Genomic DNA, 218,077 nt, shown 5'->3' on the forward strand with positions numbered 1-218,077 from the left:
CCCCAAACCTCAACAGTCCAAGTTGTATGTGTCTCAGAGGGGGAAATAACCTACCAAAATAGAAAAGCTTTTAGGTTTCCAAGCCCACTCATCCAAACCCTTTTGTTTTATATCTTAAAGGAATATGTGTACACCTGGTCACTGAGAACAACTCGAGTTGTTGAAGACAACAATAGTAGTTAGAACCACCAAGAGTGTCTGGGGTTCTTCCTGTGGGGCATTCTGGGGTGCTGGGGGAGATGAGATAAGAGGCAGTGTCTTATGAACGACTCCCCTCAGTGCACCTTGCGTGGGCATCTACCAGGGAGGAGGAGTGGGTCCATGGAGTTGCATATGCCAGCTGGAAGTCTGAGCGTGGGAGCTACAGTGGGCAGCTAGATCGCCACAAGAACTAGGTTTGATATTATAATTGAGGGTGGCTCCCAGGAGAAAATCTGCAGCAGTGAACTTGAGGGAAAAGGGCAACATCCAGGAATAAGGAGAAAATGGTTAATAGCAAGCTGAGGGGCAAAGAGAAGCTCAATCCTCTGAAACTGCTGGAGGCTGTGAAGACACCGTGTGGAGATGTTCAGGGTCTCGTGCCTCTGAGCACACAACCAAAGCCTGAAAGAGGAGGTAAATTGGAGGCCGTGAAACAGAAAAGTGTGTAGATTTATGAAAGGAGCCTTTAAACATTGCACACTTTATCAGAAATTAATGAAACAGAAGCACCCTTTCCCTCTTCCGCCCTGCTCCTTTACCACCGCTAATCAAAAGGACTGACCAATAAAATAAAACTCTGTGAACATGTGAAGGCGGGGTAGGGGAGGAAGAAGGCAGACAGAGAGGGTTTGCTGAAGAGGGGAAGAGAATCCTACCTTGGAAGACAGACTCCTACAGGTGAGACTGGGGGCAAGAGTTTCCAATTACAGGGAAGGGTGAAAATGGCAGGGAAGATATGAAATATCGTATTTGTGTTTGTTCTGTACCGAAAATGAGCATCTTTCTACCCCTAGGACAATTTTCACATTCTGCTGTGTGAGAGAGGATGGGGAGCTCCACTCACATTCACCAAGCAGCCCGCACGGGGCTGTCCTGCCCCTTGATCGTAGGTACGCCCGCCCCCGACAGCCATGACCCTCAGGGGTCCCTCCCTCCAGACGGAGGCATGGACGGCAGACCCAACCCCAGCCAAGCACAAACACCCACAGAAGAGTCTCCTTTTCTGTCAGAAGCTAACTCCAGCTCACCTGCCTCTGATTTTTCTTTCCTGCCCCATCCAAACCACATGCTGAGAAATCTGGAAAATTCTACTTTCCCTGACCTTCCTACCACGTCAGAGCCCCTCACACTGCCTCTGAGGTTGACTCTGAACTGCTGCATGGCCCACCTTGGTGTGTCCCTGCCCGCAATCCTTCGGTTGCAAATATTCTCTCAAACCCATGCTCCCACACACAGATGACGTCCGTTTCTTGTGTGCTCTGTCCTCTTGCTCCTTCTGCCTGCCCAACTGCCACATTCTTTTAAGCTTCACCTCTTTTTTTTTTAATAGATTTAGCGAGATATATTTCACATACTACATAGTTCACTCATTTACAACTCATGTAAAGTGGCATTTCGTACATTTGGAAGTTCATGCCACCATCACTGAACATTTCCTCACCTCAGAAAGAAACCTCAAATCTACCAGCAGTGCCTCCCTTTCCCCTTTCCCTTCTCCCCAGCTCCTCACCACACACCCCGGCAACCACGAATCCACTTTTGGTCTCCATGGATGATTTGCCTGTTCTGGGCATTCACACGAATGGGATCATATAACATATGTTCTTTTGTGACTGGCTTCTTTCATTTGGCTTCCAAGGTTCACTTATGTTTTGGCCTCGATCGGTACTTCATTTTTTTCATGTTGCTGAATAGTATTTATCCATGCATCAGTGTTTATCTATTAGTTTATCCATTCATCAATTCATGGACATGGGGACTGTGTCCACTTTTGGGCTTTTATGAATAAAGCCGCTATGACTATTAGTGGAAAAGTTTTGTGTTTGTATGTTTCCGATTCTCTTAAAGTTGGGTCCTACGGTAGCCTTAGTATTTGGAGGGACAGCCACACCGCTTTCCAACATGGCTGTACCGTTGTATATTTCCACCTTCGGTTTCTCTGCACCCTCAACACTTACTAAAATTCACTTGTAACGGGAAATGGACACGTCCAGCCAATTTCTTGATCTTTTCCTCTGTGCTGGCGTCTGTGCCTCGTGTTGTGTAGCTGTTATCTTGTTGAATCTTTACAACACCCTAAAAAGCAAATGTCATTTCTCCCTTTTCAAAATGAGACAATTAAGCATTGAGATGTAGTAACAAGACTAAAATACAGGCAAGAGAGCGGAGACACGTCCCCATCTGTCTGCCTCCAAACCCACTTCCAAACACCAGCCCAGGGAGCCTCCCAAGATGCCTTTCCAAGACAACCCCAGACCCTCAGATCATTTCTTCTGAAACAAGAGCTAGTGATGGTTGGCACAGCACCTGGTATTGTTTTCTGTATAAAACATTATCTTCTCAACCAGACAGTGAACACTTTGTTGGCTGGGTCTGTTCTTTCTCCACGTTGTCCCAGAGAAATCAAACATTTAATAAAGGCGTAATGACCTGACAACAATTTTTTTAGTTTGACACGTTCTGCTTTTATTTTTCTGAGAGGTGGGAAATGAGCTAAAGGTACTCTATTTCCTTTCATCTTGTTTCCAAAATGTTCGAGTGAAGAAGGAAGGAAAGATGGACAGTGCTACACCCAAACTCACATCACCCTTACGGGAGAAATTTGGGTTACAGAGAGTGTTACTGTTTTGTTTTGTTTTGTTTTGAGCAAGGTTTTATATTATAAAGCCTTGCCTTTTCTTTGGGAACCCAACACACACACACACACACACACACACACACCACATACATACGTGTACATAGGTACATACACATACGTATGTACATACACATGAGCAGTTTTTTGCTTGTGTGTCATATACCTGTGGCTTTATACATGTTCTCTCTTATCTATCGAACAGCAGGTATTCATTACTACCATTTCACACAGAAGTTAACTGATGCTCACAAGTTCATCTGGCCAAAATTACCTGGCTAGGAAATGGCAGAACCAACCCTGGCCCTTATGCCCTATACGGCATGACCTGTCTCAGGTGTCCACGAAGGAGCCATGTAGCTTGGGCGTTTGTTCTCTTATCTTCTTCCAACTCCTAGCCCACGGCCACCAAAACCTGGCCACATGGTCTGGCTCAGGATAATCTCGTCCTGCATTCCCACGTCTACACCTTCCATCCCCGAGTATCCTGATCAAACCCACTCACACGAAAGCACGATGGCAGAAGCAGCAGGTACAGTTTGGATTCAGGGGTCTGGGACTTCTGGTTTTGAAACAAACACTCCTCTAGGACGGGATGGTATCAGATCAACTCTTAAAAGCATGCTCAGCCTCAATGGATTCCAAAGTGATACCCAACAAACTCTGTGGGAAAAAAATAATAAATTCTGCACATATAAATGGGGTCCGTTGGATCACCTTCTCATTAGTTACATCTCCTAGACAACTATGAACAAGCATCTTCAAAGGTACCTTCAACTACATCTAGGTAGCTTGGTTAATAACCCAGTGTGACACCAGTCACTTAATCTCCCTGGGCCTCTGTTTCTTCTTTTATTTGATTGAATTACATGATCCCTAAAGCCCCCTTTAAATATGAAATTGTATGATTCTCTAATAGTGAGGAAAGGGCCTGTCCGGGAGGAAGAGGGTTGAGGACAGTGCAATTTACCTGGAGTCTACAGACGCGCTTTGAGGGGACGAGAACCGTCCGAAGGGAATGCTGAAAATGATGTGAGTTCGTATTGGAAGGGAGAGGATATGCGGTTTCTTTGGATTCTCGATGGAATTGGTAACCTCCAGAATTTGCCAGCTACTGGCTGTGGAACTAAAAAGTGGTTATGGGGAGTTGTCCCCCACAGAGGACTGTGTTCATACTGAGGGCAATCTCAAGGTCCTCTTTTGCCTCTTACAAATGGTACGATACAAAATAGACAAAAAGGGCAACCTGTTGAAAACGCTGCTAAAGCTTCTAAGGGTTTTGTCCTGTAAGGTGGCAAGCAAGGTAGTCCGCTGTTTGCTTTTTCGTTTGTTTGCTTCTTCAGTGTACTGGGGCTCACCTGCATTAAAATGCTCTTAGGTGCGGCACCTGGGTGGCTCACTGGGTTAAGCATCTGCCTTGGGCTCGGGTCATGATCTCAGGTTCCTGGGATGGAGCCCCAAGTCTCCAGGCTCCCTGCTCCGTGGGGAGCCTGCCTCTCCCTCTCCCTCTCCCTCTGCTTTTCCCCCAGTTTGTGCTCGCTCACTCTCTCTCTCTGTGTGTGTCAAATGAATAAATAAAATCTTTTTTAAAATGCCCTCATGTGACAGTTTCGGTTGCAGATTTTCACCAAACTTGTCAGGTGAGCCTTTCCAGGGCTGGGGTCCTGGAAACCTACAGATATTTTTACCGGCATTGAAGATGATCATTCTGCCTTTGAGAGTCACTTAGAGATTCGCATCCTGGCCATATTCCTTTGTGCATCATCTTAAGGACAGTCGACATTTGGCCTTGTATGTGATAATCGTGTCTTGTATTTCAATGTATGTCTATAGATAAATGGTAGCTGGGATCTGAGAGCCAATTAAACGTAAAAATTTGGAGGAAGTATAAAAATAAGGGCTGTATTGGTTTCTCCTAGAGATGTTTCCAAATGAAAACAGGCTAAATACAATGTCTACCTGGGATTAAAGTCAAGAGCTGATATTTTGTTGTGAGGGACAATGTTCCATGTTCGCTTGGCGTCAGATGAGAAGGCATCTCCCCAAGAAAAGGATACGCCACCACTCAATGTCAGGGCAAAGAGGAAAAACTGGATATTTGAAAACAGAAACTAATGAAAGATAATAAACAGGTGAGTTTCAAACAGAATCATCTAGATACAATGGCCCTTCCTTATAAGCAAAGGGACTCTGAACTTGAAGGACTCTTAGAGGTATGAGTGTGTCTGTGTGTGTGTGTGTGTGTATTTCGCACTCCCTTGTTTTAATTTTAATTGTTTAAATTTTAGTTTTAATAGTGGTAAAATATATACAACATAAAACTTACCACAGTAACCATTTCTAAGTGTTCAGTGGCATTAAATATATTCAGGTCCTTATGCAACCATTATCACCATCCACCTGGATAGAAACGTCTGGAGTGTTTCCATCTTCCCAAACTGAAACTGTATCCATTAAATGTTATAATTCCCCATTTATTCCTCCCCCTGTCCCTGGCAGCCATCATTTAATTCTCTGTCACTATAAAATTTGACAACTCTGGGTACTTCCCAGAAGTGGAATCATATAATATTTGCCCTTTTGTTCATTTGACACATCTTCAAGGTTCACCCATGGTGTAGCTTGTGTCCAACTGCCATTCCTTTTTAAGGCAGGATCATGTTCCATTTTATGTATACACCCCATTTTGTGTATCTGTTCATCCATCAATGGGCATTTGAGTGTTTCCACTTTCTGGCTCTTATGAAGAAGGCTGCCATGAGCCTTGGAGTACAAATTCCTGATGGAGTCCCTGCTCTCAGTTCTTTTGGGCAGGTCATAGATTGTAGGATAAGTTCTCCAGGGCCTTGAAAACCTACAACAAAAACCACTAATGCAAAACTAATAAAATCACCAAATCCCAAGTGTGCTTATTCCTCCCCTTACCTACCCATTAACAATCTTAGTCTTTTTCTCCCCCCTTTAGCTGTTTTTCGAACATATTCACTCTTTCATTTATTCATTCGGTAACTAGTATTTATCGGGCACCAACTGTGTGCCAAGCATTATGTGAGGCCCTGGAGACCCAAAAAAGACAGACGAAGTTCCTACCTTGTGGAAGCAGAAGGTAATCAAATAACAAAGAAATGCACAAATCAACTAGTAGTCCAAAGAAAATTCCAGTAAACTATGAGTGCTTATGACAAAGAGCACTGAGCAGGTCCTGAGAAAAAGGAAGGCTTCCCTGAGGAAGTGATATTCGAGATGAAGGATGACAGGAGTTCGTTCAGAGGTTAGAGGAGGGAAAGAAGATTCTTTGTATAAAACGTGCCTCCCATGCAAAGATCCTGGAGTAGCGAGCTGAAAGCTAGGAGTGGAGCCCCAGGGTATTGGGGCAACCCAGACTGGGAAGAGGGACACTTGATGTGGGTGCAAAAGGGTGATGGGCCAGATCAGGCAGGGCCTCGAGAAATTCTGGTCTTTAGTCCAAAGGCAGGGAGAAACCGCTGAAGGGATTTACTTACTTTCTGAGCATCTCCTGCTGAGGGTCGGACCCCTTCCATCAACAAGAGAAGTCTGTGTCGTCAGGAAGTTTACGAGGAGGAGGATCTCTGTCTCTGTACGGTGGCAGGCATCTTTCCTGAGCGGGAAGGGGAGAAACAAGCTCTCTGCATAACTCGAAGGCTGCGGGCAGAGTGGCCAACCGTCTTGTCTTCAATATTAGGAGCTGGTGACTTGGAGTCTTGTTCTTTTGGAACATCTGTTATTGTCCGGATAAATACTACCATGGCTATGGATGTGGAGTTTGGAATTCTGTACCAGCCAGAACTTCTGCTAACTACCAAGGACATTTGGTATTAAGCAAGCCAGAGGTAATCAATTCTGATGCTTTAGGCTATTAGACCTCCCATGGGGTTTGGGAGACATAGTTCTTCTCTACAGAAAATGGTACAACTGCCTTGGGGGGAGGGCGTGTCCTCTTCCTGGCCCTAATGTATTACACAATGGCCTCTGCCGGAAGCTAGGTACCTGATTTCCCAGATCAGGATCCAATTCAGTTTGGGAACTTTTAGTTTCACTAAAACAAATGGAATTTGCTTTTATGGGCAGGAACAATTTCCTTTGCTTTCTTCAAAAGGAAATGTGTGTATCTATACCTATAATCCATATGATCCTGCACACAGAGACACACTACAGGCCAAGAGAAGAAAACTGGAAGCATCTTAACAACTTTAAAATATGAAAACAGACTTCTGCAAGGACTTTCTGTGATGTGACACGTGGTGCATATAACCAGGCAGGGGGTGCAAGGCTTTCATCTTGTGAAAGGTGCAAGTTTCACTGAAGCTTAAGTTGGACAAAGTAATTATAAAGAGAAATTTCCTTGGGATGACGTGGTTTTGTGTACACAACTTGCCTGGGGAAGGCAGTGTCAGCACCCGCATTAGGTTTTGCTGGTCTAATTAGGAAACATACACAGTCAAGTTTCTCTGAAATTAAGAGCCAACTAATTAGGCCATGAAGTTCCCTTAGAACTCGCCTTGGTTGGAAAACACCTTTCCCTTTATTTGTCACCCACAGAGGATGAGGGAAGGCCTGAGAAAGAGAAGATGTGATGTGAGATGAAACTAAATGGACACAGATGACTCGTAACCAACAAATGGAGAACATATCAAATGCTCTTTTGTCCATTCAGCCCCCAGGCAGTCCAGCATTAGACCCTGGGAGCTGAGCTACGTTGTAGGGACTATGACCCAGCACAGGACGGCATGGATAGTCAACAGCACGGGAACGTGCGAAAGATATTTTCTGCTTCTCGCCTGCCTACCTGCCTCCTCTTGCTTCCAAAAATGAGGGTGGGCATATGCGACACAAAAGTTCAACCACACCAGCAATAGTTACTCTTCCTTCATGCAAAGTCCTCCCTTTCCTGCTCACTCACAGGACGGAAAGATCTAACTGATGTTTGATCTTTGTATCATGTATCATAACCCAGATGTATCATGATCTTTGTAACATGTATCATAACCCAGATACATGCTTGATATATCTGGGTTATGGGCTTGGCTAAGGCACCAGTGCATCAGGGTATGTCAACAGCTCCCAGAAACGCGGTTCTGTCTAGAAAGAGATCATCAGAGAATCTCAGGGGACCTTCCAAGGGGCATGACATGAGAGCAACTCCAGGAGTCAAAGTCTTCATAGAAAAAGGAAAGAGAAGGGGGAAGGAGGAAGGAGAGGAGGAAGCACTCACCTGCCTGGGGGAGTTCATCATTCAATCTGGGAGCTTGACATCCTATGAATAAGGAAAACGGTTGATTTTATTCCTCTTGCTTTACTTACTCTATCTGTGGCATAGAACCGATTTTTCGGAAAGTTCATTCACTATTTCAGTTTGTATTTGTTTGGGATCGAAGAAGCCAAAGGTGAGTATAGACCTGACAAAATCAAGAACTAAATGACTGGTTATAATCTGTGTATAGCTTTTCCTGTTCTGTTGTCGTAATGCACTAAACTAGAGGCAAGATGAAATTTGCTGTTTTAATCATGTTTAAGTATACAGTTCAGCGGCATTAAGCTCATTCACGTTGGTATATGACTATCACCACCATCCATCTCCGGATCTTTCCATTCTCCCCAATCAAAACTATGGAGCCATTAAAAGATACCTCCCCATTTCCTCCTCTCCCCCAGGCCCACTAACTACTGGTCTCCTGTCTGTCCTTATGAATGTGACTCTTTCCAGGTACCCATGTAAGTTGGATCGGGTCATGTTTGTCCTTTTGTCCCCACTACATTTTGATATGGCCAGAGAATCTAAACATTAGTCATAGCTAAACTCTAAGTATAATCAATAAAACAAAAACAGTGTATCAAATAATAACATCATTTTCCAGGTTCTGGGTTATATGCTTTCTCTTTTATATTTTGCATTATGACACAAAGATAAGTTTTAAATGATACATTTGTTGCAGTCCAAAAACTTAGACCCTTCCACCCAAAAACATTCCTTTCAGTAGGCTTTGCCGTAGGGAAGAAAATGTAGGGAAATTCTTGTCCCCCACTTTGGGGAAATGACGAATAGTGGGATCATAATAATGTTTTACCTATCAAAATTTTTCAGAAGAGAACAATAAAAGACTGAGGAGTTACTATCATTATCTTATAAGCTCTTTTACAGAGCCTTTGTTTTGTTTAGGGACATGAGCAATTAGAAAAGAAATAGACACACAGGCTTTGTGTTCTCAGCGGGAGCTGCTATATGTTCGGTACAATGGATACGGGTTTTTTTTTTCTTTTTAAAAAATTAAGATATCCATTATCTACAAAGCAACCTTAAAGGGACAGATTGAGGATTTAATTTTAGAATTTCATGTCTGACTCTCATAGCCAGATGGTCTTTACACAATGGAAGTTCCCCACCATCATTCATAATTGTTTCTTATCACTACTATCATTAACGTTATTATTAAGAATAATGTGGAAATCATTTAAACGCCCATGTGGAATAGTCTTGTCGATTTGCTCCCCACCTCCCAGTGCCCATTTTAACTGATCGGGCTTTTACTCATTAAGACTCTAGAAAGTGCTTTCTCTTTTGATAACTTTAAAGAAAGTACACAGATTCTTGATTCCTATAGCAATTTGTTAATACTGGCTCTTACTAAAACTTGGAGACAAATATGTTTGTCTCCTGTTTATTATTTTTGGGCCAGATTCTTTTTCTTTATTCTTGAGTTTGCTTTTTTTAAACTAGAATGTATTCATGATTCTTTTTCTTTTAAATAAATTTTATGTTTTTAACCATAGGATGATCCCATTGAATAAGTTTTATAGGGTTTTTTTTTCAGGGTGGAGCAGGGAAAGGTTTTTTAAAAATTGAAATATGACATCCATATCATTAGAGTTTTAAAGTTAGTAATATGCTTAAGGCAGACTTTTTATGGTTAGCAAAGCTGAGAGGTTCTGACACCCAAAGGATGTACGAAGAGATAACTTACATAAATGTATATGGTGCCCCGGAGGGGCCTTGATTATATTATGGGGTTTCTCATGAACAGCTTTGGTTCAGACAGAAGAACAGTGAAGCAAAGCTAAGTGGTTCTCTACCGAATGGGCTGTGCATGAGACGCGTTTCCCTGCAAATAGAAGTACCTTTCAACGCCAGCTAGTTCACGATGAGGCACTGAAACAAGAAAGAGAACAAAATAGCTAATGAAATGTTTGCCTTATTAAAAATGCCTCCTTAAAATAACCACGGCATCACTTTAAAATGGATAGCCTCACAGATGACAGGGAACAAGCTGAAAAGGATGAAGTCAAATGCTTGGGAAGGAAGAATACACTTAAGTTGGAGAATGTAGAAATTGGGTACAACAATATACGACTGATTGATTGGACTACTTCTTAGAGATTTGAATGAGCCCTGAAAGTCATTTCCTCTAATATTCAAAACCATATTTCCTTTTTTTAAAAAAAATTTTGCTTTTAAAGCACTTGCTTGTACTTGTTTTGTAATTCCTGAAAGAGAAAACATAAATAATTATAAAGAAAGAGATTTGTGGCAGAATTGTGGTCCAGCCCCATTTCTTATACCAACAATTACACACAATGCTTAATTAATTGTTTTATATGTGTGAGGCAGTCTTGTCAGAATCAAGGATGCTCAAAGGAACAGAGTTTTCCCTAGTAAGCAGCATCGACAGACCTAGGATTGTTCACGGCTAGATTTACCTTGAAGAAAATCTCATTTTCCCCATTATTTGACATGAAAAGGTGAGGTGTCCATGTGATTTCGAGATGAAGTAATAAATAAAATGAGGCTAAGCTATTCTCGTCAAAAAAGATCATCCATGGAAATATCATTAAATTCGGTATCTCCTATTGCATAAATATCTTTCTTTTGTTTTCCTCTGTCTAAAATGGTAATCGAGGTATCTGGCCACCGTCAAGTTTTATTTCTGAATTCATCTGTGTTGCTTCACAATGTGAGGTTATGGCCAGTATTCACGCTGCACAGCCAGAGAAGAAATTTTGTTAAAAGACCAAAAGAGGGGGACGCCTGGGTGGCTCAGTGGGTTAAGCCTCTGCCTTCGACTCAGGTCATGATCTCAGGGTCCTAGGATGGAGCCCCCATCGGGCTCTCTGCTCAGCAGGGAGCCTGCTTCCCCCTCTCTCTCTGCCTGCCTCTCTGTGTACTTGTGATCTCTCTCTCTCTCTGTGTCAAATGAATAAATAAAATCTTAAAAAAAAAAAAAAAGACCAAAAGGGTCTAAGGGCTTTAGTATAAGGACTTGGCATCTGTTTCTGTTCAGAATTATGGGAGAGCAGAAATTGACGCTTGCCAGCAGAATCTGCTGCCATTAGAAGATCCACTTCTTCCCAATGTGAGATATTACAGACTCTTAACATTGACAGTGATATAGAAAACTATCATGTTTTCCAGAGACTAATTATAAACAGGTGGTGGTTGGGGCCAAATCTCCAGGAATCACAAACCCATTCTGTTTGAGCTTATTAATGCCTCTATTCAACTCCAGGAAAATGTGCACATTCCACAGTATTATAGGGAGTTTCGGGTTGATTGATAAAAAACAGGTGATTTCCTCCAAAACACTGACTCGAAGATAAAATAACCTAATTTGCCTTCCTGCACAGCAGCGCCTCTCATGGTAGGGATAGGTGGATGGCGCTGACGGTCTGGTGGAAATATTGTCTGGTGGCACCGAGGGAGAAGCCGTGGCTGCCTTGCGGTGGCGAGAATGTCCATGCATGTCCAGGCTGAGCGCAGGCGCTGACACTTCTCTCTTCTTCCTAATGGAAAGTGCAGTGGGATTTTTAACTTGGACCTGGGTGTCTGGCTTCACTGGAAGGTTTTGCAATTTCACATTTCATCTCAGCCACTAATGTCCACATCTTGTGAAATCGGCACCAAGAATGTACCGCAGGGCTACCCCTGGACCAAGCCATGACGTTCTGTGCCAACTCGTGATTTGAGGGTTCAGTGACCACCATGCGACCAAATGAGCTGTCCCCACATTAACGGGAAAAGGGACTGCTGCGCCCCTTAAAGAACATCCCGTTTTCTCTTGCTCCACGGTCAGGCACTCAACTTTTTTCCACCAAGCTCCTGGTTTCAATTCAAAATATCCAGTCATCGTTTTTATGCCTTAAAAACTGGCGGAACTCATTTTGATAGGGAGGCCCAGGAAGATGGAAACAGAGGTCTGTGTTTTCTTCCTGATTGTTTTCTTGCTGACGATTTTATTGCCATTGTCTTCCGTGTTGCTAACGGTTTTTAGGCTGCTGCTCTCACTTCAACTATTTATTGAAAAAGGAGGTTCGAAGGATTTTTAATATACTTTTGCCCCCAACTTCTTCATGATTGGCAAAAAAGCACTGTAGAGCTCACAAAATGCACACGTTCACTTGCACAGATAATAATCGGATAAAAAATACTTTTGGGTAATTTCGTGATGGCAGGGGCTGACTGAAGCAAAGTTGGTAAATTCGTGTCTTATACCAGGCGAGAGATGGACCCTGCTTTTCACGTGCCATTTCATTTAAAAAAAGAAAGAAAGAAAGAAATCTATCTTAGAATTTAAAGTCAGTTGTCCCCCATCCTTGGTTTCTTTGTTTCTTCTCTTTGTTTTCCCTGATACAAAATGAATTTTCCTTCTGAATCCTCATAGTCTCAACTTTGAGTCCCCTTCAAACTACAAGAAAATGAAGATCCTCTCCACGATAACTTACTCTGTGGCCCATTTGTCACTGGGATTATGGCAAATTAAGCAATCAGCCGAATGGATGGATCACTTTAAAACATCAGTCACTTACAGCTTCAAAAGAACGTCCTTCCTCTAAGTGATGCCATTCTGAGGTATTTAAACACCTTGCAAATGAACATTTCAGAACTCAGTTTGCTCTAGTGAATATTATCCTCTTCAGAGCAGTTATCTTGGAAATCGAAATCTCAGTTAATTCCGCTGCTTAAAATATTTTGCTACTAGTCTTTAGTTTATTTAAGTACTAATTAGAAAATTAGCCTCGCTGTGTTTTGTCATATTTTCTTTTTTTGGAATCTAAATAGTATAAGCCATCTTCATTATTCACTCATTCCCAGACCTGGTACTAATTTGGGGGAGGTGGAGGGAGCGTGGTGCTACAAAAGTTAAATGTCAAAGGCCAAGGATTTGCTGCCATCAGAGATATTTGAAAGAAGGTGTTAACAGGTTGTTAGGACAAACTGCAGAAAGGGAATGCTGAAAGTATGGTTTTAAGCCATTAAATTAAACAGCCTAAAAAGCTTCAAAGGGGCACCACTCACCTTGGTTCTAGTCCTGCCTTTCCAGACCTCATCTTGGCCTTGTCACTGACTGTCACTGACTCGTGTGACCTTGGGCAAGCTTCTTCCACTTCCTCATATGTGAAATGATTTCAAGAACTAGATGTCCACAAATGATCTGTCCAGCTCTAGCATCCCAAGACAATGACAGGAGGCTCTCCAGACTTTAATAAAAGTCACTTCAGGCCACACCTTCAATGTATTAAGTCCTATCATTCTCTTTTCTTTCCACATGCTTCTGTATTAACGTTTCATGTGCCATTTGGGGGCAAGAAGAAAGTTCTTATTCAATTGAACCTAGAGTCTTGCCAATATTGAAAACAACTCCACTGCAGGTCAGAGGATGTATCTACCTTGTGTGGAGGGCAGGAGAGAAGGAGAACATGCAAAGAAAGATGCGATTTTGTTTCCTGTTGTTTTGTGAGCCATTCATTTTTTGTTCTTGCATGTCACTGATATTCTCAAACCAGAACTTGTTATGTGAAAAACAAAAAAACAAAACAAACAAACAAAACCTACCAAGACCCCTGATTCTCATGATGACGTTAATAATCTCTCATGTCATTATTACACAGATCTGATGGATGATCTTTTTAAAGAGCTTGGCCCTTCCCTTCTCTGCTGGTCCTGCAGCAGTCGCTTACCTTAAAAGAAAGATGAGAGTTTAAAAAAGACTTCCTGGGAAATGCTGCCAATCGCAGGTATGCACAGGACACGTCTGGTTCTATTTAGTTTTTGTTTTTTTTTTTTTTCTTTTCTCCCTTCCTTTTTTTAGTAGCCTTGGCCTTACAGCCTGGTCTTTTTCATAAGAAAATGTCAGCAAAGTCTTTGAATTAATGAACTGTGAAGGGCTCAAAAAAATATACCATTTCAAAAAGTATCCTGCAAGGACAGAACACTAATGAGAGGTGACCCTAGAGTTACGACCAAATATCCCACTCTAACTACAAAGAATTAAGATTAGGACTGGCTCAGGCACCAGGTCTTTGAACAAAGACCTAGAGAGGAAGGAGAAGTGATGAGGAGTGGGGGAGGTCAGAACCAGAGTCGCAAGCTGGGGAAATGTGTTTATGTTAGAGTCTCTTTAGCTCTGTTGAGCACTTCCATCAAATAATGGAATTATACAACCTCCCCCTCAGCACAGCCTCCCCCCCCCCCCCAGGAAAAAGGTACCAGGTGGAGGAAGCAAAGAAAAGGGAGCAGGCAAGATATGTTCAGAATGTTGATCAAATAAAACCTAAATGATAGGTCTTTGGCTACACCTAATGTAGGTTTTGTTTTCTTTTAATTTTGCTATTAAAAAAAATGTGGTGTAACTCCTTCAATCTTTTTGCAATTCTGCATGGTTGAACATTTGAAATGAGTTTGTGTATCACCCCCAGGCGCTGATTCAGACCTGATTGGGGCAAAGCAGACTGCATGTGCTTATTTTTATCCACGTCATTTGGGACGTTATGTCGCCAAAGGAACCAAAAATGTGCGGCTCTGTTGCCAAATTATCACCTATCCTTTGATCAGACATCAACAAGTTGTGCGACCTTAGCGTAACAGCAATGTCAGGTCAACTTGAGAAAGTGAAGAGACAGCCCCAAACACAAATAAAAAGAAACAACCAACAATCCTTATAATTATCATCATCTGCTGCTTTTCCCTCTTTTGGCAAAGAAACACTCCATCCATTTGCAGAAATCGCCCGCGGAAACGTTACATCAAAACTAATCACAACGATTAAAATCAGCTTTTCTGTGCAAGAGGAGGGTAAAAAGCAAGTTGGAGGCTGGAATAAGATTGTTTTTCCACCCAAAAAAAAACTGGAAAAAATTTTCTTATATGTATATTTATCTATACGTATACGTAGAGCTTTATTTTTGAAGGAGATCAATTGTCTGCCCTGTGATCAGTTAATTTGATTTAAGTTTTATTTTGGAGATTGATTTAGACTGGAGGTAGAGGCATGAGCTAATTGTATCCTGATCCTTGCCTTGAGGGGTTTCAAAGCCCTGGAGCAACTCTTCTCTGTATTTTGTTCTGTCTACCTTAGCCAAGCTATTGCATTTCTCTCTGGTGTGGCGAGCCGAGCAGATCGCTGGGAGAGAAATCGGAAAGGGGGGAGAGGAAAAGGAAAAGGGGACTTGGAGAGAGACTTTGTGCTTCAATGTTTCAGGTAAGATCTGACGGTTTGGGTTTGTTATTATTTGCTAAGGAGGGTATGGCTGGGACTTTGGGCGCAACTCGCTTTTACGCATGTGCCAGGCATGGGGCGAGAGCGCGGCACACTCGCACACACACAGCCCGCCGCGGCGGCTCGCGATCCGCTCTGGATCCGCTCGGGCCGGCGGCGGGGCTGCTGCTGCGGGTTCTCGGCTTTCTTCCTCGAGCAGGAGCGGGCGCGAGCGGGGCGGAGCGGGCGCGGCCGGCGGGGCCGGGGCCGGGGCGGCGGGAGCCCGCGCGCCCGGGCCCGGTTCCGGATCTGGGCGCGGAGACGCCGCGGCTCTCGGAGCCCGTGCCAGCGCCGCCCGCCCGCCGCTCGCGCGCCAGCCTCCCCGGCGGCCGCTTCGCCGCGGCTCTCCCCCGCCCTCCCCTCACCCCTCCCTCCCTGCCGAGCCGCGCGCGTTCCTTTCTTCCCGGCGCAGAGCTCCGCGCCCGCACAGCAGCCCCGCCGAGAGCCACCCGCCGCCGCCACCGCCGCCACCGCCGCCGGCCGAGCGCAGCGCCCTGCGGGGTGCGCGGGGGCGGCGGCGCCCGGGGCTCCGGTCCTGCCTCCTGCCGGGGGTGGGGGCCCGCCGCCCCCTCCTCGCCCGCAGCCTCGGCGGCGCCCCCGGATGCCCCGTGAAAGACGCCATTGTGGCTGCGGAGCCGATCGGGCCCCGAGGCGGTTTGTCCTTCCCCTTTTGCCCGGGCCGGAGCGCGCCTCTCCCCTTTGTGAGCCGCAGCCGGTGCCCAGCGCAGTCCGCCGTCCGTCTCCGGCCGGGCTGATCCGGATTCGCCGCCTCCGCCCACCCGGGCGCCTTTAAAGCCCCCTCCCACCACCCCCTCCTTTTTCCAGCCCCCCACCCCCACCCCCGGGTGCAAACGTTTCATTTATTTTTAAAAAGCTCTCATTCCTCTTCCTCCCCACCTCCTCCCCGATAAAGGGCACGGCACATGCTCCGGATTAGAAGTCTCCTTGGGAGGCGGGGACGGGGGAGGGGGCGCTCGGGTGGGGGAAGGATGTGAGCGCTGCAGGTAATGGCTGTGGTTTTGCTGCGCTCGCCTCTGCTCCGCGGTGCCTGCAGCGCCCAGTCCGAGTCCGGAGCCCGCATCCTTCCCTCCCCTTCTGGCGGCCAAGGTTCCCTTAAAGGGACAGAGTTTCCTGGCCGCCTCCGGTCTCCAACGCCCGAACCAGCGCTTGGGGCACAGAGGTGGGCGGGAGGGATGCAGTTTGGCTCCTTTCTGACCTCTTTCCGCCCTGCACCCCCCACCCCCGCCGCCCCTCTTTATGGAAATGTGAAGTGTGCTTCCTCTCCCGCCCCCCAGAGGGACCTGGCTGGAAAATAAAAAAGAGTCCGAGCCTCCTGGAAAAAACGCGGGGGGGGTGGGGAGCGGGGGTGCGTTCTGGTGAATTGGCGTTAAAAGTGAGGTCGAGCCCCCAAAACATCCGGGAAGAGGCCACCAGACGTGCGATGCCGGAATCCCTTACCTGGACGCGTGATCCACCCAGCCGCCCGAGTACCGAAACTTCCTAGCTAGAGCGGGTCGGCAGTGTCTGCCTTTGTGCTTTCGAACACTTGCACTGTCGTGGAAATGATTTTCTGGGATAAGAACGTTTTCACCGTGGCCGCGCTTCGGGGGCTAGCTGGGCGGGCGCCAACTAAGTTAGCCAAGTTGCAAATGGGGCCGTCGGCTTTGTGCGTGGCGAACAGCACACAGGAACTGTCCAGTGTCCGCCTGGCACGGGCTTCCTCGCTAAGAGGGGCACCGCGGTAGGCAGCAGTAATTTGGTGTAAATGCTGCATTACCTTTTAGATCATAGAGAACTGGCGGCTGCTTTCAAGCAAATCCTTGACACGTGTGTGTGTGTGTGTGTGTGTGTGTGTGTGTGTGTGTGTGTGTGTCTCCTTGCTGGAACTGGGAGAGACATAACAGTTTAACATACTCATTCTTTAAGAAACGTTTGCCTTCTGTTTTCAATCAACTAAGCTGGCAGCTAGAGATACAAGTTTATTTGAGAATACCCTCTGGGTACCAAGCATGCTTGGATTGTTTTAGCAAATTAAAAATGAGCAAAATGCTTTTACCTTCTCAGCAGTAGACTCCTTAAGAGACCTCCTGTTTTGTGTGTATGTGTGTTTTTTAGAGAAACATCTTCTGTGTTTATCTCAAATGTGTTTTTAATGTGGAAAAGGAGAAAATAAGGGATTTTTAAAAGGCTGAGGCTGATGCCCTAGCCTGATTCATTAAATCTGATTTTGCATCAAGGAATTTTACCTGCATATGTGGGAAATCTGTGGCAACTAATAGCTAACCTACTTGGTGAATGTGAAATAGTAGTGGATCAATTTGTCTCCTGGATAATGGGCAATGTGTCGGTGTATCCCTGGTGTTTATTTTTGTGTGGCATTTGGCTTACCATGAGGGGCTGGTGTGCAGGAGACCGCACACTGGCGGCCACGATTTGGCTCAGGAGTCCTGCTGCGGCTCGACTGCAAAGAGTTGTTAGCAACTGTTCTGATGACAGTAGGTTTCATGTTTACTGATGAGGCTGCAAAGGTGACCGCTGAATTTTAAAACTTTGCATCACGGAGAAAACTTCATTGGTTTAGGCACTATGTTGATAAAAAAAGAAAGTCACTAGGCAAACATAGCATACATTTGCTGGGAAGAAATGTTGAAATGAATTAAGCGTGAATGCGAGTTGGCAAAAACTCTCCCACCACAGTGTTCAAAATGACTGCAGTGATTTTGCTGTATTAATTATGCCTGAAGCACAATATAAAGTTCTCCAACACACACTAGAGGTCTCTCTTCTAGCTGTAAGATGTTCTTGTTTGTAATTCTTTGCCAGGGCTTGCGTAGTAGGGGTGCTTGGTGATAGCTCTGTTCAACCTTATTTAAGTAATAGTGATTTACTGACCACCCACATTACTCTGATGTGAGGTATTTATTTCAGAGAATATTCAGTAATTATGGTACGAATTATACTACCTAAGTACTAGGAAAGTAAATGCATTAGGACTTCTACTAGATGATGATGAAAATGTATTATTCCATTTGTTGAATAGCATTGTGGACCTTTCGGCATACAATTATTTATCCAAAGCAATTTGTTCTTAAATGTAAAAGTAATTAGCGAAAGATGTATTGTATCCAAGAACTTTCTGAAAATTAAACTTCCATGTAGCTCTAGGTTTAGCAATAAGTTACTTGCACAAATGCTTTCTTGTCTCCACATTTTAAAATCAGAATGATTGTTTCCTCATTCTGAAATGTGATGTTTTCTGCTAAGATCTTTTCCATTTACATCACATTTGAGACATCAGAGAATATTTATTTGTGAACCATCAACTCATCAGGCCTTTTATTTAGTTGGATCTTAAACTGTATTTCTGAACCTTCTTTGGGATTGCAGTTTATAGTCTCCCAAGCGAGGAGAGCTCTTAGTCTCTCCGTCTTTAGGATGAACCATCTTGGGAATGAAAATGAAAATTTCAGATGCTAGCACGTTTGCTTATTTTAATAGCTTACTCATGCAGAAGTGAGAAACAATTCAATTTTCTTAGGCACTCTGGCTTTTCATTCATAAGAATGTACTAGATGTAAATCATGTTAAGCGTGTTGATGAGTTTGATTTGAGATAACCGTGCAGAAAGCAACACTGAGAGATTATCCTTTAAGAATAACAAGGCAGTATTCATTCAGTTCATTCATTGATTTCATCAGCTATTGTTTTGTGCCTGCTGTATACGCAACCCTGTGCCGGATGCCCAGAGACACGGTGGCGAGAAAAAGGCATTCAGAGTCCCCATCTCCCCGAGCTTATGATTCACATAGAGAGACAGATGTTAATCAAACAGTTGAACAACAATTAGAGCTTTGAAGGAAAAGGGACATAATCAGGTCTGTGTCTTAAAAGGATAATTCTGATGTCACTGTGGGCAGTGAATTGTGGCACCAGGAGTGGGCAAGGCATAGTCTTTGGGAGGCTCTAACCATCATCTGGGCAAGAGAAGACGGAGACAAGGTTCAGGCAGTGGCAGGGGAAACAGACGGATGGAAGGATTCAAGGTGTTTGTGGAAGATAAAACTTGACAGAATGTAGTAAAAGGATTGGTTTAGCGGTGTCCAAAGAGCGAGATGGCAAGCGGATGCCTCGGTTTCTGACATGGTAACTGGAAAGACGCTGGGATTGTGAAGACTGGGTAGGCTGTGTACCTTGCACTTCACTTGCAGTAGCCAGGATGAGGAGCGGTGGTGCAAAGGGGAGCCTCATTCACATCCCGTGTAACTGATTTCATGAGGGAAACCTGCGTCACTCCTGACTCCGCCTGTTGGGACAGCCGCCTACGAAGCCTCTGTTGCGGCGGGCACGGATCTCCCTGCTCTGAACCTCGTTATCCAGGGTGCCTTTTCATTTCTCAAGGTGATGTCCCCTTGATCCGACGCCAGCTAAGTTGGAATTCATCATTGGAATAGGCTTATGTTTCACCTTCTGCAAGAAAATCAAGTCTGTGCCTTATAGTGCAAAGAATTAGGTTAAAAATGTCATAAGCATGTATTAAATGATTAGAAAACTCCTTTGACTATTGCTTTTTAAAAGCCCATTTACATACAAAGAAGTGGCACAAGGATCATAAATCGTTCACTGACAACCTTGAAGGACCTTAACACAGTGACGCATGTTGGGTCTGATTTTGAGTTGACTCCGCTCTGCTTTCTCCCCCTTAGATTTCAGGGCACGTGTCCCCCTCCCACGTCCCTAACTCTTGGTCCTGATCCTTGGCTAGTGTTGACCCAATACAACACTTTCATAGTGAAATGGGACACGATCTGTGGTATTTCTAATACCTTGTCCATTCTTTCCATTCGTTTTTATTTCTCTAAAGCTCCTGGCCTCACATCACACTTCCCAAGCATGTACAACAATCAGGAGGTAACGTTTTGCCCAGTATGGAATTCACCACCAAAATAATGAATAGTTAAGCTGATGAATAGTTAAGTTTAAAGTAATCTTAAAATTAGATATTCCGTTTCTCTTTCAACATCAAAACTTACAAGAAAGCAAATTTCAGCAAAAGAAACCTGCCATGAATGCTTAGAATAGCTTTCTTTTCTCCTTTCTGGTGGTTTTCCTTCCGGGACATCCCAGGCTGGAGCTCCTACCTAGAAATTCAGCTTTCATTTACTTCCAGGAAAGAATCTGAAAATCACTTTCAGCATAGGAGTTTGATACACAAATGCAGTTGCATGGGATGCTCTTTGCAGAAGGGATTGGGGAGTTCTCATGTGGTTGGTCCTGAGGGCAGGCTCTGCTTGGAAAGACATCTTCATTTCAACCCAAACACCTGGAGATGCATCTCTTCTATAAATAATGGGAATGATAATAACTCTCCAACCTGCTTTATAGGATTGTGGAGAGACAAAATATGAGTATGTACAGCAAACGAATGTGGAAATAAGTAGCATCAGGCAAGCCTAAAGGGCACATTATTCTGAAGGATCTGTCCAAATTCTGGCCCCTTGCTGCAAGGAGCAGAGGGCAGTCTGGACTGCTTCACTAAACCTCCAGAACAACACCGTGAGGCAACCCCATCTTCCAGGGGAAAGAACTAAGGGACAGAAAGATGACGTGACCTGTCTGAGGTCAAAGCTTAAGTCTAGTGGCGCTGCAGGGATTTTAACCCAGCAGGCTGATTACAAACCCCTACTCACCACTTGTCACTCAGCTGTCCCACCTACACGTCTAGCCTTCCATCCAGTAGATGCTGTTCGAGCACTTTTCATAGGCACTGGCACAGAGTGCTTTTCTTCTCCGCCATCAGCTTCTTCTGTTCATCCTCCCGCTTCTTCTCCCTGCCCCACCTGCCCTGGTATCCCCCACCAGCACCTGCCCCTGCACCCCACTATTACATGTGAGAGAGAACAAATGAGTATTCTTCACGCCCACCACGATGGGGATTCGTTTCCCAACCGGTGAGAACCAACTACAATTCAGGGCTTGCTGCCGACACCAAGCCTGCTCTTCAGAAGAGCTAAGAACTGAAGAGAATGTTAACTGGATAGATTTCAAATGCTTGCTAGAGGAAGGGATAGCCTTCCCGATCAATCTTTCCAAAGCTTCTGCTGCTACATTACTGAGTGTTGTGTAGCACTTTAACTTTGCTGGAAATCTGTAGCTAATGGAACAGAAAATGTGTGTGAAATGAAAGACCCAGACTCTCTACATGGGGGAAAAAAAATCTATATTGTTTTCATGTTGTCAGTCCTTCTCTCCACCCACTCACTCCCACTCCCCACAACCAAATCTTACTCCTGCTCTTTGTGACCGTATTGTTTCTTAATCTCCCTAAGCTTCAATTTTCTCAACTGTAAATGACACACGAGTAGTCACTAGAAATGGGTTAATAATATAAAATATTAGATATTTATAAATGAAATAAGATCATTGTCAATGAGGTAATAAATCCTAGGGTAGTTTTGAGGATGGGATGAGATGTAAAGGAATGCATATATACCTAGTGCATACTAAGCACTCAGAATATGTAAATTTAATATCATTAATTAAACAGGGACCACGTTTATTCCACTTTGCTTCCTTAGTTCCGGATATGTGCCTGGCACACAGGCTAAGTGCTCAATAAGTCATTGTTGGATACATGAACAGGGAATTTCAGAGTACACAAGAATAAAGCCAGATGGTGATTTCACTTCCCTGTAAGTACTTTTTGCCATTGACACAAGGGTCCAAGTTCTGTCAGGCTCCCTTGCTGGATAGTTATGGGCTGATTCTACCAAATTAAATCAGCCATTTGGGAAGAGAAATTTGATCTGGGGAACTAGGCATTGCTTCAAAGATGTCATCGGTTTACCTTTCGATTATTCACATGATAATCCTATGCACAGCTGTCATGAGATTTCCAAAATCTGCAGATATTTAGAACTGGCGCTATGAAATGATGAAACCACTAGGTTCTAAACCGATAATGGGAATCTGTGACTTTGCTCATTACATAGCAGAGAAACATCGGAACAGGTCTGATACCCATTCCATCCAGCAGATGGCAGTGGTACACACTTACAAGCAAATTCTTGGACTAGCCTCCGGTCTTTCTCTTCACTTTCTTACCATTGCCCCACCCTGGTGGCAAAGAAAGTCTGAGCCAACTTGAAAAACCTCCCTTGGCTCTTTCGCAGGAACAACTGAGGCTCCGCGGGGGCGCGTGGAAGAATCCACGCCTCGGAGTCACCCATTTCCCCCTGTGCCGTTGTCCCGGGAGGGGAGAAAAGGCAGGCAGGGTGATCTGTTCGAAGCCACTCTTTGCCAGTTTCCCGGGGATCAGGAAAAGGTCTGTGCGCCAGTGCATTTAAGCAAAGCGGTACAAGAAAGTGCTGGCAACCTCTGGCATGTAGGATGCTAGCACATGGGGGTCGAGAGCATCTGGGTTGCTGATTAGTAATCAGGAATACTAATGAAGATGACAAGCCATCTGAAGCAGGCATGGCCACCTGGGAGTGGAACCGTCACATGGCAACTGGAGACCCACATCTACCTCTCTTACGGGGATGGGGGGTGGTCGCTTGGAACTGTGAACCCACTGCTAGCTGTTGGCTTCATTATCTGTGCAAATGGGGGTACTGACAACCACCTCCGAGGACTGTTGCAAGAACTAAGTAACACCAGGACACCGCCTTCTCTGCGCCAGGCTGTTTTCCAAAGACTTCGTAATATAGTGTCAGATCAGATCTTCATTCATCACCCGAGCGGGTGGTACTTTCCAATGAGGAAATCAAGGCCCAGAGTGATTAAGTAACTTGTCCAGGGTCACATACAGGTGAGAAAGTCAGGATTTGAACGATGCTTCCGACTGCCACCACTAGCTGGTAGCTATGAAGCACTTTTCTTGTGCTGGAAACTTCGTTCGGGTATGTTAGTCTTCTAACCTTCTCAGCCACCTGTAAGGTGGGTGTCATTGATTCCCCCATCTTAGCAAGTGAAGAAAAAAATACTGTGTCCTGCTCTGTAAGAAGCACAGGAAAACAAATGGGGAGACTGTAAAGTACTATAGTGCTAGATGGTGGGCCCCGCAGTAACGGCTAAAGGGATTTAGAGCTTATCTCTCAACCAACAGTGAAAACACACCGGGGTTTTGTTCAGTGGTTTGAGAGAAGGTACCTGGGAAAAAAAAGAAAAAACAAAAAAGTTCAATGTCTTATTTTACCCTTCAAAATTTCCATCAGGGTTCTTAGATATTTATAACTCAGAACCATTTTGAGAAATGGTGAGTGGCCCACGAAGATGAGGGTTGGTCCCATTTCTGTTTAGCACTGCTTTCCTCTCCAGAGTCATCGCTCCTTATTTTTTGGGGGGGACGTAGGAAGAGCCAGGGGCTTTGCCAGATGGCCATCACCCTCCTCTGCACGTGAGGGCCAGGCTTCTAGCTCAGCGCCCGTTGCCTGTGAGTTCCAAGAAGTCACAACGGTGAAAGAAATTCACCAGCTGTGTGAACTAACTCAGCCTCTTGCTGATCAGAAATGCCATTCCAACTCTGGGAACAAAAGGCAGGTTTTAGAACCTGCAGTCTAATGACTTTGGACCCGGCTTCTCAGCAGTATGTCCAAATGAAGTTTGGGAGAACAGACGGCTCTAAACGAGGGCCAAAATTTCAGAAGGAAGCCTTACTCAGTGCGGACAATACTACAGTTCAAAGGTCTAAAGTATCAAGAAATGGGTCATTCGGAGGTTGCACAAATTAAACCAGCTAAGAGCTGTAGGGGGTTTTCTGTAGGAAACACAGATCCTAATTTAGACCGACCGACCTCTAGTGTAGCTCATCCCCACTTAGTAGAAGGCTCATGGGAGCCCACAACCAGTGGAGTCACGGGGACCCTGCCGGTCATGTATATTGCCAGGGCAGTGAACCATGGCTGAGTAAGTTGAAGACAGAACAGAAGTTCTGCAAACTTCTACCTTAAAGAATCAGAGACATTTCTTACCATTTTTTCTTCCAATTAAGCCTTTGTGCTCATGCAGATTTTTGAACAATGTTATTCTTTCATTTCTGATATTTCTTTATGTCTAAATGCATTAGAAACTAAGACTATTTCCAGCTAAGGTGCTTTAAAAAGCTCAATCATTTAGCTCTGTGTAATTGTTCAAGGGGTCTTCTTTGTTTCTTTTTCCCTCTTCCGGAAAATTCCGAGTCAAAATGCATTTTAAGATGTAGACTCAGATTCAAATTTTACTTTGAAAACATGCACACAGATTGCTTTGAGTCACACTTTTTTTTTCATTGTATCATTGAAGCATTCATATATCCTGAGTTATTTTTGACAGCTCTTTTGCAAATTACGAATGTATGGTAAACACCTTCCCAAATTGTTCTGATAAGGAATAGAACAGATACATTTTTTAACACTTGAAAATTATACCTTCTGATAAATTTGTGCTAACCCCATAACTGTTTATTACAGTAGATAAAGTGCTCCTGAGCTGACTGATTTATAAAGTTCTTTGTGAATAACTGCTTTTATTTTATTATTATTATTTTAATGTATTTATTTGTCAGAGAGAGAGGGCACACAAACAGGCAGAAGCAGAGAGAGAAGCAGGCTCCCTGCTGAGCAGGGGACCCCCCCGACCCCCGATGCAGAACTCGATCCCAGGACACCGGGATCATGACCTGAGCCTAAGGCAGCAGCTTACCCAACTGAGCCACCCAGGCATCCCGAATAACTACTTTTAAAATTGAGTTTAGATAGCTAGACATATAATACAGACTCTTATGGTCAGTTTTATGTGACTTAAGGAGTGATGGTATAGCTTCCATATGATCTATCTTCTCTTCTTTCCATTGCTCTCTGCCTTTTGGCCTCATAATTACTTTCCGTTTCAATGTCTGCCGTCATACAGTATGACCTCAGCATTAACATGAATGACTCAACTGACTCCTTAATGAATAGTCCCTCCCAGATTTGAGCGTGCATCGGTCTTCTCTAAAGTACTGACTAGTTTGGTGGTTCGTATGTAGCAGCGTGGCCTGGAGAGCTCGTTCAGAGGCCTGCCTCCACCCAACTTTCTGATCAGACTGGTCTGGGATGGGAACTAAGGGTTTGCCTTTCTAACAGGTCCCCAGGGGTTGCTAATGCTGCTGTCCCAGGGACCCTCCTTTGAGATGCTCTGCTCTCAGGAAGAGTAGGCCCTCGGGATGTTCCTGGAGAGAAATAAGAAGGATTCATCAGTCAAGCAGATTTGGGAAACACTGTACCTTTCTTTGACACATGCTGGGCATTTTCATCACAAGGCACCTTTCCAACTCAGCAAACCCTGGCTTTCCTACTCGCTCCTACCAAACCTGCTTTTCGAGCCTTCCCTGGTTCCTCTCTGCTTACTGCTCTGAGCCTCCCTCCCGCCCGCCCTGCCTGCTTGTCATCTCTTCTCTTCAGCCTGGGCTCCGTGGACCACCATTTCTACAGCGCACTCACTAGCCCTCTCAATGTCTTTTTTGTGCAGCCCCTCTGCCACTCCCACCTTGCCAGGGCAAGTCCCAAGTAACCTTTCTCTTTCCACACTTCTGATCCTGGGACCTGAGGGACACAGGAGAAAGGTCACAGAATTCTTCTCACTGGTGCCATTACATAGTCATTTCATCTTTGCAGCCTGTGGAGACTTCCTTGGTTTTTACTGTGCCAGGCACTACCCTAAGCCTTAGACATAGCAACAAGCAAGACAAAAAAAAAAAAAAAAAAAAAAAAAAATCCAGGGTCTCCTGGAGTTTATACCCTAGAGTGGGGGAATGAGAACTTCATCAGACACAGTTAAGTGCTGTGCAGAAAAATTAAAACAGTGTAGGCAGATGAGACCTCCAGAAGGAGATGACATTGACCCTGATGTCTGCATAGCAATCATGGTAGCCCACCTTGTCGGGAACCCTGATACTGCATGACAGCCCCTGGTTTATTTCTTATCTCATCCCTCCCCCCACCCCGACTGGAGGCTTTTCTGGATCTTTCTTACTGTTCTCAAATTCCAAATCCATTCCCACTTATCAGATAAACTGGCCTCCTGATTTATTGAAAAGTCGTCCGCTCTCTCCACTTCCCGGACACCAAAATTCCCATCCACGATTCCACAAGTCCTCTCTGCCTTTCTTGCTCTCACTGGCCCCTTCCCCTTAGTCTTGCCAAACACTCCATCTGTGTTTGTCCCCCCTCCACCCCGAATTCATGGGTTGAGCCCTAACTAACCCCCCCGTGTGACTGAATTTGGAGTAGGGCCTTTATGGAAGTAACTAAGGGTAAATGAGGTCATAAAGATAAGGCCCTGATCCAGAAGATCCAACAAGATTCGTTTTCTCGAAGAAGAGACACCAGAGAGCTTGCTGTCGTAAAGCCATCCACGAGCCAGGAAGAGAGCTCTACCCCAGAAGCCAAATCCCTCAGCCTCCAAAACTATGAGAAATAAGTTTAGCTCTTTTTCAAAACCACCCCATCTATGGTATTTTCTTATGGCAGCCCAAGCCGACTAAGACACGAACCAGAAAACCCCTCCGCCTCATGCCCGCTGGCTTTCCTCGCCAGCACAGTCCGCTGTCCCGCTCCTCCCTGCCGCCCCCCTCCTTCATGGGTCATCCTCCTTGAGTCACCTTTTATTTCACAGTGTGTTCTAGTGCCTTTTCGAAATGGAACAGCACTGCAAGACCTAGGATGCTCTAAAAGCCTTTATTTTTAACTTCTCTTGGGATTGGGACCCATGCAGTCGCCCATAGTTTCATGCCATTTCACTGACCTTAAACACCGAATTCAGTATCTGCTCGTCCCCACATCCAGTCACGTCATTCGGTGACGTCACCCCCCCTCCTTTTTTTTTTTTTTTTTAAAGATTTTATTTATTTATCTGACAGACAGAGATCACAAGTAGAGGCACGCAGAGAGAGAGAAGGAAGCAGACTCAGAGCAGAGAGCCCGGCTCGGGACTCAATCCCAGGACCCTGGGATCATGACCTGAGCGGAAGGCAGAGTCTTTAACCCACTGAGCCACCCAGGCGCCCCACTCTCCTTTTTTTTATTTTCTTCAACTGGATGTTTTTTCAAACAATTTGGAGAAATAGGGAGATGTTCTGTTTTGTATTCCTCTACATCCACACCATTGGTTTCTACCTCTTCCCACTTAGAATGCTGATCAGCCTAAGCAGGAGTGGAAGTTTGAAAGGCAAGACTGGGAAAATCGATTCATTTTAAGAAAACTTTCCTGCCTGGACTTTGTCTTCTCTAATTTAATTAGAATCCCATCAAGCATTGCTTATTTAGTAGCGTTGTGCCTCAGACCCATGCTCCACAGGCACAGCATCTCCAGGGGAAGGTCAAGTGTCATTGCTTCCCCAGATCGACTATAGCATCCAAACCCTAATCTGGCTCCACCGAAGGAGGGGTGATAAGGGCTGGAGATGAGAGAAAATCAGGTCAACGCCCTTCACTGCTGCCATGGATTTCCTCCGAAGCTTCTGGGCTGATCATAGAAAACTTCTGGGTCTACCCCATCCCACCTGCACAGGGGAAGCCAAAAATTCCTAGCCAGCACCTCAGTGATCTAAGAACAACTCCAAAATTCCACAGCACGTGGAAGAGAGGCAGGCCGAGAAGGGAGAGCTGAATGAAGCTGTGTCTACAAGGCACTTTGCACAGGGCCTGCCATGGAGTAAGTGCTCCAAAAATGGTCATGATTATCCTCAACGCCATTGTCGTCGTAATCACTGCCATCGGTCATCACACACACATACACACACATGCATATACACTAGTATATGAGTGAGGATTCTTTCTGGTTCTACATGGAACCCACAAGGATTGGAAGAACTCAAGATGAAGTTGTGCAGCTCTTGGTGGAGATCTGACACCTGCCGTCAGAGCTGCCTAGAGGGCTGGGAGAGTCACCGAATTCATGCTGCAAAAAGGGCTTGGAGCAGACTTTACCTTTTGTACTTACAATTAAGTGTGGAGGCAAGCATGGGACGCCAGAAGGAATGCACCACAGGTTCTAGGATGAGAACCAGTTTATGAGAACCATAAACTGAGAGTGAGAGACATCTGCTTTAGAGACCAGTGGGGAAGCGAGAAAAGACGAGGGAACAGAAGATGCATCTCAGAGCTCTGGCTGCCTGTCGAGCATTCGAGGAGCAAAATGCGAAGCCAGTAGGGAAGAAGATGCCATGGGAAGAATTCATAAAGCTGAGACTGAGCTGAAAAGGGCGAGGAGATCCTGGTGTAAGGGAAGTATATTTTTAAAAATCCAAACCATACAAGTAAAATAATAGAGTCTATGTTATGGGTTATAAGCAACCAACATATCAACACTGTGGGGCTCCAAGGTGGGCCAACCCCTGCCCCACAAGCTTGGACTCTTGGGAGAAAACAAGATAAGCGACTGGGGGGGTGGGCAGGGGGTAGTAGACAGAGGGCTGGAAGCCCAGTAGTGAGCAGGTGGGAAAGCTTGCTGGAGGAGGTGGGGGTGTAAATCAGTCTCAGAGACCCAGAAGTACAGCACGCCGGGTTAGGACAATGAAGGGGACCAGGGAAGCGGGGTGGACATGCAAAAATGAATTTGAAAAGTTCGAAAATGAGAGATTAGTCCATGGAAACAGGGGTTTGGGGAGGAGAGCATCGCGTCTGCTGGCCTCCTCCTCCTGATCGCATCCCTTCCGGCTCTCTGACCTCTGCGTGTTGGCCACTCTCACATCCAGCCCTCTGACTCCGCCGTCCTGTCCAACGTGTCCCTGAGTTTCCTCTGCTGTTTCCTCTTTTAAATATTCCATCCATTCTTCCCAGGGAAGCTCATGTTCCTAAACTTCGGTATGAGCAACGCAGCCAACACCACTGCTGTCCACCTGTGCGTGTCTGTCTGTCTGCCCTAGTGAACGTGTGCAGCTCTCAGACAGCACCCTCTCATGAGGTCCCGGAGGAACTCGTCCCTTCCCGGTCCTCCTGACCTTCCTCCCTCCTGTGACAGCTTAGCCACCTACTCAGGTACGCAGTAAAGAATCCTCAGGATTTCCCTCATCTCTTCTTCTTTTTTTTTTTTTTAAAGATTTTATTTATTTATTTGAGAGACAGATCACAAGTAGGCCGAGAGGCAGGCAGAGAGAGAGAGAGGAGGAAGCAGGTTCCCCGCTCAGCAGAGAGCCCGATGCGGGGCTGGGATCATGACCTGAGCCGAAGGCAGGCTTTAACCCACTGAGCCACCCAGGCGCCCCCCTCATCGCTTCTTTTGCCTCAACTACCTCCTTGACACACACGCACACGTGTGCACACACTCATGGACACATGTTCTCAGGTGCACACCACTAAGTCGTCGTCTGTTCTTTCCACCTCGTGCAGGCCTCCAGACTCATCACCCCTACACTCGCCGCTGACCCTCATGCATCCCCTTCCTGTGGGCACCCCTCTTGTCTTCCCCAGTACGCTTTCTGAACGACTCCCCACCCACACAGCTCCTTCCTACACCCACCAAAATTCTTTTGAAAGATTTTATTTATTTATGTCAGAGAGAGCGAGAGAGCGAGCATAAGCAGCGGGAGTAGAAGGCAGGAGGAGAAGCAGGCTCTCCCTGGTGAGCAAAGAGCCCAACATGGGCTCATGACCTGAGCTGAAGGCAGATGCTTAACCAACCGAGTGACCCGGATGTCCCTCAAAATTCTTTTTAAAACCCCAGTTCAGAAAACTCCATTTTAAACAAAAACTTTACATCTCTCTAAGTATATGTGCATCTGTGTTGACCGTGTGATCGCCAAGCAGCCATGTGGCCTAGGGTTGCCGAGCCCGTTATCTTGTCCAAAGCCTAACTCTGCCACTTCCCACTTGCTGGACCCAGAGAAGCTTCGTATCACTTCCTCATCTGTAAATGCAAATAATTGTTTTGTCTACAACACAGGGCCATCGTGAGGATTAAATGAGGAGAGCTCTTGTAACAATGCCTTGTACAGGGCGCCTGGGTGGCTCAGTGGGTTAAGCCTCTGCCTTCAGCTCAGGTCATGATCTCAGAGTGCTGGGATCGAGCCCTGCATTGGGCTCTCTGCTTGGCAGGTGGTGTGTTCCCTTCCTCTCTCTGCCTGCTGCTCTGCCTCTTGTTATCTCTCTCTCTCTCTCTCATGCTGTTAAATAAATAAATAAATAACATCTTAAAAAAAGAAACAATGCGGGGCACCTGGGTGGCTCAGTGGGTTGAAGCCTCTGCCTTCGGCTCAGGTCATGGTCCCAGGGTCCTGGGATCGAGCCCCGTGTTGGGCTCTCTGTTCCTCGGAGAGCCTGATTTCACCTTTCTCTCTGCCTACTTGTGATCTCTGTCGAATAAATAAATAAAACCTTTAAAAAAAAAAAAAAAGAAACAATGCCTTGTACACAGTAAGCACTCACTACGTGGCACTCACACTGAGAGAGAGGGAAGGAAAGAATAAGAAGTAAATACAGGGACGCCTGGGTGGCTCAGCTGGTTGGGCGGCTGCCTTTGGCTCAGGTCATGGTCCTAGCATCCTGGGATCGGGTCCCGCATCGGGCTCCTTGCTCATCCGGGAGCCTGCTTCTCCCTCTGCCTCTGCCTACCACTCTGTCTGCTTGTGCTCACTCTCGCTCCTCTCTCTCTGACAAATAAATAAATAAAATCTTTAAAAAAAAAAAAAAAGAAGTAAATACAATGATGTTATCAATGTTTATCTCCAGGCCACAAGAATTTATTTTCTAATCTTTTTTTTTAAGATTTTATTTATTTATTTGACAGAGAGAGAGAGAGATCACAAGTAGGCAAAGAGGCAGGCAGAGAGAAAGGGGGAAGCAGTCTCCCCCCTGAGCAGACAGCCCGATGCAGGGCTCGATCCCAGGACCCTGAGACCATGATTGGAGCCGAAGGCAGGGGCTTAACCCATTAAGCCACCCAGGCGCCCGTATTTTCTAATCTTTACTTTTCTATTTTTTCAATATTTTCTGTGTTTTTCCAGTTCTCTATAATAACCATGAAATCCTTTTATGACCATTCAACTGCTCCTTTCTTTAGAAATGACCGGATATTACTCCACCACAACCCAAAGCCTTGTGCTGGCCTAGGGGGCCCAGCACCACCTGCCCCTACCTCCCACCACCACACTTGGGCCCCAGACTTCAGCCTCCCCAGCCCTCTTTGCCCCCGCACCGTGCGTCCCGCCATCATCTTCTCTTTTGTGTCCTTTCTTGCCAGAGACTCTCCTCTCCTCTGACTCGAACTCCCCCCAAAGAAACCCCTGCTCTCCCCGGGAGGCACAGTTCAGATCTCCACTTCCCTGGGGGCGTTCATTTCTCCCCCAAAAGTCCGTGGGCTGGGTGGCGGGCCTGTTGGCGTCGCCAGATATTTGTAGAATCCTCAGATGTTTGAAGACAGGTGCAGGGACGTGGAGGCAGAGGAGGCTGAGAAAAGAGAGGGAGGGAATTGTGAGGCTATGGCACGCAAGGGCTCTAAACGCAAGCCTCGGCAAGGGGAAATTTTTGAAGGTTTTTTTTTTTTTTTTTTGAGTAGAAGGACAGCATGATAAAAGTCACATTTTAGGAATAGAAGTTGGCAACAGCATGCAACATGGATAGTGTGGGAGACCAGAAAGTTGGTCAAGAGGAGGTTGGCGGGAGTTAGGCAAGAAGAAATGAGGCTCGTTCCAAAGTGGACTGGCCAGTGAACACGGCCACCATGGCTGCCTCGGCTCTCGGGCCTGGTCCTCCGGCCAAGCCCTTCCCCGCCCGGGCCCCCTGACCTGCTCCAGCCTCGTGGCAGGTCCTGTCACACCCACCTGACACGGGACGGAGTCACACCGCTGACTGCCGCATGGTAAAGACACGAGTCAAGCCTAGATGCGTCTGACCCCACAGCGAGGGCGGCTAACGACTGTTCCTTCAATGGCCCACAGTGCAGGGCCTTCCGAACAGAAACGCCAAGTGATGGGGAGGAGGGGAAGAAAACGGGAGGGCGTGCTCAGCCCTGGAATATTCTCACAGGTGTGCTTTAAGGAAGTCTTGAAGTTACCACGCAAACACTCTGGTGAGTGAGAAACACAATGTTTAAAGAGGAGAAGGGAGATGTTCAAGTGTCAAGGAAATTAAGAAGGTCCGGCATAGAGTGAAATCTGAAAGGGAACCTTCTGGATGAGAGAAAGAAGCTTCCACGGCACCGAGCTTTTGAACTTCATTACGTGCAGGGATGCTAGAGGCTGAACATGGAAAATGGGTGCCAAGGCTTCGGACATATTAATGGAGGCTTCATTTGTAACTGATTTTTATTTTTTTTTTTTTATTTTTTTTTTTTAAAGATTTTATTTATTTGACAGAGAGGGATCACAAGTAGGCGAAGAGAGAGAGGACGTAGGCTCCCTGCTGAGCAGAGAGCCCGATGCAGGACTTCGATCCCGGGACCCTGGGATCACGACCTGAGCCAAAGGCAGAGGCTTAATCTACTGAGCCACCCATGCACCCTGTAACTGATTTTTAAGAACAAACTGCATATAGGTGGGAGAGAGCTGTCTAAAGTTTTGAAGTGACACCGGGGAGAGCCAGCCCATGGTCTCAGTCACCCCCAGGAAGCCAGTCTCAGACAGAAAGGGTACAAGTACCCACGGCATAATCTGTACCAGACGCTCTCCTGGCATCATCTCCTTCAGTCCTCACGATAGTCATCTGAGGAAGAAATTATCTCCGCTCTTCAGATGAGGAAACCGAGGCACAGAGGGTTTGGGGAACTTCCACAGGGTCACACCCCTCCTATACTAGCAAGGCTGGGATTCCAGCCCACAGCAGTAGACTCCAAAGTCAACGCACTTTCCTTTATAGACACTGTCTCCAACGTGGACTGACTGCTGAACTCACACAGAGGAGTGTGAGTTCACCACTAACACTGTGGTGTTCTGGAATCTTCTCTGATGACATGAACCAGGTTCATCCGACCGGAGCAACAAGACCATCTCTCCCTGTGGTCTTGTGGAGAGGGCACTAGCTTCTTAGTCACGGCCCAACTTCCCTCGGGTTCTCGTTCTTGAAATCGGTGGTGGGGAGGGTGACCACACTGGGTGGGCTGACCCCATAATAGAAGACTTAACACATTTTGCTTCCCTGCCCACATGCCTGTGCCGCCTCCTCCTCACAGCTAACCTCAGCACCACCCCCAGCAATCTGGATAGTACCCGTGCCATTTGAGAGAACATTCTTAGTTGTTCACAGTCCCTAGTGTTCACATAAAGCCAAAGTTAATGCTCTGGAGTATTTCCATCATCCTGTGACAAATCTGGACTGGGTATCAGTATCAGTCCAAAGGACATAGCGTCAGGAGGAGGCAGGAGAGAAAGTGCAAAATATGGGGGCACTGCGGATTTACAAGTGCCATGCAGGGAAAAAAAAAATTAAAGACCATTTAAGTCATTTGAAAAGCAAGAGCCGTGTTCAGAATGTCAGCAGTGTATGGAGCACAGATGATTGGGGGGGGGGGTGCCCTGCAGTCATCCAAGGTGCCCTTGGAGTTGGCCACATGGCCAAGGGAGCACAGGGGTTAGAGCCCCAGCCTCAGAACACAGCTCACTGGAGTCTGCGTCCCTGCCCCACCGTCCAGCAGCCGCGGAATCACGGGCGAGCTGATCGACCTCTGCGGACCTCTGCTTCCTCTTCTTTACAGGGAGGGGGACAATACTTGAAAAAGTGAAGAATGGCCGCCGCAGCCACCGGCTACGCTGTGATAGGTCCAGTCCTTGGATGGGAAGGGCCCCAGGCAAAGATCTTCTGTATAGAGATATCTGTTCTGAACAGATAAACAGTTTGAGTGGAATCTTTAAAAAAAAAAAAAAAAAAAGTCAGCCTGAGAAACATTGTTGAAAGTGGTTGCCAGGGGCTCGGGAGGGTGGGGGCATTAGAGGAAGGGAGGTTAGTGGAAGGGGAAAACCTTCAGCTATAAGATGCGTAAGGTCTGGAGACCGAAGATATAACACACACTGTATTGTGTAATTGACATTTGCTAAGGGAGCAGAACTTAAATGTTCTCACCAAACAAAAAGAGATGCGTATGTCAGGCGATGGACATGTAATTAACTAAATGGGGGGGGTGCATTGACAATGTACACATCTATCAAATCATAACGTACACTTTCAATGTCTTATAGTTTTGTCAATGATACCTCAATAGAGCTGAAAAGAATGTTTAAATAAAAACAGGCATTATACAATAAATAAAACATGAAATATAGAATAAAACAAACAAAACCAATCTGAGTCACTGTGGGTCAGCCAGCACCCTTCCAGCACCCCGGTCTCACCCAGCTCTGCCAAAGAGACCCTGTCACTAGTGGGGGGGATATGTTGCTTGTCAGGACACCCTCCTGGGACAGGTGCCTAGGCACGGGGCCGCAGATGACCACACGCACCTGAGTCCTCCGGCTCCTCGGGGCATCAGTTTGACCCCACGGTCAGGGTAGAGACCCAGAGAGTGCTCTGAAGGGGAGAAACAGGACCCGGAGCCCACATGTGCTCCTGTCCAGGCTCAGGGCGCCCCTGCCTCATTGCAGGGCCAGCACCAGCCAGCATGGGCACTGGGGAGGGGCTAAGAAAATTCCAGACAAGTTGCTCCCGGGTGAGGGGCCCTCAGAGACACAGGGCCTGGATCAGGGGCCCAGTGTCACTTAGGTGTAGATAGCACTGGCTGCGGTGTTCATCACTCACAGAATTAGAACAACAATCAGAAAAGGTCAGTCTTCAACTCCGTGGAAACAAATCAGCCACAAGGCCAGTCTGAGTATGTATGACCCAGAACAGAGAGAAGGACATTCGGCAACCATAGATGTAATTAATGTGCCCATCTCCCAACCGATTTGTGTGACTGTTGCTGTTCTATGACGGCAGCTCGATGTACTTTAATCTTTCATCCTCCTGAAGGGAAAAAAGAAAGGAAAGAAGGGAGGGGGGAGGGAGAGAGGGAGGAAATGGATTACCAAGGTGTCCAATCATCACAATCCTCCTGTGCCTGGGTGACAAGCTGAATAAATCCAAGCTTGTGTGACTAGAGATGTATTCCTGGTGGTCTCCAGTGGGCATCAGCCCACCTCCCAGGGCTCCTATAAGGATTAAAATGCTTGCACCATTGCTGGGGTGGGCTGCCCTAAGTTATTTCAGAGCACTTCAGCCTTGCAGACCCATTCACCCCATGTTCTGCTACTGCTCCTTGCTACTCAAACCAAGTGCGGTCTGTGGACCAGTCAGATGGGCCTCCCTTGCGAGCTTGCTCCACATGCAGACTCTGGTGACCCCCCGCCCAGGTTGACCAAGTGCAAATATGGTTTTTAACCAGATCCCCACGCGATCCGTGTGCACATGCAAGGTAGAGGAGCACAGCTATCGCTTAACAGGAACGTGCTAATGCCACCTGTTCAGACATGGGGGACAGCGTGAGAAGAAGGCTACTGCGCCTGCCAACTAGCCACCCAAAGATTAGAATTACAGAGGACTTTCCAGCAATGGGCGTAGGCCGGCCACACCCACAACAGCCTGTCCGAGCCTGGGGGATTCAACTTGCTTATCCCTTCGTGAACCACTCCAGTAGCAAGAGTGGGTACATTTCACCAGCACGGGCTTATCCCTGTCTTCTTCGTTTCTCACCACAACCCTGCGAAGTGCGGCAGGGAAACCATCGTCCCCACTTTACAGATGAGAAAACAGAGTCTCACGTATACATGGTGCTTGGCTTCGTTTCACACAGTTGCCTAATGATGGAGACGGCTGAGGTTAGGGGGAGACTGAGGGCAGGGGCACTACTTTTAAAGGGGTGCCCCAAAACTCAGTAAGCAAGATCAATAATGTTTTCATACAATATTTTTTTGAAATCAAAATTAATGTAAAATACTCTGTGATGAACAAAATATCAGATTTTCAAGAAGAGCAGATCCAAGGGGTTTGGGGTTCAGGTGAGGCAAGTGAGATCTAGCGATGCACATGCAGGGTCAGATCCTATCTTTATTGAAATTTTTGATATTTTTGTTCAGGTGTGGGTTGTACGTGTGTGTGTTTTGTTTTGCTGCATTCTCTGGCTTTCCGAGTTTCTCAGCACTTCCTTAAGTTTTGAACCCAAGGCAAGTTTCTGACTTACCTCTGCTAATCTATGAGAAGGCATTTAGCAAGTAGGTGTATGTGTGGCTCATGGAGTTAGACCACCTGCTTCAAATCCGTGGTTTGCCACTTCCTCGCTGAGTTCATTGGGGCAAGTCGGTTAAGCTTTACGGCTTTAATTTCTTGTCTGTAAAATAGAAAGGGCTTTTAAAGTTCCATTCTGGACAAGTAAAGAAGGACCAATATGCAGTCCAAATACATAGTTGGAAGATCTAGTTTAACCCAAGGATCAAATTGAAAATATCAACAAGGGGCACCTGGGTGGCTCAGTGGGTTAAAGCCTCTGCCTTCGGCTCAGGTCATGATCCCAGGGTCCTGGGATCCAGTCCCGCATCGGGCTCTCTGCTCAGCAGGGAGCCTGCTTCCTCCTCTCTCTCTGCCTGTCTCTCTGCCTACTTGTGATCTCTGTCTGTCAAATAAATAAATAAGATTTTTTAAAAAGAAAAGAAAATATCAACAAGACGGGCAGCATTTTTTTGGAGAAATCCTCCATAAATTTTAAGTGCACAAATGTAATCATTCCACGTATACTGTGGTTTTTTGCTCACTCTTATCTCTTTTAGCTTGCTGCCCCTTTCCCCATCTTCTCCTTCCACTCTGCTTCCTTTGTAATCCGTATTAACATGCCTAACATGTATGTTTCCGTGTTTGCCTCCATATCCCGATAATGAATTGCAGACCCAACATACACATGCATATACATGTATGGACATTTGGATATGGGGGTGGGGTCATCATTTCACAAACATGGGATCACATCATTAATGCTTTTCTGCACCTCGTGTGTAAACAATCCATTGAAGAAATCCCTCCATGATGTTTGGTATACCTCTGTGCCTTCCTTTTTCATTGGTGGTACGCTAGTCCTTGGTATGGACTACAGTTGCCTATTCTGTATTCATGAGCACTTACCTGGTTTCCAGGCTTTGCCTCTCTGAATAGATGAATAGATGTCCTGATACAGATGTCCTAATAGCATAGCTTAGTTTTCCCTGTTCTCAAGTTGGCATAAATGGGAACACACAGGTCTGGACTCTATTTCGTATCTGGATTATTCTGTCAGCATACTGATTTTGAAATTAAACCATGTTGTTGGAGCGCCCGGGTGGCCCAGTCATTAAGCATTTGCCTTCCGCTCAGGTCATGATTCCAGGGTCCTGGGATCAAGTGCTACATTGGGTTCCCTGCTCCCCTGCTCAGCGGGAAGCCTGCTGGTCCCTCTCCAACTCCCTCTGCTTGTGTTCTCTCTCTCACCCTCTCTCAAATAAATAAATAAAAATCTATAAGTAAATAAATAAATAAACAAACCAAGCAGGTTGTTGCATGTCAAACAGTTCCTTTTTTACTTCTGAGTAGTATTCCACTGTTTGCATATACCACAGTTTGCCTGTGTAGTCTTCTGAGTATATATATATATATATTTTCAATTTTAATAGACAATGTTCGGTTTCTTTCCTTAAATGCTGTATAATTCACATATCCCGATGGTGTATGTTTCAGTTGTGTTGATTTTGACTGGCCTGCTGATCATGAGGCAATGTCTTGTTATTACTTAATTTGTATTTCCTTATGGTAAATTCAAGCATCTTTTTGGACATTTGTTGGCATTCTGGATACATGCTTCTATAAATTGCTGTTTGAGCTCTTTGATCATTTTCCTACTGAGTTGCCAATTTAAAAAATCTATTTATATAAATTAATTCCTATATTCTTATATACTTAATTCCTATATTATATAAATACTTACATACTTGGCCCTACCGGTGTCTTTTTTCCCCCAAATCTGTCGTTCATATTTTGATTTTGATTATATCTTTACCCGTACACATTTTTAATGCGGTCAGAGATATCTTTTCTTTTAGAGTCTCTGCGTTTTCCAATCTTCCTAAGGTTTCCCTGTCCACGGATTGTACACAAAGTCTCCCGGATATTGCTGCAATATTTTGTCTGGTTTTGTTGTTGACCATTAAGACCTGACTCTCTGGGGAATGTATTTTTGTATGTGGTGTAAAATAGGCATTTTATTTTATTTTATTTCAGATGGATAGATGGTTATACTGGAATCATTTTTTAAATAATTTATTATTTCCCCACTAAATTGAACTACCACATTTGATATACAATGTATATTAAGTTCTCCTACACAAGATTACTTCTGGATTCTTTCCTTTGCCATTGACCCACTTCTCATTCCCATACTACTATCGTATTTATTTTGTAAGGTTTTATAGTATATATACTCTGATGTACGGTAGGACAGTTCCCCTGTTGCTGTTCTTTTTTATTCTTTTCCTAGTTGTTCTTGAGCATTTATTTTCCCTGATGAAGTTTAAAATCATTTTATCCAGTCTCCACTCACCCTTACTAAAAAGACTACAATTCTAATTGTAATGGTATCATATTTGTATATTTTGGGAGAGAGTTAATAGTGTTGTGATATTCCACATTCCCATCCAAGGATATGGTCTATCTTTCCATTTGTGCAGACTTTGTTTTGGGACCTGTAATAACATTAGTTATATTCATATAAATGTGCCGTTATTATTAACAGTATTCCTTGATATTTTTGCCCCCTACTTTGTAAATAGAATATTTTCCTTTTCCATTTCTATATCCTTATTATCAGAATAAATAAAAGCTAGTAATTTATACATATTGATCTTGTAGCCTCAGATTCTTAACTTCTCATATTAATTATAATGTTTTTAAAAAGTACTAGGATTGCTTCCCCCTCTGTCTCTGCCTGCCTCTCTGCCTACTTGTGATCTCTCTCTCTGTCAAATAAAATAAATAAAATCTTTAAAAAAAAAAAAAAATAGGGAGGCACCTGGGTGGCTCAGTGGATTGAGCCGCTGCCTTCGGCTCAGGTCATGATCTCGGTGTCCTGGGATCGAGCCCCGCATCGGGCTCTCTGCTCAGCAGGGAGCCTGCTTCCCCCTCTGTCTCTGCCTGCCTCTCTGCCTACTTGTGATCTCTCTCTCTGTCAAATAAAATAAATAAAATCTTTAAAAATAAAAAAATTTTAAAAAGTACTAGGATCTCTTGAATTTTACATCATCAGCAAAACTGCACAGTATTTATTTCTTTTTTCAAGTGTTTTTTGTTGTTGCTGTTGCTGTTGGTACTTGTTTTCTTTTTTTATTACACTCACTAGCTCCCCCAAGACAAAGTCAAACTGCAGTGGTCACAAAAGGCTTTCCTGTCTAGATCTTGATTTTAGAAGAAAGGGTTTTATTGTAGCCATGAAGACAATTAGTGGAGAGTTTTTTTGGAAATATTTTTACTCTATTTAAGTGTTTTCCTTGTAGTCATCTTTTCTTAGAGTTTAATTAGGAATGTCTCCTATATTAAATGCCTTTTAAGCATCTATTGATAAGATCATATCAACGCTCTCCCTTAATTTAACTAATGATATGTTAACCAATTTCCTGATATGAAAATACTTTTACATTCCTGAATAAACTCTAATTGGTTTATTGATATGGTGTTTGATTGTATTCTAATTAGAATTTTTGCATCTACCTTTATAAATAAAATGCAGTTTTTCACCAAGGAGATGTTCATAAATTTCTGTGGAAGAATTATATTGTCCAACGACGACCTCAAATATTACCACCATCAATCTTATGAGTCTTTGTTAAGTATTGGGAAAATACTCAGATCAAAGTAGCAGATACAAATTCTCCAAAATTCTAAAATTTTTGTTTGAAAGCTTGAATTTTTATCATCGGCAACAAATAGCATGGGTTGCTTGCCTTGAAGCGATAGGCATCTTTCATTCATTTTCTAGAAAATGTCTGCTAGTGACCCAAGGATTAATAACCGCAACGTGCCTGTCGATCTTTCTCTCACGTAAAAGTGGCGTTCCATGAAAAAGTGGCCGGTGCATCTCACAGCTGAGTCACACAGCTTTTCCTTGGGACAACCTTCATTCTTCAGTGTGTGGCAGAAGTGCTTTCCGCACACTCTGCAGCTAGCCTCACAGAATACTAAAGAGACGTGTACTCAAGGGTCGAGATTTCATAAAACTAATGATTTGGACTGCTTCATCAAGGGCATTCTTCAGTGAGCCGACATTTTGTAGAGCTGAGCATGCAGCAGTGAGAGGCAGTGGCCGCTTGGACTGTTGGTGGCATTGCCTTTCTTCTCGGTCAGGTTCTGGCTCTGTCACCCATTGTTGCTTTTACACCGTCCGTGTAAATGTCAACACAGGGAAAGAAGCCGGTAACCTCTCAGCGTTCTTTTGATTACAGTTTTGACCTTGCAGAACTCCTGAAAGGGCCACAGGGACCCCCAGAGTCCCGTGGGCCATACTTTAGAAACCACTGCTCTAGCCAGACTGAGTTCCATTTCTGTTTTTTGGAGACAGCCGAACTCGGTCCCACCTCAGGGACTTACACACATGCTGGTCCCTCCAGCAGGAATGCTGATGGCACACTTGGCCCGGTCCACTTTCCTCCTCATTCTTGAGCTTCCAGTTCAAATGTCTCTTTAGTTTTTTTTGTTTTGTTTTGTTTTTTAAAGATTTATTTATTGGACAGAGAGAGATCACAAGTAGGGAGAGAGGCAGGCGGAGAGGGGCGGGGGAAGCAGGGTCCCTGCTGAGCAGAGAGCCGGATGCGGGGCTTGATCCTAGGATCCTGAGATCATGACCTGAGCCAAAGGCAGAGGCTTAACCCACTGAGCCACCCAGGCGCCAAATGTCTCTTTCACAGGGAAGCTACTTCTTGCCTACTGCTCGGTTAGGTTTCGTTCCCGTGTTCTGTACTTGCAGTTCTGTACCAGCATAGCTCTTATGCCATTTCCTTTTACTCATGGGTTGATCCATCAACCTCTGCTCTCCCAAGAATGTAAGCGTCCTGATCCCATGCCCCTTTTCTGCTTCGATGTCCCCCTCCCCTAGCACAGTGCACTCAAGCAGTATCATTGAAAAACGCAGGATGGGATGATCTGGTTTGCCTAGGACTGGCTGGCTCATGTGGTAAGCCCTGAAGGGCTGAGGCCAAGGTCATGGGTTGGACCAACCTCAGTCCAGCCATCATCGGCTTTTACTTCCTGAGGCTGCCTGGCCGGTGAACTGGGATAAGGGCTGCAGGTGAATGAAGGCCAGTGGGATCCTATTCATAGGAAAAGCACTCAAAGCTTCCTCCCGAATCATTTGTCGTGGATGTGTTGTCTTCTGCGAAGCCAGGAAGACAACTCCAGCACTTCTGGATCATCGGAGACCTACTTAAACTTCCTGAGACTGTAAAACCTTTCTTATTTGTTCATTTACAGAAAATCCCCTGGTCCCCCAGCAAATACATGCGCCTTGCAGAACCTTGAAAAGTCATCAGAAACTATCCGGCAGTTATGAGCCATAGTTTAAAAACCTCTGAACTAACAAAATTATCATTCCGTCCCAGATTTAAACTGAATTGTGGTGATTATAGCGTATACTCTGCAGTTCTGCTTGAGAGGACAATTTAATTAGAAGCCTCTATCTGGAGGCTAACTCCACCCCCAGAAACCGCCCCCCCCCCCAATAATTCTTTAGGATGAAATTTCTAATGCTGTCTCTCAGCCTAAAGGTATGTTTTCTTGTAGAAAGTTGAGTAAGATTCCATTTAGGCTATTTTTAAAACTCAAGAAAAAGGGCAAAAGGAGGATTTCACCACTTAAGAAATCACTCAGATACTTTTTTGCTATTTTTCCCCCAAATGCAAGCTGCTCTCTTTAGAACTTTCAAATTGTCCTCTATAGTGCCTTTGTCCTGTTCAAAGAAATTTGGTTAAGCTGTAATGAAGTCATTGACAAAGTGTGTATTTGCTCCTATGAAGATTTGTTTCCACTCTTTTTTAATTTTTTAAAAAGATTTTTATTTATTTATTTGACAGACAGAGATCACAAGTAGGCAGAGAGGCAGGCGGGTGGTGGGGGGAAGCAGACTCCCCGCTGAGCAGAGAGCCCAATGCGGGGCTCGATCCCAGGACCCTGAGATCATGACCTGAGCCGAAGGCAGAGGCTTAACCCACTGAGCCACCCAGGCGCCCCTTATTTCCACTCTTTAGAAGACACTTGCATGCAGATGCTACATGGGGAATTAGGTTCAGAATCAAATCTACGAATAAACGTGTGTGTGTGTGTGTGTGTGTGTGTGTGTGTGTGTGTGTCTACGACAGACACATAACATCTTACCAATGAAACATCATTGGTTAACCACGGGGTGTTTGCTAGAAATGACCTTAGAGATCATTTGGCCTGAGTCTTGTTTTACAGGTAAGAAGACTGAGGCCCAGGGAGGTACAAAAATGTGTTAGCCGAGATGAAAAATAAACGAATAATCCTGAAACGTATGCCCTTTTACAGAGAACATAGACTAATAAAGCAGAAGTGACATCTACAGCCATTTACCATTCTAGAGGGAGAGGAGGGCCCGTAGCCCAGGAGGGTTATAATTCTCACCACTCCTGGCAGAGCACAGGCGACGAGGTTGGCGGGAGAACCAAGGGCGTCATCCTGGCCGCAAGCAGATCCCTGGGGGGGGAGGGGGTGGTATTGCTTCGTCTTCTTTCAGTTGGGCACAGGAAAAGAATTCTGCCAGCAAGTTCTGGGGCCCAGAGAGAGGACCAAGGGCCTGCCTCTTTTATGGGTTCCTGAGCTCAGTCGTGGCTTCCTCAAAAGTGGCCGAGAATTTGGGGCCTAGATCTCACATGTACTAAAACGCACCATCTTTTCAAATCACACCACTAAAAAGCAGTCACATACATAAAATTCAAACCCAGCTTTCGAACCTAAATTCAACTAGATGTTAAGCTGCATCGTGTCTTTAAAAAAAAAAATAATCTGCTGCCCACAACTAATGTAGGGGATGGTCAGATAATCAAAGGTTCAGTTCCCTGCAAAGGGGCATTTCCTTGGAAGGCCCAGGTTCCACCAAGTGAATTCTTCTGGAATCATGACCAATGCATTTGGGTACGGATAGATAGCAAATGGTCAAGTTGGCCTAGGGTGTAATTAAAGATGGTATTATATGGGTTAAACCAGACAAAACAGCCAAAGTTGGATGGTTTTGATTGCCCCCAAAATTACTCCATCTGGTTCAGTCTCCTCTTACAAATGCTCCCTCGGAGGGAGGCTGTGAATCTAGAATCATGGTGTATCTCCTAACAGTTAAAGTTGATGAGCATTAAGCTTTGTGACACACCAAAAACATAAGATGTCTCAAAGGCTAGAGTCAAATTAAGGAAAGTCAATAAAATCATAAAAAATCAGAGGGTCACAGAACACAGTACGATGGAGCTATCCTCCAAGTTCTAGTTTCCAAGTGCTCTAGAACTAGAACCCAAAGGGCAAGGGGTCCTTAGTTCAGTCAGGGAAAGTTCGAGAAGGGGGTGGGGTGTTAAGACAGGCCTTGAAATCTTCAAAAGATTCATAGAAAGAGGGAGAGGTAATTAAGGGAAGAGGAAGAAACATCTGGATGTACTCCTCTACCCCAGCTGAGCCACAGCCCTCTGGCAAGCTTTCCCACTGGCTATTCCCTTCAGAATCTTCTTCCTCTTTGGCTACCCATGGCTAACTCCTGTTTCTCATTGAGTATTACATGTTCCTTCCTCAGAGAAGACTTTCCTGACTACTCGATCTGAAACAGCCTTCCTCTGCTGGCCTTTCTGTATCCTTTCCTTTCCTTTTCTTTAGAGAACTTGCTAGTATATCAAATTACCTTGTTTATTTACTTCTTGGTTTTTGTTTGTTTGTTTTGGGGTTTGTTGCTGTTGTTTTGGTATAGGCAGCGGCTAGCCTCCTGAGAGCAGGGCTTTGCTGGAACAGTGCCTGGTCTGTAACAGACTTCTGTGTTAGGATGTTCTCCACCCCCGGGGACAGAAAGTCCTATCAAACTAGCGTAAGCGAGAAAGGGGTTACATGGGCTCATGTACCTGTAAAGTCCAGAGTCCCAAGCCATCAAGGCAGGCTTCACATTCATGCCCACCTCCCCCGGGAGAGACAGCAGCTCTGTCCTAGGAGGCAGGGATCCCAAATGCAGTCTGACTGGCTGGTCTGGGTCACTCTGCTGGTTCTCCCCAAAGCAATGATGGCAGCAGGAATGGAGACGTGCTGGGCGGGGGGGACTATGTGAAGAAGTGGAAACCAAGCAGGACGTGCTGGATCCTGTCAGGAGGGAGAAATTGGGGGGGGGGGGTTGAAAGCGCTTGTACATCACCCCCGAGATGCACATGCGTGAGGATGCCTGGAACTGAGGGGAGGCTTCTTAGAGTTGGGGGGCGGGGTGGGGGTTGCAGCGTCATCAGGCACTAAGACAATGTGGCGAAAATGGGGTGGTGACGTTGAAGATCTTAAAGGAGAAGAACGTAATCATCATCCCAATAGGCCACAGGAAGCCACTGAAGATTTGAAGCAGGGGCGTAGCAGCATCGAGGAGGGTTGAGGAAGATTTGGTAGGCAGCGGTCTGCAGACACGGCGAGACAAACGTGGGGGTGGGGAGGTCCATGAAGAGACTGTCCAGGCACTCGGGAAAGGCCCAGGTCGGACTTGAAATATGGAAGAATGTCAGCAACAGAAAAGATGTTCAAAGCAGAGATGAGCCAGATTTGGTGACCGATGGGATAGAGCTGAGGGAAAGGTGGCCTGTCCTCTCCCTTAGAACAAAACCAACCCTGGTAGGCCTGGAGGGTCCTGTGTGCCTCCTCCACGCCCGTCTTGCTTTCTCACTTGCTCACTACGCTGTGCACACAGCCCTTCTTTCAACTCCCCTGCTTCTCAGGCACACCCTTTCCAGCCCTCCCCACTCCCCTCCCAGCATCTTCCCAGCCCTGCTCTGCGCCCCTCCCCCTCTTCTTGACTGTAGAACTCACCAGCACTTAGAGTGGTCTGTGTCTTTCTTACCTCCTTATTTCTTGCCCTCCCCACCAGACTGGCCCTGAGAGCCATGGCCCGCCGGGCACCCGGGGCTGGGTTCGGAGGAAGTGTCCTTTTGAATGACCTGTCAGCAGGCAAGGATGCTGGGAAGAGAGAGGGTTTATGGGGGAAAGGCAACGCCTTTGCGGTGGGTCAGGCTGGGTCTCTGGAAGACACCCAAGTGAAAATACAAAGAATTAGAGCATTAGAGATCTTAGTCCAGTGTTTTTCCAAAATGAGGCCCGTGTTCTTGGCTTAGACTCTCTTACCTCTGCCTCCACCCCTTTCACTCGTCCTGATGGTTCATCTGCCTGATCACTCTCTTTCTTCTTCTTGCTTCTGTGGTGTCTAGTAGAGATTTTAGATGACTTGCTCTTCATACTTTCATTGGATTGAGAAATGCTCAATCCCTTTATTTTGCAAATTAAATACATACATTTTGCAAATTAAATATATATGTATTCCAGAGATGCTAAGTGACTTACTCAAAGGCACGCATCTAGAAGAGAGAAAACCTGAACTAGAATCCATGCTTTTTTTTTTTTTTTTTTTAAACTGCCGTTCATTAGCTCCTGTTCAGTACAGAAGCGTAAGTCCAGCCTTGGGAATGGGTTGCCTGAAATCCTGAACTTCTTGATTCCTTTCTGGAACCGATTTTATTCCTCCACAAAGAGGCCACAGAAAGTACACAAGAACCCGCGGATGCATATTTGGTTCCTTTTTAACCTGGATAAACATGTGCTTTGGGAAGTACATGATGACACTGTCAAAGAAGGATTTAGTGTTTTCAGTGAGAAAGTGTGCTTACACACCAACTCTGCAGTAACAGTGATTATTTTAAAAGACGTTCGTTACCCAGGGCGTCTGGGGGTGGCTCAGTGGGTTAAAGCCTCTGCCTTCAACTCAGGTCATGATTCCAGGGTCCTGGGATCGAGCCCCACATCAGGCTCCCTGCTCGGCAGAAGCCTGCTTCCTCCTCTCTCTCTGCCTGCCTCTCTGCCTACTCATGATCTCCGTCAATAAGTAAATAATAATTAAAAAGTCTTTTAAAAATAAATAGATAAATAAATAAATAAAAGACATTGCCCAACATCGCAATAGCCGACAGGTTGGTGCTCCCAGCAGCTCTGGCCTGCCGCCTTGTGCATACTTCATATTAGTGCACTCTGTCAGGAGTGGGGCGGGGGTCAAGGTCAGAGCCTTCCCTGGCTTTCACCTTTCTTCCTCTCCCTGCACATCACCCTTCCTTCTCTCCTTCCTCCCCACAGTCTAAATGACAGAATCCGCTCATGGACGGCTTGGATTTTGTGTGACCGTGAAATCCCTGCCACCCGACCCTCCTCAGTTTTTAGCCATTCATTCAACAAGTATTCAGGAAAAAATTCAGTAGAAAGTGCTGAATTCAGGAGTCAGGGCATCCCCTGTCCCTGACTTCAAAGAGTTCAAGAAGTAATTGCCACCGGCCACTGGGTGGCTTTGAGCCACAATAACCCCACCCTCAGTTTCCTCATCCCCTCAAATCTTGGTGCCTACATTGTGCCAGATATCGTGCCAGGGTGTGAGCGTGAGGGAAAAACAGAACAAAAACACCTCATCAAACAAGAGTCCCTAGAAACTCCAGGCTCCCCTCAGAGAGCTGAGAGCTCAGTGTACAAAGGGACGTAAGCAAACAGATCATCACAACCTTGTGGAGTTGCTTTTGAGGACCACTTTATGAGAAGGACAGTGTACACCATATTCCACAGAGAAATGGAAGCAGGATGGGTGGGATGATTTGGACTACAAGTGACAGCAACAAGAAGTGACTTCAACAGGAAGGCCACCCTTACCTCACAGGACAGGAAGTCTAGACATGCACTCTGTAGCCGGTGAACTTGGTGGTTCATCGAGAGTGGCTGTGTGCTTCCATTCTCCACGCCACCATGTTCAGAGTTTGGTGGTGCCTTCCCTATGATCCAGACAGTGCCTTGGCCATGAGGAAGGGGCATTTCCTCCCAAGCTTCTATTTTACAAGCCCCACCCACCTGCAGCCGTCTCCTCTGGTCCTGCTACCCGGAATTGGGTGCCATACCCGGGATACTGCCCCAGCAACACAACACTCCAGCCAGCCTCCCTCAGGGGCAAGAGTTTGGGAAGCCTGAACACAGGCCGTTTCTAAGAGCCACGGAAATGGGGAGATACGGCTACTCTTAGACAACCTGCAGGATCAACCACGTATCTGTGTCTCCCTTTCCATTTTCTTCTTTTTGTTTTTCTATTTTCATTTTTTTGTTTTTCTCGTTTCTCTTTTCGTTTTCTTCTTTTTGATTTTCTATTTCCAAATCTTCAGAAGTGAGTATATAATCTTTTTTATAATCAGAAGTAAAGAAACAAGCACTACTTTGAAAAAGTTGTTAGGAAAACACCCAACCAGGAAAAATGGGAGCAGGAACACACTGGTAGAGCTTCTGCCCCAGATGAGCTTAGCATCTCCTTAGGACACACGAAACCATTTGTAAACAAGTAGAAGGCTTCCAGTGTGTGGGTTTGGGAGAGTTTCCCACAACAAGCAACACCAGCGGGGTGTCCTACAATTCAGTACAATTCTCAAGCTACCTTCCTAGAGGTAGTGTCAGATCCCACAGGTTAAGAAATTGGTCCTGTGAGACTGCCTCTTCCCTCAGACACCAGTCACAAGCCTGGGTTGTCACCTGTGCTTCTGCCCCTCAGCTCTAAATTGGAGGTTCACCATGATCCCCTCCTCAGGTCCAGTCAGTTTGCTAGAGCAGCTCCCAGAGCTCAGAGGAACATTTTACGTAACAGATCGCCGGTTTATTGTAAAAGGATACAACTTACGAATAGTCAGACAGAAGAGATACACAGGGCAAGGTATGTGGGAAGGGGGGGCAGAGTTCCTATGCCTTTGGGGTGTGCCATTGTCCCCAACACCTGCATGCCTTCCCTACTTGGAAGCTCTCCAAACCACGTCCTTTGGGGGTTTTCTGGGGGCTTCAAAATGTGGGTCCGAATAATTAAATCATTGACCCCTGGTGATAGATTCAACTTCCGCCCCTTATCTTGGGGGAGGGTAAGGAGCTGAAAGTTCCAACTCTCTAAATAGGTGGTTGGTTCTCCTGGCAACCAGCCCCCATCCTTAGATAGAGTCCCGAGGCCATCTCATTAACATAACAGAAGACAACACCTTCGTTGTTCTCCTCAGAGGAAAGTCCAGGATTTCTAGCTGGGTGCCTGAAACTGGGGCAGGGTTGGTGCAAAGACCAAACACTTATTTCTTGTAAGTCACAATACCACAACAACGAAGGCATAGATACACAACATAGCTAGACTACGGTTTTTTTCCCTACTACTGCAAATTAGATACCAGGACAGTATCAATTATGCTAATTATGCCAATTAGACGTAATTTTGTGAGAATTTAAGGAGGACAGAGGACAAATGGAGTTTCCATCTATAGGCAAGAAGAAATAGGCACTGACTTTCCAAGGAGGACTCTAAAATGCTCATCTTCCTATTTTTTTTTTTTAAAGAATGTTTTATTTATTTTTTTGACAGAGACACAGTGAGAGAGGGAACAGAAGCAGGGGAAGTTGGAGGGGGAGAAGCAGGCTTCCCGCTGAGCAGGGAGCCCAATGCGCATGACCCCAGCAGGGGGTGAGGGGCAGATGCTTAATGACTGACCACCCAGGCGCCCCTCATCTTCCTAAAGAAACACCAGGAAGGAAGGCATCTGAACAAAACCCCAGTTCTTCCACGTGTGACTTCCCAAATGTCAATAGACGACAACTCCTTCAGTTCTAAATCCGAACAACCTGAATTGGGAAACAGCTGAAAGGGGACACTAATTGGATTTGCAGCCCAGCAAGTCCTCTACCGGACTGTAAATAAAATGGGCTACCGCATCAGTCTTGAAACACTTTCTTGCCTTCAGGTCCTTCCGCATTCGTGTTTATCTCTGTCACAGGATCTGAGTGTCGGAGACAAAGAGGAAGATCAAGGCGTTGTCTATTCTGATAACCTGTTTCCTTGAGTCCTTGACCTGTGGTTTTCTAAAGATGGACTTAGAGGTGTGGGGTGGCCTGTGGGCTCTGGTCCCCTGCATGCATTAAACTTCTCTGGAGGTACAGATTTCCTCCAGTATCTGGAAGTTGGCTTTTAGCCACCTCACTTTTACTAACAGAGAAAGGACCTACATTAGTAACTGAGTTCCCTAATAGAAGGAAACCCAAATAGGATTTTTGCTTCTACGAAATGGTCTAGTTTAGGTCATTTCGGCTCCATGGCGGTTTCCTCGGAACGCTCTACTTTCAGGTAGTGGGAGGAACCTATGTATCTTCTTTTGGCCCCATGGGAATCTCTTAAATTTGTATAACACTTGATGATTTCCAAGGGCATTCCCACCTCCTCTACACAACCCCTTGCAAGAGAGCTGCCCGACTTATTGTACAACTGAGAGAAAGTAAGATTTGGAAAAATAAAATGACTTGGTCAAGATTACACGACTTTAAGTGGCAGAATCTATTTTTTTTTTCTTGACCTTGGCCTTCTTACTCATTCAAGTTCCTCATGAACATAGTCTTGATGCTCAGGCAGAGGAAGAGCCAGTCAACAAAGTAGCATTTTGTATTTCTTTCCTTTTTTTTTTTTTTTTTTTTTTAAAGATTTTATTTATTTACCCAACAGACAGAGATCACAAGTAGGCAGAGAGGCAGGTACAGAGAGAGAGAGAGAGAAGCAGGCTCCCTGTTGAGCGGAAAGCCTGATGCGGGGCTCGATCCCAGGACCCTGGGATCCTGACCTGAGTCGAAAGCAGAGGCTTTAGCCCACTGAGCCACCCAGGCGCCCCTCGGTATTTCTACTGTGTTGAGAAAGGTTAGATTTCAGAAGTTCACATGGACTTCCTGTCTTTCTTCCTGTTCTTTTTTTTTTTTTTTCTTTTCCCATTTCTCCCTCCCTCCTACCTACCTGTGTCTCATTGCTTAAAAAGTGCCTCGCTGCAGTGTTTGGAATAAAAACAAACACATTAAACCAAGTTCTCTCTTCCACCCACACCCTCTATTGCCTTACCCATTTTAGGTTCAATTATAACCAACATATGGGAGACACGGACACCGCATTCCAAATGCCAAAACCACTTTCTACCACATAGGAGACTGTGGCATAGTTTGAAAAATTAAATGCATTAAAATTATATTGTTGGCCACTTAAAATACCTCTCGTCATCTATAAAACATCATCCCCTCCGGTTTCCTCACGGTTTTTAGCTCAATAAATTTCCAGTGGAACAGAAGACTTATTTGCTGAACCTGGTTTTTTCCCATATAGCATTTTATAAGCTAAGTTGTTGGTAACCCCGCTTACTGAGAGCCTCTGCTCCCCAAAGAGAGCATGGGAGAGAAGTGTGCTTGAGCTGGGATACGCATCTTTGTTTGGCCGGTTGGCAGAATACATTCCTCTTGGCTGACATCATTAGTGTCGTGGATTAGTCCAATGCCTGTTTCTTGACCCTGAATATAACAGTACTCAAGACATAACCTATTTTTCCAGCCGTGTTTTGGAATGGGCTCGGCCTAGAGACATGACCTTGAACGTTTATCTTGGAATGGCCAGTTTGTTTAAAACGCATGGCCCACCACTCAAAGGTGTTAAGTGAGCAGAGAAAGACAAACTGAGCCAATCTTATCCTCTTCCTCATCCTCACTCCACCGGATCGAGGTCAGACAGAGGCCACTTAGCGGTCTAATAATAACATGGACAAGTTTTGCTTGTTCCTCACATTGATGAAACACAAAGAATTGAATTTCTATATAAACTCTATTGGACTGGGTTGAGTATCCCATTCCCTGTGAAATCGCCTCCCCACCAGGCAATCTCTGTGCCATGACTGGGAGAATGGGTAATAGAACGTGGGGAGTTCAAGGTTGCACTAGAAGTAATGGGTTACATATAATGTAATGTAACGGATGGGACTGAAGAAATAGTACAAAGTAAAAAAAAAAAAAAAAGGCATATGAAACAGCTGTCCACATCTGGCAAGAACACATACAACAAAGAAGAAGGGGGCTTGTGGAGGATGGGGTGTGAGGAGCGGCATGTGGGTAAAAGTAATCAATCTATTTTTTAAGGATTTAGAGATAAAAAAGATTTAAAGATAGAGCAAATGCGAGTGTGGGGAGGAGCAGAGGGAGAGGGAGAGAGAGAATCTCGAGCAAACTACCTGCTCAGTGCGGAGCCCGACTAGGAGTTCCGTCTCCCGACCCTGAGATCATGACCTGAGCTGAAACCGAGACTCAGCCCCTCAACCACATGAACCACTCAGGCATCCCCTCAATCAATCTATTAATCCCTCAGTCGAGAGAGGACCACACTCAGATCCAGGATGAAGAGCCATGAACTGAGGACCTTAGCGCCAGCAGTCCAACTAGGAAAAGAAGGGGAAGAAAAGGAAAAAAAAGAATTAAGGAAATATTGTTTTCCGAGAGAATTAAAAGCACTGAGGATCTCAATTCCCACTTTAATGAGCTAGTTCTGTAATATTTTCCCTAGAGTCCAGGTCATATCTTTGGGATTTTCTTTTGTTTCCATCCAACAAAAACACCTCTATTTTGAAATAAGTAAATGTCCGTGTTCCAACCACAGTGGGGTAGACTACTGTATAACTAACTTTTTAGGTGACCAGTACTTTATGGGGACAGGTATGCAACCGGAAGACACATTCTCCAGACATCTCCTGTTCCAGCTTTAAAACCAAAGTCGATTTTGCATTCTACTCACATTAGATCCTTGTTTGAACATTAAAATGCTCCAGACTTATGTCTTCAATTATTTGACTCTTCTCTCTCCTCTTCCACCAACAGCCCTCTTCCCAAAAGTCCCGAGTAAAACTGCCAGACTAGCAAAGTGTCCACATCATTGCTGTGCTTTCTAGTAGCCCTGATGTATCCCACTTTGACCACATTGCTGAGAGGGGTTGGAAGGAGTTCTGACCTAACTCAGGTCTGACCCTTTGACCCAGCCATTCCATAGGGCCGGGGCTCCGTTTTCTCACCTATAAAGTGGTGGGATTGGTTTACCTGGATGGTGTGGGTTAGGAAATTGTTTACAAAGCTTTGATAGTCTCTAAGATTCCCAGAAGTCCCTGGTATTTCCTGCCCAGGTGGGGAGAATATAATAATTTATGTCCCACTTCTCTGTTCTGTCCTTCTTACATTGATCCCACAGAATTTATTTGTCACATGGGATCAGATCCAGAGGTTTCCTTGTAGAAAATTCTGGGTTCGTTTTTATACGGGAGCATAAATGAAGATCCCATATAAGGTAAGTTTATCATTAAGACAAAAAAAAAAAGTAAATGAATCAGTGAGCAAATTGTCAGTGAAAGTTCTTAATTACCTTACAGTGGTGCCATACTTTAAATGGTGTAGAACTGCTAAGAGAAAAGGTGTCGGTACCTATATTTAGGGCAACAAGATAAGTGTAGTCACCACATTAATGAGTTCAATGGTGTGCTAATAGACATCCCGGTTTCCCTGGGTGGGAGCTGGACTAGCTAAAGATGGTTGTAAAATACTACCTCACATAACTCCTTTAAGATCATTCTAAAAGCTCTACTGGCTTTCCAGGATCAGACCCCAAAACCTACATTCTCCCCTCTTCTCCTACATCCTCACAAACCCAGCCATACAGGTCTCCTCTTAGGTCCAAAACAGGCTTACCCCACCGAGGGCTCCAAGCAGGGCTCACTCTGAGCCTCCGACTCAATTCCCCAGTCTTTCCCTCTGTACCCATCAAACTTCTGTGGTAAGGGTCATCTCAAAGTCCACACTGCCTCTCTGCACCCCTTCTTCCTTTAGGCGCTCAAAATACATGGTTTCATCCATTCGTTTGCTTTGTACCATAGCCCTGGATTCTTGTGCCTGTCCCCCCTCCAGAAGAAGAGCTCCTTGAAAGAAGGGATTGGGGTGATTTATATCATAGTCCCTCTGGTGCTTTTGCACCAAGTAGAAAATCAGTAAATATTTGTTCATTCATTCAACAAATATTAATTGAATGTATACCATATGCTGGATACCAGTCTGGGTGCTGAGAATATAGAAAAAATTTATATAGTAGTAATACATATTACGGCATATTTACTCTAGCCAGGGGATAGACAATAAATAAATTCGTATGTGTTGAATAAGTACGTATCAAAGCATGTATAGGTATGTGTTTTTTGACTGTCAGATGGCAAGTGGTAAATGACATGAATAAAGTAGGGTAAGTGAAAAGAATGTCATATGGAGTGGGAGCAGGGGGCTGCAGTGCTCTTTTAGATAGGGTCTCAGGGAAAGTCTGTCTCTGAAGGTGACGTTTGAGCATAGGCTTGAATGAAGTGACAGAGTGAGCCTCGTAGATAGATATCTGAGAGAATAACAAGCCAGCAGGAACTGTGTGTGCAAAGGCCCTGACGTGGGGATGTGCTAAATCGTTGTTGAATGAAAGCATAAAATTATGTTATTAATACATTTAATCAGCAGTCTGGTCCTATGAAAATGCCTCTTTTTTTTTGAGAGACAAAAAGAAAGCAGAAGGCGCAGGGGCGGGTGGGGGGAGGCGGTGGTGGCAGAGGGAATAAGAGAATCTTAAGCTGTCTCTATGCCCAGCAGAGAGCCCACACGCAGCTTGATCTCATGACCCTGAGATCATGACCTGAGCTGAAAACAAGAGCCGGACGCTTAACCAACTGAGCCACCCAGGCACCATCGAAAGTGCTTTTTTATTGTTGTTGTTGTTCAGAGCAGGACAAAAATTCCTGCTTGCCTTGTAAATGATACAGTAAAGCCAAAAATCTATAGCTATACAATTCAAAGAGCTTATACCCCAAAACTCCTAGACCTGAGTTCCTGCTGTATCCTTTACAGTGGACACTTCCCATTAGCAGTACAAGAAAAAACTGGGTGAATTTCAATCTCCAGAATGAAACCAAAAAATGTGATTCTGTTATTCCTTTCATGCCCCTCTCAGGGAAAGCCCAGGTCCCACATAGTGTTAAATCCCTCTCTGAGAAGTGCTGAGAGACAAGCAGAAATGACAGGGAGGAAATCTAGATGAGCAGTGACAGGCTGTTCATTTTATTTCACAGTCTGAGTGGTTCGGGCCGAAGAGTTTCTTCCGCAGCTCGGTGCTATAACGTCTGTGGCTGTTAATTTCAAAAGGAAGTAGTAGAGTGTCACTTCTTGGAAAACAAGATGGGAACAAAAATATTTTAGTTTCAGGCTATTTTTCACACACTAAAAATATCAAGTTGAATAAGAAATTTCACATCCATTGATTTTTCATCATGAGTCAATCCTCAGTGTGCTGAGTCCGAGGAACCAAAAATACGCTGGTTTGCTGGTACGTGTCCCCTCTGATTGTGTGCGGGGCACAGGCCCAGGTTTTGTGGTTAGCCCAAAGACATATTAGACATGGCCTCTGATCTCAAGGTTTATATTCCCATTGGCAGGCCAACACAAGACCATAAAATATTAAACCGTGATAGTGGACACCACGCAATTAAAAATCAAATGGATGAGGACTTCTCCTTCCAGCCAAGAAGGAGGAACAGGGGCCGGATTCTCCCTTCCACCTGAAACAACCACAAAAATCAATGACCCTGGTTTTTAAGACGCTGGTTCTCGGACAACAAAGAACAACGATCCCAGAGCGATGAGAGACAAACTCCCAGTGAGCCCTGTGATTGTTCCAGCCCGCTGCCTGGAGAGAATCTCTAGACTATAGCACCATGACAGTGATCTTGAAGACAACAACAGAACCTACCCAAAATGGAACACACAGAAAAAGGAAAATTGATTCAAAAGATGCAGAGAGCATCATGAGATGTATGTGACAACTTCCAGCAGCCTAATCTACCCGTAATTAAGGTATCCAAAGAAGAGACAGAGCCAGAGGATACAAAAATATTTGGAGAAATAATGCCCCAAAACTTTCCAAACTCGATGAATACCATGAATTCATAGATCCAATTAGATCAATGAGCCCCAAACAGAAGAAACATGAGCAAAACTATATCAAGATATATCCTAATCAAGTTGCTCAGAATCAGTTATAAAATCCTAAAAGCAGAGGGAAAAAAAAGAAATGCTATTTACAGAAGAACAAAGATAAAGATGACATAGAGTTCTTGTCAGAGGGTCCAGAAATCGACCCAAATATGTATGTACACTGATAGCTGACAAAAATACAAAGGCAATTCAGTAGGAAAAAGTCTTTTCAACAAACAGGGCTACAAAATTGTATATTCTTATGGAAGGGGAAAAAAAGAACTTTGACCATACCTCACACTGTATACAAAAAGTAACTTGAAATGGACTATCCACCTCAACTGGAGACCCAAAACTATAAAACTTCTAGAAGACAACAGGAGAAAATCATAGTGACCTTGGATCAGGCATAGATTTCTTCAGTACAACACCAAAGCAACAGTTCATATAAGAACAAACTGATAAACTGAACTTGAAAAAAAAAAACGTAAAGTTCCAATCTTCAAAATAATATTTGAGATTTCTAAAACTACCCATAGACTGTAAGATCATATTTGTGAAGCATATATCTACTAAAGGACCTGTAGTCAGTATAAAGAGCTCTCACAACTCAATATTAGGGGGGAAAAAAACCCCATAAAGTGGGAGAAGATCTGAACAAATACTTCACCAAAAAAAGATACTTAGATGACAAATAAGCACATGAAAAGATACTCGATGTCATTCATCATTAGGGAAATGCAAATTAAAACCATAATCAGATACTACGACACACCTACTATAATGATTAAAATTTAAAAGATTGATCACACCAAGTGTTGGTAAGGATGTGGAGGAACTGAAACTCCTACAACGTTGGTAGAAATGTAAAATGGTACATCCACTTTGGAAAATGGTTTGGCAATTTCTTTTTTAATTTAATTTAATTTATTTATTTGACAGAGATCACAAGTAGACGGAGAGGCAGGCAGAGAGAGAGAGGAGGAAGCAGGCTCCCCGCTGAGCAGAGAGCCTGATGCAGGGCTCGATCCCAGGACTCTGAGATCAAGACCTGAGCTGAAGGCAGAGGCTTTACCCCACTGAGCCACCCAGGTGCCCCTGGTTTGGCAATTTCTTAGAAAGAATGTTAAGCATACTTACCAGTGATCTAGCCATTTCATCCCTAGAGAACTACCAAAGAGAAAATAAAGCATACATCCATAAAAAGACTTGCACATGAATGTTGATAGCAGCTTTATTGATTAAAACCCCAAACTGAAAATTACCCAATGGCCATCAATACGTGAATGGATGAACAAATCTTGGTATTTCTATACAATGGAATACTACTGAGAAATAAATAAATAAACAACTGATACAACAAATTGATGAATTTCAAAATAATTAAGCTGAGTGAAAGAAGCCAGACCCAAAAAGGTACATACTGTATGAGTCCATGTATATAAATTTCTAGAAAATACAAATCAATGTACAGGACAGAAAACAGTTCAGTGATTGCCTGGGGTAGGGGTTGGGAGATAAGTATGAAGAGATCACAGAGATTGGGAGGAAACTTTCTGAGGTGATGGATATACATTCATTATCTTGAGTGTGGTGATGGTTTCACAAGCATATACATATGGAAAAACTTATTGAATTGTACACTCTAAATATGTACCATTATTGCATATCAATCATACCTGAATAAAGATTTAAAGAAAAAAATCAAGTGAATGATCCAGATGATGGCTTTTAGAAAGGGTCAGAAGGGGAGAGAATGCCGAGGACCAGAGTGAGCCGAAGACCAGAGTGAATGGGGAAGGTCTTCTTTGAAGACGAATGCTTACAGTGTAGGTGAGATCTGTATGGTCAGGAAGAGTGAAGGAGTTCCAGATGGGGAGCACAGCACAAGCAAAGATGGCGGAATGGAATTAAAGAGTATTTTTCGTTGTCTCTTTAAGGGACTCCAGTGAGGATGTAATATATATGTCCACATAGAAGATGAAGCCTGGCTCTACAGTTTGTGGTGATTTATACCCCATATAAATATGATTGTTCTTTCTTCTGTTTTGGTTATCTATTGCTGTGTAACAGCCCACCCCAAAACTTAACACATCTGTTGGTTATTGATTGTTCATGATTCTGTGTGTTGAGTGGGTGATTTCTTCTACCCTGTGTTCTGAGCTTTGGGAAGGCTGGAGGGTCCTTTAGGCTGCAACATCCAAGATGGTTCCTTCACCTGGCGGGGAGTTCAGCTAGGGCTGGCTACTGCAGCACCTTCATATGGCTTAGGCTTTCCAGAGCAAGGCAGCGGAGTTCCAAGGGAGCGTCTCAAAAACAGGAGAGTCAAGAAGGGCAGGTAGAAACAGCAAGGCTTTTTATGATCTAGTTTCAGAAGTCCTGTAGTTCTTTTGGTCAAAGCTAGTCTCAGGCCCAGGCCAGACTCAAGGAGAAGGTAAATAGATCCCACCTGTCATGGGAAGATTGCTAAGGCACTCCTCACCATCTTAGATCTACTACGCTGTCCCTTTCCTGACACAATTTGCATTTATATTTACTTATACATAGGGTTACAAAGTCAATATGGAAAGGTACCCCATATGTCTTACATTATACCTCACTCTCTTGGCTTCCCCTCCAAAATTTTTAAATGAAGCTTTTTTTTTTTAAATTTAGGCAACACACAGCATAGTCTTCATTTAAGGAGTAGAATTTAGGGACTTATCCTACTTACATGTAACACCCAGAGCTCAGTCCAACAAGTGCCCTCCTTAATGGCCATCACCCTAAATGAAACACTTTTGAGTGAGTTGTTCAATGCTCAGTAGATAAATACCATGTGAGTGTAGTGCAAATATCCCCATTTTGCAGATCACAGACCAAAATCAGCAAGTTGACATACTTTATATATTTTAGGTGGGAAATATAGCTCACTTTTGGCAATTTCATTTCAGAAGTTTATCATTGGAGACTTTGGAATTAAAAGAACTATCCCAAATGAAATATAGTTGGTTTTATGTTTGTAGAAGGCACATGATGAAAGCTTCTTCTAGAATTTGAAGGCTGGAGAGGGGGTGGGGAGATGGGGAAACTAGGGGATGGACATTGAGGAGGGCACATGATGTAATGAGCACTGGGTATTATATAAGACTGCTGAATCACTGACCTCTACCTCTGAAACCAATAACACACTATATGTTAATTAATTGAGTTTAAATAAAAATTGAGAAAAAGAAAAAAGAATTTGAAAGCTCTAGTTTCAGCCATTGAAAGAACAGAAAATCCTATTGATTATTAGATTGACAGACACATTGGAGTTGATTGAAACAACCCCAGAAGGAAAGCTTCCATACCATTCTGAGAAACAGTCTTAATGGGGGTGGGGGAAATCAGTTAATACTTTTAAAAGTAAATTGTACCCAGAATTTTAAAGAGCAAAGTATTTTACAGAAGACATCCCCGTTCCTTCAACCGTTAGCAAGATATCACTTGTAGGAACGGTGGTTCATCATCCGATAGTATGGCCCCATTAACCTCCTGAGGGCTGAACTTGGTGCTGAAGCAAGAAGGCTTTTGCCTCAACACAGCTGGCTTCATTTGCCCAGCATGGCAGTGTACTGTACCGTAGAGGCGAGAGCTGAATTCATTTTAAAATCTCAGCCTATTAGAGAGAATTAGGCCATGATGTGTTAGTGTGAGACACTTGAGATGTTTACTCTTTTCATTAAATTTTTTCTTCTTAAATATTTAATGCTTAGGGATTTTTACTTAAATGTCTCATACAAAAACTCAATGGCTGAAGGGGCAGGACTTCTTCATCACATTATATGAAGTCTTGGTACTACTTTAAAAATTTATCTTGTGAATCCAGAGAGGTCTCGTGGTCAGGGCACAAGAATTATAACCCCAATTTTGACATCATCTTCTGCAGCCTTGGGCAAGTCACTCATCTCTTGTCTGTATTTCAATATCTATAAAACAAGCATCATAATTTACTGAGCCCCACCAGAATACAGCAAAATATAACTAATTAGTATTTACAATCCGGGTTGATGAAAGGCATTAAATGTTATTGTTGTTGTATTGCTATGTAAATGATTGTTAACTTTGACATCAGAAGCAATTGGTTTGTGACAGCAAAGCTTTCTGATGAAATCCGATCTCACAAGAGGGACACAACACACTTGCTAATAGAATTTCTTCTCCAAAATAATTAAATATACTGTGCTCAGTAGAAGGCCGATGAAGCATTACTGTGCACAATAAGATGTAGGACATGATTAATTACATATATTCCGATGTTTGGGGACTGACACATAAAATAAATAAAGGGTAATGAAGGGGCAGTGGGCCAGGGGGCAGCACAGAGGATTGGGAACTGCACCCAAAACCCTTCCGGAGTGTAGGTAGACTGCTTTCATTGCCCAGGCTCCTTCCAGGAATGCCATGGCGATCAGAAGTGTCATTGGTGCCTCTCTCCAGAACCATTCTGTGACAGCTTTATCATTTTGCACTAAGGAGTGGCAGTGAGCTGTGCCCAACTGGTCTATGACAAACGCAGCTCCAAGTGAATGGGGCATTTTTGAAAGAAGGATTTCGTGACCTAACCATAGGTCACAAAATCCTACCTAGTTGCCACTAAGTCCATGATTAGAATGATTTACCCAGCAACTCTACTCTCACTTAGAAGTGGAAAACTAGTGAGGTGAATAAGGTGAGAAATCAAACAGACAGGATGACTCTTAATCGCTTTAAAGAAAGCTGATGGTAAGACATTAAAAGCAAATGGGTAAATTTTTTGACTGTGTACAAGGGTCGTGATGAATGGGATTAAAAATTAAATCAAACAGGGGCGCGTGGGTGGCTCAGTGGGTTAAAGCCTTTGCCTTCGACTCAGGTCATGATCCTAGGGTCCTGGAATCGAGCCCTGCATTGGGCTCTCTGCTCAGGGGGGAGCTTGCTTCCCCCTCTCTCTCTGCCTGCCTCTCTGCCTACTTGTGATCTCCGTCTGTCAAATAAATAAATAAAATATTTTTTATTAAATTGAACAATCGGGCAACTTTTGAGAAATTGAAAATTTCAAAGTGTACTTGCAACTAACATGACTGTCCACTATGGGAAATTACCAGTCAAGGAAAATACGGCACTTCCTAGCCTTAAAAGAAAAGAGGCATAAACACAATGGCCCGTATGTGCGAAATGACTGAAATCTGGGGGGAGCACTACAGAAGGGAGGACCTAGGCATAAGTGAACGTATATTTACAATTTGGAAGAGACAGAAAAGAGGAAGGATGATATATTGTAAACAAGCCAGGGTTCCTTTATTCATTCCTACAACAGATTTTGCTGGTGTACTTCATATAATGCATTATCCCTGCTTCAACTAGCTTGGCCTTAGGGACAAATGGAGGTGGGAGGAAAAAACCCCATGGTGCATGCTATAACAGAGGCATGAAGCTCATTAAAGAAAGTGGCTAGGTCTGCCCAGATAAGGACAAGAAGCTTTCTCAGTTAATATTATATTTGATCTGGGTCTTGAAAGATAAATTTAGAAAGTCACTAGATTAAAAAAAAAAAAAAAAAAGGCATTTCAAGGAAAAGGAATAGCACACATAAAAGCACTGTATCTTTGAGCTGTTACCACAATGAACATTGCGAACAAGCCTCCCCAAACCATAGTGACTAAAAACAGAACCATTTATTATGTTTTCCTGAGTCTACAAATCAGTGAAGCCATTCTGCTGATATGCGTGTGGCTTGGCTGATCTTGGCTGGGCTGGCTCACAGTTCTGAGGTCAGCTGACACGTGAGCTGAGGGCTGGATGGCACAGTTGGCCTTAGCTGGGATGACTCCGCACCGCTCAGCTTGGTCTCTCATTATACACTAGGCTAGGTCAGACTTGTTCTAATGGCAGAGACAGAGATCCAAGAGGCAGCTGTAGCACACAAGGCAGCTTTGCAGGCCGAGGCTCAAAACTCTCACATACGTATTTCAGATACATCCCACTGGCCCGCACAAGTCACAAGGCTGCCCAGAGTCAAGGACTAGAGGGATAGATTTCATCTCTTGATGGGAAGAACTACAAAGGCACATTGTAGACAAAGAGGGGTAAAACCTTGTTGTCATCAGTGAGAACAGTTATACTAAGATGTAAAAGAATGTAGTATATTCAGGAAAAAGCCAGGATTTAGGTAGGTATGGCTTGAACAGACAGCTCCAGGAGAGCATGAGATGAACAGAAGATAAAGCTGTTATGCTGGAGTTGGATCATAAAGGGACTTCATTAAGAAATAACCCACATTTAGAAATTTGGATTTTTTTTAAGTCAATTAGAAAGCTATTATGCAATCAATGTAGTTAATTGTAGTATTTTAGGAAAAAACATATGTACAATAACCTGGAGGAGAGAAAGGAGGTAAAAAAAAAAACCAGTTAAGAAGCTAGTATGGTAGTTTAGTTGAGAATTGACTAGACTTTGTACAAGAGAAGGAGGAATGGAGAAGGAAAAGGAGTGTCGAATTTGGAAAACTATTAGAACAGAATTGACAGATAGAATGCGTGGAAGTAACTACTTATCATCACTCCTCATTTCCCATGATAATAAACCCCCTTAATTTTCGTAAGCATATGTTGACTTTAAGAGTAAAGACCATACCCCCCAGCTTCCCTTGCAGCTAAAGAAGACCACATGAGTACCTCCTGGCCAGGAGATGGAAAGAGGTACATCCTGTTGCAGTCTCCCAGAACCTTTGCTAAAAGCCAGCTGAGGCATGCCCTTGGCCTACCAATTGCCTGGAATGCACATATCCATTTTAGGGTCTGGAGGATAAGCACTGTACCCTGGGGATGGCAGAAGAGTCAGCTGAAAGGAACTTGGGCTCCTGAAGAGTTCATAGAATGAAGCCACCATATCCACTCTGGTAGCCTGACAACATCCTGTTTTTTTAAATGAAGGAGAAATAAACCACGATCACATTTAGGCCTCTGTTATTAAGGGTCTGTGTTACTCACAACTGAACCTAATCTGAACTGATACAAATGTGGAAAGGAGAATTTAAGATTTGTTTGGATCATGAAGCCAGGAGGAAGAGCAAGTCTCCTAGGAAAATTCAGAAGCTGATACATTTGTAATGCCTAGGGGAAATAACAGATAAAGATTTTTACTTCTGGGGGAGGAATTGTAGGATGAGAGCCGCAGGGAGAATACCAAAAGACTTGTACTAAAACATTTTGGTGTCTTCAAATGTATTTTGTACCATTCGCTTATTTTACCTAAGCATAAAAAAATACCAATATTTCACAAACACTTCACAGAAATAAAAGAGGAGAGAATCCTTCTAACTCATTCAATGAGGCCAGTATTATTCTGATACCAAAACAAGGCAAAGGCATCATAAGAAAAGAAGACTATACCAATATTTCTAATAAATGTAAATGCAAAAATCCTCAACAAAATGCTAGCAAGCCAAATTCAGTAACATATAAAAGTATGATTAAGTGGGATTTATTCCCATGAAATATGCTGGATTTAACATAAGAAAATCAATTGTGTAATATACCATATTAATAGAATAAAAGATAAAATTTGCATGACCACCTCAATCAGCACATAAAAATGATTTCACAAAATTCAACACTGTTCCATGATGACAACACTAAAAAAAACTTCTTCAACCTGATAAAAAGCATCCATGAAACACCCACAGTTAACATCATATTTTATGGTGAAACACTGGATGCTTTCTCACTAAACTCATTAACAAAACAAGAAGTGTGTGTCCTCACCACTTTGATTTAATAGTATACTGGAAGTTTTAGCAAGGGCAATTAGACAAGAAAAAAAATAATAAATGCATCTAGACTGGAAAGAAGGATCTGTTCTCAGATGACTTGATTTTTTACATAGAAAATACCAAGTAACCCACTGAAAATTATAAAAATAAATAAGTTCTGCAAAATTGCAAGACAATTACAAAAATCAATTGCATGCACTAACAATGAATGATCTGAAAATGAAATTAAGAAAATTTCCATTTACAATAGCCTCAGAAAGAATAAAATACTTAGAGGGCACCTGGCTACCTCAGTCAGTAGAGCAACTCTTGATCATGAGTTTGAGCCCCATGTTGGGGGTAGAGTTTATTAAAAAAAAAAAAGAAGAAGAAGAAGAAGAAAATAATAAAATATTTAGGAATAAACTTAACAAAGGAAGTGTAAGACTTGTAATTGAAACACTTCTGCACAAGAAAATAGGAGATTTTTTTCCCATTGAAATAACACCTCATGTTTATAGACTGAAAAACATAATTCTGTTAAGATTGAGATTTTTTCCCCCAGTTGATCTGCAGACACAGTGCAATCTACACCAAAATCACAGCTGTGTGTGTTGCAGAAATTCACAAGTTCATCCTGAAATTCATGTGAAACTGCAAAGAACTCAGAATAGCGAAAACAATGTTGGGGGGGTGGGGAGAGGAATAAAGTTGGAAGACACACTTCTCCATTTCAAAACTTAATTCAAGTCTCCAGTAATCAAGACAGTGTGGTACTGGCATAAGGATAAGGTAAAGATCAATGGAATAGAATTGAGGGTTCATAAATAAACCTTTACGTTTATGGTCAGCTGAATTTCAGTGAGTCAAGACAATTCAACAGGAAAAGAATAGTCTTTTCCACAAATGATCCTGGGACAACTAGATACCAACATGCGAAGAATGTGACAAAATTAAATAAAAGGGGCACTTGGGTGCCTCAGTAGGCTAAGCAGTTAAATGTCTGCCTTTAGCTCAGGTCATGATCCCAGAGTCCTGGGATCAAGCCTCACATTGGCTCCCTGCTCAGCAGGGAGCCTGTTTCTCCCCCTCTGTCATTCCTGTCTTCTCTCTATCTCTCTAAAATAAATAAGTAAATAAATAAATCTTAAAAAAAAATAAATAAAAGGTATCCTACCTCATACCATATACAAAATTATACACATACCATGTACAAAAGAACCATAAATACAAGTTAACCCTGACACCAAAATGTAAAAACTAAAACAGTTAAACTCTAAGAAGAAAATATAAAAGTAAATCTTTGTGTTCTTGAATTTGGCAGTGGTTTTTTGATATGACACCAAAAGCACAAGAAACGAAAGAAAAGACAGATACATCGGGCTTGATCAAAATGAAAAACGTTTTTGCTTCAAAGGACATCATCAAGAAAGTGAAAAAACAACACACAAAATAGGAAAAAATGTTTATAAATCATGAACTGATAAGGGACTTATATTCGGCATATATAAAGAACTCTTAAAACTCAACGATAAAAAGACAAACCAATCAAAAAATGGGCAAAGAATTTTAATAGACATTCTTCAAAGAACATATATAAGTGGCCAATAAGCATGTGGAAAGATGTGCAATGCCATCAGTCATTAGGGAAATGCAAGTGAGAAATACAAAGAGATATGATTTCACACCTAAAAAAACCCCGCAGACAATAGCAAGTGTTGACGAGGAGGTAAAGAAATTGGAAGCCTCAGACACTGCTGGTAGGAATTTTAAATAATGTAGCTGCTTTGGAAAGAGTTTGACAGTTCCTCAAAACATTAAACATAGAATTAATGTACAGCTTTGTAATTCCACTCCTGGGTGTTTACCCCCCCAAATTGAAAACAAATACACAAAGACTTGTACACAAATGTTCATACCAATATCATTTGTATTGCCTAAACACAGTGGAAACAATGTAAATGCCCATCAGCTAGTGCATAGATCAACAAAATGTGGTATATCCATGCAATGGAATATTACTCCACCGTAAGAATAAGTGAAATTCTGATACTTGCTGTAATATGGATGAACCTTGTAAACATTGCGTTAAATGAAAGAAGCCAGACACAAAAGGCCATATATCGGGTGATTTCATTATATATATTTTCAGGATAGGCAAATCCACAGAGACAGAAAGAAGATTCTTGGGTGCCTGGAGCTGGGGGGTGGAATAGAGAATGGGGAGTGACTACTAATGGTGTCTTGGAATCAACCTTTTGTCCAGTGAGTCCTAGTTTCTTGCATCTGAGGAGTATTTAGAAGCCAAGATTTCAGTGCTTGGTGTGCTCACTGCTACTGGGGTGGTGTCACTTCCAGACCTTCTCAGTAGAAAAAGAATAGAGAGCTTATACATTATATACATATGTTTGCATCTGTATTTATTTTAGTATCTAACTATATTGAAAAATTTGAGGTCATACCAATACCTACATTCCAGTCCCCCATTAGAGGTTACTTCTCTCCTTCCCATATTCATAAACTCCCTTTTTTGACAGTGAGAATCAGCTCCTATCGTCCTCAGTATATTTACTTATTTGATCCATCCCCTGCATGTAATCAATGTCCTGTCACCACTACTGCCTATCCCTGAATGGATGCCCTTCTCTTGGTTTCTAGCACCCCAAGGCAGTCCACCCTTGCTTCCACTCTGACAGCCTACACTGGTCACTGTTTTGCAGGGCTGCTCTCCTGCCCTCACCCCAGGCTCTGACTTTATCTCGGGCTTCCTCTCTCTAGGAGTGCCCTCCTCAACCTTGCTTAGGTTCCAACAGCCAGCACCAGTCTGCCTACCTCGCTCAGCCAGCATTCTACTTCCTCTGACAGGCAACCATCCCAGGCATTTATCCTCTCTAACCCTGGGACTCCGGTGCTGTGCTCCGGGCCACCATAGCTGTCCCCAGATGAGCTCAGATGCCCACTGTACTCTGCCCTAATGGCTTTACAACCACATTTTTCAGGAAGGAGAATCACTGAGAAAGAGGAAAGCAAAGAGCCATTTGTGATTTTAAGAGGTATTTCATCAGTATTCCCACCAATATCTCTGTTCTCTGTGAGTTTCCTCCTGAGAGTAAGGATGATGGAGATGGAGCTGGAGGCTGGAAGCAAGAAGAATGTTTATAGTAACTATCATGGGGTACCTGGGTGGCTCGGTTAAGTGTCAGACTCTTGGTTTGGGCTCAGGTCACGATCTCACGGTCCTAAGATAGAGCCCTGTGCCAGGTGTCAGGGGTCAGGCTTGGTACTCAGCAGAATCTGCTTGAGATTCTCTCTCTCCCTCTGCCCCTCCCCCTGCTCATGCTCTCTAAATAAATAAATAAATAGATAAATAAATAAAATAAAATCTTAAAAAAAAAATTATGGGGGAAACAGGAATAGTAAAAACAATAGTGATGGCCACTTGTCATTCATTAAATCATTATTGTGTGCTGGGCACTTTGATTTAATTTAATCCTCACAACAACCTTGTGAATTAGATATTAATTATTACCTCCATTTCGCACAAGAAGAACCTGATGTTTAGGAGAGTAAAACAACTCTGTCAAGGTCACTCAACTCTTATGGGCAAAGTAGAATCCAAATTTAGATCTGATTTCAAAGCACAAGCTGTTTAATTGACAGACCATGAGCCCTCCCAAGATCGGGAGGACACACTGGCAGGATTGAAGTACTGCCCCCATACCACTTGCACGGCCGTCCATCCACATCACATTGTGCTTTTTGTTTCCGTTTCTCTATCATACAAGTAGCACTATCATACCACATTGTTTCTAACATTAAAAGCCTAGGATTTAAAAAAAAAAAAAAAAAAAAAAAAAAAGCCTAGGATGTTAAAAATAAATTTCAAGATTTTTAAAAATTTAAAAATTTTTTTTCAGGAGTTTTTAAAAAAGATTTTATTTCTTTATTTGAGAGAGAGAGAGAATGAGAGAGAGAGCAGAGGGAGGAACAGAGGGAGAGCGAGAAGCAGGCTTCCTGCTGAGCACAGAGTCCAACATGGGGCTGGACACAGGGTTCCATCCCAGGACCCTGAGATCATGATCTGAGCTGAAATCAAAGAGTCAGACGCTTAACCAACTAAGCCACCCAGGCACCCCTAAGCTTTAGGATTTTTAAGGGAACTCAGTAAGAATCACTTCTCTTCCCCTGACTTCTAAACATTGGGTAAGAAGTAAGAGTCAGCATATGGATGCTAAAATTTTCTCTTTACCACTAAAGAAGCTTCTATTGGGGAATGTGGTGTGCATCCACAGGTCAATGAGCTTCCTGAAGTTGATTTAGGCAAACTTACCCCACCCTGTCACTGGCAGCACTTGACCCCAGCCTTCCCAGCCTGAGGGGAAGGAAGCTACCCCTTGGAAACTGTGGTGTAGACAAGCACGGGGAGCACAGAAGCCTGATTCACAGAACAGGAGCTGTCAGTGCCCACTTTCTGCTCAGAATCCACCAAGCTGATAAATGGCCACTTGTTATGCTAATAGATTTTCGTGGCCAGGGATTGGGTATGTCCATTATATAAATATAAAATGTTCCATAAATATAAATATTTAAATAGTCCGCAGTTTGGGGTTGGTTTTGTTTTGTTTTCTTTTTGTTTTTTGTTTTTGTTTTTTGATATTTTGTCTCCTCCTCCTCTCCTTCCCCTTCTCCCGCCACCTCTTTCCCCCCTCCCTTCCTCGCTCGCCTTTAATACATACATGGGAAGCTTCAAAAATAAAAATGCCCAGAGCCTCCTGGCCAAGCTGAAGGCCTTCAGCAGTTTGGGAGACAGGGTGAGCCACAGAACTGTCCTGCTGGTCCAGGGTTGAGTGGGAACCAGGACTGTGGGTGGGACATCAGAAATGGGACAGCTGCTGTAGGGGTGAATCAATGCATGACCTGGAAGCCCAGAGGGCATGAGACACTGGGAGGTTCGCAAGACCAGACTTTGCTATGAGACCTAAGAAGGAAGTTCGTGGGAGTGGGAACCAGGAAGAGCCAACGGAAGGGGAGACACTAGCTTTGCTGAGTATCAGCTAAATGGGGTGTTTTGTGCTCTCAGTCCCAGGTGTGTACCCCACATCGAAATCCTGAAACATAGGTGATGTTATCCCTCTTTCACAGATAAGGCAGATGAGGCTCAGAAATACAGTCGTTAGCCTGAGATTATTCAACTAGCCAAGTGGCAGAGCCCCTGTTCAAACCCTCAGGTTCCAAATCCTGTGTTTTATTTGCCCATGAGATCAGCTCCCGCCAGGGACATGAGAACACTGGAAAATGGGAAGTTGCAGAGAAAAGCGAATTGTGTGGAAGCCTGCCACGCTGGAACAGTTTCCAGTCAAGGGTGTAGCCATGGGGTTGGCATGCTGAAACGGTGTGCAGGTGAAGATCTTTGGAGCAGAGAAGGTCAAGAGACTATGACACTCGTGTTGAATGAACCGTCAGTGTAGACACTGAGTTTATCCGAAAGGCTTGTCTGAGTGAAGCAGAGTAAGCAAGTTAGGTCTGAGTCGAGGCAGAGTAAGCAGGTTAGTTAGAAACGCTGAGTGGAGGTTGGGGACAAAAAGTACTGCAAATGCACAATCCGAAGATAACTGCAGAATTCTGTTTTTATCCTTTTCATGTTTCTCTTTTTTTGGTGGTGGTGGGGTGGGTGGCGACTGCCTACAGGGGGTAAAGTTCTTGTTTGAATGTCTAAAGAGAGGAACCCATCTGAAATCTTAACTGTGTCTAAGCATGCCTGTCTGTGGCTGCTCCTGGGGACCACGGCGGGGGAGGAGGGGGGTGTCTGAGGCAATCAGAGACGGGCAATGTATCAAGAAGTGCCTTCACGAGAAGGCAAAAAAGGGGGTGAGTAACAGTCACTGTTCTTTAAGAGCTCCTGGTGGTGTGAGAGCAAGTGCCTGCTGGTCTTGGTCCGTGGGGACCAGATTTGGGGAACCTGGGAGAGCATCCAGACTCCCTCTTAATGGCTATGCAAGTTTCCTCAAGTTACTACTGACAAGTCACTGTGTTTATCTTTGCAAAGGATATGGTACAGTTTAATAGGAGCACAGAGCATCTTCCTATACTTCAGGGCAGAAGAATAAAACAGTTTCGAAGGATTATTTCAATTCTTTTTCCAGCAAAGGCAAAAAAAAAAAGTTTCTAAGTTTTTGTAATATAAGGGATTTTTAAAAAGATGGGTTTTAAGAATGGAGACAATTCTACTTTTCATAGATGGAAACTGAGAGCTTAATCCTTTGTTGGTAGAGTAACAAGGTAACCAGTAGTTATGGTTACTATATGTTAGTGGGTGATTTTAGGCTCCAATATTAAAATAATTCATTATCTGGAGACTTATTTCATTGCTTTCCATAGGGTTTACGAGTTACTGGAGAATGTGTACAGCTAGCTGATGACCAGGCATGGAGATTAGGAAGGTGTTTTGTTAGTATCCCTCCTTCTGTGCAACTCCTGATCAGTTTCCTCATTGCTATAGTTTCTATAGGTGGAGCAAAGGGGACATTCCGTATCTTGGACAGAGTTTCGGGTGCTTCTGAGTTCTGCAGTCAGGTGGACCTGGGATTCAATCCTAGTCCAGGGTCTCCTTTTTACTAGCTGGGTGACTTTGGCCAATACACCTTCTCTTTCATCTTCTGTTACCTTCTCTGAAAGAGGCTAAAATAACCCTTCAAAGATGGGTAAAAGAGGCTGAAAATAATTTAGTTTCTCCAAATATTTTCATATATATTCTCTATGAACCACTGATCTTTATATTACCTTCAGTGTGGCTCATCAATGATTAGTTCCCCTGCTCTGTCAAATAAACAGCACTGATTTGGACATTACCATCGGGACTATTGGGCATGGGAATTTTTAAAAATCATTATTTACATAGCTTTCGTTTAAAATTAGTTGCCATAAGAGGGACGAAATGGTACCTAGCCAAAATCGACTATACACATGATAAAATGCTGTACTTGTGTGTAACAGATCCAGATTTCTGGAATCAGGAATACCAAAAATGCGTATAGGCAATTTCTACCCATTATGGACTACAAACCATAACCTGAATAAATGAATATCTGCGACTGCATCATGAGACCTTTTAACATCTGCTCTGCAAATAGTTGTCCATTCTTCATCAGGTACAGTAGTGCCAGGCAAGCAGAAAAGAAGGGCTGATTGAGTTTATAGTTTGTAAGTGAAGCCCTGTTAAAACAAAACAACTAGTACATTTGAAGGTATTGCTTGATTGGCTACTTTTCTAAGCAGAGTAATATAAGTCACAATGTCATTTAGGATGCTTGGGCTAAAATAATGAGACTGAAAAATAGACTAATATATTTCTAATAAATAAGAAAAATATGCTGTCACTTAAGAAGTACAGAGAGTGGGTTGTTCCAGGGCTTGCTAATTCAGCAGGTCAACAGCAAAAGCTTTGCTTCCCTTCATTTCTGCCTTCTCAGATTCACGCTCACAAGATGGCTGCCACAGATCCAGGTATCACATGTAGAAAGACGACATGAAGGGGCTGTTTTCTTCCCAGGCAAATCTTTATCAGCAGGAGCACATAACGATTTCCCAGTGAACTTCTTATCTCTCGCTGGGTGGAATGGCCTTGTGTGCCCATCTCTAACCTAGCTAGGGGATGGAGTCATTCTGTTGAGCTTAAACCAATCAAGATCGATGTTCTAGGGCTGGGGAGGAACTCGACCTCTTTTCATATACATGGCCACCAGATATTTGAACAAAATTGGGACTCTGTTAGCAAGCAAGAAAGAGACTGGCCAGTAGGTAGGCCATTAGTAATAACTGGTTGCTGGTCCAGGGTCCAAGATTCAAACTCCCCACCTCCAGGTCCCATCTCCTCTGTTGCCGTCTTGTCCTTCCCCAGCTCTAATCCCACAGCGACAGATCCAGTCTGAGCTTTTAATTCTGCTGTAGCCATGCACCCCTTCCCAGGCTGCCCGTCCCCATCTCCCCACACATGGGCCCAGGATGAGAACTTCGGACCACACACTGTTCTGCTGATTGTTGACTGCTACAGTGAGTGGTTTCTTTTCCACTTTTCCCGGAAGTCTGGGGATAGGAGGCCACATCTCAGGGTTGACCGTGAGAGCCGGAAGAGGAATAAGTAATCCAGTCCACATGGATGCCTTCCCCTACTTCAACCAGACTGTTCGATACTTTGTGTTTTAGAATCTCATGTTAGATTCTCCTGAAAAGAGGAGTTCCACTCCTTGTAGAAAATCCAAAAACTAATGCGCTGCATGGATGATCTCTCCAGCAGGCTATCAGGAACCTTACAGAACCTCTCTACAGTCCAGTTAAGAAAATGCAACAGCCCCCAGACCCCTGTTTTCAGCTCTTTGATGATGGGTTTTATAAACCTCTGCTACCTTGCTTCTAACGTCAGCTGCCCCCTGGGGACATCCCTCAGTGCCGCACCCAGCTGGTCTGCAGCTGTCCCCCAGGACCAATGTCTCAGCCACTCTTTATTACTTATCCCACACTTATTGATGAGCTTCATCTATGTTCAAAAGTTTTCCACAAGGTACAAATTCTTTTGAGTTCATCTCCATGCTAGAAGTTCTCAAAATGTGGTCAAGGGATTCCAGGTGTTCCTCAAAAAAAAATATCCAGGGGGCCTGTGAGTCAAACTATGTTCACAATCACACTAGACACCATTTGCCTCTTACTCTTATTCTCCCACACTTGTTGAGAGTGGGGTTCCAGAGACCACCTGACACGGGATATGGCAACAGACCGAATACAGACGCAGAGCTGAGAACCCAGCTGTCTTCTATGAAGCCAGACATGAAAGAGTTTTGCAAAAATGTAACATAATACCACATTTCTCACAAAATTTGTGTTTTGAAAAATATAGCTATTATCCAAAAAATACTGTATATGATAACATGTAATCATTTCGTTGTTTCCTTAAATGAGTTTATAATAAATGTTTAAATGTTTTCTCCATTTACATTTCTTAGATGATCAACATTGAAGATATAACTCTCATAGACAAAAGTTTCGGGGGGTCTTCAATGACTTTTGAGAACATAAAGTCATCCTGATCCCAAAAAGTTTAAGAACTACTATTCTACGCTATACTGTGTTATTTCCCAGCACAGTGCACTCTATTCCACAGTGGAATCTGCAAAGTTCCACACAAGAGGTCCACGGTGGCTGCTGACCATTGAGTTGGGCTGCAAAAACCTCCACAGCTTCTGTAAACTCTTTTGGGTCAAAACTGTGCTAGTTTTCTTAACTTACTTAATGTTTTTATAACATTTTTATTGGATTATAACATTTTTTAAGTTTTAACCACAGTTAAACAAATTTGGGAGATTTAAAAATTATCAGGAATCCCATGTCCAACAAGTTTTTATTGCTCTCGTTTTGCCAATTTTGTCTTAAAAAAAAAAAAAACCAGCAATAATCAGATACCTCCCCTAGCATCTTTCAATCAAATGTGACACTTTGAATCATAGTTGTAAAATATGTCATTAGTTCTCGGACTCGAATAATTAAACTGAATGAAATCCCACTGTTGTCTTCTTGCCACGAACCCTGGGTTTTTCCTAGTTAGAGAATTCTTTGTGGGTTTACATACCATGTACCAGGCTCCATGAAAGTTAGAGCAGAAAAGAAAAGAGAGGTCATCAAGTTGAAACTCCTCGTTAGGCAATGAACAGTGGCCCTTGCCTGTTGACCGACTCGTTGAAGGTCACTCAGTAAATAGCAGAGGACAACTTCTGGCCCTGGTGTGTACTGCAGGGCCCTGGTCAAACATTTCATTCTTTGTACAGGTAAAGAGTTCCATTTGGATGGTAAACTTGCCCTTTAAAAAGTTGTCAGGATGAATAGCGATCTTACCCTCACTGAAAATGTGTTTGCTAAAAAGTACCACTTCCCATAAGCAGGCCAGAAACCAGCAAGAGCACGGGGCGAATCTTCTAGCTGGGGGCAGGGCAGGTCCCAGCTGCACAGGCTCCCGCCCAGTTCTCCCCGAAGGCCATCCTCCAGCCTAGTATGGGGGACAGAGTCAGACCAGGGGAAGGAGGGAGTCACCAAAAATCAGAAGAGAAGACACTTGGAAGGAGAGGTCCTGGTCCTCTGAAGCTGCCTGCGTCTTCCTCAGCCCCTTCCCTCCACCCCCACACCCCAGCCGGGCCCCTGATGTTCCTCCAAGGAAGTCACCTTTCTCTGCCTCCATGCTCGCTCCTCCCTGTGGCTGCCCATGCCTGCAACCCCTTCACCCGTGCTCCTCCTTTGGCCCATCTGGCTAAGCCCTGCCACTTCTTCAGCTTTCGATGCATATTTTGTCTACCCTGGGAACCCTCTCTCCCCCAGGCTTCCCCAGCACGCCCCGCCCATTGCACTCCCAAACCCCTGGTGAATTAAGGGCCTGGCACTTCTCACCTGCATTCTTACCTTCTCTGTTCTGACACTAAAGCTCCTTGAAGCCGGGAGCTGTGCCCTATTCTCATGGTGTACCCTGGGCCCAGCACCATGCCCAGCCAATGGTCATCTCTTTGGGAATAATTGCTGAATGGCCAAGTGCCTGAGTCATGAACGCTCTAACCCCGTGCGATATGATAGAATAGAACGCAAGCCGCCTACACAGGTGTTTATCTTCTAGCGGACCCATGGGGGGAAAGTTGTTTAAGAGTAAAGAAACCGATGAAACTAATGTTAATAATACATTTTGTGTAACCCAGTATACCCAAAATATTATTTTTCAGCACGTACTCAATATAAAACATTATTAATGAGATGTTTCACATTTTTTTGTATGGCTTCAATCCTCAAAATTCAATATGTGTTTTAGACACAGAATACATCTCAGGCTGTGCTAGCTGCGTTTCAAAGCTAGTGCTACTGTCCTGGGCAACATACACAGATCCACTCTAGGAACTTTCTGCCCGAGGGGTTGTCCAGGCCACCCATGGTGCACCAGAGGCTCTCGCCAATCCCAGTGCTGCTGAGAATCTTGTCTTCCAGGCCAGGAATGACGTCAAGTTTGATGAAACATTTCTGGGTTGGCACCAAACCTGAGGGGCATCGGCAAATATAGAGAGGCCCCTGTGTGGGCAGTTGTCCCTTGACCTTTGGGCTGATGTTAACTGAGGATTTAAAACCACAAGCCAAACTCAAAATTGGGGTAAGCCTGGCATTCATTTGGAGGAAAAACTGGACGCTGTCCTATGCAGCGAGAAACTAGATGCCATTACTGAGCTCTCTTACACTTCCTCCAGAGTCCTGAGGAGCTGATCTTGCATTTTAATAGACTGAGAAGTCTTTTCTTAAAAAACTTTTTTTTTTAAACAACTTCTTTTAAACTGAAGTATAGGGGATATACAATATTATATTAGTTGCAGGTGTAGAGCATACTGATCTGACAATTTTCTATATTCTATGCTCACAACAAGGTGGGTAGTTACCATCTGTCACCACACGAAGCTATTACAATGTTATTTACAATGTTATTGACTATATTCCTGGTGCTATACTTTTCGTCCCCACGACTTATTTATTTTATAACTGCACATTTCCACCACCTAATCCCCTTCACCTATTTCAGTCATTCCCTGTCCCCTCTTCCCTCTGGCAATCGTTGGCTAGCTCTTTATGAGTCTGTTTTGGTTTTTTAAGTTTATTTTATTTTGTTTTTTAAGATTTCACATGTAAGTGAAATCGTATGGTATTTGTCTTTCTCTGACTTACTTCATTTAGCATACATAATATGCTCTAGGTCCATCTTGTTATCACAAATGACAAATTTTCATTCTTTTTTTACAGCTAAGTAATATTCCAGTGTGTGTGTGTGTGTGTGTGTGTGTGTGTGTGTGTGTGTGTGACATCTTCTTTATTCATTCATCTGTCAATAAACACAGGTTGTTTCCGTAACTTGGCTTTTGTAAATAATGCTACAATGAATATAGCGGTGCATATGTATTTTTGTTTTCTTTGCATAAATACCCAGTAGTGGATCATCTGAGATTTCTCTTTTAAATTTTTTGAGGAGCCTCCATACTGTTTTCCATCATAAGTTGGCTGCAACCAACTTACGTTCCCACCAACTGTGCCTAAGTGTTCCCCTTTCTCCAAATCCTCACCGATATTTGTTATTTCTTATTGAAGTAGCTTTCTTAAACAGAAAAGATATTTTTTAATTTCCTAAAACAACTGTTAAGAAAATATCATGTAATCAGAATGATAGTGACCTTGCTGTATCTTTGTTGTGCTAAAGATACATACAATGACTGGATCAAGAGGAAAGAGTGTTAGGGCGCCTGGTGGCTCAGTCGGTTAAGCATCTGCTTTCAGCTCTGGTCATGATCCTGGGATCCTGAGATCCTGTGGCAGGATCACTGCTCAGCGGGGAGCCTGCTTCTCCCTCTTCTTCTGCCCCTCCATGCTCGCTTGCTCTCTCTCAAATAAATAAATAAATAAATAAATAAAATCTTTTTTAAAAAAAAGTAACCATAGGGAAGGGACATTTGCATTCCTTTTCTGGGAACTGCCTTTTGATATCCTTTGCCCTCTTTTCTATTTCATTGCTGTTGTTAGTCTTGATTTATCTGAGCTTATTAAGGAATAGGCTCTTGATTTTTTTTTTTTTTTTGAGGTTTATCATTAGCCTGTTGACTTTGCTGATGGTGATTTTCAGCATGCCAAAAAAAAATGGTTTTTTTATTTTTTAAGTTTCTGTGTAGCTAGATTTATAAATCTTTTCGTTTATCGTTCCCTAGACGTTGTGTGATAGTCATTCACTTATTTATTCGACAAATATTTACTAAGAGTGTATCATGGGTCGCAAAGCTCTAGGTGTAACAGTGAAGAACACAGACCAAGGGCTGCACTAATGGAACTTACATCCTTGGGGAATATTTGGAGCAGCTCAATCTATCACACTCACATTGCTTTTGTTTGTTTTACTTAACACATTGCAAACATCTTCCTGTCGCAATTACAGAGATTTATCTAAATCTTTTTTATGCCTGTAGTATTCTTTTCTCAGCACATATCATCAATGTTGTAAGGCGCCTGGGTGGCTCAGTTGGTCAAGCAGCCCACTCTTGATTTGGGCTCAGGTCATGATCTCAGGGTCCATAGATGGAGCCCTGCGGCGGACTCACGCTTGGAGGGGAATTTGCTTATGGACTCGCTTTCTCCCTCTCCCTCTGCCCCTCTCCAATCTCTCTCTCAAATGGATAGATAAATAAATGTCTACCAAATAGATAGATCAATAGGTAAACATTTTTAAAGTACTTTTTAAAAAAAAACAATAACAATAAAAAGTAAATGTTGTAGCCAGTTCCTTGCAGAGCCCATACTCCTAATCAAGGGTCAGCTGACTCTTTAGGGCTAAATCTTAAGTATTCTAGGCTTCATGAACCGTACTGTTGTAACACAAAAGCAGCCATCAATAATACCTAAAAAAGTGAGCCGAGCTGTCTTTCAGCAAAACTTTATTTATGGACACTAAAATTTGAATCTCACATTATTGGCACGTGTCACACAAAATATTGTATTTACTTTTCTTTTTTTAACCAGTCACTTAAAAATGTTTTTAAAAAAGGAAAAGAGGGGCACCTCGGTGGCTCAACGGGTTAAAGCCTCTGCCTTTGGCTCAGGTCATGATCCCAGGGTCCTGGAATCGAGCCCCACATCAGGCTCTCTGCTCGGCAGGGAGCCTGCTTCGTCCTCTCTCTCTGCCTGCCTCTCTGCCGACTTGTGATTTCTGTCAAATAAATAAATAAAATCTTTAAAAAAAAATGGAAAAGAAAAGAAAAAGAAAAAGTAACAGAACAAACACACAGCCTTCTAAAACAGACACTGGGCTGGATTAAAACAGAAACTGGGCTGGATTGGGCCTGTGGACCACAGTTTACTGACCTCTGCTCTAAACCATTGTGTTGCATGGCCTCCCAAATGTCCTCTGAGCTATGAATTTCAATGGCCTCTTTTAGATTCAGATTATGAAACAACGGAGAATTTCACTGCCAAGCGGTAATAACAATAGTCACAGTAATAACAATAATAATAAATCACACCCTCAATTGCAGTAAAGAAAGGCCTGATCCCAGCCTCTGCTTGTCCAGCATTGGGCTTGACGGTGTGTCCTGTCCTTACCACAGCAGAGCTCTGGTTGAATGACTAAGGTGCCAGGTTTATGCCGGAATTACACAACACTGGTCCCTGAGCCCTGGCGCCACTGGGTGTTCCAGATGCCTTTCACTCATCCGTCTGTCCACCAGTGCTGTTTCCTTTCTCCGCAATCCACTCAGGACACCTGACGTTACATTATATATTCACATGTTTCTTGTCCGTCCCCCCCGCCAGAATGGGGGTAGGAACGTTGTCTGCCCTACTCATTGTTTACTCCCAGAGCCTAGAACGGGCTTGGCATAGGGTGGGTGTTCAATACCCCTAAGTATCAGTGATGAACTAGTCCAGAAATGGCCAAACCAGAGCCAGAGAACAATAGGTAGGCACCTAAGTGCTTTGCTTTTGACTCTTAAACTAAAAGAAGCAATTTCTCTGCTTGCGTGCCCAAAGCAAAGTTTTTTACTTTGACCCAAAGTCAAAAACAAAGCACTTAGGCGCCTACTTACTGTTCTCAGGGTCTGGTTTGGCTATTTCTGGATGTTTCTACATGCTAATGAAGAATGAGAATATGATATTTTCATGGTGGGAAATAACTTCCGGTTTTTGCATGTAATTTATGGAAAACCAACTTTTTTCCCCAAAGATATTTCTATGTAATATTTATATTTTAAATAGGACACAACTAAAATTTAAGAAGAAAATTAAGCCTCCTCAAGGAAGCAGCGCAGAAAACCCTAAGTCAACTTTATCTGTATCAGGTGGGAACTCCAGATGGTGGTTACTGGAACTGCTACAGTTTTGTTTTCTCTATAGTCATCTGCAAAATAGTCGGCTAATTTAATTAGTTCCTAAGGTCACACACAAAATAAAACAATACCATTCTCCAGATACGTTGTGATTGCCCAGTGTGTAAGACCGCAGTTTTAGACACTAACTGGGGGGTACATACGGGTTCAGGGCACCCACAAGAGGAATGTCTGACAAAGTGTTCCCTTGCAGAGCCATTCCAGTCAAGTAGAGATTGTAGGAATCTAGGAAAAAAGGTTTTTTTTCTTACCGTCACCCTGTCACATGGAGTGTCATTTATACCCATTGTGAAACTGGGCGGGGAGGGGGGGAAATGGTGGAGGAGATTATTAATCACTCAAGTAATTTCCAGGTCTAACACATTTTCTAAACTTAAACAGCACCCTAGCACCTCCAGGCCTTTCAAAGCCTGTTCTGTGATGGCAAGAAAAAGCCCCTCGTTGTAAAAAATAAACTTCCATTCTACTACAGGTATTGAAAAGACCCATTAAGTGTGTTTCGAGCACCTGCCATGCTCACTGCTGGGTCCTGAAGATACAGTGCAGTAGCACACATAAGGAATTGGTCTTCTAGTACATCTACCGCGTTTTACATCTTTGTCTTCCATATGTATTCAGTATCCGGTGGAGTAAAAAAACAGGTAAGAACAGATCCTGCGGGAGCTATATGGGACATATAAAATAAGCCTGGCTTTGTTGAAAAGCACTCTTATTTCCTATGCAGTTGGCATGTGGTAATTATATTTGCTTTCTAATTCCTAATGAGCACTTCTTAAGTAATTGGCACCCTGTTCGTGCTCCCTACTAGTAAGAATTACGCTGGATAACCTCCACGGAAGTGGTGTGTGTGTGTGTGTAATTTGATGCACGGGGAGGGGAAGGCATCCACTGTAATTGAAATCAGTTTCCCTGTTGCATTTAATATTGGTATCCTAAGAAGGGGAAAAGAAGCCACGTATAATTGTGATTAAAAGGGAGTTTCTCAGGCATTTCAAGGACTCCTTCCTACAATGACCTAGGGACGAACTGGGTAAAGTCATGCTATTCCCATGGCGTGGAGCCCAGAAGTCTGCAATGGAGAAACAACCGCGGAGGTCAGTTCACTTAAATTCACCGAACCTAATCAAATGCCAACTATATGACATGCACTTGGCGAGGCACGAATTTTTAAAAGGAGAAAAAAAAAATGCAGCCTCAGAAACTCTTGGTGATTTTTTTCAAAGAGTTTACTATTTACTTGGGAAGGTAGGACACAAGAACAAATGGTGACAGCCGTCGATGGATACAAGCAATTTCAGTTCTTTGATTATGGGAGAGCAAAAATAAATCACTATTTGTAGAAGAACTTTGCTATTACTGCGTATGAGGAAGCACGCAGAGGTGGTGAATAGGAAAAACCGCAGTGAGTTACAGTGAAGGCATGGAAATAACAATCTTGATTGACATGTTCCCAAATCCTTAAATTCCTTCAAACACAATCCAAATCACAGTCACAATTGTACTTCTGGGCTCTCGGAATTAAGAAATGCTAATACATTTGTTGGAAAGAAATAACCAGCTTCAAAAGAAGCAGGAGAGCCCCAGCCCCAATTCAAGATGACAGGCTAAGTGTGTTTCTCTACTACCGCCCCAAATCCCACTGAGATAATAAAAAAGATATCCTAAAAAGAATTGGTTTATAACAACTATAATAACAAGATAGGTGTTATTGACCAACAAGACATCTCATCTGATTTCTGGACACCAAACGCAGAAGATTTGCAGGGGAGAAGTGAAACTGCAAAGGCCCAGCTGTCAATATCATAAACCCAGAGAGTGACAGTGTAACTGAGACAAGGTTGGGGTGTGGGGGAAGGGAAGATGCTAGAGGATCTGCAAAGTGCACAGCAGGCGGAGGTTTTCCAAGAGCAAGACAGAGTTGTAAGGACTTGATACAAGGTTATCAGTGCAACCACTAGAACAACTAAACATAAAGACAGAAAATCAGGAGCTGAGGGGAGGTGAGAAAAAGCGCTGAAGTCTTCATCTTTCTTATCAAGTTGACAGATAGAATCTCATGTTAAGAAATTAAGAAGTAATTTGGAATTGTTGGGATAACCACCCAAAGTAGTAAAACTAGGTGTGATTATAGCTGTTTACCTCTGAGATACGGACTGCCCAAGAGGAGCATCGAACATTTTTATAACGAGTAAATAAGAAGAGGAATGCCAGAACAAATAAACATTCTGGACTCATAAACAAGAATGAGATACTTAATATATTAGGTGGGGGGAAAAAACAAGACCAGAACAATAAAATAGAAGCCTGTCGTGTTTTTCAAAACATTTTTGTTGATGTATTAAGTATATGTTTATAAATGCAAAGAAAAGACTTTAACAGCGGTTCCGTCTGGAGGAGTGGAGCAGGATTGATGAGAAAGAATTCAAGAAGATTCATGTTTTTCCTCTTCTGTACTTCTGAATTATTTGAAATGGCCACCAGCAGCCTCTATGACTCTCAAAAGCTTAAAAACAATTTATGAAAACCAATAAATTACAGAAATCAAGAGGCTGGGGAAAATACAGTAAAATCCTAAAATTGTTCTACACACATATCCATTTAACAAACATATTCCTGAATTCCTATTATGGCGTGGCATGGTATTAATCATAGGGCAATAAACACTAACCTCTGCCTTCAAAGAATTCACAGACAAATGGCTCAATGGCCAATTAACACACAGTTCTACTACATGGCCATCAGTGCTCTGATAGATGTGGGCTTGGAGTGCTGGAGAAGGGTAACAAAAAGACTCCTACCCCAAATGAGGCTTGTGGGGGCAGTGTTGGTAAGGCTTCCAGGAAGCAGTGGTGTGCAAGGGAAGGACAGCTAGATGGGTGTATGTGTCTGCAAGCATTCGTAGGTGTGAGTATTTGTAGGAAGCAAAAGCAAGCAAGCCGCCGTAATAACAAAACGACACCCAACCTTGCTGTAGCTGATGAGAGCCTCCAACCTGGGCTCTGTTTCAGGAGCTCCAATAAGGGAAAAATAGGTGTATTAATGAGGCTTTGCGGAGGGTACAGGGAGTAAAGGAAGGCAACGCTCTCCCACTCCCGAGATCCCAGCTGTCTGAGAATTTGGGGACGCACAGGAAGGTGGGAAGGGCATAGCCTAAAAGAGATGCTAATATGTTAATAATGGGTGCACATCTCAGCTTTGAAGATCCTGAAGCCCTTTTGCAAATAAAGACTCTCCTTACAGAGGGTGAGCCTGGGGCTAAGACAGCCACTTCCCAAGCCCCACAGACAGGGACATGCAAAAACAAAGCAGACACACCATTCCTGGCTTTGCCCCTTTGTCCTGATGGGCGGGGGTGGGGTAGGGTTTGGGGGAGGGGAGCTCCACCCCTACCAAGGCTAAGCCAACGCTGGAGAGGAAATTTAAAAAGGGTTCTGTTCCCCGGGGTTTGGGGATTCCGGGTTCACAAGCTTTGTTCCTGGGCCAGTGCACACATACACACACACACACACACACACACACACACAGGCACGCACGCCCACCGTGTGCTTCGGGAGCCACCGCATGTGGTTTCCAAGGAAGGCAGGTTTTGGCCCCGTGCTCCTTGTTTTCGAGTCTGCACGTGTCTCCCAGTTGCCACCAACATTTCACTGGTAGGTTAGTTGTGCCCGGCAATACTTTCGGTTGGTTTTTATAGTCTTTAAAGCCACCATGAAAGTCAATGGAGCCGGCCTTCCCACTTCTGAAATTAGGGTGACCCTGTTGCTTGGATTTCGGGTTTCAGGCCTGTTGCTGTTTGCAACAGGAGGCCTCAGCGTTTAAGACAAGATAAAGGTGATAAGACAATGGCAGAGGAAATTGTGGGTTTATGTCTCCAGGTGGGCTAATTTCCAAATTACACTAGAGAAAATTGCTTAGGATAATTTCACAGGTTTCCTCCATGGTTCACCGAGCAGGATTGTTGCACCTGCAAAATTTAATTACACGTTTATTTTCTTTTCTTTTCTTTCTTTTTTTTTTCCACAGCAAAGTTATCATTATAATTGGGGGTTGCTTGCCTTAGCCAAACTTGTTTCTTGCAGGGCCCAGGAGAAACAGTTTTATCCTGGGAATGAATAAATGATGACGTGAGGCTATCTGACATAATTACCGGGCAGATTTAAGGTTATTTCATTTTATCTGCAATGAAATCACTGGAAGAATAAGCTACATGGAGAGTTTTGATCTTCACGATGACTGACTCACATGTGTCTCCATGGATTGTGAGATGATGACAGAGTTGGAGGTGAAATACTCAACATTAAAATTCGTGTATCTGGAGGGATTGAAGCTGGGGGGGGCACTTGATTAATTTGGTATGGGTAGTTACTAGAAATATCTTACACGGACACATTCAGTTCATTTTGACAGATATTTGAGGGCCTGCTGTGCTTGCTCAAGACTACGTGAGAGGTGTGTGAGAAATGGAAAACTGAAAAGGCCTGCCTTCAAAGCTCTTGCTTTCTTGAGAATTACGATTTTTTTTAGCGAAAAGAGCACAGTAAAAGTACCTATTAACTTGGACCCATTTGGAACGGGAGTTAATCTTCCTTAATGATTGCAGGCAATTCAGGACACTGTTCTTGCCTCAAGGGCCGTGGTGTGGAGTCCATGGCAGTACCCACCAAGCATCAATTTTTAGAACCAACCTTGGACATAAGCTACTTTGTCATCTTTTCTAAAAGTAGAGAGGAAAATGTGTTCAAGATTCTTGGTTATTTGGTTTTCAGCTAATTGGGCAACACTCTTAAGAGCCCTTTTTTGACTTACTAATTATGATCGATAAAAGACCATCGAAATGAGCTCCAGAAAGAAGGGAACCATAGTGAAGTGACCCGCGTGACACAGGGCCATGAAAAAGGGGCTGGATCTGCGGCACCTCAAGTGTGGGCAGCCTTCATCAGTGGATCTCAAGAAGGGAACTTCTGGTGCTCAAAAGGACTGTATGGGGGTTCTATTGGTATTTGGTGGGCAGGACCCAGGGATGGGAGGTGACCTGTAGAGCTAGGAACAGTTTCCAGTAGCAAACACCTGACCTGGGTTCTTCATGATGTTCCAGTACAACCCAATATATAGGTGAAAAACTTGCTCCTGTTTATCTAAGAATCCAGCTTACTTTACATAGAAGCTCACTGTATCTTTTGCACAATTTTAAATATGCTGAATTTTCCCACCGTGCACCTACCATAGACATTAAGAGAAAACTGTGCCTCGTTTTGTGCAGAACTTCCCAAGCAAGAGTCATTTGCCATTTGCCATAGACGTCCTCCCCAGGAGCACTGCTCTGGAAACACACATATCAGGCCACATACAATTCGCTCCCATTCATGATGATTCCACAGATAGGTGGCTTCTAACCAATTCCTTAGGTCTTCTAGCGTCATTGTGCCCAGGCATTAACGATTTGTTTAAAAATAAATGACTTTCCCTTTATTTCTCATATCACCTGTAAGCCAATACAATGATTTTTTAAAAATTGTGGCAGGATACATGTAATATTTACCATCTTAACCAATTTTAAGTGTACAGTTTAGTATTTTTTTTAAAGATTTTGCTTATTTATTTGATGAGAGAGAGAGCACAAGCAGGGGGAGCAGCAGAAGGAGAAGGAGAAGCAGTCTCCTCGCCAAGCAGGGAGCCTGATGCGGGACTCAAGCCCAGGGTCCTGGGCTCATGACCTGGGCCAAGGGCAGATGCTTAACCCACTAAGCCACTCAGGCGCCCCTGTACCATCATCTATCCATAGAAATCTTTTCATCTTGCACAACTGAAACTCTGTCCCCATTAAATAGTAACTCCCCATTCCCTCTTCCCCTGGTCTTTGACAACCACTGTTCTTTCTGTCTATCTGGTTATGACTAGTTTTTTGTTTTGTTTTGTTTTTTAAGATTTTATTTATTTATTTGACAGAGATCACAAGTAGGCAGAGAAGCAGACAGAGAGAGAGAGGAAGCAGGCTGATGTAGGGCTCAATCCGAGGACCCTGGGATCATGACCTGAGCCGAAGGCAGAGGCTTTAACCCACGGAGCCACCCAGGCACCCCTGATTATGACTAGTTTAGTACTCACAATGTAATGATTCTTGAGAATCTGTGTGTGGATAGGCTGTATTATCTGTAAATTGCATTGCAAGACAGCAAGGAGGTATTTCCTACTTTTACAAAAAAGGACTGAGTCTAACAGGACTACTGGTATCTACGAATTGGCTAATACTACGTTTGCATGGTCTGTATCTTAGAAAATCAGCCTTTAATTTAGTAACGTATTTAAGATAAATAAACTCATATCCTTCAAACCTAAGCTGTTCTGAGGAGAGCCTTTGTGGACTTGAGTTTCTCTGGTATTATTTCGACTCCTGCACAAGTTTAACCTGATCTGAGGAACATGACAGCCATTATGAAATTAAATTGACTCTAGTCAACAAAAATGGAAGCTCCTCGCCTAGCCTGGGATACACCTTATCCACTGTGACAGGGCTCGCCACCACGCTTGGCAATTCCTGAATAAATAACTGCTGGCCAGTTGATTGAAAGACATTTTAAAGAGAAGAAAACTGGAGTGTTTGGCAGCCCTACCTCCAAGGGGCTCGTCGGGATCCTCCCGTGTGTCCCACTTTGCAGTTCCTGCTTCTGGAAGCAACCGAGCACTTCACCTGCTGTCATGACCCCGCATACTGACCAGTTTTAATAGGAGCACGGTACTGTCACGGTTATCCTGAGTTGCCATCCATTAGCCCCTCTCATAACTTTAGCCCCAGTAAAATGCCATCCAAAACCAATAAAAAAAGAACTTTCTATAATCTGATGCATGTACTTGTTTGTGACTGTGACTTCACTTTCCTTAAATTACCTGAGGTAATTTTTTCACACCAAGAGAGATCTCATTTGTCATTCGTCAATGGTGCTACCACTAGCAGGAGGTTTCAGCATTTTTAAACGGATACAGAATTAAGTACCATCTACCATTTGGCATTCAGAGTCAACTCACTCAGTGAGTTAATTTGTTCTTCTTGGCTGCCACACCAAACACTTCCTGCCCTCATTTAAAAAGGCGTTATGAAACAGTATATAGGAGGTACATTTTAGCAAACTTTACATATGCTACCCTGTGATTATTTTTAAGGAAGGTCTGTTAGAAACGGGTCTCACCAGGACTGCCAGTTAATATGCACAATCACCATACATGATTCCAGAATACCTATGTATAGTTAATCGTCCAGATGTGGGTGTTTTTTAAAAAACTACGATAGGAAGTATTCTTGATTATTGCTTCTTTTTCTGGTTAAGGTTATGGCAGTTTCCCCACTGTTTGAAAGCCTGGAACTCTGTCATTCTTGTAATTATTAATTAATTCATTCCTTTGTGCAACATGTATTAGATTCACCGGCCAGATGTACACAAGGAACAACACTGGTTCCTGTTACGCAAAGATGAATGAGACTCAGTCCCTGCCCTCTAACTAGTGAAAGAATTGTGTATATATATCTTTTTCATATTCAGTGATTTACTTAGAAATTTACTCTTGAGCCCTTATATTCTGTAAAAGAAAGCTGAGGAATTTTAGATGCGATGGCTATTTACCAGTAGAAGTATTTTATGGTTAGTAGCAATGGAAGTAAAGAATTTCATGATTTCATCTGGCAGAAATATCCTTAGAACCATGGACGTGCCTGGAGCACACTCAGGGAGGAGTGATGGTGTTACACCTGGAATGGAACTAGCATCTTCACAGGGTGATGCGGTTCTACTCGGGAAGTGGTTGAGATGTTCTCCCAGAGTAGTGGAGCTATCTTCAGACTACACTGGGGCAGCCTCAGAACGGAGTCACACAGAGTCAACTCACTCAGTGAGTTAATTTGTTCTTCTTGGCCGCCACACCAAACAGTATATAGGAGGTACATTTTAGCAAACTTTACATATGAAGCTCTGCTCAGAGCGCCGAGCTTATTTCTCAGAGCCCCCTTGGGGTTCTACAACTTTCAGGTGGTAGCTCAGCTCCCCTGATGAGAAGCCTGTATCTGAATTTCCTCATTTCCGTCAACTGAAGCACCATTTTCCCCTCTCCCTGAGGTACAATCACTGGACGCAGAATTCTTCCATGTTAGAGAAAGAAAGCAACTCCAGCATTTTCAGGAGAAGGAACTAAAGTCCAGAAAGGCTTGGTGATTGGCCTCAAGTCAGAGGTCCCGTAATAAATTAGGAGAAACACTCAAGCTGGAGTCCAGTTCCCTGATGAGGATGTCCTCACTGGATTCCTTCCAATTAATTGTCCATTCTGGAAACTGTTCCTTGCAAAGTTTGTCAGATTTTACCCTTCCTCTTTTCTGGTTCTTCTAAGCATCTTTTTCCTCCAAATTCCTCTACACATTCTTGCAAAACTAATATACTCTGAACACAGCTTTTTCAGTGTCACTCCCCAGTTGGAGATCAGACACTTCTCAAAGGGTAACACAATGGCCCGCTTCCTCCATGGAGCCCTCCCATGTTGTTCCAAAGTGCATTTAGCTTGCTTCATTTGGAACTTAGTTGTTTTACTACCTAGCATGTGAGGACAGCCTGAGTATATAGCCTTGCTATATAGGATTAGTATTGCTGGACAATGATTTTACCAATATGTCTTCTCTCAATATTGTAGCCAAGGATCTTTGGTTGCCAAGAAGTTAAGTTCTTCCCGCACATGGGTTGTCTGTCCTCATCCTGGGCCCCTGGCTACCCTGTACCTTTGGCTTGCACTTGATTTTGGCCTTGGTGCCAAATCTACATGATCTTTTCGTTAATTCAGTGCTGATACCTAATTAATTCTGTTCCTCGGACAATACATTACTTTTAATTATCTGGAAGTGTATAACTTTATGAGCTATGTGTCTCTCTGCCTAAAACTTAGTTCCAGTCGGTGATTTGAGGTCTGAGCCAGGAGAAGGTTAAGATCAAGTTAGAGAAAGTATTTCATAACTAGAGGTGAGATGGGAATTATCTGTTCTCTGTGAATAATCTGTGCCCCTACTTCCCCCTCAACAATTAATGTAACAGTTTGGTTGTCATTGCCATGAGAATCAAGGCAAGGTGCCTCCCCCCTTCCCTGATTTGAGTCCCAAATGCCTTGCAAGAAAAATCTGACAGCCTGAATACAAGAGAAGAGTGTTGTCGGGGGCGGGAGAAAGGCGAGAGAGGTAGGAAGTGTTTCTTTTCCGTGACATTTGAGCTGTGAGTTGTCAGGAAAGGAGAGATCTGAGTGGGTTTTTATCAGTTACAGAGTGAAGCTCTGCTCAGAGCGCCGAGCTTATTTCTCAGAGCCCCCTTGGGGTTCTACAACTTTCAGGTGGTAGCTCAGTGTAGCGAAGGAATACAGGCTTTGGGGATCTAAGTACTGGGTTCAGTTCTTGACCCCGCATCTTAAGACCCGGGTGAGATAATTTGGGAGCAAATTGTTTAAATGCTCGCTGTCTCAATTTTCTTATCTACCAAGTGGGGAATAATCATAGCACTTCTTGGCCGTGAAGTTTAGATGAGATGAGACACACAAACCTGCTTTGTAAGCTTTAACTCACCATCCAAAGCGCATAGCATGAAAGATGCCTCAACTCAGTCCTTGCCTGTGCAATGCAGATGGGGTTAGTGGGCTGATTGTCTTTCTAAAGTGGGTTAAAGCCTCTGCTTTGCTTCAGGTCCTGATCCCAGGGTGCATGGATCAAGCCCTCTGCTCAGTTGGGGAGCCTGCTTCCCCCACCCCCTTTCTCTCCGCCTGCCTCTCTGCCTACTTGTGCTCTCTGTCTGTCAAATAAATAAATAAAATCTAAAAAAAAAAAAATTAAAATTAAATGTTAAATAGTTAATTCTCTTCCTTCCCCCAACCCAAACCAAATTTTTTCCCTCAACAGAAAAAGGGGTGGGGCAGCAGGAGAAGAAGGACGGACATTTCATTTTCCCAAAGAAGATACATTTGGAATGCAACTTTGGTTTTTTCAACAGCACCAACATGAAGGTCAGCTTAGCTCCAGAAGGTGTCAGGGCTCTGTGCTGAAGTTTCCAGGATCCACCTCCATTCTATAATGTTCAGTCTCAAAGTGTATCAACGGCAGCAAATTAGTTACAAATTAACAGGCAGCAAACAGTGTTGGCCTTGATTAAGCTCTCAATGGATCATGCTAATTACTCTATTTTTTTTTTACTTCTTTTATTCTATGGTGTAACGGTTTTAGATGCAACGATTATATAAATGACTGCCTTTACACCTTACCTACCTCCTTGTTTTTGTTTCATGTTGAAGAAACGAAATAATTAAAAATGCATGAGCTGCTCCATTTATATTGAACTCCTCCGCTCACTCAATCCTCCTTGATAATTCCACTTACATTACTTTTGCTGTATTTGGGGTTTCACTTAGCATCACCTTGTGGACTCTGTTAATCATGTCTTATTTTAAATCGAGAGGAAGCAGGGAATGAATTTTCAAGTGGTCACAGAAGAAAATAATCTAAAAAAGTCCTAACTTAAAATCCTACAGATGTTTAAGAAAGTAAGGCTTTGATTATCTTGACTTTGATTTCATAAACAGTATTTTTCTGAAAATACATAATTTCTTTGTTGGTTTTCTTCTAATGGGATCACATTCAGAGACAACGGCTTTTTTGACATGGATTAGAGGAAATCACAGTCATCATCTTCAAAGTGTGTATTCCATTCCATTCTGCTATGGTGGGAGTTTTAAAAGGAAAAGTACTGGACCAAGTGTCCAGAACAACAGCAGTTCCCTCTCATTCCCACATCAGCCCTAAGATGCGTCTTCCTCTGGAGCCGTAACAGTTTACTCTCAATAAAGCATGTTGGGGTTGCAAATAAATTCCAGGATGGTTTCATATAATTTCTATGCAAATAATTTTCCAATATCCACATCTTAGAATTAGTAACACATTTCTGGAAACATTGACAAAGGCCTGGAGATTTCTTATCCTAACATAGAGATGAGCAGAAGCCATCCAGTGCCCTGTCCTGGGAGATGTACCAAAGATAGAGATGTCAATGTTGTGCGGATATATCTTCTTAAAAAAGTAATTTGTGTTGGGGCGCCCGGGGTGGCTCAGTGGGTTGGGTCTCTGCCTTCAGTTCAGATCATGGTCTCAGGGTCCTGGGATCGAGCCCCGCATTGGCTTCTCTGTTCTGCAGGGAGCCTGCTTCCTTTTCTCTCTCTCTCTCTCTCTCTGTCTGCCTCTCTACCTACTTGTGATCTCTCTCTCTGTCAAATATATAAATAAAATCTTTAAAAAAAAAAAAAAAAAGTAATTTGTGGAATAATAGGCAACTAGTATCACAGGAAGCCCGATGAGTATTTGAGCTCCCCTGGGAGAGAGAGGGCTGCAGGGGACTCTCACAGTCCTTTCCTTTCTTCCCTAGCTCCCAGAGAGCTTTCTGCAGCAGGGAAGGAAATCTTTCCTTGTTCTCTTGTCTCAGGAAGCAGCCTTTTGTGGCACCATCCTCGAAGTTGAGGCCCGAAGTGGCCTGAGGACATAAGGGCAGAGATTCCTGGGTGCAAAGAAACAGATGGCTTCATGACTGCCCTTCCCTCTCCCCTTCAAAATCTGGCCTCCGAAACAGAGCTTGGGGATTCTTGTCTGAGGTTCTCCAAGCCACCAGGGGAAATGCCAGTTGTGTGGGCTGTGACTTTGGGATGAGACCACAGAGCCTGCAGAGTCAAGCTGAACCGCCAAGTGCCGGCCTCGTGAATTCAGCACGCAGGCTGCTCCAGCAGAATGTTCACGCAGACGGTCCCTGAACAAGCTCGCTCCCCAAACTGCAAATTCAGACTTCCCAAACAGATTCATCAAGTTGGAAATCTCTATATATACCCGCCCTCCCCCTCTGTAGGCAGCAGCAATTTCAGAGCTGTCTTCTCAGTGAATTGTTAAGCACCTCGGAGCCTGGCGGTGCCCCACGCCGGGAGTGGCAAGCTTTTGTTGGTTTGTTTTAGAAGAGCCAGAAGGAGCTGGGTGGAACTGGTCTGGTGCCTCTGCAGTGCAGGTGTGGACCTGGTGGGGTAGGAAGCGCAGCCAGGGAAAACATAGGGCAGGAGGAACCCCGGCGGACTCGGCTGTCCTTCTGGAATCCGGCTTCCTGCTGCCCTGCTCAGACCACAGACACACCGCTCAGATCTTGGGACAGACGCCGAAGCCTGGAAAACCGGATCCTTGAGAAGAAGAGTGGTTAAAATTGCCAAAAAGCCTGCGTTGACTTTATTGAAGAAGACACAGTATTTAATTATAGCTATTTGATCCCATTTCAGAATGGCAAGCCATCAGATTCCGTTCCATTCAACCGGTGGTGGTTGGTCCCTACTATGACCTTGGGTTTGTGTTCGGCATGAGGTATAGGGTGAAGGAACAGATGGATGGTATCCCATAGGCTTCAGACTCTACGAAGCTAAAAAGCTACTTTCAGTGAGAAATCTAAGGAATGCCTATGAAAGAACCATATTTTTCCTAAATAAAACTGAAGAGATCATAAATTCAGAGAGAAAATTATTCAGTAAAAAAATACTCTTTGAATGGCAGATTCCCACAATAATAACAAAAACAGTGATGATATGTATACTTAGTACAGATTTATTTTTGCCTTTCATCTAATGATTTCAAAGAGTTTAGCTAGCACTGCTGAGTTAATGCTTAGTACCAAACCTGACTCTTCCATCTCCTTTTGGGGAAAAAAGAAATTGGCACTAACACTTCAACATCCCACAGGGAAGAAGTTCTGGAAGCGAAGTACGCTCACCCCCACAGAAGCATCAAGCAGCAAATTAGAGACAGTTTAATTTATTCAAAAAAGTGAATTGGGACTCACAAGAATCGAAGCGATGCCCACAAAATGAAAGTCCTCGGATAAAGACATGTGCATTTATTTCTTGCAGGTGGGCAGAGAAAACTCTCGAATGCACCTTCTGGTGTTCTTGTTGGGCTTTCTCTCTCAGAGACCTAAGGCGCAGAGTCCATTCTGGGAAGGCTCCCTTCGTTTTCTTTTTTCTTTTTTTTTTTTTTTTTAGATTTTTAATTATTTATTTATTTGACAGACAGAGATCACAAGTAGGCAGAAAAGCAGGCAGAGAGAGAGGAGGAAGCAGGCTCCCTGCTGAGCAGAGAGCCCGAAGCGGGGCTCAATCCCAGGACCCTGGGATCATGACCCCAGCCGAAGGCAGAGGCTTTAACCCACTGAGCCACCCAGGCGCCCCTCCCTTCGTTTTCAAAGAGAGAATGGCTTCCTCCCATTTGGAAAACAGAAAGGAAGATAAGGATTTCATTTTTACCACCTCATATATAAAGACAACCTGATTCAAATGATGATCTCCAAGCCCTTTGATGTGTCCCCTAAGAGCCATAATCAAATGAAGGGAAAGGTTATGAATGAAAGAATTCAATTGTTTGCAAAAATAAAGTGAGGCTGTGCCAGAGATGGAGCTGATCTGGAATAGACCGGATCCTTAATTACACAGAAATCTGATACTTAATACTCTTGCCCGGCCGTCTTCATCTTCAAAGGACCTTACCGGTATTAATGAATTCTTCGCCTCCTTTCCTCTCATTGACTCCCAGAATAGCTACTCTTTAAAGAAAAGTTGGTCTGACTTTTTTGAAGACTGAGCCCCCATTATCATATCAATCTACAATATAGCCATGAGTATCTTTTTCCTTTGAATGTTTCCTCTGGCTTGTTTTAAATAGATACTGTATGTTCTACAACCCTGCAAACTGATCTTTAGGAACATATGCACACATACAGGTACATCAGAGCCTCTCAGTGGAGATACTATTATAATAAAAGAATACAGAAATGGGGCACCTGCGTGGCTTAGTGGGCTAAAGCCTCTGCCCTCGGCTCAGGTCATGGTCCCAGGGTCCTGGAATCGAGCCCCGCATCGGGCTCTCTGCTCAGCACGGAGCCTGCTTCCTCCTCTCTCTGCCTGCCTCTCTGTCTACTTGTGATTTCTCTCTCTCTCAAATAAATAAATAAAACCTTAAAAAAAAAAAAGAATACAGAAGTATTAGCATAGGACAAAGAGCGGGGATGGCTTCATGAAAGCCTCGAAGACACTTGAGCTGGGTCTTACCAGTTAAGCGGGAATGGATCAAATGCATAGAGGGAAAGACACCTGAGGCAGTGGGAAACTGCACAGACAAAGGCCCGGGGCGTGAATGGTCACTGATGGTCCAGACATAAGGCACGATGCAGTGAACTAGAATCCACGCTGGGGGTAAGGGTCAAGTTCATCGGAATGAGGCTGGAAAAGTGGCTGGCTCATGATTGCACAGGTAGGAAGGGGCACAGCCTTGATTTAAAGCAGGATGTCTGGCTCTGAGCCCATGCTCAGTCTAACTTACCACCACTGCCTCTCCCTATACAAAGAATAAGATGGATACAAGGACGTTGCTGACTAATGGATGATACAGACAAGTAAATTTGAAGTTGTAGCACATGCAACAGACATCTGCTGAGTATCTTCTGTGTACCAGTAACTATACTGGGCAAAGTGAGTACTAATACTAGTATTAACACTAATACTAATAATCATGATCATCTCCTGTCTTTTAATGAAGTCCAAGGAGTCTGGTTAAGGAGAGACCAGCAATTATAATACATGCAACTGCTAAAACAGGGGTCTGCCCAGAATGGCAGGAAGCATAGGGAAGACTGGCCAGATACCATCAGTTCTAGAAGGTGCCTCAGAGGACTTGAGTTGAGACCAAAAGTCTCACCATCCAATGGTGGGTGTGACACGTATTGCACAGGATCATGACGACTGCTAGCATTTATTAAGCACCTACAGTGTGCCAGGCACTGTTCTAAGCTTTTCCTCTGTATTAACTCATTTAATCCTCACAGCAGCCGCCAATGCTATCAACAAAGACACAAACATAAAGAGGCAAAGAATTTTGCCTAAAATAAAGAACACGTAAGTGGCAGAAGCAGAATCTGAATCCAGGTTTCCTGCCACCACTACGATAGACTCTCTTATTGCAGAGAAAGAGCCCCGTGAGTCCGCTGAAGGCGGGGAAGGCTTCCAAATGGAGGTAACATGTGGAATCATTCCAAAAAGTTCAACCATTTAAGCAAGGGGATGAAGAGAATGTCAGGCTGAGGGTGTACGAGCCAAGGTATACAGGAGGAGAGAAAAGCGTTTTTAAGGAAGAGCGATTACTTTTGTTAGCTAGATAATAAGGTGGGTGGTGGGGGGTGGTGGGCACCACTAAAGGAGTTGGCAGGGAGCATGTTTTCGTCTGTGTTTGTTGTTTCCAAGAAAGAGGAACCTGCACAAAATAGGCCAAGTTAAGGGACCTGAAGGCATCACATGGACCTCCAAGGACAGGAAACTAATCACAGCCAGGACACCTGTGGAGGCTGTTCCTTCGTCCGTGGGTGGCACTGCCTCAGCCTTGGCTTCTCCTCTGTTCCCTGAGTCACAGAACAGCAGGGTTGGTGTGGATTGGGACTGGAGAGCCCTGGCTGAATGGGACAGTTGGGACCTGAACCTGAGGGAACAGCCATGGTGACTCCTGGGCTCCTCGGTTGAGTACCCTGCAGAGACGGGAAATAAGGGAGGATGAGCAGGTTTGGAGGGAATTATGGACTGAACTGTGTACCCCCAAAATTCATATGTGAAGCCCTAACTCCCAAGGTAGCTGTGTTTGAAGATGGGGACTTTAAGGAGGTAATCAGTTGAGCTGAAAAGGGTGGGGTCCTGATCCTGTAGGACTGGTGTCCTTACAAGAAGAGAGAGAGAGACACCAGAGATCTGTATCTGTCTCTCTCCGCACATGCACAGAGAAGGAGCTGTGTGAGGACTCAGGGAAAAGGCAGCTCTCGACGAGCCAGGAGGAGAGGTCTCACCAGAACCCTGACAGCACCATGGTCTTGGACTTCCAGCTTCCAGAATTGTGAGAAAACACATTTCTGTTGTTTCATCCACCCAGTTTGTGATACTTTGCTACTACAGCCCAAGATGACTAATACAGAGGGAAAGACAATTAATCCACATTTGGATGAAAGACAATAGATGGATTCAAAGGCATCGTGAGGGGCGCCTGGGTCGCTCAGTTCAACATCCAGCTCTTAATCTCAGCTCAGGTCTTGATCTCATGGTTGTGAGTTCAACGCTGGGCTTGAAAGTAAGTAAGTTGAACTTACTTAAAAGTAAGTAAAGTAAGCTAAATAAATAAATAAATAAATGCAAGCAAGTCGTGAGAATTGGCAGGGCTTTTTGGGCTTTAGGAGAAATGGAGCATGAGAGAGAGCATGAGAGAGGAGGAAGAAGAAGGGATGCTGTCCAAGTTTCAGTTTTGGATAGAGGGTGAATTTTGGTGACTGTCACTAAGTCTGAGATTTGGGAGATGGACCCAGGCTAAGAGTGAAGGCACAGTTAGGATTTTCTGGTTATAAGCAAGGGGTTAAGTGTAGGGATAGAGGGGGACTATAATGGAAGTGGAACCTCACTAGAAATCAAGGTCAGGATTCTAGGAGAGTAGGACCCCTTGGGGGCCAGACTGGAAGGGAAGTCTGGATACAGGGCAGCTCCCTGCCCCTCACTCCCAGGGCTTTCAGCCCGAACAAGCCCTCAGAGCAGGTCTGGGCTGACTCAGTGGCTCTGCTGCCTTTTCTTCTCACTCTTGTCCTGTTTCCTATAGAGAGAGAGAGAGACTGTTTGGCTCAAGAGTTTTAATCCAGGGTTCTAGTTAGCCTAGAGATTGCTTGTCCCAAGGACATATCCTTGATCCAACCCATCGGGCTGGTGGTCATATGATAGAATACTTAGCTTAGCAAATCTGTCCCTTCATCAGTGGCGTGAGCAAGGCAGCATCCCTTAGAAAGATCTGGGGTGTGCCAGGCCGTGTGATGGAAACATCTAGAATGGAGGGTGGGGAGGGTAGGATCATTGTTGTGGTTTTAGACTTGCTAGACTCATTTGTAAAATGTGCACATATGATTTTAGTTCCGTTTTTTCAACAAATGAACTCATACTCTGCATTTTTTGCCAAAAGTCTACTGATTACAATATTTTGAATTACGTCATACTTTAACAGTTAACCAGTGATATTGAGTTCATGGAAATATACCCGAGTAGAAAGAGTGTTTTTCCTCTGGGCACCGGAAGTAGTACTTCCAGTCTGGTGGATTGTTAAGAAAGTGTAGGTGCTTCAGAGTGACCCTTATTAGCTATGTGATGTTGGGTGGGTTATTTAAGTCCTCTGGGTACCTACTCATCTGGAAAATAGGAAAAGCCTTCACATATATTCACGGGAACAACCCAAGAGAGTGCTAACTCAAAAAACCAGACCGCAGCAAGCATTTACCAAATGTTAAAGAAGAAATATGGCACATATATATTTTTCCAGAGTTCTGTACTTTCTGAATCTTCTCCAATGAAGACTCACTGCTTTTATAATCTGAAAAGAAGGACAGACCCAGCTTTGCCCAATTGTTTTTTTTTTTTTTAAGAGAATGAGCCATAAAGAGAGAAAAGACGGTAAAACAGATGCAATCATGGACAGAGGAGTCTGCTTTTATTTGGAATAATGACAACATGTGGCCCTTGGGGTATCCTAATCAAAGCAGAGACAGTAAGAAGAGTAAACATGAAGAATTACAAGTTCTGTACTGGTATCGGCTGTGTCCGGGCCTTACAAACTTAGATTCCCAAAATAGAGCGGTCATAAGGTTTCCTGTTTTCCCACCCCTCTCCAAGGCTGTTCTCTTCCATCAGGTGCAAAGCCTGGATCTCCAGCAACAAATTAAAGAAATAGAACACCCCCCCCATCCCAGGGCCTCTTTAAAAATTCAGATAAACCCATATGCCCCTATCACTTAAATTAAGCTTTCCTAAGAAAAAGTAAGTCAATTAGTTCAAAATGTGGGTTAGTGCTTCTGGGTATTTAAAAGGGGATTTTTTTTTTTTCTTTTTTAGTTCATTTAGAAACATAGCCACGGGGCAGGTATATACCCACTCCTCCACACGTCCTGTGAATTGCCAGGATATGTCTAGATACCAATTTCTGGTATCTAGAGCTTCAAAATCCAGTCCTTAAACTTCTCAAAGTTGTGAAGGTATTGAAATGTGAGCTTTAGATTTTATTTTGCTTTATCCTATCTTATATCCTTTACCGTCACCATCATTATCCATATTCATCCAAGGGCGCTTGACATTGCTATAGAACATTGAGAAGACGTGATTTTTACCCTAATTGAACTTTTTCCTTCCTTCATTCAACAAATAATTACTCTCTAAACTTTGTAAACAAAAGCAGCCTCCAGGACATTAGGAAATGTTGTTCTAGAGCAAACTGTGTGACAGCTTCCGCAAAATTCATTTGTCCAAGTGGGCTACATGCAAGAAAGCAGACTTCATCAAAATACAAAGAAAATGAGGTATTTCTGAAGAAGACAATTTCCAGAAGCAATTTCTGGGTCATAGAACATGAACATTTTTATGGCTTTTGAGACATTGCCTCATTGCTTTCTTAAAAGGCCATCTTTCTTGATATTAACAATTTAAAGATATGAGAATAACATTTTCATACCAACATTTCGGTATAAAGTGGGTTTTTACATTGTTGTTGTTGGTTTTGCTTTGCATTTACTGAATAGGCTACTATTCTGAATGGTAGCAAGTAGTTTCAGGAATATTTTATGTTCCAAGACAACTGTAAATAGCTCCTCCACTATTTAATGTATATGTTTTTGTGACATAACACTAACACCTATCTTTACTTCTTTTTCTACCTTCACTAGTATTGCAAGGCATAGAAATACATTTTATTAACAGGAGGACTAACGTCCACTTCAGTCACACTTATCCTTTAAAGAGATGTGAGTAGAAGAGAAGAAACAATATCACTGATTTTATGTGTAACTTTGACAGCCTTTACATTTGACTTTTTATTAACCAAGTGGTTTCATTATCCCATTATTATAACAAAGAGCACACTTTAAAGCTCCACAAAAAAATACAATTTACTTATGGAAAACTACATTCCCCTCATACATTGCTTGTTTTACAAACAGCCCAGGGACTGGAAGGTGATTATTAGGTAGAAAGATCAAGAATTGTAGTTACCAGGTGGCAATTAGAAACTAAAAATTCTACTCCTGTCACTATGTTAAGTTCACACTGACCTGTTTTGTGACAAAGCACCAATGATAAAAATAGGTAGTACCCTCCTTGTTCCCAGGAGATTTAGGCAGAGCAGCTCAGGATTTCAATAGAAAACACCTTATTCTAGTTGGTTGGGTTTGTGGGCATTCCTTTGGCCTCAAACATTCTTGACTGTCATTTCTTCTAAGACACAGATGAGTCCTTCTTTCTAACAGCCCAGGAAAATAGTACTAGTGTTTTAGGTACTGAATGACAAAGACGATAGTTTCCTAGGGCATCTCTGCTCTGCTCACAATCCAAGCTTAGGACTCAGCTTAGTACTATGTTGGCTTGGCAAAAATTGATTCCCAAATCAAATGACACACAGAAGTATTCTAACGGTAGGTGATTGCTCCCTTGAAGACTCCTCTTCTTTCATTCTTTGGTTCCCAGAAAGCTGTATGTAGTCAGGTGGCTAAGGGGTGGCCTATGAAGCCAAACTTCCCTGCCCTACCAAGGTCTGGGAGACCTTGGGCCATTGGGTTAATCTTTGTGAACCCTCCTGGCCTTGCTTTTCTTTTTTATAAGCAAGCCTGGAAAATAGAGCCTTCATAAATAAAGAGCTAACAATTGAATGTTTACTAATGTTCCAGATGCTGTATTATATAGTGCTTTACTCTTATTAACTCATTCAATTCTTGAAGTAATCCTATGAGGTAGGAGCTATTAACTACAGATAATAAAATAATGAGAGAACCAACACATTAAAAAAAGGCAACTAGATGGGTCACCTGGCTGGCACAGTGGGTAGAGGACATGACTCTTGGTCTCGGGGTTGTAAGTTTGAGCCCCCTGTTAAATGCCGCGATTACGTCAACAGATAAGATCTTAAAAAATAATTAAAAAATTAAAAAGGCAACTGGTAAAGCCAAATTAGGATTCAAACCCATGCAGTCCTTTTTCAATGATGACATTTTAACCAATCTGCTACACATCCTTTTATTGAGGTTAGCTCTCTCCCCACATACAAATATTTTGTGTTTACTGAGTGCCTACTATGTGCCAACCACTCTGCTAAAATATGCTAAGGAATTTGTTGAAAATGAACCAGAAACGCAGTAAGATATAAGACACAGTTTCCGCTCTTCTGGAGTTATTTTTCTTTGCTTCCACTTTACATGGGTTCTGTTTTTCATCGGAGTTCCAAACATACTACTCAAGATGATCTTCAAGTGAATTCAACAGACTTTCATAGTGAAACTTGGAAACAAATATATATCAGAATAATTTTAAATTTGAAATACGATTTAACCTCCATTGTACATTATGACTCTTTTGGTCATAATGTAAAAAGAAATAATGTAAAATTATTTCTAAATTTCTAAAAAACATTTCATAATGTAAAAAAGAAAGCATGACTTGAACGTGATGAGCCAAATGCTTTTTCTGGTCTCTGGCCCCAAGAGCCCACAAGATTTCTTGAATTTATCAATTTAAATCCTCCCCAAACGATCTCTTTTAATACACTGATGTGTCCATTTCTCTGTCCCTCAATCTACTTCTGCTGTCACTTCCTAGAGAATGTTCTACCAGAGAGACGATTATGGTAGGGAAATAGCAAACCAAAGCAGTCTTTTCAGTTATTTTAAGTTGCAAACAATAACGTCTTGCAGTTGCTTTTTGTCCTGATTTTTAAATGTAGAAATCCAGACCCATGATATTTTACGATTTTTTTTTTTTTTACCAAGAAGTTTCTTGCTAAATATAGATCTAACTAAACAGATCTGTTCATTCATTCATTTAATGTAAATGACTGGAGTGCTCATCATGATCCAGGCTCTAACCTATACTACAAAGGTATATTGATGTAGCAGAGGAAATGGGCAGATAAAAAGCAACTACACCAATGATCTAACAGATGTTGCTCTGTAGATTGGAAGCAAAGAGGGAAAAGAGCTGAATATGTATCTGTGTGGTATAACCTCTCATAACATGTGAATATGAAACTGGAGTAGAAGGGTTATAAAATGAGGGGGAAATATTTGGAGTTTTTCCTCCCAAAATAACCATATCTCTACTTTCAAGTAATCTAAGAAATGGAGCAGCACAAATACACCGATGGTACTTTTTAATCATTAGGAAAGAGCTAAAAAAATGGGGAACATCTTGCTGAAGATACAAACATCTCGGGACAGCTTTTATAATAATGAGTTGTGACAGTGAAATAATTATTATAAATGTTTCCTACAGGACTGCAATCAGTTTATGTAAAGAAGCTATTCATTCTGCACAAGAAATAAAGAAATCATCCTTAAAAAAGAGCCATCAGTCATAAGTGGTGGGGGAGTTCAGGGGACTTCATGATAGGGCAGAGTCAAAGTGGATGATCCCAGCGGGGCTGATAGAAGACAACCACTACAGCCTCCTTACCAAATAATAAGAAGAAAGCCTTTATGATGCTCTCAGTTTGGTACCAAGTGTATGGTACCACAGGATGTTTTTAAGGAATCATTTCCTAAAGCTGGGATTTAACTCCTTTATAAATTCAACTGTAATTTTGCATCACCCGGTTTTAAAAATTAAGCAACTTATTTATTTGTCTTTGGTTGTGTCAGGAAGGGCTTTTCTGGGTGTTCCTCCTGATAGCTACGTAGGTTCTAACCTGAAGAGGTCTTTTCCCATATTTGATGAAGAATCATTAATGGGCAAAGACTTTTGGTAGCTGTTCAGGAGCTGCTGCCACGAAGGGGATTCATAGCTGCCAGAAAATCAGTCCAAGGCGTACTTTCCAAGGTGCGTTTTTCCTGATGCCTGTGAGGGTCCTGCCCATTGTTTGCCAACTGTCCAGGCAGCATCTGAAGCTGTTGTTTTGCTACATCCGTTAAAAATTTATTTGCACTTGGGGTTTTTTGGTTCTGCCATTGCCCATCACCCCCCTCTCCCCTTTGGCTTTTGCCGGTAGAGACCTGCCCTGGGGGGTATTTTGTCCTGGGAGCACAAAACTATTTTCTTTTCTGGAAATAAGTTGACGTCAACTGGGAGCTGTTTTTGGTTGCTTTGTTTCCCGGAGCGTCCAACCCAGCACACCGCCTCCGGCAAATTGCAAGCAATTCAAAGCAGCTCGCCCAGCAGGGAGGGGAGCTGGGCTGGGGGCGGGAGGGGGGCTCGCCCGTTTAAGCTGGGAGACCTGGGGAGCCGCTCCGCTCCGGGGCTGGAGCGTGGGCCGGTGTCCCCCAGCCCCTCCGGGAGCGCAGCCCCTCGGTGCACTGCGCTGCCCGTGAGGGCCGCGGGAGAGCAGCCCCTGGTAGGTAACTTTTTGGGTGCCCACCTGAGGGTTCAGCATTGCTGCAATTCGCTTCCCGGATACTCGGGCGTCCAGAAAACCTGGGAGCATCCTGGCACAAAGGGCCAGCCCTCCGGAAGTAGCCCAGTGCGACTGGTGTGGTGTGCGCGGGTTCGCGTGTGTAACTAACTTAGCTATTGCCCTGAGCTCCGGGAAACAAACGCCTTCCTACATATTACTGGGGGCACAGTGCATTTTGGACAAAGCCTGCAGCACCTCGGGGATGTTTCCGGAAGAGTGCAACCTATCTAATTTCTCACCTCCCCGGACTGTCCTCAGTGGACTGCAGGGCGGATGAAAGCGTGTGTCGTGTGTGTACGGTGTGTGTGTATGTGTGTGCGTGCGCGCCCGAGGAGCGGGAGGAGGCCCAGAAGGCACCGACTTGCTGCAACTTGTTCACACCTGGCGCGGTTTCCCCAACGCTCTGCCGCGTCCAGGGCCGAGGAAACACGCGTAGGGCGAGCACTGATCGTTGAAGACACCGTCAACTCCCACTTAGGCACCCACACGGCCCAGAGCCCTAGTCTACCCGCCCCTTACTTTTTATTTTTTTTTTCTTTTGTTTTTAAATTACAAATTGACGGATGGGTTTGTATTGATGCATAAAACTATAAACTGCCCTGAAAGCAAGACGGGGGATCCGGAAGGGAGCAGGGGACAGGCAATTGACAAGACTTCTACAACCGAAGTGCCTAGAATTAGGACTCGGGGGCAAATCCGAGGACCCCCTGGAGAAGCTGGCGAGGCTGTTTTCACTGCAGGGTCGGCACGTCCCGGGGTCGCGCTGCTAGGACTTGGCTAAGTTGGTTCCCCCCAGCCTCTGGGATTCGAAGCTGGCGGGAGCGCCAAGGGACATTCGGGCTGCCCGAGGAGGAGAAAATTAGGATGCAGCGCGAGCTCCGGAGGTGGCCAGTGCTGTGCCGCCAAAGAAAACAGACGAGGTCTCGGGCGGCTCTGGGGGCGCTGCCCCTGGGTCGGGAGAGCGCGGGAGGTGGCGACGCGAGGACGCGCCCAGAGTCTGGGCGCGCCGGGGGCGGGCGTTGGGCTGGAAGTGGGACAGTGTCTCCTATGGGAAAGCGGGACCCGGCGAGCTCTTTGGCCGCCTTTCCAGTTTCGGAGGTATCCGCCCCCGTGCGCCGGAGGCAGCGCAGCCCCGAGGGCGAAAGAATGGCGGTTGGCAAACTTGGAACGAGTGCGCCCGGGATCCGAATTGCCGGAATTGTGGCGGGGGCGGGGGCGGCCGAGACCCAAGTTCACTTTTTCCGCCCGCTCGCCCGCCGACGGGCCTTAGGAACGGGCATTGCTCTAGATCCAACCAGGTGGAGCGCCTCGCCAGAGGGAGTTGTGTCAGTGTGCTCCGAGGCACGGAGGGCGGCGGCCAGCGCGAGTGGGGAGGGGTCCCTCGGGTCCCGAGCGCCTCTCCCGGTGTCTCCCCTCCCACCCGCCCCTCCCAAGTCTGTCTTTCTTGCTCCTTCCCCAGGCTGGCGGGACCGGCGCGGACTTGCCCTAGACCTACGGGGAGCGCCCCAGGTCTTTAATGACAGCTTAAGAGGCTGTTGGAAAAGTCGAAAGGGATGAGGCTGACGTGGGGCGTGTTTCGCTTCTTTGCAAGAGTCGGAAAGGGAGCTGGGAGCCGTGCGGCTGGCCCCAGGCCCCCGCGCCTCGCCGCCAGCAAGTAGGTGGGGGAGCAGCCGCCGCCAGCCCCATCCCGCTCCCAAGCCTCGCCCGCTGCGCCCTGGCCGCGGGCGCAGAGAGGGTGCGGGGCCTCGCCGTGCCTCCTCCACCCTGCTCATTAACCTGCCTGCTCCGCTCCGCTCCGGGCGGCCCCAGACACGGGCTTCTCCGAGCAGCACCCGCGGCCGGCCCGGCGCTGCCGCCTCCCGGAACCCCCGGCTCCGGGGGGCAATGAGGGGGCGGTGGAAGGGGCACTGCTCCTCGGGCATTACTTAGAGAAGCGAGACCGCCCCGCCCTCCCGCCTGCCCTCCCTCTCTCCCGCCCGGGCCCGCGCGCCACTTCGCCAGAGGGTAAGTTGGGAGTGTTTCACCCCCACCGACAGCTCTCCCTCCTCTTTCTCCCCCCGCCTTCAAAGTTTTCTTAGGAGTGAGGAGAGGGCTTGGGGAGGAAGAGGGTCCAGCCAGCCCCCGTCCTTACCCTCTCCCTGTCTAACTTACCCCCGCCTCCCTTCCCCTCCATCCCCTGCGCGCCGCTGCCCCTCCGGAGCTGCGCTCCAAACTGACAATTGGAGCGCGGCTCCTTTAAGAGCCCGGCTTTGCCTCCCGGTAGCTGAAGGTCATTAAACACAAAAGCTCTCAGCGCTGCGGTCCAATATAGCGCATGCGCCCTGCCCGAGGACTGGCAGAGAGACGGCAATATGGCGAGAATGCCTGGCAGCGGGGACTGTAACACCAGCGCGGGCGGCAGCGCCAGCGCCGCCGCCGCCGCCGCCGAGAACAATGGGGAGCGGGGCGAGGGCGAGCGCGGTGCGGGGGGCCGCGGCCGCCGCCACGGCCGCCCGCACTACTGCAGCGCGGGCGAGGAGGAGGAGGAAGAGGAGGAGGACGACGAGATCCAGGAGGTGCAGATAACGGGGGACGAGGAGGAGGAGGAGGAGGACGGAGGTGGGGGGCTGGAGGAGGACGAGGAGGAGGAAGAGGAGGAGGAGGAGATGGGGCTGGACTGGGATGAGCCCCTGGAGCCCGAGGACTCGGCCGGGGAGGAGCTGGAACCCGAGCCGGTCCATATGATCAATATGGACCAGAGCGCCGCGCTGGAGCCCGAGGCGCCGCCGCGATTGCTGGCGCCCCGGGCCCGCGGCGGGCCGCCCGGGGACAGCGCCGAGCTGGACCCCGACGTGCTGCAGCGCCCCGAGCGGGCCCGGCTGAGCGAGAACACCCGGCTGGCCACCCGCTACGCCGTGCGCATCTTCCGGGAGTACCTGAGCGAGAAGGCGCAGAGCCCGGACTTCGAGACCATGGACAAGGGGGCGCTGTGCCGCGTGCTGCGCTCTTTCTACGCCGAGGCCCGCTCCAAGAGCGGCCAGCTCTACAGCAAGTCGTCGCTCATCAGCATCCGCAGCTCCCTCAACCGCTACCTCAACGAGCCCCCGTACTGCCGCACGCTCGACCTCACCAAGGACCCCGAGCTGCGCAGCGCCAACCTGACGCTGGCCGCGGTCATCCGCAAGCTCGAGGAGCAGGGCGCCGGGCCGGTGGTGCAGAAGCAAGCCATCACGCGTGCCGACCTGCGCAAGCTCTACACCTCCAGCGTCTTCAGCACCAACACGCCCTTCGGGCTGCTCAACAAGGTCTGGTTCGAGACGTGCATGTACTTCTGCACGCGCGGCCGCGAGAACCAGCGCGAGCTGGAGGAGGACTCCTTTGGGCTGGCTATGGACGAGGACGGCCGCAAGTTCGTCTACTTTAAGTCCCTCGGGCCCTACCACAAGTCGCGCTCGTCGTCGTGGAGCAAGAAGCGTGCAGAGAGCAGCGACGAGGAGAACTTGCCCCGCATGTACGAGACGGGCACCGAGTTCTGCCCCTACGCCAGCTTCGTGAAGTACCTGTCGAAGCGCAACCCACTCTGCAAGGCGTTCTTCCAGCGGCCCCGGGACCACTGCAGCGAGGGCGATGTGACCTGGTACGAGAACAAAGCCATCGGCAAGAACTTGCTGGGCACCAGGATGCAGATGCTCTCGAAGGCGGCCAAGCTCTCCAAGACCTACACCAACCACTGCATCGGCGCGGTCTCTATCGCCACGCTCAACAGCATCGCTGGCATCGGCACCAAACTGGGCTCGCCCGCCCCGCAGGGCTGCTACGCGGAGGCTCTGAACGGGGCGGCTCGGCACCACTCCCACCACCCCCCCACCCATCCCTCCCACCACCACCGCCCCCAGCCGCCCTCGCTGGGGAACACCTATATCCTCCCCAAAGACAGCCAGGTCGGGCCCGACGTGAAATCCGAGGCTGCGCCCAAGCGCGCTCTGTACGAGTCCGTGTTCGGGTCGGGGGATATCTGCGGCCCCTCTTCCCCCAAAAGACTTTGTATCCGCCCCTCGGAGCCTGTGGATGCGGTGGTGGTGGTTTCCGTGAAACACGACCCCCTGCCTCTTCTTCCAGAAGCCAATGGGCACAGAAGCACCAATTCTCCCACAGTAGTTTCACCTGCTCTTGTTTCCCCCACCCAGGTAACCAAACCAAACTCTATGCATGAAATGTTTCTGCGGTACCATTTGGGACTAACTTTTGCTAATGCAGGTCTGGGTTGGGGGCGGGGAGGACTTTTAAAAAAGTACTAAATATACTGAATCAGATTGGAGCTCACTCTTAGAAGCTTAACTCTTGGAGCTTTTCAGGAAAGTTTACATCTAATCTTAAAATATGTGAGAAGGCACGCTCCCTAAATCCCTGCTGCGCAGTAAGGCTAAAACTTCAAAGTTTGCAGAACAAAAGGGTTGGAGGCAGCCGGCCTCTCCGTTGAACGCTGGAGTTCTCTAAGGCAGGGTGGAGGAATACCATGCATATAAAGGAAGCAGTTACTTAAAATATATTTGAATAAAGCAACCATTAAAATACTCTTTTGCATATTACCCATAATTTAGGAAGATTAAAAAAAAAAAAAAAAACGGTTCCGTACTGAAAAAGAAAACATGCCAAGCCCACTTCCTGTATGTGGGTGGGGAGTGGAGAGATTGGCAGTCCAGTGCCAGTTTATGCTGTAACAGGTAGCTGAATGTAAAGTGATGTTTGGGGTGTAGCTTCCAGAAACTGAAGTCACTTGTTAATAGAACAGGTATCTGCACTACCAGCGTGCTCTGTGGTGCCCAGCACCTCGGTTACCAAACCTTGCTGCCCGTGTCTTGCCGCATGAGGCTCACCATCTACAGGGCAGATAAGAGTCAAGAATGGAGATATTTAATTAAGACCCAACAGCACAGTAGTGTGGCAAGAACACCCACAGTGACAAGCTGTACGTAGCCCAGAAGCTGAGCCACCTTGGGCAAATCAGTTCACTTCTCTGGGCTTCAGAGTCCTCATCAAGGATTAGGGAACTGTTTTAATATTCAAATTATTTAATTCTAAGCAGTACCAAATTTTAGGTGGAGATTGAGGGCTTCCCTGGATGCTTCTGGTCTTATTATTTAGAGGAATAGGTTCATATTCTTAAAATTGTGTTCCTCTTTTGGAGACTTCTCTAGGAGCCAGAAACCAGAGGTCTGTGGGGACTGTGCTCTATTCTGTAGGCAGGCGTAGCCCCTGGAGGTTTTACAACTTTGACCTCCCTGCCATCAAGCAGAAGTAGGAATTTCCCCCGAAAGTCTGGAGGTTGTAGTGCAGGCCTTCAAGGAACAGATGTCAGGTACCTCTGTGCTTTTTCCGAAGTGGAAATTCCAGTTCTGGACAGACTGACCCGTTCAGAGGTTTACCAGCTAATCAGCAAGCCTCAAGGCCAGCAGAGAAAGGGGCTGTGAATGGTAATATAAACACCAAAGTTCTCTAAAATACACAAGACCTGCAGGCTATGTGTCTTTCTCTACTTCCAGTGTGCGTGGTACATTTCCGATAGATCAGGGGGTGGCTTTCTGCAGTTGTGAGGGCCTCGAGAGGAGAGTTCTTCTTTGGAGAATTTGGATTTGCTTTTTCTTTGAAAGCAAAAATAAATGTTCACATTCTTCTGATCAAGTAAGACCCTTAAAACTTCCTGGTTTAGAGTAGCACCTGATGATTAAGAGTTAAACGCCTGAGAAAGTTTATTAAAGTCTGTGTCTGGTTGGAATAACAATGAAACAGTTTGTCTGCTGGCATCTGTCTGGTATATAGTGCCCTATAGATTCATGACTTAAGATTCACAGAAGATGGAAGAGGGAGTTGTTCAGTGGGTTTTGTTTTGGTCTGAGGAATGCACTTGCCCCGTCATAGTTTTGTTTCCACTGAGTGAGATAAATCAGTTCTCTAAACCTGACTACGGATTCTTTTCTTTTTCTGAGTTAGAGTCAGATAAATATAGATTAAACTTAAATATAGATTTGAGTGTCCATATGTTGGCTAGATTGTTATTATGCAAACATTTTTGCATAAGTTTCGTGTAGTTAAAACACTACGAAAAGTTGTTCTTTTTGCACATATTTAAGTCAGCTTTTTATTTATGTTTAAGTTTTTTTAACCAGCTTTAAGAAGTTTTAAGGAAACTCTTTAGTTAACCCCTGCAGAGTTCGTTTTCTAAAGTCTGGGTATTCTAAGAATGAAACAAATGTTTATTTTATGTAGAAAGCCGATATTAAACCTTTTCCTCTTGTATTTATTAAAATCACAGAACCATTTGAGGTCCAGGGCATTTCCTGGGTATTGTGGACCAGCTGGGGTTACTGGCCCAAGGCACTGCCTCAGGAGGCCAACTCCTCTTGCCGGTCAGTAATCTTCAGGAAATGCTGTGTGTAGCTTGAGCTTCAGTCATTATTACTTAATTATAAACATAGGCCACCTAACCTTAGTATCAGCTAAGCCCATCAAGTGGCATTGCACGGAATTCCACTGTTGGCCCTATTTTTCTCGACTTCTTGACAATACTCACACCCTGATGCTCTGATCTCTTCTAATAGTGCAAGTTTCTCAAAAAATGAAGAGCCTGTTCCTTTAAGTGCATTTACTCTTTACGTTTTGAGACTTGACTTTTTGAGGGGGTTACTAGGTGTGTCATTTGTGCGACTGGTTGAAAAACGAATGCATTCAAGGGTTAATGATTATGGAATTTGTGATTTTTATTCCTGTGAATTTCCTGGCTTTTGTTGGTTTTGGGGAGAGGGTGGCAGGGAGGAGTTGTGATAGTTGTGATGATTGCTTTAAGGAGTTCACTCTTTAATTCTCTGGAATGGCTGTTAAAAGCAAAGGGCAATTCTTGTCTCCCCTCCTCCGGCATAGCTGTTGTGACCTAAGATGATCCAGTTAACGGTGCGGCTTCCTAGCAGTCTTGGGAGATCACATGGTACATTTAAAAAGGTTTAGCACAGCCCATCCTACATTTTTCAGAGCTGTTCTCCCCTTGCACGAAAATACAGCATTTTTCCTGCCTCAGAGAACAATACTTCAGCTTAGATACCCTGGCACAGAGATTTCTAACTTTAGTCTTTAGCATCTACATGAAAAGAATATAGTAAGAATTTAAATTCTCTAAATATCATAGCTTTGTTGCTAAAGCTTTTATAGACCGTGCCACTCTCCAGCACCAAACAAAAATGTGAAAATCAGCTCCCTAAAATAGACTTAGACACATTCGTAAGCTCGTGCCAAAGGTGTCTTCAGTTCTTATTTGACTTTAACCCAGATTATTTCCAGAAATACTTCTAAGGAATTCTGCAGGTAGGGAATAAGTAGTGGGGAGATTCTGGGGTTGGTGGAACACATGGTCTGTGTCTGTTTCATTGGCTTCACTAGGGTCCAGAGTCGGTCTGTACAGTTTCCCAAATGAAAATTGGAGCAGCCTCTCTGTGGGGCACATGCGGTCTTTAGTGACATTGCCTTTGAGGAGTCGGATGTTGATTGCGCTGGGGAAGCAGTTTTCCTTCAGGTGCTTAGTGTGGGAAGGAATAATCTGTCTCTCTGCTTAATAGGAAAAAACCCCGAACAAACAGACATGCATTTTATGTATTACTGAAATAGTCACCAAAGTCTTGTTTTTTAATTTGGGAGGGCTACTCTCTTTTCTTAAAGAGGGAATCAGACTTCTATAAACGTGAAGGGAGTGTAGTGGGTTTAACAGCCAAAGCAGTTGTAACAGAACTTTCTTATGATGGTTATCTGGAGCTGTTAGGATTAGCTACCTTATTTTAAAAAGGCATTTTCCTGATTTTTACTGTTAGTTTATGGCTATTTTCCTTTTCCTGCTACAGGAGTATTTGCTCTCCCATTCAAATTGGTGGAGAAACTAAGTGTCAGTTACATAACTATGTAACTTTTTTCACTCATGCAGGAAACAGTTATTGAGCATCTCCTACTGTGGCTTTTGTACCAGGAATCTCTATAAATTAATCCATTTTCCACTTGGCAAGTAGTAGCATTGGCAGGATTTTGGCCTCATTAACTATTAAAACCAGATCAGAATAAAGAAAGTTAAAAGGTGAAGCACTTACTGTTTTGCAGCAGTCATTTTGGGAAAGAAATCTATATTTTTAACTCCTATATTATTACTGCAGTCATGATGTAAGTGAATTATTCTAAATTGCTATGAACCCGTATGTATGTCAGCTCACTGTTAAAGCTGGTCCAGGAAACAGAGAAAGAAGTATTTGCTGCGGAATGAGAAAGTGGCTCGCATTCATTGAACACTTAAATCTTGGTGTCCCCCTGATTTTAAAACCTGGCTCCCCCAAACAAATGCTACCTGGAAAACAGTCCTCTTGTACATGAGAGCCCATCTGCAGGTAGGACTGCTCCTTGCACATGGGACTGTGGAAGCAGGTTTGGCCTTGGTCTAGGCCAGTTAAATCCCCACTTCAGTTATTTAATAAAAAGTTCAGTTTCAAAGTTCACCTTTGGTATCCTAGATGCCATTTGCAAAGCAAAATTGTTGTAGAAATTGCGGTGCAGTTGCCCGTGTTGATAATCTTGGAAACAAACATGTAACGTGAATCTGTCATTTGCTAGACCTTTATTTCTAGGACCTGTTCTTACTTCTCTTGATTGACCCTTCACTGCATAATACCAGTTAGTCACGAGCCTTTTTAAAGACTTCTTTGGACAATTTAGAAAGAGGAGAAGGTAGGGGAAATTAGTTGGTCCAAAGGGGGCTGTCGATTGACCTTGAGGAACCAAAATGAAAGAAAACGTAGCTTTCAGATTTGAAACCTTGCAGGGGCATCTTTTTTTTTACTGAGTTCTAGTGGTGGTGTAAGGACATCGAATTCAAGTCAACCGTTGTTGGTTGAGCTTCTGTCCACTTGCTAAGTGCTTGTCTAAAGGGGCAGGATTTGGCTCTTGTCCTCAGTGGGGGATCGCAGAGGATGAACAAGTTAGTGGGCTTCAAGCTGGAGGGATTGTTCACTTGATATGCACACATCACCATGGAAACAGATGAACTTTTAAAGTTTTAGGTTCTGTAAGATTTGAGGCCAGTTGGGTTTTCAGATTTGTAAAAGGGTCTCTTTATCTTCTGTTCTCCGAGGATGGGCTCGGAAAGGTGTCAAGTCTTTACAACGGGGAATGAGTTTCTGCATAGTCTGGAAATAAATGAGTGTTTAAGCCGGTCGAGATACCTCACCATCGCCAGGGCTATGTTTCCAAATGTGCGTGGCTTTAAACTAGACAGCCGACCACAGTATATCCTCTCTACTACAGGAGACCAAGCCTCCTTAGACGTGAGTCAGGTGTTCAGTAATTCTCCCCACCCTCCTCTTCAGCTTTCTTTACAGCCAGACTTCGTTTCAGCTTATATACTTCAACAACGAACAGAGCCTGTTCTTTCTCCCTGAAAAAGATACATTTATATATGACCGTCAACTTTTATTCATCACTCATTTTTTAAATTCACATCCTATCCTAAACTTGGCCCATGCAGGGGATTTTTCAGAAACAAAAAAGCAGGCGATCTCGTATAGGACTGTAAACAGTCAGGAGTGTCTGACCTTTTGATCACAGCGGTTTGGTCACAGAGGTTTGCCCTGGGGCTGCTTTGGGGACCCCCGTGGGAGCTTCTTCTGGAAACCCACTGCATTCTGAGAGCTGTGATTCCTGTTGAGTGCCTGCGAATACTTGAGCCCCTGCTGGCTGTCCAGGCAGTGAGTTTGGGTGTGTTGACTGTGCAGGGTGCAGGGAAGTCACAAGCCGCTCCTCATACTGGAAGAGAAGTGTGAGGATGACGCAGGGCTCCTGTGTTGATTGAGTCCGTCCGTGTATGCAACCCAGGAAAGCGGACGGACTCAGAGCAGCCTTGAAGGGAGAGGATTGGGAGGCTGCCAGAGCAGCTCCGTTTTTTCACACGTCACCAGCCCATTCTGTGCCTCCCACCCTTCCAGGTAGGCATTTGAAAATCACCTTTCTCATGCAAACCTTTCTAGCCGCATTCACACCTCGAACAGCTGCTTGCCCCTGATCACCTGGCAGCGAGCCCTCGGAAGATGGGCTTGTTGATCCCGTCCTGGAGGAAGGAGGTAAAAATGTGCTTCCCGAAAGGGCTGACAGATTTAAGAGAACGTTAGGTTGTGGGCTTCTAGGAAAAAAGGGGAGAAATTCAGAGAGGAATGCTGAAGGATGGCAGAGATCAATGGTGCTTCCTTTGTGAGTAATGATGGTCACCAAATTAGAACGTCAGGACTAGTTTGGAAGCTTTTAATCTTCATTTTCTAGTTTTACTCTGCGTCTCCACTGCTGGTTTACCGGGTTCAGTCAGGTGTCTCACCGTTCAGCCCCTACCCTTCCTCTCAACCCTAGAAAAAGAGAACTGTTGTTTATAGCAACTGTCCCATGTGGGTGCTTTCCGCCACATGCTAGGGACCAAGCTAGTTCGAGACACTATATATGTAGATATATTTTTTGGTATTTGTCATTTCTCTACCACCGCCCCCCCCCCACTTGAGACAACATGGTCATGGATAATAACATTCATACAGATAGAGATGCACACATATGTGTTACATAAACTTGATGCATGAGAAAATCCTCCATTTTGTTATTGTGGTCTGCGAAGGCAAGTGTCTTGAGCTTATAGATAAGTTAGGAGACTTGAACTTGCTATATTGGTTTTTGGGTTTTTTTTTGTCTCTTTGGTTTTTTTGCCCAGTAGTTTGAAGGAATATAGCTTAAACATGAGAGCTGTTTCAGCATTCCCAGCTTCCCAGCTGTTCAAGGTGAGCCATTGGCCCCCGGTCCAGGAAGGAGGGAAAGAGAAGTGTGCTCTGGCCACAGAGTTCTCACCCTGTTGGGCTGCAGTCTTCGGGGATGAACAAGACCCCTCCTTGCACAGCTGTGATGTCCGCTGTCACAAGACCCCTCCTTGCAGAGCTGTGATGTCCGCTGTCACAAGACCCCTCCTTGCAGAGCTGTGATGTCCGCTGTCACAACCTCTGACCGATTCTGTAGTTAGGAAGCGAAGTGTAATCATTAATACTGACCAAGACATTCCAGGGTGGTTTTTTATTTTTTCTGTGTTCTTCTGACTGGCCACCTCTACATCCCTGGGGAACTTGTCAGAAATGCAGATATCTCCATGCCGCGCCCCTGAATCAGCTCCTGAGCACAAGGTCTAACAACTGATCAGTAGCTGTCCCTAGATTCAGATCCAGACCTGGCTGATTCTGAGCATCTGCTTTTAAATCATAGTCTTTTTTTTCCAAAAATTCTTACCAAGCGTTCAGATAGAAAAATCCAATAAAGAGAAGGTGATATAACATTGGATTCATATTACTACCCGAGGTGCTTTCCTGGAGCAACCTAAGAAGAGAGAACTTGTTTCTGTCAAGCAAAAATAAGTAAATAAATAAATAGCAGGGAACCCAAAAGAGTATTTGCCATGAGTCTGTGCTTCTGTGTTGCTGTGTGTGGTCCCCCAGCCCAGGGTGGGTCCGGGGACCCAGCAACCTCTGGAGAAGCCCTGTCACACAGCAGGTAAGAAGATGCTGGTGCCAGCCCCCCCCCCCACCCCCTCATGCCCGTGGTTCAGTTTCCTCCTAGGTCAATGGGGAAGGCAGTCACACCCACCTGGCAGGGTCACCTGGGTGCATGAACTACTATTTGAGAAGCCCTGAAAGCCTGAGCACTCTGGGAACATTTTCTGTCATTTTATTATCTTAGAACAGAATGTCTTAACATTTGAACAACTACTGATGTTGGTGTTAAATCCAGTCTGGGTCTTCAGTTTTCTCTTGTAAATGGCTTGTAGGGAGGCTGTGCGGGCCTCTGCTGTTTCTTCTTCAGGGGTCTGCCCAGACTTGGGCCGGTAGCAATTCCTCTTGTCTCCTAGCAGCTAGGACGTCTCCAGGCGTCCCTTCTGCTCTGGCTCTCCAGGACCTGCCTGTCTCTCCCTTACCTCAGAAAGCTTTTGGGATGCCTGGCTGGTTCAGTTGGAAGAGAATATGACTCTTGATCTTAGGGTCATGCGTTCGAGCCCCATATGGGGTGTAGAGATTACTTAGATAAATACAACTGTAAAAAAGAAAAGAAAAGAAAAAGCAAGCCATCTCATCCCCATGGATGCTTTACCCCAAAGCTTGTTTTTTTTTCTCTCCCATGCTTTTCCTTAAGATTTGCGCATGCTGTGGCCCCAGGCAGGGTTGATCTCTATACCTTGTAGGTTTATTCTGCAAACAGCTCCCCTTTCTCTTTCGAAAACCTTGGAAGTTTTCAAGTGCTAAAGGGGTAGGGAGAGTTCCTGATGGCCATATGCCCTGACTCCATCAGATTTGCAAAAGTTGGCTTAGAAGGAGATCAACAACTTATATAATATATGGAATTTTATTTGGAATGGTTTGGGATTCTGGGAGTGATCATAACACTGGAGTTTTGACAGCATTAAGAAGGTCATTATGGTAATAACTTTCAGTATTCTAGAAGTAGGGCCTATGGTTGGCTAGATCCTGTGTTGTGGTATTTGTATTTCCTTAATGCATAATTGGACGATAATTTTCTAAAACTCAACTTCTGTCTTGGGGGGTATATAAATCAATAGACATTCCACTTAAAGTTGAGGTATAATAATAAATATATTTTTTATTTTATTTATTTTTTAAGACTTTATCTATTTATTTGACAGAGATCACAAGTAGGCAGAGAGGCAGGCAAGGGTGGTGGTGCCGGGAAGCAGGCTCCCTGCTGAGCAGAGAGCCCATGTGAAACTCCATCCCAGGACCCCGGGATCATGACCTGAGCCAAAGACAGGGGCTTTAACCCATTGAGCCACCCAGGCGCCCCAAATACATATTTTTTAAAGATTTTATTTATTTATTTATTTGACAGAGACAGAGAGAGCAAGCGAGGGAACACAAGCAGCGGGGGCAGGGGTGGGAGTGGGAGAGGGAGAAGCAGGCCTCCCGCTGAGCAGGGAGCCTGATGCATGGCTGGATCCCAGAACCCTGGGATCCTGACCGAAGCCAAAGGCAGAGGCCTAACGACTGAGCCCCAGTTGCCCCTCATAATACATGTTTTGAACAGCCTGCAGAATCAGGGTAATTTTGGTGGTGTTCTGATGCAGTATTGCTGACCAGTTAATGACCTCTTGTGATTTAAGTTTGACAAAGTGCTCTTATAAAATAGAGATGATTGACACGGCGACGCCGGGATTCATTTCCCCTAATTTAGTTTGCCCTTCAGTTATTCACAGCAGTCAGCCACATGGTCCTTTTAAAAGGATAACTTTGTGCGCTTTTAGAATTGTATTAATTCTGTTAGTTTATAAATATAATTATATATCTGTTAATTTTATTAAGCCAGCTCATTTGGAGTGTTGGCTTTTATTTTATGATAATTCTTTCTGACAGAACTATATCTAAATTGATTTTAGATATTTTTCTTCCTTTGTGAACAAATACCTCCTTTTTTTAACTCCAGGAAAAAAAAAAAAAAGAAAAGACTTGTAGGATGTTTATTTTTCACTGGATTGAGGTAGCAGTTTAAAATCATGTTGCTGTAAAGACACATGGTTTCTTGTTATAAAAGTATATGTGTCTCTTGTTATAAAAGTATAACAAGAATATTAGAAAGCTGATGGAGGTAGCTTCATTTTCTTTGCCTTAAAACTCTGTGTTCGTCCATGTGCTGATTTTTTTTTGTAATTAACAATAGGCTATTCATAATGCTGGTGATTTTGCTGTTTTCTGGATCATTTCATAAGAGGAAGGAGGAGTGATGAGGTTCTAAGTGTGTCTCTTGAATTGCTTTTATTTTAACTTACAGAGAGGGTCGTGGGGATCATAGATTCCTATCCCTGAATTTAACTACCATCTCAAGTGATAGGTTTTAGAACCACCTCTTGGGAGATGAGTGATGGTCTAAGAAGAGAAAAGTCAAGGTGAAGAATGCTATACAGGAAAACTCTCAGAATAGGGTTTATTCATAAAACGCATTTATTGAGCACCTGCTGTGTACAAGATGGGAATTTGGAGGTAAGGAATAACTTAGAAATAGTAAAGAGAAGACACTGGAGAAAACAGAATGGCAATACCTAGGTAAAGTCAAAAGAAGGAGAAGGTGGGAGAGAAAGCAGAGGGTCCTGCCTCACTTAATGACTATTCACAAGTAAACCTTGGAGAGTAAATGGTATGTATTACTGTCTAAGAAATGAGACTGAAGCTGGCCTAACGAAACTGAAAGACTAAACACTGAAATCTTAAAAGTGTATAAGGAGAATGTGGAAACTTGGAAAAAATAAAATCTTGCCTTTGTCAAAATTTAAGCCTTTTCTTTGCTATCACATTGAGAACATGGCTATTTCCAGTGTCCTAGCACAAAGCGAGGTGCCACGTTTCACTACCTGTCAGCCCCTCCAAATGTTCACCCAGTTGTGAAAGCATGTATTTAAGGTGGAATATCCGTGTAGTAACCCCAAAACTCCGAAGTGCTCTGTCACCGTTTACATTTTAATTACCATTTCTGCAATCACGAAAAGCCCTGCTCCTTTGGTGCCCAGCTTTATTTCCTTCCCATCTTGGGACCGTGGGACCATACTGTGAATCCTTGGTCATACTCAGGTACTTGTAAATAGTGCTTTGTGGATTGTGAAAAGGGCTCTCTTGTGTGTGACTTCATCATAAGGAAGCCATATAGGGCACTTTCTAGTGTCGGGTACTGGGTTAGCTAGACAGTGGGGGCACAGATCAAGTCCTTGTCCTTGGAGGACTCACTCACTGTCTCCTGGAGGAGGCAGACAAGGAACATGAAAATAAACCTTGCCGTGGGATGTGTCCTGTGACAGTCTCTACACACAAGCGAAAGAGGGGCAGGGTGGCTAGGAACTGTCATTATACCCATGCTGTAGGTGAGGAAAAGGGACCCTCCAAAAGGTTAACTTCACCTCGCTAGGAACGATCAAAGTTAAAAAGTTCCAGTTCCAACCCCAGGTCCAGGCCTCTTATACACTGGTACTTTTCTGGCTGTGATTTATAACTAAAGTTTAAAAAGTAGTACAGTTACGGGGTACCTGGGTGGCTCAGTGGGTTAAGCCTCTGCCTTCAGCTCAGGTCATGATCCCAGGGTCCTGGGACCGAGCCCAGCATCCTGCTTTCTGCTCAGCAGGGGGCCTGCTTCCTCCTCTCTGTCTGCTTCTCTGCCTACTTGTAATCTCTGTGAACTAAATAAATAAAACTTAAAAAAAAAAAAGTAGTGCAGTTACATAGCACTAAAGGAAAGAAAAAGGACACTGAACCACAAGTGTCCACATGGATGTGTCTTTTTTTTTTTTTTTAAGACTATTATAATTTGAGAGAGAGAGCATGGGCAGGGGAAGGAGAGAAAGGGGGCGAGGCTCAATCCTGGGATCATGACCTGAGCCCCAAAACCAGACGCTTAACCCACGGAGCCACCCAGGCATTCCTGGATGTGTCTTTTTTTTTTTTTTTTTAAAGATTTCATTCATTCATTTGACAGAGAGAGATACAGTGAGAGAGGAAACACAAGCAGGGGGAGCCAGAGAGGGAGAAGCAGGTTTCCTGCGGAGCAGGGAGCCTGATGTGGGGCTCACCTGAGTGGAAGGCAGATGCTTAACGACTCACCCAGGCACCCCACCATGGGTTTTTTAAAAACTAAAATGATCTCCATGTGATTCCTGTGCTTTTGGAGTTGCCGGAAAATAAAAGGGAACGATCTGGCTTAGGGTGAAATAGAACGGCCCAGTCTTCCAGATGCCAGCATGCAGTCAAGACAACAGCGGCTGAAAGCTGCAGTTGGATTGATTTAGGGACCTTCCGTGGGGGCCTCCACTGTGGTTGAGGGCTGGCAGCTCCCCAAGGGGTCCCGCGCTGGGGCAGGTCGCAGGGATGGGGGTGAGGGGGTCTCCACCCATCTCTGCCGGCCTCTTGCTGTTGGCTGCCGCAGAGGCTGAAGACGTGCTCCCCAAGGCCTCCACGCTTTCCCACTTCACTCAGAGCACTTAATTAAAAGAAAAAGTGAGCCCCGTTCTGATGCAGAGTTATGACTAGTAAAAAGAACCAATAAAAATGACTATAAAGTGCCTGACAAATAGAAACTGTTTAATAATACCAAGGCGCTTTATGGGGCCAGGGTTTACCTCTTGGCGCAGGATGACAGACCTTCCCGCAGAGGGGCCTTTCCCTTGCTGCTGCTCTTGGCAAGGCGGTTCCTGCTCCGCCAGAACCAGCCCGCAAGAAAGACTCTGTTGGCCTCGGGTCACCTGACTTTCTTCCTGAAAGGCGATCAGAGGGAAGGGACAGCCACTGACAAGTGGCCCTTTTGTGGGTGACAGCAGATAACAGGAGGGATAAAGGACACTTGGGTGACCCAAGAGCAAAAGGGAAAAACAAGGAAGAGATGCAGGAAAGAAAGGGAGGAAAGGCTTACAGAAAGTTTGGAGCAAAACAACACTCTCCACCAGTTCTAATTAGACCTATTGAAGGATAGACCAAGTTAGGGTTAGGAGAATTATTACCGTGAATGGCCTTGGGCAGCTTACTTAGTTTCTCATCTGTTAGAGGAGGAGGATGGGAATACTGGAGTGAGTAGTAAAAGCCCAGAGGACAGGCGCAGTAACAGTAACTTTGTTAAATATTCTGTTGGTTAGAGATTATTGACAGGCTAGAGGAAAAGTAGAGGAATGGTTATCATTTACAGCTGATCCTCAGTAAGCCCTTTCATTTTTTAAGATTTTTTTTTTTTAAGTAGGCGCCACACTCAGCATGGAGCCCAGCACGGGACTTGAACTCAAAATCTAAGACTGAGACCTGAGCTGAAATCAAGAGCAGGACATTTAACTGAGTCACCCAGTGCCCCAAGATTTTATTTTTTTACATAACCTCCATACCCGTTTGGGGGCTCAAACTTATAAACCCAAGATCAAGAGCCCCTGCTCTACCAACTAAGCCTTGCAAATATACTTTATATCATATGTTTAAAGGATTAATTTTGGACTAACTTTATTTTTTTTTAAGATATTATTTATTTATTTGACAGAAATCACAAGCAGGAAGAGAGGCAGGCAGAGAGAGAGAGAGAGAGAGGAGGAAGCAGGCTCCCCACTGAGCAGAAAGCCCGACGTGGGGCTTGATCCCAGGACACCAAGATCATGACCCGAGCCGAAGGCAGAGGCTTTAACCCACTGAGCCACCCAGGCGCCCCAATTTTGGACTAACTTTTAAGTAGGTTTTAAACAGCAGAGTTGAAATGATTTATAAATACTGTCAGTATAAGTAAGTCTTCAGTGTTCAGTGAAATTATCCATCTCATTGAAAAATACATCATTTGATTTTTCCTGATCATAAGCATTGAATTTCTAGAAACTGATCTCTTTTTATTTATAGTTTTCATCAGAGCATACTGATACCAGTAAAGCATACTGTAAATTTGTTTGAATAAACAAATATCTTAATCCTACAGAATATATAACTAGGATCGTCTAAACCTCTATCATTAAAAGCAGTACATATGACAAGATGCTAAACTGCAGCATCTTTTTTCTTCTACTAATTTAAAAAAACATTCTCATGGCTGCTTTACAACCCCAAAGGATCTCATCCAGATGCAATAAAGAATATGAAACTTTCTGGCAATGTATTGCATAGAACAGTGGCACTCTGTGTTAAAGTGCTAATTTGAGAGAGATTATGTCACTCTCTTAACTCTTTTTTCCTGCCTGACAAATAAAATACTTGCTTAGCTGTCATAAATCATGAAATAATTCACATTTTACTCTTAATTTAGCTTATACCAACTTGTTTAGCAATGAAGTCGGTAAACATTGTCTACATCATGAACTATGTATTAATCATAAGTGTTGTGCGCATCGTTTGGTGGTAGGGCTACACCGCTCATTCCTGCAGAATTCATCCCCATGGGCATTCGAATTGCTAACATACATGAACAACATGTTCCTGGAAACACTGAGTGCACATTATTCTATCTAATCCCCATGACAGTCTTTGAGTCTAGAGAGATGAATAGCTTGCCCCAAGAAGGACAGGCAGTACGTGGGAAACTCAGGACTGGATTCTGGGTCTCTTACTTGATATATTTATTGAGCACCTAGTATGTGCTAGTCAGTGACAACAAGTAAAAAGCAAGACAGAAGGTCTCATTTTTCATGGACTTGACTTTCCAGTAGGCGTGACATTAAAACTAATGAAACTATTTTTAACAGATTAAATTGACTGGGTGGCCACGTCCTCCTGATGTGCACTGCCTCCCGCACCCCTCCTCCATTACTTAGGTCCCCCTTCCTACAGAAGCAGGCCACACACACTGGCCACTTGTGCATCCTAATCGCAGGCGGGCTCTGCATGAACCCAGGGCAGACGGAGCTAGCTGTTACTGGCTTCGTCCACTCTTCCAGATAAAGAGGCTCACTCTTGGGTGAGCCACAGTGGACGTCAAGTTTCCCTGACAAGATAGTAGGGGAAGGACAGTAAATGATAGCATGGGGGTTAGTGTGATTTTTTTTTTTTTTTTTTTTAGATTTTATTTATTCATTTGACAGACAGAGATCACAAGTAGGCAGAGAGGCAGGCAGAGAGAGAGCAGGGGAAGCAGGCGCCCTGCCGAGCAGAGAGCCCGACAGGGGACTCAATCCCAGGACTCCGGGATCATGACCTGAGCCAAAGGAAGAGGTGTTAACCCACTGAGCCACCCAGGCAACCCTAGTATGGCTTCCTTAAAAACTCAAGTGCATAACATCTCTGACCATCTCAATTTGTTAGGTGGGACGAGGAAATGGAGGCTCAGGGAGCTTGAATAGGAAAATCTGGTCTAGAGTCAGGAATTAGTCCTGATTTACAGGCTCAGAATCTCTTTCTGGGGCGACAAAGTCCCCCTCTCCTCACCTGCTAGCTTATCCATAACCTTTACGATATGATTGCTTCAGCCTTGACTCAGTTAATACTTGTGCTGGGCACGGTTCTCTCCTGCCGCCCCCGTGAGCCGCTGAGGGACTGAGGTCTGTCTGCTCTGGGGTGCCCACTCACCCCTGGACTGCCTCTCTGAATGGGTCTGTCGGAAATTCTGCTTTTCTCCCCATCCCGTGAAAGGAAGCAGCTAAGGTGTTACTGTTGGACTCGAAAGAAAGTATTAGCACAGGCGGGCCCTTGTTTGGGAAACCTTTAGTCCATGTTTGCGATGCTGAGGAGTCCTGGGATGAGCACCCGAGAATGAGAGAGGGGCTGGCACAGTGGCTGGTTAAACTCAACCGAGTCCTAAGCTCACCTAAACCAATTTCCGAGAAGCCCTTCTCAGTAAGACGGCTATGACAGGAATACCTGGTCAGGCGACCTTTCTGCTTCCTTCTCCTTAATCCCTTCCTGTGATCCTGTCCTGGCAAGAAGATCTGCACACCAAATTTTTACAAATCAAATATTTATAAATTAGATCACATGAAATGCGCTGAACAAAATTCTGCTTTAGAGCCTTCACTGCTCCTGGACGTAAATTCCAGTGTCACGTGGGTCTGTTGAACCACACGCTGGCATGCTGATAGCCTGCTGCCATTTCTCTTCGGGGCATTCGTGTGTTTTAAGGATGTGTATACCTATATTTTTTTTAAATCAACCTAATGTGCTGTATAAAGTCATATGTCTGACTTAATTTATGTCAACCTGTGGTTGAAATTTTCTAACTGATTCAGGGTAATTTTATTTCTTACTTGCCATAGGCAGAGTACCCCTTCAGAAAGTAATGGTTGGATATTTTTAAGAGTGAGAGTTAATATTTTCATGATTTTTATTTGTTTTATTCTTTTAATAACATCCATGCCTGGGACATCGCCTCTTTTGCTCGCTCCTTTATTCCCCATGCCTGGTACAGTGGCTGGCACATTTGAGGTGCTCAAAAATACTCATAGACATGAATAAAACTATTTTATGTTAACATTTTAAGGTTATTTGATAATCTTTGCCCTCTTAGCTTTGAGCAGAGAGGACTTAGCTGTTTCACCTTCATTTGAAAGAATGGAAACTAATTCTTTGGCTGTGAAGATTAGAAACAAAACGTTCCTCCCGTCACACTAAAAACAAAACAAAACAAAACAACTTTCCTTAAACTTTTGTTGCACCCCTATGTGTGTCTCACTGCTCTGAGCATCAGATGGTTAAGACTATGCACTGGAGGGGCGCCTGGGTGGCTCAGTGGGTTAAGCCGCTGCCTTCGGCTCAGGTCGTGATCTCAGAGTCCTGGGATTGAGTCCCGCATCGGGCTCTCTGCTCAGCAGGGAGCCTGCTTCCCTTCCTCTCTCTCTGCCTGCCTCTCTGCCTACTTGTGATCTCTGTCAAATAAGTAAATAAAATCTAAAAAAAAAAAAAAAAAATACTATGCGCTGGAGATCAAGTCAAGTTCTGTTGCCTGTGTTCCACATTTAATTTGCTCTCTTCTGTTGATCCCTCCTCCTCCTCCTCCCTCTCTTCCTCCTCCTCCTTTTCCTCCTCTGATTGTTATTATTTTATTTATTTTTTAGAGAGAGCACACAAGCAGGGGGAGTGTCAGGCAGAGGGAGAAGCGGGCTCCTCACTGAGGAGAGAGCCCCACGCGGGGCTCCATCCCAGAACCCTGGGATCATGACCTGAGGTGAAGGCAGACGCTTAACTGACTGAGCCACCCAGGCGTCCCCCTTCTCTTAATTTCTTAGCACACGTGGGAAGCCCATACACCCAAATGAATCACCACCTGGTGATAACGGGTGATGGGAGCAGTGCTGGCCTCATAGATGTGTGAGTCTGGTTGGCAAGGTTGTGCACTCTGGGGAGGAGGGAGGGATAGGAGTAAGATGGACTTGGCCAGGGTCACCAAACCTGGACTTCAGTCTCTTCCTCTGTGTTGTAGGTGGGGACCGGTGTTCACCTCTCCACCGCAGGCCCAGTCACACTGTCTTCTCTTTCCTTTTTTCCTTTCCCCAGCTCCCTCATTTCCCTTCTGTCTCTCCCAGTCTCAACCGCCAACCTCGTAACAGCTAAGAAAAACCCTTTTACGAAGGCACACATTTAAAGTCACAGAACCGTGCGGTCTATAGTATTTGCTCACATGATAGAGTTGAGAGTATAAAAATGAGAATTTCCCAGGGAACTCCAACTTTAGGGGTCAGAGTTAACAATTTGGATTCAGGGAGAAGAGTCCACTCACTTTGTCTGTGTCTGGCTGGCTGGCTTGCTACCTTGGGTTTTGTGGTGGTTTAGTCTCCTTTTGCTTTCCCAGTGCTAATTCTATTAATATTAAGAGATGTCAGACATACACTGTGTTAGGAAATCTCAATGACTGTTGTCGCTAACACCATTTTACTTTTATGAGATATGTTCATGGATTCCAGATGCCTTTCATTGTCCACAGCTACAGAAAATATAATCAGTCCTCTCAAGGTTCTTTAATATCATTTGGGAATTTATGTCTGTTCTGGTTTTAGGCACAACCTCCTTGGGTTATAGTTGCTTTTAAATATAAAAGATGGTCTAAGAGGATCAAGTACAGTTCATAAAAGGATACAAACCTATTTTTCCTTTTCCTTGGTACTTTTTTTTCCCACATGTCTGTTACTCTTGGTTTTTCTTTGGGCTTTACTCTTTGTTTTCACTTCAAGGGGAAGCAGAAAGAACAGAGAAGGGAAGAAGGATTTTGATCTAAGAGACATGGTAGACAGAGGGAAGTGAATGCACAAAGGCCTGAGGCAGGAAAGAGCATGGAACATTCTAGAATATCCCAGGACTGAAAGGAAATCTGAGCTTTGAGCATAGAGAGTGATGGGGGGATGATGAGAGAGAAAGCTACATCATTCTCAGCAAGGACTTTATCCTGTCTAGGCCATGTTAAAGGTTTCAGACCTCATCCTATGGCCTGGGAAGTTATGGAAGGGTTTTAAGCAAAAAAAAAAAACAGGGTCCAGCTTACTTTAAAAAAAAAAAAAAAAAAAAGTTCTCTTCAATTAAGATGTGGACCATCAATTGCAGAGAAAGTAGAACAAGGGTGGACAGAAGTGATGGTACCTAAGGGCTGTAAGATGGTTGTCGAGGGGGAGAAGAGAAGCAGTGGATGGTTTTGAGATACCTGAAACGTAAAATGCACAGGCCATGGAGACTAATCCTGGGTTGCTGGGGGTTCGCAGAAGTAGTTCAAGGCAAACAGTGGTGCTGCGTATTAGAACAGGGTCTGCTGGAGGGAGAGCCCTGGGGAATAGGGGAAGTTCTGCTTCGGAGATGTTGAAGTTGAGAGGCTCATGGGACAGCCAAGTGGAAATGTTGGATAAGCAGGTCTGGCAAAAGTCTGGGCTAGAGTGTAAAGCTTGGGAGTTCATCAGCTTATTGATGATACTTGAAGCCCCTCAGGGTGGATTATTTTCCTTAGAAAGAAATGGTAGTGAGAGAAGAGGGCCCCAAGACACTTAAATATTCCCAGGCAGAGCAGAGAAGGGGTAGCCGGCATGGAGCCACAAGGAATTTGTGGGGTAAGGTGTATCAGGAGCCAAGGGACTGGTGGTTTTGTTAATACAGCTGGGATTTCAAGTAGGGTGGAACCTCAGTCTTTGTCTCTGGCTTGCCTACAGGGGGGCCGTTAGTGGTCTTTGCAGAGTAGTTTTGTAAACCGTGAGCAGAAGACATGCTGGAGTGATCTGAGGGTGCCCTGAGAGGCGGTGAGGGAGACGGCTGCTGCTTCCAGGTTTGACCGCAGGAGAGGGAGGGAGCAGGAGAGTCCGCGCTGGAGATCAGGGAGAGGATTTTGTAGGTTTTTAAGATAGAAGAGCCCCAGACATGTTTATATGTTGCTGGAAAGGAAAGTCCATCGAGAGCAAGAGGGATGGTGGGTTAGCGGGATCCAGAGGATGGGTGGAGTGACTGGCTTTGGGTTGTTTTGTTAATACTTTCATGTACTTTTCTCAAATTCCCCACTGACCCAGGTTAGACTACTAGGACGCTGTAACCTCACCTCCCTCCCACAGTGCTCAGAACCCCCTTGCCTGCCAGCCTCCCAGGGTGCCTCCCCCGGGAAGGCTGAGTTCCTGGTCAGTGAAGGATTCCAGCCCCCCATTTGAAGGACAGGCCTCCATCACAGGGTTCTCCCCATTTAGGAGGAGAACATGCATATCCTTTATCCTTCCTATTTGAATGGAGTAATTGACAAAGCAGAGGATGGAGTTCAGGATAGAGCCCCAGTGTATTGAAAGAAAAACTTGATTAAATAGGAGCGCTGTAGGGGTGCCTGGGTGGCTCAGTCCGTTATGCATCTGTCTTCAGCTGGGTCATGATCCCAGGGTCCTGGGACCAAGCCCTATGTTGGGCTCCCTGCTCGGCAGGGAGTCTGCTTCCTCCTCTCCCTCTGTCACTCCCCCTTCTTGTGCTCTCTGTCTCTCAGATAAATAAATTTTTAAAATCTTAAAAAAAAAAAAGGAACATTGTATGAAAATAGCTCTCAGACCAGGGAGGCAATGGACGAGTTACATTGTGTATAGCCAGCTTGCTGGGTCTTGAGTGTCCTGGAATTCTGCTAGCTCTTGCTGGTACCACTTTACCGGATTGTAAGTATATTGCAGGTATGCAGAGAGAGACAGTTTTTAGACTCCAGTCTGAATGAAGCCTGAATGAAGTAGATGCTTCTATTTGCTGGCTTTTTCTGGGGGAAAAGATTATTGTTCTTTTCAGCAAGTACACATTTTTAAACTTATTTTTTTTCTAAATAACCTTTATTTTTTAAGAGCAGTTTTGGCTTCCCCGCCGAATTAAGTGGAAAATCCAGAAAGTGGCCACTACAGTCTGTCCCCAAGTAGTGTACCCTTCCCCTGCTGTCAGCCTTCTGTGACCCAGTGATACATTGTTACAGTTGATGACCCCCCCATCTGACGCCTCCTTAGCACCCAGTTCCCTCCCTATGTTACCTTTGTGTTCCTGCTTAGGGCTGCACGTTCTGTGGGTTTGGAGGAGTGATTGCAATATCACGCAGAGTAGTTTCACTGCCCTGAAAATCCTCTGTGCCCCACCTGTTCATCTTTCCCTCTGCTCTGTTTCTGTACTTGGTTGCTTGCAGTAATTCTCTAACATGGAAACATACAAATTTAGTTTTCAGATGTCTCCTTTCTGACGATCTTCATAGAACCCTAATCATAGCTTTGTTTTGGTTTGAGTACTTTTGTACATAACAGAAGAATTCAGCCATTGACCTGGAATCATAACTTTAAAGTAATAAGGCATCTCTAATTCCAGCTTTTTTCTTCTCTAAGTATTCCTACCCGCCGCCCCGCCTTGGTAGTTAACATTTCAACGGAAGCTTTTTTTCCTTTCCTTTGCGGGAGGGATGGAGGAGAAGGCAGACCTGCCCTTGACTGTTGCCTCCCAAATCCCGAAGGGCAGTCAGCTGAGCTGGTGTGCTTTGTAGTGTTGCGGAGTAGATTTCTGTTCCTAAAGAGCCTAGAAGGAGAAGCTGTGGTTCTTCAAGTTACTAACCACAGTGTTCTCATCAGGGACTTTAAAAGAAAGAGGGGGAAAGGTAGTTTGGGGATTAAGGGGTTAAATCATTAGCATTCTGGGCTCTGCTGTTTACTCACTGCTACTTTATGCAGAAAATATGTTGCTCTGAAGCCTGGGGAAACTGCGGTTGTAAATTCTGCTGTGTGAAAGTCGTTGGGAAAGACCCCCAAATGTGCGGGGTGGTTTGGACTGAAAAGACTAGTTCTTCAGGGAAGGGCAGCTCTCCACATCGGCTTTACCGACGCACAGTGTTCCCCATTACCAAGCCTTTACCAGCGTCTCCTCCTTTCCTTGTCCTTCTGGGTGCCTCGGAGGAGACAGGAGTAAAGCAGGCATCCCTTTTCAGATTCTGCCCTGCACCATTGTCCTGACTTTTTCCCCCTCTTTTCACCAGTATTCATATTTACCTAGTATTTTTCTGTTGACTCGTCCCAGGTGATAGCAGGCATGAACTCACAGGTTTGATGTGCTAGCTATATTTTCCAATACTTAATAAAACACACTTCTGAATATTTAGGAACAAGAAAGTAGTCACCTGGGTATCGCGTGGACTAACCCGGCATCTCCACAGTGATGCTATCTATTCCACTGTTTGGAACACAGCCTCACACAGCTGGAGAGACACCCCACATTTCCTGAAGCTCATGGATTGAGGTCTAGGGAGGTTTGTTGCACATTTGAGACACCATTCCCTTCCTTCTTGGGTACAGGGAACCATCGAGGCAGAGTTGCTCTATTGCTGGTCTCCTCAGGAGTGTGCATTTTCGGCCCCCCCCCCCACACCCACAGGGCAAAATGCTGGTAAAGACTGGTCTCCTGCTCTGCCTGCAGGATTGTGTAAACTGAGGCCAGAGCTCTGGGGGTGAGGGCTTAGAGTTAGCTAAATAATTTGCATATCTGTGCATTATGCTTCCTTAAACGCCCACCCCAGGTGCTGTGTCTACCCTGGAAATTGCTGCTGTCTCCCAGACTGACCGGGGCCTGGCCCTTCTGGAGTTTACATTCCAGGGAGAATGAATGAGAGGGACGAAACAGGGAAATGATGTCAACAAGGAAATTCTGGATAGTGGTCAGTGTTCTACAGGAGATGGAAACACAGGGACATGGCACACGGTTTGGAGGCAGTGGGGCTGCTGATGAGATGTGGCCTTCTGGAAAGAAGTCTTAGGGCATAACAGGTCCTACCCTCTGGGAAGAGCAGTCCAGCCAGAGCGACAAGCTCAGGCAAAAGTTTTGGGAAATCTTTGGGAAAGACCAAGCCAGTTTGGTTTAACTCTGGGCGGCAAAGAAGGGAATGAGGTAGACCAGCTGGTCAGACGTCACCGAGGGCAGTGGGGAGTTAGGGCATCGGCTCACACCGCCGAATCATACCCCAGAATTCAGACACAAAGCACATTACAGAGCAGACCAGACCAAGGGTGTCATTAGACTTTGTCTGAGGCCTCAAGCAGGTTAAGGACATTTCATCAGGGAGACAGCAGTACTGGCCGTCCTGTCTCACAGAGGGACAGGTGCACCACACTTGGCACAGACGTGCCGAAGCACCCAGGACAGGTGCCTTCCACTTTGCCCCTTGGGCCTTCTGGGAAGTCCTTACTGCTAGAAAAAGAGTTCCATTACCAGAAATAAGCCAAGAGTTTTTTTTTTTTTAAGTTTGATTTCATTCATTCATTCATTCATTCATTTCAGAGAGAGCATGCGAGACAGAGTGTGCACATGCACCTGGAGAAGTAGGAAAAGGGGGAGGAGCAGGCTTCACACTACTGTGAGCCCATATGGGGCTGGATCTCAGGACCTTGAGATCAAGGCCTGAGTGGGATCAGGTGTCAGGCGCTTAACCAACTGAGCCACCCAGGTGTCCCCAGAAATAAGCCAAAAGTTGGTGTTTGGATAATTCTGACCTTTGCTTACCAGGCGGTGAGATCAGGATCTGGAGCGCCTGAGTGGCTCATTCTGTTGGGTGTCCAACTCTTGGTTTTGGCTTGGGTCGTGCTCTCGAGGCCCCCGATGGGGTCCCAGCTGGGCATGGAGCCTGCTGCTCAAGGTTCTCCTCCTCCTTCTCCCTCCCCGTCTCCCCCCAGCTCCTGGATGTGCGCTCTCTAGGGGAATCTTCTGGAAATTCAGAAAAAATTGAAAGGTGCAAAACCAAATATGCTCTTCCAGGGTTATTTGTCATAACCACCATTTCTACTCCTCTTCCACGCAATGTCTTGATCTTCTTTTTGAGAGAGAACGTTGTTAAGAATGAGTACTTCACGCCCAGGTAGGTTCCTGGGTGCTCCTCCTGAATGGGCAGGGGCTGGATGCCTAAGCAGGTGGTCCCAGGACATTTGCATTAGAAGCCATAGGTCACAGCTGAGAAGCTCCTTGGTTACCACCTCCCAGTCCCACCCCAGAGCCACTCCTGAATTCAGGGTGTTCCTAAACTGCAGAGTGCGGTCTGTTCTCTGCTGGAACCACTGGTGCTGGCTGGATGAATATTGTAGGATGAAAACATGATTTATCCATATTTTAGGATGAAACGGTTGAATCTTGTAATAGGCAAATCCATGGCAAATTCAAACAGAAAGTAAGTTGTTGCGCACAATTGACTTGCCCCAAAGTAAGTGAGAGGAAACACAAGTCCTACAGTAATATGTGTCTAAAAACATAGGGTGGGGCGCCTGGGTGGCTCAGTCAGTTAAGGTTCTAGTTCTTGACTTTGGCCCAGGGCATGATCTCAGGGTCATGAGATCAAGCCTCACTTTGGGCTCTGTGCTGGCCATGGAGTCTGCTTAAGATTCCCTCTCCCTCTCCCTCTGCCCCTCCCCCCTCTAAAAAAAATAAATAAAAATAAAAACATTGGGGCAATGGGTGGCTCAGTCAGTTAAGCATACAACTCTTGATTTTGGCCCAGGTCATGATCTCAGAGGCGCGGGATCAAGCCTCGTGTTGGGCTCTGTGCTCAGTGGAGAATCTGCTTGAGATTCTCTCTCTCCCTCTGCCCCTCCCCTTGCTCTCACTGATGCTCTCTCTCTAAAATAAATAAATCTCTTAAAAGATAAAAAATATATATATATAAAAACTTAAGGTTCCCAATGAGGTAAGTTTAGGGTACAGTCTCATCAACTTGGAAGCCCAAATAAAGAAACCTGTTTATTGGTGTTTCTCAAATTCATTTGCTCATTAACTTGCCATCTTCTCCCACCTGATAATGTCTCTCACTACCATTTCTCACAATACTTTAGGAAACACAAGACTCCAACACGACTAGGAAAAAAATGTAATTTTTGAGGCGTTTTAAAAGAAATACATATCCGTAAGTTGACTTGTTCTCTTTTTAGCTCTAATACAGAGACTGCGAAAGTGAGCCACATGGCCATCAGCCACTAATGCTATTTTCAGATTCATGGAGCTGCGTGCATGGCCCTGGGAGATGCTTGAAATCTACTTTAGGTTAGCTCTTGGCAACTTACCGGCGTTGTGACGTGGCCAAATTAGTTAACCTCTATAAACCTCAGTTTCTCTCTCTGAAGATGATGTTATATTAATTCGTTACAGTCATGGCAGAGGTTAAATGAGTTGACTCACGTAAAGCACTTGGCACAGTGTCTGGCATGTAGTAAGTGTTCGGAAAATACAATCTGTGGTTCGTCCACGAACTTGACGCAGGTTTACTGTTCAGCAGGGTTTGGTGGACTCTGTCTTAGGGATAGATGTCCTCAGGTATGGATTAATGAGAAAGTTGAGAAAATTAGAGTGGGCTAAAGTGTCCGATCCTAATGTCACTGAAGAAAAAAAGATGGGGGGGCACCTGGGTGGCTCAGTGGGTTAAGCCTCTGCCTTCAGCTCAGGTCATGATCCGAGGGTCCTGGGATCGAGCCCCACATTGCGCTGTCTGCTCAGTAGGGAGCCTGCTTCCCCCTCTCTCTGCCTGCTCTGCCTACTTGTGATCTCTGTCTGTCAAATAAATAAATAAAATCTTTAAAAAGAAAAAAAGGTGGAACCTTATTGGATTAGGTTCCTAGGGCTGCCCATAACAAAGTACCACAGACTATGTGGCATGAATGACAGAAATAATACTGGGTCACAACCCCAGAGGCCAGAAGTCCAAGATCAAGGTTTCTGCTGATTTGGCTCCCTCTGAGAGCTGTGCAGGGTATCTGTTCTGTGCCTATCCTTGCTGCTGCTGGTCTACTGGCCATCTCTGGCATTCCTTGGCTTGTGGTGTGTCACCCTGATCTCTGCCCCTTGGTGCTCACAGCGCATTCTCCCTGTGTGCACGTTTCTCCTTTTTATAAGGACACCAGTCATATCGGGTTAAGGCCCACCTACCCTGCTCCATTATAACCTCATCTTGGCAAATTACGTATGCAATGATCCTTTCTCCAAATAAGGTCACATTCTGAGGTACCAGAGGTTAGGACGTCAGCAAATGAGTTTTGTGGGGACACAGTTCAACCCACAATAATGATACAGAAAAAGTCAGTCCCAGGGAGAACATGCAAGAGAAAAGAGATTTGTAAACATCCAGTTATAAAATTTTTTCTTGCTTTTTTCTCCTTGGAACTATCTTTTTTAAAAAATCACTTTTATTGAGATTATGTACATACAACAAAATGAATCAATTTTGTGTGTACAATTCAGTGAATTTTGGCAAGTGTATATACCTGTGTATCCACCCCCTCAGTCAAGAAACAGATTATCGGGACACCTGGGTGGCTCAGTTGGTTGAGCGGCTGCCTTCGGCTCAGGTCATGATCCCAGCGTCCTGGGATCGAGTCCCGCATCGGGCTTCTTGCTTGGCGGGGAGCCTGCTTCTCCCTCTGCCTCTGCCTGCCACTCTGTCTGCCTGTGCTTGCTCTCGCTTCTCTCTCTATGACAAATAAATAAATAAAATCTTTAAAAAACAAAAAAAAAAAGAAACAGATTATCTCCTGGGGGCCTGGGTGGTGCCACCAGTTAAGAGATGGACTGTTAGTTTCAGCTCTAGTCATGATCTCAGGGTCATGACATCCAGCCCCACTTCAGGCTCCTGGACTTCCGGATTCCCGGGCTCCCGCACTCAGCAGGGATCTGCTTGAATTTCTCTGGCCCTTTCCCTTTGCTCTTCCCCCATCCCTGCTGTGCTCCCTCTGTAAATAAACATATATTTAAAAAAAGATACAGGGGCGCCTGGGTGGCTTGGTGGGTTAAAGCCTCTGCCTTCGGCTCAGGTTATGATCCCAGGGTCCTGAGATAGAGCCCTGCATCGGCTCTCTGCTCAGCGGGGAGCCTGCTTCCTCCTCTCTCTCTCTGCCTGCCTCTCTGCCTACTTGTGATCTCTGTCTGCCAAATTAATAAATAAAATCTTTAAAAAAAAAATAAAGATACAGATTATTTCCATCATTTTGGAAAGTTTCCTCCTGTCTTCCCCCCCATTCATCACCCTTGTCTTCACCTCCAGCCCACTGGCTGGTACTGGCCTGCTTCCTATACATGTAGATCAGTCATAATGTGCCTTTGCTGCATTTCATAGAAATGACATTATACATAGTACATGTGGTCTTCTGTGCTTGCTTTTTTGCTTGTGTCTGCTTTTAAAGTGAACCATTAACCCACAGGAATCTAGTATAGAAGTGTTTAATATTACAGAATTAAGAATATTATCCATATAATTATAATAACTAATATTATCCAGCCTTTAAAATTCTGTAGCTAGATGGAACACAATCATGATGGATTAAAAAATTATTTCCTTACTATGCCCATGGCCCTATTTATTAAGTAACCTGTATTAGAGGAAGTTCTTTCAGGTGTTTTTTTTGTTTTGTTTTGTTTTGTTTGTTTGTTTTTTGTTTTTAAGTCATTGATTACCGCTACCAGGAAAATGGGTTTAGTTGAGGGAAGGTGAGCTTTTGCCAAGATCAGAGCTTCAGGATATTGGCGTGTGCCTGTAACGGTATTTTTGGTGCAGTGTTTTGCAGGTCATTGTAAAGATTAAAGGAGATGGTGCATTTCAAGAGTTGAATATGACTGGGGCCCAGCACACCAGAAGGGCCCCCAAAATGTTACCTGTCACTGCTGTTACTAGTAGACTCAGAGGCTAGAGCCCCAGGGTGATGATCCAGGTCCGAGCTTGTTACCCTTCAGCGTCCTGGGTGGCCCCACCCTCCTCTAGGCGGGGAATGGGCCTGTCCCCTTCCTTCACCCCCTCCACAGCACACTGCCATGAAAGTGCTAAGCTTTCCTCTGAAAAGAAAAAGGTCCCCCGTGACCGGATGTGGGCACTCTCCCGAAAAAGTTCATCCTCCTCATTTTAAGGTGGAAGAAGGTTTTCAGCAACATGGGGCAGCCGGCCTATGCAGGAACGCTCTAGTGCAGCTGCCCACACTTCCAGCCTTTGGGAAATTAAAACGGGGGCGATGCCAGCCGGACACTGAGATGTTGAAATGTCGTGCTAGTTCAGAGTGGGGACTGTTGTCACCCATCTGAGTATTTAGTGCCAGCCAGGGTGGAGTCGGTGTTTATAGGCATCAGTGGAAAGTTAATCATCTTACAGTCTCTTGTTCAAGACATACTAAACACTTTAGAGCTAAAATAGGGAAGTGGCTGACACCATCTTTCCGGCAGTGACTTTTTAGTTTTCAGTTGTTTGGATTCTAATTTGTCATATTTTTCTCAACCTTTATCCTTCGGATCATTTTAAAAGTATGTGTGAATTAAGGTCAATGAGCATCTGTGTCGACTCCCACCCCAAACGGAATCTCCGAGTTATCTTCATATAGATCTTGAAGAGGTAGTAATTTTAGCCTAAGTGGCAATTAAAAAAGCGAGATTATACTTAATAACCTCCACGGGGTACCTGAGGTCTTCTGTTTGGGAATCTTCACAAATGCTGTTCGTCATCAATAATTTAGGTGGGATATTGTCTGACTTCCGTTTAGTTTTTACAAGGTGACAGAGGACTCCAGGTGTCTCTCGGGAGACGGCAGGGAGAAAATAGCTGGGCACATACATCCACTGAAGCCATGCTTTCCAGATGTTTCTCAGCTGTGAGCCCCTCATCCCGAGCCTCAGTTTCCCTTTTGGGGGAAACAACCACAGTCCAGTTCTTTTCCAGCTCTGAGTTCAGTTTGTTATCGAAATATTAATATGCAAGGTCTGTCTTAGAGCTGCTAACTCAAATATGATCCTCTGTTACGGGATTAACATTAATTTAGTTAAGTGTATTGTCAGATTTGACATGGAGGACATATTCATGCTAATTAGAACAGGTACAGTGAATAGGCTGCTGCTGGAGCTGTCTCATTAAGACTGAATTGAATTGATTTTGATGCCTTTTTACAGATTTTTAAATTAAGAGGACTAAATGACAGCAGTTGGCTCCGAATCTATAGACTTCTGCCTAGAACCACTGTAGTCCCTTTCCACGATTATTTTTTACACTTCAAGTATGTTAATTTCTTGCCACCTACTATCTCCTTCTTTATTATCATCCACCTAAATTACATTAGTGCAACCGAATATAGCTTAATACAGCTTTGGAGTCAATGCTTAATTTGTTTAACATTTTAATTTCCATATACCAACTGTATAAACAGGATACCAAGTACATTATTAGCAGATAAAATAATTCCAGTGATAAGATTTATTTTGAGTCTTTGTGTATATAAATGGTTGAGTAAATATTAATACCTAAGTCATCTCCTCTAACTAGGACTAGTCAGGCCAGGACGCTAAGGGTAGTTTAAGTTGACTTCAGTTGATTTACCTTCTAGTGTAGGCTTTCCAGGAGAAAGCCAGCATATTTCAAATGTAAAGTTTTAGAATTCTTCCAATTTTAGTATATGTGCTGCCGAAGCGAGCACTAAAGTTTCAGAATTCTTTCTACTTGTTTCCTCAAAAAAAACACTTTTCCAAGTAATACTGGACTGCACTAGAAATTAGGAATTAGTAATATGTTAATTACTCACGTACCAGAGTCTCATCTGACGTATTTGTCGTGCATCAGAGCTACAGGAAGGAGTCTCCAAGGGCGCTTACACTCAGATGGGGGAATCTTTATGCAGTCGCTCTCCAAGGCCATGGTCAGAGTCAGGAGCTTCTGGAGACGGGGGAAAAGGAGTACTCCTGAGATTCAGTATCATTGTCAGGCAACTTTTTATTCATCAAGTGTCTTCATCAAGATAGACGTTGTACTTCAAGAGATTTGAGAAGTAAAAGGAATAACTGCTTATTCTTGATGCTTGGTAATACCAGAAGTTCCTTGATACACATTATGTATATCACGTCATGTGTATTATCTTTGCTGAGTTTCCGACTCTGGGTATTTGTGTGGCACTGCCCACTGCCTCGTGTAAAGTCAGCTGCGATTTCACAGTGAGTTCAGAACCAGTGGGAAATAGCAAATAAGAAGGGTTAGAGGAGCAGTGTATTTTGTAAGTATCCCTTAAACATGATCGATTTAAAAAGAACAGTTGTCACTTGTAACATCTTTAAAACTATCTTAAAAACAATAGCTTACATATTATTTTTGGTTGTATTCCAGGAACTAGGCAAGTACGTGTCATTAACATTCTACTTTTTATGTGAATTGTGGATTTTTCATAGTAACGATGATGTTAATACCATCTGAAAGATGGAGAAACTGAGGCACCGAGGTCTGAATCACACAGTAGGCATGTGGCATATCCGGGACTGAAGCCCAGCCCTTAGGCATGGAGCTCATGACTCTGTTCTGCCTCCATATCCCATTGGTAAAATGTTAGTGATGTTTTTCTACGTAGAATTTAGAAGGAGTAGCTGTCAGTTCCTTTTTTTTTTTTTTTTTTTAGGAGCTTATTTATTTATTTGACAGAGAGAGATCACAAGTAGACAGAAAGGCAGGCAGAGAGAGAAGGGGAAGCAGGCTCCCCATGGAGCAGAGAGCCCAGTGCAGGGCTCGATCCCAGGACCCTGAGATCATGACCTGAGCCGAAGGCAGAGGCTTAACCCACTGAGCCACCCAGGTGCCCCTAGCTGTCAGTTCTTGAGATTATACCATAAAATAGTTTACTTCACTTAAAAACGCTATTGCTTCTACTACAGAATAAATGTCCACCTAGGTTATGCTTAATGCCTCTGTAGTCTCGGTGTTGAAAAGACGTATGGTTGCTATGCTCAGTTACTTCAAGCGTTCCACCTGCTCCAACAACAAGTTCATTTTCTGTTTCCCCTTCTGCTCCTGTTCTTTTTTTGAAAGTGGTTTCCAGCACTTGACACGGTTATAGGAGAGCAGAGAAAAAAGTCTGTGTGAACAAAGGAGAAAGATGGGGGGGCTGTGGTGTCTCCACCTTTTTTTGCATTTTCTCCTTGGAATTCAGTATTCTGTTCTTCAGCAGATGTTTATGTAGTGCCTGCTGAATGCCCCGCTCTGTGCTCGAGACCGACATAAAGTACATACAAGCCAGTTCTTGTCCCCTCAGCCTGCAATCTGGTGGATTCCCAAGGGGGATTCCGAGCACATTTCATTTGCGGAAAGTGCTTGATGGGACTTGCTGGGCTTTGGCTCTGGGGTCCTGGTCTGCCCCACCCCACCTGCCCCCGTGTGTCCCTCAGAGCTGATCCAGAGTCAGCCAGCCCCACGGAACTGGCCGGCCACCTTCTTACCATTTTGCAAACCTCGACAAACAACCGCCAACCCCGAGCTGCCCCTGTTCTTCACTGGGCGGGGGGGTGGGGTGGGGGTGGGTGGGGGTGTGTGTGTGTGTGAGGGGGTTCCTGTATGGTGTGACAGCATCAGGCTTCTGTATTGGGAAGTAATGTGCATTTATTTGCACAAAATTCCTATCACCTCATGAGTGCTCCATGTTGCCTTAATGAAAATGTGTGCCTACTGAAGCCATGAGATGGTGGGTTTTGTTTATTTTCTCTGGGAGGGTTGGGAGGGGTAGGTAACAAATCAGAAAGTGTTTGAGGGCCACAGCCCCAAAGGAAAAACCACTGAGGTCGTTTATTGGAAGATCAGAGCACTCAATTATAACTTGCTGTCATCATCAGAACTGTTGATTCCTTTTCTACTATGTGCAAAAAAAAAAGTATTCCATTTGGTACTGTGAGGAGTTGATTGGAAAAATAACCGAGTAGTGCTTACCCCATTTCATTTTGACGAGATCTGTAGGCTTTCAGCTGACGGCTGTGATCCTCCAGAGGGTGTATGGGCCAGAACCATTTATCTGTGAGCCCATATATCCGTGCACTTTCTCTCCAGGTGAAGGATCTACATGGTTCTCTAAAACTTGGGCTTCAGCCCCACAGTCTTTGCAAGGAAGCAATACAGAGAGGGATGCTGCGGGTGTGTTCTAGAGAAGAGCAAAGCAAATTGCAAGGCCTGGAGAACCTTTAAACTCCTCTTCCCAAAAAAACAAACAAAAACAACAACAACAAAAAACCCTCTTCCCAAACCTCCCTCACAGCTATCTACATAGAGGGACCCGTTAAGATCCTAGTTGGAATAAACAAGAGAATAAACAAGATGGGCAAGCATCAGAGACTGATCTCCTGAGTGGATAAGTGGGGTTGGGAAATTAGGGAAAACCAGTCTGGTCCTGTCCAGTCTAATCCCCCGAGGACACAGGCTTTTCCCTTCTTGCCCGTGTCCATCCCGCATCCCTGTGTCCCTTTCTCACTTTCTGCCCCTTTTTCTGTTCCTTCCTACTCTCCTGTATCTTCTCAGTCTGTCCTCTGTCCCTGCCCGGCTTCTCTACCCCTGACTGCTTTTCTTGCTAGATGAACCTCCCATTTATCCACCTTGCTCTGCCACCTCCGTGGTTGTCCGGGCATTCCGTACTGTGTCTTGTGGTTAAATAAGCATCTAATAAAATTAAGCTGGGGCTCTTAAGAATACCAAAGGCATTCTGCCACGTGGTTTCCTTCCCACTGGCGGATATGCTCGGTGGAGTGCCGTCTGCTGCCACAGGCAAATGAAGGGCCTGTTTTCAGAGTCTGATCCAAGTCCTGGTGGGTCAGACACTACCAGATTGCCCCAGACGGGGAGACAGCACATTCGAGTCGAGAGAAGGCAGGCTGAGCTCCCAGAACATTTTGCTTCTAACTTTAAATCAGCTGCTTTTTTTTTTTTTTTTTTTTTTTTAACCTTGGGCAGTTCATCTACATATTCCTGCCTCAGTTTTCCTTCTTTGCAGAAGACAGTATTGGCCTTACCCTCCTCTCTCGCTGGACCTCTTGGAAGGCTGTGAGTTATGATTGTCCCTAAGGCCTTCGGAATTCTGGGATCTAGTAGGTAATTTCTGTGTATACATAGGGCAGCATGTAAATTCCAGGTATGATTTTTTTTTTTTTCTAATACATTTCTATTTTTGTACCAAACTTTTCTTGCCAGTCAGGTTGATCTTTTAAAAAGTTGGGTTGTTGTTGTTGTTGTTACTTTTTTTTTTTTTTTTACTCTTGTTGGTATTTATTTTAAGATACTTCTCCAAGAACACAGATGTCTCCTTTACGGTGTGAAAATTGTAAAGAATAGCTCATTGCAGTAAAGTAGCGAGGAGGATGACTGTTTGGCTGCTGTCTTCACTGCTCATTCGCCTCCTTGCTCATCTGTGTTTTCAATGCTATCTTCTCTCCCATCTGCTGCTGAGCAGGAAGTTTCATCAGCCGAGGTACCCTCAGAAATAACCCGAGACGGGAGTGTGCTGTGCTCATTCCAGGCCTGGTGTCAGCTGTGGGAGCTCCCCCGCCCCCCCACCGCCCCGGCTTGGCTGCCAGCAGACCCAGCATCAGTCAGGTCCCCAAGGAGCAGAACCAGAGTACCCCCACTGAGTCACCCCGGCTCCCACTAGCCACTCAGAGTCATGTGATAAGCACCCGGACGACCAAGGCACCCTCAGGAGAGTCTGTGCATCTTTTCACCACGGAGATTGCACCCAGCCCCAGATCTCACCCGGAAGCAGCCTTTTGGGCAAAGGGCTAGGTCTCTGGCACGCCTGTCGGCGCCACACCCCACCTGTTGGTTCCGGCGTGGGAAGACCAAGACTGCTTCCCTCCATCGCCCCCTACTTGTTTTTTTTAATCACCCGATATGTCTTTTTTGAAAAGTTGACACTGATACTGCCTCTAAGAGGCTGTTACTTTATTAAAAAGCATCCATTTTATATCACTAACACAAGTTTTTTTCTATTCTGCAGGGGGATCTCAAGCTGCTTTGTGACAGCTCTCGTAATTTAGAACAATGCAAGATATAAATAAATAAACAGAATTCCTATTACATGGTGTCGAGTGAACAATGTCTGAAGTAGGCAATCTGTTCATTAAGCACCCTGTTTTATTATTTCCTCCTGTCGGTGAGGCAAATAAAAAACTGGAGTGATTAAAATTTAATCTTCTGGGGCCACCTGGGTGGCTCAGTCGGTTAAGTGTCTGGCTTCAGCTCAGGTCATGATCTCAGGGTCCTGGGATTGAGTCCTACATCAGGCTCTCTACTGGGCCTTCTCTCTCTCTGCCTACTTGTGAGTTCTATCTGTCAAATAAATAAATAAAATCTTTTAAAATAAATAAATTTAAAAAAATAAGCTTTCATCTTCCTCGTCACTTAGAGAAAATGCTGTGACTGTGAAGGAACCTCTCTGTGCTGGCTTCTTTTTTTTTTTCCTTTTGCATTCATGCCTTTGGAATCCCTTTCATTTCACGGCCAGTTCTTGATTTCAGAAAAGATTGGAATTCCAATTCCGACCTCCTAAAATGCCAGTAGCTTCCATTAGAGATTTGAATCTCTGTAGTTGATACATATTTTTTTAAGTTACAGAATAGTCAAAAAATCAAGACTGGAAAAAGCATTATAGACCACCTGGTCCAACGGTGTACATTGTCAGTGGGAAGACTGAGGCGACATGATGCGGCTTGCCAGTGCCTCAAAACTCAGCAGTGACGGGCTCCGGCTGTAGCTTAAGCCGCACCTTTGTCCCCTCTTCTGAAGAACGCTGGGTTTAGAAACCGCAGTCAGTGTCAGTACTGCCAGACGTCCTACAGGAGTTCCCGCTTTTAAAAAATAATTGGGTCAAAAGTTGCTCTGATCCTTGTCACATGGCACGGCTAAGCATTTGTATGTGTTATTTAACAGTGATGTAGTCTGGGTTCATAATCATCAAGAGAAGTGCAGTCCTTTGCTGTCCCAAAGCACCACTTGCCCCTAAAAGGGTTTGCTTAAGAGTGTCAGTAAGTAGTTCTTAGAGGATTTATTGTTTTTTTTTTAATATTTATTTATTTATTTGAAAGATAGAGCGAGAGGGGCGCCTGGGGGGTTCAGTCAGTTAAGTGTCTGCCTTCTGCTCAGGTAATGATTCCAGGGTCCTGGAATCAAGCCCCGTGTCAGGCTCCCTGCTCAGCCTGCTTCTCCCTCTTCCTGTGCCACTCCCCCTGCTTGTGCTTTTTTTTTTTTTTTTTTTTTTTAAGATTTTATTTATTTATTTATGTATTTGACACAGAAAGAGAGAGGGAGGGAGAGCGACAAAGAGCAGGCACAAGCAGGGGGAATGGCAAGGGAAGAAGCAGGCTCCCCACCGAGCAGGGAGCCTGATGCGGGGCTCCATCCTGGGACCCTGGGATCATGACCTGAGCTGAAGGCAGAGGCTTAACCCACTGAGCCACCCAGGCACCCTGCTTGTGCTCTCTTGCTCACTCATTCTCGCTCTACCTCAAATAAAGACATAAAATCTTCAAAAATAATATAAAATAAATGTTGAAAGATAGAGTGAAGATGGAGAGTGAACACAAGCAGGAGGAGTAGCAGAGGCAGAGGGAGAAGCAGACTCTCTACTGAACATGGAGCCTCACATGGGGTTTGATCCCAGGACCCCAAGATCATGACCTGAGCCGAAGGCAGATGCTCAGCTGACCGAACCACCGGGGTGCCCCTGTTTTTTAAAGATAATCCATTGATTGGAGAGAGAGAGAGAGAGAGAGAGCAAGCGAACGAGTGCAGGCGAATGAGGGGAGGGGCAAAGGCGGAGAATCTAAAGAGACTTCCCACTGCACGTAGAGCCAGCCGTACAGGGGGCTTGATCTCACAACCCATGAGATCATGACCTGAGCCAAAACCCAGAGTTGGATGTTTAACTTACTGAGCTACCCAGGCGCCCCGCTTCCGCCCACTGCTCCCCCCCCCGCTCCGCAATTCTGAGAGCATTTAAAGCATGATTTGATTTAACATTTTTTATTCACCTGCAGATCTCTTGTCTTCAGGAACTCCCTGTGCATGTGGCTAGTTCCCAAGGAAGACTGTCCACTCCCTGGGAAATTCAGTCCCACCTTGCCCTAGCCACACTCCAAACAGAACAGCCCCCCAACATTTTCTGTATGAATGAGCGTGTGAGCAAATGAACCTTTTGAAACATCTGCTTTGTACATTAGAGAGAGTAGGCTAGTATATTTGAAAGCTGTGTATAATTTTTTATTTTTTAGCACACAGAGCTCAAGCAAATATCCATCTAAGAATCTTAAGAGGAGGATCCCAGGGATGCAGTTAAGGTTCGAAGGAACACATACATTTAGCTTTTGACACTGCCAGACAGGGAATTTTTATGACCGCATCCAAGAAGTCAGTAAGTGAAGTTTACTGTCTGTTTAGAGGCAGAGGTGTCCCGTAGTCAAGATCTAGGACTAGCAGTTAGAGGAGTAAATAAAATGCCGGTTCCCTGTGGTGGGGAAATAGAGCGTCTGTGGGGCTGGGGGAAGGAGTCCACATGCCGGGCCAGCTGGCTCCTGCCTTCTGCATGACCACTGACGGTCCTCCTAACCCTCCAGCCAGTTGTGTTCATTTCAGAACAGACCAAGTGGAAGGACGTGGATGGAGCAGGGTAAATCTGTCCCTTCGCTCGCGAACGCCAGACTGCGGAGAGCCTAGTACCAGAGAGTGGGAACCTTATCCTGCTATGCAGTGGCTAGTGTGTAAAATACCGCCGTAAATTCATTACTAGATAATTATAGGCTAAACCACTTGACCCCACAGTCAACTTCCTTCTTTGTGAAATGGTGATAATACTTAACATTGTGCAGAGGTTTCTGATTTCGGACTAGAAGGCCGTCCATGAGCATTAGATACAGTGTCATTGCCAACCCCTGCTGCTGTCTGTGTTTTCCTTCCAAGAGAGCGCGTGCAGGACACCAATCTGGAAACAGGGAGGTGTGCCTGGACAGCTTTTATCGTCTTGCCTTTGCTGTGTTTTAGATCTGGGAATGGAGGGGACCGGGGAAGGGGACAGATGACCCGATAGTCCCCGAGAGTGTGTAAACCATACGCTCTTGTCCCGTTCTTTCAGGATCCAACTAAATAGACTTCTGTGTCAGCTAAATATGAGCTTACCATGACCTGAGGCCCATTTAATTTTCTGTTCCGCGCATTTCCTCCCTGGCAAGAAAATAAAGGGAAAGGAAGCATTATCCCAAACTTCAGTTCCATTTCTGTATTTCTTCATTCAGTCGTTTTTCAAAAATGTCAAAAGAATAAGAATCCTGATTATAAAGGTAAAATATAGCAGTATGCCAAGAGTATGTACTAATTTATTTAATTTGAAATTTTTTTCTTTTTAAAAATAGCTTTTTAAAAAAATGCCAGGAGTACTAAATGTTCAATGCCACAAAGCACAAGAGAATAAAAACAAAAATAAAATTTGCCTGTCACATCATCAGCTAGTCCTGACCCCTACTAATATTTTGATGTGTTTAATTCCAGAGTTTTTTATTGCATATACAAATATCTTTGAAAAAAACCTTTCCCTGTAGAACTTTTCCATAACCTGCTTTTCACTTTAATGCTATATTTTATTTTTTTTTAATTAGTAACATCCATAGTTGAGCTGTACTGTGTCTTCTAAAATAACGCTGATGTCTTAAGTATATTAAAAAATATCTCAGAGATCCTCTCTGCCTGCCTTCTCTGCCTACTTGTGATCTCTCTCTCTCTCTCTGTGTCAAATAAATAAGTAAAATATTTTTTTTTTTAAAAAGGGGAGGGCACCTGGGTGGCTCAGTGGGTTAAGTCTCTGCCTTCAGCTCAGGTCATGATCTCAGGGTCTTGGGATCGAGCCCCATATAGGACTTTTTGCTTAGCGGGGAGCCTCCTTCCCTCTCTCTCTGCCTGCCTCTCTGCCTTCTTGTGATCTCTATCTCAAATAAATAAATAAAAATTTTTTTTTAAAATCCAAGAGATCTAATTTAAAAAGTAGTCCAACTCTTTTTGCACAGCAAAATTCTATCAAAATGGTCTCTTTTTTTTCCAGTCACTTTCCTTTTGGGGGGAAAAGGAAGTGGGGAAATTTTGGCAAATAGTTGTTCTTTTCGTGGTCCCAGTTTGATAATCTAATAAGGGAACTTCTCAGATACCTATTCCATTTGAAAAAGAAAAAAAAAAAAAAAACCAAAAAGGCAGGTTGAGGGTACATACAGCATCTTGGGCGGACAGGATGCACTGAAATAGAGAAACATTAGTAGCCCCTCCTCGTGGCCAACAGCAAGGAGAGTAACATTTTGCTATTTCAGATTAAGAAGCAACTGCAGATTAGTTTAACACAGTTGCTAGTCATTTTGAAACAACTTGGAAGCCTCCTATGTTTGCTTTCTAAGTTTTGTTTGTTTGTTTTTTCTTTTTTTTAGATTTTATTTAAATCACAAGTAGGCAGAGAGAGAAGGGGGGAAGCAGGCTCCCCGCTGAGCAAAGAGTCCCATGTGGGGCTCAATCCCAGGACCCTGACTGAGATCATGACCTGAGCTGAAGGCAGAGGCTTAACCCACTGAGCCACCCAGGGACCCCTGTTTTTGTTTTTGTTTTTATTCTGTGAAATTAAGATTTTAATCTGAAAAGGAAAATCCATACAATTCAAGTGCCATCCATTTTACGGACATGTCGTAATGATTTCATTCTTACTTCCTTTCACACACCTGGCCAGAGCACAGAGCTGGCATTTCTGTTTTGTTCTTCTCTGTTTTCCTTCTTTCTTGTCGACACCTCACCAGGTAATCCTTCTATCAATGCAAAATGCTGTCTTTCACCCACAGATCTTACCTCTTCAGCTGTTTTTAAAGTTCTCCATAGTTCTCAGTAGGTCCGTAGCTGTCTTCTCTGTCCGTTGGCTTACTGCTCTGTGAGATTTCATTTTTCATGTGCAGAAGGAAAGAAATGTCCTTCATCCTTCTCTGTACCAAGCACTGGATTGTCCACCTTCACAAACAAGTCTCGTGCTGCAGGCTTGATCTCTCTGTAGGGTGGGAAGATTCAACCCTGTCTTAGAGATGAGGAAACTGGCGTCTGATAGGTTTGGAAACTTCTCCAAGATCACACAAAGGGTAAGGCTGAGTTCGAAGCAGGTTCAGATTCAAAACCAGGGCTCTTTCTCCTGTACCCATAGGATGTCCTATGTAGGAAACTTTTCCAGCTATACAAAGTTTTGAAAGTTGTCTTACCTTAAGAACATGTTTTCCTTCACTACTTTTGGGCAGAAATCTTTCTTCAGCATATTATACAGAGTCCACTCTAAGCTAGTTTGGCATTTGATTTGGGGGTGATACAATTTTGGGTGACTTTTATAAGTACATATTGTCCCATGGGCTAGAAAACCAGTGACCACACACACGTGTTTTAAATGCATGGATTAAGGGGCGCCTGGGTGGCTCAGTGGGTTAAAGCCTCTGCCTTCAGCTCAGGTCATGGTCCCAGGGTTCTGGGATTGAGCCCCGCTTCAGGCTCTCTGCTTAGCAGGGAGCCTTCTTCCCCCTCTCTCTGCCTGCCTCTCTGCCTACTTGTGATCTCTGTCAGATAAATAAAATCTTTAAATGCATGGATTAAGACTTAAGTAGGTACTATGAGTGTGAAGGGGGCTCCTTCGATAAAGTCAATGGAAGAGTTGATGTCAAATTTGGATGTCCTGAAGGCTTTGGTGCCTAATTCTCAGGTGTCTTCAGAGACTGACAGAAACTGTCCCCTACATAACGTATATGTACAATACTCATTGATTTTAAAGCACTGCTGGGCCTTTTTTATTTTATTTATTTACTTAAACTCAGGTGAAATTGTAAGACTTTTTTCTCTCCAGTGTCATTCTGCTATTTAGTTAAAGTCTGTAGAAACCACGAGCTTGATACGTGCTCGGAGCCCAGTTAAGTATTACCTGAATGAATGAAGAAACAATGAGCTCTCTCACAAAAAATATGTTGACATTACGGTTAGGAAGGAGTCTTTTTATACAATTAAGTAACTGTGGTCAGTATAGTGATGTTTTCCCACAGGAACCCTTACTGTGAGTCCAATGGGACTGTGTCAGTTCTAAAGTAACATTCCCAAGGCAACCATAGATTTCCATCCAAGGAACTAGCAGGGTCCATGCCTAAGATACTGTGATCACAGTTCACATACCCTAAACAGTTGGCCAACTGTCAGAAAATAGAATTAATGGGAACACTCCAGTCTCCGGGAATTCTATACAGTATAGACGCTCCTTGAGTCTGTGTGTGTATATGTGATACAAATACATATATTTTAAACCCAGGTCGAAATTTGTGGAAAAGCTATGGTTTATCTTATATTCCTTCATCCCTCTATTAAATGCTATGAATTACAACATCAAATAATAAAAGTAAGTATTTTACTATTGACATGCTTTTCTAGAAACATCCCCCAAGAAACCTGTTTCTTTCCCCAGTGAAAGAGGCAATGTAGTCCAACCTGGTAGTGAAACGTGACCTAAGACAGGAGCATACATTTTTAACAAATAAAGTCATTCAAACTTCCAGTTTAAACTTCAGCTCATTTGTTCTAGGCAGTGCCCCTGGGGCTCCTGTTTGAACAGTGCTCAGCTAAGTTAGATTTAGAAGGCAAATTTTTCATTAGCTTCTTTCGAAAGATGCCTGAAGTCAAATCCCTTGAAGGACTCTCCTACCGAAAAATCATTGCTGCTCTGCTGGGTAGGTGAGGTGGATGATTAAGCTGAGGAATCCTCACACTGAAAGCAGCCAGGAAATGGAAGTTTTAAAAGTAAACTGATCAACATACCTGGAAAATCCGAATGGGATAGAAATAGGGGAAAGAGGAATTTGAAAGAAAATTTCAGATGGCTCTTCCATGTCTGAGTACTGGAGTTAGACTGATGTATCCTGTGAGAGGAAATAATGAACATGATTTTAGCTTTTTAAAAAAAAAGGCAATATTGGGCACTGGGTGGCTCAGTTGGTTAAGCGACTGCCTTCGGCTCAGGTCATGATTTCGGAGTCCCGGTATCAAGTCCCACATTGGGCTCCCTATTCAGCAGGAAGTCTGCTTCCCCCTCTGACCCTCTCCCTTCTCCTGCTCTCTTTCTCTCTCACTCTCTCTGAAATAAAAAAAAAAAATTAAAAAGGCAGTATTTCACAGAAATTTACACGAGCATTTGAGCAGTAAGTTGTTTTGATTGAAGTTTTTCCAGGATTATTTTTGGTTTATTCTCTTGCTGAATGAAACTGAGAATAAAGTGAATAAATCTTAAGTGCCCACATGTGTACAACTATGGGACCTCCCAGATAAAGATTTAGAACTTGTCTAGTAGTCCCAAAGGCTCCTTCTTACCCCTCTCAGTTAGTAAACCTCCTCCCGCCCCGCCGGCACACCCAGGTGGCCAGTGTTCTGAGCTGTGTCTTCACGGATTCATTTTGTGGTCTGTAGCTTCGTGTGAGTGGAATCATACGGAGCGTGCCCGGGTGCCTTTTCTCCATGCACTCTCTGTGAGAGCTGTAAATGTTGCATTTTCCTCACTGCATGGCTGTTAATTTCATTTATTTTCATAAAATCAGTCAAAAGAGAGAAGTAGTGCTGTGAGGTCCTAAGCTGTACTATATTCCCTTCTGTAGTAACTGCCTCTCCATGTAAACATGGGGTGGGGGCGGTGCCACGCTGGCTAAGTCTGTGGGACATGCGACTCCATCTTGGGGTTGTAAATTTGAGCCCCACGTTGGGTGTGGAGATTACTTAAAAATATAATCTTTAAAGAGTTACTTTCTTAAATAAATAAACATACTTGATAAGTTCAAGTCTGTTGTGATTTGGGCTTCCACATATTAAGAAAAATTCAAGCAAGATTTACTGTGCTGTCTGGTGGGATGTGGCTATGTGGCTATATCCATTACAATTTAAATTAATACAATTTAAAATTCAGTTCTTCAGTTCTGTTAGCCACACTCAGATGCTCAAAATAGTCACATGTCGCTAGTGGCCACCTTACTGAATGGAGCAGATCTAGAATGTTTCCATTGTGGTAGAAAGCCCTGTTGGATGGCGCTGTTGAGAAAGCTGGCTGTTAGCGGTCTTCCTCTGCCCTTTTCCCCTTTGCAGACATAAGGATGTTGTAGTGACTTTAATTTTTCTCACTTGAGTTAACATTTAATTCTGTGGTTCTCAGACCATCATCTTATAAGCTTCTGTTTCCTAGATTGTCCCTCCAGGCCTTGGGGGGAAAAATAAATGGGAGAATTGTTAAACATGCTGCACTTTTAATTTCTAGAAGGTTCCATGCTCCGACATTGGGGCCTTGGCATTATCGCTTGAAAACCTCCTCCTAGCATCCCACTGTGGGTTGATTTCTCATCTATCAGATCTTAGCTTAGACTGGCTTTGGCTTCAGGAGACCTTCCCCAACTGTCCTCCCAGCCCCCAAGCCTGGGTTACATGTCTCCTCAATTCAGCTTGCATACTGACCTGTCCGTGCCCCACCCCCCACCCCCCTTCTGGTAGCAGCTGCTTGGTTCTTGGCTTCTGTCCACACTGAACAAGCCCGGTGAGGTCAGGCACCATCCTGTCGCGTTCAGTGTTGCATATCTGTCTCTGGTACAGTGCCTGGCTCTTGGGAGAGGGTAGCAAATACTGTGGAAGGAGAGAACAATGTGCTGCACACCGAAGGGCCTGAAACCATGTAGCTTCATGGTAGGGTTCCTCTCTCCCAGGTAGAGAGAAGGGTCTATTCCATATGGGAGTTGCTCTGAGACAGCTTTCTGTCCGGGCCTCTTACAGAATACGCATCAGTACGCACATTTGCGCCCTTCCTGGTTGAAGTGTTTGGTTTGCCTTTCATCGGAAATCACAGTAAAAAGACATCCAGACTGAGAGGATGCTGGGTGAGCAATCAGAGAGAAAGGCAGATGGGGAAGTGGAGCTGCAAAATGGTCATAATACGGTAGAAAATTCTGCATCTGTCAGCGGGCAGCTGTTCTTGGCATCACCGGCCACGTCTCTCCAAGCCAGATGATCTCACGGGGAGGCAGCCGTGTAAGGAAAGGAAGGGTATCCTGTCCGGATAGGTGACAGAAAACTCTAGCTTGAAATATGAGGAACTCGGTTTTCCCACGTAACGAGACATCTCGAGAGAGGCTCAGGGTTGGTCGAGTGGGTGTATCAACAATGTCCCCGAGAACCTGGGTTTTTTCCAGCTCAGCTTGGGCTCTGGCTTCCTCCCGAGGCTGCTAGGAAGGTGGCACCCCTTCTGGAAGCTCGGGGTCGAAAGAAAGAAGAGAAAGCCATAGGCGAGGAAGGGGGTTGTCAGAATGTGTACGATGAAGCATCGGAGTAGAGGCTGGGTATCTGCTGTAAACGCCGAGACGGCGCAGCCCCAGATAGCCTTCCTCCATCCCAGCCTATGGATTTTCCAAGTTCTTTCCGTCTCCCTTAGACTGAAAAGTGCCTTAGAAGCCATCTAACTAAGGGGGCACACACAGACCAGGGAAGGCTCCCAGAGTGAGAAAGAGGACGAAGGGGAGGACGAAGCGGCTGACAGTCCTGCCAGAGTCTGGCCTGAGCCCCCTTCCTGGCCCTTCAGGGTTCATTCCCCTCCCCAATCCCAGCTGCCCCGCCGCTGAAGAAAACACTGGCTTAATTTTAAATTTAGCAATATCCATACATTCATGATTTACAATGTAAATGCTATATATTCTGGGAAATCTGGAATCCTTCAACCGATCAGTTATGCTTTCATTTTTTTTCTCCTTCTATATAGACCTGGCAGTATTGGAGCTGTGCTGAATGAGGTCACAGTCTAACTACAGTATTAACCCTGCAAATCTGTTCGTTTTCGCCTGAGCACCCTCAGGCGGGATACAGAATGTGTCCAATTGAAAAACTATTACAGACACTGCAGTGCCGTGATGGGATGAATTGTAACGGGGCGGGGGACACGGAGTGGGGGGGGGGGGGGGTGGTGTCTGTAGCCAGGTAGGGAGAAGCTCTTAGAAGTAGAGGCTTTGGTAAAAAACCAAAGCCTCTACTTCTAAGAGCTTCTCCCTACCTGCATTTTTAAAGGAAGAATGTTGCTCTTTGTCATTTGAATTCTAAAGTGCTAACTTTTAGTATTTTCAAACCTGAACTGTTTGATATTTTCTACCAACCGTGTCTTTGTTTCTTGTTTTTTTCCCCCATCCAGTGCCTCTTCACATTCTCTCCTCGGTGTGCTACAATCATCCGTTTATGCGTTTTTTAATATCCCTTTGCATTATTAAAAATACATAGGAACGTATAAAGAATAGTATAGTCAACACCCACAAATCGACCACCCCATTTAAGAAATAAAACGTAAACTCTTGTCCTTTGACTGTTTCTGGACCCTGTTTAATCCAGTGTGGAGCAGAGCACAACGCAGATGGTCAGAGTTGTGTGTGAAGGCCCCATCCTGCCCCATTCACGGTAGCTCAGGGTTTCAGGAAGCTCGTGCATTCAGTCTTGCCTGGACATGTGGTTAATGCTAAGTAGTCTAACAGTTGTGCCCCAGGTAACTCCTAGAGCTGTTTCAGGTCATAAAATCTCTGATGTTTTGCAAATTTATATTTTATCGTGCTGGGTTTTATGCACAAAAACTAGATGACTTCCCTTTTATAATCTCCATCAAAGGCCTTTTTCAAAACCCCATTAGCATGCCTTCTCACTGACTTCGTCATGCATTGTTTGCATGTTGGAAAACAGTTTTGGGCCAAATGATAAATCTGAGAGTATTGTTGTGGCAGTCGTCTTGCAGAACTCGGACGTAAATGCTAGTTTAGCTTACTCCTCAATTGCGGGCTGGAAATATTTGACCCCTTCCTGGAGTGCCAGGGACCGGACTTGACTTGTCTGTGGTTTGGTCTCTTACTTAAAAGCAATTGACCATGTTTGGATAGTATTTGAAACATTTATATTGTATCCATGGAAAGGATGTGATATTTTATTTCCTCGAGAGGATGCTTCCTTCGGCATGCTCTTGAGCCTACCCTGGGATGTCCTCTGTGTGCTCTTCTCCTTACCCCGCACCCCTGCCCGTGGGACGGCTCCATCGGCACCTGCCCCGGGAGCTTGATCTCTTCAAGAAGTCGGGCGTAGAAAAGAGCACCTTGCTCGTGGCTCCCAAGCACGTATTTAACCACTGAAGGGTCTTTCCAGAATGTCCCCAGACCCACAGTGTTACACAGAGAGAGAAGCAGAGAACAAATGGGTAGCGTGTGTGTGGATTTTTTTTTTTTTTTTAATCTCTTGACGGATGAACTCGTGGTGCCTGTGCACAAGGTTGCTTTCAGAATGTGTGCCGATGGCCAAGCCAGTCCCAGCCTCCTCTTCCTGGTTGGAAAAATAGAAATCAAGGAAAATGTTTTGCAGAACACAAGTGCTGAAAGGTCTGTATTTATCCCAACTGCCTAGCAGTAAGTTTCCAGAGAGAAAGATAAAGCATCTGTATTTTATTTAGGCGTGGGTTGTTTCCAGCGTTGATTGTCTTTTCATTTGGAGTGAGTCGTAGCTCTCCACGTGCCATTTACCAGTTGTTAAATGTGAGAATTCATTAGTGAGATAAGCCATCATAGAGCTCAGGATGATTGGAAATGAACATTAGTTCCCCTTCTTGACTCTGAGCGTGGGAAGTTGTCCTTTTCTTCGTTACAGATTTTGTTTTCCTGATACTCATTACAAAAAGAACGAGAGCCCGCTGGTTTGGGGAGATGTTACTGCGGAATGAGTGTCGGCGCTAGTCGCTGGCTTGTTCTTGATGATGCATGTGTTTCCTTTCTCTCCACTGAAAAGATGAAAATGTGTCTAAACTTGCTTATCTCTCTGTAGGACAGTCGACCCAATATGTCAAGACCTCTGATCACTAGATCTCCTGCATCTCCACTGAACAACCAAGGCATTCCTACTCCAGCGCAACTCACAAAATCCAATGCGCCCGTCCACATTGATGTGGGCGGTCACATGTACACCAGCAGCCTGGCCACCCTCACCAAATACCCCGAATCAAGGTAATCCGAAAAAAAAAAAAAAAAAAGGAAAAGTCACGCTTGGAAGTGATTGTGTTTGATGATATGTTTTTCCTTTGACCCCCCACAGCAGCAGCATGACCTCCCCGGGCGGGGGCGGGTCCGAACGTGAGCGCCCAGCTCCTGTGGCTGCTGTGGGATGTGGCGGGCAGTCTCGGCCCGGTGGGGGCCTGACCCCCAGCTTAGTGGCATCCGCGCAGACCTGTCACAGGGGAATGGAGTTTTGGGGTATTTCGTCCTGCTGCGATTTTTGCGTTTCTCCATGTAGCGCAAAAAGAAGGATGATTTCTACCTACCACAGACTTTTCTTCTGTCCTCTTCTTCTAAAACACACATTCTTATCAGTTCTTAGAATTTTCTAGGAGATCATGTGGCCCACCAACTTGTGAGCTAGAGGAAAAGAAAAAAAAAAAAGAGAGAGAGATACTCTTATCAGTGAGTGTGGCAGTATATTTAGAACAGTATGCAAAAGTCCAGGAAGCCAAGATAGTTTTGCCTTTAAAAAAAAAAAAAAAAGAGCAGTGGGATTTCTGAGCATGCAAGGCAGATAAGTAAATATAGAAAGTGTCTGAAGAGGGGAGAGTGTTTTACAAATAGGCATTATACACTTGATGCTTATGAGACACCCTGTCCCCTGTCCCCTCCACCCACGTCTAGAAGAGCTCCAAGGAAACAGTTTGCTTTGTTATTGTTGCTGGGACACCCCGCCTGGCTCTGCCTGGATTTGGGGGCTATGCCCAGATCCTCTAAGGGAGCTGATCTTCCCCAGCTGTGCTGGTGGGTAGAGGAGGAGGCAAGAGCCTGTGTGGGCTCAAGTCAGGAAAAAGGGAGTTTTTCTGCGTGGTGTTGATCATCTGAACTGGAAACACGCTGTTTGGGCTTTGGGAAGGAACCAGTTGCTTTTTCAAGAACTTCTGACAGTGACAGATAGCGGATAGCAGCACTACCAGGCAGGACTGACGTAGAAATCGCTGGCATCTTGATCACTGCGTGAAGACCCATTTTTTTGTTTGTGTTTTTTTAATTCTCACCCTGCTGCTTATTATTTTATGAAAGAAGGGGAAAGTTGAGAAGAAAAAGGAAATATTTTCTCTCTCGATTTCCAGATTCAATTTCCGCAAAGTGAAATGATTTTTTAAAACACAAATGACTGTTAATTCAATTATCAAAAAAACTATGTCTTTTTAAATGAAATGGTCCCATCAGTCAGTTATTCCCGTTACTAAGTCCCCACTTTCCCTAAGTGCATCGTAATAGGTGCTCCAAAGTCATGCTACGTGATGGCTGTATTTCCCAAGAATATCATGATATAAGTAACGTTTCTTTTAAAAAATACTTATTTCCATTTTCTCTAAGCTAATACCAACATCAACAAAAGAAAATCACTGTGCCTCTTTCAAATGAGCACTGAGTTCTGGGGGGCAAGCCACAAAACTTACAGGAGTCCAAAACCAAATCTTTAGCTGTAGCAAAATTCACCGATCTGATCTGATGGCCTTTGGCTTCAGTCCAATTTTTAAATGCTACTCCAGGAGGAAAGTCAGTAATGACCCCTTGTGCATTTGACGTTAACTAGGAGGTTTTCTTTGAATGCTCATTGCACCTGGGGGGGTCCTCTTACAGATTGAAGCCCATCCCCCCCCCCCACCCGCCATGGGGGTTTGGGCTTCTCTGAAGCTCCCGTCGCACTTAGCCTGTTGCAGTGGTAGGACGTAGCAATTCATTGGAGGCTCTGTTTATTCAGTTCCTCTCTCAAATAGTTTGCCACTTTTCAAGGCCTCAAACAGTGTCTCATTGGGAGAGTCTCCCTCTGGCCACCTGTGCATGGGCATTTCTAAGAGTCTACTTTTGGTTCCTCATTCTCCACACCCTGAGGCATGCATCGCATTATGTGGTCTCTGGACTCTGGATATCTGCACTGTCTCGAATGGCAGCCACTTGCCCTGTGCAGCCTTTGAGCACTGGAAACACAGCAGGTCCAAATCAAAATGTCCTTGATTATAAAGAATTAGGACCCCACCTCCTGAAAATAAAGTATCTCAATGTTTTTTTTATTATTGATTTCATGTTGGAACAAGAATAGACTGAATTAAATAAAATGTGTCATTAAAATTAATTTCACCTTTTTCCTTTTACTCTTTTAATGTGGCTCCCAGAAAACCCCAAATTACACGTATCTTGCTTTTTTTTTTTTTTTTCTATTGGGCAGCACTGATCTAGGCACAGATTTTTTAAAAAATCTCATCCAACCTACTTGTCCTCCAACCTGATACTTCCAGGCATTACAACTTAAATTTCTCTTTCACCAACTTAATTAGAGAAGATGAAATGGCTTATCTGCCTTTCCCCATCTTTCCCTACACTTCCTTGTCACCACCAGGTCACAGTATCATGGGAGTAACATCAGAAATAATTCATGGTTTTTCAGTCCCACGTTTGAATGCTGACTCTGCCATTTACTGGTTGTTTGGCCAAGGACAAGTCCAGTTTCTAAGCCCTGTCTTCTCTCTTGTAAAATAGACACAGATATGTCTTCTCACAAGGTTATTGAGAGGATTAAATGTGATTACGAAAAGCACGCCATGGCCCTGTGCCCAACACATACTATTGCCTTTATGCTTAATCTTCTGCCAAACCCAGCAATTGTTTCTTTTCCGACTGCCTTCCAAATACCAAATATATCCCATTCCTTCATTTCCTAGACCGTGAAAACAGGCTCACTTTTGGATTCTTGCCTGAATTACTTGTAGGCTCGAGGGACTCCTAGCTGGCACCTTCTGGTCCTTAATCTTGATGCCCCTACCCTACCTGTCCCAGAACTGCTCAGCTGTTCCAAGATCATCTTTATTGTCAGGGAGATATTTTTAAGCCTGTGTCAGACTCTGAAACAAGCCTTACAAAGTGACTTCTCTTTCTTTTGCTTTCCCCTAAAGCAGATGACAGTGGTTTAGATGTTGAATTGACCATTCTGCTCCCTCTTGGATTGTGTGTGTGTGTGTGTGTGTGTGTGTGTGTGTGAGTGGTAGGTTTGTGTATGGGGGTGGGGGGAGGGTGTGTGTGGGAGGGTGTGTTTTGTAACTCACCCGATGTTCATTTCAAGGCAACAGTCAGTTCAGAGGGACCCATACACAAATGTTCATAGTCAAAGATACAGGGAAGAAAGTTTCATGCTTTTCTTATATATGTCAGCGGCTCCTTCCAACTTCTGAGAAAATCTCTTTGGAGATAAATCCTGGGAGATTAGGTTGCCCATAACCATGGAATTACAAATAGTTCTAGCTGCAGTTCACTTTGAACGCTTCCCACCCTGTGGGACCATTCCCTGTCCCCTCCCCTCCTCAGCGTACTGGGTTCTTCTCTCACTTGCCTTTCCCTTGGTGTAGCCCAGAGGGGAGGAGGGCTTTTTCCTGGGTGTCGTTTCTAGGATTTCAAGGGGAAACTTGTAGTGTAAAAGTCCTAATTTGTTTGTAGTTAGGGATCATAAAAGATGTCATGTTTTTCTACAGTTTCAAAGGTCCTGCAAAGAGCCTTTATTCCACTTTGAAATATTTCAGGTGACTTTTTAGTCTGTCTCTGTATATCGCCTTCTTGGCTAAAGACTACCCTTAGAACCCCAGAGAGTGGTACAGTGGACCACACAGCGGAACATGAGAAGCACCTGGGAAGCATTAAAAGGCCATACACAGTCCTGCCCCAGACCAATAAAAGAGGATTCTTTTCGATTTGCCCAAGAGATCCTGATTTTCACCATCTGGCTTTGAACAACACTGAGACGAGGCTTCTTCCTCAATGAATGGTTCGTGCTGTATCATAATGGCTATCCTGCCAAGAGAAAATACCTTTTGATCTTTATTTCCCTGATGACCAAGATCACCTGGTTCCATTGTGTGTGGGGTACCCTCGTGTTTTTATTGGGGGGGGCAGGTTTTGTAAGCCCTGAGTAGGGATTCAAGAAGCATGCTGACTTCTGCATCTTACAGCAGGGTTCACCACTCACATTATTCATGTCCACCATCAAGTGCTTTCTAGCTGAAGGGACTGCAGGTTTCAGAGTAACTGCCATAGCGTGTACAGCAGTGATGTGCTCTGTGTTACTGATGTTTTGTGTAAGATGCAGAACTGCTCTTAGTGGGTATTTCTGAGGCCGCAGTTGATTGACACCACCTTGGGGATCAAGGAGATTCCTGACTGGTCCCCGATTCCAGTTGCCATTCGGAATTGGAATCACCCAGAAAAACAGCCAGTTCAGGTCTGCAGTAATTCTCCATTAAATAAGTAAAACAAAACAAAAGTCAGAAAAATATATCCCCACTATGAAAAGATTTGTAATGGCTTTACCAAGAAGATAGAACATTTTTTATGTGACGGTTTGCCAACTTGATTGATAAGTTGTAAGGATCTAGACATGAGAGGTAGGCCTCGCTAGGACTCTTGCCCGGGGCCCTGCACATTTAAACAACAGACCTGGTTATATCTGATTTAAAAATCTTAGGCCCCCATTATTAACATCATTGGTAACAACAAAATCTAGATAGCTAAGTCATTTGTCATAAGGAATTAAGATTGGTACCAGTGGCATGGCCTCTTTAAAGTCTCCCACTGTTGCCCCTGAAATATCTCTCTAGACACCCGTGTGTGTGTGTGTGTGTGTGTGTGTGTGTGTGTGTGTGTGTGTGTGATGTAAAAGCAGCATCCTGTTCAGGGCATCTGGGAGGCTCAGTCGGTTAAGCGTCCGGCTCAGTGTCAACTCAGGTCTTGGATCTCAGGGTCATGAGTTCAAGCCCTGAACTGGGCTCCACGCTGGGAGCCCAAAACCAAAACATTCTGTGCTTTAAAAGAAGACACGTGTCTGAATCCAAAGTTAGGTCCGTTTTATCCTTTACCACCATCTCGAACAAAGCCAGCACTACTAGCGGCTGTACTGACGGTTATTCACACATGGGATTTTTAAAACCGGCAAGTGGGCTGTTAGGGTAATGAGTGAAGCCTCTAGGGTGGTCATAAGGCAGGGCTCTTGACCGAAAGAGCTGGTCAGCCGGCGACCTAGAGGTGAAAGACAAGGTCCTGTATTACAGTCCCCTGAGCCATCCGATCTGACTGCTTGACAGCGCTTTTGTGTATTTTAAACACAGTACATGGGTTAACTCCCACATAAGTGGATTATGCTGGATTGATTGCCCCTAAACAGCGGCGAGTCAGGAAGCACGCTGGCGTACATAGGTAATTGCAAAACTCAAGACGCTGGGCTTTCAGCTTCGCAGTCAACACCCATGGCCACCCAAGGGCTGTGTGTATTTGGAGCTTTAGGACAGAGATGCCAAACGTGTGTGCCTTTGCCAGCAGAGATCCAACTCCTGGCACGACTTCACTCTCTGCTGCGTGAGCCATTAAGGCATGGTACGTGGGGAGCTGCCCTGGGAGGGAAGTTGGATGAGCGTACACTCAAGGGATTGGTGCACGCGCTCGTGGGGCGACTGCGCGCGCTTGTCTGGAGTTCCCTGTCATTGTGCGAGGCCAGACTGGGAGGTGTTCTGTAATCCTGGGTCAGGGCAGGGGATTCTGTGCCGTGATTCTGTGACTTCGCGGTTCCAGTTTCATATGACAGGCCCTAGACACGGGTCCAGTCCTGTTAACACGCAAGCCCGCATTTTAGGATCCCAATAAAAATGTCCCCAAACATTAATGCATCCTTCTTGCCACACAGTTCACTGAGTTGTCTTGCAGAATTATTGCAGGGCACTGAACAGGGGGCTTTTGATTATAACCTACTCTTTAGATCGGCATGAGTTATAACGCAGCATCTGTGGGGGCAGTCGGTGTCCGGACTCTTGGTTTCAGCTCAGGTTGTGAGCTGGTGAGACTGAGCCCTTATGGGGCTTCGCACTCCATGTGGAATCTGGTTAAAACTGTCTCTTCCTCTCCCTCTGTCCCTCCCCGCTGTGCTGCTTTCTCTCTCTCTCTCTCTCAAATAAATAAATCTTAACAATGCGATGTCTATCTCTCTCTCTCTCTCTCTCTCTCTCTCTATATATATATATATATATATAATCACAGAACAGATTATTGGGGAAGTAGAAGTCATCCTGAGATGTGAACTCTCAGATGGAAGGAAGGCACATATCCTTGCTGCTTTGAAAACGCCCATGGAAATGCATAAAATGAGGACAAGCTAACCTAATGGTGAACAGTCCTGATTGCTAAGATGGGTTGATCTTTTAAAAAAGAAAATTAGTTTATGGGGGGGGGGGGAGGGGAGTTGAAAAGGAGGTAAAGCACCTGGCAAATGAAAAATGGAAAGTTTCTCCAGGGTAACCGGGGCAATTTTCCTCTTCTCTGTCTCTTCTTGTCATCTTACAATATTGCTTTTCCAAAATTGCTCTTCAGTTATATAGGCAAAGAATAAATGAAACCAGCTTCAAAAAGGTTTTTTTTTTTTTTTTCTTAAATGATGGAACTGGACTTTTCTCTTCTGTACTGGAAAGCCAGAAACTTACACTATGCTACTGGTAGATTCAGCAAACTTCCCTTTGCCCCTTGGGAAAAAGCAGACCTCGCTTTTAGAGTAATTTAACTCATCAAGTCTTGTCTCAGAGAGGACTTCAGAGAAAAATGTACCCATGCTAGAGCCTGTAGTTTCCCCTGTCCTGTTCTTCCATCCACTGGATTTCTTCTGTGCTCCCCAACGGCCAGGGCGGATACTGGCCAACCAAAGTCCTTGCTCTTCTGTGGTTGACGTGGGGAGCGGGGAGGACAGACGATGAGTAAACAGTCAGTTAATGGTATTTGAGTTAGGACCAAGTGAAGTAGTAAGAATAACACGGAGAATAAATACGCCCACTTTGGGATAGAGTTTGCCTTTGTATTAAGCCAAAAGATCATTTTATTCCTACCTATTTGCTCATCTAAACTTTCCAAGACAAAATCTGGTCGACGTGCTAGTGCAGATTTAGAAGCAGACTTTTGCCACTTGGGTGTAACACCTCAGGTCACCTTGCTGGGGGTACGGATACCAATACTGTTCCTGATCCGTTTTCTTGTAATTTTTGTATTCGTTGGTCACGGAAGTGATCCTTGGTTTTGATCAAAAGAGTTAAAAAATAAAATAAATGTGTGCAGAAGCCCCTTGGTGGCAGATAACGAAGCAGGCTGATCCCGTGGCCAGCTCCCGACTCAGGCTGGGAAGAGGGTGAAGGCCATGTGCCGGCCTGGGCCTCCTGATGGCCGAGCCGTGCGGGTGGAGAGGAGCACTGGGTGTCCGGCATGAAGCAGGTCAGGGCTGGACTGTGGGTCGTTTTCTCGATCTTTCTGAACTTCTCCCTCGCCAGGAGCTCTGCCTCATTTTCAGTAGAAACACTGTCCCAGGAGAGCTCTTTCTTCCTCAGTCTCTGTCCTGTATTTTTCGTGCTTAGCGTTGTGCCTGCTGCCGAGTAGACTTTTAGAAGTTGGCTTGATACGTGAATTAGTTCTTGGGTAAAATATTGTGCATGGGGGCCAGGTCCTCAAAACAGTGGAAGGCAAGTAATGAGTAATGGTGTTCCAAGGCTAGGCTGGGCTCATTACCTGTATTTCTTACCTAACGTGCCGCTGATATTAGAGGTAGGGACTGTCATTTACCCTTGTGCACAGCTAAAAACACCACCACTCTGAGACGGGGTAGGAGTCCCACTTCCACTCCACTACAGGCCCTCTGTGGTTTCGTCTTCTCTAGCTGCGCTTCTCAACCCTGGGGTCAGGTGAGAATCTGTAGGAGCCCAAAGCAGGCCACCAACCTGGACCTCCCCGCCTTCTGGTTTCATTGGTCTGGAGCAGGGCACAGGGTATTCTCATGTTTTTCATGGCCAGCTACATAGTCCTCCTTACCACCTTCTGGAACTATGTTCTAAAGGTGGTCATGAGCCAAGAAGGCTGTTCATCCACAGTAAGTTCAAGGCACTTGTTTCTTAAGGTGGCCTTCACCTAGTTCTTTAGGTGCTAGGTTAACGTTGAGGACCTAATGGTAGGCCTCATCTGATTGGAGCGGCAAAGAAGTGCCTGCTTTTTTCTTTGAGGCAGAGCCCAGAAGGGGATTTCCTAGTCTAGTTACCTGAAGGGAAGGAGTCAAGACAAGGGAATAAATCAACCAGGCAACAACCCAGATACCAGTGAACCAGATGAACGGAGGGGGGACACCTGTCTTCTGAACGTTTTCCTCCACCAGAGTCAAAAGATCCCTGGGCTGCACCCACCATTGGCGTGACCAGCAAGTCAGGATCCGAGGCGAGTCTGTGGTCTCCATTAGCATCAGGCCATCCACCTGACGCTCAGAGTTTGGGCAAAGGTCTGCAGAGGAGGGTATAGGAGAGAAACGTGTCAACATCCCCAGCAGGGTGGGTGCACGGTGGCTTGACAAGAGACAGGTCATTAAAGTGAGACTTTGCTGTCTGATTCTGGCTTGATTCCTGTCACTTGGGACAATAGTACTGACGGGACTCCTTTTGATGTATCATAATGAAGAGTGTCATTGAGCAATGCGAAGGTCCTTTTTACTCTGTGTTTTTTATTGTATTTTCATGTTGCCCCTCATCATACAAGAAAGTACTTTATAATAATAAACTCTATGTTCTGTTTACTTGTTTAAAAAGTTAATTTATAGGTAATTCATAGAAGATTCTGGTAATCTTTCACAAAGTTAATAATGTAAAAAATACACTTCCCTTTATTGTGTCTTAAGGACAATTCCATTAAAAGGACTTAGAATTGACAGTGTTATTTCACACAACCCAGCTCGTGGATCTCATGTGACTTTGGCTCCTCAAATCGTGTAGTTTCTTCAAAACAAAACCAAGTGTAGCTTCTGTCAGCCACATAACCGATTCTGGCGGAGTGCTTCCTATGAGACCTACTTTATCGCAATCGAGGACCAACACTGAAACATTTTAGGCAAATTTCCAAAAGACTGAACTGCACTTTTGGTCATGGAGAGAGTTGTGTGGGCAGCAGTATTACACCCCACAGTGGTGTTCTCCTCTCTGCCATGTAATTGTGGCTAGCCTCGTCCCAGGCCACCATGATCCACTCTGAAAAGAGACGTGAAATCTCTTTGTATCAGAAGGGAAGACACCGTGAGGTGTCCATGCTGTGTGTGTTTGTGGCTGCAGTAAAACAATGCAAATTATTCTCAAGTTGGGGGAGTCTTCTGTATTAAGCCACTGCAGAAAATAAACGTTCCCGTCCACCTTAAATTCCAAACAGAACCATTTATCATTCAGAAATCCCAAACACATGACATTGTAATTGGCATTTGAATTTTGAGAATTTAAAAAATAATAGTATAGCCAAAAAAAGGGGCACCTGGGTGGCTTAGTCATTCAGCGTTTGCCTTTGGCTTAGGTTATGATCCCAGGGTCCTGGGATGGAGCCCCGGGTCAGGCTCTCTGCTCGGTGGGAAGCCTGCTTCTCCCTCTCCCACTCCTCTTGCTTGTGTTCCCTCTCTCGCTGTGGCTCTGTCAAATAAATAAATAAAACCTTTTTTTATAAAAATAAATACCCCCCCAAAATAAATAAATAATAGTAAACCTCAGAAAGTCACACTGAGGGATCCCTGATGGGCCCACTGCACACACAGATGCCCTCTCTGAAAGCTGAGGTATGTTCATAGAAAAATCCGGTTCACTATATCTGCCAGACCATTTGCTCTATTATCATTATGGAAGTAACCCATTAAAATGCCATTTCTTTTCAGTAAAAATGCAGGATTTATGTCTTCAACTAGATTGATTATTCATATTCTTCCTCTGAAAGATTATTCTCAGGATGCCTAGAGATAGAAAGTAGAACAGTTGGGGCACCTGGGTGGCTCAGTCGGTTAAGTGTCTGACTTCGGCTAAGGTCATGATCTTGGGGTCCTGGGATCAAGCCCTGTGTTGGGCTCTGTGCTCAGTGGGGAGTCTGCTTGTCTGTCTCTAATAAATCAGATCTTTAAAAAAAAAAAAAAAAAGCAACAGTTGGTTCCTAAAAACAGTTGGTCCTGGAGAAAGAAGGAACGAAGTGGGAGAGGTAGAGGGGTTGAGAAAGGAGTTGTACTTTACAACTGTATACATGTATTCATGTTCCAAAGGCAGGCATCCAGAAGCTCCAATCTGGTGGCGATTCCATTTGCAAAAGAATTTTTTTTTTTTTTTATTTATTTGACAGAGAGAGGGAACACAAGCAAGGGGAGTGGGAGAGAGAGAAGCAGGCTTCCTGCGGTGTGGGGAGCCTGATGTGGGGCTCGATCCCAGTACCCTGGAATCATGACCTGAGCTGAAGGCAGACACTTAAAGGCTGAGCCACCCAGGAGCCCCGCAGAAGAAATTGTTAAAGGGAAAAAAAAAAAATCGGTGTCTCTGTCCCCCAGTGATATCAGCTATTTGCTGGGCCATCTGAATCTAATCAAGATCCTGTGTCGGTGGAAATGACACTGTCACTGGGTAATGGCTTCCTGCTGCTACATAAATGCCATGTGTCAGTTTGCTTAGTAATGACATTGCCGCTTATCTTTTTCGGTGGTAACGATTATTTCTACTTCTGCGCTGTTTTTCTTACTGTGTTCCCATATTCAGAAGATAAATTACGACTGTGCATTCCAGTAAGCACCGCTTTCAGACAGCGGCGAACCTTGCCAAGCCAAGGGCTTCGTCACTGGGAGGTGGATCTGAGCGCGCCCAGACTTGCTTTCGTGCTCTGAGCCCGATGTGTTCCAGAACTCCTGCCCAGCTTCATTAGACTTGTCAAGGCTGCTGCCATCCCTCCGAAAATTGATTTTTTTAAAGAAACAGTTTAGGAGGCCCTGAGGGCTTGAGAGCTTACCTAAAAAATGAAAACTCCTCCAGTCTCAAAGCAGTGAGAACAGTCAATAGCAAAGCAGAGAAGAAGGATCTTTTGAGTGTATCCCGCTGATCTGTAATCTGAGGGACCCTAAGGAAGGTTCTTTATCAGCATGTCACCCTTTTGACAAGACATTGCAGAAGGAACAAGACGGCACTGAGGGTGGGATTTGAGAACGTTGTAGCACACATTACAACAGACTGGAATAAAGTTGGAACAACCAAGTGAACCTAGAGAACCGTGTTGAATATAGATGAAGCTCTGGTCTTCACCCTGGCTATGTGTCTGGGCTGGTTACAAACACCAGACAGTGACAGTACAGTTTATATTCCAAGTGTACCTTCTGTTGGGCTCTTAAAGAACCCATTTGTAATCCTTTATGTAGATTTCAGAACTTCACAAAAGCACTTCTAGTCAATTGAGCTCTGGCTTCAGTGTGCTTTGCCCGAAGGACTTTGAAATGGAGCAGCAAGTAAGAAAAGCAGTGGCGTCCAGTGATGACTGTAACTTGTCACCTTCTGTCTAATGATCATCTGAAAAGGAAGAGAAAAAAGAAGAAATTCCTGTTGTTAGCCAGAACATTCACTTCTTTAAAGTTTTGCAGGTTAGGGCTTGGTTCTGAGTTGTTGGAAGGGGCAGGGAGAAATTCAGACAGCTAACACCTACTGCTAAGGTGTGTATGGACCGGCTTGGTGCCCAGGGGTAAATTCTTGCACTGTGATAAACCCCAGAAGGGCGGAGATGGTTACACAAGACGCACACCTACAACGGCGCATTGTTGACCGTGGCATAGCCAAAGGCAGGATGTTGTCAGCTCTGTGTTCCCTGTTTCCCAACCACACACACCCAAGAATGTTGTCTTTGAATCAGGAGCTGATAGAAACTTAGTATTTTTCATATGTCATTTTGACGGTGATTATTTAAGTACTCTTGTGACATAATTTCAGAATCTTAATCTTCTCAGAATAAAAGGTCTACCAGACACATTGTCCATCATGATTTGAGGAAGCAGTTGGAATTTAAAAAAAAAAAATGGCAGTATGTCTTACATGTTATTTACAATACTGATCTACTTTTGAAGCTGTGTAAATGGGACTCTTGCCCAATTTGCAACTTGCTTTCCTTCTGTAGAGGGGTAGCTTGCGGTCCTGGGGCTAGATCTTCTCCCTTTGGCTTTGTCTGTGAAAGCCTAGTTTCTGAACATGCTCTCAAACTTCTAGTCACTCCGAAGTGAGGCAGGGATGGAGAAATTCAGTAATTTTCATTCATCCAACCACCTCCTTACTCTTGAGCACTTGAACTGTTCTCTGTTGCTCCTGTAAGACCTTTGAATGGTGTCAGCACTGTGTGTGTGTGTGTGTGTGTGTGTGTGTGTGTGTGTAGAAGCGGGGTGGGGGTGTTACAAAGGACACTAGGTAGATTCACTCACTTTCTTCTGTACATCTTCTGTTCAGTTTTGAAAAAGCCATTTACCTCATTTTTAGGTAAACTGTATTTTTTTCTCATTCTTTCTGCTTCTGTTAAGCACCATGTTAAGTCTCTGGTTTTTCACTTATGGGTACTCAGCAAAATATTGAAGTACTTCATTGTACACTGCTGTTTTGCTGGCCCCCAAGACAAGCAGGCAAAAATTGTCAGGTTCAAAATAGAAACAGCTGGCTTCACCATAGTCCTCTTAATGAATACAACGCTTTTATTTGACGTGACTACGATGATATGTTTTGAGCCAGCTCCCAGAGTCTGGGACAGTAAAACAGAGGAGATGAGGACATGTTCCTTTCCACAGGCTGTTGTTGCTGACAATATCAAAGTGCCCCGGAGAGAGTGGCCGTCAGCCCCCCCAACCCTTCACCCAGACCACAATCCCAGGGGATGGGGCTGAGTCCATTCTGTTCCTTAGGAGCCTGGTAACCAGACAGACGAATCAGGACCCGTGTCCACGTAGGAGAGCCCTCGGTCAGTCGTGAAGTCTGCTAATATTCAGAAGCCCAGGAGCACAGTCACTCAAAAAAGGGATTAAAATCAGTTGGGTGGGGCACCTGGGTGGCTCAGTGGGTTTAAAGCCTCTGCCTTCCGCTCAGGTCATGATCCCAGGGTCCTGGGATCGAGCCCTGCATCGGGCTCTGCTCTGCTGAGAGCCTGCTTCCTCCTCTCTGCCTGCCTCTCTGCCTACTTGTGATCTCTGTCTGTCAAATAAATAAATAAAATCTAAAAATAATAATAATAATAATAAAAATAAATCAGTGGGAACACATTGGGAAGAGTTTGCCTGTGTAACAAGAAACTAGAAACAGGAATGGCACTGCAAGGTGCATGAAGGCTGGCGGGAGGGGCCGGAGCAGGAAGGGGAAGGGGGGCAGAATGTTCTGGGACAGACAGCCACTGAGGGCTGGGGACAGCACGGAACATGTGGGCTGGCCCTCACTCCACAGGGAAAAGAGCCTGCAGAGCTCGGCACCCCTTGGCGAGTTATCTGATGGCTCTGGCCTCCGTTTCTCCATCAGTTGAAGCAAAATACTACTATATGGAGTTGTGAGGTATGACTCCAATAATCTATAAAGTTGTTGTTTTAAAGATTTTATTTATTTACTTATTTGACAGAGAGAGAGATCACAAGCAGGCAGAAAGGCAGTCAGAGAGAGAGGGTGAAGCGGGCTCCCTGGTGAGCAGAGAGCCCGATGCGGGGCTTGATCCCAGGGCCCTGAGATCATGACCTGAGCAGAAGGCAGAGGCTTAACCCACTGAGCCACCCAAGCGCCCCAGTTTTTAACATTGTGTCTTTATAACTTTTTTCTCTGAAGAGTAATTATTATTGTAGAATGGAAAACATATTCTAGAGTTTCAAATCAAGAGAAAAAAGGAGTGTCAGAAATCCCTCCCAATATAGAACAGACTGTTGGGAGGAGGGCGGGGTGGGCGATGGGGCAGGCTCGTGTGCACCTGTGCACGCGTGCATGCCTGCCTGCCCAAATAAAAAGCAACAGCGAACCTAAACAGGAACTGCTTGAGCCCAAAATACCCAAATGGGCTCCCAGGGGAGGATACCATGATCTGATCCTGGACTGATCTTAGAAAAATAGCTCTAGAAATCATTTTTAAAGCAGACATTTGCTCAAACCAGAGAATAGGACCACGTGACTGCGAAGGTTTTCTTTCAATTCCAGATGCATAAAAGGATTTCATATACAGTCAGAATTCCGTCTTGGCATAGCCCACCATTGCCGAAGGAAGAAAATCTGTCAGCATCTCCTGAGCCCGTGCCAGGCAGGCTCAGTGCTCTGCCAAGGAGCAGAGTGAGCGCTGGGCGGTCAGGGATCGGCTCAGAGCTGGGGTCCACAGTCCAGCTGCCAGAGTGTCAGTTCTGGCCTCAGGGCTGAGAAGCTGGCCACGGCAACCCCACAAAACGGAGCTGATAATGTCCCCCTCACAGGCGTGTTGTGAGCACTCAGTGCTATGACCTGCACAGAGTGAACTCTCAGGAAATGTAGTTCTTCCTGGACATCCATTTATTCGCCTAAGAATTCTTCGGGTTAAGTAGTATCCTGTTTCTCAGATGAGGAAATCAAAATTCATTGATTTGGTCTGAAAGATGATAAAGTCAGGAATCAAATGCAGGTCTATGAGTTTTCGGGCTGAATGTGCTGGGGGCTCCTAAGATACTCCAGAAAGCACCACGCTCAAGCTCTTGGGAATAACAGTGCCCTTACATGCTCCCCGAGCTCCGCACTTTGAGAGAGCTGCTCTGCGCTTGCTGTGTTCCCACCGTCATGTTCCTTCTTGCCTGAAATCCCTTTTCCGAGCCCCTGTGCCCATCTCCTTATACTTCATGATCCCTACAACCCTGCACAGACATTGCCTCCTGCAGGAAGCCTTCCCTGCCTGCCCTGTGCTAGCTAGGTCCCCCTCTGTCCGTCCTTGAGTCCCAATGGGACTTCATCATGCTCATTTGAAAAGGCCTGGCAGAGCACCAGGAACACGATCGGCACTCAGTAAATGCAGAAAGAAAAAGCCTGCTTAACATAAATTCTGGTGGTTAAAAAAAAAAATCATATTAATTGTAATAATACATTTTTCAAAGTTAACAGTTAATGTAACTCTCTGAATTTTAGAAAAAAAAATGTTTCTAATCAGAGTCCTAGCTGGGGGCACTCATGAGATTCCTAGGGGATTAGCAGGCCCCTGAGTGGCCCCAAACTCCCCCCTCAGCCGTCAGTAGTCCCAGCAGTGATCAGTTCTCCAAAATGCCGAGTTCCAGAGTTGTTTTACTCTCATAGTTCTTCTCATATTTTAGACTTGCCTTTCCTTTTCCCCCTGGTTTCTTCAGTTCTATGTATCATTTAAGAAAATGATGCTGCCTCAGGGAACAGTACTGGAAACATTACTTCCCCATAAGTAGACACAATTTGTTTTGTTTGTTCTTACCAAGAAGGTATTTCCCCCCCTTCTCTTAAATTACTTCTGTCCATTTCTATAACAAGCTTTGAATTAATTTGTATCTGTGTTCATGAAATACAGAGGGAATTTCCCACGTGTGGAAACTATAAAGAACTCTTCCTAGAATTGTTCTGTTACAACAACTTGAAGCATATTAAACACTGTTTATGATAGTTCAGGCTTCTAAAACAGTAAGTGGACCGGTGATTTCTTTCTTTTTAAACATTATAATCATACCCAGCTTCACCCCCCCCCTTTTTTTTTAAAGAAAAACATTTTTATTATGGAGAGACTATAATACTGAACTTCCAAGGATCTAAATTTCAGGTATCAATTTAGCATGTCTCCTTCCACCGTCTGCCTCCTTTCCCATCACCGCAGCAAAGGGGAAGAGGCGCCCCACTGGTTGCAGGACTGCCTCCTCTCTCCGTGTCTGCTGTCCTGAGTCTGGTTTTCTTGTAGTGACAGCTGTCCACACCCCTCTCACGTGCAGACACACCCCCACACCCTCAAGATTGAGCGGGCACAAACACACACACCTTCACCCAGCTCTGTATCCCATTTGCTGTCTTTCTCACGTCTCAAATACTAGGACAGAAACTTGGTTGGGAATGTAACTTGGACCAGTAGACATCACTTACTAACATAACAGACCAACTTGGAATAGTAGACATAAAGTATGAAGGTCCAAGTGCTTCTGAAAACAAAATTATTCAAAGAAAAACACTCTTCAGATGGGATTTTTTAAAAGTAATGTCCTCATGGGGGGACTAATGGCAGATTGTTTTTCTGTTCTGCTGCTTCTGTGTCCTCTACTCTACACTTTTCCAATTTTCAACATTGAGTGGATCTTACTTTTATAATTTAAAAATATCTCCCAGATGCTAAAAGGGGTAATTTGTCAGTTGCCTCTGAATCTCTTCCCCAGCAAAATAAATCTGGACCAGAAACTAAATGAGATCTTTTCTTTGAGTCCAAACCATATTTTCCATGGCTTGGAAGCCCAGGAGTGGAGAAAAGGCGTTTCTTGGCAAAGGGAAGCTAAGTGGGTGACAGCCCAACCACCTCCCTCCTGCCCTTTTCTCGCCAGCTTTACCCCTTGGTCTGTCTGTGGCACTTGGTTCTCAGCCCTGGGCCACTGCAGATTTCTCCTACTGCCTTCCTCACTGTATGATCACCATGTGCATTCTGGCTCTGGAGAACAGAAAGGATTAACCCGCTTACCTCTGGTAAAACAGGGCCCAGTGTCATATTACGTGCCATGGTGCTTGATGTCACGTGGGTGTTCACCAGGCGGCAGGAGGAGGATGGGGTGTGTGGAGGCTTGGAAGTGTTGGAAACCTCTCCTTAGCTGTAAAGTCACAAATCCCACAGGGGTGTGTCAGAATTAAATTAGGTTCATAGCACATAAGGGAACACAAGAGCAGCAAGGTAAATGGAGTTGGAACCTCATGTGTCATTCCTCTCCCCAGAAATTTTCATGGTCCTAAGAATGCTCACTTCTCCATCCTATTTTATGCCCCTTCACCTTGTACCAACAGTTTGGAAGTAACCTCTGAAGTCTCCAAGTGTTTTGATTGGGTTCCATTGAGTTTAGGGGACCTACTCAGTACACCTGCAATCAGCCCCTGAGTCTCAACTTTTTGTTTCACAGCTATTAAATAGATAGTTTGTCTATAAAGTTGATAATCATCAAATTTTCGTGGGATAACATTCAACATTAGCAAACTCCAGTGAACTATGAAAATTATGTATTCCTCAAGGAAAGTTGTTAAGTTGTCATTTTCTTTGTTAGAAATTGCTCATGAAAAGGCATTGTAAATTAATGGTCAAGGACAGAGGCTTTTGAATCAGACCCAGGTTGTAACTTGAGCCAAGTGACAACCATTCTGGGCTTCAGATTCCTCATCTGTGAAATGAGAATAATATGGCCACCTCATAGGATCATTATAAAACCAAATGAGATCAAGCCCATAAAACAGCCAGCTCACTCTTTGGCACATAATACAATTCAATAAATAGTAACTAGCATTAGAGCAGTTGGCCTCCAAGGGCTTGAACGTGACCTCTGCCCATTACCCCAGGGACAGTATGGTGGGTTCAGGGCCAGCTCTGTGTCTAGCCAGCTGTGCATCCTTGAGCATTACATGTTTGGGACTCCATTTCTCCATTTGTAAAATGGTACGTTGACCTAGGTCATTCTGGAGATCTTTGACTTCTACAAGTTTGGTTGGCAGTTTCAGAAGAGGTGCTCTGACAGTTCAAAGCGACTGAATGACTGAAAACCTCTCAAGTCCATGATGCTGACTCGTTCTTCTTTAGTCTATGCTCATCCTTTCTTCGCACTGGTTCTCAGCTCAGCTGTTCATCAGACTTACTCGGGGAGATGCCTGGGCCCCAACCCTAAGCGGTAATTACATCAGACGATCTGGCGGTATTTTTAAAAAGCCCCTTGGTGATTCCATGTGCCACCAGGTTTAAGAACCATTGCTGTATGCAGATAACACAGTCAGAAGCAAGGCAGAGGAGAAAGGATGTGGATAAGCCACAAACTGCATCTTCAAGATGTGATTTCAGATTGCTGTTTTCATTCAGCCTCACTTCGAAATTGCTCTTTTCCTTAACATGACTGGAGAGCATAGCCTGACATCAGCCCCCATCAGCCTCAAAACCAAATCCAGACTTCTTGACGTGGCTTATGCAGCCTTTCATGATCTAACTCTGTTGCTCAAGCCTCATTTTTCAGGTGGCCTGACTGTGCTCCAGTGGGGAGTAATCACATGCCAGGTTTCTTCTAGCTTCAAGACTTTCTGTCTTTCCTGTCCCTCTCCTTTCTTACCTGACCTTACCTGCCACCCGGGCACCTGCCAGCTTCTGCTTGTCCTTCAGGTCTCCACTGAACTTTCTCCTTCTCCCATGCCTCCCCAAAGTTCAGTTGGGTACACCCCCTACGTACCCCCATAACCCACTCTACATACCCAGTGACACATTGCACTTGATCTGTGTTCCCAACCCCACAGATTGGAAAATTCCACGAAAGCAAGGAATGTGTGGTTTATTCACCAGTGCATTCCCTGTATTTCACACGATCAAGCTCAGTGAATATGGGTAGAATAAATAATTGAATGACTGCACAATAAAGGGAAATTCTTAAAGAACTGAGTCACAGTAAATTAAAGAAACCAGATCCTATGAATGAATGCACAAGAAAAAATAAATTCTTGATGACAGAGTCACACTAAGGTATATCAGGCCCTATCCCTATCCTCTTTTTCATTTAAGACCATTCTTTAATATCAGAGAGAGGGGGAGCCATAGTGGGGAACCAGACTTAACTTTCCACAAGAAGGAGCTTAATTTCCTTGGAGACTTGATCCTGCATTATTTGTTCCATAAACAATAATCAATAGTGTTAATATTAAAAAGCCAGAGAAATATATTTCAGTATCTTTTAATGCACATTTTTAGTGAAACGTTATAATCTTATTAGTTAATGAAATATTTACAGATAAAATGACAGGATGTTTGGGGTTTACTATAAAAATTCAACTAGGAGAGAGGGAGCAATAGAAGTATCCGTGAAACAAGCTTGGCCAAGAGTTGACAGCTTTTGAAGCTAGATGGACAACTGGGGGTTTATTATATCATTTTCTCTGCCTTGGTCTAACTTTGAAATTGTCCAAAACGTTAAAAAATAAATGTAAAAAATTACAACCGTGGAAGGACGTTTTTCTCAGCATTGCTGTCTGGTTCAGTGAGTGTCAAAAACAAAACAACACACCAAAAACCAAGGCGGCCATACATCATCCGGAGCCAGCTTGGTCTTGGTCAGTTGGAAAACAGGAATGTTCTCCAAGGTTAGTAAACTGTAATCAGTTCCACATAGTTTTCAGGCACCGGAGTTTACAAATCACTGCGGTGTGATTTGTAACTCCATTCATACGTCCAGGAGAAATACAGCCCATGCCGATGTTCCCCCCTTGTTTGCTTAGCCAAACAATACTTTGCCACGGCGCATTCAGGACAGACCCCAGGACGCCATTTTACGATCCCTGGCACCGCCCTGTCCTTCCGCATTGTTTTCACAGCTCGGAACGTGCTTCCTTTTAAAAAGTAGAAAAAATCAGCAGCTTACCATTGCCCTTTACTACTCCTGACATGTGGTGTCTCAAATATGGGGCCTCCGCCTCCTCGGAGAGGCCCTCCTCCGACGGGAATGTGCCTTGGCGAGGCCCGCGGGCTCTCCTTTCCCAAGCCTTGCCCTTCTCTCCACAGCGTTTTCCCTCTCAGCTCCGACCCAGACCACTCGGCTTGGGCCCGGATTGGGGAGGGGGGGAAGTGCTGCCATCTTGGAGGTCTCTCCCTTCCTGGTCCTCCAGGCATAGCCTCCCGGGCCCGGTGTGAGCTGGAGACGAAGGTTCCGGGAGCGAGGAAGGTTCCGGGTCCACAGCCCCGTGCCTGGTTGTGCACCTCGCTGGGGCTCCTCACCAGTGGGGTGGTCACCAGCCCTCTCTCCTTGCTTCCATCCTCTTTCAGCCTGAGCGATTCTGACTGGAGACTCAGCTTTCCCCCAGTGCCTCACCCAGGGACGGCAGCCACCTCCCAGGCCCTCGCTGGGCCTCCTCTCAGACTTCCCTCCAGCTCTTCCCTTGTGCCTCCTATTTCGGCCACGTGGGCTGCGAAGGTGCTTCTCATTGCAAGGAGGCCTGGTTTCCCGAATCTGCCAGAGGTGGGGTTTACTGGGGGCTTTTTCACCCTAAAACCTTTTATTTTATTTTATTTTGAGATTTTATTTATCTGACAGAGCTCACAAGTAGGCAGAGAGGCAGGCAGAGGGGAGAGGGGGACGCAGGCTCCCTGCTGAGCAGAGAGCCTGATGCGGGGCTTGATCCCACAACGCTGGGACCATGACCTGCCTGGGCTGAGGGCATAGGCCTTAACCCACTGAGCCACCCAGGTGCCCCCCTAAAAGCCTTTAAATGGCACGTCTCTCCTACCTCACTGAGGTCTTCCACAAGACACCAAGGCCCAGATAGTTCTAGTGCCTGCTGTCTTCTGAGACGTGCTTCCACAGAAATCGTTGCTCGCGAGCGGGGGACACCTCCTCTTGTTGCCCTGTTTGTGAGCTCGTCATGAGCCCCTTTGCTTTTTCTCATCAACCTCGAGGAAAAGGGCAGTTTTATAAAAGAAACTTTTTTTTTTTTTTTTTTTTAAGATTTTACTCACTTCTTTGTGAGAGAGAGAGAGATCATGAGCCAGGCTGGGGGTGGGGGGGACGGTGTTGAAGCGGGCTTGCTGCTGAGCAGGGAGCCCAAAGTGGGGCTCCATCCCAGGAAGCAGGGGTCATGACCTGAGCCACCCAGGCATCCAGAAAGACATCATTTTATAAGATACAGAGAAGTCCATTGCCCCAGACCACAGCTAGGACAGGGCCCAGCCAAACTCCCCTCACCACTCAGTCAGTCCCTTACTTGTTGACTGTAGAGATTCACCAGTCACTCATGCTGTACCAGAGCGCATCCAGGGCTAGATTTTGAAGTTGAGCTTCCAAGAAAATAAGCGTAGGACTTACTTGAGAATAAAATACTTGATTTTCATCTCGTGACTAAAGTGACTTGCAGTCACCAGTACTCATATATAACAGGCCACAGAAGTCATCGATACACACGCTTGGATTTCATGGCAAAGCTCTTGCTAAACAAACAGAAGACAGAAAGTAAAAACTCTAGATCAGAAGCTTTCCTTTGATAGTGGCAATTCTTTTCATTCCATTCGTTGTAGGGAGGCCCCTTTAAGATCAAACAGACTGTGCACAAATCCTCCAATGCTACTTAACTAGTTGGGCAAGTTACTCATCCTTTTGAGCCTGTTTCTTCATCTTTAAAAAGGAGGATAATGGATCCTTTACATCCGTGAAGTGCTGAGGATAGGGCATGTTGTCTGGACAGCACTTAGTAAGAAGAACTCCCTTTTCTTCCCCTGTCCACCGTAAGTTTATCATGTTAACAATGAAGAGTAAAATGTCTCAGTAATAAGCAAACAAGTCTCGTTCTTTCCCATCCAACACCAAACTGTGCTGGAAACACTATAAATAAGTGACTGAGTGTGTTTTAGTTTCACTGCTTCTTTCTGTAGCCTGTTTGATTGATGTGTTAATGGGAAATGAATGACAAGGTTGCTTGCAGTGAAGGAGTCCTAGGGTGGTTGGGAGCCACACCCTGGACAAAACTGGAAGGAAGGAATTGTGAATCACCCTCCATTCATGGAAAGTTGGACGAAAACATCAGTTGAGAAAAATACTGAGTTTTAGAAAGATGACCTGACTGTCATGATCTCGGGGACCTGGGATCGAGCCCCGCATCTGGCTCTCTGCTCAGCAGGGAGCTTGCTTCCCCCTCTCTCTCTGCCTACTTGTGATTTTTCTCTCTCTCTCTCTCTGTGTCAAAAAAAGAAATATGACCTGACTATAATTAGTTGCTCTCTTCTTTGCACTTACTACCTTCAGGTAGGACATGAGTTTTCTAATTATCCTTGAAAAATTTTTTATTGAAGCAAATTCCCAAGCTTTTCTTTTGGGGGAAGGAGGGAAAACACCTCTCTGTTTGTCGGTTTGTTTGTTGTATTTTAGAAGGGGTAAAAGTATCGATGTACCCTTACCTCTGTCACATTTCAACATGTGATTTCAAAATTGTCTTCAAAGCAATAAAATGATGTTCCAAATCAGAGATAGACTGTGTGAGTTCCAAAAAAGCTTTTCATGAAAAAATAGAGCCATTTGCCCACCTGCACTATTAGTGAAAAGTGCAGTGCACCTTTTGGTCAAGGAAGTGATTTTAGTGTGTCATTTCTATTTTCTGATACACAATATTTGTTGTCAGCCGGCTGTCTACTTGTTTATGGTACAATGTGAGCGCTTTGTATTAACTGGATATATACTGAAATATGTAGGTTCAGCTCTCCTTAAAGGGATAAATGATAATGAATGAATGCAGAATGCTTTAACTGTAGTACATTGTTCAACTGTTAACTCTATAAATGGGAAAAACATATCGTGGATTCCTGTTTTTAAAAATGACCCGTAGCCACTCGTGTTCCAGTACTAGAACATATTTTGGGGGTGGTCAAGTATTTATTTTTTTATAATGATGCCTGGCTGTGACAGATGGTTTTTGCTGAGACCTAAGAAACTAGACTGTATATTGTTAACGGAAAAACATATTCTCTTAGACGAGTGATATTTTCAATGATTCCTTTCTATAATTAAATATAGATGTTAGCATATAGGCATTGATTTATTTTTGGAAAGTTTGTGATTCATGGGTGGGGAAAGCTCAGAAAACAGATTTCTTAAAAACTAAATTGCTTTCTCTGTAGAATCTGTTAAAAAGACACTTTGGAGCAATAACATTTTTTTTTTTTTTTAAAGTAGCGGAGAAGTTGGTTTTAAGTAACCCAGGGGAAAGGGTTGTCCATCACAGTGACAGCATTTAGCCGTAATCACCATGTCAGGGACATTTTCTTTACAGGTTCCAGACAGTGAATGAAAGGATTTGCTTGAAAAAGCCTGAGACTATTTTGAATTGTCTGGTCCTGAAATATTTATCAAGCAAGTATCAGTACTTCTCCAAGAAGCGTAACTGTGTACCAGGTGGTGTTTCCTGACCGCCATCTTTGAAACTGCTGCCTTTGACCGTGACACAGAGCCATAGCACTTAGTTTTAGCAGCCAGTCGTTTCTAATTGTTTTCACTGTTCCCTCTTTTCTATCACAGAATCGGAAGACTTTTTGATGGTACAGAGCCCATTGTTTTGGACAGTCTCAAACAGCATTATTTCATTGACAGAGATGGACAGATGTTCAGATATATCTTGAATTTTCTACGAACATCAAAACTCCTCATTCCTGATGATTTCAAGGTGAGGGATTCACGTTAAATTACCAATAGCATTAAATATGTGATTTGTTTTGATGCGCTCCCCCCAAGACATTTCAAGCTCTACATTTTTAATGTATTACCAACTCTCACGGCATCAGAGGTCGCTGACATGGTTGCACTGTCTTCCTGAAATAGAGGATATGGTCCTTAATGTTTTATGTGACCAGATGAGGACTGATTTTATTTTAAGACTGAATTATAATTTATTTGAGCACACTGAAAATAAGTTGATGAAATCCAAAGCTTACTCCTGCTAAGTCTTAGTAAGGTAGGAAATACAAGGAGACCTCCTTAGCTTAATAGACTTATTCTCCCAGCTATTTAAAGCAAGTATTCCACTTGACAGTAAAATTTTAGATTGTTCCCTTTGAAGTTAGTAACAAAGGTTAGACAAGAGGAACAAATAGAAAGTGTTAATATTAGAAGGAAATATACACAAATGTAATTTTTGCAGCTGTTAATATTCTTTAAGTAGATCCTAAAGAACCAACTAAATACTGTTAGAACTAATGAAGAACTCATTAAGGCATCTATGTTCGGGATCAATATATCACAATCAGTAGCTTTCCTACAGAATAGCAAGAGCCAATCATAAGATGTAATAGAAAGATATATCACTCATAGTAACAACAAAGTTTATAATACCTAGGAACAAACCTAACAAGAAATGGGCAAAGTCTGATTAAGAAAAGTGCAGATCTCTACCTAAAATATAAAAGAGAAGTTGTATACTTAAGGGAAATTCTGTGTTCTGGGATGGGAAGCCTCCATATTTTTAAGATGTCACCTGTCTCCAGATGATAAATTCAGAACACACCCATTTAAGTTGCAGGTTTTTTTAAAATGAAATTTGATCCATTTATAAAGTGTATGTAGAAGAAACAGAGCTTAAGAATAGCTAAATAAATAATTATGGATGATAATATTGGTGGTCATGGCAGGCTGTGGCAGATGTATCCTACCAGACATCAGAACATACTAGAGAGCTAGAGTAATTAAAAAATGTCAGGGTCTGGAGACAGATGTGTTTATAAAGAAATTTGGCATATTGAAAAGGTGGTAATTCAATCAGTGGGAAAACAAAGGAATAATGAGTAATTGGCACTGAGATAGTTAGCACAGAGATATTTGGAAAAAGTGTAAAGCCAAAGCCATATCTCATGTCAAATTCACAGATACTTCAGAAATAAACATAAAAATTAAAACTGTAAAAAATACCAGAAAAAAATAAAGGAACTTCTGAAAGCATAATTTTGAGGCAGAGAGGGCCTACCCAAGGAAGACTTAATACCCAGAACATAGCCTTTAAAAAAAAAAGTAGAATTAAAGACACCACATATGAAAAAATAAAAAATAATACATAAATAAACCACATACAAATAAAAGACATGTGTTAGACTACAAGAAATATTTACTATAAAAGATTAATATCATTAATAAGAGAGGTTCCTAAAATTTATAAGAAACCTATAGACAATCCAACGGAGAACATTTTTAGATAGAAACAAATCTCCCAAAGAAAAAAAATAGAAATTGCCTACAAACATTGGAAAAGATAATTTAATCTCTGTAGACTCAAAGAAACAAAAATTGAGATACCCCTTTTTATTTATTGGATTGGCAAAAATGTAAAAAATTATTAATATACAGTGTTGGGGATATACATTGTGGTTGGGAATAAAAATTTTTGGAGGGCAGTTCAACAGTTCTTAAGTTTTCAACCATACATACTCTTTGATCGAGCAGTTTGGAGTCTGTTAGTTTATTTTCTAGAAATAGTTGCATAAATATGCAAAGATATATGTATGTGTGATGTTTATTTTGGTCATACTATTTGTAATAGCAAAAACTTGATACAACGAAAAAAAATGTTCAGCAATGGCACATACTCACCAATAGCTCTATTATCTGATGTGGGGTGGGGGTGGGGGGTGGGGGAATCGCCAAGATTTTTGTCATTCAGTGAAACTACTAAGTTTCAAAAGATGCATAGCCCAATTCGTGTTTATGTAAAAAATATGTGTGCGTAAATACACAAAAAAGATCCAGAAGATTAGATCCCAAACAGTAGGGCCTCAGGAGGGCCTCCGTCCATCCTCTCCTTCAGGATTTTGAGCCGTGGGGCACCTGCCAAGTATACATTTGGTGAGGAAATGGGAGAGAAAGAGTCAGAACCGCAGCTAGCCCGCGTGGGCACTTCCGGCAGCCGTGAAATCAGCCTGAGGCAGCACCTGACCCCACGGCTCCCCACACCAGGGCCGGCTCCCCCCACCAGGGGCGGCTCCCCCCACCAGGGCCGGCTCCCCCCACCAGGGGCCTCCCAGAGTGCGCCTGTGCCGGTGCTGAGTGCCATTCCGGCTTTAAAGACAGACGAAGTTGGTTTGTGCAACACGGCTCCTTATGAAAGCAAGCTACTTTGTCAGTGCTCATCTCTTCCAATTCCGGAAGGAAAACATATTGGGAGTCTGTTTCTCAGATGGCACCATCCTGGAGGGTTTTCAGGGGTAATTTTGAATGTGTCTTTCTTTTTTTTTTTTTCCCTTTCTGTGCCGACTTTTGAACCTCTTTCCTGCCTTCCCTTCATGCCACCTCACTCACTGGCGAGCATCTCACGCAGAGGCCAAAGGGAGGTTTCCCACCTGCAGCCCCCAGTGGAAGCCTGGGGACACACCTGCTCAGACACAAGCAGAGAGAGCTGGCCGGGGGTAGGTGCGGGCCTCACAGCAGACGCAGGTGGAGCAGAGAGCTGGGAAGAAAGTCAGCACTGCTTCTAGAAAGCAGGCTCTGGCCCCACATGGAGACAGAAAGTGGGGCTGAGTTCTGCACTGGACACAGGGCGTGAGGGGAGGGAAGAGTAGGAGGGGGCCTGCTGTACGGGGGCACGGACTCAGCAGTGGCCCCCGCCAGTAATGAGACCTGGCGCCTCGAATGTCAGGTGTTCGCCGATCAGGTCTAGGCTTCTGGCGTCGGAGAGCAAGGAAGCAAGTAGAAAAGGAAGGGCTGAAAGTGTCATATGGCAACAGTTGGGGGGGGGGCAGTGTGTTCCTTATCACTCCTGTGTCCCTAGAAGGATTGCAGTGGACTTGGGGGAAGGGGTGAAGGAAGGACATTTCACTTTTAGTTCTGTGTGAGGGTGATTGCATTTCCAAATGGCCACTCAGAATCTCTATGTGGAGAGTTCATTGGCTCCTCAAGCTGCCCTGTCATAAGCTGGCCGTGTCCGCCCCCCCCCCCCACACCCCGCTACCACTGTGAGACCTGCTCCCTTTCTTTGTGTCCCGTCTCTGTAAAACATGTCAGAATCCACCTGCCTCCTCCAGGCAGGGACCTGGAAGTCATTCTGCACTTTGTCCCGTCGTCACCCCCCCAAACACAGTCCGTCAGTGAGCCAGTCTGTACTACTTTCCAGAAACTTCTCGAATCAGTTCCTTCTTCTCATCCCACCTCCCTATCCAAAGCTCAGCTCTCTGGATGACTTGGAGTAGCATCCTCACCGATTGCCCTCTCCCACCGTTTCCCCCTCGCGTCTTCTCTCCATGTTGAGACCGGGAGACATTTCCTCATCAGACTTTTTATTTCAAGACCATTGTAGACTCTCATGTAGTATAAGAAGAAATAGTAGATCTTATGTTATGCAGTTCCCACCAGTAGTAACAGCTTGCAAAATGATAGTACAATGGCACAACTAGGATGTTGACCTTGATACAGTCAAAGCACAGAACATTTCCGTCATGGCAGGGATCCCTCCCGTTGCCCTTTTATAGCCACACCCTTCTCCCTCTCCCCCTCCTCTGCCATCTTCCACCCCATCCCTCACCAAGGGACACTTTCTGAAAAAAGTAGAGTTATCATGACTTGCTCCTGCTTGTAACTCTACAGAGGCGTCCCATTCATTTTTCATGGAGCAAAGCAGCATACTCTTGCCAGAACCCACAAGACCCAGAATACTCCAACCCGTGTTCTCTACCCGCACCGCCCCCCCGCACCCAGCTCTTACCTACACATATGCCCTACAGGAATTTCCTTAGTTCCACAAGGATGCCATGTTCTTGCCCCCTTCAAAGAGACTATTCTGTCTGCCGAATGCTCTTTCCCTGGCCTTCTTTATGTTATCCGGGCTCATTGTATTCATCACTAAGCCATCCCTGCCTAGTCCAGCTTAGGTTTGCCTGTACCCTGCGATTCTCCCCGTGGTCACACATGTGCATTTGTGATTATTTGTCTTCACTGTCTGGCTCTGTGTACCCAACTATAAGTTATACACGCTTTTGGCTACAGGTGTTCGAATAACCTATCAGCAGTGCCTTAAACTAACGGAGATTTGTTTTTTTCTCACATAAGAAATCAGAGGTCCATGGTTCTGACAGTGATGTCTTCTCAGTGGTGTCATAGGGACGAGGACTCTGTCTTTTTGTTTTACCATCTTCAGTGTTGATACTTTGGCCTCACACTTGTCACCTCAAGGTCATAAGGTGCCTGCCGCAGCTCCAGGCATCACGGCCTCATTCCAGGCAGGAAAATGGGCCCAAAGCCTTTTTAACTCACAAAATTTCTGTCCTTGTCAGAAGATTCCCCAGTAGACTTTCCCTTTATCGGTCAGTGGCTAGAATTGAGTCTCCCTAACAGGCAGAGGAGGCTGAGAAAGGGGTGTTTTTCTTTTTTAGCTTTTGTAGTCAGAGAAATGAGCAAAGGCTAGAGGCTGGGAATAGACTGTCCCACTAGCTCAGCCCTGGCACATAGGAAGCACGTGAAGGTTTATGACATGAGTGAATGAATGCACGGATGGATACATAAACGAATGACATGAGACCCACATTCAAACCAAATTTGGTTCCTACCCCATACCTGCTCATATAATTTCTTACATCCAAACTCTGGAGATCTTATATATATATCCGGACTCTCTTCCTTGTAAGGGTCTCCAAGGCATGGACTTTTTATATTTTCTAAAGGACATTGTGCGCTGGGCACATAATAATTACTTAGTATTAATTAACTTAAATACAGCAGGAGTCACAGGAGACCAGAAGCAACACACTAATTTATAGGACTAATTTATTGGACGAAAGGGCAGATTAAAAAAAAGTGTGTATAATACCATCATCCTAAGCAACTTACATGGGTAAAATATTAATTTATAATTCCATGATTAAGAAAGATGCAGACTCCAGGAAATACAGAGCAGCGAATGGGGAATTATAGTTAGAACATGATGACAGCCATTTGTCGGGAGTCGCAGTGTGTCCCAGAAATGGAGCGAGGTATTGTGAACCCCTTCAGGGTGTTATTTTGTTCTTGGAGAGCATTGAAGTTAGATGTAGACAGACAGACTTCCTCATGGGAGTTAGGCTGCGGCGGATCCCTGACCACAGTCCCTTGAGGGTTCACCCAGTGGGCCAGGATGGGCAAGGTGACGGCTCTGCACCTTTCGAGCTCCCTGAGGATTCTAGAACCCTGCTGTCCATCAATTCTAAGTGCAAAACATAGCCATTAATAGCCCAAGGATTTAGCTGTAGCACACGCTTGGAGAAAAAGACAAAAAGCATGTCAAATGGAACTCACGTCTCCCAGGGCCCTGAAATGTTTCCCATGGACGCTCCAGGTGATAGGCTATCAATTACGGGGCATTCTGGAACCTGGAGGAGCAGCAGAAGGAGAGTGGAAGCTGAGGCGGCCATTCAGCTCCTTGGCTGATGGTGGAATTGAAGCAGCTTGTGCCGACCACAAACGCAGACGTACGCACAAATGAGCTCTCAGTCTGCCCGTCCCTGAACAGCACAGCAGGTGCTTTCTTCCTCACCGGAGTCCATTTCCTGACCTGGGAGAAGGGACGTGGCATGAGGAGAGAATCTGTCTTAACTAGGTTTGGTAGGGAAAGCATTCCTTGATTTCTGGCTCCCCTCTCCAGCTCTTGAATGGTGGATTGGAGTGAATGCGTGCAGCGCTGACATCACGGTGTCCTACCTCCCCGCTAAAATGCCACTGTGCACGTATGCTGTATGCACTAGATCCCCACTTACCAATTTAGGTCATCGTTGAAGTGGCAGCTGCTCATGCCCTGCTTCCGCTGGACGGCACTGGAATCTCTTCTCGAGTAAGTGATTGTAGAACTTCCCTGCTCTGTTTTATTATGAAGGTGACGGTCCTTGGTTTCCCTCCTCCCAGCGATAAGGACTTGTTCGTCGTTGCTTCGTTTTCTGCTTACCTACATGTGTTGTCTAGGCAGACACACACATTTGTAATTCCCAGTACACCAGGAGTCCGGAATTTTGGTTCCCTTTTCGATGGGGAATCACAAAAAATTACCTCTTTCTAGCCTTGTGTTCTGAACATCCTTGTTAAGTGTCCCCCACATTGCTAGCATCTTTTATGGTCACAGCTGAATGTCCACAGATAAGATAAAGAAAAATTTGCTTATAGACAGTCCACAACTTACCTATCCCTGGCTTAAGTTTAAAAAAAAAAAATGAATCTGTTCTTTCTAATAAGCTGTGCGTATTATAGAAAAGGATATGCACATTGTAGAAAATTAGAAGAACGTCTAAGCCCCGTATTCCCATCTCTCGGAGATTGCCAGTATTAAAATCTTAGTGCATGCATGGACTTCTGTTCTTTTCCTGTCCTTACTTCTGACAGTAATCTCTATCTTCCTCTTTCAATGAAATCAGACTTTCTCTAATACTGGAACCATATTCAGATTTCCCAGCTTGACCCCAGACTGTCTTTGTGGGCAGTTTCTCCAAGATGTGTCTGATGTGAGACTGCATATCGAATCCAGTTATGTTCCTTCCTTTTATTACCTAGCATAGTCTGTCACTTTTTATATGATGCTGACTCGCTGAAGAAACCGGGTCAGGTGCCCCACAGAGAGCCCCTCTTCTGGATTTGTCTGGCTGCCTTGTCATAGGTAGTTTGGTTCGTTACTGTAACTTCTGATTCCCTATAAACTGCAAATTATATCTGAAGGCCTGACAGGTTTAGGGTAAACATTTTGGTGAGAATACATCTCTGATGATATTGTGGACCTCATATTACATGGCATTAGTAACCATATGTGTTTGAAGGCTAGCACATTTGTTAACGATCTCGGTCAAGCTCTGAGTTTCTCCTCTCGCGCTATTAGCGTTTTGAGCCAGATGGTTCTCCGTGGCGGGGCTGTCCTGTGTTACAGGATGTTGAGCAGGATCCATGGCTCCCACCCACCACATGCCAGCAGCACATACCCAGCTAGGACAACCCAGGACGTCTCCAGACTTGGCTAAATGTCCTCTAGGGTCAAAATCAGCCCCAGCTGAGAACCAGGAAGAAAGAGAGGAAGGAAGTTTTGATGGGAAGCTTATCACGTAGAATTAGCGGGAGCATTCTCTCTCAGGGCGACTCTGAGGCCCTCAGACTTGGGAGGCCATCAAGTCCTTCTAGAGGGCCATCCGTGGCTCTGCCCCAACAGGGCCGGGGGTTTCTTTTCCCATCCTTGGTTCTGCAGAGACCATCTGACTGGCTCTAGGGGCTCCAGTGCTTAGGCTTTGGCCAGTCTGCTATGGCAAGCACACGTGGCTTCTAGGCGCTCACTCTTGAGGGTCAGACTTCCTTGGAGAAGGCAGAGTGGTCAGCTGGGTAGACCTCCAAGAAGTCTCTTCTCCAGTATCTAAGAGAGTGCCCCCTTAGGATGGCTGCCCCAGCCCATTGCATTCCTGGGGCAGAGACTATGACTTGTAGGACCCCTGCCCAGGGCCACTTCTCTTCCTCTCCCGAGCACACTCCCTCAGAGGCAAGGCCAGCTGCAGCACCCAAAGAGGAGGGTTGGGAGGCAGGCAGAACAGCCAGCTGGCAGCCCCAGCACCATCTCACATGGCATCTCTAGCCCCTGCTCTCACCCCGCCCTACACACCAGGTCTCACCCCTGCAGTTAGTATCCCAGTGAATTGGCAAGCCAGGGTGTGGCTTGAGAATGCAGATGGATCTGCTCTCAGCTCCACCACAAACACCCCATCATTATCCCCTGTGTCTACCCTGCCTTTCTCTAGGAGATTGACAGGTGCTGGGGGAGGGAGACAGTGGTCAGGTGGAGAGGGGACGCCTTGCCACTGCTTCTGTTTCCTTTACTAGCTGAAATCCATTCAGGCTGAATGTCAGGCTGGATATCCTGCCCCCCCCCCCCCACCCCTGGAAAATCAAGAGTAGTCAGGAGAAGCTGGAAGTTGGCGCTGCTGGATGGGAAGGAGGCCTCCTGGCCAGAAGTCTCATATTGGTAGTAGGGGGAAAAGGATCAAGTGGGCCAGGCTTCCAGGGCTTTGAAGAAAGGAAAGGGGGTTGCCGGGGGTGGGAGGGATGAACAGGTAGAGCACAGAGAGGGTTAGGGTAGTGCAACTACTCTGTATGGTGCCATTCGTGGTGGGTACATGTCATTATATGTGCGTCCAAACCCATAGACTGAACAGTGGCAAAAGTGAGTCCTAGTATGAACTGTGGACTTCGGGTGACCATGTAGGCTCATTGGTTGTAACAAATGCACCACTCTGGTGGGAGATGGGTGTATGGGAAATCTCTGTACTTGCCCTTCAGTTTTATGTATGTAGGTGTGTACGTATTTACAGATTTTATTTTAAAGAGGGAGAGAGCAGGGGGAGGGCTAGAGGCACCAGGAAAAGAGAAACAGACTCCGTGCTGAGCATGGAACCCCAAGCAGGGCTCAGTCTCACGACCCTGAGATCAGGACCTGAGCAGAAACCAAGGAGTCAGACGCTTAACAGACTGAGCCAATCAGGCGCCTATTGCCTCTCAGTTTTAACTGTGAACCTAAAACTGCTGTAAAAATATTAAGTCCTTTTAAAGAAAAAAGGAAGAAAGAAGGGAAGAAAAGAGAGAGAGAGGGAAAGAAGGAAGGAAAGAAGGAAGATTGCAGAGCCAGGGAAATTAAGAATTTTAGACACCCCAAATCTGAAATACTGGAAAAATCTATGGTGGCCCATCTCCCACCAAAAAACAAAAACAAACAAACAAAATAACAACCAAAAAAATTAAAACTAAAGGATGTTAAGGCCCACAGAGATTTTTTTTTCCCTATGACTACTACCTGGATTCTATTTTTGAAATGTAAAATATAAAATCCTTCATTTCTCTCATTTTCTTGGTGCCCCTGCTTTGCAGGCGCCCTGATATGTACACCTCTGCCCTCTGGGGAGCCAAGCACTGCCTGGGAGACTTGGGATGGACTGGACATGTTCCCCAGAGGAAGACCCTTTTCGTACCTCCAGCATCTAGCATGGCATCTGGCACACGAACAGATTTTAAAATGAACAAGTGGCTGAGTTGCCTTTTGAGTAGAAGGATGTGCCAACTACTGTGTGTAAAACTTCCAAGGCCATCAGGAGTTAAATAAATATCTGTTGGGTGGAACCAGTAAATGTGTGAGGGCAAGCTGAGTAATGACCCCCAAGGAGGTCCCGGTCCTAATCCCCGGAATGGATGACCTTAAGTGGCCAAAGGGACTTTGCAGCTGTGGTTAAGAGTCTTGAAATGGGGAGATTATCCTGGATAATCCAGGTGGGCCCAGTGGAATCACAAAGGTCCTTACAAGGGAGAGAGGGAGGGAGGAGGGTCAGAGTCAGAGAAGAGGTGATGAAGGAAGTAATGTGATTGTTGGCCAGGAGCCAAGGAATGCAGGCAGCCCCTGGATGCTGGAAAGGGCCCGAAAGCCATTGTTCCCTAGAGCCTTCTGAAGGAAGGCCGTCCTGCCTACCGGCAGCTCGACTGACTAGCCCTAAGCCCCATCTCAGACTTCGGACCCCCTGGACTGTGCAAGAGTGAATCTGTGTTGTTTTAAGCCACCAAATTTGTGGTCATTTCTTACAGCAGCAGTTGGAAACGAATGCACGGTGTATATCCCTTTCCTCCCTCTAGGGAGAATGTTTTCTGAATTCCAAATATTTAATCAAGAAATCAGCTTTCAAAACTTGGTCTGTTTGCATTTTGGAGTCCACCCGTATTTACCTCCTTGTTCCATGTACCTCTCTCCAGGGTCTTGGCAAAGCTCAATTTGTTTGTCTGTAAAATGGGATCTAGATCTTTCTTCCTTTCTTTTCTTTTCTTTTCTTTTTTTTTTTTTTTTTTTTTTAAGATTTTACTTATTTATTTGACAGAGATCACAAGTAGACAGGGAGGCAGGCAGAGAGAGGAGGAAGCAGGTTCCCTGCAGAGCAGAAAGCCAGATGCGGGGCTCGATCCCAGGACCCTGGGATCATGACCTGAGCCGAAGGTGGAGGCTTTATCCCACTGAGCCCCCCAGGTGCCCCGGGATCTTGATCTTTCTGTGCCTCAAAAAACCACTGTAAACCTCAAAAAAGATTTATTTTAAAAACATGTATTCTAGGATTTTAAAGTTATTTAAACATGATAATAGGTTTTCCTTTATCTGGATATGAGGCTAAGCAAGAAATTTGAATGACGCTTCCTAAATGAAAGAAGATAAAATTGGCACACAAGCAGGGCAGAGGAATGATGGCAACTAGTCATTCTGGAGTTGCTTTGTTGAAAGCAGATATGGTTGCTTTGGATTCATTTCCCTCAAAAGAAAATCTGGGCTCAGGGGCGCTTGAGTGGCTCAGCTGGTTGAGCGTCTGACTCTCGGTCTTGGCCCAGGTCATGATCTCAGGGTCATGAGATGGAGCCTTCCATGGGGCTCTGTACTCAACTTAGAGTCCGCTTGAAATTCTCTCTCCCTTTCCCTCCCTCCTCTGCTCATACTCTCTCTCTAAGATAAATAAACAAAATCTTTAAAAAAAAAAAAGAAAGAAAGAAAAGGAAGGAAATCTGGGACCAAACTTGCTACTGCTCTATAAAATCCTGCTCAATCTCATCTCGTACCTTGAGGATGAAAGACTGAGTAGTTGTCTAGAGGTTGTAAAAGCCAAAGAAGGGAATGGAGGGTGTTGCCAGATAGGGACCAAGGTGTAAGGAAAGATTTCAAAAGATTCAGAGAGCAGAAGGAAGTGAGCATGAGGTCAGAGAGTCCAAAGGGAAGCTTGATAAAACAATAAAATATATGGGACATAGACAATACAATTAACTGATCCTGACTGAGGAAGGAGAGGAAAGCCGCAGTGGACACCGAGCCTGCTCTGCAGGGAGTTCGCCCATGAGCTGAGGCTGGAAGCGTGCGTTAGGAAGCAAAGAAAGACGAATCAAAAGGAGCCTGCCAAGAAAACAAATGGCCAGTGTGAGCTTAACTATGCAGAAAATGGTAACGACAAGAATGGCCTTTTTAGTTCTTGAGCTGGGAGACACTTGGAGGCAAGTGAACGTTGTGGGGCTGATGGTCAAACAGAGCCTGCGTGCTCGGCTGCTTTCTAGTACCTGCTAGCCCAGCGCAGATGGCATCTGCCCCAGAGACCCAAGGGAACAATGTGGTAAAGGGAGCGATGGAACCAGATGGTCAAGTAGAGGTGGTCAGGCACACCTGGTGGCCTGAGATGGTTCAAGGCCAGACCCATGAGTTAGCATCCCAGGGTACAGGATGACCTTCAGGGGACCTCTTTAAGCTACACTTTAAAAACTACTGGCAGAATCCTTGAGAAGTCACTGAGTGGGGCCAAAAGTCTACTAAGGGCCAGTGTTCCCCTCATTTTCCAGGAGCAGAGAACGATGAACATGGGCCCCATGGTGTAGGGAGCACTTTGTCAGTCCACGGCCAGACCTCGGAGCGGATGGCCCATGTGGCTTCTGAATTCAAAGGGAAAAAGAAAGGGGTGAGGATTCAGAGTGAGCATTTGTCACCCCAGGTCCTGCCAGCCTTACTACCTTCAGATTATGGTGGACAGACCAATGGATCAGGACACTGTCATGGATATAGACTCAGTGTATCAGACCTGATAGCACCTTCACTATGACTTATTCCTCTCATTTTATAGATAAGGAGAATCTCTGGGTGGTTTGGAGACTAGGGCCCGTCCCACATGTCCAGCCTTCCCCTGGGAGGTCCATCCGAACACATAGTATTTCAACAAGACACCCAGAAAATGCCACAACTGGGGGCTGGCTGATCTCAGAATTACAGGTTTTATAACTGTTTGAATAGCCCGAGTCCAGAGTCTTAATTTATTACCCAAGCATCAGCCTGAACCAAGGCCTGCAAGTAGCTCACTCCTGTCATTGCTTTTAAGAAATGATTCACATACAGAAACAGAACACTCGGTTCAGAATGACCGAAATGGGGCGCCTGGGTGGCTCAGTGGGTTAAGCCGCCGCCTTCGGCTCAGGTCATGATCTCAGGGTCCTGGGATCGAGCCCCGCATCGGGCTTTCTGCTCAGCTCAGCAGGGAGCCTGCTTCCTCCTCTCTCTCTGCCTGCCTCTCTGCCTGCTTGTCATCTCTCTCTGTCAAATAAATAAATAAAATCTTCAAAAAAAAAAAAAAAAAAAGAATGACCAAAATAACGAGAGCAGGAGCAGAACGTTGGATGAAAGAATGGACATTTCTCAGTGTGTTGGAACAAATTCCAGAACCTACAGTAGGCAGTCTGAAGAGGGGTAACTAATGGAGGATTTAAAATTTTTCACAAATGTTGCAAGAGGACCTCGCTCAGTAGCAGCTCTTCTAGAAAGTTCTGGAGACTTCACCGTAAGCAAAACATAAACCAGTAGGGTAATAGACACCAAGAAGATTAATACAACCTTATGCCATGTGGTATGCAGAATGATGGCCCCCCAAAGACATCCACATCGTAATTCCAGAAAGCCAGGAATATGTCATCTTCCATGGCAGAGGGGACTTTACAAATGTGATTAAGTGAAGGGTCTTGAGATGGGGAAGTGATTGTGGATAATGCAGATGGACCCAGCGTGCTCACCAAGGGTCCTTCTGAGTGAAAGGGGGAAGCAGGTGGGTCAGAGTTGGAGAAGATGTGACAATAGTAGAGGCAGGAGTGATGCGGCACCCCAGGCCAAGGAGTGCAGGCTGTCTGTGCAACTGAAAAAGGCAAAGATGTGGATTCCCCTCTAGAGATACCACCTTAATGACCCATTGTAGGCTTCCAGCTCCCAGGACTGTAAGAGAATAAATGTGTGTGGTTTTAAGCCACTCGGTGTGTGGTAATTGTTGCAGCAGCCATAGGAAATGAATGCAGGCTGCTTTAAGACTGGTTAGAATGTCCAGCCAAAATAATAATAACAACAACAATAATAAAGAATTCCCAGCCAAGCAAAGGTTTTACAGTGGACTCATTAGATCACATCTGAAATGTCAGGTTCAGTTCCAGTTTGGGTTTTCAGAAGTATGTTGATAAAGTCAGGCAGATTCCAGATGTCGGAGGACCTCTAAGTCATAACAAATAAGAAAGAGCTGAAAAGATTGGGTATTTTCAGCCTGAATGATATTAAGACATAACTGTTGTCTTCAAATGAGTGAAGGGTTCACATGTCAAAGAAAATTTAGGATCACTGTAACCCCTGATGAATTTGAATTAAGTTGGAATTACAGGGGAATTCAGGTCATTCTAACCAAGAAATTTCCAGAAGTGTAGTAAGAGCGGCCAACAAAGTAAATGCTATGCCCTGTTAGATAGTAAGCTTCCCATCACTGGAAGCATTTAATCAGAGGCTAATGGCCACTATTCAGCAATGTTTGAAAGAATTCCTCCATAAGGTCAAGGTTGGTCGATAAGACTGCTCTAAGCAATCTCAGATTGTAGACTTGATGACATACTTTCACTAGAGTCCAGGTTCTTCCTCGTGCTGTAATTTTTAATTCTCATAGGAAAATAAAAAGTAGTAACAGAAATTCTCACTTCTGTTGCTTGTGTAATCGTCAGTGCTGTTTTTAAGTCTCCTTGAGAGCTGTCATCTTGATAAGTAAAGATCGAGGTCACTGTCTCACCGTCAGTATACTTCCTAGTCGGCAAGCCCTCCGCCCCCCCGGCCCCCGGCCCCCCGCCCCGCCCCAGGGTCCCAGATACCCTGGAGGAACCGGCAGAGTCTCCACTCCTGCCCTCAAGCTGGTGGGGGCGGGCGCTCAGTTCTGTCCTATGTTAAGAGTGGCCACACCTCAGCTTAGTTCTCACCCCTCAAAGTACCTCCGGTGGGTCCAGAGGCAGAGCAGGTGCCAGAGTGTGAAAAGAAGATGATCTCCAGCAGGGAACCAAGACTCCCCTAAGAATGGGGTTGCCAGGAGAAGGCAGAATACAGGAGCGGTCCATTCTGCTGAGAAGGGTCTGGGACAGACAGCACCCTCCTCAACCCAAATGTCTCTCAACACATTAAGTGGAAGGTCCAGCTGGAGATCCACTGGCATGTTTCTCACCTCCCCACATTTTTCTCTGGAAACCCCAAAAAACTGCTGGCTGCTGCTTTTCCTGCTTAATTTGCAAGAAAAAGAGCAAAGTGCCACATAAAACCCGCTCTCCTGTGGTCATCGCCTCCACACTCCATCCCATCCAGATGGCAGAGGCGGGGCCAGCTCCCAGGCCCCGGGCTCTCAGTGTCGGCTCGGCTCGGCTGCATGCTCCACGCACCGCCTGCCAGCTCCGGCGCGGGGAAGGACTGCAGACACAGGACCCAGGCCTATGCCTGGACAGGTGTCCACTTGCCTCACACCCACTGATGATTGTGGTCATAGCTACGTGTAGACATCATACTGAGCCGCCTGATAACATCATTCCTCTGTCGCTGCCTCCCCCTCAGCCTCCCTCGTCCTTCCATTCAGTGACTTGTGCGTTTTCATACCTGCTTGCCAGATTGCTGGTTTAATTCTGTAGATTTGTTTTTAAGGTAAGAGAAAAAGAAACCGTGCTCGAGAGTGGTGGTTAATTGCTGTGCTTTCAGAAAGGGACCGGTTTCCTTTCTGGCCCCTCCGTCCTGCAGGGATCACGGGCTGGTTGGCCTCCCTCACTGTAGGATGGCAGCGCGGATAGCTGGCCAGGTGCGTCAGCCTCTCCCAGATCGTCGGAGATGGGGACCCAGGCTTAGGTAGCAGCAGCGGGCCCATCCATCAGGCGCCCACTCGCCATCTGCAGCTCCGCCCCCAGCTGGCGCCGCCCCCTGCCTCCCATCCGGAGTTCTGAGCTGTCCACAAAGGGACAGGGGCGTAGGCTCCCAGTGGATAGTGCGCCTGCGCTTCCCGCACCCGCTCCCGCACCTGCAGCCTGTGCCTGCTTCATCAGGCGGGCTTAGAATGGGTTCTCACCGCACCAATTTTAAATACCCAGAGGCTCTTTTCTGCTGAAAGAGAAAAGTCGTGGGTTCAGCCTTTCTCATCTTGTTTGCACAATGGGAATAATAATGGTTGCAAAATCACGGGGCAGTTGTGGAGGTTACAGGACTTAATTTATGGGGCGCATTTAGAAGAGGGCCTGCCTGGTGCTTCATACCCTTACGCCGAATGAATGCATGTACAAATGAGTGGCGAGGAAAGAACCTACACGCAGTTTTGATGACTGGAAAAACAGAGGTGGAAGATAATCACCCCTTATCTGTGAACATTCTCAGTGCTTCCTGTTTGTATTTTGCTCTGTGAAATAACCCCCTCCCCCCTTTTTTTCCCCAGGACTATACTTTGTTATATGAAGAAGCAAAATATTTTCAGCTTCAGCCCATGTTGTTGGAGATGGAAAGGTGGAAGCAGGACAGAGAAAGTGGTCGCTTTTCAAGGCCCTGTGAGTGCTTAGTGGTGCGTGTCGCCCCAGACCTTGGAGAAAGGATCACGCTCAGCGGTGACAAATCCTTGATAGAAGAAGTATTTCCAGAGATTGGCGACGTGATGTGTAACTCCGTAAACGCAGGCTGGAATCACGACTCAACGCATGTCATTAGGTTTCCACTGAATGGCTACTGTCACCTCAACTCGGTCCAGGTATAGTCTCGTCATACACTGTGTGGCATCCAATGTCCCTCTTAATGCTGTCACTTAACCTTGCCTTCACCCAGTGCCTTCCCTCCAGGGAGCTGGGAAACTCTCAGGTGGCATCACTTCTGTTGGGTAGGTAAGCATAGGCACCCCCTACCCACTCATTCAATCATTCTGTGGGTATTTGTCGAACATCGACTATGTGCCTGGTGCTAGTATGAGCGCTGAAGATCTAGAAGAGGAAGAAAGAGACAATAGCTCTGTTTTCCCAGAGTTTACATTCTGAGAAGGACGGGGAGGGGCGGCAAACCGTAACCAACAGAAATGTTGAGACCCTTAAAAACAAAAGTGTAATGAGAAGAAAAAGAAGTGTTGGTTAGCTGATGAGAAGGGAACCGCTGGGATGAGGTAATCCCAAGCAGAGGGAATGGCAAGTCGTGACGACCCTGAGGTAGGAGTGTGCTTGCCATGTTGAGCCGTATCAGGAGAGCCCATGGGGCTTGAAGGAAGTGTCAGGGATAGGAAGTGCTGAGACAGGAGGCTAGCAGGTAGCTAGGGACAGGTCACCGATGATTATCTCTTAGGTGGTGGTAAGCATTCTGGGATTTTTTTGTTGTTGTTGTCTCGGTTTCTTTTGGTTTGGGATCATTTGCTTGTGTGAGTAAAATGGAAAGCCATTTGAAGATTTTGAACAAATGTGTGGCATGATGTAGCTCAGATTTGAAAACGAATACTCCAGCAGCAGATGGAAAATGGTGGAAGCAAGGGAACCAGTTAGCAATGTTGGAGAAGTGTCCGGTTCTGAATATCTTGAGTGTCGTAGAGCTAACAAGGTTCTCTGACAATGGCTTTGGGGTCTAAGAAGCCAAGGATGGCTAAGATCTTTGACAGGGGAACTGGATGAATGGAATAGCTGTTTTCTGAGGCAGAGAAGTCTATGGGAGAAGGAGACTTGGGGTTGGAATTCGGGAGTTTGGTTCACATGTGGTGTGGGGTGCCCTGTCCCTTAGATACTGGTAAGTGTGTTCTTCATCTTAACTAATGTGTGGCAGCTCTGGGCCAAGGGTGGTGCATGCCTTGTCTTCTTAGAACAACCCTAACAGGTAAGCACTGTGAATCGCCCATCTTGCTGAGGAGAAAGTGGAGGCATACTTATGCCTCAGCTCCAGGTCTCTATAACTCAAAATGACTTGAGGTCAGCGGAGTAAGGGCTTAGGGTTCCCCCCTTGCTCTTTCTAACTGGAATGGGCCCATGACTTTGTTCAGGATTGACCCAACAAAACCTATCCACAGCTCAAAGACAAGAAGCACCCACTCTTCCATTCCTCTTGAAGATTGTTCCACAACTATTTGTATTTTTAAAATTTGTGAACAGTGTCTGAGAACAGAAGAGCAGGAGACACTGGCAGAAGCAATGTCGCAGGAGCACCTGCCAGAGACTCGTGCTATCAGGCAGCATGGCGGCCGCTGGGTTGGATGGGGCCAGAGGTGCACCCCAAACCACTTCGTGTTCCTCAGTGGGGTCTCTGCTATTTATCACAGCCTCCAAAACTCTGAAAGCCTTTCACCTCCCACACACACAAGCTGCCCCAGCTTCCCTCCAGAGGGAGGCTGGAGATCAGAGCTCTGATGGCATTGCTTCCCTAGGGTTCCATCCCTCAGATGAAAGCCCAGCCCCACCGCTTAGGCCAGGGAATAAATGCATATGCCTGACAAGTATCCCAGTCTAATCAGATGAGGACATTTTCATCTGGATTAGCATCGTCGGTGACACAGCCATGACATGACCATGACACGACTGATGACTCTAGCTTCCTGCTCCACCGACCAAGAAAATAGGCCCTGCGCTCTAGGCATCCAGAAGTTTTAGGCTAAGATGCACAAGACCGGACACTCCAGCCCACCCCTGGAGTGATTTAATACTGTCAAGTGATCACTAATTTTAAGGGATTTTGCTTTTAACAAATTGATGTTTAATAAAAAGAAATGGCCAGGGAGCATAGGTTGTTTGGATGACATTGAAATGAGCTTTGACCACATCCAGCATAACGCTGGGCCTATGGAATGATGATCGTATCAGCTGGGGAGACGCCTTCGGGATTTCCGTATCTAACAGTTTAACAACCTAACAGCACTGCAGAACAAATAGTACGAGTTACATGTGCCATTGTTCACGGCTTCTTCTACCTTTGTAATTCCTCTCCCAGTCAAGACAAAGAGTCCTTTCCAGTGCAGTGGTTTGGCGGAGCTTTGCCGACAGGGTACGTCCCTGCCTCTGCCAAGGACATCTTGGAGTGGGCTCTTGGGTCTTCACCTTTTTATTGACTTGCCACCAAAGCACTTCTTGATTTTGAACTTAGGAATTGTTTTCTTCATCCTGTCCCTTTGCAGACTAGTATGCATCTGCGTGGTGAATATAGCTACAGAAATGGAGCTGTCCTTAGGGTAGAATTTTCATTTTGTTCTCTTAAGGAATTTTTTTTTTAATTTGCCAACATGCAAAGTTTGAGTTTTTAGAAAGCATACTGTTTTGTTTTCCAATCTCTAGTTAGCCATTTGGCAAACTTACAAATTATATTCCACATAGAAGAAGGGGACCAAAAAATAATTTAAGAGAAATAGGAAGGGTTCACCTTACATTGAGTAAATTTTGAAAGTTATTTAATAACATTTCACTTCATTCCCCATGTAAAGTTTTGAGCCAGACTTTTATTTTAAAGCTGTGATGGAGTTGTCTTCCCTTTAGAGTGGTGGAGAAGGAATTTAATCATAACCAGAAGCCCAGGGAACATTTACACATCCAGTGTCTGTTGGATTTCTAGGGAAACAATGCTCTGTATTAATTTTCTGTGTTTTCGCCTGAGAATGTAGGATTTGTTTCTGCATTTAAGGCGGTCAGACATGTAGGTGACCAACCCAGGGATCTTTCTAGTGTTCAGTATTTGATTTCAAAATTGAAGAGATTATTAAAAGTGATTATTATCTGAGAAGTGATTACATGAGAAGTTTAGAATATATTTATTTTGGATATGTCTTCTGATATGCAACTGTTCTAATATGCAACTCTTCTAAAATGGCAACAACTAAAATGCAAAATCTTCTAACATGCAACTCTTCTAAAATGCAGCAACTGTTGCATTGCCTCCCTGAATGCACACAGGGCAGTAAATCTATTTCAGATGCCATAAACTTGAAAACCTGTAGATAAACCTCAGCTGTCTTCAGTAGTCCATTTGTTCTGCTATTGAAATGATACCCGTCTTCTAAGCTGAAATATATTAAGTTCATACTGGCAGCATTCAACAGTGACAGAGCCGAGGGTGAATGAGTTGAGAGTGAATCACTGGCTGAGTAAATTCAGATAAAGTCAGCGTCTGGCCATATCATCTATCATCTCCTGGACAATATTTTAGTGATAAATGATATTTGAAATGCGAGCTCTCTCTTTCTGCAGAGAAGGTAGTGTTGCATGTTCCAAGAAATGTGGCATCTGAGGCCAAACAGACCTGAGTAGGAAACCCAGTCCCATCACTTACATGCTGGGAGCCTCAGTTTTCCCATGTATGAAATGGGCTGACCAACTGTGCTGCCAGGTGGTTGTAACCATTAAATGAACTGGCCCGTGTGCAGCAGGCACAGAAGGGTACATCTGAGGTCTTAGAAATGATGCTCCCTCCCTCCTGCCCTTCCGTCCAGGGTCTTCCACTGAAAGCAGCAACTTGAGAGACCTGGGGGTTGGGTAAGAGTGACCCGGGCTGCACAGGGGCTCAGACTTCAGGACACTTCTTTGGGCTGTGTGTGTGTGGCCAGAGTGCTCATCTCCCTGCTAACCGGATGCTTGTCTTGGCCCCGTGCAGGTCCTCGAGAGGTTGCAGCAGAGAGGATTTGAAATCGTGGGCTCCTGTGGAGGAGGAGTGGACTCGTCTCAGTTCAGCGAGTACGTCCTGCGACGGGAGCTGAGGCGGACGCCCCGCGTACCCTCTGTCATCCGGATAAAGCAGGAGCCTCTGGACTAAATGGACAGATTCCTTATGCAAAGAGGAAAAAAAGAAAACCATACACAACAAAGAAACAAACAAAAGGGACATTTATGTGCAGTTGGGACAGCAAACCAAGTCCTGGACCTAAAATTGAATAAAAAGACACATTTATATCCAATAGAGACCACACCTGTATTCATATGGGAACAATTGGAATAGTGATATCCTCAAGGTGTAAAAAAATATATAAATATATATATATGTCAAAAGGTAGGAAATGCAAAAAAAGGAAAAAAAAAAGTTTTAAAAGGTGGTAGCTACAGTTGGTGCTGTGATGGCCGTGAGGTGTCCTGGGCCTCCCGAGGCCCCCCGACCAATAGAGAAGCCATGAGCAGTGAGGACGCATCTCCTTACGGTTTCCATTGCCAACAGCCATCCGTTGTTTCCTTTTCCTCTGTCTTTCTTTTTCCTTTTTTTTTTTTTTAAAAAAAAAAAAAACAAAAAAAACCAAAACACCTTGAATCAAGTTTATTTGCATATGGAGGTTTCATGTCCTCTCTTTTAGGCGGCACCAGGCAGGACTTCAGAAAAACTCTCGTGAGCACACTGCAACCGAAAGACATTAGACATGAAATTTTAAATGTAGTTTGTACAGAAGTCACACTTTTTTGTCCGCCTTCACAGATGTGAACATTACTTTGTTTTTAAACTGATCAGTTTTGCAAAGGGGCCAGAATTATTACTTGTTAGAGTTGCTCCAGTTTGAGTCTGCTGCTTTCCTACAATTTTTCAAATTTTATAATGTATTAAATACAATAAACTCTGTTTAAAAAATAAGGTCTGTGTGAAACACCCGTGTGAGGATGAGGCTGTATTAAAATGAGATTTTTTTTTCTTTTTCTAAATCTTCTGTGTTTAACATCAGAAAGAGGCCCTCAAAGCTGACGCCAGTGTTGAAGTCAAACCCGCTGAAGGACAACATGGGATCACGGTTCCGTGCCTGCTCAGCACGTGTCCCGACACGTGCTTTGCTACTTTGTGCTGGTTAGCAAGATAATCTTCCTCCTCGTGAACGTTTTGTTTATAAATTGTAGTTATCTCTGGCTGCCCGGCAAACCACACCAAAACTTAGCAGCTTCAGACGCCATTTTATTCTCTCTCATGATTCTGTGGCATCTTCTGAGTGGTCTGGACTTTGCTGGCCTGCTTCTGTGGTGAGGTTGGGCTGTGATGTCCTACATGGCTTTCCCATGGGCTGCCAGTCCGTGCTGGCTTCAAGCCTCTCTGTGTGGCTCAGGCCTGTCCCGGCTCCGGAGCTGTGTTGTAAGGGAGAGTGTCCCTGTCACAAGGGTTACAAGAGGTAGGAAGCGGAAGCCACCATGCTCTGAAGGGCCAGGCGGGGAACTGGTAGCGGGCTTCTGGGGCAGTCTGTTGGCTCAGTAGATACAGAGCCAGCTCAGACTCAAAGGGAGAGGAAATAAAATCTCCCTCCTGCTGGGGAGAGTGACAGAATTTGTAGCCAACTTGAATCTACCATGACACCTGTCCAAAAAACCCAAAAAGTAGGGTATTATGACTTTGGAAGAAGTAGAGACAATCTAAGAGCCAGAATGGTCGCTTTCTAACTAGCCCCAGCGGTAAGAAACTTGAAGTCTCAGTACCACGTTGGAATTAAGCCCTCAGCTTTTCTGAGGTATTAGTGATTCCAGGGGTTCCTCTCTGAACCCTGCCATCACTTCCCTTCCCTACTTCCTCTTCCTCATTCCAGACACTCACGATAAACCCGACATGATGGTAAGATTGACAGGTAAACTGTAATGTGTTTCTGCTGCAGAGACATTCCTGTAGTGATAGGTGATTTCCATCCCGAACTTACTTTCTTTTTTTAAATTAAAAAGTCTATGCCTGAGGACACTAGTAATGAAAATATCTCTGGCTTCTGAAACTAAAAGTAAGCTGTTAATGGCTCCTATCACCCCCTGAAACACAGAGGCCCAAACACAGAACGACTCTAATGACTGCCAGCCAGTCTTACCCATGGTGGCTTGATTTCCCCGTAGTTGAGCCTAATACAGCATAGTCTCAGACGAGACAGCCAGATCTGCTCCCACCAGCTTCCTGCTCATCCCTGCTGGACTGAGAGGACAATGAAATTGCGCTCCGAATTTCCTAGTAATCCATTCTCACGAGGCAAAACTTTCTAGAAGTTTGAGATAAAGAAAGCCTGCTTGGGGTCTTACAGGCAGTTGTCATCCTAACATTTACTCAGCAGTCTCTGGGCAGTTGGTATTAACCCCCCGCAACACACACACACTGCATTATCAGCATCCACTCTTTTTTTCAAGTTTCTATGCCTGTTTATACAACTACAACCCATTGCCCGTTCTTTGTATAAAACCTCCAATCCGATCAAATGCAGCAAACTTATCGCATGTAATTTTCACACTGTGAGATCTTCTAGCATAGATTCCCAGAACCTTCAGGAAAGAGCTGGTCATCCAAAATACAAATTTTTTTAAAGACTTTATTTATTTGGCACAGAGAGAGAGAGATCACAAGTGGGCAGAGAGACAGGCAGAGAGAGAGGGGGAAGCAGGCTCCCCGCAGCGGTCTGAGCAGAGAGCCCAATGCTGGGCTCGATCCCAGGACCCTGAGATTAAGACCTGAGCGGAAGGCAGAGGCTTAGCCAACCGAGCCACCCAGGCGCTCCAGGTCATTCAAAATATAATTGAGTCACAATGGTATTTTGCCCTGTTTTTATAATCCAATATGCAGTGCATATTCAAACTTCACTTGTCAGCCCACTAAGAGCCTATGATCAAGGCCTATGTGCTCTGTTTATTACTGTCTCTGGATTTGTCTGGTCTCTCACTGGTAGCATCAGGTTAATTTTTTTTTTTCTTTGAAAGAATACTCTATAGGTGATGTTATGTCCTTACAAGGATCCATTTGGCCCATAATGACAGTAATTTTTTAAAATTTCTAGTTCTTGTTTTTATTTTTATTTCTGGCTTTTATAAATATTAATGCATGTGGGTTATGGTTTTTCTTTTGTAGTGATAATTCTGATCATTCATTGAAGTGACATTCACCAAATTTCTCCAATGTGAAAGTAGCTTTCTCCCTTTCGGATTAATAAGTAATCAATGGAATGAAATTGTGAGACTGTAAATACTCTGTTCAACACCCATTGGCCATCTTTTCCCAAATCAATCGTTATCTTCGTGGTTATAAAAGTGAACTTTAGGGGCGCCTGGGTGGCTCAGTGGGTTAAAGCCTCTGCCTTCGGCTCAGGTCATGATCCCAGGGTCCTGGGATCGAGCCCCACATCAGGCTCTCTGCTCAGCGGGGAGCCTGCTTCCCCTTCTCTCTCTGCCTGCCTCTCTGCCTATTTGTGATCTCTGTCTGTCAAATAAATAAAATCTTTAGGGGAAAAAAAAAAAGTGAACTTAAAAAAAAAAAAAGCTACTATTTCCTGATCCGCTGGCATTTTAAATAACATTTTAATATTTGTTGACCAAAATAATTTCTTTAGTCAAGCACACGGACTCTATTCTCAGACCTGCTCTTTCTAAGAAGTGTTCTAGAAAAATGGAATGAAGTGAGCTACTTCCAAACTGGCTCTTAAATATTAGGTGAGTCTCTACAGAGTAAGAATCACAGCCATGCCTTCAGTGTGCGCTTGATGCCAGGCCCTGTGCAAAGCACTTTTTCTGCATTTAACCCATTGAATCCTTAGGACCACACTGAAGGCTATAGCATCCCCATTTCTCATTAAAGAAATTAATACTCTCAGACATCAAGTAAATGGTACGAAAAGGTCAATGTCCAGTTAAGATTTATAAGGAGGGCTGAAACCAATTGAGAGAAGATAAGCTTTTGTGTTGTGGTAGGATGAGGAAGAAAGGAGATGATTAATTAGCATTTTCTTCTTAAAGTGGAAATGTGTTCCTGTATTTAGATATTGTGAGCCTCCCTTACGGCACGTTGGGGGCTCCATGCTGGTGGTGCTAGAATGACTGTGACGTGGTTTCTGCCATGGGGTCCTGGAGGGTGGCAGATGTCTGCGTGTCCAACAGCAGAATTAGGACATACACTTAGCTCACGACGAGGCGTGGTGTCACTTCATATTCACAAAACAACGACTACCAGTGTGGCACTTGGAGGCTGGGGAGGCTCTTGCAAAGAAGGGGTAGAGAGGAGGGGGCCGAGGCCCCGAGCTGCGGAGGCATGAGGCATGTTCAGAGGATGGTGGGGGAAGCCGCTGGGTTAGCTGGGGAAGAAACATGGCTGGAAAAGGAAGGTGGCATGGGGCAGGAGTGGGGGTTGATCCTGGAGGCCAGGCTGGGGGAGGGACTGTGTTCAGGAGCTCTTGGGGAATCCTGGAGACTGCGCTCTGTGGATATTTAGCGGGGGGTCCGCAGGCTGGACAGGCTGAAACAGTCTGTTGGTGTGAGGGGCAGTTCAGTCGCTGTTTTTCCCACTCATCCATTCATGACCTACTAACCAGGCAAAGAACTGACAATCCACAGATGGATGAGAAGTAAGACATCATCCTGGGTGTGGGGGTGAAGACTCAGCTGCCTCGGGCGCCTGGGTGACTCAGGCATTAAGCGTCTGCCTTCCGCTCAGGTCATGATCTCAGGGTCCTGGGATGGAGTCCCGCATCGGGCTCCCTGCTTGATGGGAAGCCTGCTTCTCCCTCTCCCACTCTCCCTGTTTGTGTTCCCTCTCTTGCTGTATCTCTGTCAAATAAATAAATAAAATCTTTGGGAAAATAAAAAAAGCTCAGCTGCCTACAAAGGCCAGGTGGGTCACATAAATTAGGATACTGGCAGGAGCATGTGTGCCCCATTCAAAAGGGGCAGCCCCTACCTCAATGCGAACAGGCTTCTCCAACAGGAGAACAGGGTCCTGAATACTGAAATGTCTCATTTTTCCTAGAAAACCTTGAAATCTAGATTTTTGTGTCTCTAGATGTGTGAATGTTAGAACTGACTCATTTTCTTCAAGTGCACAGATAAGACATCTGCGGAGTTTGTAGCTCTGAGAATTACGAAATAACAAAACAGTTTTAGACATTCTAGAAAAATTTCATCTGGGTAAGACCATGTGATGGCACCAGAACCGCGTTGTTTGAAGATGTAACATTCATATGAAGATTTAAGGCAAACTTGTAGTCCTACTATCATTTGATCACAAAGATTGAAATCCTAGCATACAACTGACAGTAGCAATAATAAGCTTTCGTTAAATGCTTACTCTGTGCTAGGGCTTTAGGAATGCCCTTCCCTTCAGTCCTCATAGAAACCCTATGAAGTTGGCATTATTATCCCAATTTTGCAGTTGAGAATATTGGTATGTCAAAAAATTTTGCCAAAGTTCCCTACACACACACACCCACGTTTAATGCCTTGGGCTCAACTCTTTCTGGCTTTCTAACTTATGCAAAAAATATTTTGCTCTGCCCTTGGCAAGTTCAGTGTGCTTCATTATAAAGCCACGAGACAAAAAATGTTGCTGCGGTGATTTACTGGTTATCGATTAGGAATTACTAAACCCTAGATAAACCCTATACAGTAGGAATTAACTAAACAGAAGACACACTGTCTCTCACTTTGTAACCACCAAGCCGCTCTTCTCAGTTAAAGTTTACATTGGCTATATCAGTGTTCCCCAAACTTGCCCATTTTTAAATAAAGATTTTATTTATTTATTTATTTGAGGCAGAGAAAGAGCATGAGCAGGGGAGGCGCAAAGGGAGAGGGAGAAGCAGGACCCCCCAACACACACCGCTGAGCAGGGACCCTGGGATCATGACCTGAGCCTGAGGCAGAGGTTTCATGGACTGAGCCACCCAGGCGCCCCCAAACTTGCCCATTCTTAAGGCATTTGTTCAAGTCATAGGTTCCAGGCTACTCCCTCCCGCCTCACCCCAGGTCCCCACAGATGTCCTGAATTTCAATCTCTAAAAGCCTGGGAGTTTGTATTTTAACAGTGCCCACTACAGGTGACGCCTTGGTCAGGCAAGTCCGGAAACTACTTGGCAATGTCACTCGCTGGGCTCCCTCTATCCAGGCTAAGATTAGTAGAGGAGAATCCTCCAGGGGTGCTTTTGTGATGTGCCTTTTCATTACTTCGCTGATGTTTATTGAACAATAGTTGGCTTCTATTCTTTGGAAAGCCAGGTTGAAGACTTCAAATGGAGGGGGAGGGAACGGAGAAATACCAGCTGAAATTTAACCCGAGGGCCCTCATCCTTTCCTAATTAGTTAGAGAACTGCCTGATCCTATGGAAATCGCCCACCAGCGACAGATTCTTCTACCGCCTCTTAAAAAGCTATCAGAGGCTTGAATGAACAGATAAGTTACAACACGGGAAATCATTAGAGTAGCGTCTACCACCTGTAATAATAGCCTTCTACAGGTGTGCAGGAATCTACTCTTCCCCATACATTTTCTTTTTTTCCCATAAATTTTAATGAGTATGAGTTTCTTCGAAGTTGAAATGATGATCTTAGCCTTTAATTTGAAAAGTATGTAAATCTACAACCCCAACCATTTACCACAAAACTCCTTTGCACATTCTTTGACCTATGTTAGATTCAGAGGGCTCGATCCCACTGTAGTTCACATGACTCCAAGTTCATCCTCTCTCTCTCTTTCTCCTGCCCTCTCCCTCCCCACCCCTGGTTTCTCTTTCTCCTTCACTCTGAGCATGAAACCCAGTATTTCTTTTTTTTTTTTTTTTAAGATTTTATTTATTTGACAGAGAGAGATCACAAGTAGGCAGAGAGGCAGGCAGAGAGAGAGAGAGAGGAGGAAGCAGGCTCCCTGCCAAGCAGAGAGCCCGATGTGGGACTCGATCCCAGGACCCTGAGATCATGACCTGAGCCGAAGGCAGCGGCTTAACCCACTGAGCCACCCAGGCGCCCCGAAACCCAGTATTTCATCACTCCTCTCAATCCATCTATCAGATTGTGCTTGTCAGAATAAGGAACAGACAGTACAGGTATTAAATTACCCTGTTGACCAACAGGACTGAAAAAAGCCAGAGAAACACTACTTGTGCATTCCATTCAAACCCTGAAACTTCACTCAAAAAGCCTGTTCTGGAAGTTTAAAGACCAAATACTTGTCAAAAACACTTCACATTAGATGGAAAAGAGGGAAGACCAGTAAGGACAGTTAAGTAAATCCAGCCTGAAGAGGCCTTAAAGGATCATGTAAAGGTCTGCAATTTGAGTGATCTATTTGATGCATCTGGTTTGTTTATTAATAGTAATGGGCAACTGGATTGGCAAGAGAAAATGGTGTGTTGCTGGTGGCCCTAAAATTTAAATATTTCATCCATTATTGCTTTTTATTTGAAATGACATTGTATTATTTAAAATACTGTCCTAAAGTCATTCTCAAATATGTGGTCTCTTAATACATAGGAATACCAGAAAATTTGAAATTCTGTTAAGTAGATTGCATATTCACGAAAATAATTCAGTTGTAGCTCTTACTTTAAGCAGAGTAGATGTATTTCTACAATAGAACATTGACCTATATAATCTTTTCCCTACAGTCACTGTTATTTCAAAATCTGACTTAGTTCCCATTGCCCCAGAAGGTAGTACTATATCCACACCCCCAAACCCTTCCAATGGCTTTCTGCTTCTGTGTTAACCATGCTCCACCCCCTACCCACACCCACACCCACCTCTTGGAACTTTACTTCCCAGCAAAGTTAGTCATGTGATGGACTAAAATGATTTCGGCACACTCACTAAGAGCATTTGTGTTAATATGAAAAATACGTAAAGGCAGGGACTTACCAAAAATCCAAACCACCGACAGAATAGTAGGATGGCATCTAGATGGTATTTCATGGGGCCTGTGGACCAGCCCCATGACCATGGAGGCCACCAGATCACTCATTTCTCAAATTCTCACCCCAAAGCGTAAACATTTTTTCTTACGTGTCACTGTTCTCGGTGTATGCTGTATCTCCCTGTGTGATCTCGTCCACTGATGGCTTTCCCACCGCCTTTAGGGCCATCTTCTCCCGGAGCCGCAAGCAGGGTAGCCAGCTCTGAGGACACAGGAACAAGTAAGACATGATCCTGCCATCTGACTTGAAGTTAAGCAAGTGAGTAAGATGTAATCTTAATTTTAAGTAATCTTACTGAAATGATTTATTTTAGTCTATTCGGTCATAAGCAAGGATAGATGCAGAGTCTGCACAATATTTCCATTGGACCATACAGAATTATTTTTTTGACCTCTAGCCCTTTCTTTCTTTAAATTTCCTGTCTCAGTTCAGGATGCTACCTCCAGTCCAAACAAGGAATCCACTTCCCACCTCCATCCCCCACTTGGGCTGGTTACCAAATTCGACATAAAGTATATTTTAAATGTTTCTCAACCCAGCCTCTTCCTCTCCATCCCTACTACCACTTCTCAATGTCATATTAGCAACTCTTCCCTCCTATGTGGACTCTTTCCATAAGATCTTAATTGGGTTTTCTGCTGGGAATTGGAAGTGTTGTTCCTGCAATGCACCTCCCTCCCCCCGACCCCAGGTGCAGCCTGCTCACGCGCCAGTTAAAAGCCTCCCCATGATTTCTCATTGCTTCCAGAATCATCTCACCGCCTAAGCGTGGCATCCAAGGCCCTCCCTGATCTAACTCTGCCTACCTCGCCACCTTATTTGTGACCGTCTCCAGCTTCCTGCATAATGCTCTCAACTCCCCTATGTGTCGTGTTGTCTTAAGTCTCCCTGCTTTGGAATATATTTGTCCTCCCATTTTCATAATGACCTGCCACTCATCCTTTAAGACACCCTTTATCTATCACTGCTTTCCCATATATCCCTTAGCCGGGTGAAACTTCTCTGTGGTCCTAAAGCACCCTGTTTGTACCTTTATTATTGCACTTACCATAGGATATTGAAAAATCAATTTTATAGGGCACCTGGGTGACTCAGTCAGTTAAGTGGCTGTCTCTAGATTTCAGCTCAGGTCATGATCTTGGGGTCCTGCAATTGAGCCCCACTTTGGGCTCCATGCTCGGCTGGCAGTCTGCTTGAGAATTCTCTCTCTCTCTCTCCCTCTGCCTCTCCCCCTGCTCTTACTCTACCCTTAAGTAAATAAGTAAATCTTAAGAAAAAGAAAAATCTATTTACATGTCTACCTCAAATGGGCAAACTTAAGATCTTTGGTGGGGGGAATTCTGACTTATTTATATTTACGTCACCCCCAGAAGGTGATTAAAAAATGCTTGCTGGGGCGCCTGGGTGGCTCAGTGGGTTAAGCCGCTGCCTTCGGCTCAGGTCATGATCTCAGAGTCCTGGGATCGAGTCCCGCATCGGGCTCTCTGCTGAGCAGAGAGCCTGCTTCCCTCTCTCTCTCTCTCTGGCTGCCTCTCCGTCTACTTGTGATTTCTCTGTCAAATTAATAAATAAAATCTTTAAAAAATAAATAAATAAATAAATAAATAAATAAATAAAAAATGCTTGCTGATGACAGATAAAGTAAACAAATGAAATTTATTATTCCTAGAACAAGGCAGAGTATGGGTTTTATGTTACTAACTCCATCATTTGGAGAGCTTATTAGTACTCATAAACACTAGATTAAATGAAAATGTATGTGAAGTAACTGACATATGATAGAAAATTGATTATTAGTAATATTAAATGAAATTAAATATTAAATATTAGTAATATTAAATCCCTCAAGCAGTAGAGGTTATTAAATGTTTATTTGCCCCATTAAAAGTCCTGGTGGACTTCCACATTTGACCGATACGGAATGATGGGTTTACTTTCCCACCTGAAACAACTGAAAAACTAAAAAAAAATATATGAAACAATGGCTTTCAAGAGATTGGACATCAGGCAAGAGAGGACAGTTATCCGTAAAGTTGCCCTGGCTAGCTACCTTGAGGAAGTTTCCAGACATGGTGCAGGGAAGAGTCATCCAGGCAGAAGCCAGGGCTTCCTTTAGTTAGAGAGAAGAGCTGACAGACAGTCTGTGGAAGCAAAGGCAGCAAGGGGAGGGTAATGGAGAAGAGAGTTGCATATGCAAGGAGAAGAGAAATGAGTTGAAGAGGGTCTCCTAGAGTCTTCATCTCAGTACTGATCAGTGCATGTGTCTGAGGAATTTCCAAGGCTAGGCAAAGAACTATGGAGAAAGACAGAAAAACTGTTGCTCAGACAGAGTCAGTAACAACTCTTGCTCCCATCAGCCAGAGTGGAAAACGTTATAATTAAAGGAGCATTGGCTAGAACACTGAGAATGCCTCAGTGGTAGGGAAATATTAGCCCTAGACTAAACATAGCTCTGATCTCACCTAACAAAGCTTAAAAGCAAATCCCGAAGGGATCAAACTATTTCCGAGTAACTCAACCTCAAGCTAAAATAAAGTTCAAGAATATTTATAGAAATACAAATATAACCATCACCCAACAAGGTAAAATTCACCATATCTGACATCTAATATAAAATTACCAGGCATGCAAAGAAGCAGGAAAACACGACCCACAGTAAGAAGAAAAATAAACCAATCTAAACCAATCTAGAAATTATAGAGGCTACAGAATTAGTTGACAAAGACATGAAAACAGTTATTTATTTATTTATTTAAAGTTATCAGTCTTTGCCCCATACATTCAAGGAGCTAAAGACGGAACATGTTATCTTGCAACATGAAAAATATGAAAAAGAACAACATAAAGTTTCTAGAAATGAAAATTGTAATGTCTGAAAAATATTCCTGTCAGGATTGACAGCAGGTTACACATTAGAGAAGAAAAAATTAGTGAACTTGAAGATATAGCAATAGAAACTACCCAAAATGAAACACAGATTTCTTTAAAAGGCTGAAACAACGTGAAGAGAGTATCACTGAGCTAGGGGACAACTGCATGTAACTGACGTCTCTCTCAAGGAGGGGGTGTGTGTGTTGCTGGGGGAGAGAGGGGGACCACAAAATATCTGAATAAATAATGGTTGAATATTTTCCAAACTTGAAGATGACCATCAACCCACACATCCAAGGAGCTCAATGAACTCTGAGCAGAAGAAACTTGAAGAAAAACATACCAAAGCACATCACAATCAAAGTGCTTAAAAACTGTGATAGAGAAAACACATTTCAAAAGTAGCCTTGGGGGAAAAGAGCCGATATAAACAGAGGAAGAAAGATAAAGATGCTAGAAAATGTCTTGTCAGAAACAGTACAAGCCAGAAGGCACTGAAGCAACAACTTTAAAATACTGAGAGACAAAAGCTCAACTTGCATTTCTATACCCAATAAAAATATCTTTCAAAAACAATGGCAAAACAAAGCCTTTTCCCAACATACAAGGCTGAAAGATTCCATCACCCACAGATCTCTCTGAAAATGTTGAAGAAAGTCCTTCAGGTAGACAGAAAATGATACCAGAGGGAAACGTGAGTCTGTACAAAGAATGAAGAGCCCTGGAAATGACAACTACACCAGTAAACATAAAAGGCTTTATTCCTTATTAGTTAAATATTTTAAAAGGATAATTAATTGTTTAAAGCCACCAATAACACTACATTGCGGGCTTATAGTATATGTAAAGTAAAATGTATGACAACAATAGCACAAGGGAGACCAAGGCATAAGGTTCTCAAACTCTACATCAAGTGATACGATGTCACTCGAAGGCAGGCTGTGATATGTTAAGATGATACTCTATCCACTCAAGCAGCCACTAAAATAATGTGATGGAGTTACAGCTGAAAAGCCATCAGGGATAAAATGAAATCATAAAAAACCTCATTTGATCCAAATGAAGGCAGAAAAAGAAGAAAAGTAAACAAAGTAGATGAAATAAGTAAAAAATAGCACTCAACTAGAAATAAACCAAGCCATATCAATAATCACATTTAATGTAAATGGCCTAACACCTCAATGAAGAGACAAATGTCAGATCAGAGAAATATGCAACACTTTATAACATATAATGCCTACAAAAAACCTACTTTTGGAACACCTGGGTAGCTCAGTCAGTAAAGCGTCTGTCTTTGGCTCAAGTCATGATCCCAGGGTCCAGGGATCAAGTCCCTTGTTGGGCTCTTTGCTCAGCAGGGAGCCTGCTTCTCCTTCCTACTGCTCCCCCTGCTTGTGCTCTCTCTCGCTCTCTCTCAGACAAATAAAATCTTTAAAAAAATTAAGGGCAGCCCCTTCAAGGTCCTCTCCCTCCTTGGGAGCTTTGAACTATCACTTCGCTCTCACTCAATAAACCTTGCTTTGCTGCCCGCAAAACAAAACAAAAAAAAAACCCACTTTCTATTAGAAAAATAGGTCAAAAGTAAAAGAATGGAAAAAGATACACTATAGTAATACCTATCCAGCTAATATACCAATAGATAGAGTTGCTATATTAATATTGGGCAAAGTAGATCTGGAGCAAAGAATACACCCATGATAAAAAGTTGATTTCATAATTATAAAGGGGTCAAGAAGACATACTCCTAGGCTTTTTTTTTTTTTTTTTTTTGGTGCATAATAACAGAGCAATAGAATAGTATAGAATAGAATCAAGTGGACTAGAATGGAGGAACTATGAACTGATAGAATGGCAAGGAGAGAGAGGCAAATGGCAATTACTGTCAGAGATTTCAACACGGCTCTCTCAAGAATTGATAGAGAAAGTGGATAGAAAATCGGTAAAGGTGTAGATCACTCGAACAACCTTAATAACATGAAATGGAAATGAGTTAGGTCACACAAAGGATGTTCTCTAATCATAATGGAATTAAATTAGAAATCAACAACAGAAAGATCTCTAGAAAACCCCCAAATATTTGAAAACTAAACATACATATCTAAAATCACAAGAACCTAAGAAGAAATCAAAAGAGCAATTCGAAAGTATTTTGAACTGAATTAATATGAAAATACAACATATTAAAATGTGTGGCATTCTGCTAAAACAGTACTCAGGAGGTAACCAGGACACTAAACATCTACAGGAACAAAGAAGGAAGTTTTCGAGTCTACTACCCCAACTTCCACCTTAAAAAACTAGAAAAAAGAAGAGCAAATGAAATCCAAAGGAAGCAGAAGAACAAAAATAATAAAGATCAGGATGGAAGACAATAAAACAGAAACAGAAAACACAATAGAGAAAAACAATGAAATCAAAAGTGGCTCTTTGAGAAAATCAATAATACTGATGAAGCTAGCCCGACTGATCGGGGGAGAAAAAGCAAGAAGACACAAATAGTTAATATTAGGGATGAGCCAAAGAGTAAATCAATGAAGGAGCCCAAATTCTAAGTCAGATCTGGTCAACTATTGTGCCCATGCCCTCATGGATTCCTTGGGGTTCCCAGACGCATGCCAGATTGACAAACACTTTGGGCCTGCCTTGTGTAAAATTTTCCTGGGTCAATCAAAGTGTCTCCAGTAAGTTTAATAACTTTCCAAATGACACATTTGCAACGCAGACACTTCCCAGCAACACTTTTATGTAAAAAATACATTTTGTTAGCATCTAAATGTATTTGTAATGAATTATTTGAAATGTATTTGTAATGAATTATTTGAAACACTTCCTTCCTTTGGCAAATTATCTGATTTTCAACATTAAATTAATTTTAAAAATAAAATTCTTAATTCTGTACTTTCTTCAAATTAAGCGTATTTGCCAGAAAAGCAAAAGTAATTAAGGCTTATATTTCAGAGATGCTTTATGCGTGGCAATGTAGAATCCTGGCTACATTCGAGTTTTAGGTGGGGCTGCCTCCTCTTCTTATAAACATCAGGAAGTAAGTATAGAGTTAACCAGAGCCACAGACTAGGGGTGGAGAAAAGAAACTTAAACAGCCAGATCTTTCCCTCTGCCCCTCCAGTCTGAATGCGGCTGATAAATGAGTTCATCTACCACACAAAACAGCCTTTGTTTTATTCTGTAGCTTACTGGCTTTACCCGCCTGAGAAAAGACAAGAGGTAACTGGTTTGCCTCAACTTGCCTGCTTACCACCCACTGGAGCTTTTCATTTTTAGGCTCACAGGACAGTAGGAACATTCCCTGAAATTTGCCTTTATTTCAGGCTTAACGACTTTGGGCCCAAATTGCATTTGAAAATACTCAAACCTTCAGAAAAGTTGCAGCAATAGTATGAATACTGTCTGTGAGACACTTCACAGAGATCCATCAGTTGTTAACATTTTTGCCACATTTGCTCTCACACTTCTCTCTGTGCTGTTTTTGCTGAGCCATCTGAAAACAAAGTGTGACCATCATGGCAGTTCACCCCTAAGGGCTTCGGCATGAAATCCCCGAAGAAAAACAACGCGCTCCTACAGGACTCTCAAGAAATTTAACACTGAATCGATAATCTCCCTCCTCCTCCTCCCTCTCTCCCTCTCTCTCTCTCCCTCTCTCTCTCTCTCTCTCTCTCACACACACACACACACAGAGTCAATATTCAAATTTGCCCAACGGTCCCAATACCTTTTAGAACTGTTTAGTTTTGTTTGCTGATTCTGGTATGATTCAAGATTCGTATTTAATTGTCAGGTTGCCCACCGCTTTTTAACCCACACTGAATGTGTCTGTCTGATTGCCACTCCCACCAACTAGGAAGTCTCAGATAAATGAAAAGCTTGATTTTTTGCAATTAATTCAGAAGCCATAACCCTCGAGTAAAGCCCTGAGTACTAGACACATGGTTCCAAAGGCAGAAGCACCTATTTCCTGCAATCACCCTTTTGCACAGATGACGTCACTCATTTTAAAATGGTGGAGGGCACACAAGTCAGGCAGAGCCCGGTCTCAGCCCTTTCGCTGAGCGCTCCCCTCACGATCCACGCTGGTGTTCACCTGATGCCTGATGGGGAGGCCCCAGAATGCTGACCGCTTGCAACCTCTCATCGGCGGTGACAAACACAGTCACTATGCCGCAGAGTCTGACACCCTTCACGGGGCAACCTCGCCGTCACAGACACTCAGAACTGGGGTTGTAAAGGCAGGCTTTCCCCCTCCTCCAGCAGAGTTCACCTCTGCGGCATCCCTGCTGTGATCTTCTGGCTTCTGCTTCAACACTCTGGCCACCAGAAGCTTAAAGAGTCTACCACGCTGAAAGCCAGAAAACATCAGGGGGCCAGCCTTAGCTTTGGCACTTGGAAACCTTGGGTTGGTCACTTAAACATTCTTTCTTTAGCCGTACAGTTTCTCCAGCTATAATGAGATCACGTCATCCTCTGCTGAAGGCTGTATGGGGGACCCATAAGAAAGAATGGGGAATGGCAAAGCCCTGTACAGACGGAGCCCATTACTACCATTACGGGGAGCCCACTGCCTTCAGCAGCGAGAGGACTTTGTTACCCTCTGTCTTCCCCCTTGGTCCACTGGCCTCCAAGGAAGGTCCACCTTCCTCCTTGGAATCAAGGACGATGCCCTTGGAGGGCATCAGCCCTCCACACTTTCTTCACCAGATTAAACAGCCCCATTCTCTTCAACCAAAATGCCCTGGTCTTGGTATTATACCCAGCTTAGTGCAGCCCAAGAAGCAGATACCACCCTGAGTTTGACCTCCATCAAAGCCAAGTATCCTGTCTCTCTTGAGTAACTATCATTTTTAATCACATGAAGAACTTGCCCTCAGTCCTGGCAAAATGACAGAGACTTGATTTTTCCTTCATTCCTGCATCTTTGGTGCTTCGGGACTCCTGCATCTGCCCTCAGGAGGCTATTTCACTCTCCTGGCTTCAAGTCACCAGAGAGTTCTGTGAGCATGGCCCGTCCCTCTTCCCCCAGATCACTGATGTAATTGTCCCACCGAAGCTCACCTTCAAAGTTCTCTCTCTCCAGGATGACCCTGGTCCATTGATCAGTGTTCTGTGGGTGCAGGTGTTCTCAACAGCCATGACCGCATAGAACTGTGCTGTCGTGAAACACGGTTCATTCATTATTTCATCCATTCATTTAGCTATTGAGCTCCTACTGTGCACCAGCACTGCTTTATGCACCAGCCACTCAAAGCCAAAGAAGATGACGGTGGTGCCCTTACAGCTTTCCCAAGATCACCATGATTATTATGCCTATTAAGTCTATCAAAAGGAAAATGGCATCTTTTAAGGGGTTCAGAGGAGTCTGCTTCCTTGGAAAACTTATAAACCCTAGTCCCAGAATTTGGCAAGAAATTTCGGTATGAGCTTAGACACCCCCTCCTATCTAAACATAGTTCCCTGCCCCTCTTTGTGAACTGGCTACCATACACAACCCCTCTGCCATTGTTGTAAGAAGAGCAGCTCTTGGGTACCTGGGTAGCTCAGTGGGTTAAGCCTCTGCCTTCGGCTTAGGTCATAATCTCAGGGTCCTGGGATCCAGCCCCACATCGGGCTCTCTGCTCAGCAGGGAGTCAGCTTCCCCCTCTCTCTCTTCCTGCCTCTCTGCATACTTGTGATTTCTCTCTCTCTCTCTGTCAAATACATAAATAAAATCTTAAAAAAAAAAAAAAAAGAGCAGCTCTCTTTACCCAGGCCCCCTCCCCACCACCCATCAGTCCAGAATCCTTTGCCTGGGAATATATCACGGGGTCGCCGAGACTCTGTCTCAGGCTGGCTGGCTCTTCAGAACAAGAATCACATCAACCTAGACTCCAGTTCACAGCCACGGAAAAATTCAGAGGCAAATGTACAGTGGAAGTATCTGATTCTATTCTGGTTCAGTGCTGAGGCCTGGCAGTTCCCTGTCCTGGCTTTTAGAACACAACTCTGTGTCCTTACAATAAGCTCTACTTTATTTAAGCTGTTTACATTGGCTTATGTTATTTCCAACTTTGTTTTTAAATTTTTTTTAAGATTTAAAAAAAATATATATATATTTTTAAGATCTAAAAAAAAATTTTTTTTTAAGATTTTTAAGTAATCTCTATACCCAACACAGGGCTCGAACTCACAACCCCAAGATCAAGATGTACATGCTCTACTGACTGAGCCAGTCAGGAGCCCTGCTGGTTGCAATTTTAAAATCATAATACAGAATAAAGAAAAGATGCCCTTAATAGTCTGTTTTGGGAGCCTTTTTGATAACGGCAACGCGTACTTTCAGTTTTTGTCCATTCTCCACTCTCTCTAGGAAATGTACCAGTCTTTTCCTTATCTGGGATTGTAGTTCATCAAGGGACTTCAGTTCCTGCCAGCTCACACTCTGCACTCATTTTGAAGCCTAGTTCCTTCCTTATTGGGTCTGTTTTCCTCATTGCAATTTAAAGTCTATTCTCGGAGATCAGGAAGGCAGAAATAAAACAGCGGCAAAGTAGCTCTACCTTCTCTCGGCCGCAGTCGGCACCAGGCTCTCTCTCCTTTCTGCCTTGAGCAACGCTGTGGCATGATGGATACCCATGTGGCTTCAGAACCTGCTCACTGGCTGTGTGACCTTGGGAAAATTAGGCAACCTCTCTGTCTCAGAGTTCTCATCTAAGAACTAGGGGCAATGGCAGTGGCTTATGTATAGGACTTTTTTTTAGAATTTGAATACATGAATAAACAGAGGACTATAACAAGGCTCAATACATGTTCACCAATCTTTTTTTCTCTTCTTATTGTAACTAAAACTCAAAGAGCTTTCTTTTGTATGTACATTCAAAGTCCCTACATATAAGCTTCACGTTTACTCCTGCTTTTCATGGATCTTATTTTTCCTTAGGATTTTCTTGTTTTCTTGTGAAAAGAAAATCAAGGCTGACTACTAATTGAAGGGGCCCAGTCTACCAATAGGAAAAATTCACTCCCAGAACGTGCCCGTGCACCCTCCCAACCAGTGCTCGGCCCTACATTTGTCTCTGTGGGGGGCTCTTCTTTGCCAGATGTCACCCTCACCAGCCTCAGACCCAGCCACTGCGCCTTCCCTGGTCTCTGAGGCTTCCCCCAGCTGCACAAGTTAGGCAAGAAGGCAGTGCCCCAGGTGCACCTGGGTGGCTCAGTATGTGCCCTCAGCTCAGGTCGTGATCTCAGGGTCCTGCCAGTGGGGAGCCTGCTTCTCCCTCTCCATCTGCCCATCCCCCCTGCTTATGTGCGCTCTCTCTCTCAAGTAAATAAATAAAATCTTGAAAGAAAGAAAGAGAAAAAGGAAGAAAGACAGAAAGAAAAACAAGGCAGTGCTCTACTGCTTTAAGAAATGGATGTTGTGGGGCACCTGGGTGGCTCAGTGGTTAAAGCCTCTGCCTTCGGCTCAGGTCATGATCCTGGGGTCCTGGGATCAAGCCTCACATCGGGCTCTCTGCTCAGCAGGGAGCCTGCCTCCTCCTCCTCTCTCTCTGCCTGCCTCTCTGCCTACTTGTGATCTGTCTGTCAAATAAATAAAAATCTTAAAAAAAAAAAAAAAGAAATGGATGTTGTGTGTAGACCTGGCGATTCACAGACCTGTACCCCAGGGATAAAAATACATTATATGTTTATAAGAAATAAAAATAATAATAAAATTTAAAAAATTAAAAAAGAAATAAAATAAAATGAATATTGAAAGTTTAAAAAAAGTATATATTCTGGAATAGTAGTTACATAAGATGCTCTTGAAATAAGAAGTCAATAAGTCTGAAAAAAAAAAAAAGAAAGAAAAGAAATGGATGTTACCTCCCAGGAAGCAGGAAACCCACCCCAGTGGGGCTCTACAGCTCGGAAATTCTTTCCAATGAAAGAGGGGAGTCTCTTATTATACCCAAATCTGTCAGACGTCAGAGTTGAGAAGGCTCCGGTGGGAGGCTCCGAGTTCTCCTTCCTGTTGTCCCCTCTTCCGATACAAAAGGAATCAGTGCAATAAATGTACCCAAGCTGACTCCGAGTCCTACCTGAGGCAACATCTACAAAACCACACTCAGTTTCTGTCAGCGGCTAGCGTTGCCGATGGCACCATCTGACAAGCGGCGCTTGAATTAAGAAAAGGAAGGAAGAAGAGAGGCTCGTCCATTTACTCATGGGCCAAGCACCGGGTGGGGCTGGAGTGCCAGGCGTGCTGGCCACCAACGATGCGGCCAGGAGGAAATGGCTTCTTGCCTGGGAGGGAGCTCCCCACAAGGCGAGGCACCAGGCTTGTCCTAGGTGAGCAGGGTCAAGCAACACCCTGACGGGGCTGTGCTGACAGCCCTGGGAACGCGGAGGAAGGAACAAGAAATTCATCTCATCTTAGGGAAGCCAGAGAAGGCCTCACAGGGCTGGGGGGGGTCGGGGAGAATCTGGTAGGGTGACTCCACCAGGAAGACAAAGGAAGGGGATGAGAAGCAGGGAGGGTTCTGCATAGGGACAGCAGCCCCGGCAAAGCCAGAGGCCACACAGCACAGAGGCGGCGAAGGAACTCTCTCCCTCGCAGAAATCGAGGCCCCCAAATTCATTCGGAATCCTCAAGGTGGGGCCCCAGGAATCTACCTCCAAGTTCACCCTGAGGCCAGGCAGGCCCAGTGCGGGGAACCAGCCATAGCCGACAAGCCGTTATATTTTTAAGCAGAAGGGTGATGTAACTAGATTGTTTTTACGAATTTTTGCGGCAGGATGGAGAAGGAAGCAGAGCAGACAGAGACTGAAGAGATAAATCAGGAGATTATTCCAGCTGTCTCACAGAGCTCTTATGATGAATGAAAGCAATTGGGAGGGAGAAGTGGGGGTGAATTCATGAGATAGTTCCAAGGTAGAAACAACAGAACTTGATGAGCCGTTGGATGTGGGTGGCAAAGGAGAGAAAAGAACCAAGAATGATTCTAAACTTCCTACCTCAAGCTCCCAGATGGTTGGGGAGCCCTTAAGAGAACGAGGGGATGGGGGCCGGGAGGGAGCTTGCCTCAGCGGGGCGCGAGTAGAGGACTCTCAACAGAGTTTGGTTTTGAGCCTGTGGCAGGGGAGGCCGCTGTGGGCAACCAGATGTCCAGGGATGGGGGTCAGTCAGAGTGGACAGTGGCGGGGATGCTGAGCTTACACATGTGGCTTTGGGAATGATGACTGACAGGAAATTGCCCTGAAGCTCAGGGAGTGTATTGGAGGGGAGGGATGTGCACATGGAAAGGCAACCAATTCTCAGGTGTGAGTGGAGACCCAGAATGTACAGCCCTGGGGGAGGAGTAAAATGGGGTGGGAAACGGGGGGAGGGAGTGTTTCAGATAGAGCATGAGACTGACGGATGCCTGAGACAACAGGTCAGACCGGGACAGGACCGAAACCTGTTCGTCAGGTATGGCAATTACAAGGCCATCGCTGACCGAGGGGAAGCCATTGTGAAGAGCTCAGGTCCAGAGCCAGACCACAGCAGGCTCAGAAGGGAATCAGAGACGAGGAAGTAAAGACAGTGATTGTAGACGGTCCTTTTAAGTACTTGTGGAGGAAAAGAGAGCCAGCCAGCAGCTAGAAAGAAACAGCAGAGGGAAATACACAATTCCTCTTCAAAAAAACTTTTTACTTTATCAAAGTGGCATGCCTTAACTTGAATTATTGGATAGAGTTATTTTCTTCTATATCCTATAAACCAAGAATAATGCGAAATATTTTCTACTCCAGCAATTCCTAATAACGTAATTTGTGAAGGGTACAGGCTCAGCAAGTTAGGGTGATAGTATTTTTTCAGTTTGAATATTTGAAAACCATATCTATGTCATGTCATCTAATATTCTTGTAGTAAAAAAAAAAAATTGATACCAGGGTTACAAGTGAGCTTACATGATGTTTGTACGGAGGGATGCAAGTGACAAAAATGGGGTTCAAAATGCATACTCCTCACATAACGCTGGCATCACAGATATGTTGCCAAGGGTGGGGGGGGGGACCCATTTATCCTCATGACAGCTCAATAATAATACAAATAATAGCAAACATTATGCAGTGTTTACCCTATTCCAGGAGATATCCAAAGTACTTCTAGAGATGAACCTAAACATTGTAATTTAGCTATATTTATATGAATATATCAAATATTTTCTTCTTGTTCTTTTTTTTACTGTTTTGGTAATAGAAATTGAAAGAAGAAATATTAATACCACATGCAGAGAAACCCAACCAAAGAAATCTGAAATATGTGGTAAATGCTTTTTTCTTCCCTTTTTTGTTCATTTTGGATACTGGTGCTAAACTTCCAAGTACCATGATTTAAAAAAAAAAAAATTGTTATGTCCTTCTTTATTTCTAGGATGAAGGAAGGATACATTTTTGCTTTCTTACATGACTGTCTTTGAAAACGCTCAGTGTGAAGTTCTTCAAATATAAAATTTTTACCCTTGAAAGGAAAAAAAATACCCAAAACAATTTTATGAAAAATATACTATTATTATCCATCTTACAGATAAGGAAACTAACTCAGAGCATCTAAGTAATCCACTCCAAGTCACCTAGCTGGCAAGTGGGGGGGTAAATTTTTTTAAGTGGTTTTACCATATCTAGAAATTAAAGGGAAATGGTCAAATATAAAATAACTTAAAAATACAAAAAGACCAAAACCAGAAATGATCCAAATATCCTCCAACAAGAGAGAATTGGTAAACAAATTGTGGTTTATTCAAACAAGAAAATATTACTCAGTGATTAAAAAGAATGAACTATTGGGAGCCTGGGGGGCTCAGATGGTGAAGCATCTGCCTTCGTCTCAGGTCATGTGGCCAGTGTCCTGGGCTGGAGTCCCACATGGGGCTCCCTGCTCAGCTGGGAGCCTGCTTCTCCCTCTTTCTGCCGCTATCCCTGCTTGGTGCTCTCTCTCATTCTCTCTTTCTCTCTCTCTGTCTAATAAGTAAAATCTTTAAAAGATAAAAAGAATAAACCACTGACCCTTCCACGCATGAATGCATCTCAAGAAAGTTATGTGCAATGAAGTATCAAGGAACCAAAGGAATAATTGCTACATAGTTCCCGTTTATAGGACGTTCCAGAGCCGGTGGAACTGGAGCCGGGGTTACCTCTAAGGCAGAGGTGAGCTAGTGGAGGCCAGTGGCTGGAAAGGGGATCAAGGGAATTTTGGGAGGGGGGGTATGAGAATGTTTTCTATGAGGGTGACCGTCCCAAGAGTAGTCCTATCTAAATACTTAAGAAAACAGTGAAGGATCCAGAGATGATTGCTGGAGCAAGGCTGAGGAGCGGGCTGAGCTCCAGACAAGCCTCTGAGGTGTGAGGAGGACGAGTCAGCCCCGCCATCTGGGTGGGCAGGGAGGGAGCGGAGGGAGTCGGCACCAGAAAGCTTGTGTGTCCCTTGGTGGGACCAGAGAGCCCTGGGGAAGGTTCTGAGGGTTCTCTTCCCAAGGGCAGAGGTTCTTGGGGTTGAGGACATGAGGGCTGGAGGAGAAGCCCCCCTTTATAGATAAGGACTCAGTGTTGGCGACTTCATCGTGGTGACACAGCTAATTAGCCGCAGAGCTGGGATGAGCACTTAGTTCTTCGACATCAACAGGATAAGTCAATGGGCGGAGTGTCAGGCCCACGTCCCCTCCCACAGCTAATGAGGGCTTTTGCCCTTGCTTACACACGGTGAGAAACGACTTCCAGCTGGCTGCTGGGTTTTGTTTTTTTGTTTTGTTTTCTAATGACCTTCATTAATCACCTACCACTGGCCAGGTGCTGTTAGGTGCTGAAAATTCAAAAATAAAAAGTCACTTCCCCGTCCTCAGAGAGCTAAAGGCGGGTGAGGGGAGACGCATGTGAGCAGACAACACACGTGTGTGAAGAGCATCACAGAACGGGGGTGGGGGGGCGGGCAGGTGGACCCCACAAGCAATTCCGCTGCGATGGGGAGCTGAGAAGGCATCCTGGAGAGACGGGGCAGGCTGAAGGGAGGGAACCAAGGAAAGGAGTCTGAGGCTAAAACAACTTTATGACAAGCACAGAGACGGACACGTCAAGACGCAGGAAGCCTCTGTCCCTCGGGCGGAGACCCGAGGTCCTACAGGCGTAAAGCCGGCCATCTCCAGCCATGCGCACCAGCCGGACGGACCCGTCCGATCCATCAACACTGAGCATCCGAGAAGAAACTGACTCAGACACACCCCTGAGAAGACACGCAACAAAGGTCAGCACGGGCTCATGTGACACATGCCAACTTCCACACCAGAGTTAGGACCGAGTTTTGGCGAGAGGAATCAGGATGGTTTTAAGCACATTTTAAGCAACAGGATGGTGATAAAACAGCCCCCGAAACCGGTGGCACAGGCAGGAGTCCTGGGTAACTCTCGCATCTGAGAAGGGCGCGCACTCATGGACGCAGGCTGCGGCTCCCCCGGTGATGGATGGCAGGACAAAGGCAGCACTCATGAAAAATTAATGGAAATGGTTACTTCTGTAAGAAAAATGATCTGTTCTCTCCCACTTTTGTATTGATTTTTGGCCAGCCCTGTAATTGGAAATGTATAATTTTATCCGAAGGCAAAGGCAGACAGAGGGGCAGAGTGTGGCGTCTAGTCAGATGTGGGCAGGCTTCCAGCCGCATCGCCGAGCGTTACCCTGGGACCTGGAGCCTCTACCCTGATCACTTCTCTCCGCACCTGAAACCTGTTCCTCCCAAGCTCCGAAACCTGGGTCACAGGAGGGTTACTGCTAATGAGGCCATCCTGATGTCTGTCTGTCCACCAGCCCTTTGGGGTGACTCTTAGAGCATTTAATTAGAATAAATACAACTTCAACTCCACAATGCAGGAAGTCTCACCTCTCGCCCAGCTCTTTAGGAATTCTGCGGAAAGGTGTTTCTTCTTCTAGCCAGTAATAGTCACCAGTCATCACGTGTCACTCAACTTCAGCCTTACCACCCCTACCCCTCCAGTCTTTGCTCGTCTCACCTGCCGGGTCTTCTACACCAGGCCACCAGGTTGGACATAGTCCACCCCAACCGCTCCCACAAGCCCATCCCTCCAAAGATGCTAACCGAAATGGGGGCTAGGTTAGGTTCGTTCAGTTCAGGAAAGCAGACTTTCCTGGAGGTAGGAGGTTGGGAACTTCATTTGCCTCGCTTACCACTGAGCCCCATACGCCAGACAACCCCCTGAGTTAGTATAGGAGCTTAAAAATGACTTGGAGTAGTCAAATTCATAAAGGTAGAATGGAGAATGGCAATAACTAGGTCTAGGGCCTGGGGAATAGGAATTATTGCTTAATGGGGACAGAGTTTCAGTGGGGGGTGACAAAAAAGCTCTAGAGATGAACAGTGGTGATGGTCTACAACAAGGTGAGTGTTCTTAATACCACTGAAGTGTGCCCTTAAAGATGGTTAAGATGGTACGTTTTATGTTAGGGATATTTTACCATAATAAAAAAATTAAATGAGGTAATGATATTATTGGGGGGGGGGCTATAGTAACTGAACATCTGACCTCAGAGTTCCTAAGTTTCCCAGCTCATGGGGTGGTTGGCCCAGAGTTCTCCAAAGTGAATTCTCTAAATCTATTCCTAACACAATCCAGTTGGGGAAGGAAAGTAATATTAGTATTTCTCTGTATATATTTTATTTCATTCTTTAATTTTTTTTTAAATTTGGGAATAGATTTAAATATCATACATACATACAATATAATATGGAATAGTACTGAAAGCCAGGCCTATAAGTTATAAATAGACTTCTACCGAAGGCATATTATCCAAAATTTTGTCCTCCCGGGCTGCATGGTCGACAAACTTTGAAGACACAGACTTATTTTGTATTCTCTGGTTCACCCCGCTAAGTGAGTTCCAAGACGGAAGCAGTCTTTGTGTTTGGTTCACGCATGTGTCACGCACCCCTGGAGAGTGCCTGGCACGTGGTAAGTTCTCATTGTATAGTCCCTGGATGAGGCGCGGGGCAGCGGGCGGGGGGGGGGAGGGCGGAGGGGGGCGCGTGGCTGCATTTACCAGCGTGGCCCCAAATGCCCGCTGCCCTGTGTCCTTCCCTTCCTCCCTTTTGGTCACTCCCTCCTCCCATTGTTTCATCTGTCAAATGGGGACTTCAGATCCGACACTCCCAAGGCGCTCAGCCTTCTATGACACCACGTTCCCTGCCCAAGTGCCAAATGCTGCGTAGACATCATCCTAAGAGACCACGCAACTCTGTGTCTGGGATGGAGGCCCTTCAGCTCCACTGGCCCAGCTTCAGGGCGACTTTGGAGACGTGGCCTCACTTTTTTCTCAGTCGCAGACAAACCGCCGACCCCTCCTCTAGGACACCAAAAGCCACAAGTCAGTGGGGGCCCTTCCACCATTCAAAGTAGGTATCAAGAAAGGTGGCCCTTTGAGGGATAGAAAAGCAAATCTACATCGAGTTTCCAATAAGGTCTCATTCCTACAGAATATGTGTCTAGTGGGAAATCTGTGTTTTGGGGACTTAGCCCAGTGCTGGCTTTGCCACCAGACAATCCTGGATGCTAGTCCCTCGTCCCTCCACATATTTCTTAAGTGACTTCGGGCATCCTGTGTCTCAAGTTTCTGTTCTGATAATGCAGGAAATTAACACCCCTCTCTTGTGGAGCTGTTGGGAGAATAAAAAGACAAGTATAATGTAGGACCACAGTAAAATATAGTCACCATCACTGCCATTCTGTCCAGTGTCCCTTTAGGTAAAAAAGGAGACTAGGTTAGAATTCCAGAATTTCCATGGCTGCCAGAGCTATGATGGCAAGGGGCCCTAGGTAGTTCAGGCTCCAAGATGCCTCCTTTTTCTAGCTCTGCTTTTCTCCAATTTAAGGATTTTA

At 44.7% G+C, this 218,077-nt stretch overlaps 1 protein-coding gene and 2 long non-coding RNA genes across 9 annotated transcripts; 1 reads left to right on the forward strand and 2 right to left on the reverse strand.

Annotated features, from left to right (window-relative positions):
- Positions 1–2,660: 2,660 nt before the first annotated feature.
- On the reverse strand, positions 2,661–16,965 carry LOC116571831. The gene is made up of 3 exons (XR_004278011.1): positions 16,840–16,965; positions 6,340–6,455; positions 2,661–3,499 (listed from the first exon to the last, which is right to left on the reverse strand). It is a non-coding gene; the product is annotated as an uncharacterized LOC116571831 (long non-coding RNA).
- Positions 15,208–193,267, forward strand: KCTD1 (potassium channel tetramerization domain containing 1). Of its 5 annotated transcripts, none has more exons than XM_032310238.1 (5): positions 15,208–15,324; positions 149,206–149,384; positions 172,453–172,597; positions 188,151–188,456; positions 192,308–193,267. In XM_032310238.1, the coding sequence occupies exons 1-5, from the start codon at positions 15,316–15,318 to the stop codon at positions 192,464–192,466; spliced, it is 798 nt and encodes a 265-aa protein (XP_032166129.1). In that variant the 5' UTR covers positions 15,208–15,315; the 3' UTR covers positions 192,467–193,267. The 5 variants fall into 5 exon arrangements, with proteins under 5 accessions (XP_032166129.1, XP_032166130.1, XP_032166128.1 ...); XM_032310239.1 differs by lacking the exon at positions 15,208–15,324 and adding an exon at positions 102,049–102,609; XM_032310237.1 differs by lacking the exon at positions 15,208–15,324 and adding an exon at positions 102,616–104,771.
- Positions 32,852–44,453, reverse strand: LOC116571829. 3 transcript variants are annotated; one of them, XR_004278007.1, is made up of 4 exons: positions 44,417–44,453; positions 42,894–43,089; positions 36,481–36,627; positions 32,852–34,174 (listed from the first exon to the last, which is right to left on the reverse strand). It is a non-coding gene; the product is annotated as an uncharacterized LOC116571829 (long non-coding RNA). The 3 variants fall into 3 exon arrangements; XR_004278008.1 differs by lacking the exon at positions 44,417–44,453 and having other exon boundaries at positions 42,945–43,112; XR_004278006.1 differs by lacking the exon at positions 44,417–44,453 and having other exon boundaries at positions 42,894–43,112.
- Positions 193,268–218,077: the final 24,810 nt, after the last annotated feature.

The sequence above is a fragment of the Mustela erminea genome, chromosome 13 (genome assembly GCF_009829155.1).
Source record: "Mustela erminea isolate mMusErm1 chromosome 13, mMusErm1.Pri, whole genome shotgun sequence".
NCBI lineage: Eukaryota > Metazoa > Chordata > Mammalia > Carnivora > Mustelidae > Mustela > Mustela erminea.

Coding starts and splice junctions, on each gene's coding strand:
- KCTD1 (XM_032310237.1), top strand. CDS start 102,957: ATGGCGAGAATGCCTGGCAGCGGGGACTGTAACACCAGCGCGGGCGGC. Junction 104,772..149,205: donor CTCTTGTTTCCCCCACCCAG/GTAACCAAACCA, acceptor ATCTCTCTGTAG/GACAGTCGACCCAATATGTC. Junction 188,457..192,307: donor GTCACCTCAACTCGGTCCAG/GTATAGTCTCGT, acceptor GGCCCCGTGCAG/GTCCTCGAGAGGTTGCAGCA.